This window comes from Mustela erminea, chromosome 4 (genome assembly GCF_009829155.1).
Source record: "Mustela erminea isolate mMusErm1 chromosome 4, mMusErm1.Pri, whole genome shotgun sequence".
NCBI classification, from domain to species: domain Eukaryota; kingdom Metazoa; phylum Chordata; class Mammalia; order Carnivora; family Mustelidae; genus Mustela; species Mustela erminea.
The window spans coordinates 43017659-43288126 of NC_045617.1; the positions used below are offsets into that span (position 1 = coordinate 43017659).

Here is a 270468-nt window from a genome sequence, read left to right on the forward strand (position 1 = left end):
CTACACAGAGACAATCCAAACATTCCTCTAGCATAGTTGTTCAAAATTTGTTTATTATTACTGATAATTTAGAAAAACGTTTTTCCCATTACTTTCTACTAATAGCATATAAATTGGAGATTATTGCCAATTTGGACAAAAGCTTCCATGAAGTTTCTTCATATTTAGAAGAATCTTCCAGACCAAAATCTTCCTTGATATATTTCAAACTTCATTTCTCCTCCATAACTCAAATCCTTCTGGTACTGGGTTTCACTAGACACATTCAAATTGCAAAGAGACTGCAATTTCTGCACCTTTGGTTATAGCAATGGGTGAGTGGGCAATGGGCAATAGGATGATTCTTGAAAGCCATCCCTACACCAGAACACTTTAAAATAACTTACCTCTAAACAAAAGTGCCTGTGAACCACACAGATATATTTCACTAAACCAAAACTAAGCCTAAAACAACGTTCCTTAGCTGGATCCTCAAAACAACCACAGCCATTCCAAACTCTGATAGGGGAAGAAATGCAGGTGATGTTGTAGTAGAAGGAGACAGCAGTCTTAATTGATTATCTTACCAGTTAAAATATCTTAAATTAGTTAAATCTTAAATATCTTATCAGTTAAAATATCTTAAATTTTATAGAAACATGTGCTTATGAAAACACACTACTGGGCCCATTTCCAGGGCCTTGGAGGTGGGGTATGCTGGTGAGGAGGCATTTTATTAACTTCTGTGTAAACCTACCATGTATTTAAATAGCATTTATTTAATTACTCCTCACAGGGTAGCACATTTAGAATGTGGACTCTGGGAAAAAAGAAACTTAGGGGACTGTTGCTGGGAATGCAAACTGATACAGCCACTTTGAAAACAGTATGGTGGTTCTTCAAAAAATTAAAAACAGAATTACCATATGATCCAGTAATTCCAATACTGGGTATTTACCCAAAGAAGATGAGAACCCCAATTTGAAAAGATATGCCCCTCTATGTTTACTGCAACATTATTTACAATAGCCAAGACATGGAAGGAACCCAAGTATCCACTAATAGATGTATAAAGAAGAGATTATATATATATATGAATAATTCCATTATATATATAATGGAATATTACTCAGCCATAAAAAAGAATGAAATCTTGCCATTTGCAACAACATGGGTGGACCTAGAAGGTATAATGCTAAATGAAATAAGTTAATCAGAGAAGACAAATATTATATGATTTCACTCATTTGTGGAACTTAAGAAACAAACGAACAAAGAGAAAAGAGACAAAAACACTAAGACTCTTAAATACAGAGAACAAACAGGCAGTTGCCAGAGGGGAGGTGGGTAGAAGGAGGGGTGAGCTAGATAAAGGGAACTAAGAGTACACTTACCATGATGAGCACTGAGTAATGTATAGAGTTATTACATTGTGCACCTGAAACTAATATAACAATGTATGCTATTTATAAGTCAGTGTGGACCCTGAAATAATCATAGACAAAGAAAAGAAAGCTCAGTCCTTTCCCTTTATATAAGTTCATACACATGGTCTTAAGGAGATTCAGCACCACATCAAAAAATGTCCCCTGTCTCATTTCAGTAGGACTTTCTGAGGGAAGAAGAGAACAATAATTGTTCTCTATATTCCTTCTCTCTCTCTGTCTCTCTCTAAATGTCTAATCCAATATAGTGCTCCCACCCCTCTTCTTTCTCACTCTCAAAGGTTTGAGAGGACAAAGAGTGGTGAGAGTATTCTGAAATACATTGTCCTTACAGAAGACTAGAGTGAGTAAAGCCTTGCCTCCCTTTATTTCCCATACCCTGCCCCAAACCTACTGGAATAGTCTTTAATCCTTCCTCTATATCTCAAATCTCATGGAAGACTATTATATACACTGAGTTTGTTTACTTCTCCACTTTTCCAATAAGCTAAAGTTGTTGAAGTGTCTGGATTTCAGGTTGTGGCTTCAAAGTGTTGGTTCTGGGTGCCATTGTCTTAGTTTTACGTAAAACCATGTGAAGGCTGTGTGCAAAGTTAGCCTTGTTTATTACATCATAAGAAGCAAAATACAAGCATACTTGGGCATTAAAGCTTAGAAGAAGAGATGGGTATGTTATGTCCATGTTTAGAGAACACTATCTGCTGAGCTGATATGTCAACATACACAGTGACGCAATCCATAGACCTTAAGCCCGGAGTGGGATTTGAAGTGTGCACTTTTCATCTGAATTACAAAAAGAGAAGTCTAAGGTAATTTCTTATTATTTTTTTTAAGATTTTATTTATTTATTTGACAGATAGAGATCACAAGTAGACAGAGAGGCAGACAGAGAGAGAGGAGGAAGCAGGCTCCCCGCTGAGCAGAGAGCCCATCTCGGGGCTCGATCCCAGGAACCTGGGATCATGACCTGAGCCGAAGGCAGAGGCTTTAACCCAGTGAGCCACCCAGGCACCTTATTATTTATTTTTTTTAGTGTAGTCAAGCACTGGAGGATGCATTTGACCTAATTATTTCATCTTCTCTAATTACGTGTGCAAGTATTAATACTTTAGCCCTTCTGCCCCATTGGACTAACCAATAGCCTGAAGAAATAATGCTACTACTTTTAACATATTGTGATCCCTTTTTAAACATGAAATCTCAGATTAATTACAGTAACATTTAACAAAGGTCCATTATATGTTGGACACTGTTACCCAATAATTTCACATTTTTGCTAGATAATCAGAGCCAACAATTCCCAAGCACATAAGGAAGTTATAGCTGTGATGAGTCCAATCCATTCCAACTATTCTGGAATAGGAGATCCTTACTCATATATGAATGTATGTTTCACATTATTATCTCCAGGCTACTTTTACAGATTTATATATATTTTCCAAACAAAATGGGATTTTGATGTCTATATTTATGTCTCCAGCTAGAATTTAACTATTAAAGGGGACTCTGGGTGGCTCAGTCAGTTAAGAGCCTGCCTTCAGCTCAGGTCCTGGAAGGAACCCCATGTTGGGCTCTCTGCTCAGCAAGGAACCTGCTTCTCCTTCTCCTGCTACCTGCTGCCCCACCTCTCTCTCACTGTCAAATAAATAAGAAAATAAAATTTAATTTAAGTATTAAACAATATTCTTGGAGAAGGCATGCAAGTGATTAAATTAAGAACTGTTTATTTGGCAAAAGTTGGTGGAGAACAGATAAAATATATTTTTTTAATTTTTTATTTTTTATAAACATATATTTTTATCCCCAGGGGTACAGGTCTGTGAATCGCCAGGTTTACACACTTCACAGCACTCACCAAAGTAAAATATGTTGTTTAATCTCCAATATCTGCAATAACATCTATACACACAAAAAACCACTGATACTATTTCTTTCAAAGCAAATTCAAATAATAAGGGAAGAGAGATAAAAATTTAGACTTATCTTTCACATAGGTGTAATAACGGTTATATATATTGTGAACAAATTAGTTGAATCTAAATATTTTCCAATACTGTGCACTTGTTTTCTTACGTAAAGGTGCACAAAATGCTCATAAGTAAAATCTGGCCTTTTATCTCTTGACTTAACAGCAAGAAGAATTAACTAGAGCCAGAGGCACATGCATTTATCAACTTTGAGCCCTGCAAGTTTTGAAAGAGTTGTGGTTACACTCATGATAGATAACCCGTGAGTTTCTTTTTCTTGGCACAACAATATCGCAAGCATTTCTTGGACATGGAAAAATGGGTAGAAAATATTTGATGCTTTAAGTACTTTTTTTGATAATGTGAGCCTTTTCAATGACCCAGAAAGAGACATGGTATCTGGATGGGGCCCGGGACAATGGTTCTGCTGGCAGCCGTGATATGGGGCAAGCTCATCATGTACTGGGGCCAGAAAGAGCTAACTTAAGAGAGGTTAAAGCCAAGAAGACAGTCCTCACATTTTCACTCTAAAAATGTTAAAAACTCATTTTAGATATAGAAATGGTGCGAAAATGGGACCATTCCTGGATCCTTCAGGTATTCTGTACCCATGAAACATTTTCCTTTGATCCTTTCCTATATCAGTCAGAAGAGGAATGAATCACTTACGGCACCAGAAGACATAGCAGTGGAAGGCAGGGAACCTCAAATCACTCTTTAAAAAAAAAAAAAAAAAAAAGATTTTATTTATTTAATTGACAGACAGAGATCACAAGTAGGCAGAGAGGCAGGCAGAGAGAGAGGAAGGGAAGCAGGCTTCCTGCTGAGCAGAGAGCCCGATGTGGGGCTCAATCCCAGGACCCTGAGATCATGACCTGAGCCGAAGGCAGAGGCTTTAACCCACTGAGCCACCCAGGAGCACCCCCTCAAACCATTCTTACTAGAACATGAAACCTCAAAAGCACTGGACATCATAAACATCAATCATTATTAAGGAATACTTAATGTGTCCCTGGAGTTGTCCCAAATGCTACAAATCTCCTACAAGCTTCTTCCTTCATGTAGGTGTCTTGTGATCACAAATGGTACTGAAAGGCAATTGCTCTGAAATGTGCAGGCAAGTTCCCCCAACACAAAAGGTAACTTTTGTGGTTTATCAAGTCCATGTGTGTGTTTCTCATTTCTGGTGCCCCCCCCCTTTTTTAACAGGAAATTTTACAATCCAAGGTCAGTGCTCCTTTCAGTAGTGGCTACCGTTTATCAAGCAGTTATTATTTCATTTAACTATCGTAAGAATGTTGAAGTAGGGAATGCCTTTCTATTTTGCAGGTGAGGAAATGGAGGCTCAGGGAACCCAAGCATCTTAGGCAGAGCCACAAAGTGAATGGGAAATAGGTTTAAGATTCCAACCCTGGTTTATCTGAACTCAGAGTCTATGGGATCTCTATTACTGCAAAATATATAAACATTGAAATTGACAGAATTAGCATCGTATTCGATAAGTAACTCCTTTGGACCTTGCCTATCCAGGCCAAGCACCTCTGTTGCTCCAAACTTTTTTATGCATGTTTAGAGACACCCCCTCCACCCCGGTCGGACTTCTAGACCTACTTGAGTTTGTCAAAGGTCCTACTCAGACTAGAACAAAACACGGTGCTCGAACTGCATCTAAACTGAGCAGAAAAGACCCCCACCCTTCCTTGGAAGAGACATGCTGAGACACAACAAAGGTTAAGTTCAGAGCACAGTGATCTGTGTGCATAGTAGTGTTTATTTTGCCATTGCAGCAGCCAGCTGTGACTGTAACTCTCAGAAACTTGGTCATGTTCTCCTCTCATGGTGTCTGCACTCGACTCAACTTTGTGGCCTTTCTTAATGAGTGATCACCAAGATAAGTCTTCCTGAGTCCCCATCCTTAGCCAGGGGGACACACTGGACATTTGAAGGCTCTGGCATATCCAGCCTTTGCTCTGGACTCTGCTCTTGCTGACATTTTACAGGGCCCAGAGCTATCAAAATCCAAATCTTAAAGAAGGAGAGGATAACAAGGTTTGCAGAATCCATCCCATTATTTTTCTAGTTCTGCCTTTCTCTTATTTCTCCCCACCCTTAGCTTTCTGACTTGTAGATGCTGTTATTTCTACTATAATACAGCACTCTTTTTGTAGTTTTTATTATGCCTGTTTCTTCTGAAAAATGGAAGAATTCAATCTTTGTCAAAAGCATAGCAAGAATCTGAGGGGTTTGAAGTGGCGGGGGTGTGGGAGGTTGGGGTACCAGGTGGTGGGTATTATAGAGGGCAGGGATTGCATGGAGCACTGGGTGTGGTGAAAAAATAATGAATACTGTTTTTCTGAAAATAAATAAATTGAAAAAAAAAGGAATGCATTTGTAAAGAACACCAAGTGATGTATGGATATTGTACACCTGAAATAATGTAACACTGTATATTAGCTAACTGAAATTAAAATAAAAATTTAAAAAATAGAAAAAAAAAAAAACGCATAGCAAGAGTCCTTGAGTGTGACTGAGAAGGTGTAGGGCTCAACAGAGACACTTTGTCCAGAACTCACCCATGTTCCTGTCTCTCATTACATAAAGATTCATCCCATGCCTACCTCTTCTACAGAGCATTTTCTGATTGCCCCCTGCCCCTGGCAATTTCTCCCTCCTCTGGCTTCTATGTAAGGTGCTGCAAGATCCTTGAGGACAGGAACCTTTGTCTAGTAAACTGTTAAATCTTACCTTTGTTTGGGTTAGTGCTAATATTATTGGAAGGCTGGGTTCCTCTGAATCATTAATGCTCAAGGAATCAGTATGGCCTGCATGAAGGTTACCCTCAAAACCAACTACCTCAATCCAACTGCTCCAGGCAGAAAGAGTTTCAGTACAAAAACTCTATCCTGGCTCTGGGACCTGAGGCAGGCTCTCTGTGGTTCTGTCTTCTCATCTTTAAAATGAAGGCATTAAATTTCATGACATCAAATTCATTTCCAACTGTGAAATTCTATTTGTAAGCTATTCTTATTCTAAGAGGAAAATGATTTCATTTCTATTTCCACATATCTTTAATTTTAGCTGATTTCATACCTAAGAATAAAAAGATAAAGTACTTTCTCTTTCTCCCTCTCCCCCTCCCTTTCACATCTGTTCTGTACATGCAAAATGTCTATTATTGATGCTTCCTGGTTTTGTGAGAGTGATTTTTACTATGTCTCCTTACTTTCTGAATTTCTTCTTTTTTTCTTTTTTTAAGATTTTATTTATTTATTTGACAGACAGAGAGATCACAAGTAGGCAGAGAGGCAGTCAGAAAGAGAGGAGGAAGCAGGCTCCCTGCTGAGCAGAGAGCCCGATGCGGGCCTCGATCCCAGGACCCTGAGACCATGACCTGAGCTGAAGGCAGAGGCTTTAACCCACTGAGCCCCGCAGGTGCCCACTTTCTGAATTTCTAAGAATAGCATATATGATATGAAGTCAAAGTATATTCATCAAAGATACATTGACTTAAATTGTTCTTTTGCCTATTGTCTTTGGTAGATATGTTCTGATAAATAATCTTGGAAAATCGTTTAAAGAGATGAAACAACTCTCATTGTTCCAGTTTCTTTGTGTAGATGATTACAAGGTTTTATAAAAAGAGATATTCAATGAACTGTATGTACGTGAATGGCCTTGTGTTAGTTTTTCCAGTTTCAATTCTCTTTTAACATTTATTGTAAACAGCAGAGACCCAAGAGTTCTCATCTAAGTTATGAGCCAAAACAAATGATCAGGTTACACCTGTTTGGCTTATGCTACCTTGGAAACTGCTGGACTCCATTTGCCTGAGCTTAAAGCAATAGCTTCCTCTCTGGGAAATAATAAAATCAGTTCATGATTTTTTTAATCAAATGAGCAACCAACCGACTGGCTCTCTTCTTAATCTCCACATCTGCGTCAAGAGGTAAGTTAAGCTTATTTCTCTTACATTACGTTTTGTTTATTTAATGGGAAGATGGCATTTCTTGTAATCAGGTAGTCATTACCTCTTTCCAAAAAGTTTTGCTGAGAGAAGTAATCCTAATTATTACAAGCTAGATGTCCTGCTATTCAGTTTTGTGCCGCATCACAGATGCCCCTTTGGGATAAGCTACCTCTAAGAAAAATTGCCCATGTGGAATGTGTGATGGATCTGAGGGCTTTGGCGGCTATGGCCAAGTCGGAACACCTGGCTTGAACACATCCACTCATGTGAATGAGTGGGACTTGAGGGCATAGAGGAACAGCACAGGACCTCTCGTGGCCCCTTCTGTGTGGCTTGAGGACAAATTTTGCTCTCTTCCTAAGAGGGGGACCTCTAAAAAATGACAGTGCCTTGGGACCCCTTTGTGGCTCAGTCAGTTAAGCATCTGAATCTTGATTTCTGCTCAGGTCATGATCTCAGGGTCCTGGGATCAAGCCCTGCATCTGGGCTCTGTGCTCAGTGGAGAGTACCCTTGGGTATCTCTCTCCTTCTCCTTCTACCCCCAATCCTCGCTCATGCACACTCTCTAATAAATAAATAAATCTTTAGAAATTATTTTAAAAATAAAAAATAAAAATGGCAACGCCTTTATTCTGACAGGAAATTAAAATACCAGGCAAGCAGTATATATATATATATATATATATACACACAGATAGATATACATATATATCTATCTGTGTGTGTGTTGGCCCGTGTGGGTACTGTTCTACTCAGTATTGTTCATGAACCTTTAGTGTTGACAATTTATTTTTTTTAGTATACCATTTTTTATATGTATGAAACCTAAAATTAGATGTGAAGTAATTTTATAATCACAGGTTAATCCTTAGACTTATAGCTCTTATGATCTATATTTACAAAAGAAAAATCAAACATCACAAAACCAATAAAATTAAAAATTAAAGTTTAGTGGACAAAAGATATGGTTTGGCTGAAATTAAATACTACTTATTAAGAGAATAAGATACTGACAGCAGAATCCCAGATTCTTTTTTTTTAAGATTTTATTTATTTATTTGACAAAGAGAGAGATCACAAGTAGGCAGAGAGGCAGAGAGAGAGGGGGAAGCAGGCTCCCTGCTGAGCAGAGAGCCCAGTGCGGGGCTCAATCCCAGGACCCTGGAATTGTGACCTGAGCTGAAGGCAGAGGCTTTAACCTACTGAGCCACCCAGGTGCCCCCAGAAGCCCAGATTCTTTGAAGTTGGTCCTACCTGTTGCACTGTGGGTCAGGTTATGGCTTTTTCTCCCACCACTTGTCTCCATTCAAACTGCCAGCAGGCTTCATTCATTCATGCTGCACTCTCAATAGCCTCTGAGTACTGAAAGCCTGTGGCAGTCCTCAGGTATGAGCTAGTCATCCAGCATTGGTCTGTTTGTTTAAGACCATAAAGACAAAATATACACACGTAAACTTCTCACAAACCCTTGAGAATCTAATGACAACCCCTCAGGGTCACAGATCATGGACTGAGAAACACCTTGCTTTAGGGATTTTCCAGACAGGTTATTGCTAAAAATGAAAATGCCTTGTATTAAAACAGGGGGTTTTATGGAATTTGCAAGTGTCAGCAGGTGGTGGAAAGAGGCCCTTGAGAACAAACTATTCTTCAGAGGTTAAATAATTTGTGTACAGGGTAGCACAGAATTATTAAAGAACCAGAAAACCCAGCATGCTTCAGGGAGCTGGAGATCAGTCATTCAGGATCTGTGTTCTGCTCCTGGGATTTCTTTCTTTCTTTCTTTTTTAATTTTTTAAAAAGATTTTGTCTATTTATTTGACAGAGAGAGAGATCATAAGCAGGCAGAGAGGCAGGCAGAGAGAGACAGGGGAAGCAGGCTCCCCATTGAGCAGAGAGCCCCATGCGGGACTTGACCCCAGGACCCTGAGACCATGACCCTGAGACCATCACCTGAACTGAAGGCAGAGGCTTAACCCTCTGAGCCACCCAGGCACCACTGCTCCTGGGTTTTCTACTGATTTGGGGGAGTCTTGCACAAACCCCTTTCTTCTCTGAGTTTCTCTTTCTTTATCACCACACACAGACCTTAGCTGCTTCACAGGATGGAGGTGGGGGATACATGAGATGCTGAGGGACACTTTGGAAATGCTCAAGCACTACCCAAGGGCAGGTACTGTTATTACTGAGACATGAAAGGAGCTGAGTGTGGAAGCTAACACCGTTTTCAGGGCTTGTCTCTGGCAGTCTGCAAGGATATTGGAAATCCAGTGCCCCTCAAACCCAAGTTTCAAAATAGCACTTTCAGAGCAGGACTCTAGCTCCTGGCAGTGTTTTTGTGCCCATTCAGAGCATAGAGAAGGCACTTGCTTGCAGATAGCTGAACCACACTGGAAGTGAGGCTTCAGTGTGGGGGGAGTTGGTGGCATAGCAAAGGCTCACTTAGCAATAAGTGAAGGACAGGTGGGCAGATGCTCAGTCCCAAAGGCTTAAAAAACTCAGGTGTATGATTCACCCCAAGGTGAGTCAGCTCTAAGGGACTCATTAACCAAACCCAGAGGAGCCTGATTTATAAGGTGGCTCTCCAGAGACTGGAACTCTTGTATGTAGTAGCAGGGGAATATCCTTGCACAGTTTAGGGAATCTTTTCAGCAAGAAAGTTATGACTCAGTGGTTGCTTGGTCAATTGGAGGAATGAGAATCAAATGACTGTAATGGACATTTAATCTAGGATGTAGAAAATTCTGACATGTTAACTATCCTTGCTCCTACTCTATGGTTATTGCAACTAATTTTCTCAACTAAAACTTGTACATGTTCTCATTAGCTCTGACATCAGCATATTTGCAATTGGGTTGTCCCAGAAAATCCAGAATCCTTGGTTTGCAGAAAGAGTGTTGGAGTGTTTTATATTTGTACATTTTCCCTGTACATAGAAGTAGGCAGACACTGAGAAGGTCTACGTAGTTTCTACTCACCTAGCATTCATGCGGAGCTCTATTCTCCTGTTGACCTTTGCTGCTACGTCATTATGCCAGGCCCACATGGTTGATTAGCTTGTTTCTTCGTTTACTATCAACTTTATTTAGGGACACTCTTGTTGCTATGATGGGAAAATAAAATTCCAATTTTCACCTGGACGTTTAGGGTCTTACATAATTTTACACCCTTATATCTACTAATATTCTAGTATTTTCCAGATTATCCCAGGAATATAGGACAGATGGTCTTTTTGAGATAGTTTTCTTATACGAATTACTAATCTTTTCCAATGATGCTTCTTAGTTATTTCACACTCAAAGGAGGTATTTGTCTCCAAATTCTGAGTTACTTAATTTGGTCTGATTATGCTTTCCCTCCAGGATGTCATGTTTTATGGAGGCCTGTGACTGAGGCCTGTGTCAGTTAGTAGAGGGCACCAGGGTGGCTCAGCTGGTTAAGCATCTGCCTTGAGCTCAGCTCAATGATTCCAGGGTCCTGGGATGGAGTTCCACAGAGCTTGCTTCTCCCTCTCCCTCTGCCTACCATTCCTCCTGCTTGTGCTCTCTGTCTCTCTCTCTGCCAAATCAATAAATAAAATCTTTAAACAAAATCAGTTAGTAGAACCTCAGTATAGCTGGTAGAGGATTTTTTGTTGAGCTTTTGGGGGTCTTTCAACTTTCACTGGTTTGATAATGATGATGATATTTAAATTGGTATTTGTTATGCATCAGGTGATATCCCAAGTGCTTCAAATGAATTTATTCATTTATTCCTATTTACTCATAGCTATACCAACGCAAATTCCTTCTAAGAGTAAACTCTGACATGTACAAATTTATTTCTTCCTCATATTCATTTGGTTGTGACTCCTGGATATGCAACACGCAGGGGACAGTCATTTTAAATTTTACATTTTAACACAATTCTTATCCAAAATCTCCATTTTGAGGATCAGCTCTCTGCTGTGAAAAGAAGGGTCCAAACAATTTGTCAATCATTATTCTTAGAGCATTCCCACTCCTCATCCCCACAGAGCATGGGCGTATGTGCAACCACATACCCTCTGTCTCCACTTCCCAGATACATTTCATCTGGGAATTTTAATAGAATTATGAAATAGTTGTATCAACATTAATGCCAATAATAAAAAAACCCTTGCTATAAGCTTAAGATTTGAATTATATGAGTAAATAGGAATGGATGGATATTTCCTACTAATATTGATATTAGAGATGACAGCAAAGTGATATGAAAATTAATCTCTCATCTTTTAGCTCAATATTCTTAGTGTGATCAGTGTGAAGAATTAAGGCCCTTGGCGACTATATGAGTGATTCATTCTATGGCAAAGAGCAAAGAAATTTGAGATTGAATAATTCACCTTAGAGTCAACATTCAATTTTGCTGTTTCCTTTTTTCTTTTTTTTTCTTTTCCTTTCTGTTCTATTCTTTTCTGTGTGTGTGCATACTTCACAAAATTTTTATATTTCATCTTATGTTCCCAACATCTTATGTTCCTAACAAACTTCATGAAGTCAGCTTGAAAAATATTAGTATCCCCTTTTTATGGACAGGGAGAATGAACCCTCAAAAGAGTGAACTTCTTGTCTATAGTGACATAGCACAGGACAGCCCACTGTGACCTCTAAGGCTCTATGTGACCTGGCTGGACCTCCTTTTCCAGCCTCATCTCAGCCCATCTACTCTTCACTCACTAAGGTCCAGTCACATGGACCTTCCTTCTGTTCCTCAAACACGTTAAGTTCATTTTGTCCAGCCATTCCATTTTCCTCGGATGTTCTTCCTCATAGCTTCACATAGTTGACTTCTTACCACTTGGGGTTCCATCTGAAGGCCACCTCATTAGAGAGCTCTCCCATGGCCTCCCAGTCCAAAGAGACTCTCCTGGCCCCATCAAAATTACATCATTCTGCTTGTGCTTCTTCACAGTCTTCATCATTATCTGATATTCTGCATTTATTTATTGTCTCTCTCCTTCTCTAGAATATAAGCTCTATGAGAGCAAGGCCCTTCTCTATCCAGCTCAGTCTTGTATCTCAGCACCCAGAGCATATACTTGTCACAGTTCTTTTTTTAAGGGAGAGAGAGAAAGAATTGGAGTGAGAGAGAGAGTGAGAGTGAGCAAGAAAGAGTGAGTGGGGAGGGACAGAGGGAGAGGAAGAATCTCAAACAGGCTCCATGCCCAGAGCAGAGCCCAATGTGGGGCTCAATCTCACAACTCTGAGATCATGACCCGAGCCAAAGTCAAATTGGATCCTTAACCTACTGAGCTACTCAGCTGCCCCTTTATTTTATATTTTAAAAACTGTCCTCATCCTAGTAAATGTGAAGTAATATCTCATTGTAGCTTTGATTTGCATTTTCCTAATGACTAATGATGTTAAGTATCTTTTCATGTATTGACTGGCCATTTGTATGTCTTCTTTGGAGTTATGTCTTTTCAAATATTTTGACCATTTTTGAATTATTTTTGTTGTTGAGTTTTAGTAGCTCCTTACAGATTCTGGATATTAAAACCTTACCAGATACATTACATACAAGTATTTTTTCTCACTTTGTGAGTTGTCTTTTGGTTTTTGTAATAATGTCCTTTGACGAACAATGGTTTTTAATTTTGATGAAATCCAATTTATTTTTTTCTTTGTTGTTCATGCTTTCAGTGTCATATCCAAGAATCTATTACCAAACTCAAGATCATAAAGATTTACTCCTTTGTGTTCTTCTAAGAATTTTATAGTTTTGACTCTCATATTTAGGTCTTTGATCCATTTTAAGGCAAGTTTTTAAATGGTATAAAGTAGGGATCCAACTTCATTTTTGTTCATATGGAAATCTGATTGACCCAGCACCTTCTTCTCACCTCCACTTTTAATTCAGATAAGATGTTTGGGGAATATTTGCAATTTCCCAATATTATTCCTGATATTAGTAATACTGAATATTTTACTTCCTGAAAATATTTGATTAATTGAATTTTCCAAACTAAATTCTTGTGCAGTTAACTGCTAGTTCTTAAGAGAAAAGAGAAAGTCACAGGAGAACTAGTACATTAGAATTGGCAAGTAGAAACTCTTCAAGGTAGTTATCCTTAGTGGTTTAAGAAAAGAGATAATTTAAAGAGTTTTATTAAAGATAAAGCGATAATCTGAATTATTATTTAATGACGTTGGGGTGCCTGGGTGGCTCAGTCTGTTATGTGGTTGCCTTCAGCTCAGGTCATAATCCCAGGGTCCTGGGATCAAGCACCATGTTGAACTCCCTGCTTAGTGGGGAGGCAGCTTCTCCCTCTCCCTCTGCCTGCCTCTTTGCCTACTTGTGCTCTCTCTTTATCTTGTGGTCAAATAAATAAATAAAATCTTTTTTTTTTTTTTTAAAGAAAGAGATAAGAATGATGAGCTAATGATTTCAAACTAATAATGACTGCTTTCAAATGCTTAAAGGGCCATTATATGAAGATTCCTAACTTACCCACCTTCATAGGAAAAAAGCCAGGGGAAAAAAAAATATATATATATACTTACAATTGGAAAGACTTCCAATTTGACATCGAAGAAAGGCTTTTAATGGCAAAATAATGATGATGATGATGATAATAATAATGCTTATGGATCACTTACCATGGGTCAGACTCTGTTTTGAGCCCAACATGGCTGGTACTATTATCATCAAAGCTGAACTTGGACTTGAACCTGAGGAGTCCAACACTGTGCCCAGGCTTTTATCCACTGTGCTAAAACCACCCTTGTTAAAATTGAACTAACATTAGAACACCTCTCTCTCCTGAGAAAAGCCATGGTCTTTCCATTAGCAGAGAACTTCAAAATAGGATAGATATTTATCAGCCAAATGAAATTCATAATCCTGTCACATTTGATGGTATCAGTCTTCCAATTCTACTCAAACACCAGTTGCTTTTTTATTGCTCTCCTTTTAGCAAAAAAGTCTGAATCTACTCTTGCCTTCCTCCCTTCTCTAAAATGCCCAGCAGGGTGGCTTTCAAATGCTTTGTAACATTAATAAATACCCTTTTGAATAATATGGACAAATGCTCAATGACACATGTTACAGGAAAACATAATACCCTTTGTTTTCCCTTTTTAATCTTTGGGACTTTGTTTTATAATTCATGGAGACATTAACCTTTCAGGTGGATCTGAGAATCCTTTTTATTTAATACAATTTTGTTTGTATTCTGAAAACCCAAGGACATTGAAGTATTTATTCCCTGCTGAATAGAGCACTGTGTACATGTGTCTTTGTTTTCTCTGAAAACGTCTCTTAACCTTCGTACATTTCCTCAGGGCTCTAGTGTGTGGGCTTACTACATATTGTTCTCTCTATACGAGGTAGTGTGACATGCTCCAACAGGTGTGCTGCTATAACAGTATCCCAATTTTCTTAACATCCTCATTCCCCTCACACCATCATTTCCATGATACTCTTTCAGCTGAGCTATAGAGAAAGCAAAAACTAATTAATTTTTGTAATAGAAAGCAAGATCTGAAATGGCAAGGATTTCACCTGAGAAATCACAAAGTATATGAGTGGCAGACCTGGAGTTCTAGCCCACATCTTCCTTTTTTTTTTAATAAATCATAGCACTTTTTATTTTTATTTTTTTCCACAGGTAAATTGTACCAAGCATTTATTTTTTTTTTAATTTTTATTACATTCAATTAGCCAACATATAGTACATTAATTTTTTTTTATTTTCAGCATAACAGTATTCATTGTTTTTGCACCACACCCAGTGCTCCATGCAATCCGATCCCTCTCTAATACCCACCACCTGGTTCCCCCAACCTCCAACCCGCCCCCCGCCCCTTTAAACCCCTCAGATTGTTTTTCAGAGTCCATAGTCTCTCATGGTTCACCTCCCCTTCCAATTTCCCCCAACTTCCTTCTCCTCTCTAACTCCCCTTGTCCTCCATGCTGTTTGTTATGCTCCACAAATAAGTGAGCCCACATCTTCTGATGAGAGAGTTAAGAAAAGTGATTTTTACTCAGAGAGATTTTGCTTCATCTCCACAGGGCACATTTGGAAATGTATGGACTACATTTTTGGTTGTCTGAACTGGGGGCAGGAGGTGGTACTACTGGCATTTACTGGTAGAGGCCAGGGAGACCGCGAACGACCTACAATGCACAAGACAGCCACTCCAACAAAGAATTATCCGGCCCCAAGTTTAATAGTGCTACTGTTGGGAGGCTCTGTTTTAGAGTGATGGAAATTGGATTTGAACCCTGCTCTGCATCTTACTTAGTAAACATGGGAAAGTGGCTTCATTTTTTAGAATCTGCTTTCTCATCTGAAAGAACAAAACATCCACCACCATAAGCAAACAAACCCAACCAAAAGCAAACAGAACCCCACTTTCCAGAGTAGTTGTGAGAAACCAACTTAAAAGCACTGAACAGAGAGTGCTGAGCATACAATGGGCCCAACAAAAAAAATTCGGGGCCACACCACAGCATTCAATTATAAGACAAGATAGAAGCCAGGAAGACATTACTGATATGAAAAAGAAGGCTCCCTAGCATCCTATCAACTTTTTAAACTTTTAAAAATAAAAATTCAATTAATTAACATACAATATATTATTAGTTTCAGGCACAGAATTTAGTGATTCATCAGTTGCCTATAACACCCAGTGCTCATTACATCAAGTGCCTCCTTAATGTCCATCACCCAGTTACCTCAACCTCCAAACATCTCTCCTCCAGCAACCTTCAGTTTGTTTCCTATAGTTAAGAGCTTCTTATGGTTTGCCTCCCTCTCTGTTTTTATCTTGTTTTATTTTTCCTTCCTTTCCCCTATGTTTTTTGTTTCTTAAATTCCACATGAATGAAATCATATGGTATTTGTCTTTCTCTAACTTATTTCACTTAGCATAATACCCACTAGTTCCATCCACATTGTTTCAAATGGCTTGATTTCATTCTTTCTGATGTCTGAGTAATATTCCATTGTGTGTGTGTATACACATACATACATATATATATATATACACACACATATTTTATATACACACACATATATACATATACATATATCTCTCACATATTCTTTATCCATTCATCTGTCTATGAATATCTGGGTTCTTTCCATAGTTTAGCTATTGTAGACATTGCTTCTATAAACATTGGGGTGCATGTACCCCTTCAAATCAACATTTTTGTATCCATTGGGTAAATACCTACTAGTGCAATTGTTGAGTCATAGGGTAGTTCTATTTTTAACTTTTTGAGGAACCTCAATATTGTTTTCCAGAGTGGCTGCACTAGTTTGCATTCCCACCTACAGCGTAAGAGGGTTCTTTCTCCGCATCCTTGTGAAAATCTGTTGTTTCCTGACTTATTAATTTTAGCCATGCTGACCTGTGTGAGGTGGTATCTCACTGTGGTTTTGATTTGATGCCAAGTGATGCTGACCATTTTTTCATGTGTCTGTTGGCCATCTGTATGTTTTCTTTGGAGAAATGTCTATTCATGTTTTCTGCCCATTTCTTGACTGGATTTTTTGTCCTATCAGCTTTTATATGGAAAAGAGCAAAAGAAATGGAGAGAGGTGCAAGATAATTAAGCATCATCAAGGACATAGTATGAGGAGACCGGAAGAGATGATGAGACTGGAAATGGAAAGGTGTGGGAAGGATGTATAAGTGAGAGAGATTTCAGCAGTGACCTGGAGGGAAATTTGAGAGATATTTAGGAGGAATTGGAATTTGGAGAGCAATTAAAAAGGGGCATGAGAGAGGAGTCCAGGATGTATGTGGGATATCCAACTTGGGCACTTGGGTATTGGTGATGCCATTGAACAAGAAAATCAAAAGGCAGGATAGATAATAAATTCAGCTGTAGATATAACAATTTTGAGATGCCTGGGACATATTTAAATGCTAACCAAGAGGCAGTGAGGTCTGGAAATCTGGGGAGGAGCCAAAGATTTGAGAGTCAGGAGTCTGAAAGCAATAGTTGAATCCATGGGAATAGGCTGTAGAGCTGGAATGACCATTTTGAGGCAAGATGAGACGGACCCCTCCCTCTAGACTGGGTGGAGCAAGTTAAGTTGGGCAGGGATGTAAATGGGTCTGGAAGGGTGAGGAAACATGAGTTTGAAGAAATTCTTATTGGAGAGAATCATTTTTCACTATCAGACTGTACGCAAGCTCAGCTGTTGATATAAGATATGGGACACAAAGGGAGGTAAGTGCAGTGACTAACCTTTAGGGATTGGGGAGGGGCACTAACAAAGTAGAAAAAGTGAGTAGAGATTACAACTTCAAGAAGTGGGTATGTAAGGGCTATCTCAAGGTATCAAGGTTACCTTGGGATTCATATCTGAATTTTTCTAGATTAGTAACAAAACACATCCATCCTTATAGAGAAGCAATAAACTGAAGGATTTGTGTGTTTGAAAATGGGTATAGTGTGTGCGGGGTCACCAACCAAATTCCAAATTAAACTGGGCATGAGATCAATTGTATATACAGACTAATTGTGTTATCTCCATGCTTGAAAGTGAGTCCTCCACATCCAGAGTTGAAATTTGAGTTTCTTTTCCACAATCCCATAATCAAGTAAGACAGTGAAAATGATCAATGAAATAAAAATAAATGAATATGATGAAATTGTTTTCTTTTGCAGAATCTTACCTTCTTTTGAACCCAAGTCATGAGTTGGATGTTCCTCAGAGACCTCTTAACTGGAGTAAACAAATACTCAACTGGCATTGGACGGATTTGGCTAGCTGTTGTGTTCATCTTCCGTTTGCTGGTCTACATGGTGGCGGCAGAGCATGTGTGGAAAGATGAGCAGAAAGAGTTTGAGTGCAATGTGAAACAGCCTGGTTGTGAAAATGTGTGTTTTGATCACTTCTTCCCCATCTCTCAGGTCAGACTTTGGGCCTTACAACTGATCATGGTCTCCATGCCTTCACTTCTGGTGGTTCTACATGTAGCCTATCGTGAGGGTAGAGAGAAGAGGCACAGAAAGAGACAGTATGTCAGCCCAGGTATGATGGATGGGGACCTGTGGTACACTTACCTTATCAGCCTCATCGTTAAAACTGGTTTTGAGATTGGCTTCCTGGTTTTATTTTACAAACTGTATGATGGCTTTAGTGTTCCCTACCTTATGAAGTGTGACTTGAAGCCTTGTCCCAACACTGTGGACTGCTTCATCTCCAAACCCACCGAGAAAACCATCTTCATACTCTTGTTGGTTATTATCTCATGCCTGTGCATTGTGTTGAATTTCATTGAACTGAGTTTTTTGGTTCTCAAGTGCCTTATTAAGTGCTGTGTCCAAAAATACTCTAAAAGTCTTCAGTCCTCAGCATGTGAGTGCCACAACCTCAGATATGTTGAATGTGGTGGGATGGGAACTCCTCCCTTACTCCAGAATCGCCATTCGAATTTGGCCACAAGCTCACCCCATCAAGATAAAATAAAGCTACTTTTTGACACACAAGAGCGTTAGACAAGGAAAACCGGCATCCTTTCTGAACAAGATCTGAGCTACACTAGAAAACAAAGGGCATCAACCTTCATAGGATTTGGGATTCCCTTTTTTTTTTAAATTTTCAATATGTGCTCAGTTGTATACACTAGACAGAGATCTCATTATTGTAGGGTTCTAGTGGGTACGTGAATTGTGTTTGAATAGTTAATTGCAGATTAGTCTGAAGAAATTCAACAAGCAGCATTCTTTTAAATGCTTAGATCTGTCAACCGGAAGATATAAAAAGTGACACTTCTGAAAATATGATGGCCTCCAAGCTGAGGTTGAAGCACTGGCAATCTTTCCAGAGTGGCAGCCTAGGCTCCCCTCACTCAGCCCTACTTAATATCTGCAGAGAAAGAGTATGTTGAGGGTGGGGCAGCAGCTAACCGAGGGCACACAGAAGCACACACAATGACACTCAGTAAGAAGGCCTGGCCTGGGGAAATGACCACAGGGCCCAGGACTCTGCAGGTCAGGACTCCCTGGTTGTAAGTGGACTAGGGAAGAGGGAAGAAAGCCATCATTTGTCGTCTCCAAGTTGATACAATATTACCAGGAGATATTCCACTTAAGCCTGAACTAGGAGGCACCTGAAAGGGTTACTCTAGAGACACAGAAGCAGGTCCCAACGAGTACATTGACCTGAAGCAGGGTAGGATCTAGAAAGAGAACATACCCAGCTTGATAATTACTTGGCACTTCTACCATTGAACATTGAACTACTTTGTAAATTTCTGTATTTGTTGAGCTTTTTTATAATCAGAAATTCAGAATGTATTCCACAATATATCATAGTTTGCCCACAATTTACTAGTACATCTCTATCTAGATAATAAAATGTGTACTGTGCTATTACATTGGTGTGAGAAATGTAAAAAATCAAATAAAAATGTTTATTATTACTTGATTGGGAGCCTAGATTTTAGGTTTTGTTTTTTGTTTTTAAGAGAGAGGGAGAGGGCACATGAGCATAAGGGGGGCTGGTGGGAGGCAGAGGGCGAGGGAAAGAGAGACTCAAGCAGGCTCTACACACAGTGTGGGATCCCACAACCTTAAGGTCATGACCTGAACGGAAACCAAGAGTCAGAGGCTCAACCAAATGACCCAACCAGCGACCCCTTACTTTCTCATGTTCTTTAAAAAACCACAGATATATTATTTTTGGATTTAATAAGAATGGATGTGCATTTATCCAGGATAAAAATGAAGTGGTTTTGTTGTGTTGTCTGTCATTGATATGGTTACTTGATTGCACTATTATTATTCTGTGAAATAAACCTTTTCTGACAGTTTCAGAACACGATTTGCAACCCTGTTTGGTAATGATAGCTCAGAAATCATTCTTTTCCACTGGGAATTTTTTAATGAGACTACAGTGCATAAAAATGTAATTTTAACTGAAACCGATTTTGTCATGTCTTCCATGGCCTTGCCCTCTTCAGCAGAAAGCCACTGCAATTCATGCATAATGAAGGTTATTTCTGTCACTATCTACAAACTGTGTCACCAACAGTGGTCATAATCTGCCTTAAAGACTGTGCCCTGGACAACACAGAGAAAGGTGAATTTTGTGGTTTTCTCCGTCTTTCAATTTATGCCTCAGATCGCACACTGTTGCACTCATAAGGCTACATCCTTTTGATATGAAGAAACCTCAGCTTCACAAGTGCAGATAACCACTGAAGGCCTCAAAGGAATACATACAAATTTTTGACAGTGATGGGGGTTAAAGAAGTTTAAGGTTTTTGAGGCCGCGATCATATCACAGAGTCTTGAAAATTGGGTTTCAGTGCACAGAACTGGAATGGAGACGGTTTTTCAGTCTGAGAGTAAATTTGCTGCCAAAGATGTTTTGAGGAGCTCAGTCTCATAGCATCAGTTATGCCAACAAATTTTGCTCTGGGGAAAAGAGTGGGTGGGACATATGTTTTGCTTGCTCTCCCACTCCACATGGAGAGAAGATGGAAAGGTAATAGGAGAAAGGACTATGAATAAAGTTGTTTAGACAAGAAGGGGAATGATTTTTAAAAATTTTATTCCTATTTTTATAAAGATTTATTTATTTGACAGAGAGAAAGAGAGAGAGAGAGATCGATCACAGGTATGCAGAGAGGCAGGCAGAAGGAGAAGGGGAAGCTGGCTCCCTGCTGAGCAGAGAGCTTGATGTGGGGCTTGATCCCAGGACCCTCAGATTCTGAGATCATGACCTGAGCCAAAGGCAGAGGCTTCACCCACTAAACCACCCAGACGCCCCCTTTTTTCCCCTTTAGAAGATGCAAAGCATTTGATTGAAACTGGCACTTAAATTTTGACATCTTTATTGTTTCTCTTATCAATAAATTAAAATTTATTGAACTATGATCAATATGAAAAAGACACTGTGCTATACCTTCAGAGATCTATAATTATGGCCTCAAGAAAATCTCCACTTTCATGCAGGTGCATGGAGGTGAAAATGGGGGCAGGAGGAGAATTTCACACTTGTGTCCTGGATTGACATGGTCACCTCACTTGACTTGACCCCCCTACAACACTGATGCTCAGAAAGTAGGCAATAACCTTTGAACCCCAAGATTCAGTCACTTCCTTTCAGGGATATACATCTAGTAAAAGTAGAGTTAGTGATCAACCATGGTTTTTCCTTAAACCACTTTCTCATCTCATCAGTCTTCCCAGATCACTAAACAGTTATCTTCTTAATGTCATTCAAGCCATTCCTGAGCTGCAAGTTTCTTTGGCTTTCTACACTCGTCCCCCAAATCTTTCTGGTTACAGATTTTGTCTGTGGCCACAGGGTTTCCTTCTCATTGAAGCTGGAGGGAATTTTTTTTTTTTTCAAGTGCCTGTATGAAAGAATGGCTAGGGCTGCAAGTAGCTATGGTTCCAGGCTTTCCAAGGAAATTAAATCAACTTCCTCAAGACAGAAAGATTGCAAAGTTAAGAGGAGAGGAGAAAAAGGCAAAGACCTGAGAATGTTTGAATTGTTCAATCCTGCTGTTCTGACCCAGGCTCCCCCGCTTCCCACTCCACCCCAGCTTTCTGCAGTTCAGTTAAATGAAAGATGAATTCCCCATTTTTGCTTAAGCTGGTTTAAATAGGGTTTCTGTATCTTGCAACTGGAAGAATCATAATAAAACCATGTTCTTTCTACATTTCTTTCCCATACAATTAAAAAAAGAGGAGGAGGTAGGACACTTCTCTTGTACTTACTCTCCCTTTTTAGGCATTGAGCATCCTAACTTTTACATGTGTCTATGTATAGAATGTTTGAGTGAATAGGGGGAGAGATGTGGAAGGATTTCAACATTGGTTACGATAAAGGAGAGAGAATTATTTTTCTTGATAAGTCTTTTCACATTTGTGTTCTCAAAAATTTAATAAAGAAAATAAAGCAATTAAAAGCCCAAAGTACCCCATCCCAACATAGGCATAGCACACCTTTCTCAAATACTGATGCCAACTTATTTCTAGTTTATATTTTATTGTTTGTATATTGCTATATTAATAGCACAGAGCACAAAAGAGAGGGTGTGTCCCATTTCTGTAAAAAAAAAAAAAAATGGTGAGGAAAGCAAGAACCACTGGTGGAACGTTTAGAGGCAAAAAGTGTCAGCATTCCTTTGGATTTTATGACAAAATCCCAAGGAAGGTGTTCTGGGAGAAACTGACCAGAAGCTCTTTCTTTAATATAAAATTGGGTCTTTCTCACAGAGCAAATCTTCCTTCAGCTGTAAAGGATAACGGTGATTGTGGGGAGTTCTGAGAAATTTCCACAGACCTATCTTGTCTCCACTGTGTCAGGGAAATTTTCTTATTCTAAGTAGATTAAGATCATTTTTTAAAAGGCTGCGATATATCATATATTATTTGAAAGCCAAGTAAAATGAGTTCTGCGTGTTGCCCAAATAGGTCAACATTCCATCTACTTAAAGGTGAAGTATCTGCTCCTTCCCCTACTATGGAGATTTAATTTTCTATCAAAAAGAAAAATACTGTTCAGAGTGATATATGTAACTTCTGTTAATTTTGTCTTGAATTTTTTTCAGACATATTAGTGCTGTCAGAGTCAAGATGGACAGATGGCTGTGGTATAGTACTGTCTGTACAGAATAAAAGGAAATTGAAGAAGTGAATTCCAGGTTTCTATCCTTTAGAAAAAGGTCACTGTTGAACTCTGTGCAATAGGTTGGGTCCAAAGGAGACAAATATTAAGCAATCCCATTTTCACTTTCTTGCTATAAAAATTTCATTAACTAAATTGATGATCATCAATCCCTTGCAACTAAAAGAAGTATTAGTCATTAGGTTAAACAAATGCTTTCATTTATAAAGCATTTATTTCAAAGGGCAGTCAGTGCAGTAACTTGAGATTTGACTTTCTATGGGAGACTAGCAAATGTGATAAACCAATCTTCTCAGAGAAAATGGCCTCTAATTACATTAACTTGATGACATTAAAAACTACTCACTGTGGCTAAGGTGAATGTTGTCTTATTCATCTTTCCATATCCTGTATCCCCACAGCTTAGGTACTTAGGAGTTCAAGGTTTCTTGAGAAAAAAATCTGTTCTTTTTGCTTCTTCCTTTGTCTACCCAACCATTTACTCTTCTTCATCTAAAAGAATTCTAATTTTGTTGAAGGTGGCAATGTCCCCAGCTAAAAAGTCACATTTCCAAATCTTTTTTCCATGTAAAAGCAGCAGCATGAAATCTTATCAAAACAAGATTTTTGGGGGTGCCTGGGTGGCTCAGTGGGTTAAAGCCTCTGCCTTCGGCTCAGGTCATGATCCCAGGGTCCTGGGATTGAGCCCCGCATCGGGCTCTCTGTTCAGCAGGGAGCCTGCTTCCCCCCGACCCGCCTGCCTCTCTGCCTACTTGTGATCTCTGTCAAATAAATAAATAAAAATCTAAAAAAAAACAAAAACAAAAACAAAACACAAAAATTTTTTTTTTATTAAAGATTTTATTTATTTGACAGACAGAGATCACAAGCAGGCAGAGAGGCAGGCAGATGGAGAGTGAGAGAAGGAAGCAGGCTCCCTGCTGAGCAGAGAGCCCGATGTGGGACTCGATCCCAGGACCCTGAGATCATGACCTGAGCCGAAGGCAGCGGCTTAACCCACTGAGCCACCCAGGCACCCATAAAAACACAAGATTTTTTGACCAAAGCTTTGGGGAAAGTTAAAAAGTAGGGCTGACCTAGCTTGAATGCATCTTTTCACTTCCCAGCCCCTTCCTGCCTGAGACATCATAGCTAGAGCTGCAGTAAGCATCTTTCTACCATGCAGTGGCTTTGAGGATGGAAGAATGACCTAATGCATGAAGAAGCAGAAAGAACTGCTGGGACATTTGTTGCCATCTGTCATGGAATTGCCATATTAGCTCTGAACTGCTTATTTCCATGCTTTTGTTTTTGTTGTTATGTGAGACATAACTGCTACCTGATGTAAGCCATTGCCTTGTTAGGCTCTTTCACTTATAGCCAAAAATAGTTCCTGACTACATTCATGTTAGTGATTAGGGTGAAGATACAGAAGATACGCTTATCTACTGAAGACAAAAGAAATGATCGGTATTGGGGTGCCTGGGTGGCTCAGTGGGTTAAAGTCTCTGCCTTCGGCTCAGGTCATGATCCTAGAGTCCTGGGATGGAGTCCAGCATCTCATCGGGCTCTCTGCTCAGCGGGGAGCCTGCTTCCTCCCCTAACCACCCCCCCCCGCCTGCCTCTCTGCCTACTTGTGATCCCTGTCAAATAAGTAAAATCTTAAAAAAAAAAAAAAAGAAGAAATGACCAGTATGTTGAATGCCAGACATAAAACATGATTAAAAATTTCAGTATTTTGTTCAGAACAAGTTGGATGAAATGAAACAAGTGGTCATTCTGTATCGAGATTTAAAAATTTAATATGAGACAAGGATTGGTGTTAGTTCATAATGTAAAGTCCTTGGAGTTTAAACTTACACTTTAGAAATAAGCAAAATGTAATATAAGACTATTGAAAAAAAGTTAATCTTGTGTTATTAGAATTTTGTGTCCAGACTATCAGGAATGATCTTGAAAGATCTTGAAAGAGAAATAACTTATTATGTGTTTCAAAGAACCAAGACTAATTGGTGAACGTCAAAGAGATAAACATTTTTATCTAATACATAAATATTCTATTAATTTGAACTACCTCAAAATGAAATGACTGCCCAATAAAGTAGTGAGAGCCCTAACACTGAGAGAGATAATAAAAAAAGATTCCTGAATTGTACAGCAGGTATAGCTAAATGACCTCCAAACTTCCTTTTAACTCTCCAAGATTCTATGGTTCTTATACCTAGAATATATACTGTGTAATGGCAAAATAAGACATCGTGTTGGTTATCTTACTATATAAATCTAATACCATAGAAAGATCTCTAATAGAGAATCACCTTTAAAAAACAAATTTCATGTACAGTAAGACACCTCTTTAAACAATTTAGGCAGTTCCTAACAAGATTTATCTTTCTTAAATAAAGATGTTATTTGTCAGAGAGAGAGAGAGCACAACCACACAAGCAGGGGGAAGGACAGAAGGAGAAGCAGACTCTCCACTGAGCAAGGAGACCAACCCAGACTCGATCCCAGGACCCCAGGATCATGGCCTGAGCGAGCCAAAGGCAGACTCTTAACTGACTGACCCACCCAGGTGTCCCAAGATTTACCTCCTTGATAATCATGATATTGTAGTAACATGTAAGGTACTTAATATTTTGTATAATTATCGTTCTTTTCTCAACCTTGAAAAATGTAGTTTCATTTCAAGGCTTGGATCAAATATTTCTACCAGAGAGCATTTTTAAAAATGTAAAATGGAATAAATACCTATGTCATAGGTTGTTAACCAGATTAAAGATAATCCATGCAAAGCATTGGTAAGCGGAGATTATTTTTTTAAAATATTAGGTATTGTAATTAATAACACATGGCTTTATTATATCACTTATCTCTATATAATTTGTGCATTTATCTCCCTCTAAATTATGAACATACTGAACTGTAGGCTAGAGCCATGTCCTTTGCCACTGTACCTTCAAGGCTTAACCCACAGGAGTAGCTCAGCAACAACTAACATATCCATGAATCTTATAGCCTAACTATGTTGCATGAACTAAAAAAATCATGGTATCCTGGAATGGAAGAAATCTTTAAAATGTTTATAATGAGAACAGTACAAAGCAGAATGATAAAGTGACTTGTTTATTACATGAAGTGATGGAGTAAGAATACTGGATTTTTTTTTTTAAACTCCAAATCTATTTGTTCAGAAGTTTTCTGCACAAAATTGTTTCGAAGATCTTTGGAATATGGCTAACCCATGTAATAACCAACTGCATTGCTCTCCGTTTTTGTTTTGTTTTGTTTTTACCTTAGTGGTCAACTAAATTCTGATTTTGTGGGAATGACAATGTGCCCAGCTTAAAAAAAAAAAAATGCACATTTCCAAGTCTCCCTTGCATGTAGAGGTAGCAGTGTGACTACCTTCTTGTCAAAACAAGTTTTGTGCTTTCAGGAATGTTAAAAATATGTGTAATACAGAAAGGTGACTCTAGCCTGTTTCATTGTAAATGGTGGTCTATTAAAAAAGTCAGTCATTTCCCAATTTTCAAAATTGTACTTCAGTAACTGTTCAATTTATCTTAAGTACTCAAAAATAAAAATGACCACATCTTAGGCCATGTCCTTTATAATGTATAAATAAAAAAATGGAAAAGTAATTTCTGGTTCAATTTTTAGATCTTGGCTCTACACCAGATTCCCTATGTTAGTTTGCCATCTTGTGGCCTCTTACTCCTGTGCAACTCATTATCTGACCACCACACACTCACACATCCACTTTTCCTTTGTTTTATACGCAGCATATAAGTTAGATGCACAGCAAATTTCACTCCCAGACCAACTTCATTCCAGCAAAGGTTGACAAATCTGTAGTCAGAAATACAAATGCTGGCAACGACAAGTGAATAATTAAAAAAATATGCTCTGAGAGACAAGTACTTAAAAAACATCTGAATATTTATTGAATAGAACATGCATACGTTTGCTGAAAAGGAGTTTACGTGTTTTTTTGTTTGTTTTTGTTTTTGGTGAAGTCAATATATGAGCATGGCCTCTGATAAAGATGGGAAAGCAAGGTAATAACAGGATTTAGATGTAGATTTTACCAAATCAAAATGGTGACATGGTCTTTCTTCCCATTCTGACAAAATTATAAAATCTACTACAATGTTTGCTTTCTCTGCTGAAGGTATACATACGTGTGTGTGTGCGTGCGTGCGCGCACACACGCATATATACACCATTGTGACTACAATTTAAATTTTCCTTCAAGCAGTATTCTAGGCTTAACCTCTGTAACACATGGGTTTCTCAGAATAGATGAGTCAAGTGGTGACATATGAATAAAAACTGTGACAATTACCTCCAATACCAACTATTTCCTATGGCTGTGATTAAATGAGTTGACATTTAATGAACTCAGAGGTCTGACACAGTTGTTTATTAAATATTATCTATTGCCCTTATGAGATAGATAATGCCAGATTTCAGTCTTCAGCTCCCCAAACCTCCCTTCCAGGATCTTTGAGCTCAATACTTTAACTGTCGCTCCCCTAATTGCCCAACTCAATGTACCAAAGACCTCTGACGAATAGCACATGTCTGTCCTTCACTTCAGGGTTGCACTTCTGAGAAAAGCTGCCCACACAGACATTATAGCTTGGGCAACAAAAAGGGAAAGAAAAAAAAAATGTATCCATCCTATAGGACTGGGTTTCTGCCAATACAGTTTTAAAATCGAAATTCAATTTTTCTCTCATTTTTGGGAATAGTGGCTTTGACAGAACAATAACAAGTTAAAAATCTCAGTGATTACACACAACCCACCATTTTATGGTAGAAAGGCTTACAGCATTATACAGAACATTCTGGATGTTTCTGGTCATTTCACTTCTAACAGAACAGCTGCTGTCTTTTCATACTTCTGGCTCATCAACTTTGGCTGGGGAGCTGGTGTAGGATCAAGATTTTACTGGAAGAAACGAATTGCTTCAGTTTCTCATTTTATACTGGTAACATGTAGACTACATTAAGAAACCTATTTTTAAAGTGTAAGACAACATATGCCATGACATGTGACAGAACTTACAATTTTGCCTTATTTACTCCTAAGTATATTGCACTGCCTTCCATATTTGCAATGATAATTTTCACTATGTAATCCTGACACTCTCCACAATCATCCTTTGCTTTGAAATGGCAATACTTTCAGCCAGCAGGACGGTAGAGAAAGCATTCTAAGTGAGGGCTCAGACCTGTTTTGTAGGTTTGCTATTACAAGTCATTACATTTCTCCAACTCACTGTCCTCATCTATAAAAAGGTTGCTACTTTTTCTATTCCTCTTATGGGACAAGGCTTATTTGAGAATTCCATTTTAAATTGCCTACATAATGGTAAGACCACCATCCAAATGCCATCATGGGATGAGAAAATTCCCTTTAAGGGCATATACTTGAGAAATTCCCAAACTTTGTAATGCTCCAGCTTTAAGAAGCTGTTATGAAGGTTTAGTAAATACTTCTAAGGCTTTTTTTGAAACTTTCAAATAAGTAAATATAATAATGTGTTTACCACCTGTGTTTTAGGGTTGGAGGTATGAGTAAGAATTGCCAATATGCTTGTTTGAATATTTGGGCTGTATAGATTGCAGAAAAGTTTTTCCCAATATGTAAGAGATTCTCTGTATATCCCATCCCCCTTCCCACCCAAGTGTTTAGTGTTAACGGTTAACATTTTGAAGTCTCCATTATAAAAAGGGTTACTTTGGCTTGGTGAAGAGGAGGGCACACTCCTTGTAGGGCTGACTTCTAGGTACCTGTTTCCGATGAAGAACTTCCTGGTGTGATCTGCTCCTTAATAGTCTGAAAACTACTCTGCGTCCTCAAAAGCCCAGTGACTTAAATACTCCACTGCTATAGAGGGACCACAGCACATGAGGCCTATCATTATCACTCTGATGCGCCATTCCTCTTCTTCAACCTACCCTGGGTGACAGAAGCTTTTAGGCGATTAGGGATGGTAGTACTCAAGGCTGTTTTAAGGGCAGCTTGCATAGTGAACGTCCTTTTGACATGCCCATAGTTACTTTGAGGGAACTTTGAACACACACAAGAACGTGGAAGCTGAAATGGCAGCAAACAAAACACGTGACTACCAGTTTCAATTATAGGGCTCACAAAACACACCAGAGAGAAGACAGCTGGTCAGAATTCATTCAACCCCTCTACAACTGCTTATTTTCTTCTCTTAGCTTCTTTGGTTTAATAGTACACAGCTGCAGCAAAGATCCCTAGTAGTAAGCCCTTTGTTCTTCTGTGCTCCCTACCTTCATCAACACAGCTACCTTCTTCATGGTGCCAGACTCGACTCCAGAAGTTCATCTATTTCCCCCACCTTGGAATCAATATTAACTGTAAACAACAGCAAACAATATATTTGTGTGTGTGTGTGTGTGTGTGTGTGTGTACAAACACATGTAACAACATTAAAAATGTCATTTACGAATTATCTACTAATTGCCTGGGGGACAATTCTCTTCAGCTACCACGACAATTATTACATCATTTTAAATAAAGAGACTGAGAAACTTGTTACTTCATTTGGCTGCCTATGTTTCCCAAATAAAGGCATATATAAGCTCTGGAGTCAATGGATATGGTTTCAGCTCTCAGCTATGCCACATACTAGGTGTGTAACTATTAGGCAAGATACATAGTTTTTCCTTATCTTACTCAGTTTCATCCTAAAATGAGAATATGAGCACCTAAGAATTGATGTAAGAATAAATGGAAATACAAGGAAAGTTCTTAAGCACAGTCTAGCACATAGCAGCCAATAAATATTAACTGTTACTATCACTAGCAGATCTGAAACATGGGACCTAGGCCTGGGAGAGCTTGGAATAGCAGATTCTCATTAGACTGTAGTAGCCTTGGTCTTAAAGAAGTATTCACCGTACCACCTCCATTCTTACTATTCTAATTCCTCTCCCTGACTTGTGCTTAACCCTTTCAACTCTATTATGTTCTTTAAAGAGTTATGTTTGCTACTTCACAAATTTGTATTCTGCAGCCTTAACTGAATCTGGATCTCCCAAGACTACTGGGCCAAGAGGATGTAAGAAGCTACTTTCCCAAACTCCTTCCATGTCCCACATAGCATGGAAGCTTTCTTCCTGACAAACCTCTTAATTAAGGACTTCAGCATTTGACTCTGTCTCCTTACATCCAGTTCCTACTACGGATATCTTCTGTGCACAGTCCATTCAATAAACTAGACAAAGATTCTTAAAATTTTTCAGCTCCAACTTTCATCTACATTTGAATTCAGCAATCTACTCTAGCCATTTTCAAACACTGCAAGCTGCATTATTCCTAAAATGTTAAATTTCAGTGCCCTGGTCCTTCATACCAAAATTTTGGCTTTATTCCCATCATACTCTTTGGTGCCACAAGACCTCCAATCCCTGGACTCTCTTCTCTTCAGTCCTTTTGGCTTTGTTTCCTACTCTAACTGGGCTCAATTAATATTGATGTATTTACTCCTGCCATAGACTATCCAACCTCTTCTGTCTTCTCCACTCAAGCTGGGGAGCAGTTCTGGAAATACTGCATAATCATAGATGGTGCCACTACACGATCAGGTTCTCAACTCAGCTGTGTTGAATGCTCATCATCCTTTTATACCTGCTACTTAGCTGCTTCTCCCATTCTTCAGCTCAAACCTTTATTATTTAAACCTTGGCTTCCTACTTTTCCAAGGCTTGCTATTCTGTACCTTTGTTTCCTTTCTTCATGACAAGGAGCTCAACATTTTTACTGAACAAGTCTGAGAGAGAAGGGTGCCTGGCTGGCTCAGTTGGTTGATTGTCTGCCTTTGGCTCAAATCATGATCCAAGGGTCCCGGGATCGAGCCCAACATCAGGATCCCTGCTCAGCAGGGGGCCTGCTTCTCCCTGTCCCTCTGCTTGTGCTGTCAAATAAATAACATCTTACAAAAAAAGAAAAAAAGGCCCCACCGAAAAACAATAGTTTAAGAGGTCATTTTTCATTGTGTAAAGCTAGTATTTCTAACCTGCGATCTTAGGATCAGGTTCCATCTACTACTCTACTTAAACTTCTACCTCTTTAACAAGAACCTCCCCAGAATCCACAAATATTCAAGACTCATCTTAAAATCCTTCAAATAAGGGAAAACACTTACCCAATTTCCTTTTCTTTCACACAAGATGCTTAAATAATTCATTGCCTTGACTTCCTTAGCTCTTTCACCAATTGAATATAACTACACAAACACTTATTACTTGGCATTTCTTATTTACTTGACATTACTTCACTTAACTTCTTTAAAGATCAATGACTACCAAAGATTAATTCTAGTAGCTCCGTTATTCTTAATGATCTCCCAGTGGCACAATACAGGACCAAAAACTACCCTTCATCATTCTCTTCCAGCTTCTGTAATGCCCTATAACCTTAACTCCATTCCTGGTCCTCACCTCATTTAAACCTTCCTTTCCAGGTTGTCTTTGCTGGTTTCTTTTTTTCTGCCTACTAAGTGTTGGTGTTCCTCTGGGTTCTAGCTTTGGTGATTTATCCTTCCTTACATGCTTGCTATTTCTTTCAATTCCAGCAAAATTTAGTAAGTGCTCCCTATATCTCAGATTCTGAGCAAAATGCTCATGAGACAGAGGCCAAGATACTTGTACTCAAGGAGTCAAGTCCACAACTGTAGTTTCAGACCCAATAAAGAACTGATCACTATTCCTCTCTGCCTTAATGACCTAGAAAAACCTCAAACTCAGTATTAACCTTCCATCCAACCCTATTTCTTCTATATTACCTTGGCAAACAACATCACCATTCACAATTATCCAAGCCAACACTTGAGAATTTTACAACATATACTATTTTTCACATCTTAACCCCTCTCTACCAAATCTTTCTCGCTGGAACTTAACCCGTTCTCTACCAAATCCTTTTCAGTGGGACCTGAAAATGCTCAATTTTCCTATACTGTGAAAAACTGGTTGGACTCCATGACTCTTTTAGCAACTATTGTGTTTTTTTTTTTTAATTATTTCAATAAAATACCAAAAATAGGCATTTACACTTGCTCTCTACACTTCTCAAACTGACTTCCACTCAAACTAAGTAACTGCAAAGGTTACAGATTACTTTCTTACCACTAGATCCAAAGGAGACTTTATAATTCCCTTATCTCAGCAGAACAGGACACCTGAAATAGTTCCATCCTACAAGTCTCATGATTTTTTTTTCTATTTCTCTTTTAACCTACTTTGAAATTCTGAGTTTCTCAGAGTTAGGTCCTGGATTCTTTTCTATACAATCTTCCCTTTCGCAATCATCAATTCACAAATCTGTTCTTTTATCCTCACCCTCCTAAATAACATTTCAACCATTTATTCAAACTAAAAACCTATAAATTATCAATTTCTATCCTCTTCCTCTTTTCCTACAACCCATAATGATCAAGTCCTGTCAAATATCCTAGATCTCTCAAGTCTGTACACTTCTCTCCTTCAGCCATCACCACTTTTCAAGACTTTATTTGCTCTTTCCTGGACAACTTGGACAGCCTCTTTAACTGATCTCCTTTAATTGTCCACTGGAAGACTCCCTCACTAGAACGAACTTTTAAAACCAGCTTGGAGTTTTCTCTAAGTTCCTTCCCCTTATCTCCTTCTTTAGAGAAGTCTTTATTAACTGCTTTCCCTCATTACAGACTACATAGTACCAAATTCTCATTGTTATATATTCTTGTAATGCCCTTAGCACTAATAATTACGCTAACTGTATAGACTCAGCTCCAGAGACTATTGATTCCAGTCATAATCAAGTTCTCTTTATCTCCCATTTAAGCATTCAAGAAGTTTTTACTACCATTAAATATGTACTATGTTTGAGGTACTGGATTGTTCCTTAGCACAGAATAAAAAGCAATTACAACCTGATAAATGCTATCAAGGAAAGATGAGTGCTGCAATGGAGTAATTGATGATGGGGATGAGGCCTGAGGCCTAAAGAAGAGGGAGTTAGAACACAGTAAAATATAGCACTCCAAGCAGAAGGAACCACTAATGCAAGGGCCTTGAGATGTTAAAGAGCCTGGTTGGTTTGAGGAACTCAAAAGAAATCCATGTGGCTAGAACACAACGGGCAAACGAGAACAAGAATTTAGATGGGCAGGCATCATAGTAAAACCACCACATTTTATTCAAGGGCAGTGTGCAGAAAAAATTCCATTTCTCCACACACTTCCCATAGACCCACTAGAATTACCTTAAAAAAAAATTAACCTAGCTGTTCAGTGGGGAATATTGTGGAAGAAAGCTCATAAAGAGAATGCTACAGTGGTGTAGGCAAGAAATGATTTGGATGAGAAGTGGGTTCCTTTTTGCTTGAGGTAAAAATGCCTAAAATTGTGACCAAACATAAAGGGTGTGACTTGGTTACCATGATGATGTTAGAGAACCTAGAATGAGGAACCTAGGTAGTTATTTCACTTATCCAGATTAGGAATAGGGGAGAGGAACAGACTGAAGGTAGGGTAGGGAAAGAAATGATTTGGAGGTGTTATGTTGGAGGTAGGCAGTTGAAATTACAAGTCTGTAACTATGAAAAGTTTGGTCTTAGAGGTGTGATGGTACATTCATACTGAACACCAGAGAATGGACTCAATCATCCAAAGAGAGTGGTGACATACACACACAATAAGCCAAGGTTAGGTACTGAGAGGGAATAGGGTTGGACTTAGCAATGTAGCAGCCAGAAAGGTAAGGTAACCAAGAGAGAGTATTTCCAAGATAACTCATTAAACCTATTAAATGCTCCTAAGGCAGTGAACAAGCAGAAAAAATAACAGATGTGGCAGCATGAAAGAGAATGGTGATCCTGATGACAGCAATCTCAGAACAGTTGTGGGGAATATATACAGTGCGAGTAAATGAGAAGAAATGGAATGTTTGACAACTCAGATTAGCTATGATGGGAACCTAATAAAAGGGATTATAGTTAAATGGAATCTGAGATTATAAACTTGCCTGTTGTAATGATTTCCCTCCCATTCAACTGCTCAAGAGCAGACAGGTTTTGAAATTGTTCTAGATTACGACACAGAGAAAGGCATGGTGTGAGGATACCTGTAAGAGTGCATTTAACAGTGGGATCTAGTTTCTAAGTAGGACAAGTTGAGGACAGGGATGAAAAATGAGCAGGTGGTAGGATTAACTGACTAGTTTCGATGAGGTAGAAGTATTTTTTTAGTGGATATATCCCAAGCAGGTGAGCTAGCAGTTTGTGGTTGGACAAAGGGAATCTAAATTCCAAATATGGAAGTGATACATGTAGGGCTCCCCTTTATGGAGAGCTGATCACTGAAATGAACCACCTCTACAGAGCAAAACCACTGAGAAGTAAAGCAGATACTATCATTTTGTTCACTGAGAGGTAGGTAGTGTTGGGAGGCACAGATAATAAACAAATTAAAAGCACTGTTATAAAAGGACATGTGAAACCTATCAACTGGAATGAATAAATTGGCCAATCTGAAAAATCACCATTTGTAAACAGCTGATACAAGCTGCACTAGTGCACACACCTGCTTATTCTCAGCCCTGATTTAATGAATGCCATTTTAGAGGAGTGGTTCCTAAAACATGCTCCCTAGAACACTAAGTTAGTTGGATATATTTAAGTATTTCTTTCATTAAAAAAGAAAAACATTTTCATTTTCAGTTAAGTCTGAAATATTCCCATTTAACAGTTAACATGTTCCCTGCATAGAATTTTCTTTTTTTTTTTTTTTTTGAACTTTCAGTCTTTAATATACTACTGCACACTGAACTCTTTAAACTTGCAGTTTAGACAACTCTGATGACAGGATGTTCCAACCTGGTGGTATCTCATTACAATAAACATTCTGAAAAAGATGTCTTACTGTTCTACTTCTCAACTCTGTTAAGACCTTTTCTTCTGGCCCCCACCATTTTTTGCCTCAAGTCTCCCTGCTTTTAACTTCCAACTTATCCAATCTATCATCCTCTATAGAATATGTATTATCTTTCTAAAATTGGCACCTGGTCAAACTGTTGAACTTAAATGCATTCAGTAACCACTCAACAAATCAAAACTGAAAACTATAAGGCATACAAGAACCTTCATGACCTGGCCCATTTCCTCTTCAGCTTCTCCAACCCCGTATCTTTCCACACTACTTCCAATATTGTAAATGCACTATGCTGCCACATACCTCCATACCTAGAATTTCCGTTTCCCCATGACCATTCCAGGACTAGTCGTTCATCTTTCAAGACTCATCTTTTCCACAGATTTTCATAAACACCCGCCCCTGCAATATACGGCATTCCCTCCTTGACTATCTCTAGCTATAGTATTTATGTCGTCTTAATAGCTACAGCAACTGTTTGCTTACCCGACAATCAAAAAGAAACTCAATCTCTGTCCAGCCCTTTAAAATAATTTAGGCTGAATTTAACACAACTGAAAAGTTCCCAAACTGTTACCTTTTCACTTCACGTGATGTATTTTGAATAACATGTTCTGATCTGTAGATTAAAATTCTTTGGGTTTAGAAGAAGGGGAAAAAAATCCATTTTTAAATGATAAAACCTAAGCAAACTAAGGCTGTAGAAAGAAAATACCTCAATGGACTGAGGAAAAGTATACGTGAAAAATATATACTTTAAGATTCCTTTTTTAACACTTAGGCATTACATTCCATATCAGATTTTACCAACATGCTGTTCTATAAATCTGTATTTTTAAACCTAACTTGATTTTTCTGTTTCATGCTAAAAAGCCCACTCTGCTATAATTATGTTTAGCAAGCAGTACCTGGAATATAGAAAAAATTAACTCAATATTGGCAAACTTTCCCGTCATGTAGAACAATTACAGAAATGTCTAAGGGTCAATTTTCTTGAGCTAATGAGCAAAAGAAAAGCCCCAATACAATTGGTATTTTCACTTCACAGTGGTTCATCACTACATTCACCAGAAATACATCTACTTGCTACTGCACTATTGAGGGCAGTTTTGCCAAATGCCTATCTTTAAGAGCTAGGTCAACTTCCAAGAAACTTACGGAAACATTCAGTTGTTAACAAAAATTTAATATTAAAATTATTCAGAGTTAAGTTACTGTTAATTTAGAAAAAAACATGTATTAATTACCCATAAGAACAACTTTTATTTTAATAAATAACAGTGGGCTTATCAAAGGGAAGGAATTTTAATGTGTCAAGTTTTATGCATATTGGTAATAAACCTTAAGGAGGTGAAACCAACTATTCAATACAACCCATTAGGCCCTAAAAATAAAACTATAATGCTTTAATAAAACTTAAAAAAAATTTTTTTCCAAAAGAAAATAATTCACTCCTTGACCATGCTTATTTATTCAGAGTACCAGCAATTTCAGTTAAGTGCTTCATTTTTCCTGCAAATCTGATGTTGCACAGGGAATATACACATTTTCTTATTATTACAACATCATCAATATCTCAGGCTAATAATATTGTGAATGCAACTGGTTTATAACAAACACAAAGTCAAAAATCAATGCTACTATATATGGCAAACAGAAACAAAAGTAAATTCAAAAGGTGTTTTCTTTTGTTTCCAGTCCTGACTTTAGCTGGACTTCAAATGAAGGTAATAAACTCTCCTGAAATAACCTCTATCTCTGCCGTGAATCCACAGTATAAATATGGTGAATAAAGCTAAACTATAAGAGCTAACTATATACTGAATAACCAAAATAATCAATTGTAACAACTAATACTGCTCTGGAAGACCAATCTAATGAAAAAAGTATCATTAGATGTGGTGGGAAAATACAAATCTGTACAATCTAACATCTATAAACAGTAAAATCAAAACATCCAACTTCCTTATAGAAAGTGTTTCATCTATGTAATTATAAATGTTAAGGACTCTTGCATTTTATAAACACAAGATGGGCTCACTTTGATGATACCAATTTTAAGATTTATAAAAATGTTTAAAAAAATCTTTCCACAAAAGTTTATACAGTTTAAAGCTATACACCAATCTATAAATCTCAGAAAATGGAAAAAAAAACTTTGTAAGATCACATGTATAAAACAAGAAATGAAATGTGATTTTATTTAAGGCAATACTGGGCTACTTCACAAATCACCACCTCAAATATTTACACTGCTCCACACTACTAGTTTCTATCACATTCACAAAGGATTTTTTTTTTAATACCAAATGTTTAAAATCTTTGATGTAGTAAATTCTTTATTCACATTTCCATTATATTTCATGGAATCATAGTAACTATACCCAATTAGAAGCATTGAAAAAAAACCTGTAGCTATAGGAAACCTCTAAAGAATCTGCTATAATTTCACATGAATACCACCCCCAAATTCTGGAGGATAAATTTACAAAGCAGAGCAAGATATTGATATAATGTGCCTACTTTGTGAAAAGTAATTCTGAGATCTTGTAAATAAACGTTTTATGTAAAAATCAATGAACTATGGCAGAGTTTCTACTTTTAGTTCAAAAAATTCTTAATTTAAAACAATAAAAGAACAGTTTTAAAAACTTGATCACTTAGTTAAAAATTAAAATTCCAAATATAAATGTGTCATTTAATAGTTTAGACTTACACACTGCTGGTGGCAGCAAATGATTTACAATAATAAATATATACAAAAAAGGTATCTACAAACAAAGACTACTGTCCTACATGAGCAGTGACCTGGTGAAACTGATCAATCACACAGATAATTCAATTTAGTTCATGGAAAGGGCAACTGGCTGATAGAAATTTGAGGTGTAGCTCAACTATTTACAATAACTGAAGTACTGATTCTGTTCCTCAAGTCCCATAGGGATAAAAAAAAAAGTTTTACATGACAAATGCCATGTATTTTTTTTTTCTTTTTTTGGCCAGGTTAATTCATGTCAACAAAAATTAATGAAAAAGTTTCACAATTCTAGCATGCTTGATGGCTTCCTATTTAAAATAAAACCGTAAATAATATATTTATAGTACATTAGTTATCAGTACTGCCCTCTACCTGTAGCTTTACCCATACTAATTTCTTTCATAACAGACATATCTGGATCATTTGAATGTACTTCAAGTTTTTTCAGACTGACGGTAGGTTTCATTTCCTGAAGTTGTTTTAACACAAGTTCAGTGCAATCTTTAAGAGTCTTGTCTAAAACAATTTTTACATTATCACTGCACTGAAGCTGTGATGGATTGGCAAACTGTACAAAGGTTTCACTTTCTTTACAAGAACATACATGATTTCCACTAGTCACAGCAGTCTTATCAATATTTTTTCTTGAATTTGAATGGGATCCTTTTTTATTTCCACTATTTGGATGGTCTTTGTCAGAATTTTTCTTCTGCTTTACTGCAGACTCCTCAAGAAACTTCAGAAATGATACTTCAAATCCCATCGGTTTAAATGAGCTCCAGTCAAAAGATGCAGGATGCTCCTCTGTAGTTTGAATAGCAACAGCAGTTTCTTCTTCTTTATGCGTACTACTTAACTCAACTGCTGATGCTGGTTCTGCTTTTTCAACTTTTCTCTTTTTATTTTGGGAGACATTTTTTTCTTTATTAACTCTCTTCAAATTACTTGTTTTTTGTTTTTCTGACTGGCAGGGGTTATTTTCCTGAAAATCATTACTTACATTTGAAGATGTATGAGCTTGGGTCTCCACACTTGCATTGTCTTCATTTATTAATTTTGTAATAAATAATTCTGTTAGCTCATCCATTTCATCTTTTTCATTTTTTTCACTTTCCTTCTGTGGAACTGTAGCTGTTCTGGAGTTATCATTACTCTCTGTTCCACATGCATCAGAAGTTTTCACATCATTCTTATCACCTTCTTGCTCAGAAGTGTCCTTTAGTTGTGAGTTGCAACACCGTTTGAAGACAATGAGAAGATTACGGTGTTGTGATGTAAATGCCTTTGATAATTTATGGCATTTATAATGTCTTATTATATTGCTTTCACTTGTAACAACTGATGTGCACCCTTTTATCATACATGGATACTGGGTCACAAATCTGCTCGTACACTCAGATAAGGCATCATTTCTAGCCTTTATAGAATATACGTGCTTTCCACGTTTCAGAGAATAAGGCTTATTTTCTTCGATCTGTACAATTTTAGCTGTCTTATTTTCTAAATTATTTTTTTTCTTTCGTTTTGTCTTAGGCATTTTGAGTCCTTCCTTTCCAGATCTGTGTTTTGTCCCCCGATGCTTAGATTTTGTCTTTTCTTGGTTTGCTTTGCTTGATATATTTTCCTGACCAGGTGTTAATCTTCTTGGCCGAATCAAATGAGCTTTATGTTTGTCATTATGCTTATTAAAAATATGTCGGAGGAGATTTGACCGAGTTGCATATATACGGTCACAGCCTTCACAGTCACATTTGTATATGCCATCTTCTTCAGTTTTACTTCCCCTGATTCCAATTCCATGATCTGCCTCAAGATGAACAACATAGTTCAAATATGTGGTAAATGAAGACTTACATTCTAACTGGTCACATGGAAATTTCCCAACATCCACAGAAGCAGTCATACTTTCAATTTCCTCAGGAGTCATTTCATGAAGTTTCATGTAGTGTTGTATCAGGCCAGTAATTGCTTGGAAAATTCGAGAACAGTCACTCACCTGACACCGAAATTCTTTCACAGTCTGTTTGGTTTCAATTTCTTCACTTTCTTTACCAGCTTCACTTTCTTCTTCAACCTCTGCAGAAAATGCAGGTAGATCTGACTTGTGTACAGCCTGGTAATGCAGAATTAGGTTTTGCTGTATAGTAAAAGCAGCAAAGCAACCCTGGTGAACACATCGATAAGGTCTGTAGGGGCTGTATCTTGTTGGAAACTCAACAGAGTGAGAAACTGGCTTCTTGCGTTTTTTCTCCTCCTTTTCTTTTTTGTGTCTCCTAATTTTTCGTCCTTTGGTTTGTGTATTTGTGAGAGAATTTGAATTACATTGTTCTGAAGTAACTGTGATCACCTGCAAGTTATTTTCTGTTTTTTCAGGACTTTTTTTTTCTACAAGTTGTTTTTCTGGGATCACTGCTTCATTACTGAGGGCATTCTCCTTCACTGCTCCCAAATCTAAAGCAGGCTGGAATTCCCTTTTGTTTTCCTCCGTCATAGTTAGCTGTCTTTTTACTTGTGGAACTCGTGGGGCTGACGAATTTTCACTCTGAGATTTTCTTCCATAGGGCCTTTTTATTTTTAACTTTACCATTTCTTCTGTTGTAAAATGATGGACCAACTGGCAGTGTGCCCGGAGATTAGAATTTCTTGTAAATGTCTTTGTACAGGTAGGTACTACACATTTAAATGGAGCAAATTTCAACTGATTCTTCTTAATTTCAAGAATCATCTCTGGAGTGTACTGATGAATCTTACCATAGTGCTTAAATAAAGCATCCTTTGTCATAGCACTGTAATTACAACCTTGGTTTTGACATACGAAAGGTTTATTAACTTTGTCACTAAACTGAATGTTGCTTATCATTTCAGAAACTGGCTGAACAACTGTGACAGTTGGAACTGGTTTAACAGGAGTGGGAGTCAGTGTCACTGATGTATTTATTAGTACACACTGGGGTGCTGGAGTGGACAAGTCATTTTCTAATTTCAATTTCTGCAAGCCTTCTAAAATTTCCTGTATTTGATCCTCCTTATGTAATACTTCAGATGGAGGAATGTTACTTTTTGCTGGCATGACACCTACGAAGGAGGAAAACTGAGAAGAATCAGGTAACTTGTTATTCTGTACAGTGTTTACTGAAGGAAGCTGAATGTTATAATTTATTTGAGCATTCTGTGACGTTTCACCAACACTGTGAGATCCAGTTTTTACCTCAAGTATTTGAGAATTCATAGCACTTTTAATAATTTCAAGAGTCTTTTCAAAGTTTTGTATAACATTGTCTTCAGAAATCTGCAAATCAGAATTTATTGAAGTTGTGCACGAATTCAAAGCCATCATTTGGGAATCACCATTTTCAGTTTTTAATGTTAAAGGCGCTAACACTGTATGGGACTCAAGATTGGTTTTAAAGTTTTCTTTCACATCAGTAATAAATAACTGATTGTCAACACTATTTAATTTCTGTGTTAGGTTTTCCACCAAACCCTGAGGCTCACAATTTGGAATTACATTTGAATGGAGGTTACTAGTTGGTATCTCAATACTCTTTGCTATAAGTCCCATTGCTGTTAAGTCACTTGTTACCAAGTTTTGGGAAGCATTAGGTGCAATTAGGGGAGGAGCAACTTTCTTCCTTCTCTTTGAAGCACTGTTTCCCTTTTTATTTAAATGACCAGACCTCGTGTTCTGAGGACCACTTATAACTGAAACACGTGAACTGTTATTGGTAAAATTTTGTGATGGCCCACTAGAATTAGGGAATGAACTAGAACACAAACCATTTTCAACAGTCTTCAGTAGTAAGTCATTTGTTGGGAAAACGGGCAAATTGCTGCATTCCTCAATGGAGGAAGTTTTGGAGTTTGGTGTCCTATTCTGGTTTGTCAGCAGGGGGTTTGGGTGGCATACAGTCTGCAACAGGGGTGGTACAGCTGGATTTGGCATCACTGTTGCATTTACTTGTGCTGCATCTGGAACACAACCTGCTGGAACATGAGAAAGGATTTCAGAACCCTCAAATGTACTGGGAATGCCAGCAGTTTCCAAAGCCTGTTTAATAATTTCACTTCCTTCTTGGCTAACACTGGTACTAAAGCTAGTCACACCAGTCCGAGGAAATGTATTTGGTAAAAATGTTGAGCGATTTTCAGCAGCAAGAAGTTGCAGAAATGATGGATCTTTAAAACATGCTTCTGGATTGAAGGTAGACTGTTGCGGCTGCTGCAAATTTACTGCATTTGTGGAGAGAATCATGCTGGCAAGAAGAGAAGGCTGTCCATTATTCTGTAGAAGTTCTTGAGCAATTTCTGCTCCATCCAGTGGTTTACAGTAAGATCGCTTAGATAAGTGTCCACCCAGAGATCTGGGATTAGTAAAAGCCCTGTAACATCTGCTACAGATAAATTTCCCATCTCTGATAATTGCAGGCCATTTAGCCCTTTTGTTGTGCTTGGGTTTTCTTTCCTTCCCATTTGGGCCCCGCCCACGGTCTTTTTTAACTTTTTCAGGTGCAGACTGTTGGGCACTGCTGTTATTAAAGTCATTTGCAACACTTACTTGTGAAGGAAAAACTGCATTTTCACCATTACCTCCCTTTAAAAAGGAGGAATTAGCGTTTCCTTCAATCTGTGAGGAAAAATGATTTGTACTGTTTTCCAGTTGGGAAAAAACAGAATTAGCCCCACTCTCTGCTGGTGAAGGGAAGAGAGACATTGAACTACTTTCCGCAGGTAGAGGAAGGAAAGGATCTGAACCACTGTCAATATTCAAAGGCAAAACTGTTTTGGTTAGATCTTCCATTTGTGCTGGCAAGGTAGTAGTAGATAAATTTTCCATCTGGGAACATATAATACCGCCACCTTGTTCATTTTTATCCTGAGAAGGTATATTTGGATTTATGACACTTTCCACTGAGGGCAGCAGTGGAGCTGACACACTTGTTAAATGAGCTGGAAAAATGGAAGGCGAGACATGCTGCAACTGATTTGAACAAGTAGGATTCCCGTTGGCTTTGGTCTGTGGTGTAAAAAATGCATTGTTAGAGCTGCTCACCTGTGATGGCAAAAAATAAACAAACTTTCCATTATTTGGTGTATTTAAGTTGTTAGATTTCTGACCTTTTTTGTTTTTGCGCTGCATTTTAAATGCAGCATACTGGTCAGGGTGTGCTGTCTTCATGTGTTTCCCGATACTCTGTGAAGAATTATAGGTTCGAGTACATCCCTCGACCTGGCAACTGAATTTCTGAACTGGCGCTTTTGGAGGCACTGATGGAGTTCCTAAAGAACTACTCGGGTTGGGCTGTGGTGGAACAAACGTGATACTTTCCAATGTCTTAAGAGGTAAATTATAAAGATTGGATGATGTTTTGACATTACCTCCACATTCAAACTTGGAAGCTGGTAAACTGTTTGGAAATCCTGCCTGATTTTGCACAGAAAAGGTCATTAGGTTATTCACTTGTCTTTCTAAGTTTCGTGGGGTAAGGTCACCTATTTTGAGGGTATCTGAATTTACTAAAGAACTCTGAGTAATCTGGGCTTCATTAAAGCAATCCTGCTTGCTTTCTTGAAAACTTGGACGACACAAATCATTACAAGTATCTCCACCTGCTGTATGTAAGTTTGTGACCAGTGATTCACTAGTGCCTTCCACAGTTGAGTTTTCTTGTTTTCCAAAGTTATCCTCGATCCCCTGATTGAGGGACACTTTAATGGACACAGCTACTTCACTGGCCTGAAGCAGAGGAGTAGTCACAGAGTTCTCCAAACCATTTGACAATGGTCCATCAGCTGGCCTGAGCTCTGATGCAGAAATCTGGTCTTGTTTGGTCACAGCTGATTCTGCTTTGCTTTTATCCCAAGCATCACTTCCATCTGTCGGTAAGGTGTTTTCAATATTATTTTCTGAAGGAAGCACAGACCTCTCTTTCTCAAAGCTCACTTCTGTGTTCGGATTCACTTTAGAAGGCTGATCACAATCTCCAGATGAAGTACGCTGGTTTTCAGGAGGCAGCACTTTTTCAGGAGTACTGTGATCGTCCAGATGCTTTTCTAGCTCACTCTGAGAACGATACACTTTACCACAACCTGTGAACTTACAAGTATAGGTATTATAATGCTGTGCTTCATGATCATACAGTAAATAAGCTTCTGAAAAAATTCTGCCACATTTAGGAAACATACACTTTGCTCTAAAAACTTGATGTTCCTTTCGGTGTGTTAAGAGCTCTGCGTAACTATTAAAACCAGCCTTACATTTCATCTGTATACAAATATATGGTTTACTGCCACAATGCATTTGTAGGTGATCATTAAGATGAGTAACACTTACAAAATGCCGTCTACAGTACTGGCAAATAACTTTTTTGCTTTGCATTTCAAGAAAGCGCTTGGCATCTTCATTATCCTTATGCCCCTTTACATGAGCAATTAAATTTTTGAAGTACTTAAAGCCCTTTTTACAAAAAGTTACAGGGCAATTAAATTCATTAACAGGTACTGGTTTTTGGACTGGGATTACTTCTGGTTCATAAGATTTATCTTTGTCATCATTCTCATCATCTGAACCATCATTGTCATTAAATACTATGAAGTCTGTTGAATAGAGACTATTCTTTTTTATAGGCCGCTGTTCCTGCTTGGTCACAGCATTAGTCTTCTGATTCTCGTTGGTAGTTGTGATCTTAGGTGGCCTCCCCAATCTTCTTAATGGTTTCATAGCTGCTAGTCTCTCTTTACTAGATTGTTTAACATGTAATGTGACATGAGGGACAAAAGTTTCTTTAGAATTGAAGTTCTTTGCACATATAGGGCAACTGTAAATCCCATCTTTGTAATGTTTTTGAGCATGTCGTACTATTCTATGACCAAGGAATTCTTTGTCACATAGCACACAATATTGCATGTAGGCTTGCCAATTCCTAAACCTAGCAGAAATAAATCCCCTCTCTCTTAATTGTTTTATCTCTCTCTTCTTTTGCTTTTCATCACAGATGTCTTTAAGAAGGCCAGAACTAGCACCAATTCCACCAGAAAGTCCATTCATAGAAGTTTCTTTAATCTCTTCCTGGTAGTCCATTACTTTCTCATAAACTTCACTGTCGTTTAGTTCGTCTATTGAAGACACAATAGATGCTTCTTCCCCCATTAATGCAAGACACTGTCGTTTTAACGTTTTCCAATCCCAGAATTCTGGATCAAAGGGCCACTGAGTTTTCAATACAAGTAGGAGCTCACAACGTAGAGAATTTGGTATTGGAAGATTCTCTTCATCGTATTTCTGGTCTGGCTGGTTATACAGCATCTCCACAGCATAATATGCATCTACTGTAGGCTCAATAAGAAATTCACTCAGCTGACATGCACGTTTAACCTCCAGATCATCAGGCAACAAGCATGAAATGGTCTTGCAAATAGATATTTTCACTTCAGTATTTTCTGTAGATTCCAAACGAAGGGCTTTTACACATAATTCTATACAGGTGGCAAGTCCAGCCCCTTCAGTCTGTGAAAAAGCAAACAGGAAATGTTAATTTAATCTACACTAACCAACACGTATTTGTGAATTCAGTAATTTTTGAAACTAACGTTTGCTACTCTCAAATTTTGCAGCTGCAACATATGAATTGCTGCCTCTTCTAAAGCACTGTAGCTTAGCTGTGTGTGTGTGTGTGTGTGTGTGTGTGTGTGTGTGTGAGAGAGAGAGAGAGAGAGAGAGAGAAAGAATTGAACTATAAAGAACAGCAGGAGAAAGATAAGCATTGGAAATCAAGAGAAGACCTGGGTATAAAATCACCTAAAATAGCTAGGAAGGGCACCTGGGTGGCTCTGTGGGTTAAGCCTCTGTCTTCGGCACAGGTCATGATCACAGGGTCCTGGGATGGAGCCTCGCATCTGGCTCTCTGCTCAGCAGGGAGCCTGCTTCCTCCTCTCTCTCTGCCTGCCTCTCTGCCTACTTGTGATCTCTCTCTGTCAAATAAATAAATAAAAATCTTTAAAAAAAAAAAAAAAAAAAAAGCTAGGCAAACCTGGAAGTTACTAACTTCTCTAACCGTTCACAGCCCACTTATAAAAATCAAAATAGCATTTAAACTTCATAAAATTGCTGTGAGCATTAATGAATATTATGTATCAAAAGTATATGATACAGTTTAGTATAATGTCTGGTACACAGCAAGTGATCAATAATGTCAACTTTATCACAAATCTTATTTCCTAAGTTTGTATTTAGAATCCTTCTGAAATAAAAACCCAGTTACAGAACTGAGGAAGTCCCTGTATTTCCTTTTTTTTTTTTTTTTTTTAAAGATTTTATTTATTTGACAGATAGAGATCAGAAGTACGCAGAGAGAGAGGAGGAAGCAGGCTCTCCACGGAGCGGAGAGCCCGATGTGGGGCTCGATCCCAGGACCCTGAAATCATGACCCGAGCTGAAGGCAGAGGCTTTAACCCACTGAGCCACCCAGGCGCCCCCCCTGTATTTCCTAATTTACTAGAATGAAAGGAACAGAATAAAGTTAACTTGATCCTTCACCGGGGGGGGGGGGGGGGGGGGGGGGGGGGGGGGGGGGGTGGGGGGGGGGGGGGGGGGTGTTTCTATTACACACTGGCTAAATGCCAAATCACTTACCTCTTGTTGAACCACCTTAAAAATCAGAAGTACAAGGAGACACAATAAATGTTTTTCCTTTTCAATAAGCATCTTGAACTATTATTATAAGATAGCAGTAATGAAGGTAAGAGTCATTTGAAAGCAGAGGTAGTGAAGAGAAAAAAAATGGGTTTTAAAAGGACTAAGAAGACATAGATATAAGAAATAAACCAGTATAAGATGTGGTCACAATCATGGGAATGGAATATGTATTATACCAGATCAAAAGGCACAGAAGAGATAAGTAAAAAAAAGCTGACAGGGTATTTACACAGGCTAAGAAGGAAATAAAATATTTTACCCAACCAGCTTAGATTTGTGGGGCAATACGAAAGTGAGGGGAGGATACTAAATTGGCTTGACTTCATGAAAAGCAAGGGTACAAAGACCAAGAAAAAAAGGGACAATAGTCACTTTTTTGTACCAAGAAAAAAAGTGACAGTGAGGAAAGGACAACAGGGACCATATGGTTGTCTCCAGCTTTTAAGTCAAAACCATATATTTATTTTCTACTATTTTGAGATAAATCCGAGCCAGAAAACTTTAACTGTAAAACATCTGTACCTCTGTTACATGCCTTAGCGGCTACTACTAATAATGGATAATTAGGTCACTCCTTTCTCGCAGTATGAAAAAAAGATATGTATTATAGAGAGGATGTCTTGGAGAAATCCAAGATGAAGTCAGCCATAAATATGATATGAAGTGATAATGAAGACATATACCAGAAGGACTAGTACATATGTACAGAACAAGAATTGTGGAGAAGGATGTTTTTCTTTAGAAAATTCAGGAAATGATGAAGGAAGAAATGACTTTAAGAAAGGTTTCAGGAAGCCTGTTTTGTGGATGCCATCTGCACTGCGGAAGAGGGACTAGAAGTATTCTGTCATGTAACTGTTGATCCCTTCATAAACAACAAAAGCAGATTCGAAAATTCTACTTACTGCTTAAAAAATGCAACTAAAATTATTTCAGAGAGAAACTCAACAGTTCTAATACAGTCTGCTATTGGATTCAAGGGTGATTTCAACTCATTAAGGGCAAATGGCTTTGAATAAATTTGCTTTAAAAATACCTTAATGTTGTAATTAAATGTGAAATCTTAATGCCAATGAAACTACAACAATGATTTTTATTCTTGTGAATTTTTCATCTTTGTGATTAAAAATTGTTTATAGGTAAATAAGTGTTTTTAAAGATGAGTTTGAATTACTAATTTCCCATAAATATGTAATTAACAATTAGCCCATAAAAATCTACTTAATTCCAGGGCACCTGGGTGGCTCAGTGGGTTAAGCCTCTGCCTTTGGCTCAGGTGATGATCTCAGGGACCGGAGATTGAGTCCGGCACTGGGCTCTCCGCTCAGCGGGAAGCCTGCTTTCCCCCTCTCCCCCCGCCCCACCCCTGCCTGCCTCTCTGCCTACTTATGATTTCTCTCTCAAATAAATTAATAAAATCTTTTTTAAAAATCTACTTAATTCCTATCATTAGTTAATAAAAGTTACTGATAATACCAACTTAAATTTAAGAGTGACAGATGAAGGTTAAGTGCTAAAAATTGAGAGGAGGAATATAGAATCATCCCCCACTGATAATAATCCAGCATGAGGCAACCTTCTAAAAGATACAAGATTTTAGCTTTGGTACTGCCCCCTGCCCAACTTTTCTGTTCCTTTCCTCTGACTGCCTAGTATCCTTGGCCCAAAACTACCCAAAGGCTTAAAGGCTGATTAGCAGCCCCCGGTACATCCTGTACAGCCCTCTCCATCCACACACAGCAACATGTCTTAACCTAAGTGATTACCTTTGTACCTCAGATATATATTCTTAATGGGGAATAACAAAAGGGCCTTCACAATCTTTAAGTATGCCTCATCTGGTCTAGATTTATCTTTTATCTTTTGCCTTATCCAAATAGCCTATATTTCAGGTAAACTAACTCTATTTCCTCAAAGACGCTATTCTCTCATTTGTCTTGATACCACTTGTGATATTATGATATAAGAAATACATATATTTTTTGGTTTTCATCCAGGGTTCCCAGCAAGTAGCTCCTAAAACCTTTGTAATTTCCTAAGTGATAAGAACTATATGGGCATCTTTTGTTCCCAGCTCCTGAAACAGCTCCAGAGCCTTAAACTGTGAAACAGGTGCTGTTACTAATAAGTCCCCTTTAACCACAAAGAAGTTTATTTATGTTAATGAGGCCATTTTTGGAAAGCCCCTAGATAACCACCAGATGGGGGCTGACAGGGGAACAAACCTGTGATTACAGGGTTGGAACTTTCAGCTCTTGCCCACACCCCCATCCCAAGAAAGGGAGAAAGCTGGGGTCTGAATCAGCTGCCAGTGGTGGCTGATGATTTAATCAATTATGCTTATGTAATGAAGCCTCTGTAAAAACCCCAAAAGAATGGGGTTCAGGGATCTTCTGCACTGGTAAACATATGAAGATCTGGGAAGGCAGCTTGCTCCTTGCCCTGTGCTTACTTTCCATCTGCTTCTTCCTGAGTTGTATCCTTTCATAAAACCAGTAATCTAGTAGGTAAAGGGTCTTACTGAGTTCTGTGGGCCACTCTAGCAAATTAATCAAATCTGAGGAGGTGGTTGTGAGAACTTCTGATTTTAGCCAGTTGGTCAGAAGCACAGATGACAAACTGGACTTGTGATTAGCACCTGAAGGGGGGGAGTGGTGTGTGTGTGTGTGTGTGTGTGTGTGTGTGTTAGTCTTGTGGGACTGTGCTATCGCCTGTTAAATAGTGTTAGACTTAAGTTGTAGGATACCCAGCTGGTGTCCACAGAATCAGGTATCTGCTTGATGCAGAGACCATCCCCACATACTTGATGACCCAAAATATTCAGTGAGTAGTGAAGAGAGAAGAAAAATTTTTCCATATACCACTTTTCATACTTTTTCTATTACTAGGAACACGTTCCCCTCCCACTCTGTGTGGCTACCACACAGAGTCAACACAGACAAGTGGATTAGAATGTCCACCTCATTTATTCATTCAGCTACTTTATACCAGGCACAGTGCTAAGCAATGTGCTCTAACAGGAGTCTCAGCACTCCACCAAAACAGAAAGACCCATACACCAAATTGCAACTGTTTGTGTGTCTCCATTAGTAGACTATGAAAACCTGTATTTTTCAACTTTTAATTTCAAGGATCTAGGAAGAAGCACGAATAAACTGTTCAATAGCTCCTGGAATTCTGAAAGAGGGCTGCCAGTTAACCAAAATCACTAAACTTGAGACTAAATTACATCATGTGAAAAATAAGGAGTTACACTAGAACCTAGTTAACTTAAAGGTTTCTTTTAGTTCTAAAACAGTAATAATCTATGATTGTAGTTTTGTTCTGTGAGAGAGAGTATGACACACACATGCCACTGGGGGTAGATGCACAGGGTAATAAATCTCAAGCAAACTTCCCACTGAGCTTGGAGCCCAATGCGGGGCTCATTCTCACTGAAATCCTGAATGGAGCCGAAATCAAGAGTCAGATGCCTAACCAAGAGAAACCCAGGTGCCCTATGATTCCAGTTTTTTTTTTTTTTTTTCAAGATTTTATTTATTTACTTGACAGAGATCACAAGTAGGCAGAGAGGCAGAGAGAGAGGAGGAAGCAGGCTCCCCACTGAGCAGAGAGCCCGATGTGGGGCTCGATTCCAGGACCCCGGGATCAACACCCGAGCCGAAAGCAGAGGCTTTAACCCACTGAGCCACCCAGGCGCCCCCCCCATGATTCCAGCTTTAAGATAAAACCTCTAAGGGAACCTGGTGGCTCAGATGGTCAAGCAATTGCCTTTAGTTCAGGTCATGATCCCAGGGTCTTGGGATGAAACCCCGCATCAGCCTCCCTGATCGATAGGCAGCCTGCTTCTCTCTCACCACTGCTTGTGCTCTCTCTCAAATGAATAAAATCTTAAAAATAAATAAATAAATAAAAGCTCTGATCAGATTTCAGAAAGTAAAAAAAAAAGGGAAAAACATTTTATGCGATAGGAAACAAGATTTTGGGGGCAGAGTAACTGATTAGCAAGTTCCAAGTTATTCTTGTGAATAGGTGAGCTCCCCTGACCCAACTTTCTAAAGCTATTATTCATGCTTTTAACTGCTTTTTTTATGGACTTTACTTCTAAACCTAAAGTCTCTCCACAAAGGTATTATTCTGCAGACTGTCCATGATGATAGAAGCATTCTTTATCCTATTCAATGTCACTAGCCCCATGGAACTACAAAGCACCTAAAATAAAGCTTACTGGTTACCAATAATGGACAGTATAGCTCTTGTCCAAGTTTTACCCTCTCCAACACAATCTCCTTATTAGTGGGGTGTAAGGTTGAGGAAGGAGAGTCATTTTTACCTAACTTCCTTGATTAATCTAATTAAGAAATGAAATACAAAGTGGTTAGAGTTACCAGGTGGTCAAGAGAAAGTCACCCCAATCTGCCAGGCTTTTTAGTTTCAAAGTCCTTCCACTGTGCTATACTGCTCTTCAAGTTAGACATAAAGCAGTGGCACAACCTGTATTTTAAAACTGTACAATAATTTTTAAAGAAACTTAATATTAAGTTCTTTTTTTTTTACCTGCAGCACAATATATAAAATGAAAAATCAGAATGAATTAACAAGGTTGACAGACAAAAACTATATAGATGAATTCACCCCTGTTCTTTACTCCTAAAAGAGAAATTCTATTCTTCTGAAGTTATTTCAAGAGAAAAAGGGAAATTTGTAAGATTTACTGACCAACTACAGATTTTAGAAGTTACTCTTAAAGGGGGAACAGGAGAGTATCTTTGTGTGTGTGTGTGTGTGTGCTCGCGCGTGTGCAGATGAATTAAAAAGAAATTACAGATGAATTAAGAAATATTTCTTGAGGCTTCTGGGTGACTCAGCTGGTTAGAAGTCTGACTCTTGAGATCATCTTAGCTCAGGTCATCATAGCAGGGTCCTGTGATGGAGATTTTCCCTCTCCCTTTCTGTCTGCCTATCCTCCCCCACTCTTGTGTTCTCTTTCTCTACAAATAAATAAATGAATCTTAAATCCTTCTTTCAAGCTGCATCCCCGTTCTTAAGGATTCCTAAACACTGTTTGGCACCCCATTCTACATAATATCCGCAACTTTAGAAAACGTCTTCTGTGTACATTTAAAATGGAAACCAACTGCATTACTACAAGGGTTACTATAAGAAAATAAATTAATTCTGGGGCGCCTGGATGGCTCAAATGGTTAAGCATCTGCCTTCAGCTCAGGTCATGATCAGAGGGTCCTGGGATTGAGACCTGTGTCAGGCTCCCTGCTCAGGAAGGAGTTTGCTTCTGCCTCTTTCCCCTGCTGGTGCACACTCGCGCTCTCTGTATCTCAAAATGAATAAAATTTTTTAAAAAAATCTTTAAAAAAATTAATTCTGTAAAACTCAGACTCCAATTGAGATAATTAGAAACATATATGTAACCTCTCCTTCCTCTTCAGTTATATCTAATCTGTTTAATCTACTTATTGTTTTCATTTCAATAACTGTTTTTTATTCTTAGAAGTTTTTTTTTGACTCTTTAAAATCTGCTTGGTCATTTTGATAGTATCTTTCTTTCTCATGCTTTACTTCCTTATTTTGTCTTTAAATATATGTATTTTATGTAATTTTCCATAATTGCATTACTTAAACTTACGCAAATAATTTTTCTCTACTGAGATTCATTCATATCACTGTTTCATATGCTTTATAAATTTTTTTTTTTTAATTTTGTGTGTGTGTGTGTGAGGGAGAGAGAGAGAGAGTGCCATGTGCGCGCGCACGCACACACACACACACACACAGAGGCAGGTAGAGGGCAGAGGGAGAAGCAGATGACCCTGGGATCATGCCCTGAGGTGAAGGCAGCTGCTTAACCAACTGAGCCACCCAGGCTCAGTATAAATGTATACTGATACATGCATAAATCCTGATGGTTAAATTTTTGTCTTTAAATAGTCTTTAATTCTACTGTTATTTTTCTCTGACAAAATTCCCTCATGACAAACTGTTTCATGTTCCATAATTCTTGATCATGAACTCATCTCAACCAGGGCTTTACCTGAGAATCCAGCACTGAGTATGTGTCCCTTCAAAGAAGTTCTGCATTCTGCCAGGTGTTACCAGCCCAGTACTCCACTCTTACCTTCTTAAACATTACTTACTTGGCATGAGGATTTCTGGACTATATAAATATGGTAAATTTAGGCCACAAATCTGTGTGAGGGTAGACCTATGGTTACAATCTCTTAAGGGAAACATTTTTCCTTCTCTGACCCACAGCACAGTAGAACATGCATAAGCTTCCCTACCATCTATCTGTACTAAAAAGCAGCATTTTTCTGGTCTACTTTTTCAAAGAAATTACAGAACTTTGCAGGTGGGGTAGGGGGACAGATTGCTGAGTTCCAACTCCCCAACTGGTGAGGGCCCATAAAGCTATCTCCCATCCCAATGTGCAAATTCCTTGGTTACTGCAAGTAGTAACCTATCCCAATACCCATCAGGCCAGGAGAGACCCAGCAGCAGGTTAAGCTTTCGGCTTCAGAAAGCTTTAAGTTCCTCTTCATTTTGGGCCTATGGATTCTCCCTAACATTTCTGCAACCTTAGGTGCTATATATCAAAAGAAATATTTATTTTATTTCACCAAGTATGTTGGGGCACTTTGTAGAAGGATTTTTAGATAATGTAATCTGCCAAACTGCTAGCAAAGGGAGCTATCTCACATCTCTCTCTTTATACCTTCTTAAATTTCTATAAAGCCAGTTATCAAAACAGTGTAACACCTAGGAGCAAAAATTGTCAAATGATAAAATACCAGTATATGCATATTACTTTTCTTTAGGTCAAGAGCAAGCCCCTAGCTCTCATTTGTACTTTTAAGTTTTTCTGTTATCAAATGCCTATTATAAGACTAATTAAAGCAATGTTCAAAACTTTAAATGAAATAACAGAAGTCACTGGAAGAGGTGCCAAAATAATAGTTTTTATTAAAGGTAATTAATACATCTTAAATTGAGAAAAAATAGCTTGATCATTCTTACCTCCGAATTAATAACTTTAATCAGGAAGAAAATGTGATATACTGTCTTGGTTAACAGAGAAAGTTGCCGACATCTTTCTAGGTACACTTGAATAGATGGTTCTACTCTTTGCTGTAATTTACTCCAAAAGAGAGTGAGCTCCCTAAAAAAAAGTATAAAAAAATAAGTTGGAACAATAATGTAGTAATCATGGACTATATTGGTCCAGTCATTACATTTGAAATTAAAACTGGTTTTAGATTCCAAATTCTACATGTGGAAATTAAATTTAAATTAGATATAAAATATAAGGTATATTTCAAATTTTTTAGAGACTAAATAAAATCAGGATATCATTCTTTTAATGTTTTTCAATGTCAGAGAGAAATGATACCCGTTACTAGTAAAGCACCTCTCATTTAAACACATTATACAAATGGTATCTGAGCCACATTGATCTATACAGATCAATGGCGTATTTTTAAAAGCATTTAATTTTATCTTCTACCTGAAACTGAAAACTGACCAACTGGTCACGTAAATTTAAAAATTTGTTATTAAATATTAAAATCAATGACGACAAAGAACTCAAAAGAAACAATTTCTCAAATTGGTGAAATAATAAACTTTGAAAAATGAACTTTGAAATTTATTTCAAATACAATTAGAATGTAGGTTTCACAGAAAATAATCCTACGAAACGATGAATTTTCCTCCCTTTTACCTATCGTCCTATTTCTCTTCTGTCCTCTGTGGTTAATTTCCACAAAAATCTTTTTCCTTTCCTCAACTTTTTTCACAAAGTAATCTCCTCAATACAGGCCTTTCCTAATATTATTTCCTCAGGAACGCTGCCCTTTCACCACCCACTTGAATAACTTGCTCATTTACTGGATTTTAACTTATATACAGAGGACTTCAAAATCTGTCTCTCCAGTATTGGCCACTTTCACCTCTCTAGTTCTTTTTAAGACTTCTCCAATTTGATCTCTTCTGAAACCTGAAACTTAATATATGAAAATGATTAACATTCTTTCCAGTTCACCATCTTTGTAATTAAATGCATCATTATCACTGACCCTATAAAAGCCTCTGCTTTCTATTATCCCAAAGACTGTTTGTGTCAACATTATTTCAACCCATCCTCCGTCCATAAAGAAGCCTTCTTAACTTCCCAGATTGACTGTTAACTGGCTTTCTAGTTGACTTTTCAAGCTCAACTCTGTCCTGCCACTCCCCCCCAACCGTCCTCACTGTTAAGACCCCAAAGCATTCTCAAGTAACTTGTATTAAATAGCATTTCTTAAACATAAATTCCCCCCTCACTTAAGAACTTTTAATAGATTGCCTTCGTTGTAATGAAATTCAGACTTTGATGAATTTTTCAAAGCAATGCAAGAGTTAATTAAGTCATACTAATATTTATATTACATGGAAAATCTACTTCTCCTCAGTTAAATGCATGCTTTTTATTATCCCTTCATAATCTTTCTATCTACCTTTTGTATCAATCCTCTGTGTACTGCATATACGATTTTCTCTTCATAACAAAACTCAAAACTGCTCAGAAAACCTTTGTAACTGTGAACTTTATTCTTCTTTAATTACACACTGATTTAGCTTGCCTGTCCCATATTCATGGGATTTGTATGTCATACATCATTTGGTAAAAATTCTTAAAGTCTGAATGTTGTAAACTGAATTTTGTGTTTCCAATATTACCAACTAACACTGAAGACTAATAATGCTGTTCACTGGCCAGATAAATTGTCAGTTTTAGCTAACACATTAATTTAAGACAACTGCTCTTAAGATCTTTTTTTGAGTCAGTTGAAGTCAACATCTTTATTAGTTGTACGTTATATGTAACAGGCTTCTGCACACTTGAAAATGTACCATATAAAGAAATATGCACTTAAGAAGTTAGTGAAGTAGAATGATAAATGAACTTTATTTCCACACATAAATGACTAAACTAGTTATGTAGTTGCAAGTGTGTAATATGTAGAGGAAAAAACATACACAGACACTGCTTAGATATCTGAAAATATTGTGGCATTAGACAAAATAAACATTTCCTTCATCTTCTAACATCTAAAAATTTCCTGGTCATTATTAATCATTATACAACCATTACTGGTATACTAAGGGGTTGTGTGGTCCTTAACATAAAAAAGTTACTGAACTACTTCATGGTCAGTATGAACGGCATGTAATAACTGAAAATAAGCTTTTATAAGCTTTTTGTCTTGATAAGATTTTAAAATATTAAAAAGTATGTTCTTAAGCTCTCTGAATTCTCATAACCTATCTTGTATTCTTATTTAACCAATTTTTCTTTACAAAATAAAATCAACTCACCAAGCACAGTACATATCTCCTTGTTGGAGCTGACGTGATAAAAACGCAGTACATAAGACAAGAGCACTTTTTTCATCACCCTCAGATTCTAAGTTACAAATCATTTCTAGTGCATCTTTGCAGTCAACTTCTGAAATCTAAAGAAAAAAGGATATAGAAAATATGCCATAAAATGATTTTATTATTAGGATATATAAAAATATACTTTTGAATCTTCATTAGATATCTACAGATCATTTTTTAATCAGTAAAACCTCTAGTTTGTCATTACTGGGCTGCAGTAAAGAAGTAATTTTTCTTCAAGTCAGAGAACCAATTATTTTCATAAACTTTACAAATACTTATTTATCTGAAATAACTAATGCTAATTATAAGTACCTTCTACCCATTAATCAGGACTATGATACTGAAAAAGAAAAGCTATATTTTCCCCCCTTTATCTGGTAATTTAAAAACCATTAAAATCAGCAGAAAGACACAGAAAGGTATGCTGGATATACACTAATAAAGTGTCTATTCATCTGAGGGGGAAAAAGAATACTATGAAACATTTTATTTAGTTATACTACCTTTAAATTAAGCTCACCTCAGTGTTCTATAAATCTCCATTATTTTTCTTTTCATATAAATTCATTCCATCTCAAAGCCTGTCAACAGTCATGCATGCATAAGTATAACCTAGATGAAGGCAACTTCTTCATTTAATTACACATGTATTATCTATTACTTATTTTTTGAAAAATTAAATTACCACATTACAATGATTTAATATGTAAACAGATCTCTATAAGCATTTCTGTAAGACAAGGATATAAGCAAACAGAATATAATCACAAATCACTGGTGTTCCACAATATAAAAAGATAAATGGAAAAAAAAAATGAAGACCAATACAGATGACTGGCACCCATGTACCACAGAGATAACCATGCCCCTCCTCGCTGACTTTGTCTGTCCTGATCAACTTTTGAGTAAAGGAAAAGTGTGTGTGTGTGTGCATGTATGTAAAATGTAATGTGTTCGGGACTGAACAAATGTCTAAATGAGGATACTCTTGAGACTGATCTTTGAGGAGGATAAAGGTTGCATGAGGATAGATTCTGAGGTTCTATTTTATACATTAAGTTGGGCTAGAAAACTCTAAAACAAGACAAGACCCAACTCTGAGTCTGTGTATTTAACAACAATGACTTCTTACAGGAATGATGAAGTTAGTGGCCGAGTTAAAACTGAAACCTATGTTTTGGAATTCCCCAATGCAGTGCTCTTTCCATTATTCTTTCATCTCTTTCTAACAAATCTTTAAGTGACCCCACTTAAATAAAAAAAAAAGGGGGGGGCTGATCATACAATGAATATTTTCAAATATTCTACATTATTAAGTGCATTATCAGACATATTTTATTATTTAATCATAAATTTCCTACTAGGTAGGAAAAATGTGGCGTTCAAAGAAATTATGTTAATTTGCCCAAATTGCAACAGTTAATTAAGCAGTAGATCTATAAATCAAATTTTGTCTAACTGGCATTAAACACTCAAGCTCTTTCTATTTCATCACATTATCTTTTACTGCAAGCTGTGTTAACTTTAAACAATTACCCCGTTACAGACATGCGGACAAATGTTAGAAGTCACCCCGTAAGTTTTATTTTTTCATGTTAATAATAACAATAATGGCAGCTACTATTTATTTATTAGTGCCAGCTTCTTCAGAAATAGCACTGCTAACCAGCACAACAGCTTGCCTGGTAACTTTCTAGTTACTAGTAACTTTCTACTAACTCTAGTAACTAGTTTCTAGTAACTTTCTACTAACTTTCTAGAAATAAGGTTCAGAGAGGTTAAGTTACTTGCTCAAAATCACATGCTTACTTAATTAGTGGTAGTCAAGATTTTAACCCAGGTACAGCTTCAAAGTCTGCTCTTTCCAGAACTCTCCATGCATAAGCATTGAAGCCTTTTATTGCTAAATATTGACCATTTACACGTTCTGCTTTAATAAAAAATCTTATATCCTGACAACATGATTTGTTTTGAATCTGATCTTTTGTTGTTTTTGTTGTAAAACCTAAGCTAATCTTGTTGAATGCTCAAATGATGCAAAATGTATATATTTTATATATATATATATGGAAATTCATTTCCCCAATGACATTACTTACATTAGCCTGCACTTAGTAATTAGAAACATATATATGTATTTGTATTAAAATAGCCTCAGTATGTTTATTTCACATATATACAACATATCAAACTGAAACATTTGCCATATTCAGTAATACAGAAAACCACACTTTTTATTTTTTTTATTTTATTTTTTTTTTAAGATTTTATTTATTTATTTGACAGAGATCACAAGTAGGCAAAGAGAGAGAGAGAGAGAGAGAGAGGAAAGCAGGCTCTCTGCTGAGCAGAGAGCCCGATGCGGGACTCGATCCCAGGACCCTGAGATCATGACCTGAGCCGAAGGCAGCGGCTTAACCCACTGAGCCACCCAGGTGCCCAGAAAACCACACTTTTTAAAGGTATGCTAGGAAAACAATTTTTAGTGTGTACTTCCATAGCTTTCATTTCCCTGATTTGCCACTAGATGGTCCTCTTGAAAAAAACAGGACACAAAAGAGAATGACAGGGAAAACCGAAACCATATTTAAACCAATGGATGGCTGAATTCAAACCATGAAAGTACAAGTCAAATATAGCTATCAATGAACAAGAATTATTTTTTTAATCCAAGGCAGCACACAGTAGGAATTACCATTATATACCTAATGACTATGTAGTATAGATATCTTTTCTCTATTGCTTTGAAAAATGAGCAAAAATTTAAACACCAGAAAATATAGAACTGTGAATAAATTTTCAAAGTCAGAATGATCTGTTTGTTAAAGACATATTATGCTAACTCCCTCTGTAAAACAAAAATAATTTTAAGAATGTGAATAATGGCTTTTATGTTTTAATATGGCTCTTTATGCCAGGTATTCAAAAAGCACAGAACACTTCAACAGTATTCTATATACAATTACCAAGTGTACTTTTAAAATGTATTGGCTTTCATCACATTTTAAGAAGTCTTGCTTACATAAAATTGCTTTCCAATTAAAAAAGAATTTAGAAGGTGCCTGTGTGGCTCAATTAGTTGAGCACAGGACTTTTCGTTTCAACTCTTGATTTCAACTCAGGTCATAGATCTCCTAGGTCCTGGGACAGAGCCCTTGGCCCTCCACCTCCCACCTCCTACCTCCACCTCCCTGCTAGGCAAGGAGTGTGCTTGAAAGATTCTTTCCTCCTGCCCCTCCCCCCACTGGCCCTCTCTCTAAAATAAATACATCTTAAAAAAAATAATAATAACTTAAATGGTAACCCTATCATACTGAAAAAACATAAAATCAAATCATGAGCTACTATTTTTTAACTCTCGGGCAAGCAAAAATTTAAAAGACAAATAATTTCCAGTGTTAGTAAAGAGGAAACTTCATATACTGTTTATGGGAGCCTAAACTGGCATAATCTTTTTTGGATGGTAGCATGGCTCTATAAATTAATTTAAAACATGTAGACTCCTTAATCCAGCAACTGTTTCCAGAAATTTGCCCTACCAGTGAACCACTGACAAGAACGAAAGGATGTATATAATAAGGAAACCACTTAAATGTCATCTAGTCTGACCAAAGATATCACAAATCCATACTATGGAATTATGCAGTCATGAAGAAAGAATGAGGTTGATTTATGTGGAATGATATGAAAGGACATCCATAGTAAGTGGGGGAAAGTGAACAGCAGGCAGGGTGTGCATATGTATGTTTGGAGCATATAAAAATATATGCATGTGCATAGAAAAGGATCAGGTTATTTATCAAATTTCAAACTGAATAGGGATTACTTGGGGAAGTATTAAATGGAGAAAGGATGGTTAGAGAGAAAGAGGATTTATTTTTTAAATTCTGTGTTTATTTTAAAGACAAAACCAAGAGCTATACTGGCTCTAAACAATTCTAAAATACTAAAATACTGCTCACTTTGTTTTATACCTACACCAAGAATACGGGCCAAGGTTTTCCTTCGAGAGAATCCAGATAGGCACTCATCTCTCTTAGTCCCATTCCTCAGCCATCTACCAGTGCTAGCTGCTATTTCTATTACAATGAAAGGATCCTGAAAATCCTAGTCAATTCCTTGCTTACTGGCTTCCCTGAACAAGGATTTCCTCAAAAGGACCACAGAATTCAGGTCATGGTTGACTCTCTCCAATATCTCTTCCTACCACACACTAATGAAAAAACTCATATGCTTTTAAGAACCAGACTTAAAGAAGTCAAAGTAAAAAACTCATATGCTTTTAAGAACCAGACAGGTAAAAGCAAATGAATGGGGGAGAGAGAGCATACCTCTTATGAAGGGGGCAATATCTTTGGGCAATTGTTCCAAAGTGACTACCTTCCCTTGGGGCAAATACAGGCCTTGGTGACAGCCAATCTTAACCCACTTCACATGGAACAATGAAGAGAAAATTTCTATTATTTGTAATAGGAACATAAAAGAGTAACCAAACAATCTCTAAGCAAAAGAGGACTTTTAACAAGGAATGTGTAGACTTACACATATCCTGTCCTGTTCTGCACTTTAAGATCTAGTGGTGTTTCTGGAGTAGGGTACAGAAACTTTTGGTGAACTCTGCTTAGAAACAAGGAATGCCTTAATTCTACCTGCTTAATGTAAGAAGAAAAAAAAATCATTTTATATGATATCAGAGATACCTGAGGCCCTCACAGAGAATTTTCCTGAGGATCCCCCAAATCAAGCTAGGCTGCTGCTACTCAAATCTGAAAAATTAAACCAAAAGGGAACTTAAAGTTCAGTTCTACAAAATCTTTTGACTATTCAAGAGTTAGAAATACAGATTTTTCCTGCAGATTATAAATTCGTAGTCTTCAACTTCAAGCAGGGACTTTAGAGCTAACCTAACGACCCTACATTTAGATAGTTTCCTTTTAGAAGTTAAGTTTCTTTAGGCCAAGACTTATGCCTTAACTTACATTTAACCCTCAGGGCTTAGACATGACACATCATTCACTTAATAAAAATCTGATGAAGGAAGAATAGATAGATGGATAGACTGACATAAGGGCAAGGAATGAACTGATAATTAAAGCTTTATTAAGAAGCTGAAAAGTATCTAAGATATAGCAACACAATAATTTAAGAATTTTAGAAAAAATCCTAAAATTCAAAAGCTATCTCAAGAAACTTTGTCTGCCAATTAACTGTCTACATAGCCTTTGTGAACTAGTAAGAAAACTTCAATCTTCTATATGTCCAAACTAATGATATAATTTCCTAGGCTACAACCCTTAGCTCTACTCTGTCTAATCTAGGAATTGCCAGACATCACTCTTCTTAGACATCACTCTTCATTATCCTCACCATCCACAATAACCTTATTTCTAATCTTGGTCCAAGCCTACCATTTTCCTCTTCATTTTCTAAAACAACAACAACAACAACAACAACAACAAAAAACCCCACAAAACTATCACTACCTAAACCACCTCTAACCTCATGTAGGCATTCAGCTTTTTGTCTGACACTATCCTTCTTCCAGACTGATTACAGTATCTGTCTACACAGCTGATTATACAAGCTCTCTTGTCTTGGTTTGTATCTCAATTCTTCCTGTTACACATCTTTAAGTGTGTCCTTTAGTCATTTTCTTCTCCTCTTTATTGCTCTGAGGTTGAAGGATACTTGTATTAGAGATATAAGACACTTGTTTGCATTAAATACAAAGTCAACGCCATTAAACATTATAGTTTTTTTTTAATCTAAATTATTTAAATGCTATTGCCTGTATCTTATTTAGCAACTTTTAATTTTCCTACCCTATCTCCAATTTCATTTTGGAATTATGAGTTCTCCAAAATCCAAATTCCCATTTGGACCATGATTCTATCTCAGAATTCTATAGTACAAAACAAATGCATGAATACTATGCTTTATGCCAAACTAGAAGTATATTAAAAAAAAAAAAAAAAAAGCGTATGTCTCACAGAAAATAAAACTTTAAATATGCAAATAAAAATTTGATCTTAATATATATAGATACAGATCTATACATACGTGTGTGTGTGTGTGTACTCTTCTGCCTAGGAATACATTATGCATGTGTGTGTGCATATGCATGTGTATAAAACAGAGAACATATTTTTAGGAGGAAGTCATGTAAATTCTATAGTTACTTAAATTAGCCAGTTAGATCTACAAGTATCCTGAAGTCAGGTAAAACTAAAGTTAAGGTCCAACTGCTGACAAATAAAAACATCCTACTCAATTATTAAGCCACCTCCACCATCCCAGAATGTAACCTCAGCAGTAAAGATTCAATTCAAAAAAAAGCTAGATGAAATCAGTTTACATATAACTCTGAAAGCTGCTTAGAATCAGTACCCCAGAGCATACTAAAATTTAAGATTGACAACAGTCCCTCACTATCTAAGAGAAGTCAAAGATATTCTAATTGAAAATTAACTTCTTCATTTTCAAAAATAATTACTAACAAAAGAAAACATACTCACCTCTTCGATTAACTTTTCATTTGGTGATGATGTACAAAGACAAACAAGGTAAGTTTGCTTAAAACTACCTTTTGTACCAATCTCTGGATGATCAGAACACAGCTTTGCTAGAGCAGTTGCTTGACTTAACTGATTGGTTTTGATTAGATGTTTAATTCTCATATCCAACAAGATGGGACCCTCAAAAGCTAAAAATTCATTCACTTTAAAAAACAAGACATAATAGATTATTAACATTTGGTAATAATTCATTTGCAATACAAATACTCGGAATATCTTTTTTAAAGCACAGGAACTAATTTTTTTTTTTTTTTTTTTGCTTTGCAATTCTCTGTAACTGTCATGCTACTATGAAATACCTGACTTTATAAGCAAAAGAAAATTATATTGCTAACTTTTAAAAGTTGCATTAAATATTTTTACCCCTGAGAGTACCATTTAGAATGAGGTGAATTAACTTCTTTATGGTAAAAGTAATTTGCACTAAATTCTAATAGCCCACGCTATTAAAATTACACTAAATTCTTTTCCCCACAGCATTTATTCTTGAATATCAGCAGTTTGCATTCCTGGAGATCTGCAGTGTTGGGGCATTGCACACTTATATTGGTAACCACTGGATATTCTAGACAAGATTCAACTAAAATTGTGTTCAATACTGATGATGTATTTTTTATTTTACAAAGGTAAAGTCTAATAGATATTTTAGAACAAATTAAGTATCTACAGAAAAATAAATGGGGGGGAGGGCTACTGAAATTTCTGTAGATTTGTAATTTTTAAAACATCGACCAGTAAACCTCAACATTTGCTTAAGAACCACTTACATATAATACATTTCTATTCTGAATTTCCTACTGCTTGTTTGATCAACTACAAATAAAATTTTTTATTTTTTGTGTTTGTGAGTGAGACTTTAAATTTTAACAAGTGCAAATTTAAACTCTTCCCTGTTTTCTTTACCAGAATAAGAAAATCATATTTAAAAATTTACTTGGTGATAGCTAGCCTGAAACCTTTGGAAGGTTTTTAGTAATAAAATTTTAAATACTCTAAATAAAACACACAATTTCTCTACTTATGAACAGACTGGAAGATACATCTAGTAAGTAATTTGTAGGTTAAAAGATGGAGAGTAAGAGATGTTCTTCCTTCTTTAAATATCCTTTGCTACCTGCTCGTACTTTTATTTTTTAGATTTAACAGCACTGTATTCCACTGTGAAAAGTTTGTTCTATGTAACAGTATAATCATGGCTCCTCGGTATTAAAACCATGAACGTATAAGTATTTTAACACAGGATCTCAAATTCTATCCTTTTCTTTAAGTCTAGACCTTTGTACCTGCCAGACTTTATTCTACTCTCTGCCACATTAAATCAAAAAGTATGAAGACTGAACACAGATAAATAAAACTAAATGTATAACTCTCTGGTGCCTCTGACAGTAATGTCTTACATATAAAGGTTATTAACTTTTCTTTTTTTAGTATCACATGATTGCACAATTATATCACAAGTATCATTTCACCCTTCAGTTCACTGTCATATCAAAGCCAAGAAAGATTGTAAATGAAAATTTGAGAAAAAAAGAAGTTAAAGTTTTGGCCATAAATAAGTCATAGACTTAAAAAGCAACTTTACTTTCCTAATACAATAATTCTCTCAAAGGGAAAAACCCAGCAATAAAAAGTCTGAGAATTACTTAAAATACTCCCACTAGAATTCATAATCAACAAATTCTGAGGATTGTGGCAAAGAAATGATTTAAAGGTGGCAAGTATTTAATAAAACTGATGACACTGAATAGAATCTCAAATAGTCCCTAAAAATCTCAAATAGCAACATATAAATTAGAATGACAGATTGTGCAAAATAATTTCTGTGCTAATATACAGGAGAATATATGCTAACATAAAATTCAAAAACACAGACTTTTATTTTTCTAATGATGGGAAACCACTGCTACACTTAGGGGAAAACTGATTCATTCCAAAGAAATATAGAATCTTAGAGCAGAAGGGACTTTACAGATCATTTTGTCCAGCTCCATCATTTTTGGCAGATGAGTAAACTGAGGCTCAAAGAAAGTAAGTTAACTTCACAGGGTCATAAAGCCAGTTAATGACAGAACCAGGACCGGAATAATGGGTCTTCTGACTTCCAGCTTAATACAGTGGTGGGATGAGAAGAACATATTCGTATTAAGTGTGTCTACTTCGGATTAGAATGGCACTTAAAGCAGTCAAGACCTGTGAAGTAGCATTAACTGTTAAAGGAAACTAATCATGTATTCTGAAGCTCGGGATTCAAATGGATCAAAAGTAGATTACATACTAATACTCAGTTCAGAACCTGCTGAATGCTTACTCTCCCTGGCCTTTTTTTCATTTCCCCTTCACTGCTTTCCATTTCCCATTCCTTCTATCTTTCTCTACTTCTCTCCAATCCAGGACATGCTTTTTCTTACAGTGTTATAATATCACATCAAAGACTGTTTTCAGGCTTGCCAGACTTACAAAAAAAGGTTTATATTTATCCCTGAGTAGCTAGTCACATTATACCTCATTCCCTACTCTGCTTTTCCCACTCCCATCCCAGAAAAATAAAAATATCCTGAATTTTACTTGTGTGCAGACTTTTAATCTATTTTCTCTATTTATGGACTTGAACAGAAACACAGGTTTTACCACATTAGAGTCTATCAAGAGAGCTGGATGACATAAAATGACAATGTAAATCAGTAATTTAGCCAGTTCAATTAAGAAAGAATGGCTTCTTCTCATAGAATGCCACTTACATAGTATTTAAAAAAGTACTAGTTTCTACATTAAAGATAATTAGCTTTAAACATATTACAGTATCTAAATTCAATTTTTGTGACCAATCATTACACAAATATTCAATGAACATGTCCTATGCACCAAAGCTTAGACTAACTAGGTCCTGGACTTCTTCAAAGTGGAGTCAACTTATTTACTGTGCATGTATTTCCATGGCCAGATTTGCAAACAATCTCCTCTGCAGCATCTCTGAACTAGCTATTTAGCAAGCATCTCAAACTCTGCATACAGACATCTCCATACCACAGTATCTATTATCTCAATTCACTTAGTCATGTTCAAGCCAAGAACCTAACAGTGGCCTTAAAAATGCTCTCTTGTGGGGCACCTGGGTGGCTCAGTGGGTTAAAGCCTCTGCCTTCGGCTCAGTTCATGATCCCAGGGTCCTGGGATCAAGCCGCATGTCGGGCTCTCTGTTCTGCAGGGAGCTTGCTTCCTCCCATCTCTCTCTCTGCCTACTTGTGATTTCTCTCTCTGTGTAAAAAAAAAAAAAAAAAAAAAAATCATTAAAAAAAAAAAGCTCTCTTGTGCCTTCTTCTCACCCACATATCCAATCTACCACCTAACTCTGTCACTTCTAATGCCTAAATACTCCATCCCATTCACTTTTCTCCATCTTTACTCCTGCCATTCATCCATTCCTCCCAGCCTGTCATTTATCCATCAGACCACTTTGTACCACTCTGCTAGTTTTCTGCATCCACTCTTATAACATCACATCTTCTCTCAGGTTAAAATGCTCCAATATTTTCCCTTTGATTTCAAAGAGTAGATTCTGAACTTTTCACCATGGCCTACCTTAATTCGTATCAACTACTCCTTTTTAAAAAATAGTTTGTATTTTCTATTAAAAACAATTTAGCATTTGGGCAAGGAAAAAAAAAAAAGAAAAGGCATCCAAATTGGAAAGGAAGAAGTAAAATAATCTGACTACAGATGACATAATCTTTTATGTAGGAAACCCTAAGAATTCAACAAAACAAACAAACAATTTGAATGACTTTAGCCAAGTTATAGGATTGAAAAATTAAAATACAAAAATAAGTAGCATTTTTATATACTAACAATGAACAACCTAAAAAGGAAACTAAGAAAACAATTCCATTTGTAGTATCAACAAAAAATAAAATACTTAGGAATAAACCTAAAGAAGAAAGTGAAAGACTTATACCCTGAAATCTACAAAACATGGCTGAAAGAAATTAAAGATGCAAGTAGGAAGATCCCCAGGTTTGTGGATTCAAAGATTTTTTTATCTGACAGAGATCTTAAGTAAGCAGAGCGAAAGGGGGAAGCAGGCTCCCTGCTGAGCAAAGAGCCCCGATGTGGGCCTCAATCTCAAGACCCTGAGATCATGACCTGAGCCGAAGGCAGAGGCTTAACCCACTGAGCCACCCAGGCGCCCCCATGTTTGTGGATTCAAAGACTTAATATTGTTAAGATGTCCAGCTACCAAAACTTTCTAGATTTCAATACAATTCCTCTCAAATCGCAGTAATTTTTTGCAGAGAGAGAAAAATTCATCCTAAAATTCATATGAAATCTCAAGGGACTCCCAAAAGCCAGAACAATTTTGAAAAAAAACCAAAGTTTGAAGTGTCACACTTCCCTCACTTCAAAATAATTCATAAAGCTACAGTAATCTAAACAGTGTGGTACTACCATAACGACAGACATACAGGCCTAAAGGCAATGCAACTGAGCAAAAAAGGCCAAAAACAAACCTTCACAGACATGGCCAAATGATCTTTAACCGGAGTGCCAAGATCACTCAGTGAGAAATGGACAGTCTCTTCAACAAACAGTGGTGGGAAAACTCATGTCCACATGCAAAAGAATGAAGCTGGACAATTACTATATAACTCAAAATGGATTAAAGATCCTAATGAAAGACCCAAAACTATAAAACCCCTATAAGAAAACAAAGGGGATAATAAGCTTGAAGACACTGGGCTTGGCAAGGATTCACTGGATATGACACCAAGGTATAGACAACAAAAAGAAACAACTGCAACTACATCAAACCTAATTTTTTTAATGCATCAAAAGAAAGAATCAACAAAGTGAAAAGGCAACCTACATAATGGAAGAAAATATTTGCAAATCATGTATCTGATAAGGGGTTGATATCCAGAATATATACAGAATTCTTGCAACTCAACAATAAAAAAATCAAATAGTCCTATTACAAAGTGGGTAAAGGACTTAAAACAGACATTTAGCCCAACAAACACATGAAAATGTACCCAACTAATGATGAGACATGCAAATCAAAACTACAATGTGGTATTGCCTCATACCCATCAGAATAATTATTTAAAAACAAACAAACCCAGAAAATACTGCTGGTGAGGATATGGAGAGATTGGAACCTTTGTGCACTACTGAAGGGACTGTAAAATGGTACAACTTCTATGGAAAACAATCTGGAAGCTCGTGAAAGTTAAAAACAGAACTACCTACCATATGATCCAGCTATTCCACTTCTGGGTATGTAGACAAAAGAACTGAAAGGAGGGTCTTCAAGTGATATGCATATGCACCCCCACGTTTATGCATATGCAGCCCCACGTTCATAGCAGTGCTATTCACAAGACCAAGAGGAGGAAGTAATCCCGATGTCCACCAATAGATGAATAAACAAAATGTGGTATATCCATGCAATGGACTATTATTCACTCTTAAAAAGGAAGAAATCCTGGGACATGCTACAACATGGATGATCCTTGAGAACTTCACGCTAAGTGAAATAAGCCAATCACAAAAGGTGAATATGATGTAATTCTACTTACAAAGGTAACTAAAGTCACAGACACCAAAAGTAAAATGGTGGTTAACCAGGGACTGGGAGAAATGCAGTAGAGGGAGCTGATATTAAATTGTTACAGATTTTTAAAGAAATTATTGGGAAGCCTGGGTGGCTTAGTTAAGTGTCTGACATCAGGTCAGGTCATGATCTCAGGGTCCTGAGACGAAGACCCAAGTCAGGCTCAATGCTCAGCAGGTCATCTACTGACCTCCCCCTACCCCTCCTACTACTAATGTGTAATCTCTCTTACTAAAAAAAAAGTTACAGTGTTTTAGTTTTACAAGATGGAAAAGTTCTGGAGATATGTTTTACAACTATATGAATATACTTAACAATACTGATTACACAATTAAAAATGATGAAATAGTACATTTTGTTGTATTTTTTTTACCACAGTAAAAAATAAATCAATGTAGCACTGTCACAAGTATCCAAACTTAGAAATATAATAAAAACACAACACTTCAAGATGTACTTAAGTGGTTCTTAACCATGGCTGCACAATTATGTTGATCTTATAAAAAGCACTGAAGCCTGGGGCTCAAACCCAGACACTCTGGTCTGAGGCAGGCCTCCAGCACTGAAATGCCTAAAAACTCTCTAGGGAAATTTTTTTTTTTTTAAAGATTTTATTTATTTATTTGACAGAGAGAGATCACAAGTAGGCAGAGAGGCAGGCAGAGAGAGAGAGGAGGAAGCAGGCTCCGATGCGGGACTCGATCCCAGGACCCTGAGATCATGACCTGAGCCGAAGGCAGCAGCTTAACCCACTGAGCCACCCAGGCGCCCTCTAGGGAACTTAAGCACAGACAGGACTGAGAGGCACTCCTCTAGGAATCTGTATTTCAGAGTCCAAATTACAAATTAGGGGTAGTCTTAATCTTTACCCTACCACTCACTCTTTCTTGAGGGAGTATATTTATAAGAGATATAATTTTTTACTTAAAAGACTTCACTATTTCTTAAATCAAGTTGTTTGCTTTTTCATTAAATCTGAAACTTTACGGTCATTACTTGATTATGGTAAAACTTTATGATTATAACTGATTTTTTGACATGGTTGCTACAAAACAGAATTTTTATAGACTAGAGGTGCTTGGGTGGTTCAGTTGGGTTAAGCAACTGTCTTCAGCTCAGGTCATGATTCTGGAGTCCCTGGATCTGCCTGCATTGGGCTCTCTGGTCAGTGGGGAGTCTGCTTCTGCCTCCCCTCCCAACCCCCCACTCCAATTCTCTTTCTGTCTCTCAAAGAAATAAAATCTTTTTTTAAAAAAACTGAATTTTTAAAGACTAAAAAAAATTCCATGCCACAGATGAACCCAGTTAGTATGTAACACTAAAATTTTCATGTAAGATTTCATTATGAGTTCTGAATTTAATTAAGTTGGCATATTTATCCATTAATGCTATTATAAAATACACTCATTAGAACAGAACGCTTAAAGATGTTTCAAGAAACCGATGAGTGTATTTTAAAAACATTTTTAGTAAAAATGAAAATCTGGGGGTCACTACATTTATATTTAATTATATAAGAAGACTATGATTAATATTAAATACAAGTATGTCATCAATCAAAAATGGAAGTGAACACTTTTATACGTTTTCTACAGTTAAATTCTATCAGCTTAATTCTATCCAGCCACTGATCCTCAAGGATCTAAGGGTCATACATAAGTAAATGGCAGTCTAGTTTAGAAGTGATTTTTAGAAATAAAATATAGAATGTTCCATTCAATTATTTTTTTATACCAAGACAAGGTCAATTAAGGGCACAGAAGACAGGAGGAGGTAAGGCAAAAAAAAAAAAAACAAACAAACAAAAAAAACAAAAAAAAACCAAAAAGGGAAAATCAAACAACAAGAAAGAAAGAAACAGAGAGAGAAAGAGAGAAAAGAAAAAAAAAAACTACACAAAACTAAAGAGAAACAAGTCAGGCCAACTGTATTTCTAAAAGTACTTAATACAGTCTTTAAGGTACTCTTTTTAGTGACTTTCTGTAAGAAATGTCCTAACACAAAGAAACTGTTAACAGATTTAAATCTAATTTTCAGGGTCACCTCTTCTGGCCTTCTCTGTATAGACACGTAAAGCTCTACATACACACATGAAAAATACACCAGAAGTATCAGAGTGAATGCAGCTCCATGTAATCAGATCTGACCTCATCCTATTTACCTGGGAAGTATAAGTTATCACCTGCTCTCTCCTCCCATCTTCCCACCCTTCAAAATATTGTATCTTACGCATGCTAACATCTGATAAACCAGGGAACAATTTTTCCACCTTCAATTTTAAATGTAAAGTTTGTTACTGAAATAAAGACTTATTTTCTCACAAAATTCTTAAGGATTTTAAAGTACTGTGGTAAAGCTTAAGCTTTAGAAATTTCCTTTGAGAAAAAAAAGAAATTTCCTTTGAAAAAGAAGGGGCTGGGGGGGGGACTGCAGCTTAAGATTAAGAAAGGACTGGCACGCTAACAAAAATGTGATTTGTGCAATTGCAAAATATCCCAATATAGAAGCATAAGGGACAGGTTTGAAGGATTTCAGTGTGACTGTAATAGGGCACTCTCAAGAGTTTAGATTATAAAATGATGACATGTACAAAATGGAAAGCAGGCTTAGGACTAATGATGCAGTGTTACAGACCTGGTACTGGCCTATACTGATACTAACCTATGCAAAATGTTATTAAGGCTAGAATACAAAATGATCCGTAGCTTACCAAAAATGTTGAGAACAATCAAATTGGCAGAGGTGGGTAACTTCTGGAGAAAGACTATTTGGGTTTGACTAGTATTATTTATAATGACAGAGAAAAAGGAGAATTCCTCTAATGGTGGTTCTATTAATAAGCTTTGGATTTAAAAGGGCAGAACAATGGAACAAAGGAAAATAGATGGGAAAAAGTAATTTTCAAAATGGGGCTAAGCAATACATATAATCCTAAATAAATTTCAAAATTAATCATATTAAAAACATGGCTTGTGATTGTTCAGAAGATATGTGACTGTTAAGAGCCAAGACAGATTCACTAAACATAAACTAGGTTACACTTGTCACAAAAATTATCTCAATATGTACTGGAGACCCAAATGTTAAATGTGAAATTATAAAACTTCTTTTAGAGAAATCTATAGAACTCTAGATTTGATAATTCCAAATACCAGTCACTTTACTTTTTTTTGTATGGATTTTTTTTTTTAGATTTTATTTATTTATTTGACAGAGAGCACAAGTAGGCAGAGCAGCAGGAAGAGGGAGAGAGAGAAGCTGGCTCTCCACTGAGCAAGGAGCCTGATGCGGGACTTGATCCCAGGACACTGGGATCATAACCTGAGCTGAAGGCAGCCACCCAGGTGCCCTATATTAATTCATTTTAATTCCAGTATAGTTAACATAGTGGTAATGACGTGGTGGTTTTTTTTTTTTTAAGATTTTATTTATTTATTTATTTATTTATTTGTCAGAGAGGGAGAGAGGGAGGGAGAGAGCGCTCGCGCGCACGCACATGTACAAGCAGGCAGAATAGCAGGCAGAGGGAGAGAGAGAAGCAGGCTCCCCGCTGAGCAAGGAGCCTGATGTGGTACTCAATCCCAGGACCCTAGAATCATGACCTGAGCCAAAGGCAGCGGCTTAACCAACTAAGCCACACAGGCGTCCCGTGGTAATGAATTTTTGGGTAAAACACCAAAAGCATGATCAATCCACAAATGGAAAAATTCGTGTAGTTGAACTTCATTAGAATTTTAAAATTTATGCTCTGTGAAAGACACGGTTAAGGAAAAGCATCAGTCACAGACTGAAAGAAGTTATTTGCAAAACTTGTATCTGATAAAGAACTCGTATCCAAAATATACTAAAAATTGTTATAACAATAGGAAAACAAACAAACTGATTAAAAATAAGGAAAAAAAACCTAAAGGGATGCTCATCAAAGATACACAGATGGCAAATATGCATATGAAAACATGTTCAGTATCTGATGTCATTACAGAAATGCTAATTGAAACAAAAATGTAGTATTACTACAGACCTATTAGAATGGGTACAATTCCCAAAACAGGTAATCCCAATTACAAATGAGGGTCTAGAGCAACAGGAATTCTCATTCACTGCTGGTGAGAATACAGAATGGTATAGCCACTTTAGAAAACAGTTCGGCAGTTTCTTACAAAGCAAGACATAGTCTTACCATATGAGCTAGCAATCTTTTTTTTTTTTTTTTTAAAGAACAGAATCTTTATTTATTTTGTTTTTTAAAGATTTTATTTATTTATTTATTTGAAGGAGAGAGACAGCAAGAGAGGAAACACAAGCAGGGGGAGTGGGAGAGGGAGAAGCAGGCTCCTGCTGAGCAGGGAGCCTAATGTGGGGCTTGATCTCAGAACCCTGGGATCACGACCTGAGCCAAAGGTAGATGCTTAACAGGTGAGCCACCCAGGCACCCCATGATCTAACAATCTTACCCCTAGTATCTACCCAATTCATGTGAAACTTATGTCTGCCCAAAAACTTGCATGCAAATGTTTACAGTAGCTTTATTCATAAACAGCAATGGTAGTAAACAAGATGTCTTTTAATAGGTAAATGAAGAAACTGGTACAGTCATACCACACACGATATGGTATACAATTCAGCAATAAAAAGGAATGAGCCATTAAGGTATTCAAGACATAGATGAATGTTAAATGCATATGCCAAGTAAAAGAAGCTAGACCAAAGGCTATAATTATATGACATTCTCAAGAAGCCAAAACTACAGAGATGGTAAACAAATCAGTAGTTATCGGGTGTTTAGAAGAGCATTCAGTGGGTGAAGATAGTTGATTTTTTTTATGTATGGTAGTGAAACAATTCTGTATGATACTGTAATGGTGGATACACGTATATACTATGCATTTGTCAAGCCTATAGAACTTTACAGCACAAACAAGAAATCTTAAGGTATGCAAATTTAAAAAAAATATTTAGGAGGTTGGGGAAGCCCAAGATGAAATGAATACAGGGGATAAAAAACCTAACTGTATTACAAATGTTATGAAAGAACTTCACTGAAAGAGGTAGGAACTGAAGTGCCTGCCAAAGATATGAATTCAAAGATTCAGATCTTTGAATGAGTGGAGTCTATAAGAAAAATGGCAAGAGAAATTGTACATAAGCATTATATTCCAGTCAGTAAAGTTGTTTTCCACAAAGGTATGTGTTATCAATTCTGAAATCACTATACATGTACACTAATGCTGATTAATTAAGTATATAGATAGCAAATGGTAAAAGGTCAGTCTGAAAAGACTGTGTTAGTGCATGATTCCCATTATAGGACAGTCTGTTGAAGTGAGAGGTTACAGATAAGCAAAAAGACAAGACTAGAGTGATTCTTTTGGTATGGATTAGTGGAAGAAAGATATCAGTATGGACTCTCCTATTTAGTCTGATGTAAATACAGCTGGTTACATATGGAAATAGTTACAGATGTGTCTACACACAGATTAGTACACCTACATATAATTTGCTTTGTCTGTTGAGAGGACCTAGAAGCAATGACACCCTAGAAACAATGTCACTTCAGTAGCAATAAACACATCCAGTTATCAGGTCTTGGTTTCTATTACTGTTCTCCAAGAAAAAAGAATAATGGCTCCTTGAAAAAACAGCTGATTCTAGGACTGGGACAGAAATACATAAAGTAAGTTGGAGCACCTTACAGTGCCAGAAAGCAAGAGAGTACTCAAATAAAAAATACAACCCATAATGACAGGGGTATATCAAAAGGATACAGAAATTAATAAATGAGGATTCCCAATGGCCAAAGCTGGGACAATCTGAGTAACGAAATAAAGTAATATTGGATTATGACCAAAGTATAAAATGAATATTCATTAGTCCATATAGATATAAACAAATGAATGGGGGAAAGATAAAGCTGTGTAAATTCCAATAATCTGTGTAGATACTGCCCTCCTCCAGGATGTAGAGCTTAATTTCACCACTTAAGTGTGAAATTAGTAGTAACTTCCTTCCAAAGAGTATGGTATAAAAAGGGAGAAAAAGAATAACTTTCAAGTGGAGAAACCTGACAAACACACTACCTCAGCCAGGTGATCAAGGTTAATATCAACAATGAGAAGTCATGTGGACAATATGTACCCTTGATATGATGTGATAACAATGGCATTTTACCTCTGTGATCTTCCTCCCCAAATCCATAAGTCCAGTTCTAATCATGAGAGCAACATCAGACAACTCCCAATTAAGGGACATTCTACAAAATACCTGACCAGTATTCCTCAAAACTGTCAAGGTCATCAAAAACAAGGAAAGTCTGAAAAATTGTCACAGCCAAGAGGAGCCTAAGAAGACATGACGACTAAATGTAATGTGGTATCCTGGATGGGATCCTGGAACAGAAAAAGGACATTAGGTAAAAACTAAGGAACTCTGAATAAAGTATGGAAGTTAGTTAATAACAAAGTATAGATACTAGTCTATTAACTGTGACAAATGTATCATACAATACAAGATATGAAGAGTAAAAAAAATTAGTAGTGGGGTATAGGCGAACTCTTCACAATTTTTCTGTAATTCTAAAACTATTCTAAAATAAAAAGTTTAAAAAAATTATAAATTAGCTCATACTAACCTCAGTACTAAACATTATTGCTTAAAAGAACTCTAGCAAGAAAAAAAAAAGAAAAAAAAGAACTCTAGCCAAATACTTGTTATGCTGTTAGGGTCTTTCATCAAATCCTTATATATACAAAAAAGTTAAAATCATGGAGCAGACACAAGGAAAAACAGGCGTATTTTATCAAACAACCATAATCAGAGTATTGATTAAGGACTGAAGGCAAGAAGGAAGATTTCTGTTAAGTATCTGAGAGGCTATGTTTCTGGACATGACCATTTTATGGTTATTTTCAAGGACCTGGATGCCAAAAGAATATAAGTTAACAAGAGGCAACTGGTAAGGGCAAGCACCTTGAATAACAAAATCAAGATTGAAAAGAATGCTGAAAAGTTGCAAACACAGAATGAATCTAACACTGAAATTAAGCAGGGGGGAAAAAGCAATGCTTCATGTGCCAAAGGAAAGTATAAAAATGTAGTTGGTAATTTAAGGGTACTGTTTATTTTTAAAATTTTTTTGCGTGATTAGTAATTTCACGGACCTGTACGAATAATATGGCTACCCAAAAATTTAATGTCATCTTAAGTCACACTAGAAGTATAAATTGTCAGAATGAAAAATCAGAGAACCAATGACCTCAAAGTCAGCCAGACCATATTCAGGGTACACATTAAGTTCTGAGAATTACGTATTAAAGAGATCCAAAAAATGCATTTTAAAAACCTTGCTATGGCATGAAAGGAAGGGCTTACACTTTGTTTGGCATGGCTCTAGGGGTAGTACTAGATCCAAAAGATGGAATTCTAAGAATGTAGTTTACACAATTTTTATAGTGAAGAATCACAGGTTAAGAATAGACTGAACTACACAGCAAACCATCTCTCTAGCAAATAAACTAGTGTTTAAGAGAAGGCCAACTGGTGTGCCTGGGTGGCTCAGTCGTTAGGCATCTGCCTTCAGCTCAGGTCATGATCCCAGGGTTCTGAAACTGAGCCCCACATCGGGCTCCCCACTCAGAAGGAGCCTGCTTTTCCCTCTTCCACTGCCCCTGCTTTGTGTTCCCTGTCTTTTTGTCTGTCAAATAAATAAATAAAATCTTAAAAAAAAAAAAGAGAGAGAGAGAGAGAGAGAGCCCATTTATTTGTCAGTGATATTTAGAAGGCAGTTAAAATTGGGTTAAAAAAAAAAAATCAGCATTCATTGTCTTTCCAATCCTGAGATTATGACCAAAGAAAGATAAAAGTAATACATAAGCATAAAGTTCCTTAAGAAATTCAAAGGGCACCTACTTGAATTGTGTAAATTTAGTTATTAGAGTTACTTTATTCTAGGATGCTAAAACCTTAATAGTGAAACCAGCATTTCCACCCACCCTCAATCCCCCAAGTTGAAGAGCATTTCTTGGATTAGCTGGGTTTTAGTGAGTCCAAATTTAGTCAATTAAAAAAAAAAAAAATTCTGGGACGCCTGGGTGGCTCAGTCAGTTAAGCCGCTGCCTTCGGCCCAGGTCATGATCCCAGAGCCCTGGGATCAAGTCCCACATTGGGCTCCTTGCTCAGCAGGGAACCTGCTTCTCTTTCTGTCTCTAGATGCCACTCTGCCTGCTTGTGCGCTCACTTGCTCCCTCTCCCTCTCTCTCTCTCTGAGAAATAAATATTTTAAAAGAAATCACAATTAGGTAGATTACTGTTCAAATACTACATCAAACCTCCAAAGGGTTCACTATAAACAAAGTAATGAGCATAGCCTCCTGAGATGTATTATTCTCTAAGCTCCAGTTCTCTTCAAACTTGCTGTAGTTAAGTTAAACTAAGAGACTGGGTATTTAAAGCTAAAAGTTCCCCATCCTTCTGAATCATCAAGTTTGATAATGTAAATAAATTAATATTTGGTGTAAAATGTTAATTCCTTCAACTTTTTCAACATACACTTCTAGCTTCTGTGATTATTCATAAAATGACTCCCATCAAAGAGACATTCTAAATAACAGAGAACCAAGTAAAGATTATGGCTGCAAAATCTCTGTCATTTACCATCTGACTGCTTCACTTAGTTTTATTAAAGTCTGGCTACCTACAATCCACTGCTATTTTAAGAAATTCCTCTTGGTTCAATAATCCAAATTACTCTAGTAGCTAAGTCAGGCAAAGAACAAGAAATAAAGCAGCAAAGAGATGGGCAGAGACTTTGCTAACAGAAACGATGTTAGAAACATTTAAGTAAGTAAGGAAATGGAGCACATATTCTTTTTTTTTTTTAAATATTCCATTCACTTATTTGGCAGACAGAGATCACAAGTAGGCAGAGAAGCAGGCAGAGAGAGAAGAGGAAGCAGGCTCCCCGCTGAGCAGAGAGCCCGATGCGGGGCTCGATCCCAGAACCCTGGGATCATGACCTGAGCCGAAGGCAGAGGCCCTAACCACTGAACCACCCAGGCGCCCCTGGAGCACATATTCTTTTAAAATAAATTTTAAATCTCTGCTAAGGTAAAGGTTCCATTTTTCTGTTTTAGTGTAATGTGTGAGCTCAGCAAAAATGCTCTTCAGAAACTGACAACAGAAAAAAGGAGTTAGTTATTTAAGCTAGGTGCAATTTTATTAGGCTAGGTGCAACAGGTCATGATTTAAATGAAGAGAGGTCCTGACTTCAATTCCTGGCTCTGCCTCACAACACTGGCAATGTAATACTGAAAAGACAACCAATCTTTCTGAGCCTCCATTTTCTCATCTGTAAAATAGGGATAATAAAGATCCTACCTTTTTCACACGATCATCAAGGTTAAATGAAACCATGAATATAAAAGCACATTTCAAACTGTTAGGAGCTATACAATGTAATCTGATATTAGTAGTAATATACTATATCCAGTATATCCAAAAGCTGAATAGATTAGAAAGTATAATTTGATTATAAGAACAAAATCTTAGTGGTATTAGTATACTGGGAATGTAACTAATATGCCAAAGGCAAAAAAAAATCTAAGATTCTCAATTTTAAATGTTGTTCTTATTATTAATTTAAATAATGAGAGTCCAGTTCCCATTTCTCCAAAGTCTTGAGAATACTGTAATACTGTGAGAATACTGTGGATATCTACCATGGCAGGGGGTACTAAAAACAATTTGCCTGTGAAAAGTAAGAAACAGGTAACATTGCTAGAACTATGAGGAAAGCAGAGAAATTTTAAGAGGGGAGCCAGGTAGGAAAAACCAGTTTGAGGAGAAGTTTGGGGATTGGCTGGAAGGTATCAATGTATCAGAAGACTTCACAAGCAACAGACCTAACTTCTTTCTCAGAGCCTTCACAATTTGCTACCACATAGCAAAATATCTAAGGTTTGCCATCCATCAACAAGCAAAGCAGCAATGAACAAGAGAAGAAGTTTATTTACTTCTTCAGTTAAGTACCTTGGAAAAAGTTTGGGAGAAATCTGGGCACTTTCCTGAGCAAATTTCAAGAAAAGTACCAAAGACAGTAACTATGCTCTTCTTCATGGTATATAAAATTTTCGAGCTCTGAACATTAAGCGTTTACACATATTACTCGTGATTTAACCATCTACTTCCAACAGGGTATCTGCCAGTTGAGTTTAACTGGGATCTTTATTACCCAAGCTCATAAAATAACAACAAAACAGAATAAAATAAAATGGAGTGATAAGCTGATGAGAAAGAGTACTAATCTTAGAGGCAGAAGACTTGAGAGTTCTAGGTTTAATTTCTTTCTCTATTTTGAGGAAAATCATTTAACTACCTTACTTCTGCTTCCCCATCTGTCAAGTAAGTTATCAAATACAAGCTAGATTGCCACCTGTCAGGATATTGCCGAGGGAATTCCTCTATGTGAAAACATGTTGGGGAAAAATTTTAGTTCTTCTGTTACTCTAAGACTGTGTAATATCCTATAAATACATCTTCCCCCAAATAAAAATAAGGTGAAGGGCCTCAAGTACCTCAGCTAAAATTTAACTGAATGGTCCTTCTTTGGGAAATCTTAAAATGAATTATATTTATCAAAACAATTTTAAGTATTTATTTTTTTCTAGTCTAATGGTTTTTTTTTCTTTTTTTCTTTTTTCTTTTTCTCTCTCTCTCTAGAAAATTTACCTTTATCCTTATCCAATGGTTCCTGGGAAAGTATAGTGCACAGTACCGGGTTTTTCCACACCCCAGTCTCTTGAGCTAGAGTAGCTAAAAAATGCAATTCACAGCTGCCATTCTCCATCAGCTTTTCATGAGCTACCTATAAATATTAAATAAACATCCAAAGAATTACAACAGATTTTAAAAGCAAGCTTATCAAGCTCTAAATATAATACTAAACTTTTGAAAAATCAGACTTTTATCTTAAAAATTTCACATCACATTACAAAGTGCTGAATTCCTTTACTTCCGATTCTTAAAGATGAATCTCAAGAACTGTATCAATTGTAACTTTTAAATAAATACAATGTATTTCTAGAAATAAGTCAAAATTATTTTTCCCCCAAAATCTAGACCAAGAACAGTTACTTCTGAAGGAAGCTATCAGAATATCCATAATATAAAAGACCTTTACACATTTTATATCTTGTGTTAGTAAAAAACTTTTTCCCAAAAAAACTACCATTAATAAAGGACAGATCTGCATCAAGGCCTAAATGACAACATACACATATTCCAATAAAAGGGACTTAGGAAAACTAAATGCATGGTTTTTCATTTATTCATTATATAGATTTGGCAATATTCTATTTAAAACTGACACTAAAACTTGATTACTAGTTGTTTCCAAGTGTTCATGCAATTAGCATATTCTTCAAGACATGAAAGACCAATGGTTTTTATTCAATTCAGAAAATGTTTATTGGGAATTTCTATGGGCAAAGGACTAGGGAAGAGAGCAAATGGTCCCTGCATTTATGGGGCTTATCCTCTAGTGGGGTAAAGAAAGTTAAAACAGTAAAACACAGGTAAAATGAAACAAATGCTGTTAAGCAAATACAAAATAACCCCAAGGGAGCTCTGAAATGAGAGCAAAGTGTCATGGAAACTCTTAAAGCTACATGCTATGTTTATTCAAAACGTTTATTCCTCAAAACCATAAACTCTTCCCACTGCAACAAGTTCCAGTGCTTTAAGAAAGTTTCTTCGAACAATTGCTGAAATCTACCATATAAGGATTTAAAGAGTTATTTCCTTCTCATTAACCCATATGAAAAAGTATCAACTAGTGCTACTGTTTCAAAAGGGAAAGTTTAAAAGTTATCATATGCTGACAAAATAGCATAAGGAATTCAGTATTGTATTTGTACATAAACAACTTAATTAATTCTGAGGTAGAATGCCAAACAATGAAAAGTTCTAAAATAATTATTTGCCTAAAAATAAATACTTGCTGGAAAAACCACCTAAGACATGAGTTACTGACACTCTGAAGTAGAAATTACGTGATCAAAAAATTAGCTGCAATGTAACAAACACAAGACACCTTCATTTCAACAATTAATTATGTGTAAGACACTATGTGGAATCCTATGATATTAAGATATAAATCCTTTCCAGAATTTTGCAATTGATTAAGATTTCAATGGTTAATATTAAAACAGGAAAGCTGACTTCTCTACCTAACTACAGTTTATTTCACATGCTTCTGAAATTTGCAACTAGTTCTCTTTAATCGCTACAGAAAAAGAAAAAAAAAAAACATCAAGCCAAACATGTTTTATGAACTCTGGCTAGAGAAAGAGAAATACTTTCTAAAACTAACTAGTAAAATCATTCTTTTTAGTTAATCAATTAATCAAAACTTACTTGAAGCTATAGTATATCCAGCACAATCTAGTGCTTGAAACAAAATTTAACATTCTTGAAAATACTCCAACACAACTAAGTACTAAATTGTGTAGTACTTCTGTAAGGTAGAGTAACAGCACTAAACAAGAGAGACAAAGCATGTGTTTTCAGTTACAGGCGAAAAGCATGGATTTTGAAAAAAAGAACCCTCATTCAAGTAACTACTCTGTAGTATTAGCTGTATAAATTTGGGTAGATAAATATTTTAGAATATGAGCCTCAGTTTCCTCACCTTTAAAATGGGAAAAATACAACTTCCCCCACACAAAGTTTTCATAAGGATTAAATAATATATTAAATTCATTTAAGGCACACTGCAGATTTTCGGCAAGTAAACTGTTTCTAAATACAAATTAGGGCATTTTCTTTTGTTTTCCCTTACTGGTCTGGCAAAGTATTAATTAACTGATCTTAAAGAACACTGCAACAATATTCAATCAATCTATTTAAATGTATATCATCATTTAACACACATTTATTGAACATCTAGCATACGAATGACACCAGTGTTAATAAGAGTTGCAAATAATGCCTGTTATTACTTAGATGGTTTGAAGTATAACCAAATAATTTATTAATAAAGAAAAAGGATATGATATACCTATATGAAATCTAATAGGTAAATGTTCTCACCTGCACCAGTGTCTGAAACTGTTCCCACTGTTTATCTGATAACTCAACAGGCAGACACAGTAAAAGTTCAACACAGCTTCTAAAAAACAAAAAATTGGTAAGGATACAAACATTTATTAAAATTCAAAGTAAAATAAAACAAATAATCCTTGTATCAGCAGATACCCCATAAATATTCTATTTAAAATTAAACTATCCTGAGATACAGAATTAAAACAAAAAAGCTTGATCTAGGGGCGCCTGGGTGACTCAATCGTTAAGCATCTGCCTTCCAAACAGGTCCTGGTCCCAGGGTCCTGAGATGGAGCCCCGCGTCAGGCTCCCTGCTCCTCCCTCTCCCACTCTCCCTGCTTGCATTCCCTCTCTAGCTGTGTCTCTCTCTGTCCAATAAATAAGTAAATTCTTTAAAAAAAAAAAAAGCTAAATCTAATTTTTTATTTACTCAAAGGTCTACTCACAATGCCAAGCGTTCCAGAACCAATGCTACATTTTCACATTCAGAGGTAAGATAAGGTCGCGCTTTAACATAACTTTGGATAGCCACTGTGTATACCTCCAATAAAGGTAAAGGATCTTCTGAAGTTTTCCATTTCTCTGCATATTCAAGGAGTGTCTGTTTTGGAAAGAATAATAGAAAGTATTCAATGTAAATCAAAATACACATTGGTTCATCAACTGTTTCTCTTTCCTCCCTGAGAAATCTTGAAAAATAAAATATTTATAAAAACAAAAAGTAGCTTACACTGATTGAAATATTAAAAGTAATAAAGCCATAGTCTTATTTCCAACAGCTGTTCATACGAGAAAAGATTAGTGTTAATTATCCAGCAACAGCATCATTTCATGAAGGATGTTAAGTACTGCAAGCATTATCTTCTTTCTAACTTCTTCTGACTTCTTTCTCTAGTCAAAATGCCACCTTTTACCTCAAAACTGCTAAGATTTAGAAGTTATTTTAAAAAGAAGATACCTAGACAAGCTTCACCAGAAGGCAAGCAGTAAAGAATTTCAAATATTTATATTTCTATTTTTCATATAAAAAGCATAAAATTCAACACCTAAAATAAATTGCATACAGCTAGAAGACATGTAATTTTTCAGTTAATAAAAAAATAATAGTACAACATATTACTATTTTAATGACAATCTTTATCATTTAAAAAATTGTATGAAGAGCTTCAACATACATAAAATCAGTATTAAAGATATTAAAAATTATAAGATTAAGTAACTTTTGGAATAAAGTGCTTATTTTTTTGGAATAAAGTGCTTTTTTTTTAAAATAAAAAACTATCCCTTAGTAAAGCAAATATTTCAAATATACCTTATCAGAATTACTGAAAGTAAGAAAACAAAACAACAAAACCACCACCACCCCTGCTGTTTATCCTAAAGAAGAGGTGGAAGAAACTGGCAGCAGCATTTAAAGACACCCACATTTAAGATTCTACAACTATTAAAATAGCAAATTACTAAAAAGTATTATCTAAAAGGTTCTATAATTATACTAACTGTTTTCATAAAATAGAAAACTGCCATAATTGGTTCTCTTCACACTTCAAGATTTAAGACTCCTCTCCCCCAATCTGGAAATTCAGGTGCCCTTTCCCAGAAAAGAGGGTATTTTGGATGAAAACTCCATGAGGGCTTACATCCTCTGGCATACAGAAGCAGCTTTTAAAAAATATGTAGATAGGCAGAAGAAAGGTAGGAAAGAAGACAAAAAGGAATAAGGAAGGAAGAACTTACAAACACTCAAAACACTGCCTTGTCCTCTCTAGTCCCTCTAACAGCAGTAAGTGATCAGGGAGAATAAGGAAGAAGGAAGGACTAAAAGGAGGAATCTGGTGAACTGAAGAGCAACACAGTAACAACTCACTCTCTGAGCAGTCATATATTCACAGACCCTGATCCTCTCCAAGTTGGACAGAAATGCAGGTAACCTGGAGATCCAAACTTGCCACTGATGTCTAAAGCGAGGGCAGTCTTGTGGGACTGAGCCTTTAAACTGGGAGGTCTGACGCTAAGTTCAGGGAGTTAACTGTCAGAATTCAATGGTAAGAAATCTAATTTGGTGTTGGAGAGTTAGAGAAAGGGTACAGAGAAAGAACATGTATTTCATGTTAGCAGTAAAAAGAAAAAATCCCTTAACAGAACTTGTATAAATATCCAGCCCTGTGTATTCTCCCTCTCCTCCTGCCCTTCCCCTGGCTCGTGTGCGCACGCATGCTTGCTCACTCGCTAATAAAAATATAATCTTAAAAAAAAAAAGAATTTATAAAATCTAAACCAAACCTACCAACTGAATGGAAATATCTGCATTTTGGGATTGTTTGTAACCATCTTTCTATTTCTACGAATGAAACAGAGTATAACATTCTGTTTTTAAAGTTGGTTTTAATGTGTTCCTTGGGCATTTTATGGTGATGTGGCAGAGGATGACCTCACATATTCAAGAATTTCAGAATTAAAAACTGTGCGTTACTTCAGCTAACACCTGTCTTTCTACACAAAGTTATTAAATATTATTTTCCTTTTTCTGGAAAAAGTGTTTAGATGCCTAGGAAATTTCATGCCGGGCAAATGTTTCTAATCTAATATGGGTAAGATTAAAAGCTTAGGTTTCCCCTATTAGTCCTCTAGCAGTAACGAATCAATTTCCATAAAAGAGTTTTAACTTTAGCTGGAAAAGAAGACAAAATAAAGCACACCACTTTCCAAATGGGTTTGAAATTATAAGCTTTTTCCTTTTCTTATCTCCTAACCAAAAGAAACCCTAAAGTCTACACACATGCACATATCTAGGAGGACCTCTTTTGTTGCACTTCACCTCATTGTGCTTCAAAGCTGCAGTTTTTTAAAAACTGAAGGTTTCTGGCAACCATGCATTGAGCAAGTCTAACAGCATAGTCTTCCCAACAGCTATTGGCTCACTTTGTATCTGTCACATTTTCATAATTCTTACAATAATTCAAACTTTTTCATTATAATTATATTTGCTATAGTGATCTGTGATCTTTGATGTAACTACTGTCACTGTTTTTAGGGCACCACAAACCGCGTTCATATAAGACAGTGAACTTAATCTATAAATGTTGTGTGTGTTCTGACTGCTCTACTGACCATCTTTGGGCCTCCGTATTCCCAGAGACCTAACAGTACTGAAATTAGGGCAATTAACCCCACAACAGCCCTCTAAGTATTCAAGTGAAACAAGAGTCACACATTTCTTTAAATCAAAAGCTAGAAATGACTACGCTTAATGAGGAAGGCATGTCAAAGGCCAAGACAAGCTGAAAGCTAGGCCTCCTGTGCCAAACAGCCAAGTTATGAATGCAAAATTAGAATTCTTTTTTTTTTTTTTGCAAAGTTAGAATTCTTGAAGGAAAAGTGCTACTCCCATGAACACAGGCATGCTAATAAAATCAAACAGCCTTATTGTTAGTATAGAGAAAGTTTTAGTAGTCTGAATAAAAAGATCACCAGCCACAAGAGTCCCTTAAGCCAAAACCTAATCCAGAGCAAGACCCTAACTCTCTTTAATTTATGAAGGCTGAGAGACGTAATTAAGTGTCAGAAGAAAAGTTTGAAGCTAGCAGAGGTTGCTTCAAGAAAAGGTTTAAGGAAAAAAAACCATCTCTGTAACATCAAAGTGTAACATGAAGCAGCAAGTCACCTAGAAGATCTAGCTAAGATCATTAATGGAAGTGGCTACAGTAAACAATAGATTTTGGGTGTGGACAAAACCACCTTCTATCACAAAAAGATGCCACCTAGGACTTTCTTAGCTAGAAAGGAGAAGTCAATGCCTGGTTTCAAAGCTTCAAAGGAAAGGCCAAATCTTCTGTCAAGGGCTAATGCAGCTGGTGACTTTAAGGGAAGCCCATGCTGAAGACCCTAGGGCCCTTAAGAATTATGCTAAATCTACTCCTCCTGAGCTCTGTAAGTGGAACAAAACTTGAAGGAGAGTCCATCTGTTTACAACATGGTTTATTTAATATTTTAAGCCCACTGCTGAGATAAAGATTCCGTTCAAATATTACCATTCACTGATAAATGCACCTGGTCACCCAAGAGCTATGATGGAGATGTACAGGGTTCATGTTGTTTTCATACTTAACACAACATCTGTTCTGCAGCCCATAGATCAAAGAGTTATTTCAACTTTCAAAACTTATTAAAGAAGTACTTTCATAAGGCTAGAACTGCCCGAAATAATGATTCTTCTGATGGATCTGAGCAAAGTAAGTTTAAAATATTCTGGAAAAGATTCACCATTCTAGATGCCATTAAGGACACTTGTGATTCATGGGAAGAGGTCAAAATATCAAAATTAAAAGGAGTTTGGGAGAAGCTGATTCCAATGCTCATGAATGATTTTGAACGGTTCAAGACTTCAGTGGAGGAAGTAACTGCAGATGTGGTGGAACCAGCCAGAGAAGTAGAATTAGAAGTGTAGCCTAAAGGGGTGCTTGGCTGGCTCAGTCAGAAGAGCATGGGACTTTTGATCTTGGCTGAGGTATAGAGCCTGAGTCCCACATGATATGTAGAGATTAAATAAAAAACTTAAAAAATAAAGTGGAGCCTGAAGATGTGAATGTATTGCTGCAACCTCATGATAAAATTTACACAGATGAGGAGGTGCATTTTAGAGATGAGCAAAGAAAGTGCTTACTTGAGATGGAATCTACTCCAGGTGAAGATGCTATGAAGACTGTTCAAATGAAAACAAAGGATTTAGAATATTACATAAACTTAGTTGATAAAGCAGTGGCAGGATATGAGAGGACTAACTCCAATTCTGAAATAAGTTCTACTGTGGGCAAAGTGCTATCACACAGCATCACATGCTACAGAGAATTACTGGTGAAAAGAAGAGTCAATCAAAACACACTTCAGTGTTGTCTTATTTTAAGAAAATGTCACAGCCACCCCAACCTTCAGCAACTACCACTCTGATCAGAAGCTATCATTGAAGCAAGACCCTCCATGTGCAAAAAGAGTATGACTTGGTAAAAGCTCAGATGACAGCATGTTTTAGCAATAAAAGTATTTTTAAATTAAGGTAAGTACAGGGGTACCTGGCTGGCTTAGCCGGTGAAGCATGCAACTCTTAATCTTGGAGGTTGTAAATTCAAGCCCCATGTAAGTGTAGAGCTTATTTACAAATAAAATCTTTTAAAAAATTAAGTGCATATTTTTTAGACTTAGTGCTACTGCATACTTAATAGACTGCAATACAGTGTAATTTCATGTGCAGTAGGCAAACAAAAAATTCATCTAACTCACTTTATTGTGATATTTGCTTTATTGCAGTGGTCTGGAATTGAACCTGCAGTATCTCCAAGGTATGCTTGTACTTACACTTTTCCCAAGACCTACATTTCTTGGTATGTCTAACTCTGCAAAGGGTACTCCATCCATTATTTCTTTCCTTCATGACCTGAGTTCTACTGTCCTCAGATGAAAGAAGTTTTTAAACTTAACTCTAATAGGTAACGAAGGATGAATGCTTTTGGGTTTAACAGAGTCTGAACTGATGAGAAAAACAACTGACAAATCACAGAATGTTAGAACCAGAAAGTACCTTAAAAACTCTCTCTCCTCACCTCATTTTATTGATAAGGAAAGAGGGAGAGGAAGTAGATTCTGGTGAAAACGAGACCACTCAGGTGGCCATTTAATAGTCTGGGAATAATGTTAACTAGGAAGAGGGTAGAAAGATGACAGCAGATTGAGATAACATGAGAAATGTGATGATATACTCATAATGATTACGTATTAAGAAAGTAAGTTAAAAAACTGGTTAAAAAGCAAGAGATCCAATCCCTAACAAGCTTGACTTTAGAGTTTAAGTTTTATGCTCTACATTTCTGAAGAAATTTTTGATTTTCAAATTCACAAATCTGAAGACCTGTCATGTAAGGGAAGAGTAAATTTTATTCTGTGTCGTCTCACAAAACAAACCAGAACCACTAGGTTAAGTTTGAAGAAGATAGATTTCTGCTTCCTCTGAGGCAGAGCCATCAAACAATCAGAGTTAACCAAAATAGTACAGGGTAGCCTCCTGGGACAAGAGGATCTACCACAGTTATTCAACCAGGGACTTAGAGTTCAGGATGCTGCAGGAGAGTCCTATTTTGGAGAACATTCTATCACAGTGGAAGAGATTATACTTACTGTGGTGTGTGTGGGAGTGTCCTAAACCAGGGGTTCATAGAGGTTCTGAATGCTGTATTATTTTAAAGTTATTTAAATTAGCTTCTGATATTTAAAAATAAGTTTTTTAAAGGGAGAAGGGGCAGAGGGAGAGGGTAAGTAGAATCTTAAGTAGGCTCCATGCCCAGTGTGGAGCCCAAGGTGAGTTCAATGTCAGAACCTGAGATTATGACATGAGCTGAAATCAAAAGTTGGACGCTTAACCGAATGAGCTACCCAGGAGCCCCTAAAAATAAGTTGTCCCTAAAAATTGGATTTCTGGCTTTTCTTTTAAAAAATTTAGGAATTTTGGCAACTTTGGGCATATATTCCACTATGACAACAACTGGCTGGAGCTGAGTGATGAGCCAAGGTCCTTGGGCATAAACTCTCGGGTTGCTACTAGCTTTACCTAGTTGTCTCCCTCTTTAAGGGACCTACTGCACCCTTACAAGGAATTTGTAGTTACAGCCTCTACTCTTTGGCATTATGGAACAAGCCTAGAGAAGAGAAAAAAATGTAACTGAGAGAAAGGTTAACAGATCATGCTCTAAAGGATCTCTAATGCACTGTTTTCCAACCTCTTTTTCCTAAGGAAACTTTGACTTTTTTCCCCTAACCATCCTCCATCTCCAATGAAATTTTAAATAACCAGATACATTGTATACCTCTTTATGGGCCACAAACTATTATAATTCTAAGTTTTTCTCTTGAAGAGCCAAGTTTCACCCCCTTGGGAATAATAATGCACACTTTAACATTTTTGGCTCTTAAACTTATTTCTCATTATCTAAGTCAGCAGAGACTGGAACATGAATACTCTAAGGAGAAAGACAGTATAAATTAACTTCCAGCAGCTTCCTTTTGTTCCTCTAAGGGTTATTAGGTAAGAAAAGAAAAGAATTTTGAGTTAAACCACAGGAGTGTTAAATTTAATGAGCATGAGGACTAAACCACATTACTGTCCTATGTAAAGCTGAGACTAGTGCAGTGTTGGTTATGTTTATACCATTATACCCCAGTTCTGTTCCACTTTATATCTAGGATAGTCTACAGCAGAAGCTCTCAAAAGTTTTGACCTCATGACTCTTTATTCTCTTAAAATAAGAGATACCAGTGACTTTTTTATGTGGGTTACAACTACCAATATTCACCATATGAGAAATGAAAACTAAGATTTTTAAACTATGTATTTTTGAATAGATCTTTTAAAAAAATAAACCTATCATGTTACTACAAATAAGATATTTTTAGAGAAAAACTTTTCCAAAAAATTAGTAAAATGAATGCCTTTATTTTAAATTTTTCAAATTTCTTCAGTGTTTGACTTAGAAAAAAGCATGACTTGCCTAATTCTGCATGTAATCTGTTGCACTATCACACATCATGTAACCTCTGGAAGACTCCACTGTACACAAGTGAAAGAAGGCAAATAACACCTTATAGTTTTGACTTTCTGGACCCCCTGAGCACTTGGTGTGTAATGCTCTTTAAATTTCAAAGTTATTAAAATGTATTTTAAGGTTTTGTATAAAAATGATTGACTGGTTACACACATTTTTGTACCCTGCTCTCTCCAAACTTCACCAAAGTAGCATAAACCAGGGGCACCTAGGCAGCTCAGTTGGTTAAGTGTCTGCCTTTGGCTCAGGTGATGATTCCAGGGTCCTAGGATGGAGCCCTGTGTTGGGTTCCCTGCTCAGTGGGGAGTCTGCTTCTCCCTCTTCCTCTGCTGGTCCTCCTGCTTGTGCTCCCTCTCTCTGTCAAATTAATTAAATTAAATTTAAATTAAGTATGGGCGCCTGGGTGGCTCAGTGGGTTAAGCCGCTGCCTTCAGCTCAGGTCATGATCTCAGGGTCCTGGGATCGAGGCCCGCATCGGGCTCTCTGCTCAGCAGGGAGCCTGCTTCCTCCTCTCTCTCTGCCTGCCTCTCTGCCTGCTTGTGATCTCTCTCTGTCAAATAAATAAATAAAATCTTTTAAAAAAAAATAAATAAATAAATTTAAATTAAGTATTATAAGCCCACATAAACCAAGAAAATAGAAATGGAGGAAAGAGAAACAAAATTTTAAACACTAAAAAGCATATGGAAGAGTGGAAGAATGGCACTTTAAGAAAAGTGACTCCTAAGTATATAAATCACTAACTGCAGGAACACCAAAGGGTTCAAGAATTGGGAGCACCAGGTACCTCTAGAAATGGGGGTAAAGGTGGGTCTAGGAAGAGGATTGGTTCAAAGTCTATTTAAGCAGTTAGGCCTCTCTGATTTCTTAGTCGCTCTCCACAGTTAGGTGCCCCAAGCTAGGAACTATCCTCTCTACTGCCAGCAGAAGTTATTCTGTAGAGAAGTCTTCTTTCTTCCTCCCCCAATCTTTTTTTTTTTTTTTTTTTAAAAAGGTGTCCATACACAATTGAGGAGAGGTATCTTACTTTTATAGCAAAGCATTAAGTCAACTTTACACACAGACTAACTATAGAGGCAGCTCCCTTTCTCAAGCCCTCTTCCCAAAATCATTGTCAGAACCTCCAAAGGCTTTAGTGGAGTCCTTCTCTTGGAACTCAAGAGAAAAGACCGAAAGATTCTGCCAGGCTTTTCGGGGTAGGCGGGGGGAGACGACTAGCTAGATTCCCTTTAGGTGAAGACCACAGCAAACCCCACTCGGGGGCATGGAGCTCTGAATCACTTTTTCAGTAGTATACCTTTAGATATGCACAGGCAAGGACCACCTAGACATTTGATAAGAAGCAACTAATAGTGAGATCAAAACAAATGTTAAAAAACAAAAACAAAAACCACATACACACAAACTCAAACTCAAAACAAAACAAACAAACAAGAAAGAAACCTGGAGTAAGCAGGGACTATGAGACTATGGGAGAAGACAAAATCCAAAAACGTCCTCAAAAATCATTAACGTCCTCAAAGGTTAAGAGAACACACAGACCTATGAACAAAACACAGTGTCATATTAGAAAAAAAGATCTAATTAAAAATAGCAGAAATGAAATCCTCAAAGAGCTAGAAGATAAGATGAGGAAAGGTCCCCAGCAAGTACAATAAAAGGGATAGGCAAGAAAAGATAAGGAAATCCGGAGACCAATGCCTGAGGTCCCACAATTAACAACAGGAATTCCATAAAGTCAAAACAGAGAAATGGAAATCAAAGAATTAATTCAAGTGAATTTCCAACAACCTAAGGACATGAATTTTAATGGAAAGACCCACCCAGTGCCCATCATAATTGCTGAAAGTAGACCTACACAAGGCACTTTTTCATAAAATTTCAGAGCTCAAGGACAAGGAGGATCAAAATAAGCTCAAAGGAAAAAAGACTTCTCAACAGCAGGAATGGAGCCAAAGGAAAATGAAGTGTTGTATTAAAAACTGAGGAAAAATTATTTCCATCCAACTATCATAATATTAAGACAGCAAACTCATTTTCAGACATGCAAGTTCTCAAAACTTTCACCTTCTAAAGATTTTTTCAGGATGCTACCGAAGGGAGAATTTTGCCAAAATGAGAACAAAGCAAAAAAGAAATGACAGTGATATCCAAGAAAAGGGAAGCTAACAAAGAGAAAGGCAATAAAGATCCAAGAAGAAAGCTGTAACAGGCCCAAAGAATAACTGCAACCTAACAGATGGCTCTAGGAGAAATTTCTTCAAGAGGAACCTGATGGATGGCCTGATGTGCCTGAATAAACTGAGAGGAGATTTACACAACTAAGGGAAGAGTTTGGATTCAATTAGCAAAACATATACATATATATGTATATATATGTGTGTGTGTGTGTGTGTGTGTGTATGTAATTCAGATAAAGCAAAAAGTCTTAGAAAATGGTAAACAATTAGAGAATGAACATTCTTTACAAACACAAATAAGACATTTACGAAAAAAAAACACAAATTGGTCACCGAAGGGGGGAAAAAAAAGAAAAAAGAAAGGAAGAAAAAATACCCACAAACAATTCATGTCATATATTTCATTCATTGAACACAGTGAAATAAAGTTAGAAACTATTACCAAATGAATATTCCTGTAACGAAAACTACAAACTTGAAAAATCTTTAGATGTACTTCTAAATCATGGCTGGAAGATATCATAATAGAAAACAAAGAATAATACTTAGACTTGAACTACAGCAAAAACACAATATATCAAAATTTGTAGGATGCAGCCAAAGCAATCTAAAAAGGAAAATTTATAGATGCAAATGTTTATCTTGAAATTCTTCTATAGTTTTTTCTTAAAAAAAAAAAATCAACAAAAAACCCACATATTTGTTTCAACACAGTATGAGCAAGACAAGAATTTCCCACTTGCTTATGTGTGATTTATTTTATTTATTTATTTATTTATTTATTGGGTGAGAAACATCCAGTGAAAGCAGAAAACTGAACCCAGAGGAACTGAGCTGTGCTGAACATGCAAAATACATTAAAACTAAACACATGTACCATCTATATCAGTTCACCAGGTGTGTTGAACCACAACTACACACACCTACAGTATTAGTCTTTCTGTCCAATGTCAGAGAACCCTCCTTCCACCACCTCACAACAACTTGCAAGCTGTATCCCTTCTCACACCTACTTCCACAAGCAAACTTCAGGTCTTTTTCAAGTCAAGTACCACATTCATCCTAGTATTTACATATGTCTTAACCACTAAATGGATATAAAAGAGTACTACTGTTTTTATAAGGTTCTCTGTTGGGGCGGGAGGAAGGAAGAGAGAGAGGGAAAAGGAGAGAGGAAGGGAAGGAGAGAGAGAGATGAAGTTTTTCAGTGTTGTGCCTCTAACCCCATTTTCTCCATAAACCCTGTGATTTTTTTTTTTAAAGATTTTATTTATTTATTTGACAGAGAGAAGGATCACAAGTAGGCAGAGAGACAGGCAGAGAGGGAGGTGAAGCAAGCACTCTGCTGAGCAGACAGCCCAATGTGGGGTTTCATCCCAGAACCCGGGGATCATCACCTGAGCCAAAGGCAGAGGCTTAACCTACTGAGCCATCAGGTGCCCCAAACCCCGTGATTTTTGTTGTGTAATTGCACAATAAGGTCTGCTAGGAATACATATGTTGTGATAAAGCAAAACTGACTGCATTAGAAAAGATACAATGAAAAACACTTATAAAGGATATTATTGGGACGAATACAGAAGTCTAAACATACTCTGTAATTAGATATATTAATGTGCTAATATTAAATTTCCTGAGTGTGATGAATGTCTTTGGTGTTAGGATATAAAAATATAAGGGGGAAAATGTCATGATGCCTACTAACTTAAAAAATCCAGGAGAAAGAAAATAAAGTGTGAGACAAGCAAACACAGTAAATGTTAACAACTAGCAGATCTTGTGAAAGGTGTCCATCTTCTGTAATAAAAAGTTTGGAAAAGCAAAACATTGGCGATGGCAAGGGTGGCAGATTGAATTCTCCACTCCGAATTCTCCACTCCCTGCATTCCAGGCTCTTTTTGACATGACTTTAGAATACTTCCCATACTGGTAGAGAATATATTCCTGTCCTTTGCAGCTTGTTTTAAACAAAAGAATGGGGCAGGAGTAATGGTAGGCCAGCTGTAAGTTTAAAGCTCTTGTCCTGTCTTTTGCTTCTACTTTCAACATGAGAAGATATATCCTTACCCTAATCAGGAGGATGAGAAGCAGATGTCATCTGGTTGCTCTGGCTGAGGCCAACCTGTGTCAGTCAACATCCAGTCAGCGTCTTACCTATGCATGACTCTAGCCAAGACAAGCAGACTGCCTAGCCAATCATCATCTGACCTCGGACAAGTGAGCAATACATGCTGAGTGTTACATATCACTAAGACTTTTGTGGTTATTATGCAGAATTTTGTGAAAACAACTACGCAGCCAACTTAAGCCAACTTAACTTAGACAATAAACAATAAACTCAAAGTAAATGAATTTTTTTAAAAAGTAAAAAAAAAGTGTAAGAAATAAATGAAATAGAAAATAAAGATACAAGAGAAAGATCAACAAATCCAAACGCCAGTCATTTGAAAAGATTAAAAACTAAGAAATCTTGTGACAAAATTTATCAAAAAAAAAAAAAAGAAAAGAAAGAAAAGAAAAGCACAAATACATAGAATGGGAATGAGAAAGAGATCACCATTACCGAAGCATTACAATTTTTTAACTTAAGTTAATACATTAAATAATGTTACTCCTTATTTGAAATGCTTAAAGATCTTTTTTTTAAACTATTTAACTGATTTTTAATGAAAAAGCTTAAAAATCTGAATGCGAAGTATTTCAGAAAAAGTTTCTAAAACTAACTCAAAAAGAAGTAGAAAGAAAGAGTCCTTTACCCACTCAAGTCCTTTACCTACTAAAGAACCTGAATCCAATTAAAAAAAAAAAAATCACCAAATGGTTTTTACAGGAAAATCCAGCAAACAATCTGTCAGAAAACAGATAATCTCTTTAGTATATAGAAACTTTTGGAAAAAAGGAACGAGAATATGGAGGGAAAGAAAACTCTCCCAATTCATTGTCTGAGGCTATTATAAACTTGAAGAAAACTGAGATACGTAACATGAAAAAGGAAAATCTCGGGCCAATCTCACTTATAAACAGAGACTGTAAAATCCTAAATATTGGGTGCCTGAGTGACTCAGTCAGTTAAGCGTCTGTCTTTGGCTCAGGAAATGACCTCAAGGTCCTGGGTTTGAGCTGTGGGATTGAGCCCCACACTGGAGCCTGCTTCTCCCTGTCCCTCTGCCTATGCCTGCCACTCCCCCTGTTTGAACTCTCTCCTTCTGTCAAATAAATATATACAATATATTTTTTTTAAATCCCAAGTATTACTAAATCAAATCCTATAATAAACATTTAAAAATTAAAAAAAAATTTTTGAAACAATCACAGTTACAGAAAAGCTGACAATACAGTAGAGAGAAAATTTTTTCCTGAACCATTTGGAAGTTAATTGCCAACCTGATGCCCCACTGCCTTTAAATACATGCATGTATGTCCTACAAACAAGGACCTCCTATTTAAACAGAGTATGACCATGAAAATCAGGAAATAAATATTGGTAAGTTAATGCCATTTAGTTTTCAAACACAATTCAAGTGTGCCAATTATCCCAACCATTCCTTGTAGAGAAAAGTACAATGTCTGGAACCATGCAATATATTTAGCGATCATGTCCTTTCAGTCTCTAAGACTTATTTATGACCCTTACACTATCAAAGATTATGGGCCAGTTGTTTTGTAGAATGTCCCTTAATTTAAGTTTGGTATTTTCCTGTAATTATATTCATGTTGCGCATTTTGGCAGGAATACCACTGAAGTGATAGTGATTTCTTCTCACTGTATCTCACTGTATTAAGTAGTATTTGATTTCAATCTGTCCCATTATGACATTCCCTTTGATCACTTGATTAAAGTTGGGTCTGCCCTCTTTTGGGTTCTGATTTAGCATGCTGGAATTGGCTGTCTCTTCCACACACACACACACACCAGACCACCCTTCTCCCTTTGCTTAGGCCCTGACAGAAATGCCCCCCTTCCCCTCTGGTCGGGCTGTGAAGCTCCACCTCAGGCTGCTCCCTTTCCTCTTCATGGATGTTCTCTACTCATCACTCTTGGGCTCTAAATCTCCACACACAGCCATGTAAGTCACCTCCCTATGGAACATTCGTCATCCTAACTGGGCTTGATTCCTGCCCCACTGAGCTGCTCTTCTGTGCAGATACCCTCTTTGCCCGATCTGGGCTTTGACACTCACTCTGGGTCAATGCAGCACCCCTGCCCCCATCCCCAAATTACCTATTTCACCCTATGTAATGGATTAAAGATAAGGACTGAGTTATTTGGTTAGGAAAGAATGGCTACAATGTATTTTTAAAATGTATTCTGGATCCAGTAGGATTTATCCTAGCATTACAAGGACAGTTTAAAATTAGAAAAATATATTTACAAATTTACCGTAATAACAAATTTAAAGGGGACCTATATGATTATTTCAGTAATTACTCAAAAAAGAACATGGAGGGGCCCCTGGGTGGCTCAGGTCAGGATCCCAGGGTCCTGGGATTAAGCCCAGCAGAGGGAAATCTCTGCTCAGTCCTCCTCACTCTCTGCCTGCCTCTCTGCCTGCTTGTGATCTCTGTCAAATAAATAAATAAAATCTTAAAAAAAAAAAAAAAAGAACATGGAAAAATGCAACCCATTCAAGAAGGCAAAGAAAAAAATCTTCTTTGCAACAATGAATAAAAGGAAAGCTCCTCAACATAATTGAGGGTATTCAGTAAAACCCAGAACAAATCTCATACTTACGGTGAAATGTTAAAATATTTCCCTTTAAAGTCAGAAACCAAATAAAATATGCCTGCTATCACTGCTTCTATTCAACACTGTAGGGCTAATCAGTGTAGTTAGAAAAAAAAAGTTTAAGTAATAAAGGCTAGATGGGTGTGTGGGGGGAAGCATCATTTATCAGGGTGCCTGGGTGGCTCAGTCAAAGGTCACGATCTCCAGTCCTGAGATAGAGTCCCGCTTTGGGCTCCGCACTGGGCAGGGAGCCTTCCTCTCTCCCTCTGCCCCTCTCCCTGCTGGTGTGCACTCATGTGCTCTAATAAACAAACATATAGATATATATAGGTATATGTCTATATATATATATTTAAATGTCATTACTGCAGACAATGCATACATAAGAAGTTGAAGGGAATTCAATATCGCTGCAGGGTTATCAAGTCAATGCAAAAAATCAATTCTGTTCACAAGTAAATAAGTAGAAAATATAACTGTTAAAAAACACCACTTGAAATAACTAAACCCATGAAAATATCTAGGAATAAATTTAGCAAAACATTTTTAAGATCTTGTCAGAAAAAAATACGAAACTTCACTTAAAAGACATAAAAGAAGGCCTGAATAAATGGGAATAACCTCATTCACAGATGTAGTAAGATAAAATTAATAAAGATGGCAATGTGACCCAAATTTAATATATAAAATCAAAGCAATGTCAATGAAATTCCCCCATAGGATTTTTCATATAACTTGGAAAAATTCATAAGAAAAGGACAAACCAATTTTAAAAAGTAAGGTGGCAGTATTTGCCCTAATGAGATAGCAAAACTTATCCTAAAGAAAAACTAAGAGAATGTGTTATTGGTACAGGTATAGATGACAGAAGAGAATCAGAGCTTTTTTTTTTTTTTTTAAAGATATTTATCTATTTTTTTTGTTAGAGAAAGAGAAAGAGCACACACAAGGGGAGCAGCAGGCAGAGGGAGTAAGTGGCTCCCCACTGAGCAAGAAGCCTAATGCCGGACCTGAGCTGAAGGCAGCTGCCTAACCCACTGAGACACCCAGGTGTCCCAAAAATCAAGAGCCTTAAAACAGCATTACTAGGTATACCTAGGAGCTTAATACATAAAAGATGAGCCATTAAGAAATCAGTGAGTAAAGTACAGACTATTCCTTAATGATGAAACAACCAGTTATACAGGGGAAAAAATCACAACTATTCCCGGCATACAGCCAAATTACGCCCCATATGGATTAAATACAAAAATGTGAAAAGTAGTATCTGAAGATTTTAAGAAGAAAACATAAGAGAATTTCTCAAGAGCTTGAGAATACCTCAAGGGAAAGTGAAGGGCTTTTTAAATAAGACACAAAAAAACCAAAATCATAAAGCAAGACAATGACAACTGCAGCAACAGTAGAACTTGAAACTCCTGTCCATCAAAACCCCACAAAAAAAAATCAAAGGAAAAGCCATGAACTGGGAAGAAATACTTGCAATCCATATTCCCAAAGAATGCTTATGCATATCTTCATAATATAAAAATAACTTACAAATCAGTAAAAAAAGAGGGAAAGAAAAAAGAAACATATACACAATCCAAATGAAATGGGCCAAGGATAACTATTAGCTAAATGGTTAATCCAGTATTAAGATAAAACTGTGATCAACTAAAATCCCAGGTAGACTCTGGGGTAAGAAGGTACCTCTGAATAGCACTGGTGAAAGTGAAATGTTAAAATCATTTCCCTTTAAAATCAGAAACAAAACAAAAATGCCTGCTACCACTGCTTCTATTCAACACCTAACACTAATTAGTGCAATTCAAAAAAGAAATGAAAGTAATAAAGACTGCAGAGGAAAAATTAAAATGTCACTATGGGAGACAATTCATACATAAGATGTCCAAGAGAATTCCAACTACCAAGCTTGTCAGAAGTCTCACTTAAAGAACTGATGTTCATCAACATCACTTCCAACTCTAAAGTCTGCCTCTTTATCTCAGGTTTGACTTTCCACCACGTTTTCTTCTGAGTATGCTACTTTCATACACCTTTTCCTAAACATTAAGAATTCAGGAGAGTCTCTTACTTAAAATGAAATCCAAGATCATTTATCATCTTACTTCTACATTATTCTGGTCCTGATACTTGTTGTCTCACATCTTAGTCTACTATCCTTGGCAAATGGCCACTATTTTAGCAATTTCAGGGCACTTGAGCATTTTCAAAGAAAATCCATTAGGGCAGCTTCCAGGATAAACATAAGAAGATATTGGGAGAGTGACATCCCTGGAGAGGTCGTAGAACATTTGTGCTCTTTCTGCCTACCTTGCCCTGTGCATCTTTCCCATCTGGCTGTTCTATAATAAAGTTATAGTCTTTATTATTAAAACCATAACCTAGATCCCTAAAACCATTCAGGTGTGGGGGAAGATACACAGTAGCTGAGTACCCTTTCTTCTTAACACCATACTTGGAATAAGCTTTGAAGATGTTTTCACCCTCTCCATCATCTGCAGGAACCAGGCACAGTGCTGATTCCGTCACAGCAGTGAGGAAGTCTTCAGGCTCCAGAAAGGCTGAAATTAACCTGAAGAGCACCACAATCCCTTTCTCTCTCTCTCTCTAAAAGTTGCCACTGATATTTTTATTGGATAAAGTTAAAAAAAATGTTTCAATTTACAAAGCTAATTGTTGAACTGGTGGCCTGAAGAAACTGTCCACAGCAGCCAAGGCAGAAGTCTCATACCAGCAGAACTGGCTCCATTAGACCACGGTCATCCCCTTTTAAAAATCAAAATATTTTTCTTCTTCTGGCCTATAAGTATTTTTTTCAAAGTACAAAAAAAGACTACACTGGCACTGAGTTCCGTATCAATCCATGTTACACTGCAATCCATGATTTAAGACTATAGAATCTTGAATAACCTGTGACACTTTAACAAATAAATATTTTACTAAGACAAAGAAAATCCATCTTCAATGATATAATTCATACTCTCATAAACTCATTCTAGGGACTGAGGTAATCATTCAAAAACGGAGCTCCTGACAGCTTTCAATCAAAAAAATTCTTCAGGATAGATGCTACAAACACTCTCTTCAGAATTTCTCAGACTCCAAGGCCTACTTTCTTCACAGCACTTTGGTAGCATGAACATCATGATTCCCAATTTCCTATTCCCTACCCAGACATGGCCCAGTTCTTGTAGAGTACATCCTCTGCAATAAGCAAGGCTTATATATGCAACCAGATCAGTTTCTTGGTGTAGAGGGTGTCAATATTGGATCAATATTAACCAGTTTGATATGAAACTATTCACAATGCTCACAAGTAACTAACTTCCTATAAAACTTGATGTAATGGAAGTAGTGATTTAAAAAAAATGCTACTACATAACCTAGAGAAGGAATGTTTCTAGATCCCATTCAATGAACTAATTCTCATAATGCTATATAATTATTTCTATACATAGGGCACCCTAAAAAGGACAACTCCAACCATGAAGTTTAATCTCCACAACATTTCTAACTTTGCATTTATTTTCCAAGACCCATGACAGCATATGTCTGGCAGACCTGTACCTTTTATCAAGATTCCAATACTCAGTCCTAGGGAAGGGAAGTACAAGGCTAAAGTCAAGAGGGATGACTTTATTTCAACATACAGCAAATGTCACATGGGTGGTCCAAAACCTGCAGAGTTGGGGAAAGAAATTCTCTACACAGAATTTAATCCTACTATGTCCAGGAACCTACAAACCCACTTGCATATAACTCTATTCAAAGAAGCAGAGTCAAGATACCATAAATAACAACAGCATGAGTTTCAATCTGAACTTGCTGGGCTCAGGCAGAAAAGGTACAAGAGTCTACTGGGTATACCTATCATGGGTCAATTGCCACATATGTGACATCCCCACTGTTATGGACTGAATACACATATATCTCAAAATTCATATGTTGAAATACTAACCCCCAAGACGATGGCATTAGGAGGCGGGGCCTCTGAGAACTGATTAGGTCTCCTGACGGTACAGCCCTCATGAATGGGAGTATGCCTTATAAAAGGGGTTCAAGAGAGCTCCTTTGCCCTTCCCACCATGTGAGACATGGCAAGAAGGTGCGCACAGTCTATGAACTGCAAAGAAGGCTCTAACCAGATACTGGATCTGCCAGTGCCTTGATCCTGGACTCTCCAGCCTCCTGAACTGTGAGAAATCAATTTCTGTTCTCTTTGAGCTACTCAGTTTATGGTATTTTTGTTACAGCAGCCCAAATGGACTAGTACACTTACCTCAGAACATGAAATACAACGGCAGGAGGCCCAGCTTAAAAGATGCTCAATTTCTTTCATTTCTAGAAATTTTAATCATTTATATTATATTCAATGATCCACAAGGAGCTTTGATTAAAAACAAATTACATAAAAAGTTACTTCTTCCCAGGAAAAATATTAATCAACATAAGCTGAACTATGAGGGGATGTGATCCATTCTCAACGTAACAAATGGTTCTGGGACAACTGGATATTTGCATGCATAAAAGGGAAATGAGACTTTTACGTCACATATAAAGAGTAACTCAAAATGGACTATACTTAAATGAAGAGCCAAACCTGTAAAACTTCAACCTACATTAGTATCTGTTTTCACTAACTAAAAGAAATCTGAAAATTTTTGCTTTTATGAAATGGTAATTGCTTCATTGATTTACACAATTTTGGCTTATGAAAAGTTTCATAAGAACGCTCTACTTTGGACAGTGGGAGAAACCTGTAAATAGAAAGATAGTATATGCACATGGATTAGAAGAATAGTTAAAATGTCTGTAAACAACCAAAGCAATCCACATATTTAATGCAATCCTATAAAAATTCCAATGACATTTGCCACAGAGAAAGACCAACTTGTATGCAACCACAAAAGACCCCAAATTACCAAAGCAATCTTGAGATGGAACAAAGATGGATGCCATCAACATTTCCTAGTTTCCAAACTGTTATGAAGCTAGAATAATCAAAACAGTGTGACAGTGGCATGAAAACTGACATAGAGATGAATGGAATTTAATAGAGAGTGTCCAAATAAACCCATACATATATGGACAACTAATCTTTTGGGGTTTTTTTTTTGGTGGGGGGGGGGGGGTTGGTGAACTAATCTTTTGACAAGGGTGCCAAGAACAGATTATGGGGAAAGACTCTTAAACAAACGGTCTCTTCATTAAATGGTCTCTTCAAAAAATGGTCTTGAGAAAACTGAATATTCACATACAAAAGAATGAAGTTGGATTCCTATCTCATACCACTCACAATAACCTGAAATATATTGAAGACATAAATGTAAGTAAGACCTGAAGCCATAAAATTCCTAGAAGAAAACATTAAAAACAAAAAACTCCTTGACATTGGTTATACAAAAGAATGAAACTGGACTCCTATCTCATACCACTCACAATAACCTGAAATATATTGAGGACGTAAACATAAATAAGACCTGAAACCATAAAATTCCTAGAAGAAAACATTAAAAACAAGAAACTCCGTGACACAGGTCTTAGCAATGATTTTTTTGGCTATGACACCAAAACCACAGGCAACAAAAGCAAAAATAGACGAGGGGGACAGCAAACCAAAAAGCTCTGTACAGCCAAGGAAACAATCAACAAAATTAAAAGGAAACATGAAATGAGAGAAAAACAAATCATGTATCTGATAAGAGTGTTGATAACTGAAATATATATATATATCTGAAATATATAAGGAACTCATACAGCTTGCTAACAACAACAAAAATCCAATTAAAAAACAGATAAAGAACCTGGAGACATTTCTCCAAAGGACACATACAAATGGCCAACAGATATAGGAAAACGTGCTCAGTATCACCAATCAGGGAGTGCAAATCAAAACCACAATGAGATGCCACCTCATACCTAGTATCAGAAAGATAAGATGTAAGTGTTGACCATGTTGTGGAGAAAAAGGAATCCATGTACACTGCTGGTGGGAATGTAAACTGGTACCGCCATCATTGAAAACAATAAGGGGTTTCTCAGAAAATTACAAGTGGGGCTACCAATGATCTAGCAATCCCACTTTTGGGTATATAACTGAAGGAAATAAAATCAGTATCTCAAAGAGGTATCTGTATTTCCGTATTCACTGCATTACTCACAGTAGCCAATATATGGAAATAACCTAGCTGTTGACAAAAAAATAAAGAAAATGTGGTATATATTCACTATAGAATATTATTCAGCCATTTAAAGAAAAGAAAATCCTGCTATTTGCTACAATATATATGAACCTAGAGAACATCATAAGTGAAATAAAACCAAACACAGAAAGTCAAATACTGTATGATGTCATTCATACAGAGAATCTTTTTTAAAAAAAAGTCAAACTCACACAAACAAAATACAAGTGGTGGCTGGCAGTGACTGGGGGGTGGTAGTGAGGGAAATTAAGAAATTCAGTTATAAGATGAGCAGATTCTAGGGATCTAATATTTAGCATGGTAACTAGAGTAACTATATAACAATATGTATTGTAGAGGCGCCTGGGTGGCTCCCTGGGTTAAGCCTTTGCCTTCAGCTCAGGTCGTGATCTCAGGGTCCTGGGATCGAGTCCCACATTGGGCTCTCTGCTCAGCAGGGAGCCTGCTTCCTCCTCTCTCTCTGCCTGCCTCTCTGCCTACTAGTGATCTCTGTCTGTCAAATAAATAAAATCTTAAAAAAATAATAATAATAGTTTGTATTGTATACTTCAAATCTGTTAAGAGGGTAAATCTTAAGTGTTCTCAATGCACACGTGGACACACACGCATGCACACACACACACACACAGAACTGGTAACTGTGAGGTGATGAATGTTTTAATTAACTTGACTTTAATCATTTCATAATGTCATCTTGCATACCTTAAATATATATAATTTAATCTATCAATTATACCCGAAAAAATGGGGGGTAGAAGCATTTCTCATTTAAAAATAAGATTAAAAAATGAAGAGGCACATGCTGGAAGAGAATGTTTTTAAGTGATATTATCTGATAAAGGCCCTGTATCTAGAATACATAAAGAACTATTACAACTCTATAATAAAAAGACAAATGACCCCACAAAAATGGGCAAAGGTAAATGGACAGTTTGCCAAAAAAAAAAAAAAAAAAAAAACCAAATGGCTTAAAAAGTACACCAAAGATTCTCAGTATCATTAGTCATCAGGGAAATGCAAATTAAAACACAAGAAACCGCTACACATCCACTAGTATGGCTTTAATTAAAAAGACAGACAAACCAAGTTTTGGTGAGGATATAGAGAAAGTTTGCTTAGGATTGTTCTACAGAACCAGACTTGAAAAATTTTAAACAATTAGTGTCACTTAAGACAGATCCCTGGCTACCTGAAGTTTCTGATATAAGTAATCAAATTTACAGAATGAATTTGAAACTAATCAAAAAGAAAATACCCATCAACATATATTAAACACTGCTTAAATATTAATGGTTCAAAATCATATTACTTTTTAAAAAATTAACTGTAATTCAAAAACACTCCTAAAATAGAAATTACCTGAAAACCACTTTTACTATAGCACCCTCAATTATCCCTATTCAGAGACAGAAAATTAAAACTTTTTAAAGACTTCTTCTTTGCAAAGTATATGTGTAACAAAAAAGAAATTAAACCTCCACAGTTGTCAGAAATAAAAACATTACAAGGAGACACCATTTCACCCTGCAAAATGGCAAAAAGTATAAAACTTTAAAAACAATCAGTGCTGTAGAATATTTATCAGTACAGTCTTCCGAAGGTCAAGCTGGCAATAAAAACATTTCACATGGGCACAACTGTTAAACTAAAAATCCTGATTCTACAAAAAAAAATGCCAAACAAATACTGCCACATACATGCAAAAATAGAGATATAAGGGTATTCTGACATTTCCTGTAATCCAAAATATTGGAAATAACTTAAATGTCACTAATAGAAGAGACTTTAAAAATAAGTTATGGTATGTCCATACTATGAAATGTCTTATTTAAAAAGAATGAAGTAGGGGTGCCTGGCTGGCTCAGTTGAAAAAGTGTGTGACTCTTGATCTTGGTGTCATGAGTCAGAGCCCCATGTTGAGTGTAAAGATCACTTAAAAAATAAAATCTTAAGGGGCGCCCGGGTGGCTCAGTTGGTTAAGCATCTGCTTTCAGCTTAACTGAAGCTTAACTGTGATGATGATCCCAGGGTCCCAGGATTGAGCCTGTATTTGGCTTCTCCCTCTCCCTCTGCCTGCTGCTCCCCCTGCTTGCTCTCTCTGTGTCAAATAAATAAATGAAATCTTAAAATAAATAAATAAATAAATAAGATTTTTAAAATGAAGTAGTTTTGTGTTTATTGACAAGGAATGATGATCAGGATATATCAAAAGGTGAAAAAAATGTATGGCACAGAACAATATACATGATCCCACTTTTTAAGCTTGATCATATAAATACGAATGAATTATACTTACGTGAATACTTAGAAAAACGTCTGGAAAGATACTCAATTATATAACTAGTTACTTCAGGAGTAAAAAGTGGAACAGGAGGTTAAAGATAAAAATCTTTGTGTTGTTTGGATTTTTAAATAACAAAAATGTTATTTTTATAACTTAAAAAAGGAAACAGTGAAGAAAAAAACTGAAAACTGAAAAACTGCCTTTTATACTATGTACTAGAGAGTTAAGAAAAGCTAATCACAAGTGTATCTGTCTTAGAAGATGTTTCCACTATCTAGAAAACTGTTAGAACTGACTTGGGATGCTGATTATATTTCTATAAATAAATTAGTATCAGTGATCACCCCCATCCCAAGCAATGACTTCTCTGGCTCCTGGTAAATCCAACTATACAGGCTGATTATATATGAAAGTCCAATTACTGGAATTGAGTTTTATACCACCAAAAACTTGATCCAAAGTAAAACAAACTTAGGCTTCAAAGATGTTTTTCACCTATTTAAACACTCCTTTGAAGGAATTTTTTCTGCAGTCTTCTTAAAAATATATATCCACTTGCTTAAAAATCCCTTTTCCTGGTAAATTTCCCTGTAGCAAGCATAGGCATTCTTAACTGCTCTGAGAACTTCAAAATCTTCCAGAATCCTCTATCCTGACAATGTTCACCAGTGCCTCTGAAATACCTGAATGAAGAAGGCTGATAGGGCTAAACCAGTGTTAATTATGGGACTTTAGGGTTAACAAGGGTGTAAAAATGGAGGGATAATTAGTACATAAAACATAACCTGTATTTTAAAATTTTTCTTCTAAATCAAAAGACTTGTGCTACAACACATCTACACGCAAAACACACACACACACACACACACACACACACACACACACACACACAACACACAGACTGGGGTGAAAAGCAATGTCAAAGGCATACATGAGTCAACTGGAAGAGCTCCCAATGCCCAAAACTGGAATAATCTGGGCAAGAAAATACAGTACTGGATTATAACACGAAGTATACTTTGTGTTATATCCATACTTACCCATACTTTATATAAATAAATCCATACTTATATAAATGACTGAATAAGTAAATGCAGGAGAAGTGAAAACCTCCTATAGAAAAAAATTCCCAATAATTTACCTAGACTCCACTCTCAAGGAAGTAGAGTACAACTTCCCAACTCTTAATTGTGGGTTGTACACAGTGGACTTCTTCCAAAGAGTACAGTACGGAAAAAGAATGACTTTCCAGTGGAGTAAACTGACCAACACTGCTAAGCCAGGTGATCAAAGTTAGGTCAACAGTGCTAGGTCATGTTGATAATATGCACCCTTAATATGACTGTGATGACAATGGCACTTTACCTGGGTGATCTTTCTGCCAAAATATCCTAACTCCAGCCCAATCAAGAGAAAAACATTAGACAAATTTCAACTGAGGAATATTCTACATAGTATCGGATCAGTACTCCAAACTTAAAGTCACCAAAAGTAAGAAAAGTCTGAGCTATCGCCCCAGCTCAGAAGGGCCAAAGGAGTTAAGACAACCAAAAGTTAATGTGGTATCCTCATGGGATTCTGACAGAAAAAAACATTAAGATAAAAACTAAGGAAATCCAAATACAGATTTTAATGATACTGTATCAATATTGGTTAATTGTGACAAATGTACCATATAAAATGTGACTGATGTGGGAAATTAGCTGTGGGGTATTTGGGAATTCAATTTGTACTGTCTTCACAATGTTTCTGTAAACTTAAAAATATTTTAATAAAAATTTATTAAAAAACAAAACAAAACAAATTTGTCAGGGCACCCACGTAGCTGAACTGGTTAGGCATCCAACTCTCGATCTCAGCCCAGGTCTTGATCTCAGGGTCATAAGTTCAAGCCCTGTATTGGGCTTCCTGTGGAAGCTAACTTAAAAAAAAAAAAAGAAAAGAAAAAAGGATTTGTATTTGCAATTATTTATTTTTAAGATTTGTATTTTTAAGATTACTTGAGAGAGAGAGAATGCGAAAGGGAGAGAGGGGAGGAAGAAGCTGACTTCCCATGGACTAGGGAGCCCAATGTGGGACTCCATTCCAGGACCCCAGGATCATGACCTGAGCCAAAGGCAGAAGCTTAACCAACTGAGTCACCCAGGTGCTGCCCCTAAGTTTTGTATTTTTAAAAACCCTTCATTATTATACTCCTTTTCACACTTGATATTGGTTATTTTTACCTGGCCATTGAACTTGGTACTGGCTCTTTCAATGATGTGAACTAAACTTGCTAAAATAAGCAGAAACTAATACAGCTCGCCATTATTAATCTAAACTTGAGAATTTTCTCAGATAATGCAAAAAATTAAGCAATACTGACATTCTATAAACTAATTTTAACGTAAGTATATTTTCTAAATTATAATCATGTTAGCTGCAAGTTAACATGGTTGCAAGCTAGTGTTATCTGATTGGTTCTCTTCCATCCTTCCACTGAAATATTCATAAAATCATCCCTGGGGTACATAGAATGTTTAAATAGTTCTGGAAAGTTAAAACACTGGCTAAAAATCTGTTAGGCCTCAGAATAAATTAAACAGAGCAGGAAAAGACAACCAGGAAGATGGTAAGAGATTTCTACCTATCTGCCAATGGGAAGGAATCTTTACCTTAAGATCTCTCTATTCCAAATTAGGTACCAAAGCAACCTGAGTTGTTTCCCTCCCCTTACCTTATTGGCTATTTGTACAAGTCTCTTTCCAGATGCATTCAGGAGACTACAATTTCCAGGGATGCAAATGAAAAATGGAAAACAATATAGTGTGATGGAATCATAAAGAACCAAAACTCACTCTGAAGAAGGAACTGTTTTTCATGTCCTGTTTCTGGCAAATGATAGATCACTCAAAATACCCAGGAATAAATTTAAATTACTCAGACATGTTTTGTTTGGCTCATACAGTGTATGGGGGTGTTTCCCCTCAGACGTTTTTAATTACTTGCCAATATTTCAAGACTGTGCTATTATACTAAGAATCTGGATTTCTAGTTCTGGAGAAATCAGAATATCCAGCAACACTAGGCCAGAATTCCCACACAACAGTCAGTAATAAGGAGGTAGTCAACAGGCAGTGAATCTGGGTGGGAACTGTGGTTCCTCACTATTCTTTCCCTACCCTACTTCACATTCCTGGGGTTTGTAGACATTTATTGTCACTGCTGGCAGAGACAAACAGTTAAGTAATGACAGTAGTTTTTTTTTTTTTTTTTTAAGATTTTATTTACTTGAGAGAAAGAGAAATCACAAGTAGGCAAGAGAGGCAGGCGGGGGGGGGGGGGGGGGGGGGAGCAGGCTCCCTGCAGAGTAGAGAGCCCGATGCGGGGCTTGATCCCAGGACCCTGGGACCATGACCTGAGCTGAAGGCAGAGGCTTTAACCCACTGAGCCACCCAGGCGCCCATGACAGTAGTTTTTAAATGATTTTTTTAAAAAGATTTTGTTTATTTATTTGACAGACAGAGATCACAAGTAGGCAGAGAGGCAGGCAGAGAGAGGAAGGGAAGCAGGGTCCCTGCTGAACAGAGAGCCCTATGTGGGCACAATCCCAGGACCCCGGGATCATGATCTGAGCCGAAGGCAGAGGCGTTAACCCACTGAGCCACCCAGGCACCCCTGACAGTAGTTTTAACCCAGAAACACCAAACTATATTTAGTCATCAGTAAATATCATGTATTTGTCCACAGAATAGGTTCATCCAATAGCCCTTCAGCTACAGACCTGGCTATGGATGTATGTATTTTCTAGTACTAAGTGGCCAGGCCTTGAAATCCAGAGATTTAGTCAAGTGTGTTATTGGACAAGAGTTCCCAGATACTTAGCACAACTGATCTGTACCCATAATTCACAATATTTTTAGTGTATTTAAGTCAGAAAAAATTGACAAATTGTTTTATGTAAGCACTTTTTACCTAAATATTTGATCACTTTTTATTAGGATGAGAAATTTAAGGGGAAAAAGGGTAATTTATTCACTCACATAATAACTATTATTAAAGATCAGAGTGATGACAGCGCAACTGGAATCCCGAACTTATAAAGCCACACACACAGTCCTGCCCTATTCATCTACTCCATTAAGCCTTGCTGCTAATGTAATGTACATAGTTAAGAAAAAGTTTCAAATTCAAGTTTTCAGAGAAATGATGGATTCAGGAGCAGCAGCTTTTCTCTTTGGAGACTCTTCTATTCCAATTATTCTTCCCTAAATTACCCATATTTCCCCCATTATTATCTACTTAAAATCTTATCTACCTAAGACATATCCACACATCCCTAGAAATTATTCTGGATGTTCCTTTACAGACACACACACACACACACACACCCTCTTGTTTCTAACTTGGATAGTAAGCTTGCCTAATACTCAAGAGAAAGAATAGGAAACCCTTCTTTCCTGCATGGCATAATGTCCCTAGAATACGAAATAACATTACAGCATACACTGTAGGGGTGCCTGGATGGCTCAGTTGGTTGTGTCCGACTCTTGATTTTGGCTCAGGTCACGACCTCGGGGATCATGGGATCACCCTATGACAGAGTCTGCTTCCATTCTCCCTCTCCCTCTGCCTCTGCCCCTCCCTCCTTGCACACATGCACTGTCTCTCAAATGAAAAAAAAATCTTAAAAAAAAGAATAACGCATACACTGTAAATAACAAAAGACTTCTGTGATTAGCCTGGGAGTTTACCTCTATCAATAAACACAGAAAAGTATGCTTGTAGTTCTAAAAGAATACAAACAGTACACCAACAAAATTAAAATTATTACTGTTAGTTAAATTGCCACACTGTGTTAACTGAGGAAGACTTTAAAAAAGTTTTTAAAGAAGTTCTTAGTAAGATACAATATATGCCATATGAATTTCATGTTATATTTTTCTCGTAGGGGCCGGCAGGAAAGAGAAAAATGTATCGGATAGCAATGTATATTATAGAATATTTTCTTCCTTATTATTCTTACTGTTGCAAAGAATTCTATTTTCTGTTATGATTAGATTCGTTCCCTTGTAATTATCTTTCTCTAGTACATTACACCCTTACAGAGTTTCACATGTCAAAGAACAGAATAAAATAGGAATCTTTTCACTGAAAGGGAGGAAAGCTCCTATTGGTAAATTTATTGAAAAATACTTTTTCCCAAAAAAAGAAAGTACTTTTTTCCTTTTCAAGAACATTCACTTTATACATAGTAATATAAGTTTAAAATAAAGGGGCGGGGGGGGGGGGACTCCTCTACAGAAAACATCATTTGCTTTTAAAAATTTACTTAAAATACTAATTAGATAAACATCCCACTGGGGAGATCATCATCTACACGGTCAGTGGTATCAGTTTTATCTTCAATAATATCTCTACCCAAATTTGTCACAAATAGTGAAATTAAAGCAGTAGGTCCAGGAAGTAAAACCCCCTCAAACAAGAGTCTAATATCCTATTTTATTGATTTTACTTTAACATATTTAATACAAAATGCAGATTCTTTACTTCTGTACCAGTATAAAGCTATCAGATATAGCAGATTTAACAAATTTTGCTACAGAATCAATAATCTGTCATTAATTCTATTCCTTCCTCCTTCAATTTCTGGAGCTACTGTCATTATCCCTTTTAAATATATATCACAGCTTCGAAGAAAAAACAAGCGCTAGGGTGCAGAGAAGCCAACATATTAAGTCAGAAATTCAGTATCCACTGAATTGAGAAAAATACTTGGGAATGAAGGTAGTATTAACAGAATACTTTAGTCAACTGCAAAGAAATAACTACAGATACTTGATGTTATGAGAGATATAAGGGGATCATAAAATTAGCAAAAGTACTCATTTTAAATACCCACAAGATTCAGATATGAAAATGAACAAATTTACATGTCTCAAATAACATTTAACAAGTTAGCATTACTAATAAATTGGTCACAACAGCATTTCTGTGTCTCCATTCCCTACCAGCCCCATATCCTCTAAGAGTGTGGTGTGCTTTTCTTTTAATCGAACCTCCTATTTGGGTAAATTTTTAAAAGATAATTCACATGACTGTCATTTGCTAATTTATTCAAAAAGAAATGACCAGGTAGAAATTTTCTGAGCTATCAAATATGCTCATAACTTAATAGGATTGAGAAGTTCTCACTTGGTGTTTCTTGACTGTTTAGAGACATAATTACCATGAAAACACAATTATTCCATTCCCTCATCTCAACAATTTTTGAGGCCAGTGACTTTTTTCAGACTTATTTATTCACTTCAGAGAGAGAGAGTGTGTGCATGCACATGAGCACAAACACAAGTGGGATGGAGGGGGTGCAGAGGGAGAGTGGAAGCAGATCTCCCCGCTGAGCCCAGAGCCCAACTGAGGGCTGAATCCAAGGACCCTAAGATCATGACCTGAGCCGAAAGCAAGAGTTGGACACTCAACTGACTGAGCCACCAGGTGCCAGAGACTTTTAAGGATGACTCCCAGACAGTTATAAGCCAACTGGAATGAATTTTACAACCATGTTATTTTATTTCTTTAATACTAAACTAAGTTTCCATGGACTAGGTGATGACCCAAAAAATACAGTGTATATGAGGGAAAAAGTATCGGTACCAATCTACAGGTTTTATGCATAAATATAGTATGTAATTTATTTCATTTCAGCCTACTGCATCAGGGTTCAACCAAGAAATAGGAACCACACAGTAATTTGAAAAGGGAAAGTTGCACTTAAAGAAATAAAACAAGGGAGTAACATATATAAATGTGTAAAGAGAACTCTAAAGAATACCAGAGGGCTGGGTGAAAGTATCCAAGGCAGAAACAAACACAGAAGAGGGCCCTCCCCCCAAACTAGGGTATGCACCAAGGAAAAGGTGTGCCTGCAGCCTGCTGGATGGCAAGGAAGTTCACCAGGTTGGGATGCTTGGACCTAACAGGCTGGTTAGTGAGCACACATAGGGAGATGAAACACAAAGAACCAGACCCAACAGTGCCTATAGGGCGGGCCATGGAAAACAACTCTCAATGGTATAAGAAGACATGCAGGGAGAACTAGGGTGCTAGCCGCTGGCTCTCCAGAAAGGAGACATATGTTCGGGGTGTGCAATGTACATGTGAGGGGAACTATGGTGAGATGGTCATGAAGTTTGGGCTGGGACTGTGAGCTCACCAAAAGCGTGTTTACTGTGGACACTCACCCTGGTACAGAGCACCACGGGATGTCCCCATACCTGTCCCACTAGCAGGCATGCAGTAGAAGCGAAAAACAAAAACTAAAGCCCCTTCCTTGTGTAGTGTCCCTTCAGTATGCTCTACTAACAAAGCGGAACATCAATCAAAGAAGAAATGCTTAATGGGTCAAGCTCCAATATCACAGAGCAAGTAACTGAGTTGATTTAGAGCTGAGAGGGAATCTGATAACTGGGACAACTTAATACTCAGGTATCTTTATAAAGGGTAAAGCGTGAGAGAAGCAATAAACCAGCAATACATACTACATTAAATCTGACTAAAAGACAGTAATTAAAATCTGCTGTTACTGTTGTCATATCTCCATACACTCTGAAAATGGGAAAAATAAATCAGGCAGTTATTTAATAATTTATCTCAGAAATGTCAGCTACTCATAGCACTATAAACCAGAGGTTTCCAAAGAGAGTACACAGTGAAGTACAGAAGGGGAAAAAACTTCTTGTTCTATTGAATTTATCTAAAACATAAACTCTGTAATTTAGTAAACATACTCAAATAACTATGTAAGCTGTAACAGTACATATATCTTGTGTGTGTGAACACTCTCTCAAAATATCTTACTGTGCTACATTAACCCTTATTCTTCTTAGGATGAAATTATGTAATGCCTACCCAATGATATAAAGTGAGGTGAACGACATAGGCACTGTGATGCAGCATTCTCCGACACCTAAGGAAGAAAATGAAAGATCCAGAGAAAAATAGATGAAGATTGGGGGGGGGGAATGTGTAAGATGGTGCAGGTCTCCTTCAAGAACTTTCAAGAAGAATTAAATGTTAGCAATGAGTATATCTGTGGAAAGGCACACAAGTTTCACTATTAACATTTATTGTTATTCTGATAAAGTATAATTTCTCTATTCACATTATATACATCTCAGTACCACACTTCCTGAGAAATAAATGTATTTTAAATATTAGATACAAGGGTGCCTGGGTGGCTCAGTGGGTTAAGCCGCTGCCTTCGGCTCAGGTCATGATCTCAGGGTCCTGGGATCGAGTCCCACATCGGGCTCTCTGCTCGGCAGGGAGTCTACTTCCTCCTCTCTCTCTCTCTGCCTGCCTCTCTGCCTACTTGTGATCTCTCTCTGTCAAATAAATAAATAAAATCTTTAAAAAAATATATATTAGATACAAAAAAACCCGAGTTTATTTAATGTGACTTAGTACGTAAAACAAAAGCAAGCCACGCAATTACAACTCTTTAAAAATTAAACAGAATATATGAAAGTTCTGAGTGATGGCTTTATTATGTCTCTAAGACAAGAACATTCATTATTTCCTCCAGAATACAGAGAAGAAAGCAGTAAAATGAAGAAAACAAAAGGGAAAAAACCCACACCTGTTTAAGAAGAAAATAATGTCAGAAAAGTATACTGAACTCCCTTTACAACCTCTGGCAATGGTATTGTTATATATGCTAGATTAGTACTTCTCAAACTTTTCTGCAGAGGTAACTTTTCTGTTTTATACATCAAGATACCAAGTAAGAGTTTGGGGTAAAGGGAAGGAGTTACCTTAATTTTTTAAAGTTTTTTTTTAAAGACTTTATTTGACAGAGATCACAAGTAGGCAGAGAGAGGGGAAAGCAGGCTCCCCGCCAAGCAGAGAGCGCGATGCGGGGCTCAACCCCAGAACCCTGATATCATAACCTGAGCCGAAGGCAGAGGCTTAACCCACGGAGCCACCCAGGAACCCCAATTTTTTAAAGTTTTAAGACCACTATCTAGATGACAATAAATTAGAGAGTATTTTACTAACGCTAAGATTAATTTTCTTTTACGAGGGAAAATTTCAGATCTAGTCCTTTTAAGTGTGTTAATAGCTAGCAATCACTGTGTACTTCCAGCATTATAACATGCGAAGTGCTCGGCAAATATTATGCCTTAATCACGACAGCTTTAAGGCAGGTAGAATAAAATGAAGCCTGAAGTCCTAATGGAAGTAAGGGAGTTGTAATTTGAATCACAGTTCAAAAACTGTACTTTCAGTTACTCTGTAAAACCTTCTCCCATCCCCAGCCTCTCAAATCCCAGGTTTAAATTTTGGACAAAGGAAAGGTTTCAATTGTAAAGCCAATAAACTACTCTACTCCTGGTACATTCCACACATCAGTAATCTCTCTCCTGCTCACACCCCCAAAATCAAAACAATTTTTTATAAATTACTACGAAATAAAATTCCACCTTCTCTAAAATACAGACTTAAAAGAAGCTTGTAGATCAGTACTCTAGGTTATTTTTCAATGTGATGATAATAGATAGCATTGAATATGACAGAATTTTTGTTTTTAAATTATGCTAGGTCATTATCATATATAAAACATCAAAGGTGTTTCCAAAGTAGTCTCTAAGTGTAAATGAAAATGTTGCTTTATATTGTAACAATCATTTAAAATAACTACATGTCCTTGATCAATTCTTAGAACAACAAAGGTCTGTACCATTTCCATTTCAAGGATAAAGCAAAGTTGTAAGTAGCATGCCAAGGATCAAAATAAACAATTTTGTGGAAATTAAAACCAGTGTCCTTAGAATCCCAACTTTAATTCACAGTATCTAATGGGATGTCAAGCAAAGTATCATGAGGGACAGAGCGTAAAGAGTAAGTTTTTTCCATTAAGTAAAACATGATCTATAAAAGATGATTCTCGGGGTGGGGTGGAAATCAAACACCACAAATGGTTTCATTCAAGATAAGTAAATCCTCAAAGGTCTTTCTGGTGTTAAAAATAATTTCTCTTTGGCAGCATTTGCAACATCAGGTCACCTTTTCAGAAATATTTTATAAATAGGTCACAATATTGAGTATGCTAAGCGTGACTTGCCAACATACTCGGTTTTACACAAAATGGTGGTGAATTTTTAATTACCAAAGAAACAGCAGTTATGGAACATTCAGAACCGTTCCTATAAAATATTTTCATGCTAACAAAAAAGTTTATGATCAATTTGTTCGAGGATATACATTTTATCCATCTTACCTGTTTTTATGTGCAGTATCTCATTTTAGGCAGGCATAGAGCTTTAAAATAGTTACACAAGGGTGCCTGGGTGGAACAGTTAAGTGTGGGACTCCAGGTTTCAGTTAGGTCATGAGATGGAGCCCCAAGTTGGGCTCTGCACTCAGCATGGAGTCTGCTTAAAGGATCTCTCATCCTCTCCCTTGCACCTTACCCAACCCTCCTCACCACCACAAGGGCGCACTCTCTCTCTCTGAAATAAATAAATATTTTTTAAAAATAAAGTTATACAAATACAGTTTGGAGAAGTTTGGTAAGTCACAAGATTCAAACTACTTAAGTATTAATTTTGGTAAGTATTTTATTAAACTTTGTTTTATTCTTTTGAAAGATAATCTTACAAAAGTTTTGTTCAAAAAATTAAAAACAAAAATTTGTAGTTTCCAGAATATAAACTGACAAAATGATAATGCTTTTGAGGTAAATATACCTTTCAGGTTTTTTACAGACTGAGATTCACCATATTTGCAAAAATCTGGGAAAGATCAAGAATATATACAATGTTTATACAGATAATACAAAATGTAAGCTATTAATTTGGAGTAAGATTCTAAACGCCTCATTTTGATGATAATGGCTCATCCAAAAGTAGTAGTAAAATCATTCTTATTTAATGAAATAATTTTCTCTCAAAAAACACAAATATGGTGCTTCAATTAACTTTGGTAAGCTAAAATTACCACAGCTATTAATTTAAACACTTGATAAACCAACTTTCTAATAATCTGATAAAACTGTTTGGGATGGGAATCCAGTCAATTGTTAATTACCACTTTTAAATTCAGATTACCTTTTAAATATAAAACCTGTATCTGAGTTATGAACTTAATATATAATGCTGCCTATGTCAGGCATCAATAAGGATGCCAAATGTTCCACATGAACACAATGTCCAGATATTTGAACTGTTTTCATTTTAGCCGTTTATCCAAATATCTCAGTCTTCCTAAACAAATGCCTAATAAAATTGAGTATTTTCTGATGATTCAGTGTTATACTAAACAACTATTATTTAGTAATGATGAGATCCTAGGAGGCAATCTGGATTAAGTGAGACATTTAAACAAACTGGTGTTTAATCCTATGATCTCACAGGTCTTCAGAACAAACAATTCTAGTAAAGCATCTAACAGTGCCTTTCTGAACATTAATTCTCTTCCTCTTCAATCTTAACACAGCCTAACTCCAAACTTCCTCTCATCTCGCCTATTTTTTCAAAGAAAGCATGAGCTAAAGATCTTGTCCTGATTAGAGATGAGCTCGTATCTGACATCAAATCCATTTGGGTTTCAACTATGTAACACTGCTCCTCCAAGCAAAATCAGAAATAAAGTAAAATAAATAAAGTAAGGAATGAAGAGTCCAATTTAAATGGAGCAGAAAGTTCCTGTCGTAACAGAGAAAGGATGGGGAAAAAGTAAACAACAAAGCAAGGACAGTCCTGGCCCAAAGCTTAAATTTGTATGTTATCCTATGCACCAGTATTTCTCGAATTGAGTTCCATGGCCATTATGCTGGGTTTCTAGCATTCACTGTAAGAAATTTAAAACCATATTTTTATTTTTGATCCTCCTCCTAAATAAAGTGTAAGAAGTTCTGAATCAGCTAGACTAGAAGGCCGCCTTGTAACTTAGGATTGCCTGCCTTATCCTTGTGCTAACTACTAAACTGAGCAAAAGATTCCCCCTATGAGGAGGGGGACTGGCTGTGCCTATCAGTGGACTATAAAATCAAGAGCAGCTTTGCAATATAATAATAATAAAACAGAATACATCATACCTAGTAAGGATAAGTACTGTTTTGGGAGATTTTTGTTTTAGAGTGACAAGTAAGTGGTGAATTAAAAAAAAAAAAAAAGTTACATATTACTGTAAGCTGAGGTCAAAACTTGTAACCCTAAGATTGAAAGACACACTTTTTTGGTTTCTGCGAATTCAAGCTTGAGAAACACTGGTACAAATACTGGACTGCCAACCAGGCAGAAAGATCAAAGCAGCATACTGGGGACTTTCACAAATTGAAAGTAAGGTTAAAAGCAAGTTTATCAGTTAAAAAAAAAAAAAAGAAAAAAAAGGCCAAGGATTAGAACAAGACCTAAGAGGCTACTGTTGGGACTGCATAATGTTCAGAAAGCACAAAACACCAAATTGAGACCAGATTTAATATTAAGGTAAAGAACTATTGTAAATAAACAGGCTGCTCTACAAATTTCCCAAAATTTGAGTGATGTAGTGGGGACACTGTTCTTCTACTTAGAAATTGAGATTAGAAAATGTGAAATAGAAATGCCTTTAGCCAATCTACGAGAAAAGGAGTAAAGAGATGTGCTTTGATTACAGAATATAGATTGACAAGAAAAAGGCAGAAGTAGGGCTACAGAGAGGAAAAAATGAAATCTGACCTATAAAGTATCTGACATTGCAGTGGGGAATAAAAGGAACCGGGATATGTGTCAGATTGTTAGGCTACAGAAAGAATCCCATTTCCTTGTACCCAAAAGCAGCTGGGTTTGACCACATGTACCCAAAAGGAGCTTGGCAAACATGACACAAGCAGAGGCTTAAAAAGGAGTTGTGCAACGGAACTTGATCTCCTCTCTCCATGTAAAGAAATCCCAGATTACCTTACTAGATGTAAGAGTGGAGCAGATGAGCCAACCCAACTGAGGAACCTTGGCATCCAACCCACCTGACAACAAGACAAGTGAAAGAGACCGTCTGGGACCATTCAGCCCTAGACAACCTCCCAGCTGACTGCAAACCATCCAACAGACCCCTAGACTGGAGTACAGTTAATAAAAAAAGCTATTCTTCTGGGGCATCTGGCTGGCTCCATTGCTAGAGCATGTGACTCTTGAACTTGGGGTAGCTGAGTTACAGCCGCACATGAGGGGTAGAGTTTACTTAAAATAAAACAAACAAAAATCAGCTGTTCTCCTAAAACCACTATGTTTTTGGGTAGTTTGTTACACTGCCATAATACAGAATACTTCAAGAAAAAACAAAGCTGGGGGTGCCTGGCGGGCTTAGTCAGTAGAGTATGTGCTTCTCAATCTCAGGGTACGGAGTTCAACCACCACACTGGGTATGGAGCCTACTTAAAAAAACAAACACACACCTGAAGTTAGGACATTCAGCTTTTTTGTCTGTTTCAACGTCCCAAATTTAGAAGGGTGAGTCTTTAAGCAATGTTACTATATATTATCTATACTTAAAAGATCAATTAAAATTCCTTTGTTTGGATCCTAAACCCTTACTCGGGTTCTAATTTATCTTTTCTATCCTATTCTTCAACCCAACCCCTGACATTTTCCTCCAAGATGCCAGTTTGAAGTTGTTTCATTCTTCTGTTTATTCCCACCCTTCCCACTTCTATTTACTTATCCAAATTCATTAAGGACTCAATGTAAGTAAGTGTGTTCCTTTCCAGATCAATTTTTACTAAATTAATTTCAAAATGCTCTTAATTTACACTCCACTTACTGTTATTTATCACTAGCTACTTTACTATCTAATACTGTTGTTTAACTGCTAATATATGCATCAAATTTGTAAGGGCTTTGAAGGCAGAGATCTCCATAATTCTCCACAGCTCCCTTAGCATCCCACATGAGGAATTTAATTACCTAATTAAAATAAATTAAGAAAAGGGCAGCTGGGTGGCTCAGCGGGTTAAGAGCTCAGGTCATGATCCCAGAGTCCTGGTACTGAGCTCCACATCAGGCTCCCTGCTTGTTGGGGAACTTGCTTTCCCCCTCACCCTATGCCCACTGTTCCCCATGCTTGTGCTCTCTGCCAAATAAATAGAAAAAAATTTTCAATGGATAAATTAAGAAAAAAATACATGTAATTGACTGAATTTTAACACATCTTCTTGGCTAAAAATGTGTATTCACAGACAAAGTTTTTGTAATATACAGTTAAGGGAAAAAGATTAACATTTTAATTCTGAGATGCACTGTGCAACTCTCAATGCTAAAAGGAAATAATGAATCAAGAGATTCTCCTGGGAACAATACATAGTTAAAAAGTTATATGGAGTATGTAACAAATGCATGAATAAAAAACAAACTTTCCATTTTATAAATGAGGCTCCTCCCATAGTGACTGGTTAATTTCATGAACTGGATTTATGTGTGGGAGTTAGAAAAAAAAGGTAAATTCTCAACTCTGACAGAATTTCAAGGAACATAAATACAGCAAAAGCTTCATATGATTAAGAACACATATTTTCAAAAATCTTTGGTTTTGCAGGTTCGTCATATAAAATATTATAAGGGGCAACTGCAGAATACATCTTATCTTCCTCCATTTCAATTTAGGACCAGGAAGTAATTGTCAAGAGGGAGGCAAGCAAAATTTGGCAAAGTTTTCCTTTGCTAAAATTGGTAGAAGCATATTCTGGAAAGTGGAATTTAGTATCTCCAATATGCAATCATACTAATTATGAACACTCAAAAAATTATTTCCCCTGAGCATTACCTACACTTTAAAAGTTTAAATGACTTATTACTCCCTCAATACCTAAAGTAATTATCACTAATTAACAAGCAAGCCATCCTTTCTTCCGATTCAAAGTGTCCTAAAAATTAACTTAAGATATCCTCTAATAATCAAAAGAAAAAACCTAGCTTTAAAAAAAAAAAACTAGCGATTTTTTTAGGAAAGTGGGCATTTTCAAAACCTTTGCCATTAAAACAAAACTGAACAGAACATACAGATAAAACAATCAACTTATATCAAACAGATGAAACTAAAATATACTCTGAAATATTTTAATTATATAACTCGAATACTCAGAAGCTCTCCTAATAGTTTTACTTTGATTTTTCTTTCTTATTCCAGTAAGGCACCAGTTAATAAAAGCAGTAAAGTCTGGCTCAAATCCTATCTCAGTAAAGCTTTCTCTGATACCCCAGCCAGAAATGCTGACCTCCTACTTTGAACAATTTGCTGAAATTACTATACATAAAATTAACTTATTTCTCTGAACAGCCACCAATAATTAACTGATTAAACACTGTCATAGACTGAAACTATTACAGGTTTTTTTTTAAAGATTTTGTTCATTTATTTATATGAGAGAGAGAGAGAGAGAGACAGCACAAGCAGGTGGAGGGGGAGGCAGACTCCTCACTGAGCAGAGGGTAGCCTGCTTCTCCCTCTCCCTCTGTCTGCCATTCCCCCTACTTGTGTACTCTCTGACAAATAAATAAGATCTTAAAAAAAAAAAGCCACAAATTTACATGAGAAGCTATGGAATGATCTCAAAGATATGTATTTTTTGGTTAATAAAAGCCACATGCAGTGTACAATATGTCCTCATCTTTTTTTTTTTTTTTAGATTTTATTTATTTATTTGACAGACAGAGATCACAAGTAGGCAGAGAGGCAGGCAGAGAGAGAGAGGAGGAAGCAGGCTCCCCAATGAGCAGAGAGCCCAATGCGGGGCTCGATTCCCAGGACCCTGGGATCACGACCTGAGCCCAAGGCAGAGACTTTAACCCACTGAGCTACCCAGGCGCCCCATCATCTTAATGTTTTTTAAAAAAGCAAACATGTATTCCTGGAAAGAGGAATAAAAAACTAATAGGGGACTATCTTTGTTCAGAGTGACAAGAGGTCTGGGATGGGAAGATCAAGTTTTTGTTATATGCCCTTTCTCTGTTTGAATTTATATAAAAAAAAATTCAGTACACTACACTTCCTTTTTAACGATTTTATTTATTTGCCAGGGATGGGGGGCCACACAAGCAGAGGGGCAGCAAGCAGATACAGGACTTGATCCCGGGACCCTGGGATCATGACCAGAATGCAAGGCAGACACTCAACCAACAAAGCCCACCCGGGCATCCCTACACTACACTTTCAATTTAAAAAAATAGAATAAGGGGTTCCTGGGTGGCTTAGCTGGTTAAGCTACTGCCTTCGGCTTGGGTCATGATCCTGGAGTCCCGGGATCGAGTGCCACATCTGGCTCCCAGCTCCGTGGGGAGTCTGCTTCTCCCTCTTACTTTTTCCCCTTTCATGCTCTCTCTCTCAAGTAAATAAATAAAATCTTTTAAAAAAATAAGTAAAGAATAGAATAAAAAATAAACTTGCTAATGATACACTGCCTTTTGACATCTCTTCAACTGTCATCTTGAAGTTTTATTTAAATCTTATTTTATATACAAGAGTCTTCTGTAACTTATGTCCCCTGCTAACATCTTAATCTAGTCTTTGCACTAAATGCTTTCTTAAAAGTACAGAATTTTAATTATATCAAAAGGTCAAATCTGTGCTTTAATCAGGACAATTAAGTATGCTAAACTGCCAACCTCTTACCCCAGTAAAAAGGAATTGTTTTAGTAATTGTTTAAGTAATTGCTTGTAATTTCTACTAAGGAAGTAGACATTTTCTTGACCTCTCAAGCTCAGTGTGAATTTAAGTATCGCTAAACAACATTTACCTAGACCTGTTCCGGATTAGCTACATTTCTTAGCTACATAATTATGAAAAGATCATAGCAACTAAAAAAAATCTTACTATATTATTTTTCTTTCTGTTCAGTGCTTCTCAAAAAAACACTGTGGGTATTTAGGCAGAGGAATCCATTTTGGTGGAGTGGAACGGTCCTAGTATCCATGGGCCATGGACACTAAATGCCAGTATCACATCCACAGATACTGCAATCACCAAACAACTGACCCCACTTATTTTCAAATGCCCCTGAAGAGAGATCTTCAGGAAAGAAAGTACTATGCAATTAAGAATCACTGTTTACATGAATTAAAGTATGAAGTATGTGTGTGCATGTAGGCACACATGGAAAATACATATTTCCAAAAATGCAATCCAATCTTTTTAAGATTTTATTTATTTGTCAGAGAGCAAGAGCAGGCATCAGCAGGGAGAGCAGGCAGAGGAAGAAACAGGCTCCCCGCTGAGCAAGGAGCCCCATGCGGGACTGGATCCCAGGACCCTGGGATCATGACTTGAGCCAAAGACAGACGCTTAACCACTGAGCCACCCAGGCGTCCCCAAGTCAATTTTTTAAAACAATTATCAGCCACACAAAGATGAATGAGCAAAACCAGTCACAACTCATGTATTCATCAACCCAGTCATCTAGCCCTGCGCATAATGCTGTCAACAAATACCATCCCCTAACAAATCATTCTTCAACTATTAAATGGCTTAACTTTTTAAATGAATAATTTTAAAATCCTTTTAGAACAATTCTTCTTTTGAAATGCTTCTGTTTAAACTCCCAAATAAATAACCTTCCACTGTACTGCACTGATCTCCTAAATAAAAGATATAAGTCACAGTACACAAAGATCAGTGGTTGTCTACCTTCATTCAGAGACTGTAGACACTGTGAAGCCAAGGACCACGATCATGACTGGCTGGCCCACAGTATAGGTATTCAATAACAATGCTGAATGACTGAGTGAACACTGACCCTGTCCAATACAATAAATAGTCCAAGAAGTTCCAATTATAATCATTTTTTATGTACACTAATGATCCTGACACAAATAAATGTAAGAAATTATTTCTGGTTATCCTGTATTCTTATTCTAAGTTGATTTAAAAAAAAAAACAATGAAGTAAACTACATTACTTAGATTAAAGCTAGCTTGTAAAGATTTAAAGAAATTTGAGATTTTTGACAAGCACTCCCTTATACTCATCCTCTACCACCTTTTCCTCCTCCTACTTAAGCTTTAAGCAAATGTTCAGGTAAACAAGTAAAAGTGGGGCATACTTCCAACACAATATAAAGAACAAAACAATTCTGTTAACAGTTAGAAAAACTTACTTAATATCTTTTATTTCTATTTTACTTCTCAGAACTAAAGAAATCTATTACATTGTACTTCTCTGAAAAAGAAAGAAAATCTACAAATTGGGATGCATAAGCAACTTCTTCTTTTGTAGGTTTCACTATATTCTCCAGAAACTCATCTTCTGGGGTGCCTGGGTGGCTCAGTGGGTTAAGCCTCTGCCTTCAGCTCGGTCATGATCCCAGGGTCCTGGGATCGAGCCCCGCATCCAGCTCTCTGCTCATTGGGGAGCCTGCTTCCTCCTCTCTCTCTCTGCCTGCCTCTGCCTACTTGTGATCTCTGTCAAATAAATAAATAAAATCTTAAAAAGAAACTCATCTTCTGCTGAGGTAAAACTTCCAAATATAACTAGTCCATTTTTTAAACTAATTTTTTTTAACTAACTCATTTTTTTTAAAACAAATGTAACAATAAGGACTGCACAAACACTGTTAACAGGTATAGAATATTAAATCTGAAGCCCACTAACTCTGACAAATATTTGTTTATCTTTGCCTTTCTGAAGCATGTGAATATCACACTTTTACTGAAAAACTTACAAAGAAAAAGTTAATCTCAAGGTTAGAAACAATTTCCAGGTCATAGCATTTCAAATACTGTTTTTAAATTGCTCCAATAAATTCTTTAATTGTTAACCACTGTTTTGCTCAATTCCTATCAGCATGTTAAGTAATAATGGCTGGGATACAATTTTAAAGAAACAATTGTTTCAAGTTACTGCCCATTCAACCTAATCACTAAAACAGATTATTAAAAAAACAAAAAACAACAACAACAAAACCCAGCATTTGTTCTAGAGGGGATCAAATATCAGACACATTCTGCAACTTTTCAAGTAATGGAGATTACTTTTAAATGCATTTAAATTATTGTGGCATTTTAGTGCATGAAATATTTCATTATTCTTGAAATCCAGAAACCTAGCATTTGTTTTATTACTGTTTCCTGCAACATGAAACCTGGCATTTGTTTTATTACTGTTTCCTGCAACACTGGTCAATAAAAACTATTTACATGGTATAAAACTAATCATTTAAAACACAGTAAATTCCTTTCAGATTGATTTAAAAAAATGGTGTTTCATCCATTAAAAATACTTTTTAAAGTGATAAGTTTCTGATATTGCATACACTCAAAAAAGTCCAACCTGCACGAGATTCCTTTTTCCAGAATTATTAATCAGGCTTATAAATATTGCTGGCTAAGAGTTTTTACGGTAATTAGCTATAAACCCATCAGTGGATACTGCTACTTAAAAAGCACCTTTCAGCAAAGCTAGACTTTAATACTTTTCACTGGCTAAAGCAGACTTTACTTATAACAGAAACACTTCCTTTTATGGGTACTTTAAGTATTCTCTCACAACTAAAATAAATATATCTAAAAGACCAATTAACAATGAGTTGGCACTCCCAGGGTAGGTCAAAATGGCAAATTTCAACAATTCTTTAAAACAAATCTTCAAAAGAATGATGGACTCTCTAATTCTGCCACAGGTATTCATCAGACCTTTATTACCTTAAGTGGGGAGCTCTTGACACTGCACAGACTCCTAAACAAGTCACCACTTGATCTCACAAAGTTTTTTTTTTTTTTTAAGATATGAAGTACTACCAAATAATCAGTGACAATAACGTGCATACATTAGTGGAAATTTTTTTTCTATGGGTTCAAGTATCCCTATCTTTTACAGGAAAGATTTCTGAAGACTAAAAATTAAATGAAAATGTAATCTTTTCGGAGATTCCAAAATAGTCCACCCATTGTTTGGCCTTGGGCTCAGTATCCTTCCAAAACAACTTCTCTATACCGATACATTGACAAGTTAATTCTAAATGTGATCTGTATAAATTGTCTGTTTCCTCCTCGAGAAGACAATCTAACCAAAATCTTCACCACAGCCAGCAGCAGCTCCTTGAAATTTCAAACGTAACTGGAGGGTCTGTAATCAGGGCCAAATGCAGACCCCAAACTCTGCGATTTCTATCGAGCAAACGTGCTTTCAACATTCTAAATCCTGGTTAGAACGCAGTTACTGGAAAGCAGTGTCCTTGTTCAAGAAAGGGAAGGAAAGGACTGAAACTGACCTGAGCACAGGTCCACAAGAACCTCAATCCTCTTTTAAACCAGGAGGCCAAATAGGGAAGGCTCCAAGTAATAGAGGCGGTGGGGAGATGGGGGAGGAAGGGCAGAGGAAACCGTACTCCTCGAAGGGTGAAAGCAAAAAAGAGAAGCGGACTCTGGAAAGCCGCCCCACAGGATACAGGGAGAGCTCCTCTCCTCTACCGAGGAGAGCAACCTTTACCATGGAAGCGGTGCACCAAGCAAGCAAAGGCAGGAAGGGACAACCTCTGCGCCCCCACCCCGGAACATCTCAGCCAGCTAGAAGGGGTCGGGGAGGACGGTTCCACGGAACATCAACAAAGGCCCCTTCAGTCCTACGGCGAAACTCGAACAACAAAGGCCGGGAGACAGCGAGGACGGGGCCGGGGGCGGGACGGATGAAAGCAGGGGGAAGCAAAGGAATCAAACCAGTGGGGGCGGAGGCCCGTCGGGGTGGGAAACCAGAGGCGCAGAGGCGGGGGGCGCGGTAATCCCCAGTGCACAATAAGAGGAGGAGGAAAAGGAGGACCTGGCCTCCATTCCTCCTTTACCGTATCCCTGCGGCAGAGAGGACTCCGGTCCTTGGCCGTCTACATCTCCTTGGCCTCGGGGACTAAGCAGTCCCGTGCTGGGGGAAGGAAAGGGGAGGGGGATTTTCCGCCCTGACCACAACTCCCTTCCCCCCGTCGGGAGCTACCGACAACAACCGCCACAACGGCAGCCACACAAAGGCGCCTTCCTCATACTCCCCGCTCCCGCCTGGGCGGCGGCGCCAACGATGGCAAAGAAGGGACGACCACCGCTCAGCCCCCAGACGCTCGCTCGCCCTCTTCCCCCTCTAGCTGGGGAAAAGGGGGAGGGGACCCCCAGGCGCCCTCACCTGGCACAGATGCTGACAGTACTCCGTGGCCGCTTCCACGGCCGGCACGCGGCTCTCCCGCAGCTGTCGCTCCAGCTCCTGGAGCCGCTCGCCCAGGCGCTGCAGCTCCGCGACGCAGCCACCTCCGCCGCGACTCAACCTCTCCTGCTCGGCCTCTTCGTCCGCCATCTTCACACCCCGCTCCGTCGCGTACGCACCTGGGTCACGTGATAACACAATGCCACGTTCGGCGGGGTCACGTGCCGGGCGCGCTCGCACGCCGCCGAGCACGTACAAAGGGCCCGGTGGGGAGGATGGGGGAGCGGAGAGAGTGGCGCGAGGGAGCCCGAGGGAGGTGAAGGGAAGGGGAAAGGAAGAGGGCGGGGTTGGGGCGGTGCGGAAAACCGCGGTTTACTTACCCCGAGCGGGAAGTGGGCTGCAGCGGCCGAAAGGGGCGGGCCGGTGGAGGCCAGCTCTCGGTCACGTGGGCCCCGCGACTGGGGGTGGGGGGAAGCCTGGGGAGCGGCTCCCCTTTCGAGTGTCCCGATTCCGGCGTAGCTTTCCCCAATCCCCGAGGTCTTCTGCGGACATTTGCCCCAGTTCCCCCAAGAAGATAGGTGAGAGAAAGCTCTGGGTCGGCTGGGGCAATGGCTACACATGCGGCTGGCCTGTAGGCAAGCCAAAACAGGGGAAAAGGGAGAAGGTAAAACCTACCCATGGACCGCAAGCGTGAGAGCCAAAGCGGTTCTATGAGCTGTCAAAATTGTCTCTGACTTCTCACCAGGCGGGGGAGGAGGGATCTAGTTCCTGAGGTACCAGATACCTCACTGGGCTCTGCTCTTCAGTCCCAAGAACGCCTCTCCCGTGGAAACACAATCTCTAGGGGGTGGAGGCAACAAAGAAAAATAACAGTTGGATCAGAGCAGGATGAGGTTCAAATTCTCAGTCTGGAAAACGGAGCGAACTCGTGAAAAACATAGCTTAAAAGATTTCGCTTTATGAAATTGTGGACGATGTAACCAGATGATTTTTTAAACCACGAAAACATTTCTAAAATAAGTGATAGCCAACTAAATCTGTTTCACTTTTATTGAAGACTTTTCTCCTACACACTACAGAAATCATCACTGAAAACATTCTATATGAAAGCTCTTGAAAGTAGGTCAAGGAAAAAAAAAACAATAAGAACTCCATTAAAATGATAACGGAGGAGGGAAAATTGATGCTAAAATAAAAGAACAAGGTTACCGAGAATTATAAATTCAACAGCGTTTTTTTCCTGGTGCTGCAAATAGAGATGGCATTCTCAACCGTATTTTATTTGGTTACCTGAAAGGAATGAAGAGGTGACACTTGAAGAAAACAGAAGAGGTACAACAAAAAAAGTCACGTCCTTAATCCTAATGCTCAGAATAATAAAATGAATATTTTGTTAGTAGTAGAAAATTAGACAAGATGCTTATCTTAAAACTACAAAAATTCAGAAACTATACTGATAAGGCACCTATCTAGTCTTTTCACTATCATTCAAAGTGATATTTTTCTAGTACAAGAATTTAAAATAAGAATTCCTATTGGGATGCCTGGGTGGCTCAGTTGGTTAAGCAGCTGCCTTCGGCTCAGGTCATGATCCCAGCGTCCTGGGATCAAGTCCCACATCTGGCTCCTTGCTCGGCGGGGAGCCTGCTTCTCCCTCTGCCTCTGCCTGCCATTCTGTCTGCCTGTGCTTGCTCTCTCCCCTTCTCTCTCTCTGATAAATAAATAAATAATAAAAATCTTTTTTAAAAATAATAAAATAATTTAAAAAAAAAAGAATTCCTATTGTGTGCAGCATCCTCTTTCAGAGATTTCTAGCAGCTACAGAAAATATTCTAGATAGTATGTTGTCCAGAATGAATGTTTTGTAATGCATCAGTGGTAGTGACATCTGTTAAGTATCAATGTATAAGATGAGTGGGCACAACTGAACCCCTTATGAAAAACAGTATCAGTGCACTGATACTACATATTAGCAAGACAAGTTCTCCAAATATGTACTTATGGAAGAGTTTAGGGAATGGGGATATATTTTAAAGTATCACTGATAGCTGCAAAAGCAACAATTAAGGCACCTAATAGATTTTAATACTTGCAGCTCACTTTCCCAAGTGAAGTATTTTAGACATCCAAAACCAGGTTTCTCAATTTATGTTATTTTAGGATGACAGTGCAAATATAAAAAGCGAGAAATATGAAATTTAGCCAAATGTACCTGTAAATCCAAAGATAGATATCAAAAGGTTAGCACGGCATATTTTCACTTCAAGAATAATGGCTTGCACTACACCTAATCTACAGAAAAAAAGAAAAACAGAGCAAAGAAAGGAAAATACATGAAAAGAGAAATATATCCAAATACGGATTTTAAAAAATAGCCTGAGAATGTAGGTCATTCCCTCCTCCCGCCCAGGATAGCCCTAAAAACCAAGAGATTTGATTAGCAAATCGATTCTGAGCACTATAAAGGTTTTGCAAATGTCCCTCAGCGGGAATGACTAAGTCCTTCACTTTTATCTGTTATCTTTGAGCTCTACCTCCCCATTCCTCTGTTTTAGAGCCTACAGAAAATGGAAGGACTAGGAGTAAAATCATCATTTACTGAGTATTTATGTACATGCACTGCTTGGTTTGGGAACATCAAAGGTGGATAAACACTATTCCTGCCTTGGAGAAGCTTACAGTTGTGATGAAGAGTCACCTGCAAAGGCATTATTTACAACATAAGTATTCTATTATGAAAATGTATGTAGATTCAGTTCAGAACACAAGAGTCTGAGGTGCTGCGCAGAATGTCTACAGAATCTGAACAAAGTACAGGTTTTTAATGAAATGAGAGGGATTGGGAATACTCCCCCTTACAAGGTCAACATTGTCTTGGAGATATCAGAAATCTCATTCTTATCCATAGAAAATATGTATCCACAAGTACGCCATTGTTTCTACCTAAGTCCATTTGTCCTTAAATACCAAACTGTCAGTTCATGAGAATCATTACACACACACACACACACACACACACACACACACACACACACACACACACACACCCCTACTTACTGAGCAGTTCCTGGGGAAATCGGAGGCCTGTTCCATCGATAAATAAGAAAAAACCCTGGGGCCAAGATAATCCGCCTCTCTGGGGAACTCATTGTCAGCACAGCGAATGCCCATGCCCATTTTGGACACAGCGCAACTGTTATAATCATATGCACTTTCACTTCCAAGAGGCTCTATTTCACAGTAAATCTGAGAGTCAGGAATAGACCCCTATCCCATTTCTGCGATCAATAAAGCTGGGGAAAACTTTAGGGGACAGATACGTTTGCATCCAGGCCACCTGTGCCTGCCTGCTTCGCGAGTTGCCCTGCCTGCCCCGGCCTGCATCTCGCCAGTGCACATTTTTTCACTAGAATTCTTGAAATAGCAGGGCCCAGGGGCAGGAAGGGAGCTGGGTTGTGCCTGCTAACAGAGCCAGAGGACCGTGCCAGGGATGCAGCGAGCGCGATATTTGCAGAAAACGGATCGCTGAGGGGTGAGGCCCGGCAGGTCCTTCCAATCCCGGGCGCAGAGAACCACCGTAGCCAGACCCCCACCCCAACACGCAGGGAGAGAGCGCAAGGCAGAGCGCAAGGCAAGGAGGTGCAGAGACAGCGCGCCGCTCTCGAGCGGCTGTTTCTCCCTCCCGCGGCTGAGAAGGTCCAGAGGACTAGAGCCCGACTAAAGCTCTCTCGGCTCCGCTAACCCTGTATGCGGGTCTCCAGTCGGCGGAGGCTACACTTGGCTCCCCGGACCGTGGCCCATCTCGCTCGCTAGCCCGGCAGCCGCGGGAGTGCCTGCGTCCTCCGTGGTGGGGCCGCCGCCGCCGGCGCGCTAGCAAGGAAGCACTGGCCAGGGCGGTTTCCCCACCTAGCGCTGCAGATCGAGTCCACAGAGCGGTTGTGTCTCCTGGCCCAGGAGCAGCGGCCGCCGCGGGCCTCCGGGCCTAGAAATGCTGGAGCTTCAACAGGGCGCGGCGGGGCGCTGGGCCTCCGGAAACCGACCGGGAAAGGATGCTCCTGTCTGTCCTGACGAGGCCGCGATGCGGGCACGGCTGCTTGGTCTCTGGCAGCTCAGCCTGCTCTCTTCCAACGAGCTGGGCCGCCGGCCCCAGACAGGCCACCTCCTGGAACTCAGAAGTGAGGACTGGAGTCCGTCTGGGTTTCCGTCCAGTAGAAAGTATCCCCAGAGTCTGGGAACCACTGCCGTGCCCACAGACACAAAGAAGGAGCATGGGTTTAAGGCTCTGTTGGCATCGGTTAAAAACGTACTACACTTTGACAAGGAAGACATTTTTCTTGAGAGGAACAGGGAGGGGAGTCAAGTAAGATGTTGAAAACACAAGACAGGTGCTGTTGCACTTGCCGGAAATGATTCCCAACGCACCGGGTCACAGCCCACATTTAGGAGGATTAATTTTAGTCCTTGAGTTTTCCCAGAAAGGAGATGGACAGGTAATTAAGTGAGGGGGGACATTTTTATTGCCTATTTGGATAATTTTTTTCTTTTCACAGGAAGAAAAGCCACGTGTGAATGAGAAAGAAGAACAACACCTTAAGGGGATGCCTTTTTTTTTTTTTTTTAAGATTTTGCTTATGTATTTGACAGAGAAATAGAGAGCACAAGTAGGCAGAGAGGCAGGCAGAGGGAGGGAGAAACCGGCTCTCCATGGAGCACGGAGCCGCAGGTGGGGCTGGATCCGGGGACCCTGGGATCACCACCACAGTGGAAGACAGCCCCCCAACTGACTGAGCCATCCAGGTGTCCCAGGAAATGCTTTATAATACAGCCTCAATTATTCAAACTTATAAATCAACCAAGGTGAAAATAATCACTAAATTGAGCAAAATTTGGAAGCACGAAAGTAGTATGCATCATTTCTGCAGAGAATCCTTGAGTTAGTTCACAGTATCTCTCCAAAGAAGCAAAAAGAGAAATGTAGAAAGTGCCTTTCTTTTCTTATATTTCTGTTTTAATCACTGTATCTCATTGACCTCATTGGAAATCCAGCAGAGAGTATTACTTTTGTAGCACGAAGGATCAGAAAAGTTTTCCCTTCTTCCCTTCTAGGTTCTAGTGATTAAATCATTATAAAACAGATTAACAGGAGAAAACAAAGTTCAATAACATGTATACAGACCCAGGAAAACTGTAAGCCAGGTATGGTTGTTATGCAGATCTAAGTACTGCTCTCTTCTGTTGATAGGAGTTTCTAGAGATCAAATCATCTGCTTCTTCCTGAAGGAGGGAGACACCCTTACAAATGGAAGATTTCCCTTATAAAGATAAATGGGTCTTACAAAAGAGTAACTTCTACTCAGTTCTCAGAGCTTAACTGTGTCTGCTGTTTCTTAAAAATAACCAGTTTAAGGGGTGCCTGGATGGCTCAGTGGGTTGGGCCTCTGCCTTCAGCTGTGGTCGTGATCTCGGGGTCCTGGGATCAAGTCCAGAGTCGGGCTCTTTGCTCGGTGGGGGGCCTGCTTTCCCTCTCTCTGCCTGCCTCTCTGCCTACTTGTGATCTCTCTCTGTCAAATAAATGAATAGAATCTTAAAAAATAATAATAATAACCAGTTTAAAATAATCCAGACTAAGAGACACATTTTGGGGTAAGAAATTCTGCTGCCCTTTAGTCCCACCTTTGAAACCTTAAATAAGAAATTTCACAATCAAGAAGCTTGAGTTGCTCCATCTCACTGAAGCTGTCTCTTAATCCTGACAATTGTTCTGTTCAGTTAAGCACTCAGGTCTCCTTTCAGAAGGCAGTCTAAATGGGATCCCAAAGTTAGGCTGTATTGTGAAAACAATCAGATAATTAACAAGAACCATTTCTGTGGCAACAAAAGAAAAGCAAAAGTTGATGATTGGAACACATAATAAATCAGTTTCTGAGCCCAGGGGACAGCCAGTCAAAATTTCTAGTTGTCAGGGTTGAAGCACCTTCAGATGAAGCTAGGGGCGGCAATGACAATCTGAGAGATTTTTGTGGTTTGCAGTTTGAATGCCTCTGATTATATCATCTGTGTACCAATAAGCTTCCTGAGAAGACCATATAACAACAAGTGTGAAAAAGATTGTCTAAATATGAGCTGTTGTGGCGATTTCTCTGAATTTTCTGAAAGATTGATTTATTTGAGGGATGCCTGGGTGGCTCAGATGGTTAAGCAACTGCCTTTAGCTCAGGTCATAATCCGGGAGTCTTGGGATGGAGTCCTGCATCAGGCTCTCTGCTCAGCAGGGAGCCTGCTTCTCCCTCTCTCTCTGCCTACTGCTCTGCCTACTTGTGCTCTCTCTCTCTTTCTCTATCAAATAAATAAAATCTTTTAAAATTTTATTAAATTTATTAAATTTAAGTTTTAAGTTTTTAAATTTGAGAGAGAGAGAGATACGGGGTCAGGGATGGGGAAGAGCTGTGGGAAAGGGAGAGAGAGAGTCAAGCTGACCCCGAGCCGATCATGGAGCCCAACTTCGGGCTGGATCTCATGACCCTGAGATCATGACCTGAGCTGAACTCGAGAGTCAGACACTTAAAGGACTGACCCCCCCCCCCCCAAGCGCCCCAATGTCTCTGAAATTTTTATCAAGTGTCTTGTTTCAGCTTGCAGGGCTTCAAAGTAAAGGACAGTTTTATTTCTCAGTGATTCCCAAATCAAAGGATAGGAGAAAAATTGGAAAAGTTATTTTGGAGATTGTCACCAGATGAAGAAACTAGAGGAATTTAGGATCCATCCAATTTACAGGAAATACCAAGACCTCAAAGACAATTAACATGACTAGAGTTAACAGGATTAAAATCTGGTATCTATGCACTATAATTTCTACTGAGGCTTAATTCTTTCTTTCTACAATATTTTATCTTATTTGAAAATGAATTAGATATTCAATAAATATCTCATCTTTTATTTTAACTTAGCAAAACTAAAGTTTCAAATTACCAGAGATCTGGGAAATTTTTCTAAGGAAACATACTTTAAAATATAATTGCTGTTAAAAAGTTTATCTATAACTTACATCTTATCCCAGTTACGTCTATCTAAATCATCTGTTCCCGACAACTGTTTAGAAGAATTTGTTTTTAAGCCAATTAAACAGAGCTCTCCTGCAAATTAATTTTAGCAACAAAAATATCCCATATCTATTAACATGTGTTTACATGCATAGATACACATAAACATGTAGACAGACTCAAAGAAATCTTAAAGCTTTGTTTTAAAATATTAGCTATGAGGGATGTCTGGGTGGCTCAGCTGGTTAAGTATCTGACTCTTGGTTTCAGCTCAGGTCATGATCTCAGCATTGTGAGATCCAGCCTTGCATTGGTGCCCAGGCTTAGCGTGGCATCTTCTTGAGATTCTCTTTCTCCCTCTCACTCTGCCCCTCCCCCCATTCATGCTCTTTCTCTCTTAAATAAATAAATACATAAATACATAAATAAAATCTTTAAAAAATAAAGTAAAGTAAAACTTTAGCTATGAGATGGGCATAATAGTGCAAAACTTACTGGTTTATAAAAGAGAAGTAGGATCCAAGCTGTGTTTCTGCCAAATGGAATAAATTAAGTTTACCTCCTTAGATGGCTAAAGCTTTTTCTACTAATATTTTTGAAGAATCCATTTAAGATTTTTTATTAGCCTACTTTCTAAATACCTACCCTTTTTGTATTTCTTCTGATGAGAAACTTCTCCCTAAAGTTTGCATTTCAAAAAATGGCTCTTAGTTCCCAGAGAAGATGGGAGTAGAAAATCTACATCATGGGCACCTGAGTGGCTCAGTGGGTTAAGCCTCTGCCTTTGGCTCAGTCATGTTCTCAGGGTCCTGGGATGGAGACCCTGCAGGGAGCCTGCTTCCCCCTCTATCTCTGCCTGCCTCTCTGGTTAGTTGTGATCTCTCTCTCTGTCAAACAAATAAATGAAATCTTAAAAAAGAAAGAAAACAAGAAAGAAAATCTACATCACAAAGACACAGAGAAATTATCCAGTTTTCCTCCAAGATGGTGATAGAGGGAAACTGAAGAGATGCAAAGGAAAACAGCTGTTTTTTTTTTTTCCTTTGCTCCTTTTCCTGCTTCTATTCTTGCTAGAACCTGCACCCCTGCCTTAATGTATGTCCTTATAAAGGTCAAGGAGTTAATTTTTTTTTTTTGAGACTTCCAGCATAATAGATAACATCTAAAGAGTCACCAGGCAAGGTTATCAAGTGCATTTTCTAAGACCACTGACTACAGACACCCTGACACCAAAACTCTTGGCTTTAGGGCGTAAGTAACTTATGGAATACTGCTGAACCCTTGTCCTTGTTCGACCAGTTCCTGAATGCCCAAGAATATACGTACACCAGATAACCGTTCTCAGTAAAAACACCAGACCCCGAGCTTAAACAAGACTCATTCTCTTTTTCCTTTCTGAGTCTCCCAGCCTCTCCATCTATATCTGCTCTTTCTTCATATATCATCAGTAAATTCTAGTCTTACTTCCTACTGGCTCAAATTTGATTTCTATCCTGCATACAGCCAAGGACCCCTCTGGCTGGTCCTTCCGGACCCTTCCTGGGTCCTCAGACCTGGCAAGGCCTCACAGTAGGAGCTTTAGGGTATATTTGCCTCTTAGTAGAGGTTTAAATTAATCCTACCTTGTTTTGTTTTGGTTAATTAAGCTCTTTGCCAAATGTGGAGGTTGAACTAATGACCTCAAGGTCAGGAGTTACAAACTCTACCAAGAAGCCAGGCTCCCCTACTATTACTATTTAAATGTTTTCCTTTCCCTAAGGGCATGATGTTTGTGCTTCCAATGTCCTGATCTTTTACAATACCTGGAAGTATTTTGAGATGAGCAGAGAGTTTGGAGATTAGTGAGAATAGTAAGCTTTGAATTGCTTCTAGAGCCACATTTCTGGCTTCATAGAGATTTGCACGATAAAGACAGTTGTTTCAAATTCCTTAAAGAACTGGATTGCAGCCTGAATATCAAGGGGCTGACCTATCCATCCAATTAAATTATCTTCGATTTGTTTCTTTATATCAGGAAGATTTCCATTATAAATAAAATGGGAATTTTCAAAAATGTCTTTGTTTTAGAACTTCAGGGCTTAATGTTTTATGTCTTTAAAAAGTCTGTATACAGTATTTAACAAAGGCCTTTGGATGCTCTTCTTTCCAAACCATAACTCAACCTTAGACCAATTCACTTTAGGGAGAAAGTCTCTGATATTTTTTCTATCAAGCCCCTATCAGCTTCCAGCTGAGCTATTTCCTGGTCATTTGTAGGAGGGCCTGGAAGAGATTCTGGTCATCTGTTTCCTTTGGGGGTGAGGGGAGGAAGTTCCCCCAGGGGGCCACCTGGCTTGTCAGATAACTATAGTATAAACTTGGGAGGGAAGAACACCCCTTAACAGCCAATCTAGGTCTCTCTAAGTGGGCTTGTGAATGACCACTAATCTTTCCAACTCCCTTCTAAATTTGGTGGGGTCTTCTGAAAGGGCTTTATAATTTAGAAGATCTGTGCTGTCCAGGGGATATGAATTTTTTGCAGTGGAGGTCCAGGATACATCCACAAAGAACATTGTATAGGAAGGCCTGAAGTTGGCACCGTGTGATTACAGAGCCCTGGAAAGTAGGAGGAACTGTAAGAAACAGCAGAGTGAGCTCTACCCTAGTCTAAGGTGCTTCTGCTAAATTCACTTCCTGACTTTTAATGTTTACATGAGTAACCTGTATACCCTGGGGGTGGAAATCAGACTAGAGTGCCATCTATAAATCTTGTAGAGAAAGGTAAGTCAAAACAGGCAGTTGCAGGGGTGGTGAGGGGCTGCGTGCCTGGGTGGCTCAATTGGTTAAGCATCTGCCTTCCGCTCAGGTCATGATCTCAAGGTCCTGGGATCAGGGTCCTAGGATGGAGCCTCATTAGTAGCAGTGGCGTTGAGCTCCCTGCTCAGTGGGGAATCAAGTTCTCTCTTTCAAATACATAAATAAATAAAATCTTTCTTAAAAAGATTTTTATTTTTTTAATTTGACAGAGGGAGAGAGAGATCACAGGCAGGCAGAGCAGCAGGCAGAGAGAAAGAGGGGGAAGCAGTTCCCTGCTGAGCAGAGAGCCCAATGTGGGACTTGATTCCAGGACCCTGAGATCATGACCTGAGCCGAAGGCAGAGGTTTAACCCACTGAGCCACCCAGGTGCCCCCTTAAAAAGATTTTATTTGTTCATTTGACAGACAGAGATCACAAGTAGGCAGAGAGGCAGGCAAAGAGAGAGAGAGAGAGATGGGGAAGCAGGCCACCCCTGAGCAGAGAGCCTGATGCAGGGCTCGATCCTGAGATCATGACCTTAGCTAAAGGCAGAGGCTGAAAGACCCGCGGATCCCCTTACCCAAGAATCCAACACTGCCACTGGATGCAAACAGCAAGAGGTTTATTGGGGCGCAGGTACCGGCGGGTGGTCGGCAGCTCCAGCTAACCGAGCACACCGACCGAGGGGAAAGCGGGGTTTTTATAGACAGGTACAAACAAGTTTTGGGTGGGGACGGCGCTGATTGATTGATCCTTTGAACAGGCATACTTGGCATCAGTGGATTGGGTCAGGGGACCCGCGCGCGAAAGCAGACAAAGCAATCTTACAGAAGCAGAACTGGCCGGTTAGCCCACGCATGCGGGAAAAAAAAGTACTATCAAGATATTGAAGGCCTGGTTACTTATCAAGTAAAGACAATTGGGAGTCTCCTGGTGGAATGTCACACTCCTGCCATCAAGCATCCTTGTTAATGAGATTTAGGTTTAGAAGAAATTCAACTTTATTTACTTTTCCTTCTACCTCCGCCCCCCTCCGTTTTCATGGAGGGGAGGGTGACATTAGGGCTATTGATAAGGTAACTTCCCCGTTGCAATCCCAAGGAAATTTGTAAACCAAGGGAGACTCCTGTCCTGCAGGACTGCGATCTCAGCAAGTTAACTATTTATTATTTTATGGCAGTCAGGGGTGCCTGAGGAATGCCACACATATGGAGGGGAGCGGATGAAAGGGGGGGGGGTGCAAGGCACCAGCTTTTGCTTTGTGTCAGCCAGCCTCCTGCTCCCTCATCATTCCCCCCTGAACAATTTTGACCCTTAAATCTTTAAGGTGGTTGAAGGTGGAAGGTCTCATCTTCTGTAACTTCTTCGTGCTGAATAGGGGCATAGAGCTGTCCCTACCTACTGGGGTCGATATTGATCAGGGTAGGAACGTATAAGGGAGTTACGAAAGGTGGAGGCAGCTGAATCCGGCGCTGACAGTGAAGAGGCGTCCTCGCGTGCAATAAGGATCGTCTGTCGTGGTGTAGTCATTGTAGCAATGGAGTCTCGGCACCAAGCAGAGAAACATGGAACAAAGCAACATATTAAGGTTAATAAGGCGATAAGAATGAGAAGCCCGAAAAGGAGATTCGGCCATAGTCCTCCTTCAAACCAGGAACTTAACCATTCACTGAGAGAGAGAGAGAAGGATCTTATAGGGCCTTAATTTGGGTATTCATATCTTTTATCAGGCCTGTGACATTTTTGTGATAGTCTGGGATGTACACACAACATTCTGTCTTGATAATTGCACATGTGCCACCCTGGGCTGCTGTCAGGACATCTAAAGCCATCCTATTTATCTCTTAAGGGAGGGGACTCTCCAGGGCAGGGGTCTTTCAAGGCTTAACCCACTTGAGCCACCCAGGCACCCCTAAATAAATAAAATCTTAAAAACAAATAAACAAAAACAGGAAGCTGGGTATTTAAGGGATTTTCTGGGGCAGTTGGAGAAGTTTGGGTATGTAAGGGACTTTGCTGGGATAATGAGGCTGTATTTTGAAATGGGGGTTAAGCCAGGGGCGGGGTAGAGATATAAAAGATCTTCTGGAGGGTCTGGGACAGGGAGGTGGGGATATAGGAGTGTATGAGAGAGTGGAGAAGGGGAATTTATGTTAGATGAGGACTCTAAGTTTTGTAATATGTTTAATTTCTATTCTTCCAACTTATTAAGGGAGTTGGTCCCTAAGGCTAGCCACCATCCTTTGTATTTACTTTTCAATTTGGTCTTTCCAATAAGACAATTGTTTAAGATAAAAGCTCTTTGGGGAAAAAATTTAGATACAGAAATTTGTCCAGTGCAAAGGATCAATCATCCAACCATTGATGAGTAGGAACTTATTTTAATCTTAATAATGATTCAAATCAACAAGGCTTTTTATGTCTTAACCACAGACATAAGAGGTATCCCCAAGGGAGAACACAAAAGATGCAGCACCCACAAAATTCAAAAAGCTCCCTCCCAGCAGTAGCCTCAGTAGTCAGACTTCACTGGCACAGGTGGTAAGAATGGTGTAGAGCTGTGTATCCAGTTTCCCATGAGAATGTGAGATGCCTCCGGTCACAGACCCGCTAATCTGTGACACTGGGCAGGCGCTACTGGAATGGGCCTTTTCCAACACTCTCAAAACAACAGAGGTTGAAACAACAAAGGTCCCTTATGAACCCGGACGCCTTATAACAAACTCTCCTGAGAACTGGCTCTGTTGGACAAACAGAACACGGTTGCCAATTGCAAGCCCAGGCTGTTACCTATGCTTCTGACCCACTGGCTATGAATCAGAGGTTCCCATGACTCCCTCTCTTTTTGGATCCTCAGCCTACTGGACTGTCTATTAAATGTACACCAGTATATGCATCCTGTAGTTGGCAGTGAGAATATTTTCTCCAGTCACAAAGCCGTGCTCCCAAGACATAGAAGACTAAAGGAAAGCCTCATCGGGTTTTTCTGATATACACATTAACAACTTTAAGCCTTGGATCTCTTGGAGTCAAACTAATACCTTAGGGGGATTGTGTGGTGTTTCACAAAGTGTCTCATTGCACAGAAATTATCTTGGGGTTGGTGGGTGACCTTGTGTCAATCTAACCTGTTCTGTATCCTGACATGGGGGTTCTATGGGTTGGGGGCAAGCACTCTAACCACTCTTAAGCGCTCTATTTGTGTCCACTGATATAGTGGCTTTGGCTTTTGAGATGCCCCTTAGCAACAACCTCACCTCATGTTCACATTAACCTACAGTCAAGTTTGTTCAGACAGATGCTGGTCTGGTGAGAACCATGAACTGCCAGTCCATGGCTGACTCGAAAACCTGATGGAGAGGCATGCCTATGCGTACATACTACCTTATGGTTTTCCTCTTGATGACAAACAACACAACAGACAGAAACTAAGAAAAACATTGAGTATCTCTGGGAGAAAAAGGATCAATAAAAACCAACTGTACTCAAAACAAATCTTTACCAAAATCACTATACCCAAGGAAATTGTTCCACAAATATTTTCTCTGCTAATATAAATTCAGAAAAGCAAAGCAAATAAAAAAATAAAAAAAAGACTCTCATCACTTTCACTTCCAACCAGACCCTGCAGGCAGAGATCTGGGAGACTGATGCTGGTAGGAATTCTTACCTTCTGCCAGCTTTTTGTCAGAGGTCCCAGAATCTCTCAGCTACTGATCATCTAAAACAATCAGTGACTGGCTGGTGAAGGTCCCACCCCACTTGCTAAAACCCTACGGGTGGAAAAGTTTTCCCTTCTTATCATCCAGGTTCCTTGGCTGGCCTCATCATTAAATTGATATAAAACAGATAAATAGGAGAAAAATGAAGTTTAATAACATGTATATGAAGGGGTTCAGGACAGGCCCCTCACCCAATGTGACGCTTTGGCCTGTGGGTCGTTTTGAGCTGAAAACACCTGAGAGCTTGTGGGCTCAAGTGAAACTTTTGTTCCTCCCTTAACCACACAGAAGAATCTAAGCTGGGGGCCTTTCAGACTAAAAATTATTAGCAGGTATAAATTTTATCTGAGTGACCTCTCTGTATGGTAGGGCAAACAGCTAATTACCAAGCATCAGCTCTTCTGAGCACCCTGAGAAGTTCATTCCTCTTCTCTGAAATCCCAGACCCTCTACTCCCTCTACTTCGTTCTGAATGACATATATGCCTCATTTTACCTGAATGTCTTTGGAATTTCCTTGTCTATGTGAGTTCCCTGCGTGGACACCTATTAAATTTGATTTTCTCTCATGAATCTGTCTTATGCCAATTTGGATCTTAGTCCAGTTAGAAGGACATTTGAGGGGACATTGTGGGGCGACCCGATTGGGTGGAGCCTGGTGGCACAGGTGGTGAAAGACTGTACCCAAGGCAGAACTAACGATTTGGAAGAACTAATGATTTTTTTGGTTTTGTTTTAATTTTTAAAAGATTTTATGTATTTGGCAGAGAGAGAGAGAGAGCGTGAGTGCAAGCAGGGGGAGTGGCAGGCAGATGAGAGGGAGAAGCAGGCTTCCTGCTGAGCAGGAAGCCCGATGCAGGGCTCATTCCAGGACTCTGGCATCCTGACCTGAGCCAAAGGCAGACTCTCTTTTTTTTTTTTTTTTTTTTTAAAGATTTTATTTATTTATTTGACAGACAGAGATCACAAGTAGGCAGAGAGGCAGGCAGAGAGAGAGAGAGAGGCGGAAGCAGGCTCTCCGTTGAGCAGAGAGCCTGATGCGGGGCTCAATCCCAGGACCTTGGGATCATGACCGGAGCTGAAGGCAGAGGCTTTAACCCACTGAGCCACCCAGGTGCCACAGGAGGTGGAATGGTTGAATACACTGCAGAAGAGCAGCCAGCAGGACCGCAAAGCAGAGACTGTCTACCAGGAGGCAGTGGTGAGAGGCTGTAGTGAAGGGGGGAAGGTGAGGAATTTTCCTTTTTTGGTTCCCGTGCTGGGTTGTAAGTTGCCCATTGGTCAGCTAGGGGCTATGGCTATTTCAAGGTGGGTTGGCTAATGAACCTGTTTGCATTCAGTCCCATGGTTGCTATGGGCCCTTTTATCTCCATCGGCTTTCCATTGTTCAACCCTCTTGCCTAAAAGTGGCCTCTACAGAAAAGAATTCTTGCTTCTTCATATAGACTTCCTGTATACATGGAAGAGACCCTGGAAAACAGTAACTCCCAAATGGCCAAAGCCATCAAGCCCCTTAAATATCATCTTCAGCTAAAGGCAAAAGAAGATGTTGGGGTGGGGGTCAGTTAAGGGAGATTACAGGGAAAAGCACAGCAAACCAGGGTGTGGTTTTCTCTTTTGATAAAAGTTTCTAGAGACGGAGTCATTCCCCTCTTCTGGCACAGAGAGGGGACACCCTTAGATACAGAGATTTCCCTCATCAATATAAATGTCTTTTAAAAAGAGTAACTTCTCAGGTTTCAGAACTTGACCTGTGTCTGCCATTTCTTAATCAGTTTATAATAATAACCAGTTTAAAATAATCCTTATGCTCTCTCTTTTTTAATGATTTTATTTATTTATTTGACAGAGAGAGAGAGAGAGAGAGAGCATGAGAGAGGGAGCACAAGCAGGGAGAGTGGAGGGAGAAGCAGGCTTCCAGTAGAGCAGGGAGCCCAACATGGGCCTTGATCACAGGACTCTGGGGTTATGAACTGAACCAAAGGCAGACACTTAATGACTGAGCCATCCAGTGCCCACTCGTGCTGACTCTTAACTCTAGGGAACAAACAGGGGTGCTGGAGGGGAGGTGGGTGGGGGGATGGGGAAACTGGGTGATGGGCATTAAGGAGGACACGAGATGTGATGAGCACTGGGTGTTATATGCAACTGAAGAATTATTGAACTCAACATCTGAAACTAATGAGGTACTGCATGTTGGCTAATTGAATTTAAATTAAAATAAACCTCATGCTAAAGAGACACATTTTGGGGTGGTAAATTCTGCTCCCTTTAGGCATCTGGATTTTTTTAATGCTTTCTTTTATTGAAATAAAATAGATGCACAATGTTCTATTACTTTTATGTATGTAAAATATTGATTAAACTATTGTATACATTATGCAATGCTCATCCCAATAAGTATGGTCACCATGCGTCACCATACAATGCGATTCCAATATTCTAGACTATATTTCTTCCTTATGCTGAACTTTTCATCACCATGACTTATTTATTTTATAAAGAGAAGCTTGTATCTCCTAACGGCCTTCAGCTATTTTACCCATAAGCATCTGTTTTTTGAAAAATAGGCCTGCCAAAGTGGGACGAACTTGGAAATGCACAGGTCTCTTCCCGTTTTAGGACATCAACTTTAAAAAGGTTTGCTTTAAGAATTTTTGCTGATGTCTGTGACTCTTACAGACATATTCTTCAATAAAACAGTAACAATCATTCAACTAATATCACTGGAGTATTTAGTATTTTATTCGTGTACTGGGCAGAATCAGTCCCACTAAGCACTTACCCTCTCTCATATCTTTACAAAGGTGTTCTCTTTCTATTTCTTTCCCCACATCCCCATCCTCTTGAGCTCCTGTGTTGAAGCCTTGGTCCGATTGTGTGGAGGGAAGTCTAGGTGTAACATCGTCATTAGAGTACATTTGACTCATTTGTTCTGCTTTCCCTTACCTACCCTTCCCATACAGAAATAACAGCTCTTCAAATACCCATACCTTTGATTTGCTACTTACTATATTTGGTTTGGAATCTGTCACTTTGCCTTTTATTACAGTTAATCTATAGATGAGCCTTGCTCGGGAGCCCATAAGCCTTTAGAGGGTAGAGATCTTGTTTTGTGTTCAGCCTCAGTTCTCTAAAACCCTTTAGCACGTTGCAAGATAATAATAAGTAGTCAGTAAATGCCCATTGAAACCAATTCAATTCAGTTTATATTTTACAGTCCTATGGATATGGATTTATACTTATCCTTATTATTTAAAATGTCCTAGACTCTGCAGGGGGAACATATGCCCTCCAAACTTTAGAAGCTTATTTACAACTGTCTTTCAAATATTTGGGGGATCTATACTTGAACAATAAAATTGTCTATAATCAAAAGTTGTAACTCAAGTACAATAGAAAGAAGAGAATATATATGTTCAGTTGTTACATGGTAACAGAGGAACGGCAAATACATGGGCTCTAGCTTTCTCTTTCACCACCTTAATCTGTGCTTCAGGTCTAATTTAGTTTTGTTTTAGGTCTTGGATTTTGTCATAATATTGATTTTTTTTTTCCATCGTCTTCTTGAGAGATTCTAAATTTCCAACCCAGTGATTTTCTTAACATGACTGGTTCTCTTTTTTTTTTTTTTTTTTAAGATTTTATTTATTTATTTGACAGAGAGAGATCACAAGTAGTCAGAGAGGCAGGCAGAGAGAGAGAGAGGAGGAAGCAGGCTCCCTGCTGAGCAGAGAGCCCGATGCGGGACCCTGAGATCATGACCTGAGCCGAAAACAGCGGCCCAACCCACTGAGCCACCCAGGCGCCCCAACATGACTGGTTATTTTCTCAATTTCTTTACCATGAGTTTACCAACTAACATCTAATGCACTGCTTAATATGGCCCCTAACTACCTTCCTAGAAATCTAAAGAGAAAATAAATGTGAGGAGACTACTTCTGGGTCCAGGTAGGACTTATTCTTCAGGATCTGAATTCTCTGAGAGAAAAGCTTTCAAATTTTAGTATGATAAAGATCAACTGGACAAGTTAACTTAAATGCAGTTTCCCAGACCATACTTCTAAAAAGTCTGATTCAGTAGACTAGGGTTGGGCCCTGGAAACCTGCATTTCTAATTAATACTTCAGGGGACTTCAGATCATACTGTTCTAGACCTATGGTTATCTATTTCTGCCTCTCCTTCCTTCCCTCCAACTCATGGCCCTTGCATCATTTTCTTCTTTCTTTATTTCTTTTTTTTTTTAAGTAAACTGGAGCATATATCTACCTATCTGAGCAAGCAAATATCCATGGGAAAAATTCCCCCCAACAAGGAATTATTGGATCAAAAGCAATGTGTGCTTTTAATTTAGTCATATTGCCAAATTGCCCTTTCAAAATGTTGGACCAACTTATAGTCCCATCAACAGAGTAGAAGAGAGCCAGTTTTCTCTAAATTCTTAGTAGAACTGTTTTGTCAAACTTTTAAAACTATTTCATAGTTTAAAAATAGTACTCCATTTTAATGAGCATTTCTTAAATTTGAGGTGAAATTGAGTATCTCTTGACTTGATCATTGCTGCTATTGATTTCTGAAGGATATAGTCAATTAAAATCAGATAGGATTTTAAGCAATTGTTAGCTCTGCATAACATTAATATGGAATTCCATAAATATACTGTGCTTGAAATTGCTTAAGTTAGATTTAAAGTATACTCTTAGGGGAATACTTTACTCTTAAGTTGATAGAGGAATATTAAGATGGACCTAATGTTTCTTTCTTATTTGATATTTCTGCCCATTGAATAGCTTTCTGGCATATTAGTCCTCTTTTGAATTAGAGACAAAGGTAAATGGCTTGATTTCTAGGGAGAATTACTTATTCTATGCATGAAATATAATGCAAAACAAGGAGGCAACGTCCTTTCCTCTTTGCTTCGGGATGCTCAACTCTGCTGTCCCTTCTATTCCACTGAAACATTTCCTTCTTTGAAGCTCTGCCCTATTTTAACTGTAGAAAGTAACAGAACCTTTATAAGCACTCAACTGTCTGCAGCTTTGGTGCATCATTTAGAAAGCAAGAATCATTTCTGGCCGAGTAGTGACTGGCACAACACAGCAGGGGAGCAAAGCTGAAAGGAGAAACCACTAGAAATTTGTTTTCTTTTTGCTCAAGTTTCCTGTCAAATGCATAAAACCAGGACTTAAAAATGAACCAGATGTGGTTCAAATGAACTTTCAAGATTAAAGTCAAAACATGACTTTTTAACTTCCAAATGATCAGTCTGTATTGCTCCTCACAGGATTATTAGAAACTGCTCTGTACTTTTTCTTTGAGGTTATAGAGCTATACACTCTAAAAACTGGTTTTATGAAAAACTCAATCTTTTGGAATATTTTGCATCTTTTATATACTTGCACTATTTATATGAGAAGCAAAAGGCTATTCTTAAAAGGGTAACTGATTACCATCACTTCCCTGTATAAGTTTTTTGTTTTTGTTTTTGTTTTGCACTGTGAATTTTCACAGTTATTCCAAATGCTTTCCCTTTAAGGCACAGTAAATGTAACCCCCCTCGTTCTGTTGAAGATGACTGAAGATTATCACACGTACCTTGAGTGTGTAATGCAGGATGCCCAGAAACTTGCAATGAAGACTTTCATGAATTGAACCACAAGCTCCTTCCTTCCACCTCTCATCTCATAAAGCCCTTATTTTACAATTATTTTAGAAAATAACTCCTTTGTGACACATTTGCCAGGAGCTTTTTCCCCCACAAAACTTAAAAGGATTTTAATTTCCAAATCTTTTTTTGAGAATGCAAAATCAATGTAATGCAAACCAGAACATCCAATTAATAACAAGAAACCATGTAATTTTGTTGCCTACACTTACCCATTTGTTACAGGCTAGCAAGGTTTCAAATGGTGGAGCTTCTGCTGGTCTTTCAGTTTGTTCAGTCTTCTTGATGGCAGACGTTACCGTGAAAGCAGGAGTGGCGTTGGGGACCCAGGCACCACTGGCTACTATTTTCATGCAGCAACCACAGCGCCAGAGCCCCACAGCTGGTCTCTTCACTTTGGATTTGCCACTGAAGGAGAAAGTGTACTTGGCATGCTGGCTTATTTCAATTTTCCTAGCCATTTTCTGAAAGGACACACCATAATGGCTCCTCTATTTGCTGACAGTTCTGACCTTGGTGTGTTTAGCTATGTTGCCACAAAGTAGGACCAAGACCGGGAAGAGCCACATTTGCACCTTATTAAGTATCTAGTTTGGAGATATATCTTCTAGGTCCTTAAGATCTGAAATTGCATCTTAGTTGCTCAAGATACTGAGTTACTAATTGTTTTCTTCGTTCTTGCCTCCAGTGATATAATGTAATTCCATTATATTAGATCTTTGATCTCACTAGAAACTCTTCAGAGACTGCTAAATGGTTTTTTAAGTTCCTGCTATCAATCTTTTATTTTCTTTTTCAAGACTATATAATATTTGCCTTCATCTTCTTTGACTCTTTTACTACCAAATTTTCATTGTATCTCTCCCTTGACAGCCTCATCCATGTTCGTGGCTTTAAATTTTATTTTGTGAAGATGAATCCCCAAACCAATACCTCCCATCTGAACTTGTCCCTGAGTTTTAGCTTCACATATCCTCCTGCCTGTAGGCAGCCCCACCCAGATGTTTGGCTGGCAATTCAATTCCCAAATGAATTCATCAAATTCCCCTCCCAACCTTGTTCTCTCCCAAGCTCTGGCTTTCTTCTTTTTGTTTGGGGCATTACTATCCCTCCAAGCTTTAGGTTCCAAAGCTTGAGCTCAGCTTTGACTTTTCCCTTCCTTTTCCCTGTTGCCATAAGCTGTTCAGATGTGCCAAAGAAATCACTATATCCTTTCTCTTCTCCATGCCCAATGTCTTTCCCAGTGGCTCTCCTTTATCTCTCCTAGGGTAAGTTTTCTTAATTTGTCTCTTTACCATCTGCCTCTTCATCTATTTTGTGCTAAGGATTTCCAGCTAGAGCTGTCCTTCTGATTTTGAGAGAAGACAATCTAAAAGAAGAGTTGAACCCCAAATGTGGAGTGAGCTAAGTGTGGGGGATTGGTTAAGCCACTTTATCTCTTATACCTTCTTCCCTTATTTGTATTGTGGATTTTAATAATTCCCCCAACCTGTAGTTGGTGCAACTGAATGGAAATACACATAAAATTTTCATCCCTGGCACATAATTAACACACAATAAATGTTAACGGTTATTATCATGTCACTTCGCTGCTCCAAACTGTCAATGGTGCCATGTCAACCAAACAGTGCAGCTCTGACCTACCTTTCTGGCTCAGAATCCCATTTATTGACCTTTTAAAACTCTCTTTAGTCCCATCTGCTGAACTGTGTTCTGTACGCATATTGCTTATTTAAGATGTCTCTTACTTTCTAATTTGTCTTTTAGCATTTATTTCATTTCCCCTGTCTTGGTCAACATTCGCTTAGTTACAGATGACCTACACTCTAAACAGTAAATTAAGTAAAAAGGAAGGAAATTATTAACTCACACGTGTGGGCTAGCCAGGAACCGGAAAGTGCTCAGGAACCATGGAAGTCACTCTTTCAATCATTCTCTATTTGGGGCTGCTGGGGACTTCATTTTCTGCCCCTGCACTTTGACTTTTTCAAGTTCTCTTTATACCCAGGAGCAACACGTCTCTCCATTAAGGCCTTGTTATTTCCATCCACTTGCTTCCACACACAGATCGAAGGGCCCTACTTCCCAATTCCAAATTCTGGGGAAAAGAATCAGGTTAGCACTCATTCTAAGCCAGGCGGTCAGTCACAGCAGGACAGGTCATCTCAGACAAACCTGGCTTCCAGGGCCCACCTATGTGGTTGGGCTCTTCTCAGAGAAAGTCCCTTCAGGGTCAGATGCTCCAAAGATATTTAATGTCTAAAAAAAATCAGGTCATTAGAGCACAAGTAGTGTTTTTCATTTTTGTATTTTCTCATCATTGCGTAGACTCTTTCAAAAAATTGTTATGGAAAGAGCTGAAAACTTCTATTGTAAGGTTCCTAGAAACTATGCTGATATTAAAAGTGAAATTAAACTGATAATTTACTTAATCCACAGTGAACAATACAGGTTTGATTGAAAGTTACAGGGACTTACAATGCAATGGAAAATTTTGCCACAAAATGAGGGAAATACTTGAACATGTCTAAACCAGGGAACTTTGAAGAAATGAAAGAAGTCATCTCTACTCATCTTTGGTAAAATTCCATTTTGGGTAAAGTTTTGTGTACTTTGGAGCCCATTAGAAGAAAGATGCTGATAGACTAGAAAGTATCCATACCAACTCAATGAGGGTGATAAGAACATAGAGTTTGCATCTGTTTCTTAGGTCTGCTTAATAGAGTCATACTTTAATAGCACAAGCTGCGTTGGGGGAAATTGGAAGGGGAGGTGAACCATGAGAGACTATGGACTCTGAAAAACAATCTGAGGGTTTTGAAGGGGTGGGGGGGTGGGAGGTCGGGGTACCAGGTGGTGGGTATTAAGGAGGGCACGTATTGCATGGAGCACTGGGTGTGGTGCAAAAATAATGAATACTGTTATGCTGAAAAAAAAAAAAAAAGAAACCAGAAACCAAATGGGATTACCCAAAGTAGTATTAAGGAGGGCACGTATTGCATGGAGCACTGGGTGTGGTGCAAAAACAATGAATACTGTTACACTGAAAATAAAATAAAGAAAGAAAGAGAGAAAGAAAACAAACAAACAAAAAAATAGCACAAGCCGCATGGCCTAAAAAATTTATTGTCTTACAGTTCGGGAGGCTAGAGTTCCTAAATTAAGATGCTGGCAGTACTGTGTTTACTCTGAACCCTGTGGGAGAGAATCCTTCTTTGCCTCTTCCTAGCTTCTGGTGGTGGTGGCTCTAAGTTGTTGACATTGCTTGGATGGCAACCCTGATCTCTACCTCTGCCATCACATGGCATCCCCCCCAAGTGTCTCTGTGATGGTTCGTCTATGTATCTATGTGTCACAAGGCATTTCTCTCTCTCTCTCTCTCTCTTTTTTTTTTTTTTTCAGGATACCAGTCCTACTGGAGTAGGACTTCATCTTAACTCGATTACATCCACATAAACCTTATTTCCAAGTAAGGTCACAGTCACAGTAACAGAGGTCAGGACTTTGACCTAACTTTCTGGAGGACGCAATCCAACCCATAACAGAGTATGACCTATAAAGACCTCTTAAAAGTTGAAATATATCTTAGTCCAAAAATGAGTCTTTGAGGATGTGAAAAATTACAATAAACATTGGGATACTGTGGTGGTCAGAATGATGCCTTCTCACCTACGGATGTCCATGCCCTAAGCCCCAGAACCTGTGAATAGGACAGGTTACAAGGCCAAGGAGGATTATGGTTGTAGATGGAATTACACCTGCCAATCTGACTTTTAGATAGGTAGATGATTCTAGGGGACCTGATGTCATCACAAGTGTCCTTTAAATGTGCAAGAATGAGGCAGAAGAGGAGGTCAGAATGATTTGATGTGAGAAGAGCTTGACCAGCCATATCTGGCTTTGAAGATAAAAGGGGGCCACCAGCTAAGGAGTATAGTAGCTTCTCAAAACTAGAAAAGGCCTGAAAAGGGTTTCTGTCCTAGAGCCTCCGGAAAGGATGCGGACCTGTCCAAACCTTGATTTTAGCACAGTAAGACCCATTTAGGATTTCTGACCTCCAGAGCTAGAAGATAACAAATTGGCATTGTTTTAAGTCACCAAGTTTGTGAAAACTTTATTATAGCAGGCATAGGAGACTAATACAAGTGCTAGTGTCATAAAAGGATGTCTATTTTAATATAATGATGAACAACAACTTGAAACTTTAAAATAGGCATACTTAGGGTAGATGTTAGTAATTTGGCTCAGGTAGTGATTTATCAAAATCAATTGCTAATGTGTTACTGCTGGAAGGAGTTAAAAGATACCATGTTAAATAGGGTTTTAAACATGTAGAGAATATTCCCACATTTGTTCAGGAGCATATACTTAGAGGAAAAGTAAGACTTTCAGTCATATTATTTGTGCTTTGTTTTCCCTTTACCAGAATAAAAATACTATGATGATGTTTATACTCGTTAGAGCGTGTTGAATTCAATTAACATAGCTTGGATCCAGAATTTCAATTTCACTGGCAGTATCAGAAAGTTCACCTGTAACCAGCTCCCTCTGGGGAAGATTGCCTTCCCATGTAATCTGATTTCCATAGCTACATGGAATGAGAACCTGGCCTCTTGAAAACAAGGTATTGATCTGTTAAGAATCTACCTTATTCTTATTCATAAAAGCTGTTTTCAGTTGCAAGCATTTAAGTTTCTGAAAATCACCCTGTTCTAAAGGAATACTAACTAAAGCTTGAAGGGATGATTGTTACTGTGATTTTGCTTCTAACATTTTATGGGTTACTACATAGCAAAATTGTATTATATTCTGCAAAAATAATATTAACCATAAAGAAGTCAAAAAGTTTCTGGCTCTGATTTTTCTCCAAACTGCAAATTTCAAATGGTTCTTATTATCTTTTGGTTTGTTGGTCCTTTTCAACAAAACACGTCTGATTCTAATTTCTAAATCAAAAGGCGGAAGGCTAGCTCTCTGACAGCTTTTATGGAGAGGTCAGGAGGACTATGGAATGATTTGTGAGCCCAGAGATTTTATGGTTATTTTATAAAATTTCCAGTATCTCGCAGGGGTTTATAGTTAATTGGGTTTTTTTAAACACAGGTTTTTTTTTTCTTTTTTTCAGGTTTTATTTATTTATTTGACACACAGAGAGAGACAGCGAGAGAGACACAAGCTGGGGGAATGGGAGAGAGAGAAGCAGGCTCCACACCAAGCTAGGAGCCCAACGCAGGTCCTGATCCCAGGACTCTGGGATCATGACCTGAGCTGAAGGCAGACGCTTAACAACTGAGCCACCCAGGCGCCCTATAGTTAATTGTTAAATTTAATTCTGTCCAAAGAGTTTTTTCGCTTCCTTTCTTTTCCTTCTTTCTACTATGGAAACATTCCCTGGTAAGTTTCCTTTATAACTTTTGTGTGTGCGTACACGTGTACTGCCATTCCAAATAACACTGAGTTCAAGTTCCTGAGGATAATGTGTAAAAATGATTGCAACAAGTTTCTTTAAATTAAGAAAGAGTGCTTATACACTATTGCTGCTCTGCCATGTTACTATAAGTGAGAAATTATTTATTGGTAAACACTCAACCATGAAATTCTTCCTGGCAGGTGGGAGAATCCTGCAGGTGGGTTCTAGAACCCAACGAAGTGCTGACTGAACTATGATGGGTATGATAAAGGACTAGGTACTCTTATGAAGGAGGATTATACTACACAGGAAGCAGGAATTCCCAGGTACTCTGCAAACGTGGAAACTGATGTATGAAAAGTTTGAGGTCCTGGTGTAACAACACTTGATTTCTATTATCTCTGTATTTTCTGTATCTGGAGTTGTCCGGTTTTCTTAACCAGGACCTATAAGTGCTAGTTGGATTCTTTTGATATGTGTACCCATCCACAGCCATGTTTACGAATTCCCTTAATTTTAACTCTGTATTTCCCTTTCTACTCTCAATATCAATTACTGTCATATTCTAATTTAGGTGCTACAATTTCTTTAAAAATTTGATCTTTAAGCTTTTCTTCTCTTTTCTCCTTCCTTCTTTCTCCCTTCCTTCCATCCTCTCTCCCTTCTTTTCTTTCTTTCTTTCTTGTAGGCTCCGCACCCAACATGGGGCTTGAACTCACAACTCTGAGATCAAGAGTCACATGCTATAAAAGTGAGCCAGCCAAGTGCCCTGGCCCTTTAAGTTTTTAGTTTCCTCATTTCAGTATCTTGACTTGGGGGCAGGTGGTATAATCAAATAACCCAAAACAATTCACGGTTTCATATGCCTTTTCCTAAGAGAGGAGTTTGGTTTTGCCTTCCTGGAAAGCAAACACCCTATTTCCAACTCTTTTTTTAGGTGAAGGTTTTCTATGCAAAAATTGCAGAAAATCGAAGTAGATCTCAAAAAATCCTGTTGTGCTGTATTACCAGAGGCAGAGCAAATACGAAAGAAAAAGTTTCCAAATTTTCACATTCAAGCTATGTGAAATAAATAATTTTTTCCAAATTATGTTTCCTTAAATTTTTTGTCAATTATTACTGAGAATTGCATTATTTTCTCAGTAAAACAAACCAGGACCTTTTAAAAGGCTTTCAAAAGAGATAATAATAGCGAGGATGAATTCAAACTCAATTTACTAAGTGCTATGTTAGGTCCTTGGGGTTTTTGATTGATGATAAACCTATGTATATTACTTGTGAAATGTCTATTGATTTCAGCCATATGGTAAAAATCATTGCTTAGTGGAAAAACAATAGCTGTGCAATGATTAAATGAAAAACAATATAATATTTATTTTTAAAAAGATTAATAGGAATATAACGAATGTAATAAGTTCCTCTTGTAACATAGTTGACTGGTGGTAATAAGAATATAGAAAATATTGGGAGAAGAATGTAATGTTAAGCACTTTTTAATAAAAAGCCTTTATAACATATATCTTCAGCAGCTTAATTTACTTTCCTACAGCTCTTTATATACAGATAATTTTCGCCCATACAAGCCTTTGCATTATTTACAATTAGTTCACAGTTCATGGTGATAGAGATTTTAGCAAGAAAATATTAACTTCCTCTCCCAAATCTCCCCCGAGATCAACAACTTGCAAATACATTCCTTGTCAGGGATGCACAGTCCTCATTTTTTCACGCTCAGATAACAGCTCCTTACACAACTATTCTCTTACTTGATTAGGGGCAAAATGTCACCTTTGCTGAAAGCAACCCACTGCTTTCACAGCAATCAAAGATCAAAATTCCACTTTATAGATAGAAATTGCACATGGACTTTCACAGGAAAAAGGTTGTCGATGGCGTTAAGTTGTCATCTGAGCTAAGACTTGGGGGAAAATGAAGGAATCCAGGATAAACTTAATTTTATGATTCATTTAAAAATAATGTTTGAGTTTATTACAAAATCCTGATCCCAGAAATATAATTTTATTTTATTTATTTTTTTGTTTGAAAGAGAGAGAGACAGAGACAGAGAGAGCACAAGCAGGGGAAGAGGCAGAGGAAGAAGCAGCAAACTCCTTGCTGAACAGGGAGCCCAAATTGGGGCTCAATCCCAGGACCTGGAGATCATGACCTGAGCTGAAGGCAGATACTTAACCATCTGAGCCACCCAGGTTCCCCCAGAACCTCATTTTAATAAGTTCTTCAATACTTATTGCAGTACCACTGGCATTGAACCAAACTGCCATAATCTACAACTAGATGATGTTCCAAAATATGAATGGATGCGGTCTCCTTCTATTATTATTTTTTTTAATTCCCTAACTCTTCCCCAATAACACACTACTGGATGGTAGGTCGTCATTGCCCAGGGACAACTGAACCAGAGAGCTGAGGCAGGAACTTCCTTCTTTTGCTTGCTTGCTTGCTTTTTAAGTTCAAATTTCCAGGACCAAGGATAAAGCAGAAAGACTGGAAGGAATACTTGACAAGTGAGTTCCACTTGGCCCTAGCCTCCCTTTGTTCCTACCTGAGAGCAATGGAAAGAGGACAACAAAACGAAACCAAACTCCTATATGAACCTCATCCTGCACTGGGAGAGGAAGACAACACTGGAAAGTAAACAGTAGTCAGATGTTAGTGACACGTCTGAAAAGAGGTCTGCACCTCTTCAAATAACACTCTGGGATAAGAGAAGGATGTTAATAGGCTCTCCAGATAAATTTGGGTATCCAAGAGTGGTTGTGTCTGGTGTCCTGCCTTCTTCCAGGTGGTCCTATGAGTCAGATGAGATGCTTTGGGTGGCAGAAACAATAAAGAAGCTTTCAGGAAGAAGTCCAATTAATTGCACACAACTTGTTCTCTCCCCTGCTTCCTCTCTCTTTTTAAAAACTGTACACTGTGGGTATATAATTAATGGACTAGAGTTATTTATAAAGAATATCAATGAATCAGTCAAATATTTATTGAGTGTCATATCTGACCACCTTCAAAAATTTTTGAGAAAATTATGATGCAGTCCACATAATACATGTTTTAAGAGCCAAGGGAAGTTTCATGAAGGAGATAGGTCTTGGGTGGGAAGTGAAGACATTGGTTTTCAGTAAAAATATAACAAAGCCCAGGGCACCCGGGTGGCTCAGTAGGTTAAAGCCTCTACTTTCGGCTTGGGTCATGATCCCAGGGTCCTGGGATCGAGCCCCGCATTGGGCTCTCTGCTCCGTGGAGAGCCTGCTTCCTCTTCTCTCTCTGCCTGCATCTCTGCCTACTTTTGATCTCTGTCTGTCAAATAAATAAATAAAATATTTAAATATATAAAACAAAGCCCAAACACAAAAGCCAGTCAAGGAAGGAATAGGTCTTCAAAAGAATAATATTTTAGGGATTCCTGGGTGGCTCAGTGGGTTAGGCAACTGCCTTGATTCAGGTCATGATCCCAATGTCCGGAGATTGAGTCCCACATTGGGCTCCCTGCTCAGTGGGGAGCCTGCTTCTCCCACTTTCTGCTGCTCCCCCTGCTTGTGCTCCGTCTCTTTCTCTGGCAAATAAATAAGTACATAAATAAAATCTTTAAAAGAAAAAAACCCAAATAGTCTTTTATTCCTGGAATCCCCTGTAGGTTAGACCCAATCACTGAAGCACAACTGTACAGAAATGAAAAGAATTGTAAGTGAACAGTAAATGACAACTCATTTTTCCCTTCAACATGTCCAATCTAGTAATGGGCAAAGGAGGGCCTTTGTAGAGGCTCAGTTGTGGACACAGATATGCAAGGAGACTAGTTCAGCAGGAAAAAGGGCTAGGGGAAAATTACTGCTCCCTGTTTTTATTTCTGTAGCTAGTCTTCAGGTGGAATTATCAAAAACATCAGAAATTATTCTGAAATGTAAATTTCCCTAATAGAATCATCAAACTAGAGACCACATTGTGGCTTGTGTGAAGAACCAAGCACCATAGCTTTGGGGATTTTCTCAGATGCCATGTTGTGAAATCGTGTGTGTGTGTGTGTCTGTTTGTGTGTGTGCATGTATGTAGTTCAAATAGGGCCCTTGCTCTTGTACCTACTACATCATTCTCTCCAGGTGCTTTTCTTTTCTTTTCTTTTTTTTAAAATTTTATTATTTGACAGACAGAGATCTCAAGTCACAAGTAGACAGAGAGGCAGGCAGAGAGAGAGAGGGGGGTAAGCAGGCTCCCTGCTGAGCAGAGAGCCTGATTCGGGGCTCAATCCCAGGACCCTGAGACCATGACCTGAGCTGAAGGCAGAGGCTTTAACCCACTGAGCCACCCAGGCACCCCCGTCCAGGTGCTTTTACACAATGCTTAGCTTCTGCATAACTATTCCATAGCTCATTCTGATGAGGTCTTATGAAGTTGCTGTGGACTGAATGGTGTCCCTTCTCTTCAATGAATGGTTAAGTCCTCACCCCCAATTTCATAATGTTTAGAGATGGGCTTCTGGGGAGGTGATTGGGTTTAGACGAGGTCACCAGGGTGGGGTCCTGGTGGCGGGTTTAGTGCTCCTTTAAGGAGAGATGCCAGAGCCTGCTCTTTCTCTCTGCCATGGGAGGACATGGTGAGAAGGTATTTGTCTACAAGACCGGAGAAGAATTCTCACCAGAACTGACCATACTGGCACCCCGATCTCGGACTCCCAGCTTCCAGAACTGGCAGCCTGAACAAACTAAGGCAAAAGAATTGGACTCGCCAGCATGAGGATGCTTTCTGAATGTCAAGTGGTTATTGACTTTCAGTCTACAGGAAAGCATTAGCATGAACATAAACTGCTGCCTCTTACCACTTCCATGACAGCACGTCTGTGTCAGAGCTGGGTCTAGTCATGAAATGCCACTGGCAAAGACACGCCAATTGTTACTTATTTAAGAGAAGATCACTTAGAGAACAAACAACGCACAAATGACAGAGAAGCCTTTCGTGTTATCTCAGGGATTAGGAAGTCTCATGTCTTCCTCTGGTAAGATCATGCTTTTACAATTTGTACAGATTACGAGCTTTCTTTGAGAATCTTATGGAAAAATATTCCTGTGCTGCTGATTATTGGTGCAGACACAGAGCTCAAGATTTTTTGCTTGATGTGTATGTCTAGTTTAATGAGTATAAAACTAAAAAGCACAGTTTACTACTGAAGATGTGAACTATCTACCAGAGAAAATGCCCAGCTCTGTAGCGATGTCTTCTTAGAAAAATGTGGGGTAGAGAACCACCAGGATGATCAGACTGAATGATTAAACAAATCCCAGATTGGTAATGGCTTGCACTGGGTGTGAAGACATGTGTAGCGCGGGGGTTGGTGGTGGGGACCGCTTGAGCTTTTTAAGCCACCCATAAGCCAGGAACAAGAATTATTGGTCTCAGCTTTGGGTCAAAGTCACATTATCCAGTAAATTATTACGACTATGCTGCATCTACACAATCAGGGCTGTTTGCATGAAAGTGATGCCTAGAAATTACATTTGAAATCTTATAAAGTCAGCGATCCTTCCCTAGGTGCAAGTTCCTTCTATACGAAATTCTAGTGTACTTAATTTGATTTCTATGTGCATTTTGATAATTATGAAAATTTTATTTCCAAAATAAGTGCACAATTATTTTGGGAGCAATAAAAGAAAGAGAGAGTTGAAAACAAAAAGTAAGAAAATGACAAAAAGTGTTAATGGCAAACGAGGAGAGCAGGATTTTAGAAATCTTGAGTTAGACAAAGATGGAAAAAAGAAGCCACACTTTGCAACCAGCCTGCTACTTCTGTTAGAACAAAGGACATTGAGATAACTCTAAAGGAGCAGGTGAATTGGGGCCTCCCTTCAGGCAGGGACAACAGTGCCAAGTCCTGGGTAATAAGAGCAGGAAGGCTTTAGCATTTGTGGCAAGAAGCAGCTGCAAAAAAAAAAAAAAAAAAAAAAAAAGGATAACTTTTAGGATGTGTACTGTCTACAAGGAACCGAAACAAGTTTACCAGCATTTCCATGAGACGGCAAGAGAAGGAGATTTGGGAAACTTTCTAGAAAGCAGGAAATAGTAAATGAAAATTAACTATATGGTGCCCATTATGACCTATTTAAAATGTTTTTAGACCCAGCCTCAATCAACCCCAGTCCCTATCTAATGGGTTAAACACGTGGCCAAAGGAAGACTGTATTTGGTAGCTGTTTTTATATCTGTTCAGGTCAATAATTCCATGTCTACAACCCTTGGGGATAGATGTATTTCACAATGTATAGACATTTTTTTAAAGGTACTAATTTTTTTAAGAAGTATATGTATATATATGTTTTGCTAAGAAATATTGGGGTGATAGATTACTTGATTACAAGTTACTTTCCCCAGCTCTACTAGAGGCTATAGACATAGATATAGATATATGGAGAGAATACAATATTGTTTGGTATCTCTCTTTGGTACAGTTTGGGAAAATAACTCATAATCAAGTGTACAAACATTTCTCAGCAAAACATAAATATTCACACAAAGTAAAATAAAGGTTATAAATGATTTCCTCAGTTCAGGCCAGGATTTACTGCCAAATGAATCTAAATTGGGTTAGGTTTTATTGTCAACTGAATTATGAATAAAATTTCAGTTTTAAGAGATTTTTAGATTTCAGATGTAAGACTGTAGGATTATGAACTTACATGACTTTCTTTTAAAGCCAAAACTCCATTTTGGCTAAGAACTCTGGAGTTATGTATGCCAAGTTATACTTTTTCCATGACAGTTGAGGTCAGAGAATCTGGGTTGGACCCAGTATAGAGTAGATGGGTTGCTATGGTGTCCCCCATGGGAGGGGACTATGAAGACATCTCATAGAGACCAGGTGTGCCCAGAACCTTGGAATAATCTTGCTTTGTGATGCTGGTCAGAAGGACATGTTCGAATGACAATTTCAACAAATGACTTTGATGAGGTTGAGGAGTTAGGCAATCTTTTTTTTCTTTTTTTTTTTTTTAAAGATTATTTATTTATTTATTTGACAGAGATCACAAATAGGGAGAGAGAGAGAGAGGAATAAGCAGGCTCCCTGCTGAGCAGAGAGCCTGATGCGGGGCTCGATCCCAGGACTCTGGGACTGTGACCCAAGCCAAAGGCAGAGGATTTAACCCACTGAACCACCCAAGCGCCCAGGAGATAGGCAATCTTATTAGCACCTGTCTGGGCTTTACAGATGGTCAGGAGTCCAGGGTCTTTCAGTTCTGGGCTACTTAGCTTACTCATCCCAGAATGCCAACTCATTCCATCAAACTCCAGTTTGCCCCCCAAACGGTGAAGAACACACTCTTCTCAGCTTTTATGATGAAGTGTATATTTTATTATTCACCAGCAGCATTCTCTCTTCATCAACAAGATCCCGATTGTGCTGCTAAAAAAGAAGCTTCATGGACTATTGCTAGAAGTCAGACTGAGAACAAGTGTGTCCTTAACTAACCAGCCTTCATGTCTTCAAAATCCACAGCCCAGGCTGTAATTATTTTAACTTGTGCCTCCAACAAAGCAAAAGAAACAAATACCAACAACAAACCCTGGTAAACCCAGATGTGTAAAGCAGGAACATTTTGAGGAAAGTGAGTAGAGGGAACAAAGCAGAAAAGCAGAAGGCAGGAAATGCAGGCAATGTAAGGAAAGTAGATAAAAGCCTCCCAGGGCAACTCCATTGGGGATCATAATGGAAAAGAAAGCTAGAAAAGCAGTGTGGGACCAGATAGGGACTGACATGCATGTGCTAAATTGTCTCCATTACTAATCTTTGTAACTTTTGTGCCAAGCATGGGGGGATGATGATGATAATTTTGCATAGAACTTTTTTGTTTTATGTGCCAGGCATTGTCTAAGTGCATTATGTGAACTAGCCTTTTTTTAGAGAGGGAGAGAGAGTGTGGGGGAGGAGCAGAGAGAGTGGAAGAGAGAGAATCTTAAGCAGGCTCCATGCCCAGTGCAGAGGCCAAGGTGGGCTCCATCTCACTATGCTGAGATCATGACCTGAGCTGAAATCAAATGTCAGACCCTTAACTGACTGAGCCACCCAAATACCCCTGAATTAGCATATTTACTTCTCACAGCAACCCCATGAAAAGGATTTTATATCCACATCTTATAGATGAAGAGACAAACAAAATGAGCAGTGAAGCAAACTTGCCCAAATTTACGGAGCTAGGAAAGAGTAGAAGTGGGGTTTAAGCCCAGATCGCCTTCACTCTAAGTGAATGAGTATAGGGACGAAACAAGAGGAAAAGTCAAAAGTAATCCCAAGATGGAGGATGAGGTTGGAATGGAAGTGAGGTTGTAGGGTGGACAGTGGCATTGTGGCCTGGCATCTGAACTCCTTTGAGTCAGTTATAGCCTTCAAGTTTTGTTTTGGGATCTCTCCTTTCAGAATCTCAGTCTGTGTAGCTCTCATGCTCTGAGTTCCATCAGGCCAAAATGTGGAGGCAGGTGATTTGGGTGATTCCATCCTTGGCCAGACCTTCAGTTCCCTAGGCCCTAGTCATCTGGGGGGTGACCGATCCCAAAGGAGTCCCTAAGACAGTAGGAGTCTTTCTTGAGGAGAAAGGCAGATACTCTAGACTGCTGGGTTGGAACTCAGAGACTGTGAAGTCCAGAGCTGCTACAGCCAGCTGCTATCATGTGGAGCCGTGACTAATGTCTGCACAGTGGAAGGGAGAATCCAGAGGGAATAAAGAGGGATGCTGAACTCCAAAGACAGGTTTTGAGCCCAGAAGCCAGTCCAACTATCCCTCTTAATGAAAGCTTCGGTTATATGAGCCAATAGATTTCCTTCTAAATCCTTCAGTTTTCTGGTAACTTCAAAATATATATACTAGCAAAAATAGAATAAGAATTTGGAAGAGAAATGTTTGGTTTGAACAAGTTGTGCATGAGGTTGTTAGAACAGTAACTGGAGATGTTCCACAGACATTTGGAAATATAAACGAAAATGCAAATATGTGGAGATGTCTGCTCAGAGAATCTCCCTTTTTACAGTTAAGGTTGGTGGTAAGGAGGCTGATGGAACAATGAGTGTGACTAAGCAGGTGTTATACAGTAAGTGAAAAATCAAAGACAGAGCTCCAGGGCAGTGGTCTTCATAATATTTTCACTATATATGTGCCCAGTCAATACATTTTTTAGGTTCTAAAAGATTTCCATTGTAAATTTAAGTAGTTGCAAAGTGTGTAATTTCCTGCTTATTCTAAGCTTGACATTTTAAATTGAAATGGTTATATCACTCTTTTGAATGTATCACATATAATGCAAATGCTGTACCAATTTGATATCTATCATAAGCCATTAAAAAATATATATGAACTCTTCTTTAATAAAGGAGTTGCCTTTTTTCCCCAAGCTCATTTCTGTTGCATTTCCCCACATAATTTTATCCCAACATGATATATTTCAATATTTGAAAATCCTTATTAGATAATCCTAAAATCCTTCCTTGCCACAAAAAATATTTTTAGTGCCAATTCAGCAAAACAACATACATATATTATGATTTGATAATTATTAACACAAAACATTTGGGCAATGTACGTGGCGATATCTGTGATTCACAATTGTCCACTCTATGATGATGATAATGACGAGGATGGTAATAGTCACAGATCATGTGTATTGCCTTTCATTTTGTGCCACATATTGTCTAAGTCCTTTTCATGTTAGTTTATTTACTTTTTACACCAATCCTATGGTGTGGTGATGCTTACCACTCACATTTTAGGTACATCTATGGTTAACTGTTATCATTATAAGAGGGGATTTTCAACCTCAGTTCTATTCTATTTTTGTTTATTTTAATAAAGTAAGCTCTGAGAAATCTTTATTCCTATAACTAATGGAATAGAAGAAGTTTTATTGTGGTAATTTATTCAATTAAAAAAATTTCTTTCAAGTTATATGCTAAAAATATTGCAACTGACTTCTTGATTAGTGGCTCCTCCAATTTTGTTGAAAGCACAGAATTAGAAACCACCTAACTTACTCATTCATTGGAGTCCTTTGATTTCTGGGACGTCTCCCAAAGAGGCTTCCCTAAGAGTTATCAAATGAGTATTAGTTACTCTTACTCATCCCCTTAGAGGCATCCCAATATATTCAGAAAGGACTGGGGAAATTGAGAAACCATTGACGTCAATTCACCTTTGCAAATATATTCTATCTTGTGATTTACTTTTTTTTTTTTTCTCTAAGAGGGAGCAAAATTCTTAGAGCTTTTTTCGATGCATGAAAATGTCTGAAGTGTAAGGGTAAGTGTGTAGATTAAGTCACGGAGCTTTGCTGGGAGTTTGTTACTGAAAGAAAGAAAAGACTATTACTTTGCTTTGCTAAGATTCTTTTGTTTTGCTCTCAAGAGAACCTATCCTCACAGGCAATGCACACTGTAACACTGTGATCCAGGTAATGAGGTCTTTGAGCAACAATTGCCATGATCACTGCTGCCCAACTTTACTATCCATCTGTAATGGAAATATCTCAGGGTGTCTGAGATTACTTTAAAAAATTTAAATTGAAACATCTCAACAAAGATTTCTAGCATCTACCTTCACTCTTAATGGAAATAAAGATTTAAGACAAAGAAAGGTGCTAAGGTCTACTGTGGGCTTATGGCATCTCAAAGATGGCATCAGGGGCACTGGGTATCTCAGTCAGTTGGGCATCTGCCTTTGGCCAGAGTCATGATCCCAGAGTGCTGGGATCGAGCCCAGCATTGGCACCCTTGCTCAGTGGAGAGCCTGTTCTCCCCCTTCTCCTCACCCCACTTGTGTGCTCTCTCTCTCTCTCTCCCCCTCTCACTCTCTGTCTTAAATAAACAAACAAATAAATAAATAAGATCTTTTTAAAAAAAAGATGGCTTCATTGATACAGATATTTTGGATTATTTTGTATCTTTCTTTGTTTTCAGTCTGTGGATTTTTACTCTCAAGGCAATACAATGCAGTAAGCTCTGGGCTGCATGAGAGACATGTCTTTATTCTGTAATGTGGGAAATGCAATTATGAAAAGAAAGGGGAGGTGGGAAAGGAGAACAGGCATGTCTTGACTGTGTGAGGTGTTCTCAAGCAGATCAAGTTTAGAAAAGAATGCCTAGGGAATTTGAGGATTTGGAAATTGATGGTCTCAAAACTATTCATGTCCTTTATTCTTTGAAAAGTTTTAGAATACTCCCAGAATCATGTGGATCCCACTTAATGACTGTGCTTTACTCATAGGAAGTTTGGGGAAGAGGAATCTTCTGAAGAGAATGGGTTCTAACCTGGGACTTGTGGATGGGATTTAGTGCAGTGCATAAGCCTCCTAAAATTCTGCTAAATGTCTTTTGTGTTTGTGCATTTTGGAGAGAGGGAGAATTTCCATAGCTTTCATCAATACGTAACTACTACTAAAAATGTTTAAATTTCATATTATGGAGAGAATGTACAAAGTAAAATTTCCTATAACTCATGTATTCTTTCTTATTAGTGAAATTTGAAAGATTATTTTATATCTTGCATGGTTTAAAAAGTTTCCAAAAACTAAATATAATGAAACAAGATAAAATATTACTTTAGATATGTGAGGGGACCAGAGTAGATAGGAGATAGTGTAGGAAAGTAATGTGAAGTTAAGAGCAAGAGTAGAGCACAAAATGCTTGTTGAGAGGGTCTTTGCTCCCTTGTTAGGTCAGGCCATGTTTGTGGTTATATACTTTCTACCAGTCAACACAAGAAGGACACAATCATCTAACTAACAATGTCTAGGAAATGGATCCCCTGTTCATTTCACTGAGACCAAATAGAAATCCTTCCATAGTACTTTGTGAAGAGATTTCTGAGGAGCATAGTGGACAATGTTCTTAGAAATACCTTTATGTAACAGTGTATCTGTTACATACAGTGTATCTGTAACAGTGGTCTTTATAGGATTGATCTTTACAGCAGTGAAATGATTACACTTCCAGAGAATTTTACCATGTGAGAAACACTTGGCTAAGGTATTTATTTACACACATATGTCAACTAATCCTCACAAAAACATTGTGATACAGAATAGAATCAGACCAAAGTGATGCAATGGGACTTGGAGACAGGTCATAAAAGGCCATGTGGTTTCCTGCCTCCTTCTGTCTTTCTCTTGGCTCACTTACTCTGGGGGAAGTACCTCCCCTCCCACCCTGTTGAGAGGGCACTCAGGCAGGTTATGGAGAGACCCACTTAACTGAGCAACTAAGGTCTCTAGCCAATAGCCAGTAAGGAGCTGAGGGCTTCTGCCAACAGCTGTATGAGGGAGCTTGGAGGTAGATTTTCCAGCCACAGCTGAGCCTTCATAAGATTGTAACCCTGGTCAGTAGTTTGACTGCATCCTCATACGAGATCCTGAGGCACAGTACCCAGCCAAGCCATTTCCAGATTCCTGACCCATAAAAACTGAGATAATAAATGTTACTTTAAACCACCAAATTTGGGAGTAATATGTTATGCAGCGATGAGTAACTAATAGAAATGGTAAAGGTCCAAACCTCTCTGATTCTTTAGTTAAAACCAAAGAATAATTTAGTAAATATTTTAGAAAATCTACAGATGGAGACAAATACGTTTGAAGTGAAACCTTTCAAAAATTTGGTGATGATCATGTAGTCTCTCCCTAGAAACTGTACAAGTGCACAACAGTTGAATACAATTTCAAGGGATTTAGAGTCTTCCTGGGGCCCCTCCAGGGATACATAGATCCCAAGGTTAATGTGGGTTAGAGTAGTGCTTCTTGAATGTTACTAGACATATAAATCTTGTTAAAAGTTCAGATTCTGATTTACTGGTCTGACTTAGGGCCCTGTTTTCTGCAAATCTAACAAACTCTCTGGTGATGCAAAATGTGTGGAGACACAGGCTTTAGTATTTAACAGTGTACTGGTTACAAGCATAATTTAGAGTCTGGTGAGGAAGCTACCTCACCTCTGCACAAAGATAGCTATGGCAACATCTTTAGGCAGGGCAAAATTCTTCTCCAAAAGTGGTATGTGGTGAGCTCTAAAACATAGACAAATGAGCTCTCAAAAGGTCAAAGTTCTTCATCCTGATTATATCCACAATTATTTCATCCTAGAAAAACTATAGAGCAGTTGTAACTAGACACTGGCCTTGGCCATAAAACTATTTTAGTAAAGGATCCAGAGGATATATACCTTTAAGAAATATAATTTCCTGGTGAACGTATTAAGTTAAAGTGATCTTTAAATATTGATAAGTAGATTTACGGAGTTTAAAGTCATGAACCCATTTAATGTGAGGTGATTTTGAACAAAAATGATAACTTTAGGGGCGCCTGGGTGGCTCAGTGGGTTTAAGCCTTTGCCTTCAGCTCAGGTCATGATCACAGGGTCCTGGGATCAAGCCCTGAGTTGGGCTCTCTGCTCAGCAGGGAGCCTGTTTCCCTCTCTCTCTCTGCCTGTTTCTCGGCCTACTTGTGTTCTCTGTCTGTCAAATAAATAAATAAAATCTTTTAAAAAAATGATAACTTTATTTATAGAATGCCTGGTCTCTAACCATTTGGTGTGGGGGGGGAAGCAATGGTTAATTCTTTCTTTTTTTAATTTTTTTATTTTTAAAAATATTTTATTTATTTATTTGACAGAGATCACAGGTAGGTAGAGAGGCAGGCAGAGAGAGAGAGAGAGAGAGGGAAGCAGGCTCCTTGCTGAGCAGAGAGCCCGATGTGGGACTCGATCCCAGGACCCTGAGATCATGACCTGAGCCGAAGGCAGCAGTTTAACCCACTGAGCCACCCAGGCGCCCCTGGTTAATTCTTTCTTAAAACCAATCTTAGAACGTTTGAATAGAGATATATCATCTATATAAGAGAATATTTATCTTTCTTTTCTTCATAGTTGGGTCATGTAACCAGATCATGGAAAAGTGTCAAATCACAAGGGCAAAAAGATATCAAAAAGGGAGGCCATTGCAGTCCTATTTTGCCTCAATGGAATTTGTTAGCTAACACATAAAGAAACCACTCTTAAAAAGATTCTTCTTTTTCTCAGACTCATATTCTCAAGCTACTTTAAATATATATGGATTTCAAATAAGCATAAAACAAAATTTCAAAAAGATTTCTATTCGAGTTCATGTAATCTGACCAGTAATTTATTCTATTCTCAAGGGACAAGATGGATGAATAAAGACAAGAAAACCATTATTTGTGGCAGAGACAGTAATGCTCACACATGTTCCATTTGACCTCCTGCATTTAGGAGTCTCCTAGTAGTTCGTAAGCCCTTGTGACTACTTTGGCCAATAAAATAGGAAAAAAAGTGATCTTCAGACTGAGGCAGTGAAAAGCTATGTATGATTTTCCAGTCTCTCTTTTCTTCTGATCAGGGATGCTGTGTGTTCCCTACAGAGCATCTACGTGTCGGTGGAGCTTTTGTCAGCCTGGGTCCTTGAATGGAGTAGAAACTCCAGCTGACCTGTGATGGATGTGTAGTATGAGCAAGAAATAAATCTGCATTATGTTAAGCCATTGAGAAATCAGGATTAATTTGTAATCACTGTGGAACCCATACATTTCAGCTAATACTTTAAAAAAAATGTAGGCGATAGAATGTATTAAAGGGTGGCTCTACAGTAAATGGCTGCTTGGGGAGAAACAAAAGAGAAGAGGAGTAGGAGGTGCAAGGAAATCTTGTGTTAAATGTAGTGCTCAGGGAAGGCCCCACTGAGAAATCGGGAGAGAGAGAGAGAGAACAACATGAAAGAAAAGCCATACACCCAAACCTCAGGGTGGGCCTTTATTAGGAAAGTGTGAGTGTTAAATTACCTAAGGATGAAAGAGGTAACTGTGGCTAGTTCATCTTCATTTCTTTTCTTCTTCTTTTTTTTTAAATCAGAAATTTGGAGAGAAAAACTCTAAAAGTTCTCTGACCTGTTTCCTAGCTAAATGTCACATTACAATAAAGAAGTTCTTAGCTGTTGAGGGTACTCAGAGGAGTTTAATCGCTTAATCAAGTAAAAGCAACTTCACAGCTATTCATTCCCTCATGTTGTCTGGAACATAGACATGCTGTATGGGTGGCATGCTTCTGCCTGCTCTGTGCTACATGAAGGATATGCAATAGAAGACAGTCTTTACCCCAAAGGAGCCAGCAGTTCCATGGGAAGCAGAGAAGTAAATCCTTACCATGCATGAGGACTATAGGAGCTTTTGGACAGTCAAGGAAAGGACATTGCAGCCAAAGTCATGAGACATTGAAGGACATGTTCAGTGCACCATGATCACTGTGGTACTAAAAAGACAAAAGAGTTGAGGCACCTGGTGGCTCAATCAGTTGAGCATGGGACTCTTGGTTTTGGCTCAGGTCATGATTTTAAGGTTGTGAGATCAAGCTCCGCATGGGCTCCACTCTGCCCATCCCCCTGCTTGTGTACTCGCTCGTTGTCTTCCTCTCTCTCGTTCTCAAATCAATCAATAAATATTTTAAAAAGATTATTTATTTAATATATATAGAGAGAGCACAAGCAGGAGGGAGAAGCAGACTCCCTACTGAGCAGGGAGCCCGATGTGGGGCTCTATCGCAGGACCCTGGAATCCTGATCTTAGCTAAAAGCAGATGCTTAACTGACTGAGCCACCCAGGCACCCATAAATATTATTTTTTGAGATTTAATTAATTATTTATTCATCTGATAGAAAGTGAGAGAGCACAAGTAGGCAGAGCAGCAGGCAGAGGGAGAGGGAGAAGCAACTCTCTGCTGAGCAGGGACCCTGATGTGGGACTCGATCCCAGTACCCTGGGATCATGACCTGAGTGGAATGCAGATGTTTAACTAACTAAGCCACCCAGGCACCCCATAAATATTTAAAAATAAATAATTAATTAAAAGAACAAATAGTTGATGTAGGGATGATGACAATGAAGTTGGGGAACCTGACAAAGCAAAACTGAAAACATTTCAAGGGTCATGCTAGGTAGTTAAGACTCTGTTTCCAAAAGCAATTGCCCCGTACCAGGCATAAAATAGCGATCATCACAGAACCATTGCTGGTGGTTCTGATGTACAGGCTGCTCACAATCGATCCAGAAATCAAAAGGCATGGTCACAGAATTGATGTTTGGCATTGGGACTGTTACACTGACATTTTTGCTTTGGGAAAGAAGTATCAATATTGAAACATTTAATTTTCTGCATTTTTAAAATCCAAAGATCAAAGGCATGAATATGACAGGGCAGCTGTATATGAAAGGATGATGAAGACAACTAGAAAGCTTGGAATACACATACTACTTGTTCAGAGCCCCTCTACGTTTCTAATACACTAATTACTGGTAGCAGGGGTCTAAACTGGGAATTTATTGATGAGCTTCTTGTGGTTCTCAAGACACCTTGAAATTTCAGGCAAAATTTTGAGTACATATGCATTTATTTTCCAAAGGAGAGAGTTTTGAATTTTTTTCAGGTTCAAAAAAGTCCTTGTCTCTGAAAAGGTTAGGATCCACAGGGCCCTATTATGGGCAACTAATACAAAAGGACACGAAGCAACATTGTTTGGACATTGCATTGTGAATTATAGTGGTAGTGGGAATTTCTTTCTAAGGCAATGGAGAGTTCACAGGTAGGCCAACACCCAGTGGTCTAATAAACAATCTCCCCAAACCCAGAGACTTATCATAATTGCAATTGAATTCTGGCTCACCTCACAAATCAATGCAATCAGTGGTGGGAGGTGGGGAGGTATAGGGCTGTGCATGACAATGTAGCAGGGAGGTCTCCTGTATACAGACTTTTAAAGATAGGCCCTTTTCATGCTGTGGTTCTGCCAGCTTCAGTGTATCACCTCAAAGGCCCTGGCATCATCCAGGTGGCACTTAGGGGAAGGCATGCCCCTTTTAACCACCATGATGAGGCAGTTACACATCCTCTTTCACATTTCATTCCAAAGATCCCACTTCTAGGTGCAAGGAAGTCAGAAAAATGTAGTTTATCTGGGTGCCCAGGGAGGCGAAAGACATTTGGTGAATACCTAGCTAGTCCCTGCCGTGGGGAGTTTTAAAACACCATTTGGGGGTGGCTGGCTGGCTCAGTGGTTAGAGCGCGTTATTTTTTTTTTTTTTTTTTTTATCTTGGGGATTGTAAATTCAAGCCTCACCTTGGGCTTAGAGATTACTTAAAAATAAAATTTTAAAAAGTAAATAAAAAATAAAAAACTATCTGGATTTTTATTTACTCGTTACATTTTGGTCTAGTTCTAAGTGAAAAAGGGGGGTCGAACTACATATCCTCTCCTCAAATACCTTCTTATGGTTGTGTATAAGGGTTTTTAAAAGTGTGTGCTTTCAAACCCATTTTAGATCAGGGTCACAACCTGAAGAACTCTGTGATTCATTAATGCACTCACAGATAATCACCTTCTCAGTGTCTCAGATGAAATGTAGGCTAGGAGTCTAAGACTTCAATATGGAAAAAGTTTTCTCCCTATAATCCTTCATTTACTAGAGATAGCTAACTGTTTTTGAAGGTCTTGGGTATTTCATTGTCAAATAAGATTCACTTTCTGCACTCGTTTTGATAAGCTCCCTTTTAAATCTTTAGTCCAGGAGCACCTTAACTCAGACTGCAGAGCAAGTCAATTCCACAGGGGGAACGAAGGTCCAGTGATTCAGATCATCTAAGAAATGAGGCATATTAAAATGCTTTGCTTTGAAAGACATTTTCAAGTGACTACTTTAATCATATAGAATTTTGCTAATTAAACAGCCAATTTAAGTGCCAACTCAACTAACTGTATTTTGAGCTACATTTAATCTTAATTGTTTCTGTTCTCTAAAAATATACATAAGAACTTTTAAATTTTAATTTCACTTTTTACACAGCAGTTGACTCTCCCACACAGTCAGTGCCAGCAATCACAAAAGCAGAAATAAGTGCTTGCTGAGGGCATAGTTTTCCAGTTTTAAGCTTTTGAAAAATTCTCCTGTTGAAGTGTTTACTTATTGATTTATTTTTGAAAGATTTTATTTTTAAGTAATCTCTACATCCAACATGGGGTTCAAACTCCCAACACTGAAATCAAGAGTCACATGCTCCACTGACCGAGACAGCCAGGCTTCCCGTGTTGAACAGTTTAGATTAAATTCTGCTCTTTATCTTACCAGTCTCACAAAAACTGAGCAGACAGAGTGGTCAGATTGGATGTAGTTGTGGTCAAATTTTGATTTTACATAGTCTTTTTTGGACTTTAAATAGTTTCTTCCCTATTAAAAACAGCTCTGCCTCTTTGGATACATTGGGTTAAATAGAATATATTATTAAGATTTAAAAAAAAATAAACAAACAAGTCCTGCCTCTTCCTCTTGATTGCCAAGTCAACATTCTGGTTCTGTCTTCATTTTAAAAATATATTAAAAATTTGGGGGGCACCTGAGTGGCTCAGTCAGTTAAGCGTCTGACTCTTGGTTTTTGCCTTAGGTTGTGATCTCACGTTGCTGGGATTGAGCCCCGAGTCCAGCTCTGAGCTCAGCATGGAGTCTGCTTCAGATTCTCTCCCTTTCCCTCCTGCTCTCTCTCTCTCAAATAAACAAACAAAATCTTAAAACATATATATATATATATGTATTAAAAATTTTCTACATAGCCATGTGACTGTGCACAATTCGCTGTGCATTATGGAACCATAGCTTCTTTATCTCTGAGACAGGAATCATCTCATACGTTTGTTGAGTAGAACTCAAAGAGGATGATGAATAGGAAAGCGCTTTGAAAACTTTCAAGGGCTGTAGAAATACATGCTACCATTATCAATCTAATCCCAAACCCCCAAATGGGTAGACCAAGAGGAACTGCAGTTCAGAGAAGGAAAACTGTGTCACTCTCAGAATCTCTTTGAGAGGGAGCAGTGATTTGTGCTGGGTCATGGTGGACAGGGAGGAGCTTAATTCGTGGAGACAAAAGGAGTGGGCATCTGGGCAGAACTGTAAAATCTGAAGATACGCATAGGTAGGCATGAACACTCAAGCTGGCTGGCTTTGAAGCAGGTTGTTGACTTACATGTATTGAGGAATAAACTTAAAAAAGTAGGTTGGGATCAAGGGAAGAGGGTATTTTCTTTGAAAAGGACCTTGAATTTTTGATTAGGACGTAGTGGGATGAGGTTGATTTCTTAGAAGCCTCATCTGTCAAGAAGGGAGCGTGGCCAGATGTACCAAGATCAGGCAGAGGACTGCCTGGTGAGAAGAAATAAAAGCCTGAACTGTATGACCACAGTGGGGTGAGAAAAAATGGTATATGAGGGAAATAGAAAATCACTACTGAAGGGCTGGTGGGTGGGGGTATCCGGATGATGGGCATGAAGGCGGGCAGGTGACGTGATGGGCCCTGGGTGTTACATGCAACTGATGAATCACTGAACACTCCATCAAAAAGAATGATGTGCTACATGTTGGCTAATTGAATTTACATTTAAAAAAAAAGAAAATCACTACTGTCATCATTGCATGATGGTTGCCCCCATAAATACCACAAAAAACATGACATTACAAAGGAGTAGCATAGATTTGGTAGGACAGGGAGGGGAAGTAGTGAAGAATGATTCTGAGCTTTAGAGATTCAGTGACTGGGAAGATGACATCAACAGCAGGTGAGATGGTGCTCTTGTGGGGAGAGAGGGAAGCAGGCTGCAGTGTTGGATACGTTGAGTTTGAGGTCAAAGCTGGAGATGCATGTGAGAAGGTTAGGATTTCACTGCCTGCAACCCCTTGCTTTGACTGTTAGGTCCTTGTAATATTGAGTGTTGTAATATTGTTGTCTCTTTCTTGCACACACCATACTGTCATACTTCCATGCCTTTTCTCTTGTGTTACCTCTGACGAAATGTCTTCCTACCTTTATTTTTATTATTTTTAAAGTCAGGTTTAGTGACGTATGATCTACATAAAATAAAATTCATTCTTTCTAAGATGTATGGTTTGAGTATCTACAAAAATATACAGTCATGTAATCATCACTACATTCATGGTAAAGAAATTTTTGTGTGTGACTTAGAGCCAATCCTCTCACTCCATCCCCCAAACGCTAATCTGATGTCTGTGGCTATAGTTTTGCCTTTTCCAGAATGTCGTGTAAATGGAATCATACATACTGTGTATAGCTTTTCGTGTCTGGCTTCTTTCCTTAGCATGATTTTGAGTTTCATTCACGTGTTGCATGTATCAGTAGTTCATGTCTTCTTATTGTTTAATAACATTTCTATGTATGGGTTAACCATACTTTATACATTTATTGCTTGAAGAACAAGTGAATTATTTTCAGTTTCTGGCTATTACACTTAAAGCTACTATAAATTTTCACATACAGGTCTTTGTATGGACATATGTTTTAATTTCTGTTAAATAAATACCTAGGAGAGAAATTATTGGATCATAATATAAATATATATTATATATTTAACTTCATAAGAAACTGCTAAACTGGGGTGCCTGGGTGGCTTAGTTGTTAAGCGTCTGTCTTGGGCTCAGGTCATGATCCCAGGGTCCTGGGATCACACCCCACATCGGGCTCCCTGCTCAGCAGGAAGCCTGTTTCCTCCTCTCCCACTCCTCCCGCTTGTGTTCCCTCCCCACTGTGTCTCTCTCTATCAAGTAAATATATAAAATATTAAAAAACAAAAAGAGAAACTGCTAAACTGTTTACTAAAGTAATTATACCGTTTGCGTTCCCACTAACAATGTATGAGAGGTCCAATCACTCTGTATCCTCATGGGCAGTGACTGTTTTAGGTGTCTTCTCTTTCTCTCTCTTTCTCCGTCTCTCTCAGGAAATCTCACTACAATTTGTCAGCAGCCCCAAGGAGACCTCTACGTGGTAACCTCCCTGTCCCTGCCCATCAGCCATTGAGGAATGGAGACTTGCAGCAATCACATAAATGGGTTTATGAGTGGATTCTTCACCCTGAGTGAGCCTTGAGATGACAGCAGCCCCACCTGATAGCTTGGCTGCAACCTCAAGAAAGACCCTGATTCCAAACCATCCACTTAAGAGGCTCCCAGAATTCTGACTCTGAGAAGCTACATGAGATAATATATGTTTTAAGCTGCCAATTTGGGGTAATTGATTACACAGCAATAGATAATTAGTACACTGAACTAAAACACTGGCATGAAGCTCAACAATGATGCCAGGTTGAATGGAATAGAGATTTCATGGGAAATGATGCCAGAAGACTAGTTTTATGTGGATTGTGCTTAAGGTCAGAGCTTCCATCCCTAGTTCCTGGACCACACCTAGAATATCTTTATCTCAAAGGAGAAACACAATTTTCAAAATTAAATTAATTTTATTTATTTAAAAATTTATTTATTTATTTGAGAGAGAGAGAAAGTGAGAGAGAACATGAGTTGGAGGGGGGATGAGGGAGAGAGAAAGAAGCAAACTCCTTGCTGAGCAGGGAGCCTCTCACGGGGCTCAATCCCAGGACCCTGAGATTATGACCTATACTGAATGCAGATGCTTAACAGACTGAGCCACTCAGGTGCCCCCAAACAAACTTATTTAAAAAAAAAATACAGTATTTGAGGGGAGGGTATGAAGAGGGGCCACATACTCAAATAAAGATTGTATTGTCTCAATTCTCTGAATTCTAGGTGTCAATCTCCACATTGGTTTTTTCCCATCTCTTTATTGACAGTTCTAATGCTCTATTTTATGGCTTCTATTCTCTTGACAATTTCCAGGTATATATAATTCTTTACATCCCATTCCTCCTCCTCCTCCTTCTTCTCTTTCTTCACTTTTTCCTTGGAATCCTGCTTTAGTGCTTCAGAGAGAGACCCAAGTTAAAACTTCTCCCATGGAATCTGATCAGGCACAGAGAAGGATGAAGGAGGGGATGTCTTTACCTCTATTTCCAACTGGTCCCCGATTCCGAGAGAGGACAGTTATCCTGAACATGTGAGTATGGGAACTGTATGGGTGTGGAGAAGGGCTGGTGGGTCTTGGCTGGTTCATGGTATTTCGAAAAGGCTGGCAAAATCTGGAGGCACCTATGCGGGAGGCAGAGTCCCCCCAGTGAACGATGGGAACTCACATCAGCCAGCCCAAATGAGTGTTTGACAGCAATTAGAGGCTGAGATTAGACAGAATCCCTCGACCCTCCAATTCAGTTTGAGCTCCAGGGTGGTTGGGTATGTGGGGAGGGAGGGTATCAGGGTAATAATGTTTGTGACAGGGTCTTTTTTTTTTTTTTTTTTCCCTTTAATGTATTTTCTTTTGGATAGCAGCCAAGATTTTAGGCCAGGACAACCAGCACCGATGACTCTTCTTCTTAGAGGAACAGTGGGATTTCTGTTACGCACACCAAAAACATTGTCCAAAGGAAAGCTCCTTTCACTTAATAAAAGTGTCTCTGACTCCCTCCCACAGGGTTCTTCACTGTCTCTAAAGCTGCACGGGGCCTTTCATGCAGCCACTGAAGGAATGTAGACAGGTTTCTAAATGTAGCACCCTTAACCTCTCACGGCAAAATAGCCAAGCCCTTCAGCACAGAGATGCCTTTGGCAAACCCACCTGACATGGAATTTCCCAAGATTTCCCCCACAAAAGAGGGGTAGGAAGTTCTTTTGGGCTTCATTTGTCCCTCCCATGCGGCACTATAAATATGACTGAACTTCTCTATCAGCCCTGTTGCTGCTTTTTTGATTCTGCACAAAACCCATTTGTCTTGTGAAGCTTCCCATTGAGAGCCCATCCTGGAAAGCTTCCTGCTGTGGAAGGGTGGGGGGGGGGGACGGCACAAAGCAAAAGAAATGGGAAAACGTTCAACAAATTCCTTTTCACCTGTGAGATTTTCCTCCTTTTTCTCCAAAGCCTTATTTGCCTCGTCTATGGACGGTTCAGACTAGAGGAAGAATCTGCATAATTGTCCCTGCAGTTTCTCTATCTCTCGGAGGGTTCAAGTGACAGAGGTTTTTAGCCCGAGAAACAGGATGTTTGCATTATTGATTAGGCTACGCTGCTTTGACTGAATTAGTGGAGAATATCCTCGGCTGCTTTGCATGTGTCACGTCCGCCTGCTTCTTGTCCATCAATTCTGGGGAGATTCCGTGGCGGCGGCCTGGGTTAGACATCACGTCTCACCTTGTCCTTTCAGCCTGCTGGTCACCTTACCTGCTGTGCTGATTAAAAACCTTATCTCGACCAAGAAACTGGCTGCTGCTGTTTTTGTGGCTGTGACCCTGGGGTAGTTGTTCGGCGCCTTGGGCTATCGTTTTGGTAGATTCCCACTGCTGCGTGTCTCTGCTGTTTGTAGAGTGGAGGCCCACGCGGCTGAAATCAATGACTTTTTCATTTTGAATTTAGTTGTGCGACGGGGGCAGCTAAAGATGAAAACAAACCGTTTTGTTCCTTAATTACGTTTCTGGCTTAAGGAAACGAGGCTGTACACTCATGGGTTTCAAGCTTTGGTACCCAAAATGCAAATTTCTCAGCTCAACTGACAGATTTGGATGTGATAGGTCTCAGAGGGGACCCGGGAATCTGGATCTTAAACAGCCTGAAAATTCTGGTTATCGATGAAAAATGGGACCTAGTGCAAGAAATGTAGCCTCATAGCATCAGAGAGTTGAGTGGAGGTTAAGAGATCAGGATTCTTAGTAGCTTCATGACAAATCAAAGAGAATGTTGAGGGAAAAATCCCAACACTTCAGTTTATAGCAAGGAGATTGTTAGCTACTGAAGGAGATTATTTACATCTAATTTCTCTTTGCTTGTAAATGTACTCTGGTTGGTACACTTTGTGGATAATCACTAATCTTACTACTCAATTATCTTAACAAATTTAGGACATCTATTATCATTTATGGACCAATTTTTATTGCTATGAGTCACAATAGAGAACCCAAAACTAGACCCCAAATATTTGTAAATTTAGTGGCATTTCAAATTACTCCAGAAAAAAAAAGGATTGATTATTCCCTACATGATAGCAACTCTTTTGCCATTTAGATTGAAAAAGACACTGGATTTCTATTTTACTCTTCACTCCCAAAGAAGTTATAGGTGGATTAAAGATCTAAACTGAAAATAAATAAAGCAGCTCACATGCTAGAGCAAAAAAAGAAGACTTCTCTAAAAAAAAAGAAGACTTCTCTTTAGTATCTTGGCATTACGTAAAACCAACACGTCTAAAAGTTAAAGATAGGCATCTTTGTTTACATAAACTGTTGTATGATAAAAATATCATAAAAGAGTCAAAACTCAAGCTTAAAATCAAAGATGAAATTAACAAGTTGGGAAAGATTTTTGAACAATAAGATTTTTGAAAATAAAGATTTTTGAAAAATAACCCATAAATAAACTATAATTTATGAAATGACATTTAACCCTGCTCAAAATTACATGAATGCAAATGAAAATAAGATGATTTTTCATCTATTTCATAAAAACTAACATATTTTATAGTATTGGCTTTGAGGAACAGTGAAGAGCACTTGAGCAATCTCTATACAAGTTTAAAATACTCATATTCTGGGCGCCTGGGTGGCTCAGTGGGTTAAGCCGCTGCCTTCGGCTCAGGTCATGATCTCAGGGTCTTGGGATCGAGTCCCGCATCGGGCTCTCTGCTCAGCAGGGAGCCTGCTTCCTCCTCTCTCTCTCTCTGCTTGCCTCTCTGCCTACTCGTGATTTCTGTCTGTCAAATAAATAAATAAAATCTTTAAAAAAAATAAAATTAAATTAAAAAATACTCATATTCTTTGACCCAACTGCACTTCTAAAAATGTATTGAAGAACTGTAAGTGCACATGCAGTCAGGACAAGGATGATAATTATAGCATTGTTTGTAATGGTAAAAAACTGGAAATGATGCAAATGATCATTAACAGAGGACTGGTTAAATAATTAATGGTCCATAATACTTTGTGCTGTTTAAAAAGTATGGTTAGATGGGGAGGGGGGTTGGGAGAAGGGGGTGGGATTATGGACATTGGGGAGGGTATGTGCTTCGGTGAGTGCTGTGAAGTGTGTAAACCTGGTGATTCACAGACCTGTACCCCTGGGGATAAAAATATATGTTTATAAAAAATAAAAAATTAAAAAAAAAAAGGTATGGCTAGATCTGCTTATCTGCACATGGGGAAAAAAACCCCACAAAAATACATCATATGGTTTAAAAAGAAACTTTGTCCTTCCCTTAACCACATAGAAGAATCTAAATTGGGGGGTCTTTCCCAGAATAAGGGTTATTTACAGAGATCAATTTTACCTGAGAGACCCATCTTCATGGTAGGGCAAACATCTAATTACCAAATATCTGCTCTTCTTATTACCCTGTAAAGTGCATTTCTCTCCTTTCAAATCCCAGACCTTCTCTCTGAAGTCTGACACCCCTGTCACCCAGAACCCTATAAGCTCCTTCTCCTTAGTTCAGCATATATATTTCATTTTGCCTGTCTTTGATGTTTATTTTCAAGCCAATTCCTACAGAAACAGCACGGAGCAGAGTAGATGGAGAGTGGACACTTGGAAGGATCATAATCTCTGGAATCCATATCTGTGTGGATTCCCTGTGTAATACGCCTAATAAATTTGATTATCTCCCGTTAATCTGCCTCATGACAACTTGGTTCTTAGTCCAGCCAAAAGGACTTTTGAAGGGACAGGAATTCTTGCTCCCTGACACAGTAATACTTCAGAAAATGTATCTATATATGTAGAAAATGTCAGAAAATGTTAAGAAACTATTAAAAATGGGGTGCCTTGGTTGGGTCACTGCCTTCAGCTTGGGTCATGGTCCTGTAGTCCCGGGACTGAGTCCCGCAGCAAGCTCCCTGCTCAGCTGGGAGTATGCTTCTGCCTCTGACCCTCCCCCTTCTCGTGCTCTCTGTCTCTCTCTCTCTCTCTTTCTCTCAAAAAAAGAAATTGTGAAAAATTGATTAACTTTGGGAATGGAAGTGAAGATTTTGGGGTAGAAGTAAGACTAATTTTCATTATACATACTCTTAGATTGCTTGAAAATTTAAAATCGTGTCATGTATTATTAAAATTACTGAAGAATAAACTACTCGAGAAAGCAGGCATTTAACATGCCTCAGCTGTTTTGATTATAGCGTAATGTTTGTGATAATTATACTTTGTTAGTAGAAAGATCAAATTATGTTTAATAAAACAAATCAATTAGACATATGAATCATTTACAAAGGTGGTTATTTAAAAAAATATCCAATGTGTAAATGACAAAACTTCATTAGGAAAAATTTATGCATTTAGCCTAGCATGTATGAAATTCACTGTGTCATACTGCTATGCAAAGACGTGCCTGACACACTCTCTGTAGCATGATGTCCTTTCAGGACCTTGCCTAGTAAGAGTGACTGGTGGGCCTGTCACCTCATGTTCTTCAGCCGGTCTACTTTCTTGGAAATGGGCACTCCACTCCAAATTTTAGCATCTGGAGAGTAACTATAAATGAATGAGGTGTGGTTTGGATCTCTTACCCACCAGCCCTACCTGTTATCCAAGAGGAGAATGGCCTGGTATGGGATTAGAACTGTTAGTAATACAGGAAAACAATGACATAAAAAAATGAGACTTGAAAACACATTTTTAGTACTGGTACTTTAACTGGTTGTAATTGAAAATTGTTATTTCTCCTCCAGTAACTAAAAATTCATTTCTGCAGTTATAATTAAAAGTAATATATACTCCAAAAAAGTAATATATACTCATTTTTGGAAGTATGGAGAACTAGAATTTATACTATATTAACAGAAAGAAATGCCTCTAAATTATGAGTACAAATTCAGTTTTCTCCAACTTCTGTGTTCTATTTATCCTGTAAAAGATAATTTGGATGGGGAAGGAAAGTTATGTGTAACTTTTTTATATATACATAGGATAAATGCAGAAACATAAAAACTAAAAATTTCACTCTTTTCTTTTGTTTCAAATTTTTATTTAAATTCTCATCAGTGTAGTATTGGTTTCAGGTGTAGAATGCAGTGATTCAACGTCACTCCTAAATAGGGAAATTGGGAGTCTGTGGAGCAGGAGAAGTCACATGCTGAAGGGACTGTTTTGACAACTCCGTTGTCTAATTTATTTATTTTGCCATACCATGCTTAAAAAAGAATACGGAAACACTGTAAACTTTAAAAATATTCTAAGAACTTTCATGAGTCCCTAATATTCCTCATTCTTATACAGAAACGTGAAATAAAGATGAAGCCCATTGCTGAATCATAAACCAAGTGAAAATAACTTAATAAGAGAACACAAGAAGTATCTTATCTACTTAATCACACAGATAAAAAGGAAGAAAGGATCCAAAGAAGGCACAGAGGGAAGGAAGAGAATAGAACAAAATGCCGGAATGGAGGGAAAGGGAGCTATCCCTAAGACTAGAGAGATTTCCTTCCTCTGAAGCTATAAAGGCTCAAGATTTCCACAGTAAGTCTGCTACTTTGAAAATGTACTGCTAATCCTTCGAGATGTAAATGATAGAAATTCATGAATAATGGTGACAACAATTGTCACCAGAAAAAGGTGAATGGTTAGAGTGGATCCTAAGAAAAACCACTGGAAGGAGATAATGGAAATCTGAAAAGGTGTAAGAACTGAAACAAATCAACTTATCACAGATAATAAATCACAGCACAATGTTACTTTCTTTGATCTGTGTCCTTATGTGAAACAAGAGTTGCTTTTTTGTATCCCACAGATCTTCTAAGCCCTCTCCTGGGGAGGTCCTTGGTAGTTTATTTTCAAGCCATTTCCTACAGAAATGGCACTGAGCTCAGTAGATGGAGAGTGGACGTTTGGAAGGATCATAATCTCTGGATAAAAGCCAGAGTTGAATCCTGAGGAGCTGGGTAGTTTTAGAGAGACATGGTTTGGGAATCTTGGAGTTAAATGTCCCCAGCTGGCAAGTTGTAACATGTATTTTTTGTTTAGGCGGAAACTGAGCCTTACAGATGTGAAATTTTTAAAAAAGGAAAAAAAGTCACGGTTGAGAACTAATCAGTCTTTCTTAGAACTATTTTGTGCTTTTTATGCATCCTTATCAAATCCAAATACATAGTAATGGTTTAGAAAAATCTAAATAGATATGTGTTTTATTTTTCTGTTTCCTACTAGAATAACGTAAGCCTGGTAATGTTCTGTATCTACTATCTGACATTTATAGTTCCTCTCTTGTTTTAAGTAAACATCAGGTACTTAGCTAATTAAATCTAATATTAATAGAGTCTTGTTTATAGGAAAGTGTCCACTTTCAGGATGTTGTGTGTAAGTCTTGATAAAATTACATAGATAATGAGTGTGCTCTCTTTTCATAGGCTGACCTTGAAGTCACCACCGCCTGAAAAGGGCTCAAAACAAAAAATGATCTAAGGGTTGAAACAAGATAAGATCAAATTGATGTCATGGTAATTACATGAAGGACCATTCAATCACTGGGTGGAATTTACTGTTGATCCCTGGGCTTAGATGCAGGTGGGAACATGCAGTTTTTATTACTCTGCTGGTATAAAAGACAAGTGAGAACTTTATTAACTGTAGTTACTGAGAAATCACAAGGCAAAGCTAAAATCCCTCTTCAGATCCACAATCAACTGCCCTGAACACATCCTGCAAAAAGTCCTGAGGAAGGTAATATAAATGAAACAATTTCTGGGATTTTAATTGAGTAAGGAGTATAATATTCTATAACATAGGTCAGCTATGCATAAGCCTTCGTGAGGAGACATTTACACGTTCTCTTTTTGGCACTCATAATTGAATTGGGAGGAAGTCTGCAAAACTGTGGTCCGTGATCACAGGCAAAGATGTTATCTAACAGAAACCAGAAACCAGAAACCAAATGTCTCCTGCTGAGATCTGCAAGTGCCTGTCAGTATCTAAAAAATTTTCTTCAAGAAATATTGGGTGTCATTTGAAAGACATTAGTTTGAGTGGTTTACAGGGGTCAGGTAGAAAGAGAGTAGATATTACATAAGGTGTGGAGACTGTTTTACCATTGGTTTTTATTTATTTGTTTATTTATTTATTTAAAGATTTTTGTTGTTTGTTTTAGAGAGAGGGAGAGAGAAAGCATGAGCGAGCATGTTATTTGGGACAGGGGGAGAGAAAAGGGGAGGAGGAATCTCCAGCAGACTCCCTGCTGAGTGGGGAGCCAGACTCTGCTGGGTCCAAGGACCCTGAGATTATGATCAAAGCCAAAATGGAGAGTCGGACGCTTAACAGCCTGAGCCACCCAGGGGCCCCTAATCAGTTTTTAAATGATGCATAACTATATCTTCAATCTGGCCAGTGATAAAGCTGCTCACTTGTTTAGCCGAATGAATGACCACAGCTTCTGGTATCTTCTGAATAGATGTTTTCCTGTAGACGTGAATAGAGTCACGCTGAAAATTTTTGGACAACATTGTTTGCATTTTCTTCTTTCATAAAATGCTACAAAAATAAGAGTCAGAGCTATTTCTCCAGTTATTACTAGATGACCTTGTAATTCTGAATCTCCTGACCAAGTCTAGTTGGTTGTGTTCTAACGCGAGTTTCTGGAAACTTTTGTTAACCTTATATTTACATGAGCACTAGTTGAAACGGCAGCTTATTGGGAAAGTGAGACTCGAAAATAAAAGTGCTCTCTTGTCCCTCTTTATTAGTTTCGAGAAATAGGATTTGGGCGCATGGAAGAATTATGGGTCTCTTGGGGAATGCAGAAGCTCCATTTAAACATCATGGGAGCTTTTATTTCCTAAGCACTTACGATCCTTTCCCCACCCCAAAATAATATTTTTTAATATTAGATCTAATTTTCTGAAGATACTTTTTTCTAATTTATTTTTATTTATTTATCTTTTAAAAGATTTTGTTTACTTATTTCTCAGGGAGAGAGAGAGATCACAAGTAGGCAGACAGAGAAGGGGGAAGCAATGCAGAGAGCCTGATGCGGGGCTTGATCCCAGGACACTGAGACCATGACCTGAGCTGAAGGCAGAGGCTTAACCCACTGAGCCATCCAGGCACCCCTGAAGATACCTTTTAAATAATTACTTGACCCAATGCCAGATCAACTATTTAAAATATTGATCATCCAAATTGCATTGTAATACTTTGCTATAGTTTGAATTATTTAAAAAAAGATAAGAACAGTTATGATTTATGAATAGCTCATGTGCTTTCATTTCAATTTTAACTTTGGTTTTGGTTTAAGTTTCCTTTCTCTCTCTCTCTTTTCTGTAATAGAGTTTCTGAAATTTTGAGTCATATTTCTTACCATTTCCTGCTGAAAAGGGTAGCATGTGAAGAATGTTAGAAAAGCAATTGATTATGTTCCAGAACAGAGTCTCGGTTTCATTGTACATTTCTTATAAATGTGGGACTCAAATTTACATGAAAACTCAAAGTAAAGCTGTGAAATAGAAATAGTAAAATTAGAAAGTAATGTACATCTTGTCCAAAAAGAGATCAGGATAATCTGCTTTCACAAAGAGAAAATGTATAGGAATCAATTAATATTTCCATTGAGAACAGTACAACTCAAAGCACCAAACTCCTTTTTTTTTTACAGATTGTGAATCCTGGAGGGTTTGTTATCAGTTTATGATCTTTGCAAATTCTGGTCTTGGTGTGTAACATTTCAGCATTACATATTGTAATGTTGCACAAAGTAATCTGGTTATTTCTTGGTTCATCAGACTCAGAGATAACATTATAAAAATGCTCTAGCATTCTTAATACAATAGAGGGTTTAAACAGGGCTTAAGGTTCACAGAGGGTTTAGAAGGGGCTGAGGCTGAACTAGTGTGGAATCAGGGGCAATATTGGGAAACAAATTAGAGAAGACAATTGTAACAGCATGATCTATAGGTAAATCAATGTCCTAAAGGAGGTAATGGATTAACTAAGTAGGGCCATAGAAGTGGTATGGGTGGAAGAAGTATGATCTTAGGAAAGATCATTTTCCACGTGACCTTGGCTGATCCCTTTAATTTTCTGAAGCATCGTTTTCTAGCCTGCAAAATCTGTGCCACCACAACGCTTTCCTCTTAGAGATGTAAAAAGATTCACACAAAGGACTGTTAATGTGAAAGTCAATGTTTCCTCCTTTCTCCCACAGTCAGATACCAGTCCTCACAACTCGATCAGGTATAAAATGCCTCTCTATCTGGATGGAATGGCTTTCTTGAGGCTGTTCTGAAGAAGGTGAAGTCAGATAAATATGTAAAATCAAAAATTACACTGGCAAGTTATATTTAAGCTGGCATAACATAATGCTGCTCTAGACAAAAAGATGTCAACATCTTATTTAGGGATATACCATCCGAAAAAATCATTTAAGAACTCCATTGTAAAATATAAAGATTTGAAGGCTGTATAGCTAAGTGTGGTTCAGAGCTTGGAGTTTGGAATTGTAAAGAGATATTCTAAAATCTATGCTCCACTAGCGACAAATTTTGTGACTTTGTCTGGGTTACTTTGCCTCAAGAATTTCTTTAGCCAAAATGAAAGTAATACTTGACAAGATTGTCATCAGTATTGAATATGTTTATGTGTTCAAGGTGCCCAAAAGAACATCTAGCACACACAAGTGCTCCATTAAATATAGGAATTATTTTTAAATCAGAGTTCTTTTTTTTTTTTTAAAGATTTTATTTATTTATCAGAGAGAGAGAGGGGGAGAGAGGGAGCACAGGCAGACAGAATGGCAGGCAGAGGCAGAGGGAGAAGCAGGCTCCCTGCTGAGCAAGGAGCCCGACGTGGGACTCGATCCCAGGAGGCTGGGATCGTGACCTGAGCTGAAGGCAGCTGCTTAACCAATTGAGCCACCCAGGCGTCCCAAAGGCAGAGTTCTTATTACTACCGAAGCCAGTATTACAGATACTGTGTATAATGCTCACTCCAAATGTTTTTTCACACATTGCTACATTTCTCAAATAGAGTAAACTGAATACGTGTTATAGAAATAACCTCCCACAGGGGAAAAGTAAGAGGACAGTAGAAAGGGGAGAAAGCAGAAAGGCAAGATTGGGGTCCTATGTTTCAGACCCTGGAGGAAAAATTTTTGTTATAAGAGAGAGCAATAGATATTTGTTCCAGTGATCTATTGCTGTGAATCCAATTACCCCAAAACTTCGTGGGTAAAACAAGTTACTGTTCTGTCATAGTTCTGTAGGTGACCCTAGGCTCACCTGGGCAGTTTCTCACTTGGGTTTCTCAGGTGTTTATGGTCAGGTTGTGGCTGGGGTTGGAGTCATCTGGAGGCTCAACTGGACAGGTCTTCTAGGATGACTTCTTCATTTCTTACTGCTTAGCCTTCTTTTCTCTCTCTCCGGGTAGGTTGGCTTCTTCTTGTAGGGTCATCTCAGAGTAGTAGCACTTTCTATCTGGTAACTGTTTTTTGTTTTTTTAAGATTTTTATTTATTTATTTGACACACAGAGAGAGAGAGAGAGAGAGAGAGAGAGAGAGAGAACGCAAGCAGAGGGAGTGGTAGAGGGAGAAGTAGGCTTCCCGCTGAGCAGGGAGCCTGATGTGGGGCTCGATCTCAGGAACCTGGGATCATGACCTAAACCCAAGGCAGCCGTTTAATGACTGAGCTACCCAGGTGCCCCTGGCAACTGTCTTCTAAGAGACAGGAAGCAGGAACTGCCAAGTTAGGGCCTGGATACACCTAACAACCGGCCCAATATTGTTCCTGTCATATTCTATTGGTTTCAGTAGTCAAATGGGGTACAGAAATAGACACACTGTGGGTTTTCTTCCTCTTCCTCTTCTTTTTTTTTTTTTTTAAAGGTTTATTTATTTGTAAGAGAGAGCATGAATGGGGAGCAGCAGGCAGGGGAAAAGGGAGAAACAGGTTCCCCACTGAACAGGGAGCCCAATGTGGGGCTCAATCCCAGGACCGTGAGATTGTGACTTAAGTTCAAGGCAGATGCTCAACTGACTGAGCCACCCAGATGACCCTAGACACACTGTGTTTTGTTGTGGAAATGGCAAGGTCATGCTACAGAAGGAATGGGCTGAGATATATTTTTGTTGCCACCTTTGGGAAATACAACCTGCCACAGAAATGAAAACTTAGGGGCAATGAACAACAAAGGAGCTTTTCTTTGAAGCTCTTCTGGTGTTTTTATTACAGAAAAACAAATCCTTATAAAGTAAGATACCAGGGAAGAGAAATCAATAACCCTGCCTGTCTATTCTATTATTGAAAAACTTCAAGGCAAATGAAATATGTTTTTATGCCTTAATGCTTTTAAATGGGGATGATGTGTGGTGTGTCAAAAGATTGCATCAAAATAGCTCAGAGAAACACAACAAAATACAATGCACAAATTTAAAAAGTTACAAGAAACATTCTTATATTGCTATAATAATGCTCCATATGAAACTATTCTAGCCTTTGGATATTTTACTTTTCTGAGTGATAAACTGATACTATCCAGTGTTTTATTCTGGCCAGTATTTATTATTCCAATAATGTTAATTTTAAAAATTGGGTATTTTTAAACAGCAAACACTTGAAATTCCCATTTAGAACAGTATTTTGTGGTGCATAGAGTCCGTTTTATCAAAATTTCTTATAGATTTAGTATGCAGACAATTTAAAAAATGCTGATATGCCAGGGAAACCAGAGGGTAATGGAAAAACCAAGATTTTAATTACATAATTAACATTGTAAAGTGCCTTTAAATAAAAATTACAGTAGAAAGTGTGCATCTTATTATAAGCCCCTTAAATTTATTCAATTAAGAAAAGAAACTTCTTGGGGCACCTGGGTGGCACAGTGGGTTAAAGCCTCTGCCTTCCACGAGGGTCGTGATCTCAGAGTCCTGGGATCGAGTCCCGCATCGGGCTCTCTGCTCAGCAGGGAGCCTGCTTCCTCCTCTCTCTCTGCCTGCCTCTCTGCCTACTTGTGATCTCTGTCTGTCAAATAAATAAATAAAATCTTTAAAAAAGAAAAGAAAAGAAAAGAAACTTCTTAAAATATGACGGTTAAAAGAATGGTCATGGGGATTAAAGTTATTTTCATAAATCCATAAGCCCTTGAATTTTCTTCTAATTACTGCTTTTTTCCTTTATTTTTAAAATAAATATTTAAGATAAATATCTCAAGGTCATCTTTTGTTCGGTGCTTCCTTATGGAAACCCCTGTTCGGTAAGACAGAAATGGTACAAGTTGTGCTGTGTATGTCTCCTGTCCATGGAACCGTTTTTTTCCATTTCCTTTCTCCGCATTTCATCTGGAAAACAAGTGGGGTCCCTTCGAAGGTTTTGTGAAGACACAAAGCACCGTTGCTGTTTTGTTGTTGTTGTTGTCTTGTAAAGCACTCTTTGGCATTTATTGGACCTCCTCCCTCCACATGGCTTTGAGTTACCAGGAGGCATCACCCCAACCATCCAATTTTTCTCCTGAGCTCTTCTCCTGAAGGATTTGGCCTTCACCACGACAGGCTGTTCTGGCAGCTTTCCTTTCCCCAAAACTTTGCAGTAGCCGGATCACACCACATCAATGATGAGAGCAGCTCCAGTCCTCTTTCTGGCCACATTTCTTCCAGTTGCCTGATGGCCTTGGTCCCACACTTTAGCAAGGTTGACAGCTGGGCAGAAGCTCTGGTTCCATGTGATAGTGGGCTGTAGTTCCAAAGAAGGTCACAGTATCTGCACAGATGCAGATACACAGTATCTGTAATACTGGCTTCGGTAATAATAAGAACTCTGCTTTAAAAATAACTTCTCCAAAGTAACCTGGGTATGATTTGTTGACGTTGATCCTGGGCAGATGACGCATGCCACCAGGACGACCCTGGACCCTGGGTGCTTCCGGTGCTTGCCCAAGCAGCCATGGCCGTGGCTTACGTTCCCCGGAAGTTTCCAAGTCTTTCTCAGCCTGGACGGCAAGTCAGCAGCCCCAGCGAAAGAGGCACAAAACACTGTTACGTGACTCATAGACAGAAATCCCATCCCTAATACTGCGCCTGATCTGTGTGACTTTACTTGGCCTTATTTTCCTCTGGATCCTGGGATGCTTTGAATCCCACTGTTTGCCACCTGTAGCTGCTTCATAAGTTATGGGGACTACTGAATCCACGAAGCCCCTGAACAAATATCAAAACACTAAAATACGCATTTACTGCTATAGAGATTCTTTTCTGGTCAAGTAGATGCTCCTTATCCTTATTTGCTTATCATCTCTCCTTTTTCATGTCCTTCATCCAGCAAATGCCTCAGTGTTAACAAATGCTTTCATTACAGCATTCTTCACCTCTCAGAGTTACTTGCCTTTGTATCTGGGCCAGAGAGCAGGAAGCTTATTCAAGTCTGTGTCACCAGTGCTTGGCATGGTGCCCAACATGTAGCAGGTGCTTATTCAAAGTCTTTTAAGTCTTTCAGAGGTTCAACTTGGACCTTAAATTTTGCACTTAACGACATTGAACTCCTCTCAAATTATCCCAAACTCATCTTTTTATTTATTTATTTTTAGCCTATTTTAAATTATTTTTAAAAGATTTTATTTACTTATTTGAGAGAGATAGCACACGAGAAAGAGAGAGAGCATGAGTGAGGGGGGAGCTGAGGGAGAGGAGAAGAAGACTCCCACAAAGCAGGGAGCCCCATGGGAGGCTCAATCCCAGGACCCTGGGATCACGACCTGAGCCAAAGCACTTAACTGACTGGGCCACCTAGTTCCCCTCTCCCCCAAACTCATCTTATAAGATAGAGAAAATAATAATTATCTATATCCAAGAGTGGATGAAGTGACCAGGGACAGATTGAGGGAGCATTAATCAGTCTCTCCTTGTCCCCCCAATTGCTCAACCATCCACATCATCATCTTTGGAAAAACTGTCAGTGAATATGTTAATAGGTCTGAGGGTCTCTGTGTGCCTGGAAGTAATGTTGGAATGTCTAGAACCTAGAGGATCATTGAGGCTGGGGGCTGGAGCATGGGATCATGCAAGACACTCATTCTGGACCTGCGGTGCAGAGCACATTATAAGAACAAGGTAGAAACCCACTTACTGCACCTAGAGCGCGAGGGCAAAGAAAAATGTTGCCAGGGTCACTCCAAGCTGAGGTTCCTTACTACTGGCCCCAGGATCTTTAAATTCTTCCACCTAGAAACAGAGGTAGTCACTCAGCAGCAGGCGGGGGCGGGGGGGGGGGCTGACTCCGTGGAAGTTGTGGGATGATGGATTGCAAACATTCTACTTTCCCTTGTGACGTTCCTCCTTCAAATCTTTCCTCAGGTTGAGCTATGGCTATCTTCTCTCACCAGGCAAGACACAAAACTAACAGGCCGAGCCTCTGTTTGGTAAATGATTATCGAATACCTTTCTCATGCCAGGCAATGTGCCAAGGATTAAAGGCTCTACCTTAGAGGTTCCCTTTCTTTTGTTACTATTCACTGAAGGCAGCTGGACTTTTCCTCTCCTTGGTAGTTAGCTGGGTTCAATTGGGCTAATGAGGTGAAGCTTTGGGTTAACTAACCCTCCTGAAGTCAGTTACATTTATACTGTTTTGTTCAAAAAGAATTGTACCTCTAGTCTTAGCCAGTCATCTCAAAAGCATGCTATGAGTCAGACAGGCTTCTCGGTGTGGAGAGTGTGGATGAGTCACCCCTCCCATCACCACCTTTAGAAAAAACCGAAAACCTTATTCTTTGGCAGTGGGGGGTGGGGAGGGATAGCAGCATCTTTGCAAGTGAAGGGCAGGATGTCACATTGTACCAAGCACTTGTAATCTTCTTGGAGCAATCTTTGATATACCTGTACATCTCCATATATGTGTGTATACATGTGTGTACAGATATGTGTGTACAGGCCAGAATTGTCTATAGACAGGTGCCTAACTTTATAAGGATTTTTTTCTGCCATAAAAACAGAGCACAGGGGCACCTGGGTGGTTCAGTTGGTTGGGTGAAGGCCTTCAGCTCAGGTCATGATCCTGGAGTCCTGAGTCCCATATCTGGGTCCATGCTCGGCGGGGAGTCAGCTTCTCCCTCTGACTCTCCCCTCCTCTCATGCTCTCTCTCTCTCAAATAAATAAATAAAATGTTAAAAACAAACAAACAAAAACAAACCACAGGGACGCCTGGGTGGCTCAGTTGGTTAAGCAGCTGCCTTCGGCTCAGGTCATGATCCCGGCGTCCTGGGATCGAGTCCCACATTGGGCTCCTTGCCCTCCGCAGGGAGCCTGCTTCTCCCTCTGACTCTGCCTTCCACTCTGTCTGCCTATGCTCGCTCTCGCTCACTCTCTCTCTGACAAATAAATAAATAAAATCTTTAAAAAAAAAAAAAAAAAAAAAAAAAAAAAAAAAAAAAAACCAAAGACCAGGGGAGAAACAAAGAGAAGCCCCCTGGTTATTCATTGCCCCTAAGTTTTCATGTGATAGTGGGTTGTATTTCCAAAGAAGGTCACAGAAGTATCTTAGACTAAATTCCCTCTGTAGTATGACAGTATGTGTGCCACTTCCATGTCCAAAAGTGGGGTGTCGATTTTTGTACCCCATTTGACATACAGGGTGTGTATGTGTGTGTATGTTTCAAATACTTGGCCTATCTAGCTAGCTGGTTAGCTTATATGTACTGGTAAAGCATTTACCTATTTTGTAAATCATTTAATTTATTAATTATTATAATCACAATAAATAATATGAAAATATTAATAATATTAAATTATGGCAATAACATTCTTCTATACTTTCAAGAATGTTGTCTTTTCCTCAGTCTTAGCAAATTTAAATTTGTGCACACATATAGTTTGATGTAAACTAAGAGATGAGACACCCAATTTAAACCTTGGAGCTCTTACATATGCTTTTTATTAAAGCTTTCTTTTAAATTCTTATGACTTTTATATCTCAGCATACAGTGTGGCATATTCTGTGGCATATTCAACACTTAGAGATTCACATGTTAGCCAGCTACAAATTAGGGACTTGGTGAGAACATAGAGTCTCTAATGAATTTATTATTTGAAATTATTTTATTTTAATTACTTTATTTTATTAAACATTTATTTTAAGTCCCCATTCAAGAGTTATCTTTTCTTTAATGACAGCTCTACATTAGCAACTTTGGGTTGATACTATTATTATTGTTGTAAAGTCCCAGCGCAACGTAATTGCATCTACTCTGTGCAAGACCCGGCGGCCAGGGATGGTGGTGGATCAGAGGAGTGTAGTTTCTACCCTTAGGAGGTTTTCATGGAAATGGAGAGACCAACATGTACATTACTGGCTAGAGTACAGGGCAGATTGTGGAACTTGGTCTAAGAATTCCAAGCAAAGCGGTAGGTGGATGCAATGGAGAGATGTATTCCGGCTTTGGGGTTGTGTGAAACCTTCATGGGGAGGCTGGCAGCAGGACCACTTCTTAAAGGACTGAGTTGGATGGACCAAGATAGAGGAGAGAGGCTTTCCTGGCCAAGTTGAGAAAACGCTCCTTCTGTTGGATTCACACCATTCTGATGTGGCAGGTGGCGGGAGGTAAGAGCATGTTGGAGCACTGACCATGGCATCAGATGTAGAGGGTCTGGGATGTCTGCAAGGTACCCACTTGCAATGCCAAAAGAGGCTGAGGTCAGGAAATCTGAATAAGATTGAGCATATTTTGCAAAATAGCATAAATCCCAGCTGGACATAATTATTTTTCCTGTCTTGATTCTTAACGTTTTCTCCCCAATTCCAAAGCAGAAAGACCTGAAGGTGATTTGAATGATAAAAATATTTATTTAAATGTTTTCAGGATTTGAAGGTTAATCCCTTTCTGCTTGATTAATCCTATTTCTTTTTAAAAATAAAGATAAAGTCACTTCTGCTACTGAAAGCTACAGCAATGGTGACTTTTGTTCTGCCTTTTCAACCTGCTCTTCACTTTACCGTGAAGCAGATTCTTTTTTTTTTTTTTTTTAATTTTTTTTTTCCAGCATAACAGTATTCATTATTTTTGCACCACACCCCGTGCTCCATGCAATCCGTGCCCTCTATAATACCCACCACCTGGTACCCCAACCTCCCACCCCCCGTCCCTTCAAAACCCTCAGATTGTTTTTCAGAGTCCATAGTCTCTCATGGTTCACCTCCCCTTCCAATTTCCCCCAACTCCCTTCTCCACTCTAAGTCCCCATGCCCTCCATGCTATTTGTTATGCTCCACAAATAAGTGAAACCATATGATAATTGACTCTCTCTGCTTGACTTATTTCACTCAGCATAATCTCTTCCAGTCCCGTCCATGTTGCTACAAAAGTTGGGTATTCATCCTTTCTGATGGAAGCATAATACTCTATCCCCAGGGGTACAGGTCTGTGAATCACCAGGTTTACACACTACAGTGAAGCAGATTCTGAAATGTACGTTGACTTCATGCTCTCACATTCTGCAATCTTGTTATAAATGTTTCTCTCTGAATTAATTCTGATATAATTGTTCACTGCATAATGCTGAATTTTCATAATATATGAGCTGCAATATCAAAGTACAAAAATGATTCTAGTTTAAAAAAGGAAACCAGTTTCAATTCTGAAAATTTCCTTGTGGCTTTGTAAATCACTTAAGCACTGGTTCTCGGACTTCGTGGTTTCAGAAACTGTTTATGCTCTTAAAAATTGTTGAAGAGTCCAAAGAATTTTTTATGAAGTTGTATTTCTCAATATTTACTGATTTAGAAATTATGTTAGAAAAAGTTTTAACACATTTATTCATTTTAAAACAATAAGATTTAGCCTATTACATATTAACACAAATATATATTTATTAAAAAATGACAACTCCCAAAACAAACAAACAAACAAACAAACAACCAGTAAGAAAGATGGCATGGTTTTATCTTTCTGTATTTTTTTCCCCAAAAATTGGCCTAATAGAACACAGCTAGATTCCCATGTGCATCTGTACTCCATCTGTTGCAATTGCATGTGTCATGTAGCCTCTAGAAAATTTCTCTGAACACTCACGAGAAGCTGAGAGTAAAAAAAGTGAATAGCATCTTAGGGTTACTATGAAAATCGTTTTCACCTCACAAACTCACTGAAAAGTTTTGAGAGTCCCCAGATCACACTTTGAGAACCACCAACTCAGAACAATGTTTATTTGGTGCTAATTAGGTACAGAGATAAATAAAACCCATAATTACTTATGTACAAGTACATACATCAGGGAGAAATAATAACATACCTCTGCTTTAGCCTTACCTATATTCATACAGTTTGTTTTTCTGTATTACGAACTGTTAGTTCTGCTGACAATTTTTTTCTTAAAAGATGTATAGGTAGATATAAACCTTTGGCCAAAATATGGTCTCATTCTGTCAATCTGCACGAAAAATAACCACAAATTTTGACTCATGCAATTTTAAACCTCATTTTAGAATGCCCTTTAAAAAAAAAAAATCCCTGTTTTGAAAAATTATAGATTTTTAAAATTCTTTTTTTAAAAAGATTTTATTTATTTATTTGACAGACAGAAATCACAAGTAGGCAGAGAGACAGGCAGAGAGAGAAAGAGAGAGAAGCAGGCTCCCTGCTGAGCAGAGAGCCAGATGCTGGACTTGATCCCAGGACCCTGAGATCATGACCTGAGCTGAAGGTAGAGGCTTTAACCCACTGAGCCACCCAGGCACCTGAAAAATTATAGATTTAGAAGAAGTTGCAAAAATATGTACAGAGAAGACCTGGGTATACTTTAGCCAGTTTCTCCCGAAGATAATACTGTGACTAGTTGTAGTATGATGTGAAAACCAGGAAATTGACATTGGTACAACCCACAGAGCTTAGTCAGATTTCACTGGTATTGTATGTGTGTGTGTGTGTGTGCTCGTGTGTGTGAATGTGTGTGTAGTTCCATGCAATTTTATCCTGTGTGTACATTAGTATGACAACTATGGCAATAGAGATCCAGAACTGTTCCATCACCATGTGGCTCCCTTTATAGCCAGTCTTATCCCCCTCTCAGTTCCCTCCCTGACACTAACTCCTTAAAACTGCTAATTTATTCAGCATCTCTCTAATTTTATTATATTATATAGAGTGTTATATAAATGGAATCATACAGCATGCAACCTTCACTCAACACAATACTCTTGCGCTCCATCTGCCTTGCATGGATATCAATAATGTATTCCTTTATGTTGCTACATAGTATTAGCTCATGTGGATATACCATTGCTTGTATAACTATCTGTCTACTGAAAGCCTTTGGGCTATTTCCAGTTTTTGTCTCTTATAAATAAAGCTGCTCTGAACCTCTCTGTATATAAGTTTTGTATGAACATAATTTTCGTTTTTTTGAGATAAATGCCTGAGTACAACTGTTGGGTTATATGGTCAGTTTTATAAGAAACTCCCAAATGGGGCACCAGGGTGGCTCAGTCGGTTAAGCATCTGCCTTTGGCTCAGGTCATGATCCCAAGGTTCTGGTATCAAGCTCCACATCAGGCTTTCTATCCAGTGGGGAGTCTGCTTCTCTGCCCCTCCCCTGGCTGATGCTTTCTCTTTCTCTCTCTCATGTGCCCACTCTCTCTCTCTCAAATAAATAAAATCCTTTTTTTAAAAAAAGAAAGAAGCTCTCAAATGGTTTTTCATTTTATTTTCCCCTAGCAATGTTTGAATTATCCTATTTCTCTGCATCCATACCGGTGTTTGGTATTATCATTATGTTTTGTTTTAGCTATTCTGATGGATATATACTATTTTGCTGTAGTTTTAATTTGCATGTTACTAAATGTTGATGCTGTTAAATGCTTTCCATGTATGTATTTGCCATCTGTATATCCTTTCTGCTGCAAAACATATTTTCTTCTCTCTCTCTTTTAAAACTATTTTATTTATTTATTTGAGCGGGGAGGGGCAGGCAAGAGGGAGAGAGAGTAGCTTAAGCAGATTCCCTGCTGAATGCAGAGACTGACTTAGGGATCAATCTCACGACCCTGAGGCCATGACCTGAGCAGAAACCAAAAGTCAGTCACCTAAAAGACTGAGCCACCCAAGTGCCCCTGCAACAGCCATTTTTTAATTAGATTTTTTTTCTATTGAATTTTGAGAGCTTATTGTCTATTCTAGATACTAACACTTTGTTGGATATGTGGCTTGCAAATATTTTCTTCAGGTGTCTACCTTGTATTTTTATCTTCTTGACAAAGCATTAACCCATAATTTAGATGTGGTCCAATTTATTAATTTTTCTTTTATGTGTCACGTTCTGTTGTTAATCCTAAAAACTCTTAACCTAGTCCTTGGTCCCCCCATTTTTTTTTCTAAAAATTTTATAGTTTCTCATTTTACATTTGTCTATAATTCATTTTCAATGATTTTCATGCAAGGTATGAGATTTGTATTTAATTTTTGTTTGTTTGTTTGCCTATGGATGTCCAAATGTACTGGCAGCCATTGTTGAAAAGGTTGAATTCCTGTTAAATTGTTTTGGCATCTTTGTCAAAGGCCAGCTGGTTATGTTTGTGTAGGTCTATTTCTGGGATCTCTATTTTGTTCTTCTGGTCTATGTATCTATCCCGCTGCCAATATCACTCAGCTTTGATTACTGTTGCTGTATAGTAAGTCCTAACACTAGAACAGCGATTCCTCCCACTTTCTTAAATTGTTTTAGCTATTCTAGATCTTTTGCCTTTCAATAATAATCTTGTCTCTGTCTATAAAAGCTGTTCTGGGGTTTGGGTAGGCATTTCATTCAATAAAAAAGATCAATTTGGAAACAACTGACACCTTTACCATGTTGAGTCTTCTAGTTCATGAACCTGATATGTCTCTCCATTTATTTAGGTTTAATTTATTTCATCAGGGTTTTTTTTTTGTAATTTTCAGCAAAGGAGTCCTGTATATATGTTGGTAGATTAAGTATTTTATTTTCTTTGCAGCAATTGTAAATGGTTTGTGTTTTAAATTTGTTTTCACATTATTGTTTTTGAGGATGAGGAAATGCAGTTCATTTTTGTGTGTTGATCTTACAACATGCAATCTTTTTGAGCTCACTAATTAGTTCCAGGACCTTGGCTGTAGGTTCCTTTTTTTAAAAAACATAGATGATCCTGTCATCTACATATATGATAATTTTATTTCACCCCTTTTATTTTGTGTGTCTTTAATTTCTTTGTCTTGCCATTTTACACTGGCTAGAACTTCCAGGACTATACGGAATAACAGGTAAGAGTGGACATCCTTGCCATGTTGATGATCTTGGGGGGAAAACATTCATTTTTTCATCATTAAGTATGATGTCAGCTGCAGGTTTTTTGTAAAGGCTCTTTATCAAGTTGAGAAAACTTTTGACTCTTGTTTTTGGCAACTTTTTATTATGAAAAAGTATTGAATGTTGTCAACTGATATATCAAATCATTTTTTTTTCTTCTTTACCTTACTGATATGGTAGATTACATTAAATGATATTCAAATATTGAACAGACCTTGCATATGTGAATTATTCCCAGTAGGTCATATATAAAGCTTCTTATACATTGCTGAGTTTGATCTGCTATTACTTTGTTTAGGATTTTTGCATCTAATTTCATGAGGTATACCGGTCTTTCATTTTCTTTCTTGTGTTCTTTCTTTCTTGGTTCTTTCTTTCTTTCATACTGAATTGGTCTAGTTTTTGTGTCAGGGTAATGGTGGCTTCATAAAATGAGTTAGAAACTATTCCTCCTTCTCTGTTTTCTAAAAGAGTTTCTGTAAAGTTGGTGCTAATTCTCCTTTAAATGTTCTGAATTATCTTTTTATTGGTAATTGATGCTCTGTTCATCTTACCTCTCATGGTTTGAACATGAGTAATCCATAACACTTTCACTTAAAAAAATAGGAATAAAACTTACCCATTTTATCTTATTTGAGGTTTTTGTAGGAAATGTAGGGATACAATCCAATTCCCTGTTTGCCCATTCTCAGGTGCGGTAAGGTCAATGCTGGATATGGTCAATCATTCAGCTGACAATGGCTAGCCTGATCTTATGCACTCAAAATGCTTAGGTAAAGCTGTATCTACAGGTATAAATAACTCAAGAAATGCATTTAGGAAAACTTTGATAAACATTCTCTGCTGTCTGCTCTTGCCACATTGCTGGGTTAGCATTTACTGTTGCACGCTGATAATGAACCTTAGAGCTCACTACTAACAGTGAATATCAAGCGGGAAAGAGGGACACCTGAGTGGCTCAATTGGTCAAGCAACTGCTTTTGGCTCAAGTCATGATCCTAGAGACCCTGGATTGAGTCCCACATAGAGTCCCACATCAGGCTCCAGGCTCAGCAGAGAGTCTGCTTTTCCCTCTGACCCCTCCCCTCTCATGCTCTCTCTCTCAAATAAATAAAATAAATCTTAATAAAAAAAGCAGGAAAGACATTATCTTTTCCTTCTTTTTTTTTAAATAAATATTTTATTTATTTATTTGACAGACAGAGATCATAAGTAGTCAGAGAGGTAGGCAGAGAGATGGGGGAAGCAGGCTCCCCCGACTCAGCAGAGAGCCCGTTGCGGGGCTCGATCCCAGGACCCTGGGACCATGACCCGAGCCGGAGGCAGAGGCTTTAACCTACTGAGCCACCCAGGTGCCCCATTATCCTTTCCTTCTGTTCTCCCACCTGGCAGTGTAGGAATGGGAAGGATGAACTCAAATGCTTATACATTTTATATATCACATATAAGCTTATCTATTTTATAAGAGCTTATCTCTCTCTTTTGCCTTCTCTGTCTTCTTAGACATTATCTAGTTCAAGTTTCATGTCTTACAATTAAGGACACTGAGGCTTAGCAGAATGATGTATTTAAAAAGAGAATTTTTTATTTGCATCAAGTCCAATTCTATTGATTTATATTTGAGATGGAAAGATTCGATTTCCTAGCTCTTTCCTAAGGAAAAATTATTTTCCTATTTACATGGCTCCAGAGAGTGTTTGGAGCTATAAGCTGAGGGGTCAAGACACTGATGAGTATTACTAGTAGTACTGTTAAAACTACTAGTTGTTTTTATGACTGGTAAGTCAATTTTAGATTAACTTTGTTTTCCTTAATGTTTTGCAGGAGAGCCATGGATTACTACAAAAAATATGCAGCTGTCATTCTGGCCACATTGTCTGTGTTTCTGCATATTCTCCATTCCTTTCCTGAAGGAGAGTTTACAATACAAGGTATGTGACCGAAAGGATTTGCAGTAATAAGAAAAACACACATTTCTAGATGTACATCAATAACTCCATTAATTTCATTTCTACCTCCTTTTCAAATGTGATAAATCTTTGCTGCTGGGTACATATCCAGACACTTTTTGACTATACACATAAAGTTAAATTAGATTCAGATAATGTATAGTGAAAATTTATCTAACATGTCCACTTAAATAGCAGCATATACATTTTCATCTGAAATAAATTCCTTATTATTCCTTTTCTGAGTTTTATAAGTAGAAAATGCTCCTTATTTAGTCAGCTCGATTTTTTTTTACACTTTTCCCAGAAGATTTGAGAAGATTTTAACATTTCCTCTGTAAATGAATTTTCACATCAGTTAACAAAGGAGAAAAACACCACCATTTTATGCAGTACATTTGTTTTGCTGTATTGTTTGAAAAATCTCATAGAGTAGCTGATATAATTCTGTATGTGATGAAACTGTGAGCTACTCTTGGTTATGGTTTTTCTTAGACAATTGGTAATATTTTAATCCCAGTTCTCCAATGTGGATGCTCCCCATCTGATATCAGGGCTCTCCATTCACCAAGTTTTCTTAATTCTGACTTATTTTTTCTCTGTCAATATTTGCAATTTCCATGGGGGGAAAAAACAATAGCATGTTCTAAAGGGGAAACTGTTTTGCCTCTGGGCAAAATTCTCCTTTCAGATGAGCATGGTGTTTCATCTGTCAAGTTTTGTGCTTGCTATAGGCATGCTATTAACACGGATAGAGAATCCATGGTTGAAGAGACAGAAACGACTCCTTTTTTTTTTTTTTAATGTTTATGTGAGAAACTATGACTGTTGAGATCTCTCATGCATCTGCAAAAATTATTTCCCATGAAAATAAATACGATCAGTACAAATAGATACTATGCATGAAAGTGAACAGCCAAAAAAACGTTTATTACTTTCCTTCTATTTCCAATGGAAAAAGAATATTTACCGTCTCATAATCAGGAAAAATTCAGGTTCTTTTTTAAAAATTTTATTTTTGGGGACACCTGGGTGGCTCAGTTGGTTGAGCAGCTGCCTTTGGCTCGGGTCATGATCCCAGCGTCCTGGGATAGAGTCCCACAGCGGGCTCATTGCTCAGCAGGGAGCCTGCTTCTCCCTCAGCCTCTGCCTGCCATTCTGTCTGCCTGTGCTCACTCACTCTCTCTCCCTCTCTCTCTGATAAATAAATAAAATCTTAAAAAAAATAATTTTATTTTTCAATTAAAAAAAAATAAGCTCTATGCCCAGGGTGGGGCTTGAACATACAATCCCGAGATCAAGAGTCACATGTTCCACCCCTTGAGCTATTTCTTTTTGAGTCATTCTTGGATTATTTTACTCTTTGCCTTTTTTGGTGGTAGGTTGCCCAGAATGCAAGCTAAAGGAAAACAAATACTTCTCCAAGTTGGGTGCCCCAATTTTTCAATGCATGGGCTGTTGCTTCTCCAGAGCATATCCCACTCCAGCAAGGTCCAAGAAGACAATGTTGGTCCCAAAGAACATCACTTCAGAAGCCACATGCTGTGTGGCCAAAGCATTTACCAAGGTGAGAACTTAGAGGGCCCCAGAAGTTTTCTAACAGGCAATTTGAGAAATGTCCCCAGAACACATCCATAGGGTTTCATGTCAGAAGTGTCTAATGACCCACCCTTTGCTTGACATTGGTACACGGATTCATCCCTTTACATCAAAAATAACCTGTGGGGACAAGCTGGACTTATTCAGAATGCAAGGAACAGCTGTGGAGGTGATGAGGGGTGGGCTGGAAGAAAGTATAACATTTGTCCACAGGGCAAACCCAAACTTTTAGAGTGAAATATTAGCTGAAATAGAGAATGTGCAAACAGAACAAGCATCTCTTTAGTCCGGCTGCCTACAGACAGTGATATTTAACATTTTTCAGTTTTGTCCCTCTATCCATCCATCCATCCATCCATCTTTTTTCTCACTTTCCTTTTAGGCCACAGTGATGGGAAATGCCAAAGTGGAGAACCACACGGAATGCCACTGCAGTACTTGTTATTATCACAAATCTTAAATGTTTTGCAAAAGAGCATGTTGATGACTGCTGATTTCCTGGAGTGAAAAGTTAATTTTTCAGTGTTTATGGCCTTGTGAGATAAAACCCCTTTTTTCCTTACCATACTCCTTTTGGTGTGCTTCGGGTATGTACTGCAGCTTTATTGCCTTTCTTGTTATTCTACAGTATAATCAGAAGTCTAGTTCTTTTCATTTGGAGTGAAGTACTGCATTTAGCATCAACATAAAAAGCTGGTTCCTCTGGAAATAAAGCCTTTTAAAACATCATTCTGTCATTGGATTCTAATTTTTTCTTAAGGGTTTAAGCCAGGTACTTTTGATAAGATTCATTGAAGGGAGGGAGCCAATGGGTGAGCCAGGGTGCCATGCACTCAGTGACCCTGGAGAACACTGATCTTGCCAAGATCCTTCTCGTAAGATCCAGAAGTACTTCCTTTAGCCAGTGGGATAGTTATAAAACAATCTGTTGGTTTGAGGAAAGAAAACACAAGAACCTCCATTGCTATTCATTTTTATATCACTCCTTTGATGACTTTTATAAAAGTATATATATAGCAGAATGGTAATAAATGTATAAAATTTATAAATAAATAATTCTGCATAGATTGAGGACGTTTGATCAGACACTTTCTACTGAGAGAAATGTGCAAAATTAGGGAAAAAGAATTAAAAAACACTGCTGTTAAGTTTTGAGCAAGACAAAATCCTTTCCAGCCTGAAGATCCTATCCACTTGGCTTATACATAGCTAAAAAAAGAGTACATTTTATTAGTCCTTGGCAACAATGTTACAACTGAATGGTGGTTAAGGAAAGGGCATTGTTGTCCTCAATAAAAATTGGGCACTGCTTTGATAATCCACAAACATTGGCTCTTACAGTCCACATTCAAGCCTAGAAGGGACTGAATAAATGATGAGCAAAGTTCTCACTGAGCCCTCACTGTGGGCTAGACGGGGTGCCAAGCTTTTTACTTTAGTAGAATTTTATGTTGTTGTATCCAAATGCTTAAGAGCGGTGTCACATTTATTGAGTATTTATACTTAAAAACAGAGATGGCCCTTCCTCTGAGGCTCATGGCCTTATACCTTAAATTATATTAGCTCTGGAAGAGATCAAAGCCACTCAAAAATTCTCTCCTAAAGGAGCCTGAAATTTAAAAAAAAAAATCACACTGGTCACAGATAAAGGTTTCAGAATAATTTCAGTTATCACTAATTTGTCAAGATTCCACTTCTAAATGAAAAACTAGTTCCTAACAGATTGGTAAACACACCGGGTAGCAGGATAAAAAATTAAAATGAGTGCATGTACTTTTTAGAAAAACACATGAAGATATTGCTCCATTTGTTCATTCGTTCATTTATTATACATTTATTTAGTGTCTAGTAAGTGCTGGCATGTTGTTACATTATGGGAGATATCAGGGATATCAGGATTCCTGGAAAGATAAGATGGAGAAAATACAATGTAGTTTAATTCAAGAGAACAGTGGAGCTGATCATTAGTTCATACAGATATTTAATAGATATTCACTGAGAATCTACCATGTGTCAGAGCTGGAGATCTCGTCGGGGAATTCCGCAGGAGAGGAAAGCTACTGACCTGTGCCCTTGATTAGAGTGTCCTTGTCGATCTGGGATCATCTAATTGAAAGACGGGGAGGAGACATTCTTATGGTCATTCAGATCAATCAGATCAACCCTGGAGAACATTAGGACGAAACATCTTGGCTATATTCACTTCCCATCTGGGCATGGGCCAGGCATGAGGCTGGGCTTGGGAAGGTCAAAATGAATTAGACACAGACTTGCTCTGCAGCAATCCACAGTCCACTGGGGAAGAAAGACATAGGCAAAGAATTACAATCTAATGGGATACATGCTATGGGAGAGGTGTGGGACTTTGGTGGCACAAAACAGGGATGGTTAACTCGGCCTGGTAGGGTTTGTCATGGACAGCTTCACAGGGCACAGTCTAGTTGGAGGAAAACAGTAAAAGTAAACATCCTGAGATGGGAACAGGTGTGACGCTCACGGAATTGCAAGAAGTTCAGTGTGACTGGATCACAGGGAGATGGATAAGTCCTGCAACCGCAGAGACAAACGGACACTTGTCAAAGTCCTGGTGTAACATGCAGAGAAAGTGCACTCCAGCTAGGACAGCAGCTTCTCAAACTAGAGGGCCTGAGGGTTCCAGAGGCTGCAGGATAAAACACCCTTTTCTGCAAGATCAATTTTTGCTTGAAGCTTTGGGGAAATATTATTTTGATTTTAAAACAAAGACCAACACATTATAGAATAGAATGTGAAATTGTAAAAATCAAAGTAAAAAAAAAAATGCTTTGTGCAGAGAGTGGGGCCCTCCAGACCCTGCTCTTCTGACCCCTCCCACACCTGCTGTGAGCTTGCCTTAAGAGTACTTGAATGGAAAAGGTATTATTAAAGAATTAATATGGTTAGCTTTCCACTTTGGAAAAATCATTTTGGGAGCAAGCAAAGTGAGAGGCTGGACCCAGGATTACAAATTTGCAATTGTCTTGGCTCGAGACGGTGCTAGTCCGCTGGCAGTGAGGATGAGAGTAAGAGAACATGATGGAGTTGGGAGGAATTAGGAGGAAATGAGGAGCTAATTGTGGGTGCCGCTCCTGGCTCTTTGGGTGGCTGGTGGATGACTGGGTTAATAACCAGGAAATGGAAAAGGTTTGCATGGCAGCAGAGGCGGGAATGACATTCCATCTGGGGCTCGTGAGTTAAGGCGTCTAAGGAATATCAGGTGAACTTGTCTGATAGGCAGCCTGTACAGTGACAGGGAGCTCAGGAAAGGACTCCAGCCCCGAGGTACAGGCTTGAGGGTCGTCAGGGGTGGGAGAGGCCAAAAGCACAGGGGCGTCTAGGATTGCTCAGGAGTGTGTGAGGGGGTGATGAAGAGATGCTGGACTGCCAACCATGGATTCTGGGCCAGCCTGGCTGAGACAATGATTATGTCTTGTGCGACAGTCGAGTTCAAAGCCCTGATATGAGCTCTCTAGAGAACAGATTACAATCTCAACCATAAAAGCAGCGAGGCAGAAGAGAGGCAGGCATGGGGGCTGGACATTTTGTTTCAAGCCTATCTGTGAAAAATTCCTAAAAGAAAGAGGTAGAACGAGCATGTGTTTGAGCGATTATTCTACCCAAAAAAATCTCTACCATCTACCTCAGCCAGAAAGCTGCCTGAAATTCTACCATTTTGGGATTCTTTCCTTAGGACTAAGACACAGTCTCCTGGGCATCTTTTTTCTTCCCCCCATGACTACACATCTGACGGAGGCCACATAGTTGACCATTAACCTGAGAGATAAGATAAACAGACCACCAGGTCTGTCTGCTCGGGTCATGGACCCTGGTTACTAGGGAGAGAGGGGTGTCAGGCGGAATGATGAAAGGATAAAACAAAAAATCTAGACTTCTGCTCCTCTGTACTTGTAGCAAGAATCCTGGAGCCATAACTTCTAAGTAATGGCGGGGATGCCACTGATGATGAGAGCTCAACAAGGAGGCCAGGGAACAAGGATGGTTCCTGCGACTCAGTCTGTCTCCTGGGAGCAGAAGGAAAGGGCAGCAAACAATGAGGGGGAAAGAGACACAGGGAAGGGAAGAGAAAGAAGAATGGAGGGAGTAGAAAAAGTTGGGGCAGGAAAAACGTGTGAGAGGGACGGGGGAGAGACAAGAAGGGGTGCTGGAGGAGTTTGCAGCCTCAGAGGTGGCTGACCTGGATTAAAGCAGAGAGGAAAAAGTCATGGCTCTACACGCTGCCACCTCTTCCTCCACCATTGCCAGAATCCAAGTAATCACCCAAAGTGAAGACCTCTAGACATTCTGGAGCCTTTGTGCAAATGGATGAAAATGCCCTCTCTAGGCAGGCAGAGCACCTTAAGTAAATGGCTTCAGAACTAAATGGCACAGAAAAATAGATATCACTTAGCTCTTAACCCCTTTGTGCAGTCCACACACTGTGCAACTTTCCATGCTAGCCACGACCATGACCTCTTTATCTTAATATGACTGTGGGAGATAATGTCCTATTTTTAGTATATGTGCTGCCTTAGCGAGCACAAGAGATAATGTCCTAAACTGGTGAGAATCTTAGATTCCACATGCCTCCAATTCCAATCTGAGATCCCAAATGTTGATTCCTAATATTCTTATAGTTTTGGGAGGCTTCTGGAGAAAATATTCCCCCAAATAGTTTGATTTTGCTTTTACCACCTATGCAGAAACTAGAAGAGCTGCCCATAATCTGGTCCAACAGGAAGGTAAAACCAGAGAATACACATGTAAATGACCATGAAGCTGACATGAAGAAGTTGGTTAGGACCACAAACCTCAAGAGGTCCAGAGAGGTCCCCTCACTTGATAAAAAGTTAATCAATGTCAAACCACCTGACATCAGTACAGCACTTTTACTTTCTCAAAGCTTTCTGTGCCTCATGTCGGTGTGTCTGACTCAGCCCTTTGTGGACTGCAAGTCAGGGCAGATGGCATTGTCTCCATCTGACAATTGAATAAATGGAGGCACAAATAACTTTGGTTGTACAGGGACTGAGAATGTATGGAACCCTGGGTCTCCCCATATCCAGTTTTGTGCTGTTTCTTTCAAATTCCAATTTCCTCTCAAGGTATGAAGTGTTTAACTGCAAAGAACCTATTTTTCCTTGGGTCCTGAATCGGCACTCTCTTGGAGAGTTGCTCAGGGTGAAATGCCATGTTAGTAAAAGAAATGAAATCTGAACTATGAACTGTCCACTGATGTTTTGTCTGAAGCTAGAGCTTCAGTTTTACCATTATGACACTTTGTTTTTGTTTTTGTTTTTGATTCATTCAACACCTCCTTCAGACACTTTCTTTTTGAACTTCATTAGGAGAAACAAAGTGATTTATTTCTTCTGAAACCCAAGTAGGATTTCCATATTCTCCTATTCGAAACTGGGTAGCATATGGAATTGTAAATATTAAATGTTGTTTTCACAAAGAACTAAAGCCAAGTCTGAGTTTGCTTGAAGCAAAGAGAGAAATTAATTATTGCATCAAACTTCAACATGGGAGACATAAAAAGGAAATAACAGTTGAATTTTTTAAATGAATTTCGCTCCGGAACCCTAGAGAAACGCATGCTCCGATAAGTACTTGCCTGTTGAACCTGACTTCCAGAGCTTACTCATCTGAAGGAGTTGCAAACCGAGGTTTTGGGAAGAGAGTGAGGGAAATGGGGATCAGGAAGGAGTCTCTGAAGAAGCAGCCAGAGAGTTTGGCACGTAACTGAAAGTTGGGGAGAATGTTTCTAATGAAGATATTCTGCTGTTTTAAAGCCATTTCCATGAATGAAATGTTTGCAGAAAAGTAGGGGAGTAAAGCTGGGAAGCAAACTATATCCATTTTCTCCAAATGCTCTTGATCACAAAGTGATCCCTTATTCAGTTGTAAATTATCTGTAACAGTAATTGATTCTCAAGTAAGTTGACATTAAGTAGAATTTCAGCATGTACAGATTTCCTTACACATACCTTTTTCTCAATTGCAACTCCTGTTGGGGATCACTAGAAAAAGGAGGCGTCAGGGCTAGGTCTGGGAAACAGAGGGGAACTGGGAGGCAAAGCAGAAGTAGTGGGTTGCCCAAGACGGTTTCAGAGGGATGAAAGAAGAGGAAGAAAGGAAACCTGGGCTTGACCTAGAAATGCACCTGTGCTTTGTGAAGATGGAGGAAGTGGGATGGGCATGTGGATAAGGAGGTGCTGGCAGATGCTTGCGTTGAAGTTATGGTGGGAGAAACTAAAGACTTAACTTTGAGTATTAGGGAGACAATTTCCTTTTTTTTTTTTTAATTTTTATTTATTTATTTATTTATTTTAAGATTTTATTTATTTATCTCAGAGAGAGAGGGGGAGAGAGCAAGCACAGGCAGACAGAATGGCAGGCAGAGGCAGAGGGAGAAGCAGGCTCCCTGCTGAGCAAGGAGCCCGATGTGGGACTCGATCCCAGGACGCTGGGATCATGACCTGAGCCGAAGGCAGCTGCTTAACCAACTGAGCCACCCAGGCGTCCCGACAATTTCCTTTTTTTAAAAAGATCTTATTTATTGGGGTGCCTGGGTGGCTCAGTGGGTTAAAGCCTCTGCCTTCAGCTCAGGTCATGATCCCAGGGTCCTGGGATCAAGCCCTGAATCAGGCTCTCTGCTCAGCAGGGAGCCTGCTTCTTCCTTTCTCTCTGCCGGCCTCTCTGCCTACTTGTGATCTCTCTCTGTCAAATAAGTAAATAAAATCTTAAAACAAAAAAAGATCTTATTTATTTATTTGAGAGAGAGGAGAGACAAAGACAGAATGAGCACGAGCTGAGGGGAGGGGCAGAAGGAGAGGGAGAAGCCCCAATGTGGGGCTCAATCCGTAAAATTATGACCTGAGCCAAACCGACTGAGCCACCCAGGAGCCCCCAGGGAGAGAATTTCTTAACTATTTAAATTAAATTATAGTTACTCTAGTGACTGTGTCTCTGTTACCACACTGTGATGTGGAAGACATCTGCTTAGACAGACAGAGTAAGCTCTGAAGGTGTGCCCCGTGGTTCCTGAAGCTGAAGACAAAAGGGCTCAGCACGGCATTATGAAACTGAGCCTGGCCAAGAGGGGCCTCTCCCCTCTGCTCCCTCCTCTAGTTCATAGGTCAGAGGCAGAGACACCGCACCTTGTGGACAAATGGTACACTGAGTGTTTGGAGGAGTTGGAGGGCGAGGTCGGCGAGCCTGTGTGCTTTTCCAGGGATGCCTGGCAGGATGGGTCTAGCTGACGGGGTACATTTGTCTTCATCTTGATGCCATCCTTCTGTTCATTTGCCTCTCATGTGCCCTTTTAGTGACATTCAGCTAGCTGCAGGGTGACAGTTTTAATGCATGGACACTCAGTAAATTATAGCTTCAAGCCAATAGTGGCTTGAAAATTCTTTTACTCCCAACATGCACAATGTTTTCATCTGGTAAGGACTATCCAGAATTGTAAGAGACTGTCATTAAAAAGACTTGATGAGGAGTTTGACATCTTTTATTTATTTATTTATTTATTTATTTATTTATTTAAAATCATGGCTCATATGGACATCTCGAAATACCTGTCTGTTCATCCCATTTGATTTCCTGTATGCCATGAGGTGAAAGGTTAGGAAGCAGTAGGATAGAAGGCAAGATTTTTAAAAAAACACAAAAAAGATTGGTTGCTGTCTACAACAAAGCATACACAAACACATCTATTGAACATTCAGGAAAGAGAGATCCTGAAAAATGTTTAGCAAGATAAGGAACGGAAATAGAATTAATTGTATAGTAACTTGTTATATGATTTAAGATGTATGATATTCCATTAACATTATCTTCATTTGGTTCACTGCCTTTATCATTTTACATTAGTGAACATAAAAATATTTCTAAGTGCCTTCATAAGTTCATTCTGTCAAGTCCATTTTCTCTCCTGTGGTTGGAAAAAGGGCCACAGAATGATTTTTTCATCTCTGTGGACTCATTTACTCATGTGTTTTTTTACTTGATTTTGAGAGCTGAATTTAGGTAGGATGGTGAGAATAACTTACTTAAGATTTCAGAGAGTTCTGGGCCCAGTTTACTGTAGAGATAAATTGGGACTGGGGATCCTGGCCTTCTCTTTTTTTGAAACATAAAATCGAATTTTAAATTAGTTTATTTAGGAGATACTGTTGAAAACTACTATGCTTTTAATGTATTTGTTCCCGCCCCAACTTTTACTGAGATATAATTGACACATAACATTGTATTCGTTCAAGGTACACAACATAATGATTTGATATATGTTTATATATCATAAATATATTGTGTATGCTTATATATCATATATTATATGTGAAATCATTGCCCCAGGTTAACATCCATCACCTCACAGAGTTACAATTTTTTTATGTGATGAAATCTTTTAAGATCCACTCTCTCAGCTATATAATACAGTATTGTTAACTACCATATAATGTTAAATACCATATTGTTAATATGGTATTGTTAAAAGTCACTGTACTGTACATGACATCCCCAAGTCTTACTCAGCTCCAGAGCTTTGAAGGATAGTGTCCCTCCACCTATCCATTGTTTGCTGGAGGAGAGGGGTTGTAGCCACTTTGCTGCCCTAATCTGTCCTCCCTACCCCCTTAGGAGCATGAAGGGAAGAGAAGGTAAAGGAGTGGTAGAGAAATACTGAAGTTGGGCGGGTTTATGGGCTTTCTCTCTGAACATTTCACAAACCTTCCTCTCAAAGAATTCTACCCCATATCTTTGAGGAAATTTTGTTATCAATTCCACAGTTTTCCTAAGGGTACTTCCAATTGCATCAACCTTTGACGTTTTCAGACTCTTTTATTCCATATACCAGTAAGTCTTTGATTATATTTTAGAAGAGAAATAATATACTTTTACCTTTTAGCATGAGCAGTTCCAATGTAAAAATGGGAAGCAGCAATTTGTGGTGAAATTTGGGGGTGGAGGAGACCTTCCTGAAGGCTGATGCTTAGCCCCTCACCAGGAACATTTAAATCTCTGAAATCCTCCTAGATCCCCACACAGGGCCATTTGAGTTCCAGATGGCCCCTTTGCCTTTCAGAATTGTGCCTTCGGAAGTTTGATGAGCCTGGGAATTCAAGAGAGTTGTAGATTAAAATTATGTTATAAAAGGACAATACCGTGATGGCCAAAGGCAGGTTGGGGGTGGGGGTTGACAAACAGCTGTGTTTTAATTTCCAGAACTTCTTATATTAGTGTTTCCCTACCTCTATGTTTTCCCCGTAACAGTTGACTTGAAGGACTGTGTGATACCCATTAGTGACAGGTGCTCACCACTGCTTGGAAGGAGATGGTGTGGTTGGGCACCCCCCCAAAGGTGATTCTGGCATTTGCTCTAGGAGAATGTGCTTTTTCTCATACCTGCTCTCATACTCACCTGTAAGGTGACAACAAATAATTTAAAACCTTACTGGCTACTTTATAACAGCTTTTGACATTATCCAAGCCTCCTAATCAATCTCTTCCAAGGTTTGAGGAGGAAATGAGTGGAGAGTTTTCGTCAGGGTAGAGTATTGTAGCACAATCTTTCTACAAGGCTGATTTTATTTGAAAAGCTGAAATCAAATCTCTAATTGAGGAACTTCACCTGATGGAGTTGCAAAGTACAGAAGCAACCTTAAAGAATTCCCAGTGAGCAAATTTGGAGCAATTTGAACAACTTAAATAGCAAGATAATGGATTGAACCCATAATATAAATATCCATGAATCCTTGCTGATATAAATGCTTAACTGTATGAGCAAATGAGGACACAATATAGCTTTTCCTTATGGCAGAGTCCCAATTAATAGAAAGGGAAAGAATGAGAAAAATAGCAAGTTATCATCACAGTAATAATTGTAGGATGCTGGATGCTAAAATTGGTAGGCAGAAGTTTGAGGAAAAAATAGGATGTTTACATCATCAAGAAGAATTTGCTCAAAGACACCTACTCATTATAAAGGGAAAAGTCATAACTTTGAACCAGGAATAACGTGTTATCAACATCAAAGCCCCCCAAAATGACAAGCCAAGACAGACCAGAAATGCATAATAATCTCAATCTAATCTTGAGAAATCATCAAGCGCAAATTGAGGGAAAACCTACAAAATAACTAACCAGTTCTTTTAAAAAAGTTCAAGGTCATGAAAGACAAGGAGAGATGAGAAACCATCACAGATGGGAGAAGAATAAGCAGACACACAGTTAACCGCAAAGTGGGGTTCTTGGGTTTGATCCCCAAACAGGAAAACAACATTAGTGGAAAACTGGTAAAATCCAAATAAAATCTGTACTTTCGTCAATAGTATGGTGCCTATGTTAATTTCTTGGATTTGATCATTGTATTCTGGTTATGCAAGATGTTAACATTAGCAGGAGGTGAGTGAAGGGTATATGGAAACTCTGTTCTACTTTCCTACTTTTCTGCAAATCCACAATAACTTCAAAATAAATTTACAGAGGGGCGTCTGGGTGGCTCAGTGGGTTAAAGCCTCTGCCTTCGGCTCAGGTCATGATCCCAGGGTCCTGGGATCGAGCCCCACATCGGGCTCTCTGCTCTGCAGGGAGCCTGCTTCCCTTCCTCTCTCTCTGCCTGCCTCTCTCCTACTTGTGATCTCTGTCTGTCAAATAAATAAATAAAAATCTTTAAAAAAATAAGTTTACAGAAACTCTCCTTATAATCATATTCCTGTATCCCCTTCTCTACTGTATTGAGTCTTTTTACAGTCATTGCTAATCTGTGTATGTGCCAAATTCTATTGTTTTTCTCTCTTTGCAGCATCTGACACTCTGAGCCTCTTCCTTCTTAAAACACTTTTTCCTTGCCTCCCACCACACTTTTTTCTCCTGGTTTTCCTCAACTCCAGCTGCTCTGTTTGAACTCATTTCCCATCTTTGTCTCTCCACAAGGTATTTCTTAGACTTTTTGTCCTTTGCCCTCCTTTTCTTTTGCCCTTACGTTCTAAGGTTGCCTTGTAAATTAAAGTCCCCACTACTTAATAGGGATTCCAAGCTCTTTACAGTGGGCTCCAACCCAACCCTCCTGTCTCATTTTTTTTTTTTCCCCATATGATTCTGCGTACCTTCTGGCCACACCCACATTCTGTTTCACAAACATTTATATCCTTGCATGTTTCTGTACCCTCACTCTGGATATTCTCCCCACCTAGAGAGCTTTCCTTCTTTGCTGCCTGGAATCCTGTTCAATGCTCCAGACTCGGTTCATGTGTCTCCTTCTCTGGGATGCCTTCTTTGATCTTCTCTATCAGTATTCAGTCTCTTCTTTTTCCCTCAAGTCATGCTGGACCCCCTTCTACTATATCACATGTTTGTCTACCCATCTGTCAGGCAACAAATACTTCAGAGCAGCTGCTCTGTGCCAGGCCTCCATCAAGCAGCTGCTCTGTGCCAGGCCCAGAGCTAGGTTTTGTGTACGCATTAGTGAGTGAAATAACATAGTCCTTCCCTTGAGGAGTTTAAGGTCAAGAGGAGACAGAAAATAAACAAATGAATGAATAAGTATATAACTACAAACTGTGGTAAGAGCTATAAAGAAAACCAATATCATGAAGTGATAGAGGAGAGTGGGCTGGGTGGGACTGGGTAGATATTTTTAGGTAAGATAGATAAAGTCTCTTTTAAAATGACTACTCATTTTATAAAAATATCATTGTTAAAATAATTCTATCAATATGGAAAAGCACAAAAATCAGTGCAAAAAAATTACTCGTAATCCCACCACTCATGATCCCACCACTCGGAAACAATCACGGTGAATAGATATTTTAATGCATACACACAAAGAAGAGTAAATATGCTCACTAACATGGCCACACTGTATATGCTGTTTAAATTTAGTTTCATTTGAATTCAACCTAAGTGAAGAAGATAGAATTGTTGACTTTCAAATACACGTGTAACAGAAATTCATTCTAAGACAATCTTTCTCTGCCTCGACCAACCTCGCCGACCCTGAGAATGCCTTGAGGTGCGCTGGCTTGAGGTGGGGAGGGGTGGGGGTATTCATCTCTGCCTGGGATAGGAGGTTTGGGCAGGGGCCACTCTCCATGGTTGGGAATCTCTAAGGCAGGTATTGACCCACAGACATCACCTCAGAAGGCAGAAAAGGAAATCCAAGGACATTCCAGTCAGAGGCAATGGCTGTCTCCGCGCTCCAAGGCCTGCTCTGATGTGGTGTGAGTGAGGAAATCGGCCAGTACTCCGGCTTGGTGGTTCAGTGCTGTAGGCTGGGAAGTGAGGCGTTCTGGCTGAATCTGTGCGGGAGGCACGCTGCTCTAAGGAAGGGATTTTGTTCTCCCATCCAAGTACTAACCAGGCCCGACCCTGCTTAGCTTCCGAGATCAGACGAGATCGGGCGCGTTCAGGGTGGTCTCAGTTGAGTTTTGCTCTCAACCTATGTAAAGGGGTTAGTAACAGACTTATTCATGTTTTCGTTGAAAAAATTAGTAAAGAAATTCAGTTAAGCTGCTTAATTGTTCTTTAATCACAGACTGTTGTGACAGAATTTCCCTGACTTTCAATCTGCTTGGACATCTACCTAAGATACTTTTCTAGGTTTATTAGAGCCCTAATTCAATGCCTTTTCAGACTCTGAAAGTCTAGCCGTAGTGGCTCCCCAGGTTTTAATTATCTCTGAATTCTTGGTGACTATGTACTCCCATGCATTCCTTACTTTTTGGATCTCTCTGACACTGACTGGCTACTCCTCAGTAAAGCCAGACTAGACTCTCCAAGGGCCATACCTGGGTCCCTGCCCCAATTCTTGCTCCAGCTTGGGGCCATCTAATCCATGTTTCTGCCCTACCTAGAGTCCAGCTGACTTGCTGAAATAGAAAAATCTGGCTGGTATCTCTGGAATGGATGAAGGTAGACAGGGCCACATCACAAAGAATTTGCTTTTGTCCCAAGGACACAGAGAAGATAAATGCCAGTTGTTCTCTTGTCATGCACCAACAACCTGCTTGTAGCAGATGAAGATAGTACGTTTGGAAAGAGAATTTGATTATCAATTACGTGGCTGCAAATAATGGGCAATGATTATTGGTTGAGAAAATCCTATTTTCTGCTCTGATAATGACTCTTTCCCTTGGTGCCCTGACTCAGTTTCAATAAATGGAGAATACATTAGTGATAGCACTGAAGAACAAAATGCAGAATGCCATGTTCCTTTAGGTAACAGGTTCTTAATTTCCTAGTTAAAAAAATCGTAACCTCACTTAAGGCTTTAAAAATTACAGATCCTTGTGCCCAACCACAGACCCAATGAATCAGTCTTCCTAGTTTTTGAGCCAAAGTATGTGTATACTTGAAAACTCAACAGGTATTTCTTTTCTTTTTCTCTTTCTTTCTTCTTTTTTTTCTTCTTCTTCTTCTTTTTTTTTTTTTACACATTAGTGAGTGAAATAACATAGTCTTTCCCTTGAGGGGCCTTTATGCCCAAAGTAGAGCCCACTCAGAGCTTAAAACTCATGACCCCAAGATCAAGACCTAAACCATGATCAGCAGTAGGACACTTAAGCAACTGAGCCACCCAGGTGCCCCCACAGGTGTTTCTTAAAGAATTTAATTTCTGAATGTCTTTTTTTTATTTTTAAGATTTTATTTCTAAATAATCTCTACACCCAATTCTGCGCTTGAACTCGCAACCCTGAGATCAAGAATTGCATGCTCTACTGACTGAGCCAGCCAGGTACCCCATCACAGGTATTTCTAATGTCCACCAGTGATTGAAAACTGCTGTTCCAGATGATTCCTAAAGTCCTAATTGGTGTAAGAATGCAAATAAGAATCTGGACAATTTTTGAAACTGTTTTTTTTTTTTTAAGATTTTATTTATTTATTTGACAGAGAGAGAGATCACAAATAGGCAGAGAGACAGACAGAGAGAGAGATGAGGAGAAGCAGGCTCCCTGCTGAGCAGAGAGCCCAATGCGGGACTCGATCCCAGGCCCCTGGGATCATGACCTGAGCCGAAGGCAGAGGCCCAACCCACTGAGCCACCCAGGCACCCCGAAACTGTTTTCCTCAAGGACATTTGATCTTAGTTTTGAAGTACTGCTTGAAAATCATTTATTTTGCATTTCTTCATCCTTAACTCTCTCAAATAAACATCTTGGGCTAAGTTTCAGCAAGAGAAAGCAGCGATGATTATTGCCCTTATTCCCCGTGGTTTTGGCTCTATTCAAATTAGAGAAATTTCCCCAAAGGATTCATTTGTCATGTCACTTCACATTTTTATGTGAAGAAGGCTGGTTAGGGGGTTCTTATTAACACATAATCTTTCTCACAGGACACAGGCAATAAAAAATCACTGCTACTACAAACAACAACTCCATGAAGTCAGAGCACAAAGGAAAATGGTAAGTCTTTAACCTTGTTCTTGACCAAATAAATTCAAGTGTTTATTGGCTGTCCATTCTCTACTCGGAAGGGAAAGAGAAAAATGTTCCACTTAGTCACATTCTCTGATTGTTCCATTAATCAAAATATCAAAGAAGGCCTAGATGATTATTTTAACTAAAAGAGACAGATATTGTGGAGTTCAGAAGGAATTTAAAATCCTGATCAGGAATTAAACACACTGAAGTCATCTGCTTGAACTCTCTGTTCTTTCCAGTGTGTTCATTTATTTAAATAACATTGAGTTTTCTGAACTTTTTTTAAAAAATTTCTCTTTTTTTAAAATTAACCCATAATGTATTATTTGCCCCAGGGGTACGGGTCCGTGAATCGTCAGGCTTACACACTTCGCAACACTCACCATAGCACATACTCTCCCCAATATCCATAACCCAACCACCCTCTCCATACCCCCACTTCCCCCCCGGCAACCCTCAGTTTGTTTTGTGAGATTAAGAATCTCTTATTTTTGGGGACCGCTGCTGCTCACCACCCGGAGCCTGGCTCAGCGAGCCCAGGGCCACTGGCCACGATGTCTGGAGTGGATACCCCTCCGGGCCCTCCCAGGGTCCTTCCTCCGGTCCCCGGGAACATGAAGCACCCAGGGGGAAGAAAATAAGGAAGAGCCGTCCCTGCTCCGGGACAGCCCCTTCTCGCTGGCGGGGCAGCCCGTGAAACGTGCCCACACAGGCCCCTTTTACAACTGACTGTGCGCAGCGGCTGCCCCGTCCGCTGGGTCTCTTGAAATACAAAACTTTTGCAACTTTAAAAAAAAAAAAAAAAAAAAAAAAAAAAAAAGAATCTCTTATTTTTTTCCCCTCCTGATCCCATCTCGTTTCATTTTTTCCTTCCCTACCCCCAAACCCCCCATGTTGCCTCTCAAATACCTCATATCAGGGAGCTCATATGATAATTGTCTTTCTCTGATTGACTTTATTCACTCAGCATAATACTCTCTAGTTCCATCCATGTCGTTGCAAATGGCAAGATTTCATTTCATTTCATTTCATCTTTTGATGGCTGCGTAGAATTCCATTGTATATATATACCACTTCTTATTTATCCATTCATCTGTTGATGTACAGCTAGGTTCCTTCCATAGTTTGGCTATTGTGGACATTGCTGCTATAAACATTCAGGTGCACGTACCCCCTTGGATCACTACATTTGTATCTTTAGGGTAAATACCCAGTAGTACGGTCGCTGGGTCATAAGGTAGCTTTATTATCAGCTTTTTGAGGAACCTCCATGCTGTTTTCAAGAGTGGCTGCACCAGCTTTCATTCCCACTAACAGTGTAGGAGTGTTCCCCTTTCTCCACATCCTCACCAACATCGGTTGTTTCCTGACTTGTTAATTTTCACCATTTTGACTGGTATGAGGTGGTATCTCATTATGGTTTTGATTTGTATTTCCCTGATGTCGAATGATGTGGAACACTTTTTCATGTGTCTATTGGCCCTCTGGATGTCTTCTTTGCAGAAATGTCTGTTCATGTCCTCTGCGCATTTCTTGATTGGATTATTTGTTCTTGGATGTTGAGTTTGAAAAGTTCTTTATAGATTTTGGATACTAGCCCTTTATCTGATATGTTGTTTGCAAATATCTTCTCCCATTCTGTCAGTTGTTTTTTGGTTTTGTTGACTGTTTCCATTGCTGTGCAAAAGCTTTTGATCTTGATGAAGTCCCAATAGTTCATTTTTGCCCTTGCTTCCCTTGCCTTTAGCGATGTTTCTAGGAAGAAGTTGCTGTGGCTGAAGTCAAAGAGGTTGCTGCCTTTGTTCTCCTCAAGGATTCTGATGGATTCCTTCCTCACACTGAGGTCCTTCATCCATTTTGAGTCTACTTTTGTGTGTGGTGTGAGGAAATGGTCCAGTTTCATTCTTCTGCATGTGTCTGTCCAATTTTCCCAACACCATTTGTTGAAGAGACTCTCTTTCTTTCACTGGACATTCTTTCCTGCTTTGTCAAAGTTTAGTTGACCATAGAGTTGAGGGTCTATTTCTGGGCTTTCTATTCTGTTCCACTGATCTATGTGCTGTTTTTGTGCCAGTACCATATTGTCTTATGATTACAGCTTTGTAATAGAGCTTAAAGTCTGGAATTGTGATGCCACCAACATTGGTTTTCCTTTTCAACATTCCTCCAGCTATTTGAGCTCTTTTCTGATTCCATATAAATTTTAGGATTATTTGTTCCATTTCTTTGAAAACAGTTGATGGTATTTTGATAGGGATTGCATTAAATGTGTAGATTGCTCTAGGTAGCATAGACATTTTAACAATACTAGTTCTTCTAATCCATGAGCGTGGAACATTTTTCTATTTCTTTGTGTCTTCCTCAGTTTCTTTCATGAGTACTTTATCATTTTCTGAGTACAGATTCTTTGCCTCTTTGATTAGGTTTATTCCTAGGTATCTTATGGTTTTGGGTGCAATTGTAAATGGGATCGATTCCTTAATTTCTCTTTCTTCTGTCTCGTTGGTATATAGAAATGCAACTGATTTCTGTGTATGGATTTTCTTTTTTTAAAGATTTTATTTATTTATTTGACAGAGAGAGATCACAAGTAGGCAGAGAGGCAGGCAGAGAGAGAGGAGGAAGCAGGCACCCTGCTGAGCAGAGAGCCCGATGTGGGACTCGATCCCAGGACCCTGAGATCATGACCTGAGCCGAAGGCAGCGGCTTAACCCACTGAGCCACCCAGGCGGCCCTGTGTATGGATTTTCTATCCTAACACTTTTTACTGAATTCCTGTACAAGTTCTAGCAGATTTGGAGGGGTGTCTTTTGTGTTTTCCACATAAAGTATCATATCATCTGCAAAGAGTGAGAGTTTGATGACTTCTTTGCCAATTTGGATGCCTTTAATTTCTTTTTGTTGTCTGATTGCTGAGGCTAGGACTTCTAGTACTATGTTGAAGAGTAGTGGTGATAATGGACAGTTCCTGAGTCCCTGCCGTGTTCCTGAGCTTAGGGGAAAAGTTCTCAGTTTTTCCCCATTGAGAATGATACTTGCTGTGGGTTTTTCATAGATGGCTTTGATGATATTGAGGTATATACCCTCTATCCCTACACTTTGAAGAGTTTTGATCAAGAAAGGGTGCTGTACTTTGTCAAATGCTTTTTCAGCATCTACTGAGAGTATCATAGGGTTCTTGTGCTTTCTTTTATTAATGTATTGTATCAATTTGCTGATGTTAAACCAAATTGTAGCTCAGGAGTAAATCCCACTTGATCGTGGTGAATAATCCTTTTAATGGACTATTGGATCCTATTGGTTAGTATTTTGGTGAGAATTTTCGCCTCTGTGTTCATTAAGGATATTGGTCTATAATTCTCTTTTTTGATGAGGTCTTTGTCTGGTTTAGGGATCAAGGTAATGCTGGCCTCATAAAATGAATTTGGAAGTTTTCCTTCCATTTCTATTTTTTGAAACAGTTTCAGGGGTATAGGTATTAATTCTTCTTTAAATGTTTGGTAGAATTCCCCTGGGAAGCCGTCTGGCCCTGGGCTCTTATTTTTTGGGAGATTTTTGATGACTAGTTCAATTTCCTTACTGGTTATGGGTCTGTTCAGGTTTTCTATTTCTTCCTGGTTCTGTTTTGGTAGTTTCTAGATCTCTAGGAATGCATCCATTTCTTCCAGATTGTCAAATTTGCTGGTGTATAGTTGCTCATAATATGTTCTTATAATTGTTTGTATTTTCTTTTGTGTTGGTTGTGATCTCTCCTCTTTCATTCATGATTTTATTAATTTGGGTCCTTTCTCTTTTCTTTTTGATAAGCCTGGCCAGGGGTTTATCAGTCTTATTAGTTCTTTAAAAGAAGCAGCTCCTAGTTTTGTTGATAAGCTCTACTGTTTTGTTGGTTTCTATTTCATTGATTTCTGCTCTGATCTTTGTGATTTCTCTTCTCCTTCTGGGTTTAGGCTTTCTTTGCTGTTCTTTCTACAGCTCCTTTAGGTGTAGGGTTGGGTTGTGTATTTGAGACCTTTCTTGTTTTTTGAGAAAGGCTTGTACCACTATATATTTTCCTCTCAGGACTGCCTTTGCTGTGTCCCACAGATTTTGAACAGTTGTGTTTTTATTATCATTTGTTTCCATGAATTTTTTCAATTCTTCTTTAATTTCCTGGTTGACCCATTCATTCTTTAGTAGGATACTCTTTAGCCTCCATGTATTTGGGTTCTTTCCAACTTTTCTCTTGTGATTGAGTTCTAGCTTCAGAGCATTGTGGTCTGAAAATATACAGGGAATGATCCCAATCTTTTGGTACTGGTTGAGACCTGATTTATGACCCAGGATGTGATCTATTCTGGAGAATGTTCCATGTGCACCAGAGAAGAATGTGTATTCTGTTGCTTTGGGATGGAATGTTCTGAATAGATCTGTGATGACTTCTGGTCAATGTGTCATTTAAGGCCTTTTTTTCCTTATTGATCTTTTGCTTGAATGAGCTGTCCATTTCAGTGAGGGGGGTGTTAAAGTCCCTACTATTATTGTATTATTGTCAATGTGTTTCTTTGATTTTGTTAATTGGTGTTTATATAGTTGGCTGCTTTCATGTTAGGGGCATAGATATTTAAAATTGTTAGATGATCTTGTTGGACAGACCCTTTGAGTATGATATAGTGTCCTTCATCATCTCATATTATAGTCTTTGGCTTAAAATCTAATTGATCTGATATAAGGGTTGCCACCCCAGCTTTCTTTTGATGTTGATGACCATGGCAAATTGTTTTCCACCCCTTCACTTTAATTCTGGAAGTGTCTTTGGTTCTAAAATGAGTTTCTTCTACATAGCATATTGATGGGTTTTTTTTTTATCCATTCTGATACCCTGTGTCTTTTGATTGGGGCATTTAGCCCATTTACATTGAGGGTAGTTATTGAAAGATATGAATTTAGTGCCATTGTATTGCCTGTAAGGTGACTGTTACTATATATTGTCTCTGTTCCTTTCTTGTCTACTACTTTTAGGCTCTCTCTTTGCTTACAGGACCCCTTTCAATATTTCCTGTAGGGCTGGTTTGGTGTTTACAAATTCTTTTAGTTTTTGTTCATCCTGGAAGCTTTTTATTTCTCCTTCTATTTTCAATGATAGCCTAGATGGACAGAGTATTGTTGGCTGCATGTTTTTCTCATTTAATGCTCTGAATATATCATGTCAGTTCTTTCTGGTCTGCCAGGACTCTGTGGGTAAGTGTGCTGCCAATCTGATATATTTACCATTGTATGTTACAGACTTTTTGTCCTGGGATGCTTTCAGGATTTTCTCTTTGTCACTAAGACTTGTAAGTTTTACTATTCGATGATTGGGTATGGACCTATTTTTATTGATTTTTGAGGGGGGTTCTCTGTGCCTCCCGGATTTTGATGCTTGTTTCCTTTGCTATGTTAGGGAAATTCTCTACAATAATTTGCTCCAATATACCTTCTGTTCCCCTCTCTCTTTCTTCTTCTGGAATCCCAATTATTCTAATATTTTTTCATATTATGGTATCATTATCTCTCAAATTCTCCTCTTGTGGTCCAGTAGTTGTTTGTCTCTCTTTTGCTCAGCTTCTTTATTCTTCATCATTTGGTCTTTTATATCATTAATTCTCTCTTCTGCCTCATTTATCCTAGCTGTAAGAGCCTCCATTTTTGATTGCACGTCATTAATAGCTTTTTTGATTTCAGCTTGGTTAGATTTTAGTTCTTTTATTTCTCCAAAAAGGGCTTTTATTTCTTCAGACAGAGTTTCTCTAATATCTTCCATACCTTTTTTGAGCCCAGCTAGCACCTTGAGAATCATTATTCTGAACTCAAGATCTGACATACTACCAATATTTATACTGATTAGGTCCCTAGCCTTTGGTACTGTCTCTTGTTCTTTTTTTGTGGTGAGTTTTTCCATCTTGTCTTTTTATCCAGATAAGAATATATGAAGGAGCAAATAAAATACAAAAAGGGTGGCAAAGGTCTCATAAAAAAAAAAAAAAAAAACCAAAAAACAAAATCAGAAGAGACTCCAAATTGGGGGAGAAGAAAAGGGGTAAAAAAATTTTAAAAATTAAAAAATATATATATATTAGACTGGTGAATAGAATAGAGCCATCCACTTGATTTTGGGTATTTTGGTCTGTTAAAAGAATCTACTTCCCAAAATTTTAAAGAAAGAAAAACATTTACAAAAATAAGAGTAAACACAATGAAGAGATGGAATATGACTGTAAAGATGAAAATAAAAAAAATTATAAAAAAGGAATTGATAAGTTGGTGGGAAAAAGAGAAAAAAAAAGTGGAGAGAATGTGCTCAGGCTGGAGACTAAAACAAAGTCTTGTGCTTGATTTAGGGTGTATTTGGATCTATTAGAAGAAATTGTATCCCAAATTTTTTTAGGAAAAAGAAAACTCCTATATGTCTATAAAACATAACTTTAGATACAATGAAGGATAAAATATGACTATAATAATGAAGGTTTATTTTTTTTTATTTTTTTTTTAAAGATTTTATTTATTTATTTGACAGAGAGAGATCACAAGTAGGCAGAGAGGCAGGCAGAGAGAGAGAGAGAGAGAGAGAGGAGGAAACAGGCTCCCCACCGCGCAGAGAGCCCGATGCGGAACTCGATCCCAGGACCCTGAGATCATGACCTGAGCCGAAGGCAGCGGCTTAACCCACTGAGCCACCCAGGCGCCCAATAATGAAGGTTTAAAAAGATTTTTTAAAAAGTATTGTTAAGATAAACTATTTAAAAAACATTGAAAGAGAAAGAGGAATAGTTAAAAAATTAGAATAAGAAAAAAAAATTTAGTTAACTTTGCAAGACCAAAGAATCATGGGGAGAAAGCCATGAATTGCATGCTTTGCTGCCCCTACCTCTGGAATTCTGCTGTTCTCGTTGATCAGTAAGCTTGGTCTTGGCTGGATGTTCTTGTTATCTTTTGGGGGAGGGGCTTGTTGTTGTGATTCTCAAATGTCTTCACCCAAGGTGGAATTGCTCCACCCTTGCCAGGGGTTGGACTAAGTAATCTGCTCCAGTTCACTTTCAGGAGCTTTTGGTCCCTGAATGCTTTCCATAGAGCTCTGGAGGATGGGAATGAAAATGGCGGCCTCCCAATATCCGGCCTGGAGGAGCTGAGAGCTCAGGCCCCACTATTCAGTGTGCCTTCAGAGAAAAGCGGTCAATCACTCCCGTCTCCCTGGTCTCCTGCCGTACTCCGAGCTCATCTGGCCCGTGACTGAGTGTTTCTGTCTCTGGCACACAGCCCCATTTGGAGTCTCCAAACCCCGCAGATTCCTGCTGCTCTACTCTCTGGTGGTTCTCCCCAGATCTGACACTTGTGGGGTCCCTGCTCAAAGAGCAGTGTCCTGACAGTGCCACGGATCACAGTTTAAGGTCACCCCAAGCTGAGAGCTTACTCCTCAGCTCCGTCTCTGTAGCCAGCTTCCCTGCTCTGATACCTGTGAGCTCTGCTACACTCAGACACCCCTGATCCTTTTGTGACCCTGAGGGACCTGAGACCACACTGTCCCCATGAGGGCTCCACCCTGGCTTAGCCTCTGGAGCGTTGTCCCTCAGTGGGGCAGACTTCTTAAAGTTCTGATTTTGTGCTCTGCTGCTCAGAGCACCTCCCACCCCTCACGGTCTATCTTCCCGTCACTTTGGATTCACTTCTCTGTAGGTCCTACCTTTCAGAAAGTGGTGGATTTTCTGTTCCCAGAATTGCTGCTCTTCTTCTCTTCAATCTCCTGTTGCATTTGTAGGTGTTCAGAATGGTTTGATAACTATCTAACTGAGCTCCTGTAACTTGATGTCATCGCAGCCTGTTACTCCTCTGCCACCTGTGACCAGTCCCCCCTAGTTTTCTGAACTTTTTACACAAGAAACAGAAGCTGATATCCATTAGAGGAGAAGTGTAGATCAGTGTGTCTTGGATGAATACAGGCGTGCTTGCCTATATAAAAAGTCCACATATAGTCCCTGCTTGCAGATGGGGAGCCATGTGACCACTTCTGACCAATGAGATATGAGTGAAAGTGACTTTCATGTAAGTTTTCTTTGCCTCCCAGGGACTGTTCCAGGGTGAATTTCTAGAGGATGAAGCCTCCATAAGCCTGGGTCCCTGAGTAGTTACTATATGCAGCAGGGCTTCCCACCCACAATGGGCAAGTAGTATGAGTGAAAAATTAAGCTTAGTTTTATTGAGCTACTGAGAATTAGGACTGGCCCCTGTAGAACTATGTAGACTTGAACAATGTGAGCTTTATGACCTGCCAAAAAAGCTTCCAAATATGGACCATGTTTTCTTCAGAGTGGTCAGTGTTTGGAACATCAAAATCAAACCTGTGGGGAGCGGTGCACATTAAAGTAATAAAATATGTAGACAAATGAAACAAAAACAAGACACATTTTATTTCACAATCTTTGTGGCCAGAAGACTCTGATCCTTAATAGTGAATAGCTCAATATTCAAGAATGTTAAAATCATTTAAAAAATATCCTGCATGTTCTTTCTTGATAATTCCTAAAATTTCCTGGTAATAGCAAGTTCTATTACATTCTTAGAGTTTGCCGGAGCATTTGGTTGACTAGAGTCTTTAGGCAAAACTAATCTGTCCAGCGTTTTGGTGCCAGCGAGGTTGCTATTCTCTCCCTTTGGTAATTCTAACAATACTTTGTTACCTCAGGAAATGCAGACGACCAGACATCTCACATCTGCCATCTTAGAAGCTTCCACTTAAGCTTTCAGACTCTCAGGATCACAAATATTGACTCCTGTTAGTCTGGGGGAGGAATTATGTCTGGCTCTGTTCTGGTAAATAATTCCTTCAGAGCTTCTCATATACCTGCTCAGGACTTTTAGCTATAGTATATAGCTAATTAAGTATATACAATTTCAACAGTCTCTGCCCTCATTCTGCTTATAACCTACTTGAGGAAAAAGCCATAAAAGCAAGGATGAAATAACAATAAAACAAGTGAATAAGTTCAGAGAAATAAAGAAGTTTCCAAAAAAGAAAGCTGTGGGAATTCCTATGAGAAAACAGTTACATCAGGCTGGCAGAAAGTAGAATTTTATCCATGTCTTAAGTGGTAAGTCAACTTTTGACAAATGAAGGTGGTTATGCTGGCATGTGGAACATTGTGTACAAAGGCTTGGTATGAGGCATGACTGGAATAAAGCAAAAACTGGGGAGAGAAGCTTGGAAAGATAGGTTGGAAGCAGATTGTTGAAAGTACTGGGTAGTGGAAGGACAGAAAACGTAAACTTTGAGATCATGGAGAAGTATCATTATTATTTAATATGGAAAGTGTGAGGAACCTGGCGGCATTTCAGTGACAATAGTCTTGTAAGCCAGCTGCAAGATTCCTTGGAGAGGGAGGGACCTGGCAGGGCAGATGCTTCCATGGCGGACAGGCAGTCATGCTTGCAGAGAAGTGGCAGGCAGAGAGGTCATGGTGGGAAAAGGGGTTGCAAACCTAGAGATGTGGGATCGACAATGCTGATAATGGCCAACACTTGTTAGCTTGTGCAGTGGGCCATGCAAGGTTGGAAGCATTACACACGTTCATTCAGTTTGCACAACACCCTGAGTGGTAGGTATTTCTATTATTCATGTTTCAAAGATTTAAAAACACAAGTGAGGTTAAGTCACCTCATGGATCAGTAGATTTGGGTGATCTCCAGTGACTGTCATGGATGGAAATGAAGGTCAGCAGAATCAAAACTCTGCTGAACAGAGGGGGCGTGGTGCTTATTTTGGGTGAAATTCCCATTGGAAAACCGGGTCTTCCATCACCCTCAGATCCAGTGTTGCTCTGTGAGACAAAGGAGCTGAGGGGGCAGGGCCAGCAAGGTAGCTCATAACCAGGACACCTTCTTTTTTTTTTAAAGATTTATTTATTTATTTGACAGACAGAGATCACAAGTAGGCAGAGAGGCAGGCAGAGAGAGGAAGGGAAGCAGGCTCCCTGCTGAGCAGAGAGCCTGATGCGGGGCTCGAACCCAGGGCCCTGGAATCATGACCTGAGCCAAAGGCAGAGGCTTTAACCCACTGACCCACCCAGGCGCCCCACCAGGACACCTTCTCTCAGGTGCAGTGCCTTAAGTAGGACAACTGAGATCTTGCTGAAATGCACTTATGGAAAAGGAAGAGCATGTGTTTTGGTGCAGAAATGCATTTGGACCAGGAACTGCCATTTCCTAGCTGGGTGTCCTTGCACAAGTTACTTAACCTTGCTGAGGTTTCATTTCCATACTTGTAACGTAGAGATGATAAAAATTCCTTCCTGAGAGGGTGGTTATGAGTATTAAAGGGAATGAGGAAGTGAATTGTTCAGCACCTGGCCTGTAATAAAAGCTCATTCAATGTCAGCTTTTTTTTTTTTTTTAAATTATCCAGCACCACTAGCTGTTTTGTTATTACCCAACTATATTTTGTTAAACCTGTATCGGGTAAATCAGGGCAATAAAAAGAAACTGAAAAATGGAAACAAATGTTATTATAGCTACACATGCAAATGTGAGAGCCAATCAAGACACATCCGATTTCCATTTTCTCTTTGACAAAGGACCTTTCAGCACATGCTCTGTAGGCGATGAAAAGCACATTATTCTTTTCTTCTCTGGTTTGCACCTTTTCCTTTCAGGAATTTGATAAAGGGGGAAAGTGCCTTATCTAAAACAGTGCAATAGTTGATTGTCTGAGCAGCATTTTGTATTTGATGTTCCCAAAGGGATAGATGCTGGAGCCAGATAGACCTTCTGGGCCCCAAGGGCATCCCTGGCCTTCTTTGCAGGAGTACATTTAACATATATGCATCAGGGAAGCACATGTCCACACAGTGTCCATATGTGAATCAGCTTCAGAAGAGGCAAGTGCCTCTGTGCAAGAGAAAAAGCTGAATAATAATAATAAAAAAAAAATCTCTGTATAACTGTATAAGCCCCTTAGTTCTGCCATTACTGTAAGCCACCGATCACACCTTCAGGAGATTGCATGAAACTGATCTCTGAAAACTGTTGCAGCAACCTCTTTTCATAGCTGGCTGGTTTTTTTTTTTTTTTTCTCTTCGGTAACAGAGATGCATTTTTTTTTCTTTTTAAAGATGGCCTCTTCCTTCTACCTCCTTTCTTTCAGGGTTTGTGCTCATTTATGCATCAACACAAAAAAGAAAATATTTTAATCGTTTTGGGTGTGTGTCTGAAAACCAGTCAATGCCTGCCTGCTTTTTATTTACTTGCTTATTGCAACCCTAAGATATTTTTGTTGACTTGGAGCACCACCCAGTGGCAATGTGTGGCCAAAAAAAAAAAATGTGTATATATATATAAAATTTGGAGATGGAAGCAATATTAGAACCAATTGATTAATTTTCTTTGAAATGAACTGAAGAAACTGGTGACTCCAAGAGAGGCATAGGAAGAGACGATTGCAATCGTCATGACTGTAATTCTTACCTTTCTTTCTTTTTGCTTTTGTTCCTTTGGTTCATGACATTTCATTTGTTGTTGCCGCTCTGTATTCAAACCAAACCAAGCCAAACCACTCTGCCCCCATCCCCAAATACAAACCTGAGTTTTTGTGATAGTTTTTAGTATTTATTCCCTGAGGCTATTATTTTTTTTTAAGATTTTATTTATTTATTTGACAGAGAGATATCACAAGTAGGCAGAGAGGCAGGCAGAGAGAGAGAGAGAGAGGGGAAGCAGGCTCCCTGCTGAGCAGAGAGCCCGATACGGGACTCGATCCCAGGACTCTGAGATCATGACCTGAGCCGAAGGCAGCAGCTTAACCCACTGAGCCACCCAGGCGCCTGAGGCTATTATTGAAATAGACACTTTAGTAGTTTAAACATTGGATGGATATGAACATATCCAAATCTGCGTGTTCCCACTGCCACCTTACCAGGGCTTTTGAGAAGGGTCATAGACTCATGAGGAGAGTGCTTCCTTTCCTGCCTATTGCACTGGGGCCCCTCCCATAATGTGTCTCTATTGCTTCCTTTGGATACTGCCTGTGTCTTGTCAAGTACAATAGTTCTCCCTTATTTGCAATTTCAGTTACACACGATCAGCTGTGGTCCAGAAGTCGATGATCCTCCTTCTGATGTATCATCAAAAGGCCAGTGGTAGCCTGACAAAGCCTGCATCATTCTCCTCACTTCATCTCATGATGCAGGCACTTTATCATCTTACATCATCCCAGGAAGGGTGAGTACAGTACATTAATATATTTTGAGAGAGAGAGAGAGAGAAACTATATTCACATAACATTTATTACAGTATAGTGTTACAATCGTTCCATTTTATTACTAGTTATTGTTAATATCTTATGAGACCTAATTTATAAATTACTTTATAAAAGGCATGTTGGTATAGGAAAGATACATAATATATACAGGGTCTTCCCGTCAGAAGTTTCACTTATCCATTAGGGGTCTTGGGATGTACCCCTGTGGATAAGGGGGACTACTGTAGCCTACATTTCCACCTGTGATAGGACCCTTATGTTAGCTCATCTCAAACTCAAAGCCACATAGGTCTTTCAGCCATGACTGGCTTCTAGGGCACGGTGAGGTACCGCTATTAGAAAGTTCAAGCATGGGACCATTCACGTCAAATTTTGCCTTGTTGATTTTGGTCACAATGTTGTTAGGATCTACTGAATTGTCTTATCCATCTGGTCTAGTGTTACATAATCTAGAAATGTAACAATCATTTCATGTGTGTCTCACACTATTGATAAACACGTAGACTAGGAGATGTTCAACAAGAACAGGAGTGGCACACCGGAATTCTGTCCAGGCCTCTTTGACAGCATTCTGTGGGTTGGTTTAGGGATTTAATTGGCTTTGATCTTATGAAATTAAAAAAAAATCATAAAACACCATTTTATTTATATATTTTTAATTTTATTTTTTTAAAAGATTTTATTTATTTGAGAGAGGGAGAGAGCAAGAGAATGGGTGGGGGAAGGGAAGAGGGAAAAGCAGACTCCCCACTGAGCAGGGAGCCAGAGCTGGGGCTTGAGCCTAGGACCCTGGGATCATGACCTGAACTGAATGCAGATGCTTAACCAACTGAACCACTCAGGTGCCCCTTTATTTTATTTTATTTTATTTTTTTAAATTTTATTTCTTTACGTAATCTCTACACCCAAGATGGGGCTTGAACCCACAGCCCCAAGATTAAGAGTTGCATGCTTCACCACTGGAGCAAGTCAGGTGCCCCTCAACTATATTGTTTTGAATCATCTTTTATATCTAGGCATGTATTATTACCACGTATGATTTTGAATGTTTTTGACATTTTTGCAAAGTAGACCTTGGAGTCCATGTTTTAATCCTCAGTTTTTAAGATATCAAACAGAAGAATGGAAACATTAAGTGATATGCCCGTGGTTGCATCCAGCTTGGAAGTGATTGAGCTGAACTGGCACATATTCCTGACTGACCTCGAGGTCTACACATTTCTGCCCTACCAAAATGCCTCATGGTTTCATCTTCTGAAGACATGGTTCTTTAAAAGTAATCCTTGGTTAAAGGAAGCAGAGAAATAGAATTACAAGCTGACAAAGTTCAGTTCAAAACAATTAGTACTGTTGGGACAATTCATTATTAAATGAGTTGGAATGCATAATTTGTAATTATTCCTGGGAATATGGTCACATGATGAGAATGTCAGCCTAGCTTTTGTCAATATGATAAATGAAATAAGTACCAGCTACTCATTAGTGAATTAAATGTTTTCAAATTTATAAAAAAATTATATGTTTCTTATCCAGAATGAAGACTAGCAGTGACAAGGCAGCCTTGCACCTCTTCTGACCCTACCGGGGATGCTTCTAATGTTTTAATGAGATGCTTAACGCACATTTCTATTTGATTGCTCTCATTAGAATGCAGAATTTTTTCTCTATGTAATTTGCTGAAAGTATTTTTTAAAAAGCCATTTTTTTATGTCTAATAAAATGGTCATATTAAATATTTTTTATTGTAAAACATCACATATAGAAAAGAAAGTCTATAAAATATATATGCACATTCCAGAGAACAATATTGAAATTAATTGTCTTGCATGAATCCATTTTTCAGGTAAAGAAATGTCTCTTAGAACCTCACCAAGAAGGGCACCTGGGTGGCTCCTTGGGTTAATCACCTGCCTTCTGCTCAGGTCATGATATCAGGGTCCGGGAACACAGTCCCAAGTTGCTGGGCTCCCTGCTCAGCAGGGAATGTGCTTATCCTTCTTCCTCTGCCCCTCCTCCCTGCTCGTACAGGCACTTTCTCTCTCTCAAATAAATAAGTAAAATGTTGTGTTTTTTTTTTTTAGTAAAATGCTTAAAAAAAAAAAAATAGAAGAACAAGAAGCCCTCTGAAGAGTGCCTGGTTAGTTCAGTTTGACTTTTGCTCAGGGCTTTGGCCCTCAGTGGGGCTCTGCACTCAGCGGGAAGTCTGCTTCTCTCTCCCTCTGCTCCTCCCCCTCCTTCTGCTTCTCCCTTTCCCTCTGTGTTCTCCTCTCCCCCTGCTTGTGTGCTCTCTCAGATAAATAAATTTTAAAGACCTTAAAAAAAAAAAAAAAAGGAGGCTACCGAGATTTCCCTCCTTTCTCCCCAGAGGTCATTACTATCCTAACACTTGTGTTAATGGTTTGCTTTTCTTTATGATTTCACCATCTATGTAAATATCTTAAGAATATACAATTTCATTTTGCCTATACTTGAATTTGATAAATGGAACTACTGTATCCCATTATTCTTCTGTGACTTCCTTTTTTGGGGTCCAACATTGTGAGATTCATCCATGTCTTTGCACGGTAGCTGTAGTCCATTCATCGCTGAACAGCATTCCACTGCATGCCCGTGCCGCTGGGTGTTCATTCATCCTCCTGCTCGTGTTCATCTGGGCTGGTTCCAGTTTGGGACTATTATAAACATTGTGCAACAAATAGTTTTGTATATACCCTGAGAGGGGGGAGGAGGGTTGGGTGAGCCTGGCGGTGGATATTAAGGAGCCTGGCGGTAGATATTAAGGAGGGCACGTATTGCATGGAGCACGGGTGTGGTGCATAAACAGTGAATCTTGGAACACTGAGAAAATTAAAAATAAAACAAAAAATCACTTATGTTGACATTTCCCCCCTGTGGTGACCATGGAAGTAGTCTTTCCATAGTGCAAATTTGTTGTTGTTGTTTTTTTTTCAATCTATGATTTTTACCTTTAGATGAATTTTTGGCAAGACTTCAGCCCTTCCAAAATTCCTATCAGTTTTCTCACTGATGTTCAAAGCCACTCTCCTCCCTTACAGATTGCCAGATGGTCTTCCCTGACTCAAATCCTCAAATCTCTTCTTCCTTCCCAACAACCACAGATACAATACATCGTATGCTCCTCTAATTTGGAACTTTCTACATCACACAGACTTCTTACGTTGTCACAGCAGGCTACATAATTGGCATGGCCCAGTATAAACAGAAAATGTGGGGCCCTTTTCCCAAAAGCAGGAGAAGCATATAGCTTTTCCTTTCTTCCACAGTCTCTCTCTCTAGTTGTTACAGTGTTTTTCAGTTGCCACTTAATGTTGTAAGCAAAGAAAAATGAAAAATTTTTTGTCTTTTTTTTTTAGATTTTATTTATTTATTTGACAGAGAGAGAGAGATCATAAGTAGGCAGGGAGTGGGGGGAGAAGCAGGCTCCCCGCTGAGCAGAGAGCTCGATGGGGGGCTCGATCCCAGGACCTGGAGATCATGACCTGAGCCGAAGGCAATGGCTTAATCCACTGAGCTACCCAGGCGCCCTGTATCGTCAGGTTTTATCATTCATCTTTATATTGTGTGATGCTGGTTTTACAAATGTATAAGAGCAGTTATCTTACATGCATAATCACTGAAATTGCACAATTTTTATTTTGTAGTTCATACACACATATGCATTTGGTTTTCCTCAGGATAGTGAAAAGACTTCACAGAACTAACTCAACTGTTTTTCTTTCCCTTTTTGACACTCGTGCATTCTACCAACACTTCCTGTCTTCATCTACTGATGGGGATGGAAAGGCTGAAATTAAGAACCGTGAGCTATTCTTTATATCCTTTCCTTTTGAAGTCATCATGTCCAGCTTAGGTGGTTCACTAAGACAGAAAAGTAAGGGTAAGAAAAGCTATGTTTCTTAGAATACCATTGTCTGCTAAGTTCTTTATAGATTCTGGACACTAGTCCTTTATCTGATATGTCATTTGCAAATATCTTCTCCCATTCTGTCAGTTGTCTTTTGATTTTGTTAACTGTTTCCTTTGCTGTGCAAAAGCTTTTGATCTTGATGAAATCCCAATAGTTCATTTTTTGCCCTTGCTTCCCTTGCCTTTTGCGTTGTTCCTAGGAAGATGTTGCTGCGGTTCCTTTCTTCGTTTGAGGCAAGTTCTGGTTGGAACAGGCACATGATCTCTAACAGTCCCCACTCACCCAGTTGAAGATCAACACACTTATTTTTTACTTGCTTTGAGTCTTGATGAACTTCCACCTATTGTGGGCCTGCCAGATTTCTGTGCTCATCAGAGGAATGCTGTAGGCAAATGGAGCAGCAATGGTAGCTACCTACTGTGTGTTGTGAGTGTCTCCTCTGCTCAGCCACGTGACACATTATCCATTGGCCTTTACTCCTAGACACAAGTTCAAAGATAAAATTATTCAGAATTTCAGGACAGTGGGAGCACAATATTAAACTAAGCAGCAGGGGGTTAGGCTTCTGAGCACGGGACCGGAAAGTGGGTTACATGCCCATTACACTGACCCTGGGCTACTATTTGCCTCTGGACTTTTGTGCATTCTATTCTTACTGCTGCTTCTCACATCTTCTGTTCCGCCTCTGCTTCCCCTGCTAACTCCTATGTATCCCTCAAGCCCTGGTGTAGACCCTAATGTCTCTGGAAAGCCTCTCCTGAGTTTTCTCGATGAGGTTTTGTGCTGGTCTTCTGTGTTGTAATAGAATTCTTGGCTTTTCTCTATTATTTTATTGTAATTCATTATCAACTGTATTGCATTAAAATGATATGTATCTTCATTTAGATCAAGCTTTCCTTGTGAGCAGGAACTTTGTCTCATTCATGGTTGCCACTTAATGTTGTAAGTGGCAACTAGCCCAGTTCTTGACACATATTAGGTGCTGAATAAATATTCTTAAATATCTCAATGAATGAATACATTGGGCAATTCTTTTCTTTCTTTTCTTTTTTAAAAGATTTTATTTATTTGACAGAGAGATCACAAGTAGGCAGAAAGGCAGGCAGAGAGAGAGGAAGAAGCAGGCTCCCTGCTGAGCAGAGAGCTCAATGTGGGGCTCAATCCCAGGACCCTGAGATCATGACCTGAGCCAAAGGCAGAGGCTTAACTCACTGAGCCACCCAGGTGCCCCAAGCAATCCTTTTTTAAAAGATTTAATTTTTTATTACAGAGAGAATGAGCAGGATGGGGGAGGGGCAGAGGGAGAGGGAGAAGCAGACTCCCAGAGCAGGGAGCTCATCACTGGACTTGATCCCAAGAACCTGGGATCATGACATGAGCCAAAGGCAGATCCTTAACTGACAGAGCCACCCAGACACCCCGAGCAATTCTTTCATTATAAGTTGTTCTAATTTAATGTTATCATGGGGCTACTGAGATGTGTAAGGTTTTGTTTTGTTTTGTTTTGTTTTAACCTTTACATGAAATGTTGTCTGTCTGTTAGTCTTCTGATTTTATCTGTTTCTTCCCAAACATTGAACTCCTATCTGCTATCTTTCTTTCTTTGTTCCTTCCTTCCTTCCTTCCTTCCTTCCTTCCTTCCTTCCTTCCTTCCTTTCTTTCTTTCTTTCTTTCTTTCTTTCTTTCTTTCTTTCTTTCTTTTCTTTCGTCTGCTATTTCTTGTAGAAGTTGGTGTGTTGGCTTTTCTCCTGCTTCCAATATGTTGAGGGCTTGGGAAGTAGATGTTACACTCGATAGGGTTTTGCAGTAAAAGAAGAGTAAGTGGATACAGAATGGAGCACGAGTTGCTTCTCTGAAAAAGTGCATGGAGTGTAGTAGGTGAACTATATTGGCTGCTCAGTCACATTGCAGCATATTCCCCAGTTCTCATCTATGTTTGGAATATGTGACGTGTTACTGGGTTCTCCATTGCTGTTTCCAACTCTGCTCTCCATACTTAGTTCCCCTGGACATGTGTCATTGCAGACTGCACCTGTCACTCCCTCTGCATCCTGGTATGCCCTGTACATTCTGGTTGGAGCCCTTTTGGGGCCAATCCATGGGAAAGGAAGCCTACTTACCTGTACTTATCCTCCTGGTTCCATTTCTTCCTCTGTGTCTCAAGCAGCAAAGTTTCTTGTGAGTTTTGAAACTAGTTTGAGATAGCAGAGACCTCCTGTAGGATTGTGGTGTGATGCCACCTGGAGGGCCCCTCCCCTCTTGGCCCTGTGCTTCCTGGCAGCCATTCTTCCTTTCCCCCAGCATTCCCCTCACTGATCCATCTTGTCTAATAGCTCAGCCCCTAAACCTGCAACCTGTGCTATACTTGAGAATGATGAGTCAGCTGAAAAACCATCCTTATCAGTGAAGATTCCTCAGGTGCCAACCCTGTTTCTCCATCTCACCCTGATTTTTAGAAGAACCCCAAATCCTTTTATTTAAAAATCCTTTTCCTGCATAATCAGTCAGCAATAGAATCTTGTAACCAATAGCCTAGACCACAGAGAAAGATCTTCTGGTCCCTGTTTTTCCTCTCTCTTTTCTTTCCACTCCTTGCTCACAGAACATTAATTTTTCCAGCAAAACCACACTCTTTCAGAGAATTTTGAGGTGTGTCCTGCTGGTTTTGCCATGTCTGTTTCTGAGACTGGTTGTCATTCTCAGGATCTAGCCTCCTGTTGCAGACCAAGCTTCCCAGCCTGAGCAAATTCACCTTTAACTCCCTAGTGAATATCAAACGTATCTCGCACCTCTCCCTTTTATTCCACATAAAGAATTCACACTTGTCATCTGAACTTTGAGGTCAGAATTCTGGATCTGTCATGAGCCAATCTAGTTTCTCTAGTGCAATCTCCTTGTTCAGTAGAGTATACTTAGTATGTAGCTGTTGATACCTACTGTGTAACAAGAACTGTCTAAGGACTGAGATTTCAGCAAAGAACTAAGCATACAAATTTCCTGTTCTATTCCAACTTATATCTTAGTAACATGTTTATTAGTTATATATTTAGTTAATATGTATATATAATTAATACATGTCATTGTGTTTTATAATATATGACTTGTTTATTATAGAATGATATATTATGTATAATATATAATATGTATACTGTAAATGAATAAGTATAGAGTGTGGCCAATGGAGACAGAGGTATGGAAAGAAACATTGAGAGAGAGGGGAGGGAACAAGGATGGCCAGGGGAGGATAGGGGAGCAGATTCGCCTTATACAGGGATTGGCAATGTGCCATTTGAACAGAGGCATGAAGGGAGTGATGGTCTACATGGGGAAGAGTATTTTAGGTAGAGGGAACAGCCAGAACACTAGTCCTGAGATAGGGTTGCTTGTTGCAGTGATTAAGTTTGACCTATAAATTATCTAGAATATTTCTCAATCTGTAAATATTTCTAAAACATTTTGTCACAGACTTTTAAAACCAGAAATGTCGTCCTTTCACACAGCTTATCTAGAGGCAGAACTAATGTGTCCTCTTAGGGTTTTCGAAGGTGTTGGGCTTGAGCTTAGACTGCTTTGTTTTCTGTGTCACCCAACTTGAGACTTGAGGACATATTTCTGGGATTCCAACCTTATCAGGTCTCTTGGAGGGTCGTCTTCAATTGCTCCACTTGGTGGAGGAGGTGCTGGGCATTTCTGTACTGCATGAGTCAGATTTGACCTCACTGGGGTATTGGAAGGAGGACAGGGTTAGGATTTGAGTATTTATTCCCTTCTAGGCAGCCATGATGACTGAGGAGGACAATACGGCACTCTGCCAAAAACCAGAGCTCTTGATGCTGACTGTTGTGTTCTGCCACGTATAGCCAGCTCGTTGTATGTCTGATACAAGACCACAGAGTCTTGGTGAATATGAGTACTTTGGCCTGTAAATCATGTACAATCATGTTATACTGAATAAGCCCGAAAGACATATTTGACTCAAAGGACACTGGTGGACATGAGGCTGGGGGACATTCCGTCTTTTTAGTCAGGGTTCATGTAAATATATTTAACAATAAAAAAGGCACAATCACCTGCCTTTCAAGGGTACCTTTTAGATGGACTGTGACAGATGTTAATTCTTCAGTTGTTGGATTTTGAGGAGAAGGGAGGGTGACCAGAGGAAAGAGCTAGGGCAATGGCTATTTATGTAACAAGTTCGTCAGCTCTGCTTTTAATGACCTTGATGAGACAGCTACCGAATTCACAGTACGACGATTGTCCAGAGAATGTACAAAGGGTGGGGATGAAGGGCAACTTGTGGGCCACCCCAGAATTATGCCTATTGTACCTTAAGACTTGTTCTGAGGAGTAAATGAGTAATGCATGTCACATACTTAGCACAGGTTTTGTAGCCAATGTTATCGTTATTGTTATTTTTATCATTAAGTTATTAATTTCTTTGAGCCTTGATATTTTCATCTGTGAAATGGACATGAAAATGACAGAGATATTATAAGGATTAAATGCAGTATGTAAGTGAATGTGCTTTTAAAGTTGTGAAGACTTACCCCAATGTTAATCATATCAGTCTTCACGTAGGGCAGAAGGTGAATGGAGGGAGAGAAACAATGTCTTCAAGGCTAGGGGAGCTGACATACATTTCTGGAAAATATGACTTTAGCTTGGACTGAGTGAGCCAGTGGGGAAAGGAGGACGGGGGAAAGCTTACCATGTAACTTGGTCTAAACGAGTTATTTATCTACTACATCTCTATCTATGTTCTTTCCATTAGCTTGTGACAAGGAACACATTATTTTGCTTTACTATATGTTTTTAAATAATAGTAAGTCAATTTTAATTTTATAACTAAAGAAAATAAAGTCTTAATTTAAAAAGTCTTTAAACTGCAAAGGAAAACCATTTTTTAATTTATAACCAGTACACAAAAGCAGATGTGGGCCAGCTGTCATCATTGTGATGTTAGGATATGACAACAAAATGGTGGCCACACTTGGTGCTCAACATACACATAAGATAAATACCATGATTACAGATAATCGTTGGGCATGGGAGGATTGTAAATATAAGTACAAACACAAGTACTGAATTACATGGCTGTCTTGCTAATAAGGCAACTAATTATCCATATGACTGAAAATATTCTTTTTTTTTTTTTCAAAAAGATTTTATTTAACAGAGAGAGAGAGGGGAAAGCAGGCTCCCTGCCGAGCAGAGAGCCCCATGCGGGGCTTGATCTCAGGACCTTGAGATCATGACCAGAGGCTTCACCCACTGAACCACCCAGGCGCCCCAAGATCATGACTAAAATAAGGTGACAACACTAACTTTCTCATAGAAAGTTACCCTTAGGTGCCTTGGGAATGTATCTGTGAGTTCAAGTTTGAGAAACACGGATTCAGTCTAACTTATTTGCTGATACTGCTGGGAAAATGTCTGTTTCCATGTGGGACCAGGGATATTAACCTTGGCTTTGTTTTTTTTCTTTATCTCAGAGGTTGGTTGGTTGGTTTGGAGACACTGGAACTCTGGAATACTTGTTTTATTTTAAATGCATATACTTGATCAAGTGTCTGATGATGTAGCCACACTCCCCTCGACAGTGGACACCCTCGGGCAACCTCAGTTTTCAGAGCTCAGCTGTGAAGCATGAGGTTTGCTGTGTGGTTAAAAGATGACTTGAAGTCTACATACTAAAGCTTGGAGACTTTCCTCAGGGGGAAACACTTAAACATCTTAGATTCTCCTTCTGGTACTATTACACTGTCCTCTCTCTCTCTCTCTCTCTCTCCCCTGTGTCCTCTTTCCCCCTCTTCTTCTGGAGCCCCGCTATTGATTTACTATGCAGAAATCAGAATCCAAGTTAACTCTTTGGACTTGGTTATGTGTAATCCTCCTACAGCACAGCACTGTGTAGGTGAAGGGCACGTGTTTGGGATCATGGTTGAGTTCAACTCCAGGCTTGTCCACTTAAGTTGCTTCCAAAATCTAATGCTGTACTGTACTGTGGTTAACTGAAGGTAATACAAAAAATTGCTTAGTCACTGTAGGCAAAGTTACCTAACTTCTTTGAGCTGCAGTGTCCACGTAACAGGGAGAGTGGTAAAACCTACCTCCTAGGATTGAGATAATAAACTGAATAAAACATGTAGAACAGCTAGAAGAGTGTCTGGCATATAGTAAGCATTCAATAAATATTTACTCTTCTTATGCTTTGCAGAATCCGAGATGTGAATTTATCTAAAGGGTGCAAAGAAGAACTCACACCCTTAGCATAAGAGACAGATACATCATCCCTATTGCCAAGCTGTGTTTCAGAATGAGCTGGCTCACACATTTAATAGACAAGTATATGTTTAGGAAAGGGCATTTAGACAGAGGTACTTGTTAAAGTTTCTGTTGATTTTATTTTTGGTGATCTCTTGTCCCTATTATTCTTCTTAGATTGTTTGGAGGTAGAGTGGAGAACCTTGAACTTCTTGTCCACAGTAGCTCCAATTACAATCCAACTGGTTTGGAATAGGCTCTTGTTAGGCATAGTTTTATTATCCTTTAAATCAGCCAGGGTTGAGAATCACTGAGTTACATGATCTATACATTCAGATCATTATTAGCAAAACTGACATTACCTTTCTCTACCTAAGTCTTTTCATCTGTAACATAGAAACATTGGATGAAATACTTTCTAATTTTTCAGTTCAAGTACTCTAAATTTGGCTAACAACCATTACTCTTCCATGCATGAACATTAAAAAAAAAACCCTTAAAAATTATATAAGCAGTTCAGTTTCACTGTAAAAAAATTAGAAATAAAGATTAGCAGAATAGGGGGAAAAGCCACTTACTGACATTTTTATAAGCTTTCCATACTTTCAGAGTGAATATATGTGTGTATATTAAATTTAACATTATTATTATTAGTTGTTTGAAAGACCATTTTTTTAAAAAGATTTTATTTATTTATTTGACAGAGATCACAAGTAGGCAGAGAGGCAGGCAGAGAGAGAGGAAGGGAAGCAGGCTCCCTGTTGAGCAGAGAGCCTGATGTGGGGCTAGATCCCAGGACCCTGGAATCATGACCTGAGCTGAAGGCAGAGGCTTTAACCCACTGAGCCACCCAGGTGCCCCTGAAAGACCATTTTTTAAAAAGATTTTATTTTTATTTTTTTGACAGACAGAGATCACAAGTAGGCAGAGATGCAGGCAGAGAGAGAGGGGGAAGCAGGCTCCCCGCTGAGCAGAGAGCCAGATGCGGGGCTCGATCCCAGGACCCCGAGATCATGACCTGAGCCGAAGGCAGAGGCTTAACCCACTGAGCCACCCAGGCGCCCCTTGAAAGACAATTTTAAAAATATTTATTTATTTATTTTTAAGGGAAGGGAGAAACAGAAAGAGAGGAGAGTAAGAAACGCAAGCAGACTCCAGGCTGAACATGGAGCCCCAGGTGGGGCTTCATCTCACCACCTATGAGATCATGACTGACATCAGAAGTAGGATGCTTAAGTGACTAAGCCAACCACCCACCCCAAGAGACATTTTTAACAATACCTCTCTGATATATTAGCTGAAAAATTGAGTAGAATAACATATCAATAGTTCACCTTTCACTGTCGGTAGGAATATAAATTGGTGCAGCCGTGTGGAAAAGAGTATGAAGGGTCTTCAAAAAACTAAAAATAGAGTTGGGTGAGCCTGGTGGTGGGTATTATAGAGGGTATATATTGCATGGAGCACTGGGTTTAGTGCATAAACAATGAATTCTGGAACACTGCAAAGAAATTAAAAAATAAAAAAAAAAGAAAAAATAACCCAATGGAAAAAAATTAAAAATAGAAATACCATGTCATTCAGATATTCTAATTTTGGGAATATGTCAAAAAGAAGCAGTAACACTAACTTGAAAAGATATCTGCACTCCTATGTTTATAGCAGCATTATTCACGAGAGCCATGACCTGGAAACAACCTAAGTATCTATGGATGAATGAATGGATAAAAAATGTGGTACATACTGTATAATCATGTGTAATGCTACTTGGCTATTAAAAAGAAGGAAATCCTGCCCTTTGCAACAATATGGATTCAACTAACGGCATTATGGTAAGTGAAATAAATCAGACAGAGAAAGATAAATACTATGTGATCTCATTTATATGTGGAATTGTAAAAAACCAACCAACCAACCAACCAACCAACCAATCAACCAACCAACCAAACAACCAACCAAAAATAAACTCAAAGATACATAGAGAACAGATAGCTAGTTGCGGGGGGGGGGGTCAGTGGGGATACGGATGGGTGAAATGGGTAAAGGTAGTCAAACGGTACACATTTTCAGTTATAAAATAAGTAAGTCCTGGGGATGTAGTACATAGCATGTTGACTATAATTAATACTAGTATGTTTATATTTGAAAGTTGCTAAAAGAGTAGATGTTAAAAGTTTTCATCACAAGAAAAAACATTTATAACTGTGTGTGGTGATGGATGTTAACAAGATTTGTGATGATCACTTTGCAATGTAAACAAATATTGAATCTGTATGTTGTACACCTGAAACTAATATAATGGTACATGTTAATATACTCCAATTTTAAAAAGTCCCTCTCACAAATAGTTTATCTTGTTATATATATATTTTTAAAGATTTTATTTATTTATTTGACAGAGAGAGATCACAAGTAGGCAGAGAGGCAGGCAGAGAGAGAGAGGAGGAAGCAGGCTCCCTCCTGAGCAGAGAGCCTGATGCGGGACCCGATCCCAGGACCCTGTGATTATGACCTGAGCCGAAGGCAGCGGCTTAACCCACTGAGCCACCCAGGCGCCCCTATCTTGTTATTTTTAATGTCAATTTTCCTCCAAAGACTCAAGGTCATCCAGTGCCTACCTAATAGTAACTTATATTTGTAATTATTTGGTTTAGTATAAATCAAAGCAAATGATTTGCAGCTTTATAAATTATATCTTTTTTTTTTCACCCTCATTTATCACATGCTTTTGTTTCCTTGAGGATAAAGATACCACCTTGACTGTATTCCTCATCTTACACATTTGGATTTTCTCTCCTCACACACACTCTACTATGTGAGTTTCTGGCTAATGTACTGCAGGTAGAATTTCATTCTTCTGTGCATTTTCTAAATGGGTGAGAATGGTTACTCTGAATTTCAGAGGTGTTTCAATCTGTAATCAAATTGCTGTACATGAGGCAAGATTGGTGAAGCTTTGAGAGATCTAATTTAACTCTACTTTATGAAAAAGGAGTATCATACACTTTATAATGGTTTGAGGCCTCAGATACATCAAGGGAGTTCACAAGTGTTTATTCACAAAACCCATTGGAGTGGAATTATGAACATTATCTCTTACAGTATTTTCTTTTTCTTTTTCTTTCCTGTTTGATCACCATCTAGTATGCAATTCTCACAGGAAGACACCTTCTACCAAAACCTGGCATATTGGATTGCATTGTTTTCTGGGCTATTATTCTTCTCACTACTTCTCTCTTTTTACACATAGATCAGTTTTGAAAACTTACTTTTAAAAGTCACTTAGGGGGCACCGGGTGGCTCAGTGGGTTAACGCCTCTGCCTTCAGCTCAGGTCATGATCCCAGGGTCCTGGGATCAAACCCCGCATTGGGCTCTCTGCTCAGTGGGGAGCCTGCTTCCTCCTCTCTCTCTGCCTGCCTCTCTGCTTACTTGTGATCTCTGTCAAATAAATAAATAAAATCTTTAAAAAAAACTTTAAAAGCCAGTTAGCTCTTTGATTAAAAGGTCATATAGTAGTGCCATCTGTCCTAGATGACATATTTTTTTCCCCTTCAGTGCCTACCTAGGGACTTGCAAACATTATTTGAGTTTAAGTTAGGGGTCTGGACTAGAATTCATGTAATTTTACTTCACCATTTGGCACAGTCATCAACAGAGATCTTGTAGGTACCGTTGTAAAAGATAATCATTTACCAGTTTAAGGAGACCACTGTGTTCTTGACTCCTGTCATTTGTTAGCATGTTGATTTGATGAGGAAAGCCCTTGCTAGGAAGTGTTATAATGTAAAAATCATACATTCTTAGCAAACAAATATCTATCAAGAGCCAGTGAGTATTAAATACGAGATGAAGATGCCTTTTTATCTCATGCTAATTGACAATGAAAAAACTTGATATAAAAAATAAAATTATAGTTAACAATCCAAATGTAACTAGAACCCCAGTTTCAAGAAATATATCACTTCCTTTTAATTTTTTAAAAATTTAAAAATTTATTTTTTAAATAATTTTTTATTATGTTATGTCACTTCCTTTTTCAGATGCTGTTCACAAGGCTGTGCTATTTATATATTTTTTTCCTCGCTTATTTATTTATTTTATGGATCACTTAAATCATCGTTTATGCCATCCACATGACCACAGCTTCTCTTATTGAGGTCGCCAATCATGTCCACCTTGCTAAATCCACCGGGAAATTCTAAGTCTTCATCTCATCTTTTCAGCTGTGTTTGGCAGAGTTGATCATTCCTCACTCTAGAATACTTTTTTCATTTGATTTCCAAGATGCCACATTCTGCTGGCTCTCCTCCTGTCTCATCGACCACATTTTTTCAGTTTCTTTTTGCTACTCCTGTCTTCCCAGTCTTTCAGTTTAGAGTTCCTCATGGTAAAATCCTTGAGCTGCTTCTCTTCATTAAACTCCATTTACCTCATTAATAGTTTTATCCAGTTACATACTTTCAAGTGCCCACCATATACTTACAATTCCTAGATTTATATCTCTACTCTAGACTTCTCTCCTGAACACCTGGCATAACCATCTATTATCTCAGCTACTTGGAAGTCTAGTAGACCTGTTCAAATAAAACTCCTGATTTACCACCTCCATTTACCATCTTACTTTGTTCCTCTCATGGTTTTCTGTCTCAGTGAATAGATTTCCATCTTTCTAGTTGCTCAGTCAAAAATCTTCAGTTATCCTTGAACTCTTTGTTTCTCGTGTACACTATATATAATCCCTCAACAAACCTCATTGCTCTATCTTAAAAATATGTACTTTTCTGACCACTTGTTACCTAGTCCATAACACTAGTATTTCTTGCTTAGACTATTGCAGTAGGCTCCCAACTCATCTTATTCCCCTACTTTACTCTTAACACAGGAATGATCTTTCTGTTAAAGCATTAAGTCAGATCATGGAGATTTTGTTTGTTTGTTTATTATCTGACAGAGAGAGAGAGAGAGAAAGTGGGGGATAGGGCAGAGGGACAAAGGGAGAGAGAATCTCAGGCACACCCTTTGTTGAGTGCAGAGCTTGATGAGGGGCTCATCTCATGACCCTGAGATCATGATTTGAGTCAAAATCAGGAGTTGGACGCTTAACTGACTAAGCCACCCAGGAACCCCAGATCATGGTGCTTTTACAAAGAACTGTGCAATGGCTTTCCCATTACCCTCAGAGTGAAATTTCAGTGAAAGTTATAATAGGCAGCAAGGCCCTGTGTGACCTGACCCCCATCATCTCTAAGGCCTCATCTCTTACTCTTCTACTCTCACCCTTCCTGACCCTGCCCTCTACTCCTCATCCATCACTCTGGTTTCCTTGTTGTTCCTGAGTAGTTGGGCATGATCCCTCCTCAGTGCATTCTTTCTTCCTTTTTTTTTTTTCCTGCAAGATTTATTTATTTACTTGAGAGAGAGTGAGAGTCCAAGAAGGAGGGGCAGGAGGAGAGGGAGAAAGACTCTCAAGCAGACTCTGCTCTGACTTGGGGGCTCCGTCTTCACACCCTGAGATCATGACCTGAGCTGAAACCAAGCGTTGATCACGTACCTGACTGTGCCATGCAGGTGCCCCTCCTCAGTGCCTTCTTACTTCTCATTCCTCTGCCTGGATTGCTTTTCCTCAGACATCCACACAGACCTCTCTCTTACATCTTTCAAGTCTTTTCTCCAGTGCCACATTGTCCTTCAGACCTTCCCTGACCACACCCTTCAACACTTAATGTACTCTCTGCTTGATGCCATGGCATTACATCCTACTTTCATGTTTTGATTTTCTCTGTAATATTTCCTTTAGCCTTTAAACATAGTTATATTTAATTCATTCCTTTTGTCCAGTACCTGTTTCCCCATATGTAAACTCTATGAGAGCAGAGAATTTTTTCCGCTTGACCTAGCCCCAGTACCTGAAACCATGCATAGCAAATGGTAGGTTCCCAATAAGGGTTTACTTGAATGAATGAATGAATGAATGAATATGGCATAAGTATGAATAAGTGCGAATAATGGGCTAGAAATAAAAGTACTTTTTAGAAAAATGGAAATTCATTTTCAAAGGTGTCATCTAGGATTGAGGATGAAGGGAGACAGAAAACAAAAGTATTTCAAAGATCTCATTTTATTGGCAGCAGTCACAAGTCAGGGACTTAAACAACATTGGAACAAATGGAAATGTGTGCCTTTTTACTGGATTGAAAAACAATATCATAAAAGGTCAATTCTCACAAAATTAACAAATGCATTTGAGGCAATCCCAAATAGAATGCCAAAGGAATCTGGGTGGTGGGAGAATTGGAAGATTGAATAAAATGACTTAATTTTTAAAGGAAAAATAAATGCTCCAAACCCCAAAAGTAAATATATTGGGGGAAAGAAAAGGATAGTAAAGGAGGACTTGCTCTAATAGATATCAAATGCTGACCTAGGAATACATAAATAGATTCATGAGACAGAATAGGGCAGAACAGAATCTAAAAATATATCCCAGTATATGTGAGAATTAATAAATAGGAAACGAATAGATATCTCAATTCAGTGTGAAAGACTGAATTATGTAATAAATGGTGTTTGTGTAACTGGCTGTTAATATAAAAAAGGAAATGTGTGCTCCCACTTTTATCCCCACATTAAACCATAAAATAATTTCAATAGATTAAAAGCTTTCTGTAAACATTTTAATATCGTGGAAGAAAATCTAGGTAATTCTGAAAAATCTAGGTGCTGGAGACATCTTATCCATGACTGGAAACCTGGAAACTGTTAAATAATAGACAGAATTTCAGATTATATCAATAGGGCAAAAAATATTATAAACTAAGTCAAAATACAAATGAAAGCCTTGAGAAAATATTTATAATACAGACAGCAGACAGAGGGATAATGCTTATAAAATTCAAAGACCCCTTACAAATTAAAACCAATTGTCAAAAGACCTCAGTAGAGATAAAATCAAAAGACATGAACAATTCACAGAACAGAAAATTCAGATGGGTAGCAAGGCTGTGAAAAGATTCTCACAGCAATGCAAGTTAAAACAACACCAAGATATCATTTTAGAACTCTTAGACAGATGGACATGAAAAAGGCATTGCTGGTGAGGATGTGGGGCAAAGGCTTCTCACATTCACAGCAGGTGCAAATAGGAATTGTTGCAGCATTTTGGCAATATAACATCTAGCAACAGTTTTAAAATCACAAATCCATATACACCCTAACCCAGAAACTTCACTCCAGAAAATGGATCCCTTACAAATAAAATCACCACTACATAAAATACCTGTGCAATCATGTTTATTGTAGCATGGTTTCTTAGTAGAGAAAATCTAGAACCAAAGTGAATGCTATGTGACCTTTAATAGAGTTTTTTTGTTTTGTTTTTTGTTTGTTTGTATCATGCAAGAGAATGGACTTTTCTGCAATCATGACCCAGAATGAATTAGACTTACCTCTTCTGATTGATTTGGAGGGATTTTCATGAGATAACATGAGTGAGAAAAGGAAGTTGCCAAAGACTGCATAAAATAATCCAGTTTTTAAAGAACAGTCACCGAGTCCTGTGTGTGCACACGATTAATGGAGTTTTCACATGCTTATGGACGAAAGAAGACAATTATGGTAGACGAGATTGTTCACATGGGTTGCCTGAGGCAAAAAGGAGAGTAGAATAGAGAGGGAGAACTGAACGAAGGTTAACATAAAATAAAAGTATGTTGATACAGTTACACTTGTGGTTGGTGGGTGGCAAGCTCTGAGGTACAAATTTATACTCCTAAATCATGTTTGGGGACAGCATAGAGAATATCCACCTCTTTATGGAGCGCTATTTTACCAACCTGTTTTCTTTCTTTCTTACCCACTCAACTACAGCAAAGCCCCTGAGTGAACTCTTCTGTATCATGATCAATAATCACTTACTTGCTCCTGGAAACAATGGATTTTTTCTTCTGTTTGTTCCTGGGTACTTTTCCACATGCAATAAACTCAGCTAACATATGGTTCCATTGATTTAGAGTGTTGAAGCTCAGCGACTGAGGGTACATAAGGAAAATATCAGTAAGGGTCAGGTCTAATATACTGCCTGGGTTTATTTGTAGTGCAAATCAACTGTTTTTGGTTTGTCTTTATGGACCAAGCACACCAGTTAAATGGGAATTATAGCCATAAAACCAAGGGTTTCCCAGTTTCCTTATTACTACTTCTGTTGTTACAGGGTAGGTACTGGTTAAGAATGTAGTTGTTGGCAAAACTCTTCTTTGGTCCAAATCCTGAATTAAATATTTATAGGCTGTATGATCACAGGCAAGTTATCTTGACTTTTTAGCCTCAGTTTTCTTATTTATCTGTGGGGTTGTTCATGAAGATTAAGTGAGATAAGGGATGGAGACACATAATATGGTGTTGGTAGCTATGGAAAGTTTGGAGGAGTTTATACTTGCTGTAATAAATTCACACCCATCCCAAAAAGTTGCTTTTCCATCAACCTAATTACTGGATTCTGAATAAAGGGGTTATAATTATTCATCACTTGTTAAGTGTCCTGAGGGATTGAGTTCACTTTCTGTGTAATGTGAAACCATGGAACATACCAGGCCTTCTCTTTTCCTCTAACTCTGAAAGGTGTTCTCTCATGAAAAAGGTTCACTAGGTTATTTATTTTTATAATGTGAACTCAAGCCTGGGATCACGTACAGCCCAGGTTGCTATCTAAGTGACAGGAAGTTAGAGTGTTTTAATAGTAGAAAAGCCAGGGTGCAATTTTCAACAACTTCCTTTTATCAATGTCAGTATCTGCTTCTAATAATTGTGAAATTAATCTTGGTCTGTTCCTCCCAGGATATAATAAATATTAAATAATATCTAATCATTTGATGATGGAGAAAGAAATCCATTTCTCACTTTTGTAAAGTCTATATCCTCAGTGACTTTTCCTCATCCAGCACACAAGTAATATTATCACTGTTTTAACCTAAAGATTTGAGTCTGTTCGACTTGAGAATGTCAACTCTGTTTTATTTTACCAGGTTTCTAGTTTCAAAAAAAAAAAAAATCCCATATGTAACTGATCTGCCTATCAGATACCTGCATTGTAAAGGGAGTATTTCTTATTTGAGTTCATTTTGGCATGACATGAGAAGAGTTTCTGAAATCCTGGTGGAATACATTCTTCAGAGAAGAAAAGGTACAGTATCTCAATCAAAATTCCCTTAAGCATGTTAAAGCTCCCCGCAAATGCAACAAGAATAAAGATGGCAGAAAAGAAAACTCGACAAGTAATAAAACTGTCTGAAGACTTAACTCTGCAAATGTTACAAGGATCCTCCCTGGGATATTTGTTGTGATGACTCTCCACTTCCGTTGTCAGTTTTTGCCTCCTCATTGGCAGACGAGAAAAATACTTCAGAATAACTTTTGGCCTGAAGAAGTTGGTGGGAAAAACCTATCCAATGTCCTAAAGTGAAGCAAGAATAGTTATCAAGTATGCAAAATTTTAAAATACCATATTTTGTCACAGGAATCAGAAAAAATAGATACCATAACTGTAATTGTAATAGCAGAAAATGGAATGACTTTTATCAGTGACAAATTAATGGTTTATTTTGGATGTGCTACAACTTAGTTTTATCATTCACCCTTTGTTCAATTATGCAATCTCTAACCAATACAAAAACTACAGATATTTGAGGCTTTGATCCATGATTGATCCAAATAACTGTCCAGTTTCTGTTCAGATGGATTGAAATTGAAAGGCTTTTTTTTTGTGGCTATAGGATGCCATAGGCCACCTGCTTTCTGTATTAAAAAAGACAAAGGAAAACTTGTTTTGCTCAAAAGCTTTCATTGTTTCACAAGGCTTCAAATTACTTTCCAAGGAAAGATGCTGTTCTTGTTGTGTGTATTTCAGCTGTTTGGAATACATTGCTTAGATAGGACAGCTGAAAATGAGTCAAACCCAGCTGGTGAAAACTAGTACGCTCCCACACTCCCTTTTATGGACAATCCCTCGGATCTCTGAGTTGGTTTCCGGACACAATCCCATAATCTCACTGTGTAGGAAAAATAAAAGACCTCACAATGACCAGTTTAAACAAGGGATTATATTGGGGCGCCTGGGTGGCTCAGTGGGTTAAAGCCTCTGCCTTCAGCTCAGGTCATGATCTCAGGGTCCTGGGATCGAGCCCCACATCGGGCTCTCTGCTCGGCGGGGGGCCTGCTTCCTCCTCTCTCTCTGCCTGCCTCTCTGCCTACTGGTAATCTGTGTCTGTCAAATAAATAAATAAAATCTTAAAAAAAAAAAAATAAATAAACAAGGGATTATAGGAGTTGAAGTCAAAGCTGAGGGGAATGGTAGACTTTTATTTGGAATCTCATGGTGTGGGGCGCCTGGGTGGCTCAGTGGGTTAAGCCGCTGCCTTCGGCTCAGGTCATGATCTCAGGGTCCTGGGATCGAGTCCCGCATCGGGCTCTCTGCTCAGCAGGGAGCCTGCTTCCCTCTCTCTCTCTCTCTGCCTGCCCCTATGCCTACTTGTGATCTCTGTCTGTCAAATAAACAAATAAAATCTTTAAAAAAAATAAAAATGAAATCTCATGGTGTGTCAGTTAGCTTTTTACTGAATAACAAACCACCTCAAAACTTAGGGGTTTAAAACAAGAACCATTTATTCAGCTCACACTTCTTTGCATCAGCCATTGCAGGGAGAGGAAACATGTATGGCTATTTTCTGAACTTGCTGCATAGGTTTTATTGAGTAAGATTAACCATTGGATCAAGTGGGGAATCCTTGCTGTATAATTTTGGCACAATCCAAAAGCTGTCATTTAAAGAAATATATCAGAGACGGATCAAAGACAAAATTGATGCTGGATTGTAGGCAGTTCTACTTTTAAATTTTTGAGGAACCTCCACACTGCTTGTTAACGATACTGGGATTAAAATAAATAAATAAATAAATAAATAAATAAATAAATAAATAAATAAGACAGGCTTAATGTGAGTAATAGTTATGTCCACATAAAGTCAATGTTTTGTCCAAAACCTTTTGAGAATGCTGCTTGGATTATCAAACTTCAAGGACTTCAGGAAGAGGGAGTTATGAGCTTTCTCTGCCTGGAGTTTCAGGATTGTAAAAGTCTGCATTAGAAAGTGCAGAGAATCTTTGCTTAGGTTCTAGAATGGATATCTTAGGCAATTCAGTGCCATCTATCCTATCCTTTTGTATCTAGAGTTTTAGTGAAAGTATGTATTTTTAGCTTATATGCTTCAAGTGTGTACATAATTATATCATGGATGACTCTTAGTGGAGTGCAGTTGTAGACACAAGTTAGAATAAGAGATGCAATTTGAAAGGGTTGAAAATTATTAATTCACAGAGCCGTAAGAGGCAATTTTTCATCACTGTTTCATGTTGCAGTGAGGCCAGAATGTGACCCCTGTAAGCTTATTCTTTTGGAAAGGGGTAGAAGTTGCTCTTAGGTGATGAATTCTCTGAAAAAAAAAAATACAATCACAACCCCCTGGCCCTGTCCTACCCCATCCCATTCTACCCAAAACTTTGCTTTAGTATTTCAGAAAATTCAAGAGGTTTGCATTTATTTGGTCTTAAGAAAAGAACTAATTTTATCCTTATCATTTAAATAATTCACACCAATATATGTAAGCTAACATTAAATTGTTTTCCCACTTAGTACTTCAAGTATGAACTTTCCTTTCTATATTAAAACTTCCCTGGGTGACGTTCCTTGACTACTGCTCAGTGATTCTTTCCACCTTATTAAAAAAAATTGTCAATTTTCAGACCTCTTTTCTGTTTCTTTCTTGATATCACAGAGTTTTTGCTCCAGAATTGATTTGAGATGTCAAGCATGAATAAAATGCCAGATGCGGCACAGCCTCAGTAATTAACATTACTTGGAAAGATTGATTTGAAGGAGCGAGAGGTTTGAACTTGAGGTACTTTGAAGAGAAAAATATTTACCGCATTGTGTTTCTACCCTGTGTTGAACCCTTTGGATATTTAAAAAACATTAAAAGCGGGTGCCTGGGTGGCTCAGTGGGTTAAAGCCTCTCCTTCAGCTCCGGTCATGATCCCAGGGTCCTGGGATCGAGCCCCACATCAGGCTCTCTGCTCAGCAGGGAGCCTGCTTTCTCCTCTCTCTCTGCCTGTCTCTCTGCCTCCTTGTGATCTCTGTATGTCAAATAAATAAATAAAATCTTTATTAAAAAAACAAACAAACAAAAAACATTAAAAGTCAGTAGTACCTGGCTTGAAAGAATTCACAATTATTTAAAGACCTGCTTAGGAAAAATAACTAGCAAGAAGAGCTGTATGGCATAGCCAGAGGTAGTGGAATGGATCTGGAAATTTAGAGAAAAGCAACTCTATATAAATTAAATGACTCTCTGGTTGAGAATCTTGGGTATGATTTATAAACACACGAGGAGCTCAGAAAAAATTTTAAATTAACATATAATGTATGATTTGTTTCGGGGATACAGGTCTGTGATTCATCAGTCTTACACAATTCACAGCACTCACCATAGCACATACCCTTTCCAGTGTCCATCACCCAGCTAACCTAGCCCTCCCCCTGCACCAGCAACCCTTAGTTTGTTTCCTGAGGTTAAGAGTCTCATGGTTTGTCTCCCTCTCTGGTTTCATCTTGTTTCATTTTTCACTCCCCCTATGATCCTCTGTCTTGATTCTCAAATTCCTTATATCAGTGAAATCATACGATAACTGTCTTTCTCTGATTGACTTATTTCGCTTAACATAATACCCTCTAGTTCCATCCATGTCATTGCAGCAAGATTTCATTTCTTTTGATGGCTGCATAGTATTCCATTGTATATATATACCACATCTTCATCTATTCATCTGTTGATGGTCATCTAGACACTTTCCATAGTCTGCAATTGTGGACATTGCTGCTATAAACATTCAGGTGCATGTGCCCCTTTGGATCACTACATTTGTATCTTTGGGGTAAATACCCAGTAGGGCAATTGCTTGGTCATAGGGTAGCTCTATTTTCAACTTTTTTGAGGAATCTCCATACTGTTTTCCAGAGTTGCTGCACCAGCTTGCATTCCCACCAACAATATAGGAGAGCTCCCCTTTCTCCATGTCCTCCGCAACACCTGCCATTTCTTGACTAGTTAATTTTAGCAATTCTAACTGGTTTGAGGTGGTATCTCATTGTGGTTTTGATTTGTATTTCCCTGATGCTGAGTGATGTTGAACACTTTTTCATGTGACTTTTGGCCATGTGGATGTCTTCTTTGCAGAAATGTCTGTTCATGTCCTCTACCCATTTCTTATTTGGATTATTTGTTCTGTGGGTGTTGAGTTTGATAAGTTCTTTATAGATTTTGGATACTAGCCCTTTATCTGCTATGTCATTTGCAAATATCTTCTCCCATTCTTTTGGTTGTTTTGGTTTTGTTGACTGTTTCCATTGCTGTGCAAAAGCTTTTTATCTTCATGAATTCCCAATAGTTCAATTTTACCTTTTTTTCCTTTGCCTCTGCAGACATGTCTCGCAAGTTGCTGCAGCTGAAGTCACAGAGGTTATTGCTTGTGTTCTCCTCAAGGATTTTGATGGATTCCTGTTTCATAATGAGTCTTTCATTCATTTTGAGTCTATTTTTGTATGTGGTATAAGGACACGGTCCAGTTTCATTCTTCTGCATGTGGCTGTCCAATTTCCCCAACACCATTTGTTGAAGAGACTGTCTTTCCTCCATTGGACATTCTTTCCTGCTTTGTCAAAAATTAGTTGACCAAAGAGTTGAGGATCTATTTCTGGGCTCTCTATTCTGTTCCATTGATCTATGTGTCTGTTTTTGTGCCAGTACCATACTGTCTTGATGATTACAACTTTGTAATAGAGCTTGAAGTCTGGAATTGTGATGCTGCCAACTTTGGTTTTCTTTTTCAACATTCCTCTGGCTATTTGGGGTCTTTCCTGGTTCCATATAAATTTTAGGATTATTTGTTCCATTTCTTTGAAATGAGTTGATGGTATTTTGATAGGAATTGCATTAAATGTGTAGATTGCTCTAGGTAGAATAGACATTTTCACAATATTTGTTCTTTCAATCCATAAGCATGGAACATTTTTCCATTTCTTTGTGTCTTCCTCAATTTCTTTCATGTGTGTTCTATAGTTTTCTGAGTACAGATTCTTTGCCTCTTTGGTTAGATTTATTCCTAGGTATCTTATGGTTTTGGGTGCAATTGTAAATGAGATGGATTCCTTAATTTCTCTTAATTCTGTCTTGTTGGTGTATAGAAATGCAACTGATTTCTGTGCGTGGATTTTCTGTCCTGACACTTTACTGAATTCCTGTGAGTTCTAGCAGTTTTGGAGTGAAGTTTTCTGGGTTTTCTGCATAAAATATCATATCATCTGCAAAGAGTGAGAGTTTTATGTCTTCTTTGCCAATTCGGATATTTTTTATTTCTTTTTGTTGTCTGATTGCTGAGGCCAGGACTTCTAGTACTAGGCTGAATGGCAGTGGTGAGAGTGGACAGCCCTGCATGTTCCTGACCTCAGGGGAAAGGCTCTCAGTTTTTCCCCATTGAGAATGATATTTGCTGTGGGTTTTTCATAGATGGCTTTTATGATATTGGGGTATATATTCTATATCCCTACACTGTGAAGAGTTTTGATCAAGAAAGGATGCTGTAGGGCACCTGGGTGGCTCAGTTGTTTAAGCAGCTGCCTTCAGCTTGGGTCATGACTCCAGGGTCCTGGGATTGAGCCCCGCATTGAGCTCCCTGCTCAGCAGAGAGCCTGCTTCTTTCTCTCTCTCCCTCCCTACTGCTCTGCTTACTTGTGCTCTCTATCTCTCTGTCAAATAAATAAATAAAATCTTAAAAAAAAAGAAAGCATACTGTACTTTGACAAGTGCTTTTTCTGCATCTATTGAGAGTATTTTTTTTAAAGATTTATTTATTTATTTGACAGGCAGAGATCACAAGTAGGCGAAGAGGTAGGCAGAGAGTGTGGAAGAAGCAGGCTCCCTGCTGAGCAGAGAGCCTGATGGCTCGATCCCAGGACCCTGGGACCATGACCTGAGCCAAAGGCAGAGGTTTTAACCCACTGAGCCACCCAGGCGCCCCTCTATTGAGAGTATTGTATGGTTCTTGTTCTTTCTTTTTATTAATATATTGTATCACATTCATTTGTGGATGTTGAACCAACCTTGCAGTCCTGGAATAAATCCCACTTGGTCATGGTGAATAATCCTTTTAATGGACTGTTGGATCCTATTGGCTAGTATTTTGGTGAGAATTTTTGCATCTGTGTTCATCAGAGATATTGCTCTGTAATTCTCTTTTTTGATGGGGTCTTTGTCTGGTTTTGGGATCAAGGTAATGCTGGCCTCATAAAATGAGTTTGGAAGTTTTCCTTCCATCTCCATTTTTTGGAACAGTTTCAGGGGAATAGGTATTAATTATTCTTTAAATATTTGGTAGAATTCCCCGGGGAAGTATCTGGCCTTGGGCTCTTGTTTGTTGGGAGATTTTTGATGACTGCTTCAATCTCCTTACTGATTATGGGTCTGTTCAGGTTTTCTATTTCTTCCTGGTTCAGTTTTGGTAGTTTTTAGGTCTCTAGGAATGCATCCATTTCTTCCAGATTGTCAAATTTGATGGTGTATAGTTGCTCATAATATGTTCTTATTTTGTTTGTATTTCTTTGGTGTTGGTTGTGATCTCTCCTCTTTCATTCATGATTTTATTAATTTGGGTTCTTTCTCTTTTCTTTTTGCTACATCTGGTCGGGAGTTTATCAACCTTATTAATCCTTTTAGAGAACCAGCTCCTAGTTTTGTTGTTCTGTTCTACGGTTTTGTTTGTTTGTTTGTTTCTATTTCATTGATTTCTGCTCTGATCTTTATGATTTCTCCTGCTGGGTTTAGGCTTTCTTTGCTGTTCTTTCTCCAGTCCCTTTAGGTGTAGGGTTAGGTTGTTTCTCAAGAAACAACTTTCTTGTTTCTTAAGACAGACTTTAACCACTTTCCTCTCAGGACAGCCCTTACCGCATCCCAGAGATTTTGAACTGTTGTGTTTTCATTTTCATTTGTTTCCATGAATTTTAAAAAATTCTTTAATTTCCTGGTTGACCATTCTTTAGTGGGATGTTCTTTAGCCTCCATGTATTTGAATTCGTTCCAGCTTTCCTCTTGTGGTTGAGTTCTAGTTTCAAAGCATTGTGTTCTGAAAATATGCAGGGAATGATCCCAATCTTTTGATACTGGTTGAGACCTGATTTAGGACCCAGGATGCAATCTATTCTGGAGAATGTTCCATGTGCACTAGAGAAGAATGTGTATTCTGTTGCTTTGGGATGGATGTTCTGAATAGATCTGTGATGTCCATCTGGTCCAGTATGTCATTTAAGGCCTTTATTTCCTTGTTGATCTTTTGCTTGGATGAGCTGTTCATTTCAGTGAGGTGGGTGTTAATATCCCCTACTATTATTGTATTATTGTTGATGTGTTTCTTTGATTTTGTTCATTGGTTTATATAGTTGGCTGCTTTCATGTTAGGGCATAGATATTTAAAATTGTTAGATCTTGTTGGACAGACCCTTTGAGTGTGATATAGTGTCCTTTCTCATCTCTTATTATAGTCTTTGGCTCAGACAAAGACTGTAAGGATTGCTCTATCCAGTTCAACTACCCCAGCTTTTTTTTGATGTCCATTAGCATGGTAAATTGTTTTCCACCCCCTCACTTTAAATCTGGAGGTGCCTTTAGGTCTAAAGTGAGTTTCTTTCAGACAGAATATTGATAGGTTTTGGTTTTTATCCATTCTGATATCCTGTGTTTTTTGATTGGGGCATTTAGCCCATTTACATTCAGGGTAACTATTGGAAAATATGAATTTAGTGTCATTGTATTGCCTGTAAGGTGACTGTTACTGTATATTGTCTCTGTTCTTTTCTGGTCTGTAACTTTTAGGCTCTCTCTTTGCTTAGAGAACCCCTTTCAATGTTTCCTGTAGGGCTGTTTGGTGTTTGCAAATTCTTTCAGTTTTTGTTTGTCCTGGAAGCTTCTTATCTCTCCTTTTATTTTCAATGACAGCCTAGCTGGATATAGTATTCTTTGCTGTATATTTTTCTTGTTTAATGCTCTGACTGTATTAGGTCAGTCCTTTCTGGCCTGCCAAGTCTCTGTGCATAGGTCTGCTCCCATTCTAATATTTCTGCCATTCTGGGTAACAGACCTCTGGTCCTGAGTTGCTTTTAGGATTTTCTCTTTGTCTCTGAGACTTGTAAGTTTTACTATTAGATGATGAGGTGTTGATCTATTTTTATTGATTTTGAGGGGGGTTTTCTGTGCCTCCTGGATTTTGATGCCTGTTTTCTTCCCCAAATTAGGGAAGTTCTCTGCTATAATTTGTTCCAATATACCTTCTGTCCCCTCTCTTCTTCCTCTGGGATCCCAATTATTCTAATATTGTTTTGTCTTATGGCATCATTTATCTCTTGAATTTTTCCCTCATGATCTTGTAGTTGTTTATCTCTGTTTCTCAGCTTCTTTATTCTCCATCATTTGGTCTTCTATATCACTAATTCTTTCTTCTGCCCAATTTATCCTGGCAGTAAGAGCCTCTCTTTTTGATCGCACCTCTTTAGTAGCTTTTTTGGTTTCAACTTGGTTAGATTTTCATTCTTTTATTTTTCCAGAAAGGGATTCTCTAGTATCTTCTATGCTCTTTTAAAGCCCAGCTAGCATCTTTATAATCATCATTCTGAACTCTAGTTCTGACATTTTACTAATATTAGTATTGATTAGGTCCCTAGTGGTCAGTACTGTCTCCTGTTCTTTTATTTGAGGTGAGTTTTTCCACCTTGTCATTTTGCCCAGAGAAGAATAGATGAATGAGAGAACAAAATGCTAAAAGGGTAATAATGACCCCTGAAAAATTTACACTAAGCAAATCAGAAGAGACTTGAAACCAGGGAGAGAAAAAAGAAGAAAATAAAAGAATATGATTAAGTTGGTGAATAGAACAGAGCCACACACTTGATTTTGGGTGTATTTTGGTATGTTGGAAGAAACTGCGTCCCAGAATTTTAAAGAAAGAAACACCTATATATCTATAAAAATAAGGGTACAATGAAGGGATGGAATATGACTGCAAAAATAAAAATTTAAAATTTTTTTTTAAAAGGAATTGATAAGATAATCAGGTGGTTGAGAAAAGAAAAGAAGAAAAGGAGAGAATGTGATCAGGCTGGAGATTCGAACAAAGCCATATGCTAGATTTAGAGTATATTTTTTTCTGTTAGAAGAAACTGTATCCCAAAATTTTAAAGAAAGAAAAACTTCTATGTATACAAAGAATAAGGTTAAATACAATAAAGGGATAGAATATTACTATAAAAATGAAAATTAAAATAGATTTTTAAAAAGGTATTGATAAGAAAATAGTTAAAATAGGTTAAAATAGGAAAGAGGAAAAATTAAAAAAATAGAAGACCAAAAAATAATGAAAATTAAAAAAAATTAACTTTGAAAGACTAAAGGATCATGGGAAAAAAGCCATGAATTCTATGCATTGTTTTCCCCTAGCTCTGGAATTCTGCAGTTCTTGATTGGTGAACTTGGTCTTGGCTGGATGTTCTTGCAGATCTTCTGGGGGAGGGGCCTGTTGCCATGATTGTCAAATGTCTTTGCCTGAGGTGGAATTGCACCATCCTTGCCAGGGGCTGGGCTAAGTAATCTTCTCAGGTTTGCTTTTGGGTGCATTTGTTCCCTGAACACTTTCCATACATCTTTGGAGGATGGGAATGAAGATGGTGGCTACCCACTGTCTGGTCCCAAGGAGCCAAGAGCTCAAGTCCCCACTCCTTAGTGCGCCCTCAGAGAAGAGCAGTCAATCCCTCCCCTATCCTTTGTCTCTGGCCATGCTCTGAGCTCACTCAGCCTGTGACTGAGTGTTTCTATCTCTGGTGCATGGCCCCATTTGGAGTCTCCAAACCCAGCAGGTTCCTGCCATGGTGATCCCATGCCACTCCTCCCAGAGGAAGAAGGAGGGGGTCTCCCCAGATCTGCCACATGACTCTGCTCAAAGAGTCATGGCTGGACTTTGACTCGGATCATGGTTGATGGCAACCCTGAGCTGAGAGCTCATTCCTGGGCTCCGTTTTTGCATCCAGCTTCCTTGCTCTGATACCTGGGAGCTCTGCCACACTCAAACACCTCTAGTCTTTCTGTGACTCCAGGGTCTTGAGACCACACTGACCCAGCAAGGGCTCCACTTCCTGCTTATTAGCCTCTGGAGCAATGTCCCTCTGTGAAGTAGACTTCTAAAAGTTCCAATTTTGTGCTCTGCTGCTCTCTCACTTGCTGGGAGCCAGCTCCCTCCCGCCATGGTCTACCTTCCCATGTATCATCTTAGATTTACTTCTCCACACGCCCTACCTTCCAGAAAGTGGTCTCTTTTCTGTTCAAAGAATTGCTGCTGTTCTTCTCTGTGATCTCCTGTTGAGTTTGTATATGTTCAGGATGGTTTGATAACCATCTAGCTGAATTCCTCAGACTAGGAGAAATTTAGTTCTACTCTTCTGCCATCTTGCTCCTCACCACCAGAGCTCAGAAATTCTTGAAAAGACCTATTGTTGAAGGGTAGAGCAGTGAAGATATAGTTAGTTGACTAAAGATGAGTAGGGAACACTGAAGGAAGAGCTGGCCAACCCGCTTTCATGGCAAGAATAGGGTAAGTAGAAACCTGCTCATTACTTACATACCAATGGCAGTGGGTGAAATTTATTTTCTTTTGTTTCTCAATTCTTCTGCAGTCTCGTGAACTCTTGCAATTGCCTCGGTGATTACTTTGGCCTCTAGGGTACAAGTGGAAAGCTTCAGATTCTCCAGTGTGAATTTCAAATTAGTGATGTCTGAATCAGTAAAGCGTTACTTTGGTTGAATAGTTAATCTTAGAATTCTGAGAAGTTAGAGGACAGGGTTAAATTTTATTTCACATTAACCACCCTGATTTCTGCTCTTATTGCCAAAATGGTTGTCTTATGGACTGAGTTGTGTCATCATTTCCCCACCCCAAGTTCGTAAACCATGGAAGGCTTAACCCCAGTGTGACTGTTTTGGAGACAAAGCCTTTGAAAAGGCAGTTAAGGTTAAATGAGGTCATAAGGGTGGGGCCCTAATCCAACAGAATTGCTAATTTTGTAAGAGCAAAAGACACCTGAGAGCTCTCACCTGTGATCACAGAGGGAAGGTAATTGAGAACTCAGTGAAAACGTGGCCATGTACAAGCCAGGGAGAGAGACCTCCTACAGCTTGATCTTGGATTTCCAGCTTCCAGAATTGTGAGCAAATAAATTTCTGTTGTTTAAGACACACAGTCTGTGGTACTTTGTTATGGCAGCCCTAGAAATCTAACCCAGGTAGCAACCCTCAAGATGAACAACATGAGGGCCTGTGGGCTATGGCTTACAACTGCTTAGACTGCCTGTAGTCCATCCCAGGCATGGGGAGTATCTGGGCTTGCAGTTTTCTATTAGAAATACTGTAGAGAATGAGGCCCCAGATCTGACTTTGCCATCATCATGTACCTACAGGTCTCAAGATCATATTTTGACAATACCTTGGTAAAGTCTCTTGTAAATTTTGATCATGGATGAGAAATTCATGAGAAAATTTCCTTTTGTGTGGTTGAGAGTAGTTATGCTTCTTAAACCAGAGTATTGATTCACAGTCTCTAATTGAAGTTGGTGAGTGACTGATCTCTTGACAATAGCAGGGACTGACACATCTGTTTGCATAGCAAGTAGATGGTCATTTGGTTACTGGGCATGATTTGATACTATGCCAACAAACTCTTTCTCTTGAACAAACCTGTGTTGCAATTTGTATTTGTATAATAGTTGGTTTCCAGGCAGAATCAATATGGTTTTGAAAGGTGAGTCTCACCTGTGTTTTTCAGATCTCTTTCAGGTTTCCCATTCCCTTAAAAACCAATTTGTATGATTCTAAGGTTAAGTCTGGTTTGCCAGAAACTATTTATTTTGTGCCAGAGGATGCATAATAATAATAATAATAATAATAATAATAATAATAATAATATCACTTCCTTCCCTCGCTCCCTCTGTGCCTTCAAAACTGCTACTTGTTTTTAATCTCTTTACCATAAAAAGTAAATTAATTCAAGCATAACCTATTAAGATGTCTTGTTTTCAGGTTTTGTAACAGTTATTTTAGTAGGATAGTTACTATAGGTTCAAATCAGTTGTGATCATTTGGAACGGAAGCAATCTGGCCTTGCCTGGTATGACTGTAATCTAGAACTGGTGATCTCTGTGGCTCATGCCCAAATGCTAGCTCTTTCTCTTGTGGAGTTTTTCATTGGTTTTTCAGATATCCCTCTCCCTCCCTGGCCAAGAGCCTTCAACATTTCTCTGAAGTTAGCTTTGTGTTCACTGGCTACCCCCTTGCAATGTCCATTCTTGTCTGTGCCATGCAGTATCTTTCTGTGTGGCTCACTCACCTCTTTAGCAGTCCTCTGGGGCAGGGTCCCTCCCAGGTCACTCAAGCCTGATTCTGTTCTGCTTGACCCACTATGTTTTCTCTTTGCCCCATCCAGTCAAAAGTCACTCCAGCCAGCCTCTCCTGTAAGGTTTTCTAGATAATAACAGGCCCCAGAATGTCCCCTCTCCAACCCCACAGGACACAGGTTAAACTCTGTTCCATGGTTACACAGGCTCAGTGCTCAGTAATGTTCTCCTGGGGCTCCCTTCCTCATTGTCCATCCTTCATTTTCGCAGAAAACACCTCTGTTCTCTCTGAGCAGTTTCTGAAAGCCCTATCCTTAGGCTAGTGGCAGGGGATGGAAGACCTCTAGTGGGGTTGGGTTGGAAATTCATAACAATCGGAGTTCTGGTCAAGGACTCACCAACAATCTTAAATCACTTATTGGCTTGCTTTCTTGTATCCTGGAGATTGGTGAAATGCTATGGATTGTAGTTTTCTTTTCTTTGGGTGGGTGAGGGGGATCCTTCTTAGCCAGTCCTGTATGGATAGTTGGCACCTCTTTTTAGAACCTGGAGTTAAGGGATGCCTGCGTGGCTCAGTGGGGTAAGCCTCTGCCTTCAGCTCGGGTCATGATCTCAGGGTCCTGGGATTGAGCCCTGCATCAGGCTCCCAGGGAATCTGCTTCCCTTAGGAAGCTTCCCCCCTGCCTCTCTGCCTACTTGTGATCTATCTTTCTCCATCAAATAAATAAATAAAAAATAAAAAAATAAACCTTAAAAAAAAAAAAAGAACCTAGAGTTAAGTGGCACCTATTAGTTTCAGCTGAGATTTGGAAATGTCCCGTTTAACCTTCTATTTTAAGAAGAATGATTGGAATTGAGAAGGGGAGGAAAATGTTATAGAATTAGTCAAAATGAAATCTGAATATAAATCATCAACAACTTTTAATCAAGTTAAAATAGTGTAACAGAGAAGTATGTTTTAGAATTGGGAGCATCGCAATGCATGTTACTGAGGACAGTTAAAGATAGATTGTAAGTTTACCATATGCTATCTTAGACATGGATTTTATTATGAGAGCTCTTTATAGGGCATGCACATGAAGTGCCAAACTACAGGGAATGTATTAGAGAGTACAGCTTGCCGAGCATTCATATTAATAGTGCGGCATTCAATTCTTGGGTTTATTGAGTAAAATAATGTGATTGTTAATTGGGTTTATGATTAAATATATATGAATGAATGATGAAATGTACAAAAATGTCATAAACAGCTGTGAAAATTTGATAGAACAGTAGCAGGTATTCTTCTTGATTCTTTTAAAATAAGCATTTATGTTAGAACAGTTTCGGATTCACAAAAGAGTTGTAAAAATAGCACAGATCATTCTTGTGTACCATGTACCGAGTTTCCTTTAATGTTTACATTTACATTTACATTTTAACGTTTACATTTGAATGGTATGTTTGTCACAACTAATGTGTGTATAAAGTATATAATTGCTACATATATTATTATTAACTAAGGTCAATGCTTTATTCATATTTTTGTAATTTTTAACCCAAAGTTCTTTTTTCAGTCCCTGGATCCTGTCCAGTTATCACATTCATTTAGTCATCATGTCTCCTTAGCTCTTCTGCTATGACAGTTTATCAGACTTTCTTTGCTTTTTATGACCTTGACAGGTTTGAAGATTATTGCTCAGATGTTTGAGAGAATATTACTCAATTTGGATTTCTCCTGGTTAGACAGGACATATGGGTTTTGGGAAGATGACCACGGAAATAGAGTGCCATTCTCATCACATCATATTAAGGGTACATGACTTATCATCATGACTTATCACTGTTAACGTTAACCTTGATCATCTGACTGAAGTAGTATTTGTCAGGTGCTGTTACTTTTTGTTCCCCTTTCCAAACCATTCCCCATTACCTCTTTGGGAGGGGGTCACTATGAATGGTCTATCCATTAAGTGATGAGGAGTTATGCTCTATCTCCTTCAGGGGACACTATATATATGATTTGGAATCCTATGTGGATTTTTTCCTATTTCTTTCATGTTTAACTTAGTAATTTATTTATATCATTATGGACTTATGGGTATTTATTTTATTATACCCATTGGGCTATATTCCAAAACGACATTATTTACTTTGTTCCTAAAATTGTTCCAGCTTTAGCAATTGGGAGCTCTGTCAGTGAACTACTGTGTCTCTTTGACACACTCCTATCATTGTGTTTTTTGAGGATACCCTTGCTTTCTGAAACTACAAGATATTTTAAATTCATCTTGTATATTTCCTGCCCCAGCCTTAGAGTCAGCCATTTTTCTAAGGATTCCTAGTTCCTTTAACTGGAGAATGATCTTGGAAACCAAGGTTTGGGCACTAAATATGCTCATTGTTCCTGGGGGGGATGGTTGTATTTTTAAACTTTGGAATTTCCATGGTATCAGGAAAGAAACAGTTGTGATTTTCGTGTCGATCATAGATCAATGAAGAAATTTCCAGAAACCTTTGTACCTGGAGCACACAATCTTAGAAAGGTTTTAGAGTATACACTGAAACTCTTCTAGGCAATTAGGATTGACTTTCTGGGCTGGGAGTGAAGACTTTTGTTCAGAGAAGTAGGAAAGCTTTCAAACTTTAGGAGATGAATTTCCTGAGATTGGCAAGGCATCAATGTACCAATTTCCATGGGTATTAGAGTCCTGTGTCCTATTTGTATATAGGACTCAAGAGGTGGCAGAACCTTGCATGATGACTCTATGGGTACCCTACTATGTGGGCCACTTTGGTGCCTTGGAAGTCCTCATGGCAGAGTGGATACCAGGAAAATATAGTGACAGTGGAACAAGATATCTTCAGTGGTCCATATCATCTGGGAAAGGAGAATGGCCTGAGAATAAGGACTTTCTTTCATGTTTTTCTGGAGTTCATAAGCCCTGAGTTCACTTACGCTTCTTGGTGTTTATTCCAAACAGCAATATTTATTTCTTTTTTTAAAAAGTAGAAACCTGGGATGCCTGGGTGGCTCAGTCAGTTAGGTGGCTGCCTTCGGCTCAGGTCATGATTCTAGGGTCCTGGGATCGAGTCCTGCATCGGGCTCCTTTCTCATTAGGGAGCCTGCTTCTCTCTCTGCCTCTGCCTGCCACTCTGCCTTTGTGCTCTCTCTCTCTCTATGACAAATAAATAAATAAAATCTTAAAAAAAAAAAAAGTAGAAACCAGTCAGCCTAAACTTTAGGAAGTATGTGTTCTACCAGTTTCCTGTGTTCTTTGTGCCTTTTTTGGGGGAAGCATATCTTAAAAAACATTAAAACCACAGTTGAATGTGATTGCTAGAATATTCTCATGTTGCACCAACTGGGACAAGGTCAAGAGCTTGAGTAACAAGAGAAGCTAAAACTGAGTGGAGTCATGGTCTGGTTACTATTGCTGCATAAGAAATTGCCCCCCAAACACACTGGCTCAAAAAAGCATTTTATTTGTTCACAGTTTGGCAACAAATACTTTAAGAAGGACTCAGGGAGGCAGTTTTTGCTTGGAGGGTCTCACACATTTGCTTTCAGGTGTCAACTAGGATTGCAGTCCTCTGAAGACCCAGGTCGACTGGTCACACAGTGGCTCACTCTCATGGCAGTTGAAGCTGGTTGACAGCAGGGAGTCATTGGGAGCTGTCAGCCGGAGCACTGGCATCTGAGCTCTCTCCTGCATGGTGATCTCAGAGTTGGCAGATTTCTTACACATTATGGCCAGCTTCGACAGAGTGAGCATTCCAAAAGGACCAGGTAGAGAACTGATGGTCTTTTCTGTCTACACTGAGGAAGTGAGAGTACAATTTATTCCTACTTTATTGATCTAGGCTGGCACAAACACATCTAGATTTAAAGAGAGAGGATGTATACTCCATCTTGAGGTGGGAGTAGTATCATGTACTCTGAAGACTAGGTTTTAAAATTGCCATAAGCAATAAGTGATTCCAACTTTAAATGCATTTCTTACCCTAGTCTATTTAAGTGTGTCTATCTACTGTTTGAATTTTGATTTTGAATGTCATAGAACAATTCTCACTTGTCTCATATCTTTGAAGCATGGGTTCTGGGTGAGTCACAAGAGAAACAAAGCAGTAGATGGCTTGGCAGGTGAAGCTCTAAGAGTGTCCACCTGGCATGGCAGTGCCTGAGACCTGGTAAGGAGCACAGGTTTGGGTGAACCCCACCTCTGACACTTGCTGGCTATGTGACAATGAACAAGCAACTTACTATCTAGAATTTGACATTTTTTTCTTATCTGTATAAAAAGGACAGTTACAGTCTTCATGCAATAGTTTTTTCAGGTAATTTTCAAGCATCTATTTTGCACCAAATTTATAGCATTGTTGTGAGAATTATGCATGAGAAGCACTTGTAACAGTGCCTGGAACATGGCTACAACTCAATAAATGTTTTTATTAATATTGTTATTTAGGTAGTAGTAATATTTTGGCAACATGATATAGACGGGAAGGTAGATGGATCTATGATTCAGCCTGACACTGGGTGAGAGGTCAGAGGAACCAGCGTAATGGTCAACATGAACTGTGGAACTGATCCTAAGGTTGAAAAATTCTGTTTCAGGGAAGGAGAAGGCTACTCTTAAGGCTATCTGGGTGTTTAGTACATTCATTCATATTTTTCCATTTCTTGAACTTCTAAACATGGTATCTCTCAACATTTGATAATTTAAATATATTTAAAGATTTATTTATTTACTTGAGAGAGGGGGGAGGCGTGGAGAGAGAGAGAGAGCAGGGGTAGAGGCAGAGGAGAGGGAGCAAGAGAATCTTAAGAAGACTTCCTGCTGAGTGCGAAGCCTGATGTGGGGCTTGATTCCATGACGTCAGCTGAACCTTAGAGTGAAGGGCTGCTCAACTGACTGAGCCACCCAGGCATCCTAATAATTTAAACAAGTCTGTTTTTCTGTGTCAAAGTCAGTAATATATTGTTTTATAGATCATCCTTAGGGAATCTGGTGCAGTTGAATATGTAAATTAAGAACAAAATTCACAGCCTAGTTATATTACTTTGTAGAGCAAAATTAGGTATAACTGGTTGATATCATAATTTCTTAGCATTCCAAATGTTGACAACAATGATGGCTTGTTTCTGGTTTATTTCATTGCCTCAATGTTTTTGATACATTCTTATATACTGTATATTCTTTTATTTACTTATTTTTATTCCCAAAGTAAACTTTTCTAGTGTCCAGGCATGTTACAAAGTAGATCAGTAGGCTAGGCAGAAATAATTAGCATTTCACATTGGATAATAACATTATGGCCAGTAGAGGGCATCAAGGAATTGTCCCAAGTACAGGTTTTGATAAGACAAAAATATTGGTGTTTTAATTGCAGAACATTTTCAGCCAAAGCTTCTATACAAAAATGATTCCTTGATGTAAATCTATTCAAAGCATCGCGGTTGTATTATTGAGTGATTTTGGGTCTTGGTCACTATAGACATGCCTTAATTATACATTTTGAAGTAAGAGTAGTTCTTACTCATGTCAAAATGGAAACTGTTGAATTTTGCATTCTTAGGAAAAATAATAAAAGGTTAAATCTCAAAATAGTGTAATTTCTAACTTTCAAAATAAGTGTACACAGCCCCTTAGTATCTTGATTTCCTCATCTTTTAAATATGGGAGATTGAGGAAGTACTCTCCAAGGTCTTTTCTAGTTATATCATAATGTTATGGCTAGTTTTTATTCATCTTCTGAGAGCACCAGCTCAAAAGGGAGAATTCAGATGCATCCCTATCTCTCAACCACTGGAGGGCTCCCGACATCAGATCAGAACTTGGATTAAAAGTATTAGGTGGTTTGTGGTCATGTGTCTGATTTCTTTGCAAGTGTTCTTACCAAATAGGCCCTCATTACATTGCATTATGTTAGGCAGTTTTAGAGATTTTCTGATTTCATTTCCCTTCCTTTTCAATCTTTTCCTCTCTTCTTCTCCCTCCTTCCCTTCCTCTCTCTCTCTCTCTTTTTCTAGCTTTGTCACGTACCAAGCACTGTTCTGAGCATTATGTCGTTTAACACTCCACATGAGCAGGTGGAGGGGCAGAGGAAAAGGGAGAAGCAGACTCCCAGCTGAGCAGGGAGCCTGCCTCCAGGCTGGATCCAGGGACTCAGGATCATGACCTGAGCTGAAGGCACACACTCGATGGACTGAGCCACACAGGTGGCTCATTTTTATAGATGAAGAAACTGAGGCTCCGAGAGGTTAAACAACTTCCTGTTGTCACTCATTAATTTTGGGATGGAAATTTAAGTCCAGGCTTTCTTACCCCATGTTCAATATTCTTTTCAGTCTACCAGAATAAGTCCACACTTAATTCCAAATATGTTGTTTGCTAAGAGTAATTTACTAAACTACAATTATTCATGAATGTATTGTCAAGAAAATAAGATTTTAGAGGTGGAAGGAATTAGCTGTTCTAATTCCTCATTAGCAAAAATGCTGATGGCTCTGTGCATATCTCTACCCTTATTTCATCTTATCTCTTGGGTTGGTCTCATTAGCTCAGGCTCCTCCATACAGCAGAGAATATGGTCACTGGGTTCCTATGTTTACAGTTCTCAGGGAGTGAACATAACTCCTAGGAAGGGACTTTGGCTTCCTGGAGCCACATGAAATGGGGGCAAGGGAAAGTTCTCCAAACTCCTGAAGGAGCTATTTCCGGAGGAAGAGAGATATAAAATGGTTTTGGAGAATGGGCTGTTGGTCCAGGGTGGGTGTCTCAAGGAAGATCTGTGGGCAGCTCCTTTATTGGGGGCAGGCCAATAAATGCAGCCAAGAGCAAATATAGGCAAGGCCTAAAGACTCTAATGGTGTTAAGGACTGATCTTCAGAAGTATCCTATAAGACACGTTTTGGTTACCAATGTAACAAGGCCAAAGAGAACTATGCAAAACCATGATTCCTGGCTTTTCTTGACAGTCATGATGTACCTTCTTCTTGGGGCTCATCTCCTGCACTGAGGCATTTACCAGGACACACAGGGCTCAGAAGTACAGCTTTCTGGAAGGGAACAAGCTCACTGAATATGGTCTCATAGAGCTCTGGAAGCCAGGAGAGCCATGTTTCAGGATGCTGACTTAGGTAGACATTTAATATCTTCTGTTAATGATACAGGTATAAATTGTAGAACTTAAAGACACATTTTAGATGTTATATTGTAATTAAAATGCAAAGTAAAGAGCATTTCCTGGGGGAAGAATCTTTCATTGATATCTCCAGATTTCCTGCATTATGTTTCTGTGCCTTTCTGTTGCATGGTTAGGATTCTGGGTTTGCAGTATCCAATATTGTCAGATGTGAAGCAGGCTAACTAAATAAACAGGGGGGACTTCCTTCCTTTTTCCATTTGCTTTCCATTTCTCTTGACCTATTTATTTATGTATTTATTTAAAGATTTACTTATTTATTTGAGAGAAAGAGTGCGAGCAGGGAGAGGGACAAAAGGAGAGGGTGAGAATCCCAAGTAGACACTCCAATGAGCATGGAGCTGGATGGGAGTTCCATCCCACAGCCCTGAGATCATGACCTGAAGCAAAATCAAGAGTCCAACACCTTGCTGACTGAGCCACCCAGGCACTCCTCTCTTGAGCTTTTAACATGAGGATTAATTGAGGAGATATCAGCCCATGGGATAAAGTCCATTTATTTATAGGGTGGTCAATGTAAGCATAAAAGCACACTTAAAATTAATTAAAAAGTACTGATATAACTTAATTTGGGGCCAGATGTTAAATACGAATTCTTCTACATTGTGCTGTGATTAAAATAAAAAAAAAAAGAAAGCCTGTGAGATGAAATAAGTGTTCTGTACTGGCTCTCAGCCTCTACAACTCTATAACTCATCTTCTACATTTCTGCTTGAGGTTCCAAGTGTGAGCACTCTCATCCCCATTATCTTCTGTCCCAACTTTCTCAAAGATCAGCTAAGATCCCATCAGAATTCTGCAGATCTTCGTGGATGGTGCATGTTATTTCTTTTTCTATTCTTAATTACCTTTGCTGAAATTATGAAATGTGGGAAATGCAAGAGATTTCACTCTCCTGTCAATTTCTTTTCAGATGGCTTTGGATGAAGATGTCCTAGACCATGTTACATGATTCTATGCCATGCAGGGTTCGGTTCCTAGACCAGCAACATCAGCATCACTTGGGAAATTGTTAGAAATGCACTACCTTGGGTCTTACTTTAGACCTTCCATATTGGAAGTTGGAGAAATATTTCTCTTTACTGAATTTTTAAAATTTTTGTTAAATGATAAATGAATATCTGCTTGAGGAAAGGTTGTTCGCTTAACTGACTTGTTAAGTAACCAGTGTGTTTTAGAAGGAAGCAGTGAAAGAGTAGTGCTAACTGTGGAGACAAATGAGGTGTGTAATTAACCTATTGTAATTTCTTAGGAAAGATTTTCTGCCCAGTTGACTATGATTAAGGAAGGGTAGACAATCTCCAACATGGGAAAAGGATTGGTCTATTTGGCAAAAAAGGTTACTCTTGTTCTCTTCTATTATATCCCCAAATTGTGGGATTTATGATCTGCAGCTGAAATTATTATACATTCTCTTTGGCAGTCTGAAACTTTGCTCACTTTCAGTTTAAAAAGGTTATCTTCTAGATAAGTCTGCTGATTTGTCTGTTCTCTAGTTTTATCTTTGAAATTTCTTCAACATCTTCCAACACCTCTCCTTTTGCTCACTTTCCTTCTTTTTAGTACAGACTCTACCTTTTTTGCTCCCTGGCTTATTCCAACACCTGCTAATCTGATCTTCATTACTCTATCCTCTTTCAATCAAGGATGCTTTCAAAACTGCAAGTCTGATTATGTTCTCCTTTGGTTAGAAACCTCGAGCAATTTTCTGCTGTCTGCAAGATAAGATCTAACATCCTCTGTGAGGCATTTGAGGTCCTTCATGGACACACCTGGACCACAAGTCTCCTTTCTCCTTCCTACCTCATATGCTGGTTATGGCAGGCCTTTTCTCATTCCCCAAACACCATTCGAATCTCTGTGTCTCCATGGTTTTATTTATGCTGTTTATCAGAATGAATTGTCAGCCAACTGAATTCTTATAGCATGTTTCATTTCAAATTTTTAGTGAAGGTTACTCTCCTCTATCTCACACAGAACTGATAATTATTTCCTCTGTGTCTACTATGCAATGTATCCTACTCTATTGTTTACTTGGTTTTCTCTTCCAATAGATCATGTTTTTCTTCGGGACTGGGGCTGTGCATCATTCATAAGACAATATGTAGTGAAACTTGACCCATAGATATTAATAGATATGTGTTGAATGAACTTTATCTTCAAATTATTATTTAGTAGACTAAATTTCACACACACCCCTTTTAGTAATTTCTTCTGGTTATTTATTTTTTTAAAAAGATTTTATTTATTTATTTATTTGACAGAGATAAAGGTCACAAGTAGGCAGAGGCAGGGAGAGAAAGAGGGAGAAGCAGGCTCCCTGCTGAGCAGAGAGCCCGATGCGAGGTTTGATCCCAGGACCCTGAGATCATGACCTGAGCTGAAGGCAGAGGCTTAACCCACTGAGCCACCCAGGCGCCCTTCTTCTGGTTATTTTTATTAAGAAGGTGCTCATACCAGTAGAAAGATGCTCTTTTGCTGGAGTATATTCAGATCTACAATATTTTATAAGATTAAAAGAGGTGATTCTATTCCCTAGGATGCTTGTGACAGAGCTAAGCCTGGTTGAATACACAGTAGTCATTAATGTCATGACTCTGTTCCCCTGTAGAGATGCCGATGACAGGCTGCCCCAAGATGGACCACATTGGTTTATTGGTTTTAAATGAAAGTTACTAAAGAGACAGCTTGAGCAAGGAGGACACTCAGACCCTTCTCTACCCCCATGAAAGTAGGAATTAAGTCTCCCATGTGAAAGGTACCCTCCCTGTACCCGGACATAAAGAGACATCCTTATTACTAGAGATGGGAAATTTAGAGCCAAGAAGACTGTATAAAAAACCCTTGTTACTTTTTACCAATTTATGGCCTCAGCCCAGATTCTGCTTAGAACTTCTTGCAAATTGGGGCACCTGGCTGGCTCATTTGGTAGAGTCTGCTATTCTTGATCTTGGGGTTGAGGGTTCTAGCTTCATGTTGGGTATAGGGACCACATTAAAAAAACACAAAAACAAACAAACAAACAAACAGAAACCTTTAGAATTTTTTACTAATTAAAGCTCCCAAAGTTAAATTTTCTTTGTCTGTCAATTCCTCAAAGGTTTATTGTCTCATTGTCTAAAAAGAATAAAAGATGCCTGTCTTGGTCACTTTTTTAGGTCTCAATTTCATTATTGGGCTTCTATATGCCCGTAATAAAACTTTTTGTATTAAACCTCCTGTTCAACTGTCTCATATAAATTTAATTCTTAGTCCTCAAGGAAGACCTTGAGGGTAGAGGAAGAATATTTCCTTCCCTCACCCCAAGCCCTCCAAACATCTGCTGAGGATGCAAGTGTAACTGGTTCACAAACCCTCTCAAGATGACTGTTAGTACTTGTCATGAAATGAATATTGTGTCTCCCCCAAATTCATATATCAAAACCTTCCTCAGCATTCTATGAGCCAGAAGAGGGTCTTCACCAGAACCCAACCATGCTGGAATCATGACCTCAGATTTTCAGCCTCCAGAACTGTGAGAAATAAATTCTTGTTGTTTCTAAGCCAACTGGTCTATGGCATTTTCATTATAGCAGCTCTGACAGACTGACAGTACTTTGGTCTCTCTGCCCACTGCCCCTCCCACCCTGTCCTTTCTATTCCTTTCCGATTCCCAAGGCTAAGAATTAAGGAAGTAAATTGCTCCTTGGGCAAATATAGATTACTTTATCCTGGGGCCAAAGCAAAAATAAATAACAACCTAAAAATAAAAAACAACCTAGAGGAGAACATAGGCAGTAATCTCTTCGATATCAGCCACAGCAACTTCTTTCAAGATATCTCCAAAGGCAAAGGAAACAAAAGTGAAAATAAACGTTTGGGACTTCATCAAAATCAAAAGCTTCTGCACAGCAAAGGAAACAGTCAACAAAACAAAGAGGCAACCCACGGAATGGGAGAAGATATTTGCAAATGACAGTACAGACAAAAGGTTGATATCCAGGATCTATAATGAACTCCTCAAACACAACGCACACAAAACAGACAAACATATCAAAAAATGGGCAGATGATAGGAACAGAGACTTCTCCAATGAAGATATACAAATGGCTATCAGACACATGAAAAAATGTTCATCATCACTAGCCATCAGGGAGAATCAAATTAAAACCACACTGACAAATCACCTTACACCAGTTAGAATGGCCAAAATTAACAAGACAGGAAACAACATGTGTTGGAGGGGATGTGGAGAAAGGGGAACCCTCTTATACTGTTGGTGGGAATGCAAGTTGGTGCAGCCTCTTTGGAGAACAGTGTGGAGATTCCTCAAGAAATTAAAAATAGAACTTCCCTATGACCCTGCAATTGCACTCCTGGATATTTGCCCCAAATATACAGATGTAGTGAAAAGAAGGGCCATCTGTACCCCAATGTTTATAGCAGCAATGGCCACGGTCACCAAACTGTGGAAAGAACCAAGATGCCCTTCAACGGACGAATGGATAAGGAAGATGTGGTCCATATACACTATGGAGTATTATGCCTCCATCAGAAAGGATGAATACCCAACTTTTGTAGCAACATGGACAGGACTGGAAGAGATTATGCTGAGTGAAATAAGTCAAGCAGAGAGAGTCAATTATCATATGGTTTCACTTATTTGTGGAGCATAACAAATAGCATGGAGGACATGGGGAGTTAGAGAGGAGAAGGGAGTTGGGGGAAGTTGGAAGGGGAGGTGAACCATGAGAGACTATGGACTCTAAAAAATAATCTGAGGGGTTTGAATTGATGGGTGGGTGGGAGGTTGGGGTACCAGGTGGTGGGTATCATAGAGGGCATGAATTGCATAGAGCAGTGGGTGAAAAGATAATGAATACTGTTATGCTGAAAATGAATAAAAAATAAATTAAAAAAAAAAACAACCTATGAGGAATAGAATTGAAATTCATGGAGTAAAAACTAAATGGAAAAATTTAGTTTCATGAATACCACTGAGACATATCAGAGAAACTGTGTACATTTCTACACCAGAAATATCAATGGGAATGGAAAGACTTGACTCTTGTCCAGTTGCCTTTATTGTCTGAATGGAGCCAGGATGTTTGTTCCAGAAGTTTATGGCTCAGAAACCTAGGAACTCTGTGTGTTCAGAATCCTTCCATTGGAAGAAAGAGAATAATACCAGTTACCTCAAGTAGTGGTGGTTGATTGTAGTGGTAACTGTTGCAATGAGAGAGAAAGGGGTCAGGGAAAATTGGAGGGGGAGACGAACCATGAGAGATTGTGGACTCTGAGAAACAAACTGAGGGTTTTGGAGGGGAGGAGGGTTGGAAGTTGGGTGAGCCTGCTGGTGGGTATTATGGAGGGCACGTATTGCATGGGGCACTGGGTGTGTTGCAAAAACAATGAATTCTGGAGCACTGAAAATAAATAAATAAAAAAAATATTTTAAATGTCGAGAGAAAGAGAGAGAGAGAGAGAAAGGCGTGTTTGGAATATTCTCACAGCTAAACCTCAAGGACCTGGAGCTTGAGTTTGGGAACTGAAAGGTTGTCTGGGATTATAAAAGGCAACTTTAAAGGACAGGCAGCATTATTAGTTTCTTAGCAGCAGGAATTAATTGAGCTTCATTCTTGTGCTTTGCCATGGATGCCAGTTGGCTGCTCTTTTTGTTTTAGCTTCACTTTGCTTATCTTTCTAGTTCTGCTTTCACCGACAATAGTATGGCTCTGTATTTTTTGTTCAAACTCTTGAGCGGTAAGAATGTCATCAGTGGGTGGCTCAGTTGGTCAAGTATCCGACTCTCAATTTCAGCTTGGGTTGTGATCTCAGGGTAGTGAGATTGATTCCTACATCAGGCTCTAGGATTCTCTCTCTCCCTCTCCCTCTGTTCCTCCCCCATTCTAAAAAAAAAGAAAGAGAGAGAGAGAAAGGAAGGAAGGAAGGAAGGAAAGGAAAGGAAAGGAAAGGAATGTCATTATCACAAGCAATCCCCTTCTGTGCGGGGGGAACTTTCACCACCAGACCACGTCATAGTGCACGGCTAGAATATAGACCCCCTGTTCTTGGGTCAGGGGCCCAACTGCCCCAACTAACCAGCTGCAGATAGGGGAGCTCAGGATAGGCAGGGGAAGTCACATGGTGCCACAGTGACTTATGCTTAAAGAACCACTTAGAGCTGCTTGTCTCAGTAGGAACTATGTCTTGTAACACAGGAGTTTATGGGTAAGGCAAGATCTCTCTACTATAGACATATCTTGGAAGCTCTGATCATGATTCTTCCTAAGTATTACCAATGAAGTTGTTATCTTTTTATCTTCCTATTCCACTTGTAGGATATCCAATAACTATACATGAAACAACATGTGCATACAGAGCACACTTGGCATTTGTTTCTATTTATTTATTTTAAAAAAGATTTTATTTATTATTTAGAGAGAGAGAAAGAGTGCAAGAGAACTCAAGCAGGGGGAGGGGCAGAGAGAGAAGCAGGCTTACCACTGAGCAGGGAGCCTGACACGGGTCTTAATCCCAGGACCCTGGGATCAGGACCTGAGCAGAAGGCAGATGCTTAACTGACTGAGCCACCCAAGCGTCCCCTGGTATTTGTTTCTAATTGGACTCCTTTAACAGTTCTATCAATGACATCTGCCTGTATAAAACTGGCCTTTGCTTTCCTTATTAGAGTTGAAGACATTGTTTTTATTTCTAGATGCAAGTGTATGTGATTAGAAAGGGCAGTTAGGCCTTAGTTTTTTGTTGGTGAGAAACAGATAAATAAGAAGTAATCAGGTAAAGTTGTCACGTAATACTATTTACATTGTGGTTGTGCTTATTGTTCTTTATAAAATACCTCTTCTCTACCCATCCCTTCCAAAGTGCAGGAGTAGAGGATGACTGATGGTTTAGCATTTGTATATTACTTCTTCATACATCTGAATGCATATTTTATGAGCATGTTTCTTAAATAGATACTTTTTTAAAAGATATTTTTAAGATTTTTTTTAAGATTAAAAATAGATACTTAAGGGGCGCCTGGGTGGCTCAGTGGGTTAAGCCGCTGCCTTCGGCTCAGGTCATGATCTCAGGGTCCTGGGATCGAGTCCCATATCGGGCTCTCTGCTCAGCAGGGAGCCTGCTTCCCTTCCTCTCTCTCTGCCTGCCTCTCCGTCTACTTGTCATTTCTCTCTGTCAAATAAATAAATAAAATCTTAAAAAAAAAAGATACTTAAATAGATATATATATTTTTAAAAGATTTAATTTATTTGGATGTGGAGTTGGAAGTGAGGCTGATTGCCAGGACCCTGAGATCATGACCTTAGCTGAAGTCAGATGCTTAACTGACTGAGCCACATAGGCACCCCACAGAATTACTTTTGTTATATTACCAAGTTCTCCTTTGCCATCCAAATGCTAACACAGGCTTGATGGCTTAACTGAATAATTCATTTATTCATTTCCCAATTCCTTACCGAGTGCTTAACCATGAACCAGAAACACTTGTGGTCACTGGTCTGGTTATTATAAAATTCCTTATAAATCTACATTTTCCTCAGAGCTGTTTCCATCCTCATTCCTTTGGATGTCTTCATAATTAGCTTTTTTTTTTTTTTTAAAGATTTTATTTATTTGACAGAGATTACAAGTAGGCAGAGAGGCAGGCAGGACAGGGGGAAGCAGGCTCTCTGCTGAGCAGAGAGCGGGGCTCAATCCCAGGACCCTGAGATCATGACCTGAGCTGAAGGCAGAGGCTTAACCCACTGAGCCACCAAGATGCCCCATAAATTCACTTTTCTTAAATTGTCCTTTGTTGTACCAACTGTTTGATACCACGCAAACAGGAAACACATGACCTTAAGACCTTTTTTTCTTGTATCCATGTTGTTTATACACTTTCTTTGAAGAAACATCTGTTCTCCTCCATGCTTCAGAGTTTTTGGTATCACCTTCCTTTTCCCTAAGATTCAAATGTGCAAAATGCTCTTCTCTGTCTTCTTTCTCCCCATCCCCTTAGGCAAAGGCAATGTTTATAACTCCCCCTGAAATGCTGTTTTATCCAAACAGGAAATAACTATAATCAGCTTTCTACAAATCTGGTCTTAAGGTTTGGGTCTTATATAGTTTTCCACCTGAATTATCTGCTCAATTCCTCCCCTCCCTCTTTCTTTCCTTACAGAGATCCCAGTGCCTTGTACTAGGCACTCATGGCCGGTGTTCACTTGATGTATGTGGACCTCAAGCTACCATCAACCTTATCTTCCCAGCTTTGCTCTTTTCATTGCTCTG

General features: G+C 38.6%; 3 protein-coding genes across 12 annotated transcripts; 2 read left to right on the plus strand and 1 right to left on the minus strand.

The window, feature by feature from the left end:
• Positions 1 to 3626: 3626 nt before the first annotated feature.
• GJB7 (gap junction protein beta 7) lies at positions 3627 to 19789 on the plus strand. 3 transcript variants are annotated; one of them, XM_032339100.1, is made up of 3 exons: positions 3627 to 3653; positions 16894 to 17004; positions 18009 to 19789. In XM_032339100.1, exon 3 carries the CDS (start codon positions 18036 to 18038, stop codon positions 18840 to 18842), a length of 807 nt encoding a protein of 268 aa, XP_032194991.1. In that variant the 5' UTR covers positions 3627 to 3653; positions 16894 to 17004; positions 18009 to 18035; the 3' UTR covers positions 18843 to 19789. The 3 variants fall into 3 exon arrangements, with proteins under 3 accessions (XP_032194991.1, XP_032194992.1, XP_032194990.1); XM_032339101.1 differs by lacking the exon at positions 16894 to 17004 and having other exon boundaries at positions 3633 to 3653; XM_032339099.1 differs by lacking the exons at positions 3627 to 3653; positions 16894 to 17004 and adding an exon at positions 7195 to 7337.
• A 17306-nt stretch (positions 19790 to 37095) lies between these two features.
• Positions 37096 to 125676, minus strand: ZNF292 (zinc finger protein 292). Of its 6 annotated transcripts, XM_032339103.1 has the most exons (9): positions 125587 to 125676; positions 125189 to 125385; positions 81535 to 81689; positions 81077 to 81155; positions 78716 to 78851; positions 62326 to 62528; positions 55745 to 55881; positions 53405 to 53546; positions 37096 to 45184 (listed from the first exon to the last, which is right to left on the minus strand). In XM_032339103.1, the coding sequence occupies exons 2-9, from the start codon at positions 125354 to 125356 to the stop codon at positions 38036 to 38038; spliced, it is 8169 nt and encodes a 2722-aa protein (XP_032194994.1). In that variant the 5' UTR covers positions 125357 to 125385; positions 125587 to 125676; the 3' UTR covers positions 37096 to 38035. The 6 variants fall into 6 exon arrangements, with proteins under 6 accessions (XP_032194994.1, XP_032194993.1, XP_032194996.1 ...); XM_032339102.1 differs by lacking the exon at positions 125587 to 125676 and having other exon boundaries at positions 125189 to 125538; XM_032339105.1 differs by lacking the exons at positions 81077 to 81155; positions 81535 to 81689; positions 125189 to 125385; positions 125587 to 125676 and adding an exon at positions 80402 to 80481.
• Positions 125677 to 178382: 52706 nt separating this feature from the next.
• CGA (glycoprotein hormones, alpha polypeptide) lies at positions 178383 to 197275 on the plus strand. 3 transcript variants are annotated; one of them, XM_032338327.1, is made up of 5 exons: positions 178412 to 178467; positions 180392 to 180408; positions 194854 to 194960; positions 196361 to 196545; positions 196960 to 197275. In XM_032338327.1, exons 3-5 carry the CDS (start codon positions 194861 to 194863, stop codon positions 197035 to 197037), a joined length of 363 nt encoding a protein of 120 aa, XP_032194218.1. In that variant the 5' UTR covers positions 178412 to 178467; positions 180392 to 180408; positions 194854 to 194860; the 3' UTR covers positions 197038 to 197275. The 3 variants fall into 3 exon arrangements, with proteins under 3 accessions (XP_032194216.1, XP_032194218.1, XP_032194217.1); XM_032338325.1 differs by lacking the exon at positions 180392 to 180408 and having other exon boundaries at positions 178383 to 178467; XM_032338326.1 differs by lacking the exons at positions 178412 to 178467; positions 180392 to 180408 and adding an exon at positions 188269 to 188314.
• The last annotated feature ends 73193 nt before the right edge of the window (positions 197276 to 270468 follow it).

Excerpts from the sequence above, each read along its gene's own strand:
- GJB7 (XM_032339100.1), top strand. The coding sequence starts at position 18,036 with ATGAGTTGGATGTTCCTCAGAGACCTCTTAACTGGAGTAAACAAATAC.
- ZNF292 (XM_032339103.1), bottom strand. The coding sequence starts at position 125,356 with ATGGCGGACGAAGAGGCCGAGCAGGAGAGGTTGAGTCGCGGCGGAGGT. Across the intron at positions 81,690-125,188 it reads ACTGTCAGCATCTGTGCCAG|ACACTCCTTGAATATGCAGA; the intron begins GTGAGGGCGCCT and ends TTTCCAAAACAG. Across the intron at positions 45,185-53,404 it reads TTAAAGTTATTAATTCGGAG|ACTGAAGGGGCTGGACTTGC; the intron begins GTAAGAATGATC and ends GCTTTTTCACAG.
- CGA (XM_032338325.1), top strand. The coding sequence starts at position 194,861 with ATGGATTACTACAAAAAATATGCAGCTGTCATTCTGGCCACATTGTCT. Across the intron at positions 194,961-196,360 it reads AGGAGAGTTTACAATACAAG|GTTGCCCAGAATGCAAGCTA; the intron begins GTATGTGACCGA and ends TTTTGGTGGTAG. Across the intron at positions 196,546-196,959 it reads TGGCCAAAGCATTTACCAAG|GCCACAGTGATGGGAAATGC; the intron begins GTGAGAACTTAG and ends CTTTCCTTTTAG.